The sequence below is a fragment of the Manis javanica genome, chromosome 7 (genome assembly GCF_040802235.1).
Source record: "Manis javanica isolate MJ-LG chromosome 7, MJ_LKY, whole genome shotgun sequence".
Classification (NCBI taxonomy): domain Eukaryota; kingdom Metazoa; phylum Chordata; class Mammalia; order Pholidota; family Manidae; genus Manis; species Manis javanica.
The window spans coordinates 72,456,907-72,745,264 of NC_133162.1; the positions used below are offsets into that span (position 1 = coordinate 72,456,907).

At 42.5% G+C, this 288,358-nt stretch overlaps 7 protein-coding genes and 1 pseudogene across 29 annotated transcripts in view; 4 read left to right on the forward strand and 4 right to left on the reverse strand.

Annotated features, from left to right (window-relative positions):
* Positions 1–5,473: 5,473 nt before the first annotated feature.
* FAM25A (family with sequence similarity 25 member A) lies at positions 5,474–8,142 on the forward strand. The gene is made up of 3 exons (XM_017679675.3): positions 5,474–5,631; positions 6,996–7,058; positions 7,955–8,142. Exons 1-3 carry the CDS (start codon positions 5,556–5,558, stop codon positions 8,086–8,088), a joined length of 273 nt encoding a protein of 90 aa, XP_017535164.1. The 5' UTR covers positions 5,474–5,555; the 3' UTR covers positions 8,089–8,142.
* A 6,846-nt stretch (positions 8,143–14,988) lies between these two features.
* Positions 14,989–58,769, reverse strand: GLUD1 (glutamate dehydrogenase 1). The gene is made up of 13 exons (XM_017679691.3): positions 58,069–58,769; positions 41,765–41,845; positions 41,169–41,224; positions 40,292–40,355; positions 36,100–36,194; positions 24,630–24,809; positions 23,770–23,907; positions 23,443–23,580; positions 22,941–23,021; positions 21,968–22,091; positions 21,083–21,174; positions 17,272–17,334; positions 14,989–16,354 (listed from the first exon to the last, which is right to left on the reverse strand). The coding sequence occupies exons 1-13, from the start codon at positions 58,523–58,525 to the stop codon at positions 16,235–16,237; spliced, it is 1,689 nt and encodes a 562-aa protein (XP_017535180.2). The 5' UTR covers positions 58,526–58,769; the 3' UTR covers positions 14,989–16,234.
* Positions 58,770–58,803: 34 nt separating this feature from the next.
* Positions 58,804–164,299, forward strand: SHLD2 (shieldin complex subunit 2). Of its 15 annotated transcripts, none has more exons than XM_017679683.3 (11): positions 58,809–58,931; positions 72,182–72,245; positions 79,805–79,850; positions 113,082–114,590; positions 117,968–118,075; positions 130,777–130,971; positions 131,677–131,811; positions 136,984–137,190; positions 144,809–145,037; positions 148,569–148,687; positions 151,418–151,763. In XM_017679683.3, exons 4-11 carry the CDS (start codon positions 113,084–113,086, stop codon positions 151,612–151,614), a joined length of 2,697 nt encoding a protein of 898 aa, XP_017535172.1. In that variant the 5' UTR covers positions 58,809–58,931; positions 72,182–72,245; positions 79,805–79,850; positions 113,082–113,083; the 3' UTR covers positions 151,615–151,763. The 15 variants fall into 15 exon arrangements, 14 of the variants coding, with proteins under 14 accessions (XP_036858415.2, XP_036858416.2, XP_036858421.2 ...); XM_017679680.3 differs by having other exon boundaries at positions 58,810–58,931; positions 113,079–114,590; XM_037002520.2 differs by lacking the exons at positions 72,182–72,245; positions 79,805–79,850 and adding an exon at positions 163,925–164,298 and having other exon boundaries at positions 58,804–58,931; positions 113,079–114,590; positions 151,418–151,625.
* Positions 140,453–144,800, reverse strand: LOC108409234 (phosphatidylinositol-3,5-bisphosphate 3-phosphatase MTMR2-like; annotated as a pseudogene).
* Positions 164,300–169,560: 5,261 nt separating the features above from the next.
* Positions 169,561–182,663, reverse strand: LOC108409237 (synaptotagmin-15-like). 2 transcript variants are annotated; one of them, XM_017679694.3, is made up of 8 exons: positions 181,014–182,663; positions 179,910–180,093; positions 179,233–179,372; positions 177,906–178,201; positions 176,245–176,415; positions 175,556–175,676; positions 174,612–174,818; positions 169,561–173,773 (listed from the first exon to the last, which is right to left on the reverse strand). In XM_017679694.3, the coding sequence occupies exons 1-8, from the start codon at positions 181,228–181,230 to the stop codon at positions 173,631–173,633; spliced, it is 1,479 nt and encodes a 492-aa protein (XP_017535183.3). In that variant the 5' UTR covers positions 181,231–182,663; the 3' UTR covers positions 169,561–173,630. The 2 variants fall into 2 exon arrangements, with proteins under 2 accessions (XP_017535183.3, XP_017535184.3); XM_017679695.3 differs by having other exon boundaries at positions 174,612–174,791; positions 181,014–182,661.
* An 11,702-nt stretch (positions 182,664–194,365) lies between these two features.
* On the forward strand, positions 194,366–202,601 carry GPRIN2 (G protein regulated inducer of neurite outgrowth 2). Of its 5 annotated transcripts, none has more exons than XM_073241131.1 (2): positions 194,366–194,462; positions 200,917–202,601. In XM_073241131.1, the coding sequence occupies exon 2, from the start codon at positions 200,923–200,925 to the stop codon at positions 202,297–202,299; it is 1,377 nt and encodes a 458-aa protein (XP_073097232.1). In that variant the 5' UTR covers positions 194,366–194,462; positions 200,917–200,922; the 3' UTR covers positions 202,300–202,601. The 5 variants fall into 5 exon arrangements, with proteins under 5 accessions (XP_073097232.1, XP_073097234.1, XP_073097233.1 ...); XM_073241133.1 differs by having other exon boundaries at positions 194,392–194,427; XM_073241132.1 differs by lacking the exon at positions 194,366–194,462 and adding an exon at positions 194,559–194,648.
* Positions 202,602–206,385: 3,784 nt separating this feature from the next.
* On the forward strand, positions 206,386–239,167 carry LOC108409240 (neuropeptide Y receptor type 4-2). Of its 4 annotated transcripts, none has more exons than XM_017679698.3 (2): positions 206,386–208,775; positions 236,841–239,167. In XM_017679698.3, exons 1-2 carry the CDS (start codon positions 208,741–208,743, stop codon positions 238,006–238,008), a joined length of 1,203 nt encoding a protein of 400 aa, XP_017535187.1. In that variant the 5' UTR covers positions 206,386–208,740; the 3' UTR covers positions 238,009–239,167. The 4 variants fall into 4 exon arrangements, with proteins under 4 accessions (XP_017535187.1, XP_017535188.1, XP_017535189.1 ...); XM_017679699.3 differs by having other exon boundaries at positions 206,386–208,760; positions 236,841–239,162; XM_017679700.3 differs by lacking the exon at positions 206,386–208,775 and adding an exon at positions 231,062–233,349 and having other exon boundaries at positions 236,841–239,162.
* A 37,386-nt stretch (positions 239,168–276,553) lies between these two features.
* Positions 276,554–288,358, reverse strand: part of LOC108409230 (annexin A8-like) — a 55,875-nt gene continuing 44,070 nt past the window's right edge. The window contains 11 exon segments of the mRNA XM_073240044.1: positions 276,554–276,604; positions 279,893–280,015; positions 280,981–281,045; positions 282,510–282,605; positions 282,861–282,954; positions 283,518–283,577; positions 284,032–284,078; positions 284,081–284,107; positions 284,935–285,086; positions 285,952–286,144; positions 286,954–287,044. Of these exon segments, the coding sequence (XP_073096145.1) occupies positions 276,554–276,604; positions 279,893–280,015; positions 280,981–281,045; positions 282,510–282,605; positions 282,861–282,954; positions 283,518–283,577; positions 284,032–284,078; positions 284,081–284,107; positions 284,935–285,086; positions 285,952–286,144; positions 286,954–287,044 (999 nt within the window).

Sequence of the window (288,358 nt, forward strand, 5' to 3'; positions counted from 1 at the left end):
AGGCAACAAAAGAAAAACTAGATAAATTGGACTACCTAAAAATTAAAATCTGTGCATAAAAAAAAAAGGACACAGATGACAGAGTGAAAGGGCTATCTATGTAATGGAAGAAAATGCTTTCAAGTCATATATCTGAGAAGGGGTTAATGTCTAGAATATATAAAGAACTCCTACAACTCATCAACTAAAAGAAAAAATAACCCAATTAAAAAATGGATAAAGAACTTGAGTAGACATTTCTCCAAAGACTATATACAAATGGCTGATATGCATATTCAGAGTTCAGAGTGCTCCCCATGTTGTGCATATTAAAAGATGCTCAACATAACTAATCATTAGGGAAATGCAAATCAAAACCACAATATCACCTCACACTCAATTAGAAAGACTGCTATTCAAAAAAAAACACACAGAAAATAACAAATGTTGGCAAGGGTGTGAAGAAATTGGAACCCTTGTGCACTGTAAGGGAGAATGTAAAATGATGGAGCCATTATGGAAAACAGCATGACAATTCCTCAAAAAATTGTAAGTAGAACTACCATATGATCCAATACCACTTGTGAATATATGTCCAAAAGAATTAAAAGCAGGGTTTAAAAACAATGTTTGCAACCCATGTTCATAGCAGTATTATTCACAATAGCCAAAAAGTAGAGGCAACCCAAATGTCCATTGGTGGTTGAAGGGGTAAACAAATGTAGTACATGCATACAATGGAATATTGTTTAGCCTTAAAAAGGAAGGAAATCCTGACATACTACAACATGGTTGGACCTTGAGGACATTATGTAAGTGAAATAAGCCAGTTACAAAAGACAAATACTGTATGATTTCACTTATCCAAGATCCCTAGAGTAGCCAAATTCATAGAAACAGAAAGTAGAATGGTGGTTGCCATGGGTTAGGGGAGGGGAAATCAGGGAGCTGTATGCTTAAAAATGGTTAAGATGGTAAATGTTATGTGTTTTACCACAATTTTTAAATTTAAAAAGTTTTTAAGCATACTCAGTGACTTGATAATTATACTTATCAATTCAATAGATAATTTAATTTTCTATTAGTGTAGTTGATGTCTGTCATATTATTGACTATATTCCCTATACTTTCATCCTTGTGATGAATTTATTTTACACTTGGAAGTTTGTACCTCTTTACCCCATTGCTTAGTCTCCTCTGGAGCTACTGATCTCTTCTCTGTGTTTATGAATCTATTTTTATTCTGCTTATTTTATTTCTTCAATTCCACATGTAAGGGAAATCTATGGTATTTGTCTTTGTTTGATTTATTTCACACATACTACAATTTAAAAACCTTTTTCTATGTTTGAAGAGAACCATGATTTGCATAATCTCCAAGTATCTCTCCCAAGATATTTCTTAACCACAACAGTAAAGACACCCAGCAGAAAACCCCTTAACCAACTGATCACAGTTAACATCCCTAGCAGTAAGACATACCAACATCAGAAGCCCTGTGATATGGTGGTGTTCTGTGAAGTATACGACATCAATTTAGTAACACTCTTGCCAAAAATGCGTCACCTCAGCCCAATCATGAGAAAACATCAGATAAATCTAAACAAGAAACTGTTGGTCAAGATAACAAATCAGTACTGGTTAAAAGTGTCAAGGTTATGAAAGACAAGAAAAGACAGAGATGCTGTTATCACAGTCCTACAAAACTGCCAGTGACCAAGGAGAGATGCCAGCCAAATGCAGTGGAAGAGAAAAAGGCCATTAGTGGAAAAACTGATGAAATTGAAACAAGATGTTTAGCTAGCGTGTTAATTTTTAACATAAGTAATTTAAATTTTATTTTATTTAAACTTATTCAATTAAATAATTTTAATTTATTTAGGCAAATCATTTTAAACTTAATTTAGCTAAAAATGTTAATATCAAGTCCCTCATTCTGATCACTGTACTGTGATTCTGTAAGATGTGAACATTGGGGGAGTCTGAATGAAGAAATAAACCATACTATTTGTGAAACTCAACATTGAGTTGGGAGAGAGTAACCTACCTTATCAATCATAAAACCCCTGTGTTCGTGACATATTGGAGGCTATCCAGACGCTGAAGTTAGAATCTGAAGCAGAATTTCCCAGACATCAGCGTGAGACTCCCAGGGGGTAGGGGGTGGAGCCAGGGGAGTTACCCAGGCACCTCTGCTCAGGAGCCTGCCTTTCTTTCACACAAGCAAGTGTTGGATTCACCAGTGCAGCCGTGACCCCTCTGCCTCACTGAACCCCGCTGGCTTCAGGAAGATTCTATGGGCAGCCTTCCTTTCTCAGTTGCAGCCTCCAGAGCTTCAGTCTTGTCTCTCCCCTGGGCTCACTTCTTTCTTGGCAGGTGCCTCTGAGCCTGGGCACTTCTGGCCTCCCTGGGCAAGTTCCTCTTCTTTCCTCCCCTCCTCAGGTTTTAGGTTTGTCTCAAGCAGACCTCACTCAGGGGTCCTCTCCTCCGGGGACTGAGCTTTGCTGGCAAGCCCTGGGAGCCCCACACCAGTGCCTCCCCACCCCTCGCCCTTCTGCTCTCCGCTGTTGTCCCGTGTAGGTTCTGCTGGTCTCACCTGCTTCTGGATTTATGGGTTTCCCCAGCCTTCCAGTTTCTCTGTTGTTAAGTTTGATGTGTGAGCTGGTGATGGGCTTTCTTCTTCTTCTTGTGTTCTTTGTTGCTCTATGTAGTTTCAGGAAGGAGAATGGAACTTAGAATTAAGCTGCTGCCATGTTACTTCTAGACTGGAAGCCTGGCAAGCTGAGCTGGTAGTCTGTTTACAGGGAATCCATATCTACGTGTCACTCGCTCCTCTTTCCTCGCCCTGGATCCTGCTCTCTTGAACTGTCACCTGGGCTCCCTCACCCTCCTGGCTAGTTTGGTTCAGCCAATGGGGGATGTCAGTAGGACATGGGGTGGGAGGCGATCTGGACTGTTCCTCCCCTGCCCCTGCAGCCCCAAGGAAGTAACAACTCCCATTATTGCTGGTCTCTGGTTCCTCACCATCTCTCATTGGTTCCCTTACGTCTGTCCACACCTTGGTGAAGTGTCCTTTGCCTCAGGTACCCCTTTGATGTGCCTTCTAATTTCCACCAGACCCTGACTAACACGGATGGATGTGTGACTGGTGACATGCTGGGGACATCTTCCTTTGGTGACTGACACACCAAGTCTCCAGGAGTCCGGACTTGGCTCCCTTGTGGCTGGGAGGGTTCATGTGTACAAGATGTGTAGGCTCATTATGTACTGTGAGCTCAGATCCATGAAGCAGGGAAAGAGAAGGCAGGTGGACAGTCCTAAAGCTCTTGACATGCATGACATCTGCAGTACAAGTCACACAAGAAATTGTCATGCTTTAGATATAAGACAGTCCTAAGTACTGAAGTACTCAATTTTTTTTTTCAGAGTTAGTAATTGCTAATTTAGCAAATTACTATTTGAGAAACTGGCTCTCCCTGACTTGATGATGCAGCCATCTGGTCCTTTGCCAGCTGGGAAAGCTTCTGAGGCGAGGGGCACTGTGAAGGGTATTCCAGGGTGTGGCTTTGTGGGGAGGGTTCTGTGGGACCTGGAAGCCATCCCAGAGCTGGTAGGTGACACCACCGTCCTACCAGTGGAATGGCACAGACAAGACCTCTGTGGGTGTGGGGGACACACGTAATCAAAGAGGAAATAGCCCAGGTGACACAGTTTGAGAGAGCTTTGGTGGGTCCGGGGAATGTCCCTGTGGATCTCACAGCCCAGTTCCCACAAGCATGTCCAGAAGCACTGCCCCCCACCTCCCCTGCCCTGATCCTGGGCAGCATTGCCTCACACTCTGAGTAGAACCCTCCAGTATTTGGCTGTAATGAGGCAGAAACAGAGTCATGTGGGTCTGCTTAAGCTTCAGGCCTCTCACCTCCAGAGCCCCTCACCTTCAGCACCTTTTGAGTCCACAGCATCCTATCTATGTATTTTTAAATCTTGCTGAAATAGTGTTATTGTATTCTTTTTTAAAAGAAGGCCTCTTCAAATTGTCTAAGACCTGACTACTACTGCTGATGGAGATGGCATGTGTGGCGCTGTTGCCTCATGACTCACCGTTCCCACTGCCACTGCATTCGTGCCCACCCGGGAACTGGCCACAGCTGGGGCCTACCAGCACCACCTGGGCATGTGGGAGGCCCTCTGCCCCACAGAGCCCAGGCTGTGAAGAACCTCAGGTAAATACTAATTAGAGCCGTCACACAGCTCTGAGGGATGTGGGAGCCTGCATGGGGGAGGCAGCTTCAGACTCCTGCCCCAGGCCTGGGCCCCATGGACAGGGACTCAGAAGGACCTTCCCTCCACCCTCCAGCCCTCTGGCTCCAAAGCACCCTCATGCCCCCACCACTCTGGCCCACCCACTGACTGGCCAGTGGCTGATTGTGGAGCAGCTCCTCCCAGGCACATCTGTGAGGAGAGGGAGGGAACAGAAGAATACCAGGAGCTTGCATGCATGATCCCACTGACTATCAGTGACACGGCCAGGGAGGTATAGCTGTCCCTATATTATAGATGAAGAAACTGAGGCTCAGGTTGGGCTAGTGACAAAGGGAAGCAGCATGTGGCACGTGGCTTGAGGCATCCATCTCCATCCCGAATAACCAGGGAGGCAGCCTGGCCCCCAAGCATGTGATGTCAGGGGCTGGTAGAGTGGCTTTCTGGGAATTCTTGCTAGGGCCAGAAGCACCTCCCTCCGTGGTGGGGGTGTCCTCCACCTACTCCTCTAGGCCCTCCTGGGAGGCACCACTGACTTTAGCAGGCCTCCCTAAGAGGTGCAGGGAGGCCAGGTTCCCTCACGTGGTAGCTGCTCTTGTATCGGGCCTCAGGTGCTCCCATGAGCAAGAAGTAGCTGCCAGCTAGGGATGACTAGGCTTCAGGTTAATGCTGTGTCCTCCTCTGCCTTGGGCATGGCACCGCCCTGGGCCCCCACCTGTCCAATGGAGGCTGGGAAGCCACTCTGCAAAGCCAAGGTCCTTGGGAATGGGGAGGGCAGAGGCCCCTCCTCCACTTGAGTTCTTGGCCTGAGGCGCTGCCTGGGTCCCCAGCCCCAAACCACTGACTAGGCCATCCTTGGGACCCTAGACAGCAGGCTGGAAATGCTAGGCCTTCTCTGGGTACACTGGAGCCTGGCTGTGGGGAGTTCGGAGACGGTTGCAGGGGGTGGGGCTGGCAGGGCTGCTGTCCCCAAGCGCTCCTCATCCCACAGGACACTCAGGCCTCCTGCCTTGGGGGAGGGGTGTGTCTAAGAAATGACCTCTCTGTTCAGCCTTAGCCCTGCTCACTGCTCCTGCCCCTCACAGGGGCCCAGGAGGTGGGGGTCCCATGGTGCCAGAAGAGCAGTGCTGCAGCCAGGGTGCTGGGCGGCCCCACCCAGCCTCTTCCTCCTGCCGCCGCCTGCTCTGACTCACTGCCTGACCTCCCACTTGCCTGGGGCGGGGGCTCATTCCCAGAGCCCAGCCAGGCATCAGAGCATCTATAAAAGCACAAAGGTCCAGGCCCCAGCATCCTGCTTGGACGCCACCTGTCACTGCATGATGCTGGGAGGCCTGGGGAAGCTTGCTGCTGAGGGCCTGGCCCACCGCACGGAGAAGGCCACAGAGGAAGCTGGTAAAGACCCAAGGCCCCTGTCTACCTGGGCCACTCTTGGGCTGGGGGATCGGGCACAGACTTGACTGGGCCTATCCAAAGCTGATCCTAGCAGGCTTGGGGCAGCCCTTGGCCCATGAGGAACAATGACTGATCAGCCCCACAAGGACAGATGAAGGTGGGGGTATGGGAGCTGTGGAGGGCAGCTTTGGGTAGAGCCATGAGGGGTTCTCTGCCCTGGGCAACCCTCCTTTTGTCAGACCTGCTCTGCCACTTGGGCTCTACCAGTCCCTGGGGTCTGTGGCTGATGGCGGGAGGGAGGCCCGCTCAGAGGAGGTCCCTGGGGGCAGGAAGGAGCCCAGATACTGGATGAACAGCTGGGGGCTCAAATCATCCCTCAGGAAACCAGGGGCCCTTCCATGTCAAAACAGATCATTCTGAATAGCCTATGCAGGAAAAGAAAGATGGATTTTTATTTGTGCCATAGCTTTAAAGCTTCAAAGATTTTTTCATTAAGAAACCACCAAGTCTGATTCTGTTCAAAGTCAGCCCCCAGGATTCATAGAAAGGACATCTTCAGTTTCCTCAAAGTCCCCCCAAACCCCTTTCTGTATATGGATGTCAGCAGCTCTATGCAGGGAGGCTAATCCAGGTTCCACCTGTTGGACATTTTGTGAAAAACAACTCGTGCCCAAGTTTGCTGTTCTTTCTACATGGTGGCATACATGTCTGTATTTTGTTTGTTAATTCTGCAGCTGGTCTTCACCACCCTCTTTCATCTTTTGCTAGCCCTCTGAGTTCTGTGGTATTCCTCTTCTGCAGGCAAGGGAACCAAACAACAGAGGGTGGAATCAGACCCCGAGTCAGTTCTGGCTCCTGAACCTTCCAGTTCTAGCACACTACCAGCCGAAATTCCAGCGCTTCCCAGGGGGGCAGAGTTCCCTCCTAATGGAGGCACTGCTTCGGGGACTTGGTTTTGCTGAAGGAGCCTTGGGATTTGGCATCCTGCTCTAGCCTCTGTTGGGATCACAGCAGGGCCGCAGGGCACCTGAGAGGTGTGGTAACCTGGGAAACAGGCCCAGCTTGGCTCCAGGTCTCCAGCTGGCAGGAGGGCCTGCTCATCAGCATTCCAGGCCTCTTCAGGCTGAGGAGCATGGAGGGCCCTTTGCCCTTAACTGGCTCACTCAGCTTGTCTCCTGGCAGCCAGCCCCAGCTTGAGTCTCTGAAGGAAGCCAGCTGTGGGGGGTCCTTCCTGTAAGACAGCTCTTCCTGGCAGGGCAGCACCCCAGAGCCCCACACAGGATATCCAGGGCTGTCTGGGCCCTGCCACATGGAGAAGATGGCTCACACTGCACCCTCACTCTGAACTTGTCTCCCCTTTTCAGTTCATGTGGTGGAGGGAGTGGTGAAGGAGGTGGTGGAACATGCCAAGGAGGCTGGAGAGAAAGGTATGGTGAGGTCGGAGCCTGGAAGAGCGGATGGAGGCAGGAGGAGGGGGCAGTGTGGAGGGAGCAAAAAGGGAAAGGGAATGGAGAAAGGGGGAAGCTAAGTGTGCTGGGAGCAACTTGTTCTTTGCCTCACCAGGTAAAATCCTGACCTTGCTGTTGTGTGCTTTCAGTTGGTATGCGATGATCTGTGCTCATCTGAGGCCACGGAGCACACTGTGCTCAAGCAGGATTCATCTAGGTAGTCCTGTCCCTGGGACATTAATGAGACAGCATCACAAAAGTCTATGTGGCAGCATGCCATTTAAGACATAAAATTATATATTTATATAAATAACATATTTACGTGTTTGTTATGCGTGTGTATGCTGAGTTTAATTATGGAAAAGCATACGTATACCTCATTCCACACAACAAAATAGATTCCAGATGGATCAAGGACTTAAACAGTATGAAATTATTAAAGTGTTACAAGAAAACATAGGAGATTTTGGTATAATCTTGGAGAGGAGGATCTTTTCATGACAGGAAGCCCAACAGCCATAAAAGAAATGTTAGGTAAATTTGACAACACAAAACTTCAACATTTTTCATATTAAAAAAAAAAACCATAAGCCAAGCCAAAAAAAAAGACTACAAACTGAGGGAAAGTATTTGTCATAGAAACAATAACCCAATATAAAAATTACCAAAAAATATAAACAGGCAGTTCACAGAAAGATGAAGTTTGAGTAGGCAATGCACCCATGAACAGACACTCAGTTTCACTTATAACTGAAGAAATGTATGCTGTTGGGAGACACATCCCACAGATGGCTCCAGGTGACGCTACTAGCCCAGCAAGTGACTCGAAATGTGAACTTTGCTCATCTGGACATTATTCCCTTTCTTCCCGACAGCCATTTCAGAAGCCTTGAAGAAGGTCCAAGAGACAGGGGACAAAGTGGTGAAGGAAGTCACCGAGACGGTGACCAACACAGTCACAAATGCTGTCACCCATGCAGCAGAAAGTCTGGGCAAACTGGGACAGTGAGCACGCCTTCTCTACTGGACTCTACCTGAATCTCAATAAAAACTGTGAAATGTGTACACTGAGCCCTGTTTTTATTCCTGTTTGGGTGAAGACACTGAATGTGTCCTGAGTGTCCTCTGCAGGGACAGGGGGCCCACATGTTGGCCCCCACTGGGGGTCAGTTCGGTCCCCATGATTAATCAGATGTGCTGCTCTCTCCTGAAGATTTCTCATGTCAGCAAGGAGCTCTTGAAGAATTGTTAGTGTCTGTCTATATTTCCTAAGATTACTTCCCCAGAAACTATATATGGCTTTAAGACACCTCACTGCTTCAAGGGCACTCCAAGGGAGGGTCATAATGTGGTTTACATGTTCTGTGGATTTTCCTTGAAATGTTCTTACAGAACTCAGGGCAGATAAAAGACCAACCTGATTGAGAGGTTAGCTGCGCAGGCTCAGACAGCTTGAGTCGCTCCATGTTCTGCAAGAGGTTTCAGAGAAGCATTTCTGCTGGACAGTCACAGCAGCGGGTCACGAAGGCACTGAGTCCACTGCCTACTGGCTGTTGAAGCCACTGTCCGATCTCCCCTTGGAGACTTGCATTAGGCCTAACTGGTGGTAATGGGAAAGAGGGCTTCTGTCATTCCTGCAATGAGTAGGCTGTACCATAAAGGTTATATGTTTAAGCATTTAGCTTAGCTAACCTAGTGCTGCCTTTTCCCTGGGGCTATTTGTCGTTGAACATTTAGAGGCAACTTTTTAAGTTGGTTGCTGTATGAAGTGGTGGATAATAGTTTTGGCAAACAATAGGGTAAAAAAAGGAAATGGCTTGTCTAGATATGGCATTGTTTATTTATCTTTCTGGAAGTTACTTATTCTTAACAAAATTAGACAAAAAGATGATTTAAGGAATGAATTAGTTGCTCACCATATTTCTGGCTTTCTTTAGAATTGGCATTGTAAGTCTCTGAATAGCCCAGGAATATATCAAATATCCTGCCTTTGAACATTTACTACTATCAAGGTAGATCTGGACTTATATCTTGTTTCGGTTCCTGATGACTTTTGAATTCCTCCAATCCAAACCCAGACTCAAAAGGATGAGAGCATTGTGGGTGGCAGTGCATGCTGGCATGCCCTCTTTGGATAGCAATTCCTCTTACCAGACTTTATCCTTCAGGTATGCACAGGTACACACAGATGCCCAGAGGGTGAACAAGAAGATTCATCACAGTATCTGTGCAATAGCAATAGACCGGAGCATCCCAAAATGCTAATCAGGAATCACTAGGATGTAAGATTTGCTCTGCTTATTAGGTTTGATGCACAATATAGAGTTGATACCCATCGCTTCTACTGTTTTAATGCCTTAGCTTGAAAAAAGAGGACCTTTGCCAAGATGGCCACCAGTAGGGACTGGTTAACAATTATTGTGTATATATAAAATGTATTATTATCTGGTTGTTAAGCATGAGGAAAATGTATGGATATCATATGGGAACCTGAACAAGTTAATAAGTTATAAAGTACATACACAGAATAAGTTAATTTCTTACAGACACATAATAGTGTAATAGAAAAAATTGGTAGCATATATATATCAAACATATTCACCATGCTCATCTCTGTGTGTCTATGGGAATATGAAGAATCTTCATTTTCTACATTACATACTTTGATGATGCTTGCTTGGATTTAAGAGAAAACCAATACAGATATATTTTAAAGTTTGGTTGTTGAGGGTATGTACTAGCTTATTCAATATTGTTTCCTACTTAAGTGCTAGTCAAAGTTTGCTGGTTTGCAAACTTTGTTACACTTGGTGACAGGTAAGTAAAGAAACAGAGTGTTTAGAAATTCTTATAGCAACTTGACATTGCCTGGACCTCCAGGAATGTGATCAGTGGACAGTTCTTGAGCAGGGTGTAGACCATTTATGGGTATTGAACTTGCATGGCAAGTTGTATGTCAACTAGTCTCATGAAGGACAACATACTGTGATGATTTAGATTAAGAAACAAACAAAAACACCAAAACACTGGTCCTTCATCAGAGTTGGAGAAGCACTGCCCACATTCCCTTGACTTCACATTGCAGTGTGCTGTTCTAGAATAACTACTTTTATCTCTCATTTTCTTTCTACTGTGTGTGTTGTGCAATGAGGGGTATGACATCAACCTCAACTCTAAATATGTTATAAAAGCAATTGAGATTTATGTCAGAGGAAACAGTAGAGCAAGGACCTCCAAAAATTCTCTCCTCCATAAAAGTAATGAGAAAACAGGCAAAAATATAAGAATCAACTTTTTTCAGAACTCTGGAAATTAATCAAAGGCATACAGCAATCCAGGGAGCATCTATGTAAATCAAATTAAAAACAAATAAACACCATCTTGTTGAGAATAAGCAAGCTTTGTGATGTTTTGAACCTGCCCATTCTTTTCTCATCTCTCGGCCTCCACCTTCTCCAGCTCCACTGTAGCCTTGAAAACCAACAGTCTACAGTGACAGCATGGGGTTATTGGAAAGGGCAGAAAATCCAAGCCTCATTCTCAAAGAACTGTCATAATTTAACTTCACTGGGGGTGCCTTTATTTGTCCTGACTAGAAGCTAATCTAGTGCTGCCTTTTCCCTGGGGCTATTTGTCATTGAACATTTAGAGGCAACTTTTTAAGTTGGTTGCTGTATGAAGTGGTGGATAATAGTTTTGGCAAACAATAGGTTAAATGAAAAACTTAAAAGAAAGACTGGAGAATGAAATGTCCATAGGGGCTTTGAAAATTCCAAATATTTCTGGGAATCTAGAAGGCCATGCGGATGTGTAGGGCTATATGTATGCTCAGTAAAGATCTGAGAAGCTGGAAACTCTCACCTCTGATTAACCATGAGATTCTGTGTAAACAGAAAGTGAAAACCAAGGTAGAGATGTAAATTGGCTGAGTGTTGAAGGTGGGGCCCAACGTGCACACAGCATCCCTTAGCAAAGATGGGAGACTTACAGGTTCATGGTACTTAAAGAAATCAGTCTGATCATTAGCTGACCACTAACCTGAGTAAAAATTTCAGTGGCCACACACAACAACAAAGAAAAAAGACTATAGTATGAGTTGAGAAAGACCACTAAAACACTTAATAACAATGAACAGCAACAATAAACTGGGAACAGGGGCATGGAATCTGATTTCCAGCATTGCCACATTATATTATTTAATATGTCCAGGTTTCAGCTCCCCATTCTCCCATATGTCCCCTGAAAAGAAGATAGGCAGGGAAAGAGATTGTGACCCATTTAATGGGGTATAAACTGAAACTGTGCCCAAGGAAGCCCAGAAATTGGACTTACTAGGCAAAGACTTTAAATCAACTATTTTAAACATGTTTAAAGAACTAAAAGAAACCCATCTAAAGAATTAAAGTATAAGGTGAATACTAGAGAAGAGATAGAAATTATGAAAGAAAGAAACAAGAAATTCTAGACTTGAAAGTTCAACCAAAATAACAAAAATACATTGGGAGGGGCACAACAGCAGATCTGAGCAGGCAAATCAAAGAATCAGTGAACTTGAAGATAAGACAAGTGAGATTATCCAACCTGAGGAACCAAAATCAATGAAAAATGAACAGAGGCTTAGAGACTTGTGGGTCAGCGGGAGCATGGTCCTTATGCCTGTTTATAGGCCCCAGAACTGTGAGACAATAAAATTCTGATATCTGAAGGCATCCAATTTGTGGTACTTTTTAAAGGCAGCCCTAGGAAACTAATACAGTGTTGAAAATTATTTGACTGCAGGGTTTTTTTTTTTTCATTCTTAATTCTATTCCATTGGTCTATATGTTTGCATGCTAGTACTACAATCTTAATTACTGTAGCTTTCTATTAAGGTTTGAAGTTGGAAGTTGAAGTCTTTCAAGTTTTTCTTTTCAACATTGTTTTGGTTATTTGGGGTCACTTGCAATTCATATAAATTTTAGATTTTCTATTTTTGCAAAAAAGGCCATTGGAATTTTGAGTCTGTAGATTACTTTGAGTAGTACTGCCATCTTAACAGTATTTTTCAATCTTATAAACAATGCTTTATAGTTTTCAGCATACAAGGCTCTCACTTCATTGGTTAAATTTATTCCTATTTTATTCTTTTTGATGCTACTGTAAATGGAATTGTTGTGCTTTCTTTACAGATTGCTCATTACTGGTATATAGAAAAACAACTGATTTTTGTTTTGATCTTGTACCCTGCAACTTTGCTTAATTCACTTGTATGTCTAATGGGCTTCCCCCCCCCCTCCTTTTGGTATGTGTTAGAATTCTGTAATATTTTCTACATATAGAATCATGTCATCTGCAAAGTTTTACTTCTTCCTTTCCAATTCAGGTGCCTTTTCTTTTTCTTGCCTAATTGCTCTGGCTACAACTTCCAGTACAATGTTGAATAGCAGTGATGAAAGCAAGAATCCCTGTCTAGTTCCTCTCACGGGGTAACTTTCTGTTTTTCACTGAGTATAACATTAGGTGTAGGTTTTTCATGAATTCCCTTTATCATGTTTAGGAAGTTCTTTCCATTCCTAGCTGAGTGTTCCTATTTTGAAAGGTTCTTGAATTTTGTCATAGGTTTTCAAATCTCATCTATTGAGATTATTATATGGTTCCCCCAATCCCCCATTCTCTTAAAGAGGTATATTATGTTGATGACTGATTTTCATATGTTGAACCACTCTTGCCTTCCTGGAATAAAGCCTACCTGGTCATAATACTTGTAATGGGCCGCTAGATTCGTTTTGTTATTTGTGTGTATATATTCATAAAGCATACTGGTGTGGTTTTCTATTCTTGTAATGTCTTTGTATCAGGGTGATACTGGTCTCCTAGAAGGTATTAGCAAGTGTTCTCCTACATTCTGGATGAGTTTGAACAGACTTAGTATTAATTCTTTAAATGTTTGTTAGAATTCAGCAGAACTGCATGACCTTGAATTATGCAATGGCTTCTTAGATATGACACCTAAAGCACTGCAACTAAAGAAAAATAAATTCGACTCACAAAATTAAAAATTTTTGTGTCAAAGGACACCACTAAGAAAGTGCAAACATTAACTGAATAAAATATTTGCAAATCATATATCTGATAAGGGTAATAATATATAAGTAACTCTTACAATTCAATAATGAAAGGATAAATAACCCAATTGAAAATGGACAAAGGATCTGAACAGAACAGAAATGAAACATTTAAATTGTTGTGGTGGTTGCCTATCAGGAGCAGAAAATAGTGACGTGGGTGTCTGGGTTGGCAGGGAAAAGCTATTGTTCATCATTAAGACTTGTAGAACTATTTGGCTCTCTACACCAGAAATTCTTAATAGGGGTGACTTTATCCCTCAGGGAAAGTTGGCACCACATTTTTGATTGTGACGGCTGAGAGGTGCTATTGGTATCTAATAAGTAGAGGCCAGGGGTACTACTGAACAACTTATAAGGCAAAGGCCAGTCCCCAAAGCAAAGAATTACCTGGCCTAAAACGTCAACAGTGCTAGGTTTGAGAAGCTCTAAACTAATTGTAAGTTTTGATTAACATACACACACACACACAACTAAACCAATAAAAGTTATTTGTCAAAAGAAATTAAAAATCATGACACCCGTATTACAAAGAAAGACCTAAGACATTTGCAGTGGTTTCTGTTCAAGGTTCACAGATGTAGTTTTCTTTGTGGTCATGCCTTGACTGCCTTAATGTGTAGCAGGGCTACAAAAGGCTGCCAGGGAAGTTTAGGGAATAGGGAGGTTACTTAAAGCTTGTGAATTAACATGCTAGGTTTTTAAAAAGCCACCAGTTATAGTAACTGAGTTGCCAGAAGCACTGCTAAAACAAAACAAAAAAACACAAAATACCTAAGCTTTTACTTCTCACTTCCTAAGCTTCATCTATCAGGGTAATTAGAGAACACATTCTGGTGCATGAGTTCATGAGACAAGTTAAATATTCTTCTAGTGCTACATAGGCCATTTATGGGTATTTCAGAAGCAGTTAACTTTAGAGTATTTTATGTAAGTCAAAAAAAATTACAAGTATACAAATCAGAAAATTTCAGTGAAGTCAAGAGAATAATTGATCATAATTAACTCAAACCTCCAGGAACCAAAGTTGACATTAGCGCTACATATTTTTCATAGTTAGCATGGACAATACCAGCTTTCTAACATTAATATTAGTAACACCCATCAATATATATCTAATCTTAAAAAAAAAATCACTCTAAATAATTCCAAAGGCCATCAACTATTCCACCTTCACATGACCTGAACCTACTGCTCCACCTGGTTATTGTTCCAAATATTCTGGAGCCCATTTTCTTACTGCTTTTCACCCAACTCACTTTCATGTTCCACCTAGAATACAAGTAGACAGCTTGTAGGAAGGGCTCACAGTGTCCACATGTGTGGGGCTTTTTAATCTATTGCCTGAGTTGGTGCTCAGAATTAGGAAGAGGCAGAATCAGGAAGAAACAGACAAATAGTCCAGCTGAAAGTTATGCTCCAGATTTGGCAACTAAGTAGTTGCTGGTATCCAGTTTAGAATACAGTTATGCTGATTATGGTTAGAACTCTGTCTTAAATTGTTATATTCTGTGGGTAAATTATTAAAAACAAAATCCTAATCAACTAACCCTTCGTTAAAAATGCACTAAAAATTACTTCAGTGTATCAGCTTTAAGCACTAGAACCTCTTCCCCCAAGAACAGCCATTGATATTAACAGAATGAAACCCAAAGGAATTCAAGAATAAAATGTGGGGAGCTCACAATATAGTGGAAAGAAATGTTACGCAGGCGGTTGTTTCTAAAATTTCAGAAACCCAATTATAGTTTTATCATGTACTAAAAGAGACACTGTCAAGTATAAAAACAGAGAAAAGAACAAGATGTGGAAAAGGTAGACTTTTAATAACTGCCTTTATCACCAAGTTAAGTCATGCAGTTACAAAGTAGTTAGAAATTTCTGAAAGGATATTATTGTTAAAAAAAAGAAAAGCTAACTCTTACATAAATAATATTCTAGTACTTTACTGGGTCACTACTGTTCAGAAGGCTCTGGCCAAATAACTCCCAAACAAAATGCTCAACCCAACGTTTCCAGCCCAGTGAATGAACCTGTGAAAGAGGACAGTCAGGGCGAGTTGAGGCCATTGGCAACGCTCAGAGGTGCCAGCCAGGCTCCAAAGAGGGAGCCCAAGTGTTTTTTCTGGGATACTCTACTTGAATTACTGTTCAATTAGTCAACATAACAGATCTTCCAAAGAGAAGAGCAATTAACATGATAAAGATTACTGTATTCTTTGGACTATATATGTCATCAATTATGGTTAGTAAATTCTAACAGTCTAAAAATAGAGTCCATCATTTGCAGGCATGAAGATAACTTAATTCTTCATCGTGTTTTTAATTTTTGCTGGACAATTCATGATTGACAAGCTACAAATGATATTGTCTATGTTATAAAAAAATACTAGCCTTTTTCAATTATTATGTTTACAGGCATTCACTGCTTCAGCCAAGGTTATAGGCTTGTTGAGTGATTAAAGGCAATCTTATTACAGCGGCATGTACTTTTTTTTATTCTAAAAGAATAAAAGGTATGAAGAAAAACAGCTTTTATTTTTGTTTGCAGACTGTAAAATTGAGTTCTTTTGCTGATGTAAAGTATCAGTAATCCACTTGGGGACCATGCCACCTTCTGAAATGCCACACAACTGCTTCTTAAATGTGTCAAAGTGATAGCATGTCTCAGACTTGTCCAGAGCTGAAGCATTAAGCAACTGACTGCTCTTGGACAGCAGGTGCCTTTTGGGGCCACAGCTCTGGCCGTGGTGGGAAGCAGCCGTGGAGCAAGGCAGCACAGGCAGTTGGAAGATACTTTATATAAAGGCGAAATACCCAGGGGTTGTGTGGCACAGGTAATTTCTACTTTCAAACTCATCAGCTTGTACATGATCCCCTAACCTTAACTTCTTTCCTCTTAAGGGGCTGATTCAGATTGACTTGTTGAGAGTGGTGTCCTTATCTATCTAGTAAGTCGGCAGAGAGAGATTTCTGTGGTTACATGTAAACTTGTGATAGGCCTGCAGATGAAGAGGTGAAGAAGGTAGTGGAGCAGCCAGTCCCAATCCGCCTATGTGAAGGTTACACCAGCTTCATTGTACACTTTGAAGACTTTCTCGATGGCGTTGACATAGGCAGCTGTTCTCAGGTCCAATCCCAGGTTATACTTCATGGCCGTGCGCATGATTTGCTGAAAGGGGTGAGAAAGCACGATGAGGGCCAGCCAGACTCAAGCAGCCTGGACATGTACACACAAGGCACATCGCGTGTGGCACAAGCTAAAGCCACTCTGTCGCCACTGAAGTGCAGGACGCAGGCAGCCAACAAGAAACTGCTCAGGTGGCAGAACGATCGCTAGTCAGGAAGGATCAGTTCTCCAGAATCAACATAAACTACTGTCTGGGCGGCGTAAGAAGGTACTCTTCAGAGTTTTAGATGTGAGTTGTCTCTGTGCCCCTTTGACATCCTATTATCTGGAGTGAGTTCACTTGATAGATCTATTAAGGATGGGGTGATGACGTGTCTTGCAGTTAGTGGTGACGGCTACAGAGCCTTGTGAACCTACTTAAGGCTTTTATAGTTTAGGGTGAACTTTGGTATGTCAATTATTTCTCAATAAAAAAACTAACAAGTATCACTATTAATATCTGTTCAGCTATTTCAACTTGAAGCTAAGTGGACAGAATCACAGCTCACGAGGAAACTAGGAAAACTGGACTCAAATTGTGCTTTAGGTCTTGAAATAAGGATCAAGTGGTCCAAAAGCCTTTTACTTATACTGAATTCTATACAGTAAGGTAGTTTCCTATTGCTATAATAGAGTGGCACTGAGCTGCCATCCCATTTGGCTGACTACTTAGCTAGCTGCCAAATATTACTTCCTCCTCACTCAGTATTATTTACTCATTTCGACAAGTTGGTGAACATACTGAAGACCCTGAGAACATATTTTAAGGCTGAAAATGCACGTGTTGTGCTATATACGAGTGAGGAATATGTAAAACAGATGGCTATTTTCTATCTACACACAATCTGGCAGCTGAGATTACACAGCTGGGCTGTACTTTATGTCATTAGGAGAAACATGAACAGAACCTGCACACATACCCTGGCAGAACGCTCCATGGTGTATGCTAAGCCAGAGTGCACGATGTCTTTCTCAGATGCACCCTGTTAGGAAAAAGAACATACATTTAACAAAACCATATAGAGGCATGCTTTATCTGTAAGAGCACAAAGGATTTTTAAGTAAATATACAGCCAGATTTACTGTTTGTCTTTCAGTAAAGATAATTTCTGTATAGTATTTTGATACCTACCTACTTGGGTTTGTCTTCTTTTAACCACAATTTAGTTTTCATTACATTTGACACAAATACTCATGAAATAAGATCATGGTAAAACAATGAACAAAGAAAGTATGGACAAAGAAACATGAGGGCAGGTGGTAAGATTGGCCCTGGTTACCCACCTCTGCTCCCGGCTGACAAGGGTCACCACCCAGGGCACAGAAGGAACCGGCCACCTCCGAGAGCAGCTCTGGAGTGGAATCCTGACTACACTTTAAAAGTGCCACCAACTTTTAAAGCTGGATAGATTTTAGCAGCATCTTAATTATCCCCCCTCCCCTCTTAATTCTACTGATGAGGAAAGTGGCAACCAGAGAAGTTGGCCAAGATTATAAAAGGCTATTTTTAGAGCTAGGATATAACCCAGGCTGGGACTAACAAGTTGAGCTTGTCTCTTTCCTTTGGCAATTACCTCTGTAAGTCAATTTGTTTCAATAGATTCCTCTATCTTTTAATTCTAAAAATTCAGTTTTTAGAATGCTTTCTAAAATTTTAGGACAATTAACTACCACCGCCAATCCTAAGAGCTATCAAACTCATATCCTGATATGCCAGATAAAAACTTAAAAGTGGATCACCAACAATGCTGAAGTTCATCCTGTTAATACTCTACTCACTTAAGAAGGTATCTTTCTAGTGCATTTCTAATCAAGCACTTGGGTTAAATTTTGTCTTGTCAATCAGGTTAGGAAGAGGAAAAAAATCTTGCTTTATGGGTAGAATACTGCTGTTTCATGCATTCACTGAACATTTACTGAGTGCCTACTATGTGCCAGGCACTTTACCAGGCACTGGGGACACAGCATAGAACAACATGATGTAAATTCCCTGTTTTCATGGAGTTTACATTCTTGTGGGAGGAGACGGCACTTGACTTAAAACCATGAGGACTTCCAATGTTAAGAGGGTGGAGAGATGACGAGGACCAGCAAAATGCAGTAAGGATGGCTAGCGAGGCAGGAAGAAAACCAGGAAAATGTGATGTCCAGGATGCTAAGAGAAGAAAATATTTCAAGGGGTAGCAATGACTTGTAACCACGGCTGTTAAAGGTGAGTAAGATAATGATTGGGAAACGCCCATTGGATTTGGCAATGCTGACGTCATGGAGACTTGACAACAGTTTTGGTGGAATCGAGGGTATAATAGGTTTGCGCACAAAAGAACTGGAGCCAGTATACACAACACATATAATAAGGAGGTTTGCTATAAATTAAATAGGAATGGAACGACTTGGAAGGGGGAGAGGGATTAAGATTTATCTAGTATTAGGACAGCATTTGTACACTGACAGGAGTGACTGAACTGTGGGATCACTGACAGTGCAGGGCAAGGGGAAGGTGTGCTTGAGCAGCGCAGCTGAGAAGCTGCGAACAGCCATCCAATGCCCAGGGCAAGACTTAGGCTTAGACGGAAGCACAAGAGTTGCTCTTTAATAAGAGGAAGATGACATAAGACAGGGAACAGACACCAGGAGCTGGGTAGGTGTGAAAGTTCTCTGACTGCTTAATTTTTTCTGTGAATACATATGAAGTCTGAGATAGAGTACAGGGGAGAGAGGAGAGAGACTACGACAGAATCAATCAGGGGAACAAGAAAATGAAAGGAACAGGGAAAAGGAATGTAACTGCTGGGCAGCCATCAGGGCCTCCTGTGTAGGGCTACAGGCACAGAGTGGGCAGGCTTGGATTTCATCAGGGTTCAGGTGTTAACAAGGAAATATGATGAAGCAAAACAAGACCAGACAGTGACTCTAAAGATGGAGCCTGGAATTGAAGTTGGGGAAGAAGAAAATTGAGGGCATTGGGGTGATGAGGGACAGTGAAAAGTAGGTCAATGATGCAGGTCCTAGCAGGGACAAAGCATGGCAGGGGAGGGGTACCTAGAAGTAAAGGGGCTGGAAAGAAACTGGTTTTCCAACTGACACTACTCCTGCAGCAAATAAGTCAGCAAGGTAAGAAATGGCACCAACGCCTAAAATTAGAAGCACTGAAAGCACTTGAAAGATTGATACTAATCTTAGCCTAAACACAAAGATTTCTGAAGGAGGGATAAAAAGAGTCATTGCAGCTGTCTTCCTAACTTGCTGGCTGTCCTCTTCCTGTACTCCCTCTGGAGGTTTCTGTCTGCCTGGCTGCTCTTCACCAGGTGTGTGCTGGGTCATGGGGCGACCACAGGGAGGAGCAAGGAACCCATCTGAAAGCAGTACCGGCACAAGTATGAATGGAACCTGGCCGGAGGAGGGGCCCCGCAGGGAGAGACAAAGATGTGGTATACTGCAGCAGGGAGCAGGACAGGGCACGCTGGCCGGAGGGGCCAGAACTGACACACACAGCTCTGGGAAAAGGGGCTCACTTAGGGGAACTGTTAAGTGCCCAGTGTGGCAAAGCATTTCTTCTTCAAAACAAAATCCTTAACTTTTCCCCATTTGCAATATAATCCAAGTTACTTTCCAGGAGTGAGTATTTCATAAGAAGGTACATTATAATGCAGCCGTTTCTCTGCCACAGATGCCATATGTGTGTGTATATACATACATACATACATACATACATACATATATATATGTCAAACCTAATTAAAAAACTGACTGCAAACATAGTTCCAATGACTTCATTGTGCATCTCCTTCATTTTCTTAGGATAAATTCTCAGAGGGAACGTCATTATAGTGTCAAAGGGCAGGAACACTTTAAGAACTCTTCACATTTCCCAAAGACCTGCAACGATCTGCAGTGTCGGGAAAAAAGAAAAAATGCTTCACCACAGATACGGTGAGTACAAGATCCAGTAATTATTTATGCTAGTTTAACACATTAAAGAAACCTTATTCTAATTGGTATTTAACCGTGATGTTTAGTATTTTTTTCTAGGTTTATTTCCTGTGAGTTTTGTTCATGTCTTTTGCCATTTTACTGGCAAAGAAGTTAAGTTCTCTTTGTGGTGTGTCTGCACTATTAATATGTCCTGTCAATAGCTAGTTAATGTAAACTATCTTTTCTAGTCTGTTTTCTTTAATTCTCTTATTCATGACTATATAGCAATTTCAATTGTTTATATAATTTAATCTAATGTTTCCTTTTTTTTTTTAGTTTATAAGCTTTAATTATTTGTGTTGTTAAAATATTGTATTGAGATTATAAAATGACATTGTTACAGTATTGGTAATACAACTCAACAGAGAACATTTAATTAAAAATAGACATTTAGTTTGCAAGGATAATCTTTAATTTTTAATCATATTTTAATTTTATTTGCTCTCATTGTAACTTAATTTTAGTAATGTTTTCTTTTTAATTCTATTTCTTTGAAGCTTTTTTAATGGAGCTAAAACATACAATAATCCTTCCTATTATGTTAGAAACTGTTGTTGAGTCATCTGTATTTCAAAAGTACCAAAAGCAGAACCATTAATTATTTACTTTAAAATAGGATTCTTGGTCCCTCTTTTGAATGTAATGGAAGAGGAAGGCACAGAGCATACAGGAGTCATTAACTACTGTTATGTTGATTACCACCCACTACTCGGATCCATCTACCCGGCCCAAGTGCATAGCCACAAGCACACTCACCGATATCCTGTCTTGGAACTCTGCTGTGGGCACAACGGGAATAGTTCCACCATGCTTTCCAAATTTTCTTTCCAAACTCTCTTGAACTGACACTATAAAAAGCCAAGAGATGAAGATAAGATACAGCTAGTAGAAAAGAAAATGAAATCGAACCAAAAGTAGTCCCAAACTACATCCACAACCCAAAAACTAATACGCAGTTTTGGAAACTGTCAGCATAAAGGACACAAAAGGGTTGACCATTTAAAACTCAGTTAAAAAAGGAATAAAGCTCTTTGCTAAATTCCCATATAAATGTGAATTTAGGTCACTGCTGTTTCCATAACACCCATTACCAGGGTTTTCCTTGGCTCTGTTATAAAGAAAATGCTGGGGGAAAAAGAAATGGAAATAGATGGACACTTCACCCAGATTCTCAGAGTGGGCTGAGCGAAGCAGCTCAGTGGGAGGTCTTGTCTTATTTCCGCTTGATGAAGTTTTACTGTTAACTCTGGAGCCCTACTCTAGTCAAAGAAAACTCATCAGAAGACTCCACAGATTTTTAACTCTACATATAGGCCTTTACTAAGAGCAACCAGAGATAGAAATTGAGTAGTCTCACCAGGAATTCTTGGTTTAAAATGATAATCTTTGTATCACTGATTTGTAGATTATGTTCTGGAACATTACATCACAGAACAGACATTTGACTATATTTCAGAGTGTTAATATATTGAATACCCATAAAGAAACTGTCTAACACTCATGAGACAGAATACTATTTTTCTGTTCTGAGATTATTTACTCTAGGGTTACAAAAAAGAAATTAGATCCCTTAAATGGACGCTTTTTCTGCCTTTCAAATGGCCCAAAAGAGTTCTGGAGAACAAGAACATCAGAACTTACTGAGCAAGTGGTAGTTAGAATCCCTTTCATATTTGAAGGTCAAACGGCCATAGCTGACATGATTTAGATTCTTCAGCCATTCAAAGTAAGACACTGTCACTCCTCCAGCATTCAAGTAGAGATCCTATATACAAAAATAAGACAAGACACCAAAGAAATGAGAAGATAATGGTTTTAATAAAAGCTTACAATGAATACAGGAGCTCAACTTACATAACAAAGCAGATTTAGTTTTAAACTTCCTATACATTTTAGACAGTATCAGGAATTTCGCACTCACATTTCACAAGTCCCCATTTTTTTGGTTTATTAATCAATTTTGGTTAGTCTCCTTCCACCCAAACAGTTCTCAGACAAAATTACTTGCCCCCTAGCTCCCGGATGGATTGTCCACAGCATGTCTCACCAGATTAGCATTCCGTCTCCCACTACCTAAGGACAGTTTATTCCAGTTGAATTGAATTTCTTATGTGCTTTCAGCAAAAGGGATTCTTCAAAGTGTTTCAAAAGCCTATACTAACTCCTAAATTCCAATAACCTTTTGGTATAAACTCCATGCTTATCTAGTGAAAAACCCAAGTACCTGTTCTTTCTCTTAGCTTTCTGCATAATGTAGCAGGGACATCTGCAATGCATGAGGTTAGTAATCATAGAGAAATCTCAGAACGTAAATTAGAATAGCATTTCTAGCACAATACACATTTCTGTAACTGGACTCTTAAAGAAGGCTAAATACACACTCAAGAAAGAGCCTGAAAGTTGGGAAAGAATGTTCACGTCAAAGTGAAAACTAACAGGCTGAGAAGATTAGTACAATACTAACCATGCTTCTACTTTATTTTCTTAGAAGCAAAATAAAGATGAAGAATTCATTACAGTTTGGGAAACCAACGATCTCCCTCCCTCCAATTCCTTGCAAAAGACAATTATTATTCCAAGCACATATGAAACCAGGCAAACACAGATGACTTACTGGAATAACCATAATGTTCCTCTCCAGGAAAATCTTATCAGCTTCTGGAGTTGTCGGTCCGTTGGCACCTTCAGCAATGATCTGCAAGACAGTCAGGAACATACAGAAATGCAATTACACCACCAAATCCCCTCCACTCCCACCCAAGAGATGTGTGTATATGGGCAGGGAGCTGTGCACAGAAATCTAATTGCAGTTTACCTTAAGTTAATAAGAGTTATTTTCTTCTATGAAGTGTATAAAAGTATTTTTCACCTTTCTATTTCCCTAACTACTTTTTGGAAGTTTGGTTTAAGAGGAAACCCACAGTGATGGTTGCACAGCTCTGTGAATATACTAAAAGCAATTAAATTGTACACTTGGGTGACTTGTATGGTATGTGAATTAAATCCCAATAGGGCTGTAAAAAAATAGAAGCAGCAATGTGGTTAGAGCTTCCCTCTGACAAGCTTTTAGCCGGTCCGCAGTGGTAAGGCTGGGTGCAGTCCCCACCATACTTCACCTTGGCTCTGACTCTGGGTGCATTGGACTTGGTCAGCTGCTTCTCACTAGCAGCAGGGATCAGTATATCACAGTCAGCCTCCAAGATGCTCGCTTCATAGACCTTTGCCTTGGGGAAGCCAAGGATTGATCCATGTTGCTGCAATTCATGGAAAATCACAATTAATTAACCAAAGGTTAGATGTTTATGTTTAGTGCCTATGATGAAGACTCATTTATTAAGGGCTCTTTACACTTTTAAAAATAAGCAATGGAAACAGATTTCAGTAAGACTTAATTCAATTTAATGTTCAGGTAATCAAACCATCCAGATATTAGATTAACATACCAGTTTGAAGTCTTCTAGTTCCTTTGGGTCAATACCATCTGGATTCCATATGCTCCCATCAGATTCACCAACACCAACACATTTAGCACCAAAACGATGTAAATATCTCATAGAGTGCAGGCCCACATTCCCAAATCCCTATGAAGGATAATTACATAACACAAAAATCAAAGTCCTAGTACAGATGGTAAAAGTCATATCCTCACCAATAGACATTGTTAAGAAGTACCAATCAAAATCCTTTTGCCAAAAAAAAAAAAAAAGTACTAAGTGGCTTCTCTTTATAATTTCTGTTTAAGAATGTGGGGCCTAGCCCTTTGTTATCTATGATGAAGAGTTCTGAAGTTCAGTTAGGTGCAGCCCAGTTGGCTAATGAAGAAATGGCCATGGTGCCAACCACACCACCCTGGACTTCAGTCCTTGAAGACCAGATGTCCTATGGTTGTAACTGGTCACTAACAGGGAGTAAAATGAGCTCTATTTTAAAGAAATACTCAACTTAATTTAGATTCCTCTGAGTAAAATAATCAAATATCAAGAAAATTCTTCCTGAAAGTTGAAATCTGGATCATTATGCAAACTTCCTGTATACTCTGTATACCCATATTAGACTAAGAGCCTTCCCTTAATGCAATTTCAATAAGTATTGACCAAAAAAGAAGTTGGTGATAGTTTCCTTCATATCTAGTAACATGAATCACACCAAAGTTCAAAAAGTAAAGGATATATTATTACTCTGAAAACATACCTTCTAAAACTTGAGAGATTCAAAAGACTCAAATTTTAAAATTTGCAAGTCTAAAATCTTTGACAAACTTATATGCTTATCAATTATACTTTATGAAGGCAAACATTTTTACCTGAACAACAAATGTTTTATCTCCAAATCCTGGTGTCATTCCTAAAATACTCATGTAAGAAGCTTCATTTATGAAGTTTTCAATCCCATGAAAAACTCCCCGGCCAGTAGCAGAGATTCGTCCATGGATTCCTCCCTGACTGATGGGCTTACCAGTAACACAGGCATGGGCATTAATATCCTGCAAGAAAAAGCCAAAAGTTAGAAGATGAAACATCAAGGTCAATTTCTATAATGAACAAATACAGTGAAGGATTAAAGTTGAAACACATTTTCATTTAATGAACACGCTCATTAACGTTTAAGGTACGCTTTTTACTAACAGGGATAGGAGTCATGCTTTCTGATTTCTGTTCCTAGAAAATTGATGATAAAGTAGTTTACATTTCCTGATGGGAGAAACAGGGAGTTTAGGAATTTAACATCAAGTAAGTACAAATAACAGTGTCACAAAGTAGAGACAGTTTAGCTTAAAACTACTATTCCTTCAAGTATTTGAGCCCTAAGTCAGGGTATACATCCTATTTGTAAGTGTCTTAACATCTATCGTAAGACTGGAGGCATGTCGATATTCTGGGGATTCAAGATGGCGGCATGAGAGGTGAGACAAAGAACTCCTCCAAAAACCACATATATTACGAAAATATAGATAATACAACTAATCCTGAAGGAGCAACAGGAAAGAAGGCTGCACCAGACTCAATACACCTGGAGAACAGAGTAGACCTCATGAAACGGGGTAACGTAACAAAGCCTTGACCTGGTGGGTCCCAAGCCCTTCCCCCATCCCAGCTCACCTGTAGGAGGAAAAGAAATGTAGCAGGGAGGGGGTGGAAGCCTAGGACTGCTGAACACCCAGCCCTGGAAATTTGCTATGGGAGCACAAACCCACATTGCATGGTGCTCTGGAGATTAGTGGGGTTGGAAAGCAAAGACAGGTGGAATACTTGGGGAGACTGAGATTCCAGTTGTTTGTGGAGGACAGGGCTGCTCTGGGGCAGAGGAAAGTTAGGCGGTCTGAGAGGCTTCCTAGCAGAGAGAGGGCTGCTGAAGGGGTGGGGTTTGCAAGAAACTTGCTGCACAGTAGAAGGGATAGGTGGACAAGGTTGTCTGGGCGCGCTATGCCCAGTAGTTTGGGAACTTTCAGGAGCTTCAGGCACCCCATCCCCCTAGCTGGCTACTCAACTCAGAGGCCCCTCACTGTGATACGCAGCCTGCTGCGCATTCCTCCTGGACTGACAGCACCGGCTTGTAAACGGGCAGTCCCTACTCTGGTGTCAGGCCAGCCAGAGGAAAGCCCCGCCTACGGCAGCTACAGAAACACAGAGGCTTACACCTGTGTGCTGGCTCACTGGTTCTGACAGTGGAGACAGACACTGCAGCCAGGAAACAGGAAACAGCTCTTTCCTCTCCCCAAGCACCAGTGCCACTGCCCTGTGACCCCTGACATCACTCCAGGGGCTGAACAGCTCGAGACTTGAGCTTCTGGGCACTAGAGAGCACCACATACAAATATGAAATGTCAAAGGAACCTGATTCAGACCAAAATCTCACAAACACCAGAAAAAGGCCCAAATGAAACAGAACTCACCAATCTTCCTGAAAGTGAGTTCAAAATAAAAATCATAAAAATGCTCATTGAAGTACAGAAAAATATTCAAGAACTCAGGAATGAGTTTCTTCTTGAATTAGAGAGTCAATCATTAAGAAATTCCACATCAGAAATGAAACATACAATGGAGGGATTTAAAAGCAGGAATACAAAGAAGCTGAGGCACAGAAAGAAAAAAGGATCTCTAAGAATGAAAGAATATTAAGAGAACTGTGTAACCAATCCAAATGGAAAATGTTTGCATTATAGGGGAACCAGAAGAAGAGAGAGAAAAAGGGATGGAAAGTGTCACTGAGGAGGTAATTGCTGAAAACTTCCCCAATCTGGGTAAGGAGATAGTCTCTCAGGCCATGGAGTTGCACAGATCTCCCAATACAAGGGACCCAAGGAAGACAAAACCAAGACATATAATAATTAAAATGGCAAAGATAAAAGGCAAGGACAGAGTATTAAAAGCAGCCAGAGAGAGAAAAAAGATCACCCACAAAGGAAAACCCATCAGGCTATCACCAGACTTCTCAGCAGAAACCTCACAGGCCAGAGGGGAATGGCATGATATATTCAATGCAATGACACAGAAGGGCCTCAAACCAAGAATACTGTATCCAGCAAGATTATGATTTAAATTTGAAGGCAGGATTAAACAATTCCCAGAGAAGCTAAAGTTGAGGGAATTTACCTCCCATAAACCATCTCTACAACGTATTCTAAAGGGACTGCTTTAGATGGAAGTATTCCTAAGGCTAAATAGCTGTCACCAGGGGAAATAAAACCACAACAAAGTAAAGCAATTAATTACTAAGAAGATGCAAAATCAAATCAATTACCCCCAAAGCCAATCAAGGGATAGACAAAGAGTACAGAATATGATACTTAATATATAAAGAATGGAGAAGGAAGAAAAAGGAGGCAAAAGAAAAAAAGCACCTTTAGGTTGTGTTTGTAATAGCATACTGAGTGAGTTAAGTTAGACTGTTAGATATTAAGGAAGTTACCCTTGAACCTTTGGTAATCACGAATCTAAAGCAGTGGCAATAAGTACATACCTATTGATAATCACAGTCTGCATGCACCAATCAAAAGACATAGAGTCACTGAATGGATTAAAAAAAACAAGACCCATCTATATGCTACCTACAAGAGACTCACTTCAAACCCAAAGACATACACAGAATAAAAGTGAAGGGATGGAAAAAGATATTTCATGCAACAAATAGAGAAAAAAAAGCAGGAGTTGCAGTACTTGTACCAGATAAAATAGACTTCAAAACAAAGAAAGTCACAATATACGAAGAAGGACATTACATAATGATAAAGGAGTCAGTCCAACAAGAGGATATAACCATTATAAATATCTATGCACCCAACACAGGATCACCTACATATGTGGAACAAATCCTAACAGAATTAAAGGGGGAAATAGAATGCAATGCATTCATTTTAGGAGACTTCAACACACCACTCACTCCAAAGGACAGACCAACCAGACAGAAAATAAGTAAAGAGGCAGAGGCCCTGAACAACACAATAGAACAGATGGACTTAATGGACATCTACAGAACACTCCATCCAAAAGCAACAGGATACACATTCTTCTCAAGTGCACAAGGAACATTTTCAAGAATAGATCATACACTAGGCCACAAAAAGAGCCTCAGTAAATTCAAAAAGACTGAAATTGTACCAACCAGTTTCTCAGACCACAAAGGTATGAAACCAGGAATGAATTACACAAGGAAAATGAAAAAGCCCACAAACACATGGAGGCTTATGAAATGCTATTAAATAATCAATGGATCAATGACCAAATAAAAACAGAGATCAAGCAAAATATGGAGACAAATGACAGCAATTATTCAACACCGCAAAATCTGTGGGATGCAGCAAAGGCATGATAAGAGGGAAGTGTATTGCAATACAGGCCTACCTCAGGAAAGAAGAACAATCTCATATGAACAGTTTAAACTCACAATTAACCAAACTAGAAGAAGAACAAATGAGACCCAAAGTCAGCAGAAAGAGGGACATAATAAAGATTAGAGCAGAAATAAATCAAGAATAAAACAAAAGAATCAATGAAAGCAAGAGCTGGTTCTTTGAGAAAATATAACAGATAAACCCCTAGCCAGACTTATCAAGAAAAAAAGAGTCAACACACATAAACAGAATCAGAAATGAGAAAGGAAAAATCACTATGGACACCACAGAAATACAAAGAATTATGAGAGAATACTATGAAAAATTATATGCTAACAAAGTGGATAACCTAGAAAAAATGGACAACTTTCTAGAAAAATACAACCTTCCAAGGCTGACCCAGGAAGAAACAGAAAATCTGAATAGACTAATTACTAGCAACAAAATTGAACTGGTAATCAAAAAACTACCTAAGAACAAAACTCATGGACCAGATGGTTTCACGGCTAAATTTTATCAGACATTTAGTGAAGACCTAATATCCATCCTCTTTGAAGTTTTCCAAAAAGTAGAAGAGGAGGCAATACTCCCAAACTCATTCTACAAGGTCAGCATCACTGTAATACCAAAACCAGGCAAAGACACCACAAAAAAGAAAATTACAGACCAATATCCCTGAAAAACATAGATGCAAAAATACTCAACAAAATATTAGCAAAGCAAATTCAAAAATACATCAAAAAGGTCATCCATCATGATCAAGAAGGATTTATTCCAGGGATGCAAGGATGGTACAATATTCTAAAATCTATCAACATCATCCACCACATCAACTAAAAGAAGGACAAAAACCACATAATCATCTCCATACACGCCGAAAAAGCATCCAACAAAATTCAACATCCATTCATGATAAAAACTCTCAACAAAATGGGTATAGAGGGCAAGTACCTCAACATAATAAAGGCCACATATGACAAACCCACAGCGAACATTATACTTAACAGCGAGATGCTGAAAACTTTCCCTTCAAGATCAGGAAAAAGACAAGGATACCCACTCTCTCCACTATTATTCAACATAGTTCTGGAGGTCCTAGACTTGGCAATCAGACAACACAAAGAAATAAAAGGCATCCCAACTGGCAAGGAAGAAGTTAAACTGTCCCTGTTTGCAGATGACATGATATTGTCAATAAAAACCCTAAAGAATCCACTCCAAAACTACTAGATCTAATATCTGAATTCAGCAAAGTTGTAGGATATAAAATTAATACACAGAAATTTGTTGCATTCCTATACAGTAATGATGAACTAGGAGAAAGAGAAACAGGATATATAATTGCATCAAAAAGAATAAAATACCTAGGAATAAATCTAACCAAGGAAGTGAAAGACCGATACTCTGGAAACTACAAGACACTTATGAGAGAAATTAAAGAAGATACCAATAAATGGAAACAAATCCTGTGGTCATGGATAGGAAGAATTATTATTGTCAAAATGGCCATCCTGCCTAAAGCAATCTACAGATTCAATGCAATCCCTATCAAAATACCAACAGCATTCTTCAACAAACTGGAGCAAGTAGTTCTAAAATTCATATTGTACCACAAAAGACCCCAAATAGCCAAAGTAATCCTGAGAAGGAAAAATAAAGCAGGGGGGATTATGTCCGCCAACTTCAAGCTCTCCTACACAGCCACAATAATCAAGACAATTTAATACTGGCACAAGAACAGACCCACGGACCAATGGAACAGACTAGAGATTCCAGATATAAACCCAAGCATATATGGTCAATTAATATACGATAAAGGAACCATGAATATACAATGGGTAAATGACAGCCTGCCTTTTCAACAGCTGGTGTTGGCAAAACTGGGTAGTTACATGTAAGAGAAATGAAATTGGATCATTGTCTAACCCCATACACAAAAGTAAACTCAAAATGGATCAAAGATCTGAATGTAAGTCATGAAACCACAAAACTCTCAGAAGACAACATAGGCAAAAATCTCCTGAATATAAACATGACCAACTTTTTCCTGAACGCATCTCTTCAGGCAAGGGAAACAAAAGCAAAAATGAACAAATGGGACTACATCATGCTAAAAAGCTTCTTTCTGTATGGCAAAAGACAACATCAGTAGAACAAAAGACATCCTACAGTATGGGAGAATATATTTGTTAATGACATATCTGACAATGGGTTAACATCCAAAATATATAAAGAATTCACACGCTTCAACATCCAAAAAGCAAATAACCCTATTAAAAAATGGGCAGAGTATATGAACAATTCTCCAAAGACGAATTTCAGATGGCCAACAGGTACATGAAAATACACTCCACATTGCTAATTATCAGGGAAATGCAAATTAAAACCACAGTGAGATATCATTTCACACCAGTTAGGATGGCCAACATAGAAAAGACTAGGAACAACAAATGCTGGCAAGGATGTGGAGAAAGGGGAACCCTCCTATACTGCTGGTGGGAATGGAAGCTAGTTCAGCCATTGTGGAAAGCAGTATAAGGTTCCTCAAAAAACTAAAAATAGAAATACCATTTGACCCAGGAATTCCACTCCTAAGAATTTACCTAAGAATGCAGAAACCCAGTTTCAAAAAGACCTATGCACCCCTGTTTATCACAGCACTATTTACAATAGACAAGGAATGGATGCAACCTCAGTGTCCATCAATAGATGAATGGATAAAGAAGATGTGGTACATATACACAATGGAATATTGTTTAGCCATAAGAAGAAAACAAATCCTACCATTTGCAACAACATGGATAGAGCTAACGGGTATTATGCTCAGTGAAATAAGCCAGGCAGAGAACTACAAGTACCAAATGATTTCACTCTTCTGTGGAGTATAAGAACAAAGCAAAAACTGAAGGAACAAAACGGCAGCAGACTCACAGAACCCAAAAATGGACTAACAGTTACCAAAGGGAAAGGGACTGGGGAGGGTGGGTGGGAAGGCAGGGATAAGGGGAATAAGGGGTATTATGATTAGCACAAATAACATGGTGGAGGAGGGGGGCCATGGGGAAGGCAGTATAACACAGAGAAGACAAGTAGCGACTCTATAGCATCTTACTACGCTGATTAATGGGGTATGTGGTGGGGGCTTGATATTGGGGGGAATCTGGTATCCATAATATTGCTCATGTGACTGCATATGAATGATACCAAAAGAAAAAAGCACAGTAGATATGCTTATTTCTCTTTCACTTTTTTATTGTTTTTAGAGAATTCTTCTGCCATTAAACATCACTCTCTTTTAAGGTAATGTACCATATCTGCATTTGATACTATATTGGGATGGATGAAATTAATCTTTAAATTTACAACTGCTCTTGAGAAAGGAAGTTTTCTTGTATCTATAAAAGTATGATCACTAAACACAGAGCTACAGTGTGCCAGGCCCATTACTAAGCATTTTCATACTTTGATATTTCATTAATGCGTAAATTACCTTGTGAAGTAATTTTATTATCTCATTTCACAGACTACTTAGAATAGTTCACGAAGTTCTAGGTTTTTATTTCTTAGCAACAGAATCCAGCAGAAATGGTTGGTTAGGCTTGTTTTTTGACAGTTACCCTCAATCAAGAATAATAACAACCATCTTAAGGCACAATAACAAAAATATAAAGTAAAGCTATTGAAGGACAATATCCTTTGAAAAAATTGCTCAACCTTAACTTCCACTCCTTAAATTCTTCAGTTTTGATCTTCCAATCACTGAAATAGTCAAAGTTATTTTCAAGACAAGTAGAATTGAAATCAGCTCTTCTCTTTGGTTAATGTTTTTTTCCAGGGTGTCTAAAAATACCAGAAGTTTTATAAAAACAAAGCCTTCTTTGTTAATTAGACAACTAAAAAAGAGGATTGGTTGCAGCCACAAAGAAGTTACCAAACACATATATATGCAGTATGGCACAGAGAAGACAAGTAGTGATTCTATAGCATCTTACTATGCTGCTGGACAGTGACTGTAATGGGGTGTGTGGTGGGGACTTGATAATGGGGGGAATCTAGTAAACACAATGTTGCTCATGTGATTGTATATTAATGATACCAAAATAAGAAAAATAAAAAAATAAAATCTAAAGAAGCATCAAAAAAAAAAAAAAAGACCAGAGGCATGTCACCAAAACAGAGCCTAAGAGAGGAAGAGGCATTACGGTATTCTTGGATGGGAAGACTCAGTGTTGTAAAGACATTTTTCCACCAAGCTAGAAATTCAATAAAATGCCATTTTTAAAAAAGAACTTTAAAAAATAATACTCATTAAACTCAAGTTCACCTAAAAGAGTAGATTAACAAAAGTATCTAAAAAAAAAAAAAAGACTATGAGATACCTAAGGTGTTTGCAGGATAATTTGGGCCACATATCAAAATAAAAATATCCACTACCCAGAAATCCCACTTTCAGGGATTCCATTTGTTGTATATTTAGTTTGTAGTAAATATATGATGTTTGAGTTAAACTGACAATTTTCATGTCTTTTTGTTCAGAAACAAGTATAATTAAAAAAACAAGAAAGGGGCTTAGGAGGGTTTCTCTGCTAAGGCTTCAAATATATTATAAACTGAAGCAGCCAGAACAGTGTGGAATAGACAAATCAATCAGTGGGACAGGAGAAACTAGAAATAGTTCTTTCATATATAGAAAATCAATAACAAAATGAAGGAAGCATTTAAAAATCAGTGGCAGAAGTGTGGGCTATTTAATAAGCTTGTTGAGGCAATTTGCTACCCATGTGAAATGAGAAAATGCCTTATTTCACACCATGTCCCCTCCCCACAATGTATGTTCTAGCTAGATGTGTTAAAAAGTAACCTGGTCTTTTTCTGTATTGTTAAATAGTTTACAGAAATTATAATTGTATTAGTTGAACAATTACCAACAAAACTAAAAGTTAAAAAAAAAAAGGCAGTCTAATAAGGTGATTTACAGAATTAGTAGTTTTCCCACAGCCTTCTTCATGAATAATGAACACTTATGAATACAGAATTGCACACCTAGTGCCAAATGCTTTTTTTTAAACAGTGAAAATGCAAATGCTGGAGCTGAGAGTAATCCTGTCTAAAGTCAGGCATGGTGCTAGGTGCCGAGTGCCCCAGGATACCTAACTGTTCTGGAAGCTGAGGGAAAACACTTCCTATTCTCCCCACAACGCCTGCACTTCTGGGTGGCGCTGGACGAAAGGTGCTGTGCGTTCAGGTTCCTGTCTGGAAGTAAGTAACAAACTGTGGCTCCCTTACCTTAGGCCCTGGTTTTGGATTTCCTGTCATTTTAAGAAGAAAAGACTTTTACCAGGATAGTCTAAGGTTTACCTGGCAGGGCCTCAAAGACTTTCTTTTGCTTCACCACTGGTAATGAACTATGCATAACAACATGCTGCCTACTACTTGGCACTATGCAATGTAATGACTTGCTGAAAAAGAATGAGAGACCATACCCAGAGCTCACTGAACATAAAAAGGTGACATGGCAAAGCATCCTTTTTTGGGAATAGCAGTCAAAACTGAAATTCTTTTAAGTGTTTCCTGCTGCTGTTTTACTTTAGGGGACTTATGCAATTTCCTTGATGTAGTACTGGCATTTATTTTTGTACATACTAAGGGCTGGGTACACACTTCTAAGAGCATTATATTATTATTAATTTAATCCTCACAGCTGTCTCATGACATAGGTGCTATTATTACTGTCATTTTACATATGAGGAAACTGAGGCAGACACAGCTCAAGGCACTTGCCACAGGTCCTGGAGGTGGTGCTTGAAGGAGCCAGCTCTAGAATCCAGGCTCTCTGCCCATGCTACCCACTACGACAGAAATGACTCCCCACTCACACCTCAGGAAATGAGACTGATGTCTAAAAGCCTCCTCTGGATTCTGCAGCCCCCCTTCCTCCTTCTCAAAGGAAGAATGGGTCCTCTTCTTCTCCAATGCTGACTTTTTCACTAGACCCTAAAAGGGACTTTTATCAGGCCTTTATGACCTCAGGCCAATATCCCCTCTCTCTCTTGCATCGTCTATCACTCACACTGATGGATCTGTGGCCTCCAGCCAATCAACATGCTAAACAACAAAAAAAAACCCTGTCTCTCTGGCCAAGGGCCACCTTTCAAGTTGTCTTCCCTCTGCTTCTCTCCAGTGCCATTTTTCTCAAGTGAAGGCTACTTTCATGCCTGACCTCCCTCTCTTAACACTCTTGCAGCCTGGCTCTACCTCACTATCCAACACACTCTAGGTGCTGAACTGTTCTCTCCTCAGAACCCCTCCCCCAACACCCACAGTCTGGAGCTCTCAGTGCCTCCTGCCTTACAACTGCCTGCCTCCCCCTAAATCACTCTGTAGTCTATCCATTTCTCTTTGGCTCTAGGACAGGCCAGTATCACCCCTCTTCTGGGCTCCTGAATTCCTTCCCTACTGCACTGAGTGAAGCTCAGAATGCACATGCAGCTGTACCGCACATGCAGCTGTACCACACCAGCCTACAATTCACATAGAACCAGCTTCTCTGATTTCAGGACAAATACTGAAGTCCCTGCTGTCTTACCTACAGGGTGTTAAATAGGCCCGATCTTCCTCTCCTGGCCTCTCTTAAGCCCTTTTCTCTTTCTATTTCTACGCTGGTTAAGATAGTCTTCCCTCAGTCTCTTGAATTCATCTCTTTTGCATTCTAGGCCCTTTTCCCAGGGCTTCTTTCTGCCTCCCAACGGTCGCCCCCGTACCTCCCACTAGCTGACGTCTACTTATCTTTCAGAGTGCAGACCAGAAGGTTACATCTTCCAGGAGGCCTTTTCTGAATTTACCTCCAAATCCTTGGTCAGGACCCTGTTACTCTTTGTCATAGTATGGGAACTCCTAGCATTTATCCCAACTGTATCAAACACTTTGCATGTAGTAGGTACTCCATATATATCTTTAAAATCAGTTTATATTTAAAATAGTTTTTCAACTCCCTTTCTGTTCTTACCCTTTAAATGTTTGTTTTTCAAGGTTCCATCCCTTGAAAGACAGAATGTAGTTTTTTCTTCTTGTGTATTAGTGGCACTGCTTTTAAGTAGAGCTCCTTGCTGAACTCCCCCTGGTTCTCTCTGACTCCATCTTATCCTTTTTCTTCGTAACACATCCAGCCCAGACCTGTCCACTCTGTCAGGCACTGATGCTTCTTTCAGCCCTTTGGGCTCCTGGGACATGAGGACAGACACTGACCCCAACTGAAAGTCATCTCTGCTCCCATTCAGCCAAGCCGTCGCCAGCCCACTGTCCCCTAAGGCAAGTTGGGACAGTTGGGACTGAGGGCTCCCCTTTGACTAGCAAGTAAAACCAAAACACTAGGGCTTGACGACTATTTTTGTTGTTCTTCTATTATCTTTCTAAACAAGCCTTACTGTCAGACAATCTGAGCTCTACTGTTTTTCCTCTTATCCCCCAAATCTCTGTGTGTTTAAGTTCTGCTTATTTTTAAAGCTCAGATACCTCTTTCAGGCAGCCTTCTTTCAGACACCATACCTCTCCACCCTTGTATTATACTATCTCCATTCTTTATCTGCTTCTGTATCTTAGCTCCTCTGCAAATGAAAGCTCTTTGAGGGAAGAAAGAGAAAGAATGCTGCTTTATTTCCCTTCCTATGTCTTACAATGTGTTCTGCCTTATTTAGGTGACCTGTTTTGGAGAGTCCCATCCCAGGGCTCAGGATAGGATGGCATGTAAGTAAGAGCTCAACCACATTCACTATATTTATGATTTATGAACAGAGATACTGAAGTAAAATATATGCAAATCAAGATATGATCAAAAGTGGGGAGAAAAACCCAGTGAATTCTCCCCTTCAAGATATACACAATTTAACTGTTATTTCTTGCAGATAGCAAATGAAGCCCCTCAGGGATGTTTGTGGGTACTCACATAGTGCCCTATGGTGCTAGCATACGTGTCAGCAATCCAGGACATCTCCCGCTCGCCCGTGCTCATGTCTGGGGCAGGCACATCAACACCAGGACCTATGGCACAGGGAAAGGGCATTGCCCAGTTTTTAAGATAAACTTATCTCAAACATGTAGATCCTTGTAATTCTCTATAATAACAAGGCTACCATGGTTAGAAAACTTTATTTTTCATCTAGGTAACTAACTAATTGAAGTCATAGAAACAATCATTTCATGTTTCACTGAAAATTTATATACAATGTTTTTACTTGCTATATGTTTGGAAATCAGCTATGCGTTACAGATACAAGGCTTCTGAGTGTGCGAGCATAGGCCAATCAGTTTAGCCTCTCTTGATTTCAGTTTCTTGAACTGCAATCAGAGATAGCAGTACCATCTCACCCTACATATAGAGGACTGCTGTGGTTAGGGAGTGTAGGTGTATGGGGCTGCACGATAACATACTACTTTCTGTGGGTGTAAGCCTCATGGTAATTTCACCCATGCAGAATGTTGCTTTGACCCATTATTCAAAGCTTACTCAGTGTACATAACACTTTAGGCCTTGGCTTTTAATTCTAAGGACTTGAAACAGCAAATTAAAAAATTTGAGGAGGATGAGAAGTTAGCCCACAGACACCAACAAATACCAGTGACAACAGTAATACTAACAACCACAGTGAGATCTCTGATAAAAATTTAAATTACATGATGCCTACTCAAATCTGTAAAGACAGGAATATACAGACATACACCCATAAAAATAGTAACAATAAAAACAACCTAATTATCTAGTGGGTCAAGTAAATAAAATATGGTATTTCTACACAATGAAATACTATACAACCATATAAAGGGAGAATTGATAACACCCTAAATGACTTGGAATCATTACCATAACATAACATATGGAAAAAACAGATCTCATATAATATGTATAATATATTCCCATTTACATAAAATTTTCTCTCTAAATATACATGAATGATACCTATTTACATCATTTCATGTGTATATACATGTACAGAGGTTTGCAAAGAGACACACAAGCTTGGTCACTATGTTTGGATTTCAGCCTTGTTTATAACTTTCTATAGTTTCAACTGTGTAATACAAGCACATAATCTTTTAAGAGAAAAACAACTTTAAAAATAGTTACACTATTAAGTCTCCCAGATAAATAAAGTTCTTTCTAAGGGATGTACTCCAGTTCTTTCTACAGTTTTTACTTTTTAACTGGCAGGGTAAGGAACATTTTAGTATTTTTCTGTGCTTCAGGGGCACTGCTCCTATATAATGTACTTCTTTGTACAGGCTGTGGTATGATGGACACAGGGCTGGTGTGAGACTGGCTGGTGTAAAATGGTCAAGGTTTACTCTGTAGACCCCTGGCCCATCCCCACCCAATCTGTAACCCTATGCCTTCATGCCCTTTCCCCTCAGCATCTTATAAATCCTCATGAGGTCTAACCTCTCCAAACCCACTCTCACCCCACACAACTCTCCTGTGCAGAAGGACCAAGATAAAATTAAGCTGGATGTACTCTAGACATGGGCAATAAATACAACATTCTGGCATCATCCTCTGACAAACAGGTTGTACTATTCCCATTTGCTGCCCATTCCTTTAGCATGACGTACTTTATCTGAAGGTTTGTACAGATGTTTAATTACATTGCTTTTCACCTAAGGTATAAATGGCAAATTGCTCCTGAATCCTTCCATAGGTACCTACAAAAGTATTTCACTTGTTTAGCATTATCAAGTGCTAAATAACCTTGTTACCTCGAATAATAATTCCAACTGGAGAAGGGCTATTATTAGCAAGCAGCAAGTTTGAGGTATAGTTTATAAATCAGAAATGTATAACAATAATTTGCTTCTCAAAAACATCAGTCCAGACGTGCTAAGGTGAGGCAGCTTACAGAGAACAGGTCTGAAGGCCCATTTTTTAAAAACAGATAACTTCCCTCAGGAAAGTTAAAATGCCATCACTGAATCCCGTAATAGTATAAATAAGATGAAAAACTGGCTAAAAAACACAACTCCTCTAACACAACACGAGCATTTGGTACATGGGGGTATAGAGGATGTAAAGGATGGAGATATCAAGTTATTACAGCACCATCACAGTTTACAAAGGTGATTATATAAACTTTCACAACAGAATTAACAATGAACTTCCACAGACTTAAAAAAAAAAAGATGGAACATTTCTCAACTCATTCTATGAGGCCAGTATTACCTTGATATCAAAGATCTCACAATAAAATACCACAGATCAACATCCCTTAGAACAGCATCAAAAAGCATAGAACGCTCATGAATAAACATTAACAGAAGTAGTGTATTAAGACTTGTATGCTGAAAACTACAAAGCATCATAGAAGAAATTTAAGACTAAATAAATGGAAAAACAGTCAGTGTGGTTAAGACAGCATCACCCTACAAACTAGTCTAGAACAATGCAATCCCCATCATTAACTCCGCTGACTTTTCTGCAAGAATTGAAAAGCCAGTTCTAAACTCACACAATGTGATACACAACGTACTCAAGCTCAGGTTGAACTCACAATCTGAAACCCTCTTCGGAAAGGGAAGTTAGAAAGTAACAGAAATGACACCAATCCCAAAGTTTTGTTCAAGACTACCTCTGTGCCCTGGAGGGAGAGAAGGAGCACCTTCCGTCTTCCTCTTGTGCTGCATAGCTTTCTGGGCCAATCTGTCAGCTGAGATGCAGTGTGGGTTAGTGAGACTTTTGAATATAAGTAAAGAAGTCAAATTGCTAGTGTTTTAAGTTTTCAGTGTTACAGTGAATCATTCTTTAAACTTTGGAACTATAAGGTACTTGTCAAGATAAAAATAAGTACTCTAGATATGGGCAATAAATACAACTGAATAAAGTTTGAGACCACTCAAGGCTATAAATATGTTTGAGACTTTAACTAAGAGGAAACAAGATATAAAAATTTATGAAAGCTATCACTAAGTTTAACATGACTCTAATTAACCAAATCTCAGAATCAGTAGGCATTTCTGTGGAGGCAGTCAACTCATGTTAACTAGAGCTCCCCTATACAGTGACTGTACTAGCAAATTGCACAGTAGAACTGAAGGAGTCATGCCAAGAATCAAAATGTGTTTTAATGATGAAAGGCCAAGTCTAATAAAGTTCTAGTGTTACTTATACTTATTTTGATATTAGTTTATTTCATGCCTTTTTTTCTCCTATAAAGGGACAAATTTCAGAAAAAGATATTTTAAGTTCATAGGAACTTGTCAACAGTGGGGAAAATACTGAGAAAGAAAAAACACAGGGGCAGGAAAATGAGAAAAAGTAGGTTTTCTTTCCTATTTTACTGAGTCTTTATATTAAAAGGGCAAACATTCTATTAAATAATTTTATTTATTACAACAAATTAGAATCCTAGAACAAGAAATTACAGAACGACTTAATTTGCTTGAAAAGCATTAGATGACAAATGTTTATACATCACAGAAAACAATACTCACATCTCACATAAAGTATATGACACAGAAAATAACAGTATGAGACAAAAACACCCAGCAAGTGCAGATCGGTACCCTCAGGAATTTAGTCCGTTTGGCAAAAGCTTCTCCTAACACGAGGAGCAGCAGGAATCCCCACAATCAGCCAGTGATGGCCGAGTGAGTCATCAGCGGGAGCCTCCCCACCTCCCAGCCTGGGCCCACAGCTTTGCAGGAATAGGTCAGCTTCAGCTTCCAATTCTAAAAGGCATCAGATTTCTCACTGCTTTCAGAGCAACAGAATTACTATTGTAAAACTGCTTTGTACATATTTAAGAAGTGTTAATAATACAGATATTATTTAGTTCCTAAAATCTTTCTGTATGTCACATTATTGTACAATGCTGCTGTATTGATCAAAAACCTTTACTATGTCTGTACAAGAAGAGGAGGAAGTGACTGCTCCTGGTGCTCGCACTGCATATTGAGAATCTGGACCTTTTCTATTAGAGATGTGTCAAAAATTGGCCCAGGTATGTTCACTATATTGATTATGGAATTGTTTCTCAAAGTAAAAGGGCAACTCTATCCACACACATACAGATAAGAGCAGGAGTTTAAATGAAGACAATTACTTTTTAGATGTTTCCCCTCAATGTGGAGACCTATATGGCAATACATACCAATAAAGCCCTTCTTTGCCAACTCCATGGTGAACCTCCTTGTGATTTTTTCCAATTCATTATCCTGTAAAGGAAAAAGTGAAAACAAAACCAACAATGAAAAAAATTTGATAGAAAACCCGCCTGTGGAGACAGAACAGTTGTATCACATTTTCTATTTATAGGACACTTCCACCTATCTTCTTGTGTAATCCTAAGAACAGCTCATATACTAGACATTTCCATTTTAAAGACAAGAAATGAGAAACAACAGATGGTAGAAGTAGGACTCAAATCCCAATTCCCGTTCTTTGTGTATTCATATAGGACCCTATGAGCAATCCCTATGGTATTTTCTCATTTAAATAGCAAATTTTAAAAAGAATAAAATCATATATATAATATTTGTATATTATTATTTTGGTACTACATATAGATGTTAATTTGGTTCTATAAAGCACAGTAACAACTAACTTAAATTAACTTGGAACTGACAGGATAAACAATAAGATTTTTACCAACTTAGTTAAGACATTTTCACTAGAACCTTGAGATCCCAACATAAAAATTCCAGATTAGAGTAATATATACTATATTTATATGTAGTATGTAATATTTATTTATATATATTATGATAACATAAACATGGACGTAAGTGTATGAAGGTATTAATTACCTTTTAACCAAGTACCCTTTAGAAAATGAAAAAGGACATGATGTTAGGGAGGTAACCTTTTATATGGCAAAACTTCCAAAGAGTTAATTATTTACTTGTTTTTCCATTCCTTTTGAAAACAATAGGGAACACTAATCTCATTGGTTTGGGGAAACACAGAAGCCCAGTGATTGCAAGTCCTTTGTAAATGTGCATATGCACAGATGTCACTTTGATACTTACGGTATAGTTCTTGGGATTAATCTTAACACCAGCTTTGGCACCCCCAAATGGTACATCTGAAAAAGCAGGGTGAAAGTTATCAATATAAAGGATAAAAAATTCAAAAAGGCAGAAAGCACTACATAATATTATAAAATGTGTGACAATTTAAACTTTACTCTCAGAAAATTCAAAAAACAAACTCACATTGACCTCTTCTAAACTGTTGTACTTTAAAATTCCAGTGAACAGAAATTACAAGGCTAGGCAAGTTATAATGTATATTTAATCAGTGTGCTTTACTGCTTCTATAATATAATAGCATATTTATTTAACTTCTAGTATTATTCGGTCTTATTTACAGAGTGGAGATTTAAACAAAGACTACACTTAAAGAAAATCTAATTGGTTCTTCTAAGAAGTTTGCCATTAAAAAAAAAAAAAAGACCAAAACTTAATTAAGACCAATTGAAAATAACATAAGCCTTAAACCGTACAACTTAAAAAAAGATCAGTTCTGATAAGGTATATTTCTCTAACATCTTAAAAGTAACCTTGTATGTAAACATATTTCCTCAATGAGTTCTTATTAGGAAGCAACAAAGGGGATCACTTACCAACCACCGCACACTTGTATGTCATCAGAGAAGCCAAAGCTTTTACTTCATCTACACTCACATCAGTGCTGTAACGGATACCTGGCAGTGTTTGCAAAAGGGGGAGAGTGAGAAAGAAGGGATGTATTTGGAACATCCTTCTGACAGGTTAAAAACAATTGCTGGAATTTGAAAATGTACACATTTTTTGTATTTTGCACCCTGGCTATTTTCAAGAACACTTACAGTAGCTTACAATAAAAAGTCAGTATGAAAAGTCCAAAGGCAAAGTTGCTTATTAGATACCCAGGAAGAGCTATAGAAGGAGCACTGAATTTGACTTTAAGTATCTGATAGTGATGAGAAAAAGATGGGAGTCAGAAGTCCAGTTTTTACTTTCTGGTATGAGTAGATAAGAAATATCAAGCAGAAATCCTCAGGACTTAAGAGAAGAGGTAAGACACAGTCCTGTCCTTCACTCAGGAATTTACAGTCCAGTGGGAAATAACAGTAACTATGATTTCACAAGATAAAAATTACCTCCAAATGAATGTTTTGTACACTTTTGGGAAGGCAGCTAACTCAATGTAGGCCTTGTATTTTTCTTTTACTTTTTTGATTTAGGAAGTTCAAGAATTTTGCTTTCTGACAGCATACAACTATGGGCAAGTGGACAGTCAACAGCTTTGACAGATACAACCTGAATATCAGAGGTCTCAATCAAGGTTTTGGCTTCAAACAGGTGTACCCAAAGAGATCTTTACCTGTTACTACTTTCCCCCACTGTTCGTCTTTCCACCAAGAGGTGAGAAGCTGACAGTCATCTCTCCTTCCTGGCGAAGAGCAATTTCCTTCACTTGTTCTGCAAGGATGGAGATGGCCAAGCAGACAGGAGACTCTTGAGTCTTAATGCCCCAGAAGTGACTAGGTGTTTGATAGATGTAGGGCAGAAAGTGGGTATGCCCACTGGTTCATTTTGGATCTTGGTCCATCACCCTTCAGAGTTTTGCAGGGTTGAGCTACCTTTCATCCTCTGTAGACAGATCATTGTGCCTCAATCCCAAGAAAGCCCGAGTGAGGTTGCTTGGGGCTTCCTGACACTGGTTTGTGTGTGGTGAAGGAGCACCTGGGTAACTTCCACTGAGAGTCACAAGTACTGGGAGTCCCTAGGGACATCTCTTACAGGACATGTCATGGACTGGCAGTTTGAGAAAACTTCTCCTAGTCATTTTTAAAAGCTCGTTTTAAAAACTCCAAATTTGTAAGTAATATTTACACCAAACCATTTTATTATGTTCCAGAAAACATTTATCTAAACAGAAATGATATGTTTATCATAAATGATATTTTTGATATTTTATCTGTTGCACATATGATCATAAAGAGCAAATTCTGAAGCTGAACATATTTTTCTGGTCTACTGAAAAAATAAAATGGTCATGTTTAGAAGTGAACTCTTGAGCAACTGTATCTTGCATATAATGGGTTCTCAGATTATTTGTGAAACACACTGACTTGTTAAAATTTTAGAATGAGAAATTTTTTCTTTTTCTCCCCCTTTAATAGCATATAGCAGATAGCTGTTGCTATATAGTCAGCTTTCTCATTTCGCTCAGGTCTCTGCTAAAATGGTCTTCATTCCAGGAGGCCCTCCCTGAGCACCCTATTTAAAACAGCACCTCTTACTCATTCTGTTGTCCAGTTTCTTCTACCTCATTTAATATTTTACCACTGACTTTATATTATATATTTGTTTACTGTCTGGTTCCCCCACCTGGCAAGTTAACACTATAAGGACATAGTTTTGTTGCCAGCTTTAATTCTTGGTGCCTAACACAGAAAACGGCATTATTTTAGTAGGCACTCAAAAACATGAGTAAATATATGAATATTTCTTAACTCTTAAGATCTACATAATTCTAAACAATTCACCATAAGTGTCTATACATATTATGAAAGGACTAAAATGTACTAAAAAGCAAAAATACCAGGTCCTATAAAGTACTCCAGAAAAACACTCCCCAAATTTGTAAGTAACATTCACACCAAACGTTTGTTTCTTTAAAATGTAAGTATCATTTGACCCAGGAATTCCACTCCTAGGAATTTATCCTAAGAAAACGGGATCACAGATTCAAAAAGATATACGCACCCCTATGTTTATCGCAGCACTATTTCCAATAGCCAAGAAATGAAAGCAACCTACGTGTCCATCAGTAGATGAATGGATAAAGAAGATGTGGTACATACACACAATGGAATATTATTCAGCCGTAAGAAGAAAACAAATCCTACCATTTGTAACAACATGGATGAAGCTCTTAGAGGGTATTACACTCAGTGAAATAAGCCAGGAGGAGAAAGACAAGTACCAAATGATTTCCCTCATCTGTGGAGTATAACAACAAAGCAAAAACTGAAGGAACAAAACAGCAGCAGACTCACAGAACCAGAGATGGACTAACAGTTACCAAAGGGAAAGGGGGCTGGGGAGAGTGGGTGGGAAGGGAGGGATAAGGGGATTAAGGGGTATTATGATCAGTGTACATAATCTAGAGGGGGCAAGGGGAAGGCAGTATAGCACAGAGAAGACAAGTAGTGACTCTATAACATCTTACTATGTTGATGGGCAGTGACTGTGATGGGGTATGTGGTGGGGACTTAAAAATAGGGGGGAATGTAGTAACCACAGTGTTGCTCATGTGAAACCTGAGCAAACGATTGTATATCAATGACACCTTAAAAAAAAATTAAAACAAAAACATAAATTTTGTCTAAATGATAAAATATGTTTTTAAAATTAATAAAAATGCTCCTCATATGACTAGACCAGGCATCTGAGTTGGGTACAGTGTCCAGCACTTTCTAACCGAGTGAAACCAGCCCAATGGCAACTGCTGCGGGTGTCTACACTTGCTAACCTGGGGAGGTACAGACACCACTTCTTCAGGCTTATGGTCAGGATTGCATGGGTCAGTGTGTGTAGGCAGCTGGCACAGCGCCTGCCTGTGGTCGATATTTTAATCTCAACTGTTATCCTGCTATTGTAAGTATTACAAGGTAGTGGCAAATAACGAAGGATTTTCTTGTTGCTCTGCTCTTTCAGAGTCTGTGGCAGTAACTTATTTTCATTTTCCGTGCTTTCTTAAGTTGGGGGAAGTTACTTTCACTTAACCAGTGCTTATAACTCATGCATTCAGTAGGAAACCAAAACAGTAACATTTAAAAATTAGACAGCAAAGAACTTACGTACCTCAACACCTAAAATGCAAATAACCCGATTAAAAAATAGGCTGAGGATATGAAGAGACAGTTCTCCAAAGAAGAAATTCAGATGGCCAACAGACACATGAAAAGATACTCCACATCACTAATCATCAGGGAAATGCAAATTAAAATCACAATGAGATATCGCCTCACACCAGTAAGGATGGCCAACATCAAAAAGACTAAGAACAACAAATGCTGGCGAGGATGCGAAGAAAGCGGAACCCTCCTACACTGCTAGCGGGAATGTAAGCTAGTTCAACCATTGTGGAAAGCAATATGGAGGTTCCTCAAAAAACTAAAAATAGAAATACCATTTGACTGTGGAATTCCACTCCTTGGAATATACCCAAAGAATACAACTTCTCAGATTCAAAAAGACATATGCACCTGTATGCTTATCGCAGCACTTTTTACAATAGCCAAGATATGGAAGCAACCTAAGTGTCCATCTGTAGATGAATGGATAAAGAAGATGTGGTACACATATACAATGGAGTATTATTCAGCCATAAGAAGAAAACACATCCTACCATTTGCAACAACATGGATGGAGCTGGAGGACATTATGCTCAGTGAAATAAGCCAGGCAGAGAAAGACAAATGCCAAATGATTTCCCTCATTTGTGAAGTATAACAATGAAACAAAACCAAAGGAACAAAATGGCAGCAGACTCACAGACTCCAAGAATGAACTAGTAGTTACCAAAGGGGAGGGGTATGGGAGGGTGGGTGGGGAGGGAGGGAGGGAAAAGGGGACTGGGAGATATTATGATTAGTGCACATGGTGTGGGGGATCACGGGGAGTACAGTGTACCACAGAAAAGGCACATAGTGGATCTCTGGCAACTTGCTGCACTGATGGACAGTGACTACATTGGGGTATGTGGGGACTTGATAATATGGGTAAATGTAGTGACCACATTGTTTTTTCGTGTGAAACCTTCGTAAGAGTGTGTATCACTCACACCTTAATAAAAAAAAATTAGATAGCAATCCTAATATTCCTGACATAGATGCCAATTAGAGACCACACTTCTACAGAACAATGTAAACAAAATATTTACTTTATTGCAAAATGTCCTAGAATGCCATCAATGTCAGAAACTCTGCATGCATAACAAAAAACATGCTGCCACTGGATAGAATCCAGGAATTCTTATTTGTGAAGTGCAATTTTCTTTCCTAGTCAACATCCATTTACATAGCTGAACTGGGAGTCAGTGAAGAGTAGTAGTCATATACATAAATTACCTCCCACACTACAGGTATTTTCTGCAGGCTATAAACCAATGAAGACTTCCAGTGAACTGAAGCTTTAAGGTGAGTAGCAGAAGAACCAGGGAGACAAGCCCTGGAGCAGCTAACAGTGTGGCAAAGAGGGACCCAGAAATGAATGCAGGTGGTACTGCCTGGGATAAAGAAGAAATACATTTTTTCATTTTAATTTTCTATATAATCAATGATATAGAAATGTTTTTACTTCTGGAAGTTGGCAGATAACTTTAGTACAGTGTTACTTAAATGATTAGTCTTAAAAAAAAATCTCAAAGTATACCTACAAGTAAAATACCAAAGCTTGAGACAAAACAAACTCCAGTAATATAGGAGTTACTCACACCTAAGGGAACAGTAGCTGCTCTTCATTCTCTGGGATTGGAAACCAAAGATAGTTACTAAGAATATACCTGAAAATTCTTAACCACAGTGGACACCTATGAGTATGACTGCCAAAAAATAACTACCAGGAAACTTGTAAATTCAGTGGATTAGAAGATGTTAGCACAACTGGGGTATGTGAAAGACAAAATGATGTAACATCTACATCAAGTTCTGAAGGAAGGGGAAAACCTAGCATTTTTGAATGTCTACTGTATTTCAAGAATACTACGTTTGAAGACAAAGGTGTTTAATCAAACAGGTATTATACACACATACAAGAAAATCAGAAACCTTAAAATGTTTTAAACCAAAACGAAGCAAGAAGGATCTTCTTTGCCACCTGAATAGTCTCACTTTTTAGAAAACCAAGCCTTTTCTCCTTTCTTGTGGGATGGGGAGCATGGCAGTGAAAGCCAAAGGTGAGAAGGACCCACAAGGATCAGATGGGGGCATATGGGAAACCAAAAGGAACAAAAAATTTCTTTCAGAAATAGAGAAAAGTAAATTATGTTACTTTTCTGCCCTAAAGTCTTAGAGCACTGTCCATTAGCTTATATTGACACTAGCATTACTAATGTTTGGGAGGAGATCAACTGGGTCTTTGAATAACAGTGCCTCCAGGAGCAATAATGGAGGTAGATGCTTTTGGCGCAATGCAGGACTCCATGGCTGCTAAGTTAGAAGGGGAACTGGGTAACTGCACAGGTGTGGACCACAGGACTGATGGCATTAGAAACAGGGTCTAAAATCAAGGACCACATTCTGACCAGCTGGCAAGAGTAATCAATCTGTGCTTCCTGTTCTCCAGAGGAAACTAAAGAAACACCACCCACAACAATGTTTATTATTTATCAAACTTGGTGAGGTTGGAGGAAGGGTTGGTGATACAACTTTGAAGTCATACCTTTTATTCTCAAAAGAAATTAACTTATGTAGTTACTCTGAGCTAACTGGTATCCAGATGTTTTAAAAGAACATTAATGACACACAGACATCTGCAAACTATACACAGCACAAAGCATTTCTCTGCCTTTTTACTTAATTACCAATGACATTCCTTACTATACTCAAGAGCCCAATCACTGGTGTACACTAGTTTTTCTAGGAGAAATAAAAATCAAAAGCAAAAACTAGCTGAAGTTACTATGGTTATGAAGAAACCAAGCCAGCCGGTTATTTTGAAAAAGATTCAGTGAAAACCACAACCAAGTAGCTTGAATTTTTCTTCCTCTTGCTAGGCTGACTCAAAACCAAAAACATGCAAAAAGCTCCTAGCAACTAAATCACCACTTCTTTTTTAAGTGATGAATCATTAACTAAACACAGTCATGAAAATTCAGATGGTTTTAAAAATTTCTTGAACCTGGATCTTTTAATAGGATTTGATTTATGCATCAGAAATTCAATTTCCAACTGTATTCTCTCATTTCAGAAACTATTGAATATCCAAGACTTCTATTACAAGCATAGAACCCCCAGAAAAGCAAAAAGGCCTTAGAATTTTTAAAATTTATGTACTAACACTTGCCATTTATTCATTAGAGCCCATTTGGTCACTGAATACTAATACAATGTCCTACCTTACAAGCAAAAAGCATAACTTTAATTAAAAATGAAGAGGGGAGGGAAAGCAACAGCGAGGAGCTAGTAGTACCCACCAGGAGTAATGACCATGTAAAATACTAGACGTCCGAGAAAAAATTCACTCATACCAGAAAGAAGCACTTCGTTTGTAGCTAAGGAAAATTATACTCTTTAATTGCTTTTGATAGTATCCATGCACTGTTCTGTTTAAGAAGTCAGGGAAGTACTTCAGAGTTTTAACCCACTATTCAAATCTTAAAGTATTCTTAAGAGACAAACTTAAGCTTTCTGGGAAGCATATGTTTAGCTGATGTTGGAAAAATGAAATGGAAAATATTTCTTCTCGTTAGAATTTTAAAATTATGTAACACATGTTTTAATCAGAATTTAAATACAGAAAAAAACTGAAACTGATGTCTTCCCTGATTACCACTTACAAGGCTAGTCTTCTCCTCTGGGGTGATTTTTATGTATTTGATTATATATATTCTTTGTGATTAAAAAATGCACACATAGGTATCTTACTACACTGATAGACAGTGACTGCAATGGGGTATGGGGGGACTCGATAATAAGGGTGAATGTAATAACCACATTGTTTTTCTTGTGAAACCTTCATAAGAGTGTATATCATGATACCTCAATAAAAAATTATATTAAATAAATAAGTAAATAAACACACATATATGTATATATATATACACACACATCCCTCAAAATCATTTCCCTGCATTCATATACATATGTATCTGTGGAACATAGAGCTTTGTTTTGTGCTTAAGAATTTAATTTCCTAAGGGACAGAAGAAAGATTATGTATTTAAAAGGGGGACCTTGAATGGATAAATGGATAAAGATGTGGTACATACACACAATGGAATACTATTCAGCCATGAGAAAACAAACCCTACAATTTGCAACAACATGGCTGGAGCTAGAGGCTATTATGCTCAGTGAAATAAGCCAGGCAGAGAAAGACAAGTACCAAATGATTTCCCTCATTTGTGGAGTATAACAATGAAGCAAAACTGAAGAAACAAAACAGTAGCAGGCTCACAAACTCCAAGAAGGGACTAGCAGTTACCAAAGGGGAGGGGTGGGGGAGGGAGGGAGAAGGGGATTGAGGGGTATTATGATTAGCACACATGGTGTGCGGGGAGGTCATGAGGAAGACAGCGCAGCACAGAGAAGACAAGTAGTGACTCTGTGGCATCTTACTACGCTGATGGACAGTGACTGCAATGGGGTATGGGGGGCACTTGATAATATGAGTGAATGTAGTAACCACAATGTTTTTCATGTGAAACCTTCCTAAGAGTATATATCAATGATACCTTAATAAAAAATAAAAATAAAATAAATAAAGGGGGATCTTGTTAATTTCTTTATAGAGTCCTTATTCTGTTATTAATAACAGTAAACTCAGTCACACCTTCATACCAAACAGATCTTGGAAATGTTGATAGTCAAATCTGTGAATATAAAATTGGGTAACATTTAGCAAAGTGACTTGAGTTTCAAAGGGGTAAAGGCTCAAAATTTCAGATATCCAACTTCATATACACTATTTATAAGTAAATGATATTTGAGATGGATCTTAAGGGAGGAAGAGGAGAATCAATCACAGGGAAACAGAAGACATGTAGAGACAGCAGAGCAAATGTACAACAGTAAGATTGAGAAAATATATGCCTGTATTTCCAATTTGCCTAAGTATCATTTTACACTAGATGTCCTTTCTTTTCAAAATCCAATCCTCTTTCCTAATAACACTTTTCTTCCACTGGTACCACTACTTTACCACCAGTGTGCTGGGCTACAAATTTGAGTTATCTCTGGCTTTTCTCTCTGTCATTCAATGCATCTTGCCTTCCTGCTGGAGAATACTGCCCTTTCTTCAAAACGTTTCCTCTGTCCTTTACTTTTCCCACCTATCACTTCATTCTCAACTCCACTGCTGCCGAATTTTCTATGCACTGTTAGGTTTATTGCTATCCATCAAAGAAACCTAAAAGGAAAACTGCTTTGATGATACACTTTGGACATGAAATGTGTAGGTTTTCCACACCAAGCAATTCTCCAATTCTCTATGACACCAACTGTGTCCTACAATTTAATTCAGTTCTGACACTGACTAACCAGTTAGCGCTGACCCCACAGTTAAGAGCTTAGTCCCACAACACTGGCCCCAATTTCAGTTGTAGGTATTGGGTGCCCAGAGTACCCACCCTTCTGTCCAACTTGGTTACAGATCAGGGGCTCCCACATTCCCCACTCAGGTTTAATAATTTTCCGTAACAGCTCACAAAATTCAGGGAAACATTTTACTGATGTTTACCAGTTTAATACAAGGGTAAAGGGTGTAGAAGCTTTAGTTCCTGTGGAACAGGCACACCCTTCTACTGGCACATGGATGTGTACCAGAAAGCTCTCTGAACCAAGGAGCTGAGGGACCTTTATGAAGGCTTCTTCACATAGGCACGATGGAGTACTAACTCAATCTCCTGCTCCTCTCCCCTCCGGGGAGGATAGGGGCTGGGGCTGAAAACTCCAAGCTTCTAATCTTAGCTGAGTCTTTCTGGTGATCAGCTGCCATTCTGAAGCTATCCAGGAGTCCACCAAGAGTTGTATCATCAGAACAAAGGATGTGTAGAATGCTCCTACCACCCCCCCATAACTTAGGAAATTACAAGGGTTTTAGGAGTTCATGGGAAATGGAATCAAGGACCAAATATTAGAACAAAAGATGCTCTCTTACTACGCTGATGGACAGTGACTGTAATGGGGTATGTGGGGGGGACTTGATTATAGGGGGAGTCTGGTAACCATTATGTTGTTCAAGTAATTGTATATTAACGATACCAAAAAAAAAGATGCTCCCAGCACCTGTATCATTCAGGAAATTATAGTGAGTTTAGGAGCTCTGTGTTAGGAACTGGAGGCAGAGACCAAATAAATTATTATGTCATAAACCCTTACATTTTACTATTTACAGACATATAGACTATCCCCAGGACCCCATTACACACAGTCCTACCTCCTGCCTGGGCTGAAGCCACCCCTCTATTTCTCTTTATCAGAAATGACCTTTCTCTTCTCCAACTCTGACCCAGCCTTCCCTACTTGCAGCACAAGACTGTCTCTCTCTGGTACCTTCTTTGAATTCTTATTGTAGCAACACATTGTTTAGTGTGTTTTCAACTGTGTCATTTATTGCCTGGTTTCCAGGAAAGGAAAATTTAGAAATAGAAAAACGAACTAAAAGCAAAAAGAAAATGGTATAGTGCAAAGATTTTTGGATTCTATTTTGGGGAAGTCAATGAAAAATCATTTCAAGGAAAACAAATCAGATTTGGGTTTCTCTTTTAACTTTCTTATGGTTAGTTCCTCCAGCATAAAGCATAGTACCTGCTGCAGAGTAGGCAATTAACAAGCGACAAACAGGTTAACTATCAGAAACTCCCACGAACAAAGGAATGTTCCTTAATTAAAGAAAGTTTAAAGTTCTTGCTTGCAGGGAAAAACACATAATGGAAAAACAGATTTACCTAGAATATAGTCTATAGTTCAAGAAGAACATACACAGTTCCTTATTTAGTAAACTCCTAATATAGATACTATCATCCTCGATTGTTCTTTACTGTTTTTTCTCTTGGTAAAAGGGACTAAAAAAACAAGTTCATATAATTCCTACTGAAGTCCAACATGTACAAAGGGCTCTGTTAAAGGCTTATGCTGACATATTTGCGAAATAATAAATGGTAAAAGGAGTCACATTACTGACCACTTTTATAATTTTCATTGTGTCATCTTCCACGTTTTCCTCTAGACAAGCAGCAGCAACTCAGAAAAATTAGGTCTGACAGGTTTTCTCCAAGAATAATCAAGGGGAGTAACTAATTCATGATAAAGACTTTTCTTAGATTTTAAGGAAGAGACCTTAGAAAACAGCCATTTAAAAATTATTCCATTGGAAACCCTTAAATACATGTAGTAACATTTTGGTAAAGAAATAAGTTGTTTTGGTAACATACTAAACATCAAAGCTGTTCAGACCTCTTTCAATAGAAACGCTCTTTAAATTTTCATTCACTGCCTAAGTGATTAGAATTAGATGGACCTATAAACACCAACTATGAACAAGTTTTACATTTGTACAAATGTACAAGTTGTACAATGTACAAATGTACATTGTTTGTACATTTATTTTCTAGGAAAAAGCTAGATCTTGTAATAGTTTTTAAACAAATTCAAATGACTTAAAAGTATCTGGAATCACTGTATAGATGGCATGACCAGGTTCTCCACCACGTGCTTACCCCAATATACAATTTGTAACTTTCCCCATGAAGAAATCCCAGACAGTAATGATTAAGGTGTGTGCTGGTACCAGATGACTGGAGTGTGAACCCCAACTGCACTACTCTGTAGCCTTACGTTACTAAAGGAGACTTCACTCTTCAGGATTTGTATTTGAAAAGGGGATAACAGTACATTTCAGGAGGGTGTTATGAGGAATAAAAGTAATGCACGAAAAACTCTTAGCCAAATGCCTGGTGTACACAAAGAGCTCAACAAATGGCAGCTATTATTGTTACCCCTTACTTTGCTTCACTGACCTTTGCCAAGGCACAACCTCCCTGGTGCCGCTCCTTTCTACAAGGTAATTTAAAAGGTCCTGAGCAGCCCTTCCCAGGCTGTCTGTCTTCTTGCCCTTCAGAAAACCTTTCCTGCCTTTGTCAGTGGCAGTATTCCATACCTCAACACTTTAACAGTGAGTATAGCTGACCCTTGAACAGAGCTGGGGTTCGCATACTGACCCTCCCCCTTTCCACGCACAGTTGAAAAATCCACGCTTTGACTTCCCTAGAACTTAACAGCTGACTGTTGACCAGAAGCCTTATCGGTAACATAAACAGATTACATGTATTTGTATATGTATTATATAGTGTATTTTTACATTAATGTAATCTAGAGAAAAGAGAAATTTTCAAATTGTCATAAATCTCCAAAAAATCTTCCAACATAATATGTTGAAAGAACTCAAAGTATAAATGGACAGTGGCAGCTCAAACCTGTTTCATTCAAGGATCAGCTGTACTTCAATCTGCATTAGTTTCTGCCTCTGGAAGGGAAATACTGATTCATCAGGACAGCCAGGTCAGTTTTAGACAACAGCTTTGGATTTAAGATTGTTCATAGTTATTTTGTAGAGAAAGGCTGGGGTAGAGCTGCTTCCCTTTTTATAACTTTCATTACTATTTGAGTAGTCAAATCAGACATATTTTAGCAGGGTTTTATTGGGTATAACAAATATTGATTCAATTTATGAATCAATGTGCTTCATTGAAGTGATACTAGTTTTTCCTCACTTGCTTGTATTATGAAAACTTAATTATTCTGCAAAATAATTAGGAAAAGCAATACAGATCTCTCACGTCAGAGATCATTGCCTAGGAATTTTTCTACATCTGAAAGTTCATAGTTTAGTCTTTATTGGATCCTGGCGGAACCCTTGCTATCTTTAACATAACTGATAAAAGACAATTTTCCTAGGCAACCTAAATTATCACTGACAGTGCTAATTTCCCAGTTTCCTCCCACTGCAAACCAGAAAGGTCATGTTCAAGTTTTATTTCTTGTACTTAAAATCTAAACACTGCCAGTTTTATTAGAGTTTAAATACACACTGGTGTTTACCCTCCCATTTGTGATGCCCCACTTCCTGCAAAGTGTACTCTGAATAATGAGTGAGCAGTGTTTGTTTTCCTGATGTGGGGTTTTTACAGCCAAAGCAAACTAGCTAGATGGAGTCACACAAAACAAGGCAAGACTGCTTAACAATATGATGAACAGGTCTCCACCAGTATCTCAGCTCTTCATTTCCTAGCATGTCTGGGGGTTGGAGGTTTATGGGACATCTGGCTTCTGTGAAATAAAAAGGCCTTTGTAATGGACATGTTACATGTTTAACAGAAAAGTATTAAAAACAACAGCAGCAACAAAGATAAAACCTCGGGGTTAAATGTTAGGGGTAGAAGACGTACAAACAACCTGTCTTCTAAATGAATTTTTAGTTTGAGTTAAACTGTAAATTTAATTTACCTACAAAGGCTACATTTTATCTTGTGGCAACAGACACAGACATATACTCACACTTTAAAAATATTAGGAAGTGTGAGTGTATTCAAAGTTACACAAGTTTTGATACTTGTCAATTCAGCATAGCAGAATTAAGTCATAAACACTTTCAATGAGGGCAGAGGATGTCTCAGTTTTAAACAATATCAGGACTTTCTTTAGTCTTCCCCAAGTACTAACCTTCACCACAATTATATCCCAGAGATTGGGGGACTAATACTGTGTGGACTGCAATCCTTAGATGTCTCCCCCTGCCCTCAACCCCTGCATCCAGTCACCAGCATCCCTGCATTCAAAGACAAGAACAAAGACCATCTACCTCCTACTGTTTCTTTTTTGCATTTTGGCTCTTCAAAAAACAAGTCAATGTATTAACATAGGGTATTTTTTTTGTACTGCTGTTTGTAATTAAATAAAAGATTTAGGGTCAGTGTATCAAGGATTCCATTTATAAGCCCATCAAATTTATTTAAATGATGGTAATTTTAGCAAGTTCTATAATAGGGGAAAGAACCAGTCGGGGAATTTTCCCTCAATAGTTTTAATATGAAAAACAAGGTGTAGTGGGTGGAGGGATGGAGTTTGGGGAGTAGGCTGGAAGAGAAAGTTAAATTGCTCCTATATCAATGAACTGCTGTTATCAATACACACTTTTCCCCCAAATGACTTAAATGATAAACTTCCTTCTAACAAAGGCAGAATGGTTTCAGGGAGAACCACTGCCCATAAAATACAGAATTTATTCTGAGAAAGTTAACAGGAACAATCACTTATGTTTCAACTACACAAGAACCTTCAAAAAAGCTTTTTCAGGGCAGAAATTCCTATAATGTTCATTTTTGCTGAAAATTATTAAGGCCTCCCTCAAAAGTTCCATTCAGAGCCTCTATTGTAAATCCTTAATAGATGCAAGTCTAATGGCTACAGTCAAATACAGTGTGTGGGAAAAGACAATCACAGACCACTATGTATTATTAAATATTTACTTGGAATGAGTACACATTACCCACCCCAGGTCTTAAAACCACCTCACACAGGTGTTTTCTTTACAGAGATTATAACGCTGCTTTGCTTCAACCTTGAGAATTTTATTCTGGAAAACTCAGTTATAAGGTTGCTCTTGCGGAATAATTAGATACATAGAAAGGTGATGAAGATACATAGAAAGGTTGGGAAAAGGATGAAGAGGACCAGACAAGGTTTTTTTTTTTTTTGCAAAGAACATTGGTAGAGAGGGTGGTTGAGTGAGAGGAAAGGGAGAAAGAAGTGTGTTAAAGTATGCTTAAGAGGTAAAACTGAAGTTCATAGGGATTAACCAAAGTATCTTTTAAAATCTCAAACCATCTAAGTAATCTATTTTTTATTTCTAAGACCACAGTGGAACCAAAGAGATCAACAACCTTCTTATTTAAAAATAAACAAAAAAACACACATACCCTTATAATGCTTAATTGGAGGAAAAAATCCACTGAAATAAGTTCCTCTTAGAATATACATGCTTGCAATCATATGAGGGTAATAAATGGGTAGGAAGATCCTGGAGTGTCATGAAAGCAAAGCATGGAAGTCTACAGTATCTAAATTTTGTTGATCATCTATTTAGCGTACTCTTTATCATTTTAAGCACACTAAGATATTTTTAAGTGCTTTCATAATCCTCTCCAATCCTTTTCTCTCCAGTCTTTCAAATTCCTTAATAGATGTACCACTTTATAGAGACCAATTTTCTTTCATATTTTATTATCTTGCAATGCTTGCTACTATTTATTAGTTCCAATTCAAGTTTCTTAATGTTTATATACTGGGACTCAGTATCATGCCTTCTTGTAAATGGGAGAAATTAAACAGAGACTTGTATCTTACACTCTAGTATACCAAGTGCTACAGTTAACAGTGCTTTGGTAGGGCTGATGCAATTTGTTGCTAGGTTCAATATTTTGGTATTAAAATTGCTCTGGCAACAAGAGGAAGAAGACTGACAAAATATGGTAAACTTTAGTTGCTTCATTGAGTTTGTGGAGTTAGATAGGGAAGGATTTGGCCTATAAAGAACTTTAAGGTAACTAAATCAGATCCTGCAGAAAAAGGTATATAGTAGCTTATTAGTGCATCTTTTAAGTGACTGGAAAAAACTGCCAACGAGACGGTAACATAAAGTTGATTTTCATCTTAAAGAAACACTGCAATTTCATATTTGCTAACTTTCTCTCTTCCAACATCTTTGTTTGCTTTACTTCAGAGTTGGAACTTGTATTCTTAATTTAGAGAATAGGGAGTGGTAGGAAGAAGAAAGGTAATATAAGTTAGACAATGTATACATTTTATATAATTTTCGACCTGGAAAGGGAAATTAGAGGTCAAGATGGTACAAACAGGTTTCAGAAGAGGAAACCTAGAGCTACAGGATAATTACCCTCTAAAGGTAAGTCCTAGAAGTGAGTGGAGTCAAAGCAAAATTAGCAAGTAAAAGTAAATCATCAAACAGTTGCAAGCAACCTTTGTTCCCCAACTGGGAACGCTAGCAGAGTTGTCTGTCCCATAGAGCCTTCTAAGTACTACCTGCAGAAGTCAGCTGGACCAGATTTACAAGACAAAGGGTCCAGTCAGCAGCATCCTCTGTGCTTACTAGCCAGGCAACATCCAGAAGGATTCTTCACCTCCACGGGTCCTTTATTCTACGTAATGTTTCTTTCACAGAAAAAAGAAGATTATTTTAAAGCACCTTTAAAGATGTACTGTTATTGGAGAAAAAAACGAAAAAAAGCCTCCACTTGCTGAAAGAGAGCAATCTGACTGCAGAAGCTAGATCAACAGTCATTCAAAAGTTTAAACTACAGGATAACTTGGTGACTACCAAACTGTAACCGACTCTACTCCTCTCTTCCTTATTATATCTTTCCCCCAAGCTCAAAATCTGGTGCTAACCAGGGCCAGCACACACCCCCAGGGCTTTTTCATTCCATTGGCTGGCCGGCTGCCCGGCAATCTACATCCTTTAGATTTACTGTCAGGACTCTCCGAGCTTATTTGTCAGAGATGTTACACACTGCTCACGTATCAATTTTTTTTGGTGGTGGTGGTGGGGGGGGACGACGAGTACCAAACAGAAACTGTCAGGGTTGAAAAATAATTTAAAAGACCAACGTGTAATAAGTATATTCATTTGGTTAATGAAACTGTCTAGATTTCAAACCTAGAAGGCAATTCATTTAGCATGTTCCGGTATCATCTGTCACTGATGTGAAAAAGTGAAAAAACGAAAATCATTATTTTGTAGTTGGCATTCGGTGAGTCATATAAGCCCACAAAAACTTGCAGAGGCACAACGAGAGATGGGCTTAGAAGTGTATGTCGTCAGGAGTCATTCTATGTGTCACATCCACTAGAATCAGAAGAAAAGTGATGCGGTGCCGATTCTTCATACATCAACACAAGCAGAAGCCCGGGATGATGATGGCTCACGGGGAGGGAGACGTGGCCACCTAGGTGGTGGCTTTAAGGCGGAAAAATCACTGTACACCTGAACCTAACACGTCCGAGGCGGGAGCTAGGGGGAGCGTGGGGGGCGGCCAGTGCCCATCCGGGATGGGCTGAGCAGCGAACCCCGGGCAGACAGGAGGCCCGGCGCGCAGGGACGCGCAGAGGGAGCGAGGGACTCGGGGCGCACTCACCTCCTTTGCAGGGCGTGCGGTGCTGGCTGTGCTGGGCCCGGTAGCCCTCGATGACCTCCCAGGAGCCGTCGTCACGCCGAATGGGGAAGGACAGGCTCAGCACATGGTTGCAGGGCTTGATAATCCGCAGGATGCCGCGCACCCGGTTCCGCTTCTGCTCCTCGCTCTCCCGGGTCTTGAGGTCCTCCACCAGCTTGTCCTCCACGATGCTGGCTCCGCGGTCGAAGAAACCCTCCACCATCTTGAAGAAGTTGGGGTCGTCCTCGTGGTCGGCCGCCGCCTCGCTGTAGTGTCTCCGGGCGGGCGGCGCAAGCCCGGGCTGCGGGGCGGCGACAGTAGCGGTGGCGGGCTGCCCACGGGCCCGGCCCAGCAGTGCGGCCGAGTCGGCCGCGGCGGAGCCCAGGGCGGCGGGTCCGGCGCGGGACAGCAGCAGCGCTTCGCCCAGGCAGCGGTACATGGCGGCGGGGCGGAGGCTGGGTAGCAGAGGCGCTCTCGGAGGCCCGGGTTCGGCAGGAGGGAGGAAGGGCCCAGGGAGGGCTGCCCTTTTAAGCCGCAGTTTCCTGCCTTCCTGGCTGTCCCCTCCCCTCCGGCGATAGCCGCCTAAGCGGGAGGACGGACTTTGGGGGCCGAGGGCTCACGTAACCTGTGAATGGCAGGGCGGGGGGCGCGCACCGCCCAAGGCGCGGGCATCCGCCTCCGCCGCGCCCTCGCCCAGCTATCCTAGAGGCGGCGCGCGCCGGCGATGACGCTCGGGGGCGCGCCAGGCGCGGGAGGGCCCGGCGCGCATGCTCGAGCCGGCCGTGGGGGGCGGGGCGAGGGTCCCTGCGGGCTTCCAGGACCTTGGCATGGAGGCGGTGTCTCAGGTCAGCGCGCCTCCTGGGCCTCGCGAAGGGGAGGGGGCCTTTTGCGGGAGGGGGCTTGTTTGGGGAGGGATTTTATTTGGGGAGGGGGCAGCCAGGGGAGGGAGATTCCCGCCTCTGGAGGGCGCTGAGAGGCTGCACCCGCGACCGCGCTGGGGTGGAGGTGGTGCGGGCTGGAGGCGGGCCCGGGGCGAGTGAGTCATGGGTGTCCCTCCTTTCCGCCCGCGCGCCCTCGGGCGGGGCGGCCTCCCTGCCGGTCCCTGGTCCTGTCCTGCGGGGGCCCTGGGGCCTGGCGCGGGGCTCCTAGGCGGAGGCGCGGAGATTAAAGGCTTGGTTGGCTAAGGGCTTGGGTTTATCCTCAGGGACTGCGAACAATTTAATGTCATCCCGAGTCACATTTTTAAGGTGCCTTGCAGCACCTGGAAAGGAGGAAGCTGGGAACTGGGGAATCCTTTACCGACTGGCCTTTACTAGTAAACGTTTTTAATTTTGTCTCATTCAAGCACTGAAAGATGTTGAGATAAAATAGTTCTGTAAATCGTTGTATCTTTCTAAAACTTATAGACAGTGCTTCCCCTTTTCAGAAATGTTATTAAAATAGTCTAAAAGGCTCTAACAGGCTCTAAAGAAACGCAGTAATACTCCAGAAAATTCTCAGTAGTGTATGTATTAAGTGGTCCAGAATAGGATTTGTAAACTTTAAGCTACTTGAAGGTTTAATTATGTACATATACATACTTGACGAGAAATGCTAAAGGTATACATTCCTGTGGGCAAGTTAGATACTTGTGAAAGTAAGGACTCAAGTCTTTACAGCAAGCTACCAGAGGCCACCTTACCAGCTTTATAATGTACTCAGTGTACTTAAAGAGCACATTTTTTACCTGCAAAACGACTTTGCTTCCTGACTTTCACTTTGTTCATGTTTTAGAATATGGAAGAGAATGTTCTTAATTCTAACAATATACTGTGAAGTATGAAGTGACAAATCACATTCATTTAGCTCAGGGTACTCTCAAAGCAAAAAAGATGGAGCTTGTATTTTACCTTTTTTGTTAGATAAACTTATTTATATTTGTATTATATTTTTCAGTGGAAACTATTCTCTGAACTGAATCCTAAATCTGTTTTGTTGGTCAAAAGATTAAGGTGCCCAATTATTTTTCACTTGATATATTTTCACTTGATAGTGAAAAATCTCCAAGACTCTAAAGATTCAAAATAAAGAGGTTAGTATCAGTAAACATGTGGAAATTTTTTCTCTTCAGATTAAATTCTTTGGTATGTTTTAAGGAAAGTGGTTTAAAAGCTTAGTTTGATTGCTCTTGTTTATCTCTTTCTTGATAACCGTAGTCTTCAGATAAATAAGTGTTTAATTTTTCTCCTTCCAAGTTCACCTAAATTCAAAAGCTGGAAAGGCTATGGAAGGAGTTTTAATTGGGAATCTCCTGTAGGTAGATGTGTTACAAAATAGCTCTGGAAAAATCCTGTAACATAGATGCTTAAAAAAGAATCGTGTTTTTAATTATACACATATTGTAAAAAAAATTCAAACATGACAAGTAAGTTTAAAGAATGAGTGAAAGCATCCAAATATTACCTTTCCACCTCCCCCAGTAGTTAGTAGTTGTAGAATTTCTTTTCACACTAAAGTAGATATTATAATTCCTGATTTAACAGAAGGGGGAAACTAAGGCTCACAGAGACCAAGTGAATTCTTGATCATCACCTTGTTGGTAAATAGGCTAAGATTCAAACCTGTACATTTGACTCTAAAGTTATGCTATTGTTACTATTCAAAGAAGTATTTTAAATATTTGTTGCATTTATTTAAAAATTCTTTGCTGTGATGTAAAGAGTTTCAGCTTTACATTGATGACCTCCTTTATGAAATATACAGATATTTTGGAAATTAAAGCTTAATTAGTAGTAGTAATTTCCAGTTCAAAAGAAGGCCAGAATGTAACTTGAAGGGAATTTTGGTCATTAGTAGCATTCAACAAAGACATACCAGTGTTCTGTCTTTGAGGTTTGAGTTATCCTTAGCTATTTTAAAACAATAGGTCTTTCCTCATTGATCTATAGTATGCTTTTGTGCTTTCAAGTGCTTTAAAATATCTTAGAAGAATTTTAGGATTTAGAAGGACAGCATATAAATACATGACAGCTTTGTCTTTTTTTAATTATTAAAGTATCATTGATATACACTCTTAATGAAGGTTTCACAAGAAAAATAATGTGGTTACTACATTCACCCATATTATCAAGTTCTCTACCCCCATACCCCATTGCAGTCACTGTCCATCGTGTAGTAAGATGCTACAGTCACTACTTGTCTTCTGTGTGCTACCATGTCTTCCCCATGACCCCCACCCCCATACCATGTGAACTAATCATAATGCTCCTTAATCCTCTTCTCCCTCTCTCCCCACCCGCCTCTCCCACCCCTCCACTTTGGTAACCACTAGTCCCTCCTTGGAGTTTGTGAGTCTACTGCTGTTTTGTTCTTTCAGTTTTGCTTTGTATGTTACACTCCACAAATGAGGGAAATCATTTGGTGTTTGTCTTTCTCTGCCTGACTTATTTCACTGAGCATAATACTCTCTAGCTCCATCCATGTTGTTGCAAATGGTAGGATTGGTTTCTTTCTTATGAATGACCTTTCTTATAAAAGCAAACCTTTATTCTATCTTTTGCATTTTCTCTTTGAAAGTTTTACATCACTTGTGATTTCAGTTTGGGATTGGAGTTTGAATAGTAAGAAAGAAAGTGTAAGCTATAAATTGGGACCATCTATGATGCTGTTTAAAACAGACATAACTGAAAAATATATACAGCAGCAGTAAGTACCTTCCCGTGGACTGTCATGGAAAAGTTGTAGAAGGAACAAACTTTATTGTGAAGCATAGATGTGAGTATAATTACACTGAGTTTGCTCCTTAGTGAAAGAAAGAAAAGAAAAACCTGAATGAAGCAGTAGAGATCAAGATAAGCACTGGCAATGTCTTGGAGTCAGCTAAATGGTGGTGGCCTTACTTCCTGATTTGGAAAACATGGGGTGAACAGATAATTACTGGCTATATTAGGATGTTTTGATCCTCAAGTAAGAATATCCAAATAGAAATGGCCCAGTCTAAGGCCATAAACTAAGGTAACTATTATCTACCAAGAAGCCTGGAGGCACAGCATTTTGCTGGTACAGGGTTCAGTGATACCATTGGGGACTCAAGTTCTTTTCTCTGTGTTATATTCAGCAAGCTGTAGTCGTGAGATTGCTACAGCTGTTTCAGGGGTCACGTGCAGACACAGCTAAGTCCTACATAGAAGAATAGCAGTTTCCTCCCGTACTTAGATCTCTTATTGGAAAAGAAAACCTTTTCCAAAGGCCTGCCAGCCAGCTTTAGCTGCTTTGGCCCCAGTAGCTAGGACTGGATTATATGCCCCGCCCTTGTAGGGGAGGCTAGAAGGAGGATGTCCCGGCACTTTGAGCTTCTGAAGTACAGAGAGGCCCTGCCAGCGAGGAAGAAAAGGTGGAAGGAATAGTTGTTAAGCTGGCAAGAAACAGTATTTGCCGTGTTTGCCACAGAAAATAACTGCCCTGTCCTGTGTGATCTTATTGTGATAACGTATTTTCTTAGAATACAAGTGCAGTTTAAGAGGGGTGACACAGTCGTAAAGTTAACACTGGGGATTATAATGCTTGTGGTTTTATATTCTCTACATTGAGAAATCTGCAGATGTTAGTTCCCTTTAAAAACTCTCATGTTTCATGTTTCTACATTGAGAAATTTGCAGAGTCTAGTTCCTCTTGTGATCTTATATAATGATGATAGTTTTAAGATTATGTCTCCTTTTTTTGAACAGTTTTTTACTTTGACATCTCATAAGGCAGTAACTCCATGCTGTGGTGTTTACTCTGTTGCCAGACAAGAGAACAAGACAGGAACCCATCCTCAACTGCTGGGGAAAATCTGGGAATTATAATGAAATATTAAGTGCTCAAATAATTTCAACAGATTTCCAGATGAAGCTGCCATCACCAACTTCTTGTCATTGGCGTAATACATAAGCCAGTGGCTAAAATTAACAAGAGAATTAACTGGCCTTTACGTTGAAATGAGAAGTCCTTGTCTGTGTGCAAAGAGCGGAAATGAGAGTCTCCTTGGAGGCTCTGTGTTATAGTAACATACTAACAGAACACAGCTTGGGATTCAGCTATTTTGAAGATACATGGGGTGGGTATGTAAAGGTTCCTGTTGCATAATTTGTCCACCACTGTTTCCTCATCACATGTAGAATCTTTATGATTGCATATGGAGGGCTGTCTAAAACCAATGAAATGCAAAGGGATTGTATCTTATTTACAAGTTTGTATCTGCCAGCCATCCACAGTGAAAGTTCTGGTCAGTTATTAAGAAAAGAAAATAACAAAAAAAGAATTAAGTGTCAGTGAACATAGTCTGTCAGTGGGAAGGTGCTAATACAGAGCTAGAATTATCAGGAGAATGAGGGAAGTTTGTGATGAAAGGCTCAAATTAATGCCAGTATTTGTCTCTACCTTCATTTGTCTTTTCTGGATTGGAAATGAGATGAATTATTTTGAATAAAAATAATTTGATATATTTATATAAGTCTATCCTAATGAATTATATAATATAGACTTTGTCTTCTGTAATTTTATATTACCTTCATTTGTCTTTTCTGGATTGGAAATAAGATGAATTATTTTGAATAAAAATTATTTGATATATTTATATATAAGTCTATCCTATAAACTTATATATAATATAGACTTTGACTATCTTCTGTAATTTTATATTCTTTCCTGCCCTTTTTTTAAATAAAATACACATGTACACAAAAGAACAAAACCACATTAGAGAAGCAATCATGTATTCAAAGAAAAATTTTAATTGAAAAAAAAACTAAAAACCCAAGCCCTGAGAAAGTTCAGTTCCATGTCTCTTATTGGTTTTCATTTATTTTAACATTTTCTTAGAGAAAAACTAAAAAGCGTACAAATGAGAATAACAGTAATAACAGCATTTTCAATTACAGGTATTCCTCCCTGATCCAACACTTGCTGTCTGAACTCAGAAACAGAATAGATGGAACAGCAAGGGATACTTAGACTTTATTCCTAATCCATGTTTATAGAGTCATATTATTTCAAACCTAAATCATAATATTTTCAGTTTGGTTCTCAATATGGAATATTTAAGTTTTTCTAGTTTTTCTTCATAGTTATCATAATAACTGGCAAAAAAAAAAAAAGAATTAGAGGGTGGGGAAGGAAAGGGCCAGATGAGTGAACAGGTGGAAAAAAAAAAGGAATTAGAATTTTAAGAAGTAGTATAAAACCTTAAAATTCTGAAATGTGAAAGAATAATGTTTAAAAATATGTATCTAGGATCATAAGAGCACTCCATGATGTTATTAAGGTACTGCGAATTGAAAAAAACAATGACTAGATATATCAATATTACAACTTTTTGAAATTGATTTTTTATTTGGAAACAATTTTATCTGTAATAACTTATTTTGAAATAATTTTTCCTTAGAAATAATTTTAGGTTTACAGAAGAGTTGCAAAGATACTGCAAAAAGATCCCTTCACCCATCATTTCCCTAATCTTAACATCTTACATAGCTATGATACACATTTATCAAAACTAAGAAATTAACATTGGTACAGGTACATTTATTTTTGATAAGCCTGTCAAATTGTCATGTTGACCAACATGATTTTCTGTCCGGTTATCTGGAGCTATACTATGGCTCTTAATTGATCACTGCTATGCCCTTTGCCTTTTTAGGTAGTCATGTCTGGTACCCTGTTTCTTATCTGTTCCCCAGGCTACATATGACTGATTGCTTTTTAGGCTAGTGCTCAACCATGTCTGGTCTAAATACTGGCCTGAAACCTATGATGTGACTTGGTCAAAAAGGTGGCTTTCCAATTTTAATTTTATTTCTAATCTATGTATCTTTATAATATCCCTCTCCTCCTTTTAAAAAGTGGTCCAAATGTCTCCTTTTTCAACCAAAAAAGGCCTGATCAAAATAGTATGCAGTAGGTAGCTGCATCATAGTTCACTGTGGCTGGTGTGTCTATCTGTCTGGTGGGGAGGAGGGAGATGCAGAAGAAGTGATGAGATCAGGTGGGGCAGCTCATAAGATGGCATGTCTCTAAATAAGACCAATTTATTGGCTTTACTGAAATCCTCTCTTGGTTGTTCTTTGTGCTTTTTGAATCTAGAGATGGGGCTTTTTCACAGGGTCTATAACGTTTTCAACTGTTACCTCTTCATATACTGTTTCTACCCAATTCTATCCTCCACCACTTTATCTTCTACGTTTCTTACCTACTCCTTTTGTGTTTTCCAACCTTTTTTTGTGTGTGCTTTATTCTTTAGGTGCCTGGGGTCAGGCAAAGTGCCACTTTAATCCAAAGTTTACAATTCCGTGGACCATCAAACAATGCAAATTTTGGTTACAAGACTTCAGGGACTGCTTTATTTTCAGGTGACTGTTACCCTGAGGATGTTGCCCTGTAGGGTTACAGGTTATTGTGGGATACTCTCTTACTCGACATCATTTTATGTGGGTCCTGTGCTTTGAATTATTTTCCCTGTACCCCATGACACTATCAGACAAAAACATATGTTTTCCCTCATTATCAAATGTCCTCAGATCAAAAGCAACTCTGGTGTTAATTTACTCTAGATTCCTGGTTTTCTCTTACAGGTTTAGCTGGTTAATTCCTTACTATCTTGTTACCTCTTAGTGACTTTTAAGAAATTTTTGTTTTATATTTCACCTAGTGTTTTCATGGGAAAAGTTGGCTTGAATCTAACTCATCATTTTGGAAATCTGAAACTTATTTGTAAATATCAGTTATATCTAATATTGATTGTGATTAACTTAAAAAAACACAATCATTTTGTATTCTACTTGTAATTGCATTAGATTTATAGATTCAAATATGGAGAACTGATAATCTTACATTATTGTTTCACCATAAAGGAGTATAGAGCATCTTCCATTATAGTCAGTCTCATGTTTTTCAGTAAAGTTTTTGTAGTCTAAATTCTATTCCTGTGCCCTTTATTTATTTTTTAATTTTAAAGAAACTTGTCTTGGTACTTTGTTGGATTTGTTTGTTTCTGTTTCGTGTTTGTGTTTTAAATGGCTTTAGTTGGAGAAGGCACCATCTTTCTCAGCTATAATTGCATTATTTTAAAAACAAATAGAAATTTATGGTCTTTTATTTTATCTTAATATCTAAATTAAAATATGGTAGCTGTCTACTTTTAATTTTTTTAAAGCTCTTTAATACTTGGATTTATCAGAAGATTTTATTTTGTCTGTCATACTTTACTCTGATTCATTCATTCATGTAGGAACTAGTTATAGAGCACCTATTACTGACCAGACACTGGGGTAGGTAAACAAGATAGAAAACAAGAACAGATCTTTCATTCTAGTGGGGAGGTTGGATTGTGGAATTGCTGGCTAGGAAATAACAGGATATGGTGCTACTTTATATAGGATGGTAGAGAAGGCCTCTTCAAGGAAGAAACATTTAAATTGAAATTAAAAGTTGTATTAGAACAACCTTGTAAAGAACTGTGAGAACAAGTGACAAAAACCACATGTGGGAAAACTCTAATATAGGAAAGACCTTGACATATTTTAGGATTGGACACCAGTGTGATTATGGTTCTCCAGGTAAAGAATAGCATGTTGTAATTTTGAAGATGTAGATCAATTAGTTAAGGGCTTTACCTTTTGTGTAGTGAGAAACTCAACTGGAAGTAAAGCAGACATACATTTTATAAACTGCAAATTTGAATGTGCAAAGATAAAACTTTTTTATTTCTCAATCATTAAAATTTCCTTAGCTTTGAGCATCTTATTTCTTTTGGGTGGTAAAAAGCAATCTTGCCAGGTTAGGATAAAGTCAGTAGCTTCTGGTTTAACTTAGTTAACTCCAGCTTAACTCAGACTCTTGGGTCAATAATTAGTTCTTTGGATAAGTACTCAATCTTGCCACATAGCTCTCCCCACCTTTTTTTCTGTGGTGGAGGGTAATTGGTGGAGATACCCAGGTATTTTTCCTGGCATTGAGATGGAGGCATCTCATCTTTGTGCCATCCTCTGTCCTCAGCCATTGCTAAGTTGTACCGTGACTGTCTTAGTCTTAAATAGCACTGCCTGCTCTGCTGCATCTGAGGCTGATGTCCCTGCTCCCACCATGGCCTCTGGTCAATAGGTCTGTGTGTGGTAGATCCTCCTTAATCCAAGTTCTTTTGGGCCCACTGACCCAGTGCAAACTTGTTAATGGTTTCTGCTCATGCTGGTATGCTTATGACTGAGGCAGCTTTTCAGGAATATGGTCTGGGCATATTGCTGACTGTAGCTCTCCTGCCACATTGATATAGTGTTACATGCAAGGTTTCGCTAAGGGGCTTGCAGTTCCTTGGACCATAGCTTGGGAAAGGGAAACATAATTATCTTCTCTTCTGGGTCTTTCCTCACAAACATATTGGAGATTTTTCTCACCCTTCCTCACCCCAGGACTTTTGCCCCAGGTGAGGCAGGAAGTGAGACTTCTGAACTTACATCTAAGCTGTCTTCTTACTGCTCTTTCTCTGTGCAGTCCTCCCCAGTTTTTTATGTTTAATTGTTGTGACAGAACATACTCACGTCATCATCTGCCTTTTCTCTATGCTGTAGCTTACATTATAAGCTCTACTAGCAAAGTTTTCTAGCTGTGGTTTCAAGTATTTAAAATCATGGTTTTAAAACTTCAAAAGCCTTTGAAAAACAATTGAAATTCTTAGTTTTCAAGAATTACTGATTTCAGTGGACTTAAAGACCTAAATATAAGAGCTGAGGATATAAAACTTTGAGAAAAACCGTAGGTGTAAATATTCATGATCTTAGGTTAGGCAATAGTTTCTTAAATATGACACCAAAAGCACAAACTACCAAAGAAAAAGTAGGTAAATTGGACTTCATCAAAATTAAAAACCTTCACTCATCAAAGGATGCTGTCATGATAGTGAGGTAGCCAAGTACCAATGTATTTTCACAGAGAGTAAATAAGTCGGGAACTCAGGATTCTAAACTAGAGATAAATACCTTGTTATCATCAGTGAATAGGTAATGTAAATAAGATGGTCCTGGATGGATGTGAGAAGAGAAAAGAAGGCACCCAAGGGGAATGTGGATGCCTAAGAGTTGAGCAGAGAAAAGAAGGAATAGTCTGAGAGGTCAAAAGGAAAGTATAAATTCTCATAGATGCTTCCCCTACTTGATTCTAAGTTCTTTGAGGAATGTGACTGTGTCATGTTCATTATTTTATTCTCAGTTCTTGTCATAAAGTAGGTTTTCAGTAAATGTTGTTAGTTGAGAAGTTTTAAGAAAGCGGTGAGCATTGTCAAATGTAGCTAATAGGTCAGCTGTAAAAGGACAGCATTACAAGTAGAGGTTAATCTATAGAAAAATATCAGTGGAGTCTCCATGGAAGAGTTTATACATATGATCGCTGAGGATGGAAGAGTTGAAGAGCTGTGAGAGAGTGGAAACAAATGAGATATTCTTTTCAAAAAGCTTGATTATGAAAAATATATGGAGATACAGGGTAGGAGGTAGAGGGATGTGATATCAAGATGAGAGATACTTTAGCATGTTTATATGCTAAACAGAAAAAGTCAGTAGAAGGGGAGAAGTTGAAGATAGAGGAAAAAGGAGGTATGTAGGATTGATTGAACATTATCTTTAAGATAAGAGAAAATGGAGTGAAGATACTGGGTTTGAGTAGGAATAGGAAAATGTGTTCCACTGAAATAGGAATAAAGAAAGGGGATGGTGTGGTTGGAGAAAGGTATTTGGGTGTAGGTGAGGAATTTGGGGCATCTGTACACTTGATGAACTTTTTCAGTGAAGTTAGGAGATTAAAGTCATCAACTGAGATTATAAGGGAAGGAGATGGTGATTGTAGGAGGGAACGTAAGTAGAAAAGGAAAATTTTGAGACAGCCGTTGCAGGAAATAAGAGACCCAAGTGAATGGAATTACCTTGAAGAATTGTGATTAATGCATTTCTCATGACTGGTACATAGAGTTGTGAGTGATTGCTTTTCTCTCAGGGCTCAGCAACTCGAGTGGCTGAGTAGGTAAGTTGAACACTTGGATTGATCTTGGTCCGAGTTTTATGGGCCAATATGGTAGAAAGAGAGGCAAGTGATTCCAGTAATGAAAGTGTTTGAAGTGATGGGCCATTGAGTCAAGGCTGAAAAGGGAACAAACAAGAAAACAGCAGCTTGGATATGAAGTGGTTGAGATTGAATACTGAAATTTAAGATTTAATTAAATAAATGGGTAAATAGGAGGAGCAGTTGCTGATTATGACTGAATGTAGATCTGGCTATGGAATGGGTACTGAACTGAAGAGAAAGTGAAGGCTATTGGAGTTGAGGAGATAAAGGAACTATTAAGCTAGGGTGTGACAGGAGTCAGATAAGAGAAAGTGAGTTGCTCAGAATGGAGGCAGAGAAGTGTGGGAAGGTCCTGAGTCAGCTTCCAAAGTCTTCAATGAATGTGGGAGAGTGACCAAGAGGTCAAAAGATGACAGAAACAAGGAGAGAGAGGTAGGAACAGATGACAAAAACCTCAAAAGAGGTACTTTTACAGGGTAGAGATCTATGATGGTGGACAAGGAATGACTTCAATGCTTCACATTTGCACAGTGGGAAAGAATAGCTTGCACTCATATTTTAGTTTATGTAAGGAGACTGCTAGAATGTTGCTGGAATTGATTAAGGGTTTAGGGTATATGCTTCCAGTGGAACAGTGCAAAGGGTTATCAGGAAATATAGCTATGGAGGAGGTGTGATAGTCTAGGCCTGGGAGAGCACAGAGCAGAAATGAGATCAGAGTGTGGTGGGAAAGGGGAGTTCATTACCTATTGGAGGGGCTGTGGATTTTGGATGATGATGAAAAACATGGTGGTCTTAGCTGATTTCAGAGTTTTTATTAACTTTGTGGGAAAATGTGTTTATGCCGACAGACTGAGATACTGGGTTATGCACAAAGCTAGATGACTTCATCATTTTCAGGTCTACTTAGCAATGTTTAGCAATGTGGCCTTTGCTCAGCACGTCAGTAAGAACCCTATCATTGAGCTATTTTCTTCTCTGGCAAGGCTTACCCTTGGGTGAGGAGGGCAGGAATGGACGCTAACTTGATCATTTGGCCTTGACAAACTTGTCTCTAATGGGTGGGTAGCTGGGGTAGAGAAAACCCTAAGTCCACACTGGTGTGAGAAATCATTAGGTCAACAGGCCTTTGGAAAGCTGACACCAGGCTGAGGTGGAGTGTAAAAAGTTGAGTTCCGAAAGGAGGGAATAGTAATATGAATGATTCATATTTCTTTCAAGATATGAAATTCAATAATATTGCAGTATATTTAAGTCACATTTGTTATAAAGTATAACCCAAATTGCTACATTATTAAATGTCTATTTATAGAATTAGAAAGTGTGTTAAGTCATAAAGTTGTAAAATAATGCTCTAAAAGTGCTACCCCTCACAAAATGCCTTTCTTAAAACTTAAAATTACACTGTATTAATCTCGGCATATTTAAAATATGCTTTCAGACTTCTTCACGGAATACTTAGAATCATGATGCATGGTGTTTTCTCAGAGCACTAATACTGATATGCATGATTTACAAACTAAGAACAATTTTGCTCGTAGACAGTATGATTTCATTCTATGTTTAACAATCTCTGCCTCTCACAAAATAATAGATAACATTTGAAAAAATCACAGTTCACGGTTTTCCCATCTTTTAACCATTAGACCAATTTACCTTACATTGTTCTTTTGTCTTCTCTTAGAACTTTAGGCCAAAGGCAGGTAATAGCAAGCAAGAGATAAGGAAAATTTGGGGGAGAAAATTCAACCATTTTTTTTGTATGTGTGTGTGTATAAAAAGACATCTTAATAGTAAAACATATTCAAAGAAAACTTGAAAAATAAAGAAGGGTCTAAAAAAGGAAGAAGGATTACTTCTGGCTCAAACCAACCACAGTTGATATTTTGGTATATTTCCTGATACAGTTTTTATCTTAAATTTTGATTATTTTGTGTTTTGTTGATTTGTTTATTTTAGGTTGCTTATACTATAAACATTAATTTGTAACCTGCCTTTTCACATAGTAGCATTATTTATCATCTTTATAGCATCATTTATAATGACTGTAACTAATGTACTACTCTGTATTTGGGAATAGATTATTGGAAATGGTTTGGTTTGATGAAAGAGTATAAACATCTCTGAAGATCCTGGCTTATAATGCTTAGTAAGAATTCTAAATGGAAGGGTAGCAAAATTGGCACATACAGTAATGAGTGTAAATTTCACAAATTGGCACAAGAAACACTAAATGAAAAAATACCATCGTTTGAATATTGACTTCAAGTCTATATAGGGGGTATAAGACTTATATAGATGGCCATATCTTGATAAGGGAAAACATTCCTGCCCTTTTACAAGTGATTCCGGACTGGAGGATGCCTGATTAGGTTCCATGGAGTATCCTGGGTAATTGAACAACTGTTCTGTTGAGGCCGATGGTCACTTGACATCACTGAAGGCTATGAGAATGGATAATTACGATTTTCCATTCCACTACATGTACAGGTTCCAGGCGAATCCATGTGCTAGAATCTGTAAGGAGATACTACTGGTTTATTATTAAGGATACAATTCAGGAAGAGTAAATGGAAGATATGAATGGGGCAAGGTGTAGGGGAAGGGATGCAGCTCTCCCAACGGGGCACCCTTCCAGCACCTCTATGTGTTACTGACTGGGACACACTAACATTGTTTGGTTTAAAACAGATTTTATTTTAGTGATGGAATTCTCTGTTATTTCTCAGAGTATTTGTTTTTGTTTTAAAGATACTAACCAGTCTTCTCGAGGGATGGTCTGTGGAATAGTGGGTTTTATCATAAAAGCCTGGGAAATTGCATACTATATTGCTTTTCCCCTTAGCGATTCACCGTGAACATCAACTGTCATCAGGTTAATAAAGGCTCAGGAAAATGATATTACTAATAATAATTTAACACTTAGTGAGCATTTATTAAGGTTCTGTTCTAACTACACCATGTGTATTAATCTTTCTAATCTTTACAACAACTCTATCTTCTACAGTTATCTCTTTTTTTTTGACAGATGAGAAAACCGAGGTCCAGAGTGGTGAAATAACATGCCCAAAGCCACATAGCTGGGCTGGAAGGTAAAAGAGCCAGGATTTAAACCCAGGCAGCCTGGCTCCAGAGGGCTTCCAGGTGCTGCACTGTACTATTTGTAACCAGGAAAGAAACTGTTTTATTAAGTCCAGCATTTCTCGAACTTGTTTGACTCTTGAAATTCATTATCCTTCAATGTTTTTATAGGGATTAGTCTTTCATTGAGTTAACTCTGGGAAAATCTGCGTTGAGCCAACGTACACTGGTGACCTGCAGTCTTTTAAAACATCATTGTTTTAGAATAGAGCTAGTTTTTTTTTAAACTTGATTCTCTGTTGATAATATTAAATTATTGTTCTTTTTCTACTGAAAGCCTAATATTTTGACTCCAAGGCATTTTATATTCTCTTTCATAATGACCTTCCCAGGAATTTTTAACAGGTCAATATTACTCTGTAGTACTGTTGAGGTATTAAAACAGTTTATAATCCACGTCACTGTTTTACTCTGCTTTCTCTGCTCCACTATTAATTTATCAAAAAAATTTTCTAAAAAAGTTTCTTTACAAGTTAAGAAATGACAGCTGTTTAGTGCTGTGGAATATTATAATCACTGACATCAGAGTTTGAACCTGACTGTGCCTCTTAATAGCTGTGTGACCTTAGAAAAGCTACTTCATTTCTCAAAACTTGTGTTTCTTCCTCTAAAAGACAAGGATAATATCTTTCAGGGTGGCTATGAGAATTAAATGAGGAAATGCATGTAGCATCTGGCACATAGAAGGCTCTCAGTAAATATTAAGTACACCCCCACTCTCTTTTCCTAAGGAGGTCGTCTCACTTCTATGCCATAAATGAATTATGAAAATAGTTAGAAAAGAAAGATCAGCTTTAAATTTGAACTGTCTCAGTGTTATGCTGACATCAGCTACATTTCTGATAAAGTGATGTTGTCATGATACAGGTCTTTTGGGAGTTAAAACCAGTTTCCTTCTGGCTTTCCAACTGCCATAATAAGCAAAACCTGACTGGGCAAACACAGACCTATTTATTAGATCACTTATTATTAATGTTAAACTAGCTTTGGTGCTGACTTCTCCTGTTCTTTTTGAAATTTCACTGTTGTCATTTAAAATCTGACAGGCCTTCAGAAGCTTCACAGAATGCTTAATGGTTTAAACCATTCTCCAAAACATGTGAAGTGTATTTCCCAAAGTGGTCTTCTCCACCTAGCAATATGTTCAAAAACACGCACGTAGGGCAGAAATGCTTATAATGACATTTACTACTGGAGGTTTGTTCTGTTTTCATGGCAGTCAACTTTTGGAGTTTATGGGAAGTACATAACATATGTAACCAGAGCATGAATACTCATTTAACACACAAAGCTCTTAAAAGAAAAATCTGTGGGGATTTTTCAGTTTCATAATGACTTACTCCCTAAGCAAAAAGAATGTAGGTTTGGTTTGAGCTGTTTGTGGGGGACCTCTAATATTCTAAGTACCTCTTATAGCCCCGATACATAGTAAGCACTCAGCAAATATTTGCTGATGGGCTGAATTTGATTTCTCATCCCAACTTTGTGCCTTGCAACTTCTGTAGTCTTGGACCTTCTTCAACCTTCCAAGCTTCAGTTTCTCTTATATTAAAAAGGAGGTACCAATATTTACCTCCCAGGATTGTTGTAACAATTAAGTGTTCATGCATTTAAACAGCCAGCATAGCAAGTGGCACATAATAGGTACACAATGCTTTCTGTGTTTCCCCAGTCACCTCACTTCATTCTTCAGTAATGTTCTTTTCAGGCATTGTTTTTTCATTCCCTCAACATTTAGAAGTCATACTCAAAAGAGAATATGAATGTTTGCCAGTTAAACTGAGAATACATTCCTTTGTAGCCCACACTTGGAATATTTTAGCAAAAAGTGACTGTTTAACAGATGTTGATTTGAATCCTGGCTTTGCAATATATTGTGTGGTGACCTTAGTTACTTAACCTGTCTGTAAAGTATCATGAAGCTAAAATGAGTAATATATGTATAAAGCATCTAGTTCCATTGCCTGGTTTGTGTAGGCCCCAAATAGATGTTATTAAGTTGAAATGGTTATTTAATTTGATAATTTACATAATTAATTAATGTATATCAAGAGCCTTCTTTGTTTAAATTCCATTAAGAGCAGGTAGGCAGATTGTGAATGAACACTGGGTATATTATTATGTAGGTGACTGAATTTGGCCTTGCCTAGAATCAGGTTCGGCAAAAGGGTATTTTCTATTGTATTTGAAGTAAAATAATGGGCTGCTGTTGCATTTTGCATGACATTTTGTTTTTGATATTACCTTTCTCTATTAAATATCAAATTTAAAAAAATGAATGTCAGAGATAGGTTCATGAATGCTTAAACAGACCAAGTAAATTTTGCTGTCTAAAAAGTTTTTCATCTTTTACTGATCTTTTACATTAGAAATAAACCTGTTCCTCTCCTGTATTAAAATTCAACATATGGTATTGGTAAGCCAAATTTAATAAAATGTTCTGCCCATTTAAAAATTCTCTTGAATTGTCTAGCTCTTATATAAAAATGATTCCTATGCTGGCTCACTAAACATTGCAAAGCTGGTGCTTACAGAGTTTCATGAGGATGGCATTGAGCATTATAAAAAAGGTTTAATTTTGAAAATGTTTATAATATCCTGGTCAAATTAACAATAAGATTCTAAAAGGGCTACCAAAATAATAAACATTTATTTTAGAAGTGAACTTTCTGTGATAAGGTGTTAGTCTCTGTTTTTTTTTGTTATATAGGGTATCTTTTATTAATTGAGGTATAATTCACAGAAGAGTTTTAGTGGTGTTAAATATAGTCACAGTGTTGCAGAGCCATCATCATTATCTAGTTCCAGAACTCTTTCATTACACCCAAAGGAAATCCCATACCTATTAAGCAGTCACTCCCCATTTCTCCCATGCCTAGCTCTTGGCTGCCATGAATCTGCTATGTCTCTATGGCTTTACCTGTTTAGAGTATTTCATGTAAATGGAGTCATATGAGATACTGCCTTATGTATCCAGTTTCTTTCACTTGGGATGTTTTCAAGGTTTATCTATGTTGTGGCATATATCAATGCTCTATGCCATTTTAGGGCTGAGTAATATTCCATTGTATGGACATACCACATTTTGTTTATCCATTCATCAATTGATGGATGTTTGGGTTGTTTCTACTTTCTGGCTACCATGAATGATGCTACCTTGAACATTTGTGAAAGTTTTTGTATGGAGATAAGTTTTTAATTCTCCCTAGTATTTACCTAGGAAGAAATTATTGGATCATATGGTAACTCCATTTGACTTGTTGAGAAACTGCCCAACTGTTTTTCTAAAACAGCTGCATCATGTTTTTAATGGTGTCTAAGATACTTGGAAGAAATGAGAAAAAAGTTAAAAATGTTATCTTATTAAGGGGACAATCTATATGAATTTTATCTTTGCAAAAAGAAAAGTGTTTGACAACCATTCCATAAAGCTTGAAGTAAGCTCTGTCTCTCTAGGATATATTAATCTCTATTCCTTTATGGATATTGAATTGTTTTCTTGTAGTAATGATAAAGGAGTTATTTCTGGGTGGATTTATTTTTCATGTTTTAAAGTATGAAAATCAGTATCACTGTGGATATTGAATACATTGTTTACTAAGTTTTGTCATTTTAGCCTATAATTTTCAGTTGTTTTTGCAATTGTTTTAGTGCCTAAAATAATGTATTGTGTTGGTTAACTTTATTTCACTTCTAGAAAGCCTGAGTATAGGTAATTACATTTGAGCTAGGACTTTAATCAAGATCTTTGTCTGAATATTGACACTTTTAATTAGGTTTTCTTTTCTTTATTAAAATATTTCTTGGGTCTGTATTATTAAATTTGCAGTTGATAGCCTTCTGTACTAACTGGAAGTAGTACACAAACTGAAAATAAAAAAATTTACCTCAAAATTAAAAATAAAACTACCATATGACTCAGCAGTTACACTTTTGGGTATATATCTGAAGGAAACAAAATCACCATCATGAAGAAATACCTGCACCCCCATTTCATTGCAATGTTATTTACAATAGCCAAGACAGGGAACATCCATCAATGGATGAATGGGTAAAGGAAATATGATACACATACACACACACACACACACACAATGAAGTATTCAGCCATAAAAAGAAGAAAATCCTGCCATTTTCCATAACATGGATGGACTTTGAAGGCATTATACTAAGTGAAACAAGTCAGACAGAAAAAGACAAATACTGTGTGCTCTCACTTACATGTGGAATCTAAAACAACTGAAGGCATAGAAGCAGAACAGATTGGTGGTTGCCAGAGGCAACAGGTTAGGAATTGTGGGGAAAGGGAGGTGAAAGTAGTCAAAAGGGACAAACTTCCAGTAATAAGATAAATTAGTTCTGGGGATGTAATGTATAGCATGGTGACCATAGTTACCCTGGTATTGTGTATCTGAAATTTGCTAAGAGATCTTAAAAGTTCTCATCACAAGAAAAGGAATTGTAGGAAAACAATTCCATTTACAATTGCATCAAAAAGAATAAAATGCCTAGGAATAAACCTAACTAAGGAGGTGAAAGACCTGTTCTCTAAAACTGTAAGACACTGATGAGAGAAATTAAAGAAGACACCAATAAATGGAAACACATCCCATGCTCATGGATAGGAAGATTAATATTGTGAAAATGGCCATCCTGCTGAAAGCAATCTACAGATTCAATGTAATCTGTATCAAAATTTCAACAGCATTTTTCAAGAGCAAATAGTTCTAAAATTCATATGGAACCACTAAAGACCCCAAATAGCCAAAGCAATCCTGAGAAGGAAAAACAAAGCTGGGGGTATTATGCTCCCTGGCTTCAAGCTACACTACAAAGCTACAGTAATCAAGACAGTATAGTACCGGCAAAGAGCAGACCCACAGACCAATGAACAGAATAGAGAGCCCAGATATAAACCCATGCATATATAGTCAATTAATGTATGACAAAGGAGCTATGAATATACAATGGGGAAATGACAGCCTCTTCAATAACTGCATTTGGGAAAACTGGACAGTTACATGCAAGAGAATCAAACTGGATTACTCCCTAATAGTATACACAAACATAAACTCAAAATAGATAAAAGACCTAAATGTAAGACATGAAACCATAAAATTCTTAGAAGATAACATAGGCAAAAATCTCTTGAACACAAGTATAAGCAATTTTTTTCTGGACACGTCTTGCTGGGCAAGGGAAACAAAATAGAAAATGAGTAAGTAGGACTACCTCAAACTAAAAAGCTTCTGTACAGCAAAAGACACCATCAACAGGAAAAAAAGGCAGCATGGAAATATGGAAGAATATATTCATAAATGATTTATCAATAAGGGGTTAACTTCCAAAATATGTGAAAAACTAATACATTTCAACACCAAAAAACCAAGAAACGTGATTAACAACTGGGCAGAGGGTCTGAACATACATTTTTTCTAAAGAAGAAATACAGATAGCCAACAGGCATATGAAAAAATGCTCCACATAACTAATCATTAGGGAAATGCAAGTAAAAACCACAATGAGATAACACCTCACACTAGTTATAAGGGCCACTATCCAAATGACAAGAAAAAACAAGTGTTAGTGAGGATGCGGAGAAAAGGAACACTAAATTGGTAGGTGTAGGAGGGTTCCCTTTTTTCCACATCCTGAATGTAAATTGGTGCAGCCACTGTAAAAAGCAGTATGGAGACTCCTCAAAAAACTAAAAATAGAAATACCATATGACCCAGTAACTCCTAGGAATTTACCCAAGGAAAACAAAACCACTGATTTGAAAAGACATATGCACCCCTAGTTTATTGGCACATTATTTACATAGCCAAGATATGGAAGCAACCAAAGTGTCCATCAATAGATGAATAGATAAAGAAGTGGTACATACACATAATGGAATACTATTCATCCCTAAAAAAATAAAGAAATCCTGCTATTTGCAACAACATGGATGGACCTAGAGGGTATTATGCTAAGTGAAATAAGCCAGGCAGAGAAAGACAAATAACATATGATTTCACTTATTTGTGGAATCTAAAAACAAAACCAACAAAATAGCAGTAGACTTATAGACACTGAGAAGAGACTGGTAGCTACCATGGAGGAGAGATTGGGGATGCTGGGCGGGCAGGGGAATGGTGATAAAAGGGCACAAAAATTCTCAGTCATAATATAAGTTGGTCATGAGGATGGTAGTACATCATGGAGAATATAGCCAATGATTTGGTAAAATCTTCCAATATTTACAGATAGTAACTGCACTAGTTGGGGTGAGGATTTTATAATGTGGTTAATTGGTGAACCACTGTTTTATTTACTTGAAACTAATATAAGATTGTATATCAGCTGTACTTCAACTAAAAAAAAAAGAATTGTAACTATATGTTGCTGATAGATGTTAACTAGACTTATTATGGTGATCATCTGACCATATATATATATATCAAATCATTATATTGTACACCTTAAACTAACATAATGTTATGTGCCAATTGTATCTTAATAAAACTGGGGTAAGAAAAACTTCCCAGATAAAATGTTAATGGCTATTTTTATTTAAGGTATTGGTAAAGGGAAAGAAGTCAGGGAAATTTTGGAGGTCAAGTTTTACACTATGAAAACCCAACTTAGTGATTTACACATACTTAGAAATAGTATGAGTGAACTGTGACCAAAAGATGATTTCTAGGAGGAATAATTGTCATGCAGATGGAACATATACCCATACTTTATTGTTCTTGGTATTCAAACTCTGATCTTGTTCCCAAGAAGGAAGATGTTCCTTCAACTGGATACTGTAATGCATTTCTCTATAGAAAGAGTATGGTTCATCTAGTACTCTTAAATCTAGTTCCTCATTAAATAAAAATTTTAAGTTCCTGATAGGAGGCAGGTACTCTGTTATGTACTGTTATATTTACAAAGATACAAAGATGAATGAAGCTAAGTGTGACATAATTCCTAATCTCAACTAAGAGCTATTTTTTGTTAGCTGTAGGAGCACAAAGTGGTTGAAAGTCACCTAACATAGTTATATGGACTCCTTTCTTTTTCCATGGGTCTTAGTTACTTATGGATTAAAGTACTTATGGATTAAATTGGCCTTTGTTTATTGCCCAAGATATCAACTGTATTTCAAATTTTTGTTTCTTTGGAAAAATGTTCCTCAAATCTTATGACAAGTATAGCTGAATTTGGGGAACACAACTGTGCATAAGTTGGAAACTACCTATTTTGAGATAAAAAAGAATCTTGCCTTAGCATTTCTGAGTTGAGGTAGAGTAGGTACAAAGTTTTCAGTTCAAATTGGTGACTTGCTGAGTGATTGAATGATTGATCATAATCTACTAAAAAGTGTGAGATAAAGCACAGTGGCCTGAGTGGTTTTCAGGTACAGTCAAGTCTTCAGTGTGATAAGCATTTTTTAAAACAACTCTTATTAATTTTTTTTAACTCATTAATTTTTATTTGTTTCTTTTGGATAATCAGTTTCTCTTCCTCTTTTTTTTAGGCCATGTGTGAAAGGGTTTAGAGTCCTTGATGTTTGAGAAGACAAGGTAAACATTCACCTAAGCCATTCAATATCCCTGTGACAGTTGAATGCTTTGGTATTTGATATGAAAAAAGATTTTCAGTTATTTAAAAAGTTAAGTATTAATTGTGTTGAAAATATTTATATCCAACATTGCTGTAAACACTTTATTTCATTAGTTGAGTTATGTCTCACAACAATCCTATGAGACGAGGGAGCTTAAGCGCAGAAGCCTAAGCATTTCTGCTATTCATGTCATGCATCTGGCAAGGGTTGTGATAGCACCAAAGTAGTGCTGCTTCTTTCTTACTCCTTTTTCCCCCTCATACCCTTTTGCTTTTGTTATTTTTTACTTTGCAGGACAATTTTGTTAGACTACTTTGTTTCTAAGATTTAATTGCTAAGGTGGGTTTTATGTCCTTGGGAAATCTGTAGGTTCCTATTTCCCCGTCTTCCACACTTTTTACATTTTTTCCTCAAGTTACACAGTTTAACAAATTAAGTAATTTGTCTGGGATCGTTCAGACAAATGGTAATTCTCAGTCTCCACCTTCATTTCCCCTTCTCAGAGGTGACCATTCTCAACTCTTAGCTGTTTGGTTTTTACCTGTGGCTTTTCAAGTAACATATATAAATAGATGTTACCTGAGTTTTCAGTTGAGGACATAACTTGTGTATATGATTTTCTGTGTCCTTATCATGAACTCAGCTCAAAATTGTCTACCGGTTGCCCAAATATCCTGTTTTCTTTCATACTACTCTGGTAATGTTAGCATCTTGAAGAAGTCCCTTTCAGAGTAAAGCTGTCCAACCTGGAACAGTTTCTGTTTTCTCATAGTGGTCAGCTGTCCAGGAATTTTATTTTCTCCTGTGTTGATCTTCCATTTCTTTTTCTTTCTTGGCTTACTCACATTTTGTTGAAGAAAGGGTGAATGGGAGGTGAATTATTTGATACCTTACATTTCTGAAAATGCCTTTATTTTCCTCTCAAACTCTAAAATAGTTTGGCTGTGTATACCATTCAGACTTGGAGCCATTTTCCTTCAGAATGTTGAAGATTTTGTTCCTTGTCTTCTAGCTTACACTATGGCTACTGAAAGTTCATAATCATTCCAGTTCCCCATCTTTGTAACCTATTTCTCCATCTCTACAGGCTTGTAGTATTTTCTCTCTGTTTCCACTCTTTTAAAATTTCAAAAACTTATGCTTTAGTATGGATGTATTTTTAAATCCATTATGCTGTGCATTCTGTATTTTCAATTAGGAAACTTACATTGTTTAATTCTGGGCCTTTTTTAAATTATTACATTGATTTTTCTCTTTGTTTTCTCCTCCATATCCCTATTATACAATGTTGATTTATCTTTGAATTATCTTGACTGGAGCCCTAATTTCCATATTTTTTTCTTATTATCATCTAACATTCTTTCTGATGAATTTCCTTAAGTTTAATTTATAAGGGCTCTTTTAAAACTTATCCTTTTTTTTTTTTTGGATGGACTATCTACTCTTACCTTTCCAGGGATATTAATGATATGGTTAATTTTTTTTAGATTAAAAATTTTCTTCTCCCTACATCATTGCATCATTATTCATCTTCTAACTTTTTTCTTTCTTTTTCTTTCTTTTCTTTTCTTCTCTCTTGTCTTGTCTTGTCTGTTTTCTGTGACAGAGGCTTCTCTCGGATGAGTAGTGATCCTTAGCTGTCTGCAGGTGTGACCCTAAACGTTGTTGGGAGGCTCTGAGTACATTGCTGGCACTTGGTGACTGTGAGCCCACTGTAGGGTAACTTGTATTTCTTAGGGAGCACTTCAAATCTGCTTCTGATTTCTTTCTCCTTTCTGAAAATGAGTCTTTTAATCTCATGCCTGGTGAGTGAGACCTATATACTGGTTCTCTAGGGACTGAGTGAGGGAAGTAGGCTGAGGATTTCATCATTCAGTATATTTATGTGTTTACTTACTCCCCCTGGTTTCATTAACTCCTCCTCCCTGCCATGTGCTTTCTGTCCCTTTGTTCAGAAATCCACCTCAGAGAATAATCCCCTAGAATTTTGCCTTGGTGAAGGAGGCACAGTTAACTGAACCATGTGGAATCATTAAGGCATTTAGAGATTAAGCTGTTTCTTAAGGACATTTCAATCAACCTTTATTTAGTGGTACTTTCACCCCTGTTTGTAGGGGCACCATCTGTTCCCAATTCCTTAGGTTTTTGATAATTCTGTGGACTGTCAGGCCGGGTTTCTAAGTCTCCACATTCCTGGGTTACGATTCAGCTTTCTTCGATCTTCAGTCAGTTACCATGGGTCCATCTACTTTCTAGCCTTCAAACTTTTAATTATGCCTTAAAAATACCTTATTAGCATTTTAGCTCAATTTTTAGAAAGAATGAAATTAAATTATATATATTTAATCTTCCATCTTTACCTAGAATTTATTTCTAGATTTTTTTTGTTTAAGCATTATTTATCTGTTCATTTTTTTTATTGTGGTAAAATACACACAAAATTTATTAGACATTTTTTTCCTTTCTTTCTTTTATTTTTTATTTTGGTATTGTTAATCTACAATTACATGAGCAACATTATGTTTACTAGACTCCCCCCATTATCAAGTCCCCACCACACACCCCATTACAGTCACTGTCCATCAGCATAGTAAAATGCTATAGAATTACTACTTGTCTTCTCTGTGTTGTACAGCTCTCCCCATGCCCCACCCCCTAGATTATGTATGCTAATCATAATGCCCCTTTTTCTACCTTATCCCATCCTTCCGACCCATCCTCTTCAGTCCCTTTCCCTTTGGTAACTGTTAGTCCGTTTTGGGTTCTGTGAGTTGGCTGCTGTTTTGTTCGTTCAGTTTTCTCTTTGTTCTTATACTCCACAGATGAGTAAAATCATTTGATACTTGTCTTTCTCCACCTGGTTTATTTCACTGAGCATAATACCCTCTAGCCCCATCCATGTTGTTGCAAATGATAGGATTTGTTTTCTTCTTATGGCTGAATAATATTCTGCAGTGTATATGTACCACATCTTCTTTATCCATTCATCTACTGGTGGACACTTAGGTTGCTTACATTTCTTGGCTATTGTAAATAGTGCTGCAATAAACATTGGGATGTATATGCCTTTTTCAAACTGGGCTCCTGTACTCTTAGGGTAAATTCCTAAGACTGAAATTCCTGGGTCAAATGGTATTTCTATTTTTAGTCTTTTGAGGAACCTCCATACTGCTTTCCACAATGGTTGAACTAATTTACATTCCCACCAGCAGTGTAGGAGGGTTCCCCTTTCTCCACATCCTCACCAACATTTGTTGTTGTTTGTCTTTTGGATGGTGGCCATCCTAACTGGTGTGAGGTGATACCTCATTGTGGTTTTAATTTGCATTTCTCTGATGATTAGCAATGTGGAGCATCTTTTAATGTGCCTGTTGGCCATCTGAATTTCTTCTTTGGAAAAGTGTCTGTTCAGCTCCTCTGCCAATTTTTTAATTGGCTTATTTGATTTTTGTTTGTTTAGGTGTGTGAGCTCTTTATACATTTTGGATGTTAGCCCTTTATTGGATATGTCATTTATGAATATATCTTCCCATACTATAGGATGCCTTTTTGTTCTATTGATTGTTTCCTTTGCTGTACAGAAGCTTTTCAGCTTGATATATGAACAATTTTCACTTGTTCATTTTTGCTTTTGTTTCCCTTGCCCATGGAGATATGTTCATGAAGTTGCTCATGTTTATGTCCAAGAGATTTTTGCCTTATGTTTTTTCCTAAAAGTTTTATGGTTTCATGACTGACATTCGGGTCTTTGATCCATTTCGAATTTACTTTTGTGTATGGGGTTAGACAATGATCCAGTTTCATTCTCTTACATGTAGCTGTCCAGTTTTGTCAACACCTGCTGTTGAAGAGGCTGTCATTTCCTCATTGTATATCCATCGCTCCTTTGTTGTTTATTAATTGACAATATATGTTTGCATTAATATCTGTACTCTCTATTCTGTTCCACTGGTCTGTGGGTCTGTTCTTGTGCCAGTACCAAATTGTCTTGGTTAATGTGGCTTTGTAGTAGAGCTTGAAGTTGGGAAGTGAGATCCCCCCTGCTTTATTCTTCATTCTCAGGATTGCTTTGGCTATTTGGGATCTTTGGTGGTTACATATGAATTTTACAACTATTTGTTCTAGTTTGTTAAAGAATGCTGTTGGTATTTTGAAAGGGATTGCATTGAATCTGTAGATTGCTTTAGGCATGATGGCCGTCTTGACAATATTAATTCTTCCTATCCATAAGCACAGGATGTATTTACATTTGTTATTGTCCTTTTAATTTCTCTTAAGAGTGTCTTGCAGTTTTCAGGGTATAGGTCTTTGACTTCCTTGGTTAGGTTTATTCCTAGGTATTTTATTCTTTTTGATGCAATTGTAAATGGAATTGTTTGCCTGATTTCTCTTTCTGCTAGTTCATCGTTAGTATATAGGAAAGCAACAGATTTCTGTGTATTAATTTTGTATCCTGAAACTTTGCTGAATTCAGATATTAGTTGTAGTAGTTTTGGAGTGGAGTCTTTAGGGTTTTTTATGTACAATATCACATCATCTGCAAATAGTGACAGGTTGACTTCTTCTTTACTACTCTGGATGCATTTTATTTCTTTGTTTTGTCTGATTGCCATGGCTAGGACCTCCAGTACTGTGTTGAATAAAAGTGGGGAGAGTGGGCATCCTTATCTTGTTCCCAATCTTAGGTGAAGAGCCTTCAGCTTCTCACTGTTAAGTATGATGTTTGCTGGGGGTTTGTCATATATGACCTTTATTATGTTGAGGTACTTGCCCTCTATACCCATTTTGTTGGTAATTTTTATCATGAATAAATGTTGAATTTTTTCAAATGCTTTTTCAGCATTTATGGAGATGATCATGTGATTTTTGTCCTTCTTTGTGTTGATGTGGTGGATGATGTTGATGGATTTTTCAAATGTTGTCCCATCCTTGCATCCCTGAGATGAATCCCACTTGATCATGTTGTATGATCCTCTTGATGTATTTTGAATTCAGTTTGCTAATATTTTGTTGAGTATTTTTGCATCTATGTTCATCAGGAATATTGGTCTGTAATTTTCTTTTTTTGTAGTGTCTTTGCCTGGTTTTGGTATTAAGAGTGATGCTGGTTTCATAGAATGAGTTTGGAAGTATTCCCTCCTCTTCTATTTTTTGGAAAACTTTAAGGAGAATAGGTATTATGTCTTTTCTATATGTCTGATAAAATTCAGCAGTGAATGTATCTGGCCTTGGGATTTTGTTCTTGGGTAGTTTTTTGATTACCAATTCTATTTCATTGCTGGTAATTGGTCTGTTTAGATTTTCTGTTTCTTCCTTGGTCAGTCTAGGAAGACTGTATTTTCCTAGAAAGTTGTCCATTTCTTCTAGGTTATCCAGCTTGTTAGCATATAGATTTTCATAGTATTCTCTAATAATTCTTTGTATTTCTGTGGTGTCCATCATGATTTTTCCATTCTCATTTCTAATTCTGTTTATGTGTGTAGGTTCTCTTTTTCTCTTAATAAGTCTGGCTAGGGGTTTATCTATTTTGTTTATTTTTCAAAGAACCAGCTCTTGGTTTCATTGATTTTTTCTTTTGTTTTATTCTTCTCAATTTTATTTATTTCTTCTCTGATCCTTATATTGTCTCTGCTTCTGCTGATTTGTGGCCTCATTTGTTCTTATTTTTCCAGTTTCAGTAATTGTGACTTTAGACTATTCATTTGGGATTGTCCTTCCTTCTTTAAATTGTCTTGGATTTCTATATACTTTCTTCTTAGAACTACCTTTGCTGCATCCCGTAGAAGTTGGGGGCATTGTGCTGTTGTTGTCATTTGTTTCCATATATTGCTTGATCTGTGTTTTAATTTGGTCATTGATCGATTGATTATTTAGGGACATGCTGTTAAGCCTCCATGTGTTTGTGAGCCTTTTTGTTTTCTTTGTACAATTTATTTCTAGTTTTGTACCTTTTCTATCTGAGAAGTTTGTTGGTAGAATTTCAATATTTTTGAATTTACTGAGGCTTTTTTTGTGGCCTAGTATTTGGTCTATTCTGGAAAGTGTTCCATGTGCACTTGAGAAGAATGTGTATCCTGCTGCTTTTGGGTGTGGAGTTCTGTAGATGTCTGTTAGGCCCATCTGTTCTAGTATTTAGTGCCTCTGTGTCCTTACTTATTTTCTGTCTGGTTGATGTGTCCTTTGGAGTGAGTGGTGTGTTGAAGTCTCCTAAAACAAATGCATTGCATTCTATTTCCTCCTTTAATTCTGTTAGTATTTGTTTCACATGTGTTGGTGCTCCTGTGTTGGGTGTATAGTATTTATAATGGTTATATCCTCTTGTTGGACTTCCCCCTTTATCATTATGTAATGTCCTTCTTTATCTCTTGTTACTTTCTTTGTTTTGAAGTATTTCAACATCTGCTTTTTTCTCCTGATTGTTTGTATGAAATGTCTTTTTCTATCCCTTCACTTTTAGTCTGTGTATGTCTTTGGGTTTGAGGTGAGTCTCTTGTAAGCAGCATATAGATATGTCATGCTTTTTTATCCATTCTATTACTCTGTGTCTTTTGATTGGTGCATTCAGTCCATTTACATTTAGGGTGATTATCGATAGATACGTACTTATTGCCATTGCAGGCTCTGGATTCATGGTTACCAAAGGTTCAAGGATAGCTTCTTTACTATCTAACCATCTAACTTTAACTCACTATTACACTATTATAAACACAATCTGATGATTCTTTATTTCTCTCCCTTCTTATTCTTCCTCCTCACTCTATATGTTAGGTGTTTTATTCTGTACTCTTTTGTGTTTCCTTTGACTGCTTTTGTGAATAGTTGATTTTATATTTTGGCTTTAGTTAGTATTTGGTTGGTCTTCTTTCTTTGCTGTGATTTTATTTTCTCTGGTGACATCTATTTAGCCTTAGGAGTGCTTCTTCCATCTAGAGGAGTCCCTTTAAAACATCCTGTAGAGGTGGTTTGTGGGAGGCAAATTCCCTCAACTTTTGCTTGTCTGGAAATTGTTTAATCCCTCCTTCATAATTAAATGATAATTGTGCTGGATACAGTATTCTTGGTTCAAGGCCCTTCTGTTTCATTGCATTAAATATATCATGCCATTCTCTTCTGCCCTGTAAGTGTTCTGTTGAGAAGTCTGATGATAGCCTGAGAGGTTTTCCTTTGTGGGTTATCTTTTTTCTCTCTCTGGCTGCCTTTAATACCCTGTCCTTGTCTTTGATCTTTTCCATTTTAATTATTATATGTCTTGGTGTTGTCCTCCATGGGTCCCTTGTTTTGGGAGGTCGGTGGGCTTCCATGTTCTGAGAGACTATTTCCTTCTCCAGCTTAGGGAAGTTTTCAGCAATTATTTCTTCAAAGACACTTTCCCTTTTTCTTTCTCTTTTTCTTCTGGTACCCCTATAACGTGATTATTGTTTCGTTTGGATTGGTCACACAGTTCTGTTAATATTCTTTCATTCCTGGAGATCCTTTTATCTCTCTCTGCTTCAGCTTCTCTATATTTCTGTTCTCTGATTTCTATTCCATTAACAGTCTCTTGCACCTCATCCAGTCTGCTTTTACATCCTTCTATTGATTGTTTCATTTCTGTTATCTCCCTCCAGACTTCATCCCTTAGCTCTTGCATTTTTCTCTGCATGTCCATCAGCATGGTTATGACTTTTATGTTGAATTATTTTTCAGGAAGATTGGTTGTATCTGTTTCACCAGGCCCTCTCTCTGGAGTTGTTTGAGTGATTTTTGACTGGAACGGATTCTTCTGCCTTTTCATGGCAATAGAAGTGATAGCTGGCAGGTGGCACATGTGTCAGCTGGGAGAAGAAAGTCCCTTCCTGCTTGCTGGTTGCCTTGCCCTTCACCGCTACCTGTGCTGGTTACCCACCCACAGGGAGCAGTCTCTGGGTTCATCCCCTGTGCTACTGTGGGCGGGGTAGTTACCCTACGTTACTGCGGGGGTTCACAGATGCGCCGGGTGTGTTCTCCTGTGAGAATAGCTCCGCTTTGTGCCCTCCAGACCTTGCGCCGGCTTCCTCTGCCTGTGCCTGGCAACCGTGTGCTGGTGGCAGCCTCTGGGTCTGTTGCCGTTAGGTGCATGCTGGGAGAAGACTCTGTGTGGTTGCTGTGGGTGCGGCTGCTCCCTGGCTGGTCTGCAGCAATGGCGAGTCAGCCGGTTTGCTTGCAGTGCTGGTGGAGGGTAATGAACGGCAGGCTGCTTATCACCATGAGGGCCTTCAGAGCTGCGTTGCCACCCAGGGGGTTAGGGCTCCTGAAATTCCTCAAAATTCCCAGCCTGCTGGGCTAAGTGTGCCGGGATGATTTCATCCACCTGTTAAACCCTTGTCCATTTAAGACTTTTTAAAGTGCTGGCTTTTCTTTTGTCCCAAGGGTGCCGGCTGTGGGGACCCGCTTGCAGTCTCTGTCTCAGATTTTACTTTTCTGTTTCTCTAATATCCAGTACACCTTGTGATGTGTGTCTCTGTTCCTGGTGCAGATTACTAGGGCTGGTTATTTAGCAGTCCTGTGCTTCCACTCCCTCCACACTCTGATTCTTTTCCTCCCGCCAGTGAGCTGGGGTCGGGGGAGTGCTCGTGTCCTGCTGGGTCACGGCTTTGTATCTTACCCTTTTCATGAGATGCTGAGTTCGCACAGATGTAGATGTAGCCTGGCTATTGTACTGTATCTTCTGGTTTCTCTTTTAGGAATAGTTGTATTTTCTGTTGTTTTCAAAAATATGTATGGTTTTGGGAGGAGATTTCTGCTTCCCTACTCACAATGCCATCTTGAGCACCTCTTCCCTGGGTAATCTTATTAAACATTTTAAAGTGTACAATCGAGGAGCATTTAGTACATTCCTACAATGTTTTATAATCATCACTGCTATCTAGCTCCGGAAATTTTTCATCATACCAAGAAGAAACTCCTTCCCATTAAGCAGCCATTCCTTATTCCTACTTTACCCTAGTCCCTTGGCAGCCACTTAACCTGCTTTCTGTTCCTATGGATTTGCCATATCTGGTGAAACTTTTCAGATGGGTGATCAGGGAAGGCTTCTTGGAAGAGGTGATATTTGAGCAGAGACCTTAATGTGCTGGGGGAGTGAACAGATTCCCTAGTGGCAGACTAGAATCCTAAGGAGTCCTATTCCTCTTGCACTGAAGAGGAAGTCCACAGCTACCTCCAGCTCCACCCCACAGGTCTTCACTGAATGCTCAGAGGGTAGTAAGCCTCAAGTCTGGGCCAGGGAAGTAGACCTGACAGATCCTTCCTGAGGCACATGGAACTTCCACTGTATGCACAGCAACTACCCTCAGAAGTTGGGAGGTTGAGAGATGATGAAGGAGCAGAGCAGGAGATCTGAGAGAAACCCACCAGAGGCACTCCAGGTTTTCAGTTACGGAAGCCTGAGGGCAGGGAAAGGACTGGGGATGACCTCCACCCCACCCTCTGGCACTCTATGCTTTCAGTCACCAAGGACAGGGGACAGGGAACAGGGAAGGAGAAATAAGAGAAACTCCTCTATTTCAGGTCTTTACATAATGTGGAGAAGCTGTCCTCTAAAGGGAAAGCTGGGAGAGGAACGGTGCTAAAATAGATCACCTGAGCTGCAGAAAGCAAGGTGTAGGACTGGAAAGGGAAGAGATTCTGTAGCAAATGAAAAGGTCTGGCAGTCGTGCTTAACACAGAGTGACCCAGTTTTGTTTTTTTTAAAATAAACCTAATTTTTGGGAATAGTTTTAGTTTTATAGAAAATTTGTAAAGATAGTACAGAGAGTTCCCATATAACTCACACCCAGTATCTCCTATTATTAACACTGGAGTAGTAGTGTGGCATATTTCTTATAAATAATGAACAAATATTGAAACATTATTTTTAACTAATGTCCATACTTTATTTACTGTCCTTTGTTTTTGCCTAATGTCCTTTTTATGCACCAGGATCCCATCCAGGTTTCTACATTACATTTAGTTATCATGTCTCTTTAGACTCCTCTTGGCTGTGACAGTTTTCAGATTTTCCCTTGTTTTGACTTTGACAGATTTGAGGGGTATTGTTCAGATATTTTTTAGAATATCCTCTATTGGTATTTGTCTCATATTTTTCTCATGATTAGATTGGGGCTTGGAGTTTTGGGGAGGAAGACCAAAAAAGTTAAGCACCATTTCATTTCATTATATTAAGGGTATATATTGTCAACATGACTTATCAGTGTTGATGTACACCTTGATCATTTAGTCAGGGTAGTGTTTGTCAGGTTTCTTCTCTGTGAAGTTACTCTTATTCTTTCTCTTTGCATACTGGACTCTTTGGATGGAAGTCACTTATGTGCAGTCCACACTTAAGAAGAGGATGGTTATGCTCCCTCTCTGTAAGGGTGGGGTATCACATAAATTATTTGGAATTCTCCTTTGTAGGAGATTTTTTCTTCTCCCTCATTTATTCATTCAGTCTTTTTTAAGATCAGTATGGACTCATATATATTTACTTTATGCTTGAGGTTATATCCAATCACTACTTTATTATGTCAGAAAAATTGTTCCAGCTTTGGCCACTGGAATCTCTTTCAGTTTTATTCTGTCTCTTTGACATACCCCCTCCATGTGTGTGTGTGTGAGCACTTTTTTAGTTTTTGGCACTGCATGATATTCCAGGCTCACGTTGTATATTTCCTGTTGCAGTCCTAGAATCAGCCATTTCTCCAAGGAACCTTGGTTCATTTTACTGGAGAATGGAGAAACCAAGATCTAGATGCTAGATGTGCTTGTTGCTACTGGGTATTGTTGCTTGTAGGTCCTCTCAGCTGACAAAGCCAGGAGGTGTATGTGCTTATACTAATCTGTGTCTATTCACATTATCTGTAAATATTTTTATGTTACCCATCTATATCTATATTAAGCTAAACATGAGTTCATGCTGACATATCCAACTCAAATCCATTACCACAGAGTTCATTCTCAAGTCCTCCCCTTGATTATCTGTAAATCCTTACTTTAATAGTGAGAAACATGGCTCCTACCATTTGTTTACTTAATTGTTCAGTTCCAGTATGCATGTAAAGTTCTCTTTCAGTTTTGTAAGCTGGTGGCTTAGCTTAGAAGCACAGGCCAATGTCTGGAATCTTACCTGGTATGAGATCAAAGGCCTTTCTTAAGTGAAAGTCCTGATTACCACCCTCTACGTATATGAAGCCAGTGATCAAAATAAAGCTGCATCAAAACCGAGACCCAACTAAATTACAGATGATATTGACTCAGACAGAAAGGCCATGTCTCTTTCTAGAAGTAAAATGTTACTTCAATCACTAATGTATTTTTATATACAATGTCTGGTTTATAGTAACAAATTACAAGAAACAAGGAAAAGCAAGAAAAATGTGACCAAATGTCAAGAGAGGAAACAGTCTGGTAGAGAAGACCCAGAGATAATCCAGATGTTGGAATTATCAGACAGAAATTTAAAAATAACTAGAAAAAAAATGCTAGAGGATCTAACAGGAAAGGTAGACAAAATGCATGAAAAGATGGAGGTTTTTAGCATTCATGGAAACTATACCCAAGAAACAAAATTCTAGAAGTGAAAAATACCATATTAGAAATGACGAGTGTTTTACTTGGGCTTAACAGTTTCTTGACATATCATGAGAAAGGATCAGTAAATGTGAAGACATGTAGACAAAACATATCCAAATTGATAAGCAAAGAAAACAAAGAGCAGGGGAGAGGTAGAAAAGAGCTCCCAGATCTATGGGATATTATCAGTCCACTGTACATGTAAATGGAATTTCAGAAGGAGAGGAGGGAATGTGGCAGAAGATGTATTTGAAGAAACAATGGTCAAAAACTTCTAAAATTGATGAGAGACATAACTCATAAATTCAAAAGTTCAGCAAGACCCATATAGGTTAAATGCAAAACAAAACAACCACCACAAAACAATCTCAGACCTAAGCATATCATAATCAAACTGCTGAACACTAAAGAGTGATCTTAGAAGCTACCAAAAGGAAAAAGACACCTTAAAAACATAGGAATAATTATGAATAATGGCTAAATACTCAGTAGAAAAAATTGTGGCTTGAAGACTATAAATGACATCCATAAAAGTGCTGAAAGATTTAAAAATAAAAACCAACCCTGTCAATCTAGAGTTCTGTATCTGGCAGAAACAGCCTTCAAAAAGAAAGGCAAAACAAAGATATTTGCATAAAGATTAAAAAGTGAAAGAATTTGTTTCTAGCAGATCTGGATTGCCAACAAATGCTAAAAAAATGTTCCACAAGCTAAAGATAAAAGGGATCAGATGGAACCTTGGGTCTACAGAAAAGAATGAATAACACCAAAAATGATAAATATCTGCATAAATGTAGAGAAAAAATTTTGGTACCTTCACCTATAATATACCACAGATTATTGGCTATTTAAAGCAAAATATTTATATATATGGGGTTCATAGCATATATAGAACTAGGGTATAAAATCATGAGATTACAAAAGAAGGAAAATGGAATTATACTGTTGTAAATTTCATACACTGTGAATTAGTATACTCTTACTCAAAGATAGACTGTGATAACTTCCTGATGCACCTTTTAATCTCAGAAGAACCACTAAAAAAATCTCAAAGAGGAAGACAACATATCCGCCCATGCAGGATTAACTGCTATAAAATTACCTTCCTACTGCAAATAACTAGAAAATAAGATTAAAATATGTGAAACAACTGTTTTCAGACATTGAAAAACAGTCACTACAGGATGGTGACCCTTGAAACAAATGATATGAGCCCTACAGATGTCCCAGCATACTGCCTGTAGGCAGTTTCTAGATTGCAGCACAGAGTAGGGGATCCCAAATAGAGTCCAGGAGAGTTTGCAGAAGTTAAGGTGACTAGAATTGTGGGGGTAAAAAATTGGAGCAGAGGGTACTTACTGTACAGGACTTTATAGAATCAAGAGATCTCTGGAGATCTATACAAGGGTCCTCTAGCACCTTTTACTAAATGCTTAGCTGCACATGCAGATTACGAAATTCCACAATGCTTGGAAGAATCTCACTGCAATTCAGTATGTTGAGCAATTCCAGGAGCTGCATACTGCTGGGAATAGTTTGTGTTTCTGTTAGGCATAATGTTTCATACATAAGCTAGAGACTTTGGAGTGGATTTAAATTAGCCATTGATTAAAGGTCTCTCTAAACCCACATAATAAAGCTTAAAAGCAAATTTTGCAAGTATCAAATTGGTTGCAAGTAATTCAACTGGAACTAAGCCCAATACTCTAAAGAAATATAGTAAAAACCAATAACCAGCAATTAGAAAGTACAGCATCAAACAAAAGATTACTAAGAGTACAAAAAAACAGGAAAATGACCTATAACCAGGAGAAAGACCAGTCAATTGAAAGAAACCTGGAACTGTAGAATCATCAGAAATATTTCTGATGCTGGAATTATCAGACACAGATGTTAAAACAGCTGTTATGAATGTGCTCCATAAGTTCAAGCAAGAAGACATGAATATTATAAGAGAAATGAGTGATAGAAAAAAAGATTTGAATGGAACATCTAGAGATGAAAAATGCAATGATGCAATGTCCAAAATGAAAAATAAACTATTGGATGGGATTGACAGCAGATTAGACACTGTACGAGAAAAGATAATTGAACTTGAAGATGGAACTTATTCAAAATGAAGTTAAAGAGAAAAAAAAACTGAAACAAAAAATAATAGAACATCAGTAACCTGTGGAACAATATTAGGTTGTCTAATAGATACATAATTGGAGTCTCAGAATAAAGGGAAAGGGTAGACAGAAAAATTACTTGAATAAATGACTGAAAAATTTCCAAATCTGATGAAAATCACAAACTCTTAGGTCCAAGTATCTCAATAAACCCTAAGCAGAAAAACCATAAATAGAATCCTAAAAACCCTAAGCAAAATAACCATAAATAAAATCATACCTGAGTATAAAGTAATCACATTACTGAAACTCAGTGATAAAAAGAAATTCTTTAAAGTAACCAGAGAAAAGAAGACACATTACTTAAAGAAGCACAAATCTACAATTAAAAGCCAGGAGAGAATGAAGCAATCTCTCGAAATATTGAAAAAAACAGTCAACCTGAGTTTTATACTCAGTAAAGATATCTTTAAAAAATAATTCTTTCAGATTAATAAAGATAAGAGAATTTATTGCCAGAAGATCTGAGCTATAAAAAAAGGTTAAAGGAAGTTCTTCTGGCAAAAAGAAAATGCTACTGGAAGAAAATGTTAAATGTATACATAGAGTTCCAGAAATAGCAATCATATGGTTATATATTAAGGATATTTTCCTTATTTTTAATCTCTTTAAAGGATAATCAGTTATATGAATAAAAAATAGTTGCAGCAAATTTTGGGCTTTATTACATATATAAGTAAAATGTATGGCAATGAGAGCACAAAGAATGGGAAGAACAAATGGAAAAATACTGTTGTAATGTTCTTGATCTAGGTTAAGAGGCATATTATTTGAAGATTGTGTAAAGTTAAAGATGTAAATTGAAAATCCTATAGCAATGGCTAAAAAATAGTACAAAGCAGAAATAACACAAATAATAATGCAGTTAAAGTAGTGTTTGGAGGGAAACATTTTGCATTCAATACTCTTATAGAAAAGAAGAAAGTTCTCATATCGATGGTCTAAACCAGAGATATAAAGGTCAGCCTATGAGCTGGATATAGCTCATCACCTCTTCATGTGTGGCCTGAGACCTAAGAATGTTTTTGCATATTAAAATGGCTAGAAAATAATCAAAAGGAAACTAATATTTTGTGACTTTTAAAAATAATAGGAAAGTCAAATTTTAGTGACCATAATGTTTTATTGGAACATAGCCATGCTTATTGCCTTATGTATTGTCTGTGTGGCTGCTTTCCTGCTATATCCACAGTACAGAATAACTCTGAGAGACTGTGTTATGCAAAGCCTAAAATATTTACTGTCTGACTCATTATAAGCATTTGCCAGCTTTAGCTATGGGTCCTATAGATATTAAAACAATAATATGGTTATATATTTCACTTTCACCACTTCTATTCAACATTGAATTAATGATCCTAGAAAGTATAATAAGCCAAGAAAAAGGAAATAGTAAGGCATAAAAATTAGAAAAGAAGCAAAACTTACTTACATATGATGTGATTATGTACATAGAAAGCCCCTTTAGAATCAACAAAAAAAACAGTTGTTATAAGTGAATTTAGTAAAGTCAATATACAAAAATCATTTGTAGTTCTCTGTACTAGCAATGAGCAATTTGAAAATCAAAATAAAAACTGTCACTTATAATAGCATGAAGAAAACACTGAAGACCTACATAAATGGTGATATTTCATATTCATGGATTGGAAAACTCAGCATTGTTAAGACGAAATTCTCTCCAAGTTGATCCAATGAAATCTTCATTAACATCCTAGTAGGCTTTGTTTGAAGAAATAAATAAGCTATAACCTTATAAATTTATGTTTATAAACTTAAAAAATCATCAAAATCAAAAGACTAAGAATGATCAAAATAATTTTGAAAAAGGACAAAAGAGGCCTTTTGTTTTCTGATATCAGGATTTTTCATAAAGCTACAATAATCAAGACAGTGTGGTACTGGTGTAAGAAAAGACATATAGATCAAATAGCTCAGAAACAGACTCACAATTTTATTACCAAAGTGTCAAGTCAATCCAATGGGAGAAGGACAAATGTTTCTGTAGCTTGATACCTATATGGAAAACAATGAACTACCACCTCCACTTATTTTGTACACAGAAACTAATTTTCAATTGGATCATATAGCTAAAATGCAAAAGCAAAAACTATACAACTTCCTTATTATCCCTTGCTTCATAACAAATTCCAATACTTAGAGGCTGGAAACAACATATATTTATTACATTACAGCTACTCTCTGTCGGGAATTCAGAAGGAATTTAGCTAGGTAATTCTGACACACAGTCTATCATGAGGTTTTAAACAAGATGATACCAAGAGTGAAGTTATCTGAAGGCTAGACTGGGGCTGGAGAGTCCCCTTCTCAGACTGTTTCCCATGGCTAGTGGCAGAAGAACTCAGTTCTTCACCACGTGAGCCTGTTATAGGGCTACTTGGGTGCCCTCATAACATGGCTCTTCCTTAAGAGCAAGTGGTCCAAGAGTTAGTGCAAAGAGGAAGCTGCATTGCCTTTTATGACTTTCTCGGGAGTCACATACTGTCACTTCCACCATATTCTATTAATTATTCCAGCCCACATTTAAGGATAGAGGAATTAAACTTCACCTCTAAAAGAGAGGAATATCAAAGAATTTGTGGAACAAACATATTTCAAACTACTGTAGCTTTTAGAAAGAAAAAAGGAGAATATCTGTATGATCTTGGAGTATTCAAATATTTCTTGGAAAAGATCCTAAAATAAGAAGGATACATTAAAAAATTGATAAATTGGACCTCATCTAAATTACTATTATTGTCCTTTAAAATATACCAGTACAAAAGGCAGTAGATAAGCAGAGTGGGGGAAAATATTGCCAGCATATTTACCTGCCAAACGACTTGCATTATGGTATATAAAGAACTTCAATAACCCAAGGGCAAAATGAAGAAAAGAGGAAATACTAACAAAATGAGGACAGTAACAGACTTCCCCAAAGAGGGTATATTGACAGCCACTAAACACTTGCAAAGGAAATGCAACAGCACGTGTTCAGCAGAGAGGTAATGCAGAATAAACTCCACATGAGCTCATGTTTCATGCCCTCTAGAAAGGCTGTGAGAAAGGTTGAAGGCACTGAATATTAGGGAAGATGTTATGCAACCGGGACTGTATGCTACTGGTGGCTACGCAAGATGTGATAGCTGCTTTGGAGAACTGGCAGTTTCTCCTGAAGTTAAACATATATCTATCCCTTGATTTGGCAATTCTACTCCTAAATATTTAATGAAATGAAAAGATAATTACAAATTCAAGAAGTTTCACAGCAGTCTTATTCATAATAGCCTCCAACTGGAAACAACTGAAATGTCCACCTACAGGAAAATGGATAAACACATTTTGGGGTGTTCATAGTCCCCAACAACTGAGAGACCCAACAACATAGGTGAATCTCAAAACCATTGTGTTAATGGAAAGAAACTAGACATAAATGAGTATATACTATATGGTTTTTATGAAGTCCAAGAAAAGGCAAAATTATCCTATAGTGATAGAATTCAAACAATTATAGGTTGGAAAGGGAGGCAAACTGTGTGGGGAAGGACATGAGAGAACTTCCTGAGGTCTGTGGAAATGTTCTGAGTCTTATTTTGGATGATGGTTACCGTGGGGGGTGGGGGTAGACAATTGTCAATAGTCCTGGAACAGACTCTCTTAAGACTTGTGTGCCTATTACTGAATGTTTGATTATACTTCAAGTTAAAAAAAAAACAGTAAACAGGAGTCCAGGGGAAGAATGTTTAATGCTGAGGGAGCAGCAGGTGCACAGAAGTGCTGAGGTATACTGTGGGATAGTAAAGGTGAGAAGAAGAAAGTGATGAGGGTTAGGTCAGGAAGGTTGCTCTGTTGTCTGTAGTTTATTACAATTACTCTTTAATTTGCCAAGCAACAGGTTTTTATTTTTGTTTTTATTTTGATATCATTAATATACAATCACGTGAGCAACACTGTGGTTACTAGATTCCCCCCATTATCAAGTACCCATTACATACCCCATTATAGTCACTGTCCATCAGTGTAGTAAGATCCAAGCAACAGGTTTTTTGATTTGAATATTTAATTTCTTGGAAGCTTAGCATACCATTGCCAGATTATTAAAAGAGAGAGAGGGAGGGAGAGAGAAAGAAAAAGGGAGGGAGAGAAGGGAAGGTAGGAAGGAGGGAGGAAGAGAGAGAATGTGTTAGATTTGAAGGAAGCAAGGGATTAAAAGAGATGTCCTCTTAAAAGCTATTTATTATTCACCTCATTATTAAGTTTACAGTGAACTTCCCAAGTGGAATTCTTTATAATGAAGTTCCTTTATATTGAAATTTTCTTCTTATCATACGTCTCTAGAATGCCAATATTTTTGGGGTCTATTTCATACGACTCAGTGGCAGGGTTCTAGCTTGGATTCTAGCTCCACAGTTGTGAAAGACAAAAACCAGAAGGGCAGTATGGTATAGTGGTTGAGAATTTAGACTCTGGTGTTTGGTTGTTCATTCTGATCCTGGCTCCACTACCTCCAGGCTGTGGGATTTGGGGCAAGTTCCTCATCTTCCTTTAATCTATTTTTGGCAGGAGGCAGGAGGGGAAGAAGGGCAACCAATTAGGCGGCTGTTACAGATAATCCATATGATGGTGGTTTGGATCAGGGCTACAGCAGGCAAAGGCAGGGAAAATTGGTCAATTTCTGAATGAAATTTAAAGGTAGGGCTGGAAGGATTTAATGGCAAATTAGAAGTATGAGAAAAAGAGAGCCGTCAGTTTGGATGCCAAGGCATCTGGCTTGAGGAACTGGAAGATTGGAGTTGACATTTGCTGCGATGAGTATGACTTTTTACAAAGGAACGTCAGGGCTTAAATTGCAGTTTATTTTTTTCCCCTTGATTTTGTTTGTTTTGTTTTTCATCTTTTTTGAGGGATATGTGGAGATGAGAACAAGCACGGGTTGGCAGGCAGACCTCTGAGATCCACCTTATGCTTACAAGATATGTTTACTAGTCTTCAGGTTCACTCCTTTGATATTATTACATGGTATGTGGGAGGAGGAAGTGGAGTCTGGTATTTTAGGATTTCTCCTTTGACTTTTCTTAGAAAGAGTGAGCCTTGGACAAGTTGATGCCTGACTGTCTGAGACATTTTCTAGGAAGACTACCCACCCACTAAAAATTTTTGTACTGTTGTCTGTTGTCTGCAGCGGCATTACCTAGAACCTGACAGCCAGACGTTTTTTTCACCCTTAGTTGCCAAACAGGTTAATTCTCTTTTCTGCCTCATTTAATTCTTTTTCTCAAATGCATATTATAATTTTTAGGTACATTTCAACCTTATTTCAATATATATAACTTTTTATGGGAGCACTAAACAAAGTTTCCCTTTCCCTTTAAGATATATATATATATAAAATAATTCCTGTTATTATGTTTCTGATACATTGTATTATGAAGTACTCTTCACTAATAGAACATTTATTCATGTATTCCCATGTTTTTAACTAGGTGAGTATATAATTTACCTCCAAATGGAGAAACTTTTAAGAGTGAAAAGGGAAGCTGACATGGGGATAGCAGTGTAACCCAGGATTGTTCTGGACAAATCAGAAGTCTGCCCACTCTATTTTTAAAGCAGAAAAGTGGTTAGGTTAAGGTTCACTTCCTGTTTACAAGTTTGGACTTCACTGGGAGAAGGCAAATGCCTGGCAGGGGGTGGGGAGAAATTCCCACTGTCCTGCAAGCAGGATTCAGAGGCTCACTGCACTGCCCTGGCCTTAGGGTGCCTCCTGGCCATGAGAACATGGTCACAGATGCCTCACTTGAAAATTGAAGTCTACTGCAGAGGAAATCAGAGCTTATGCAAGCATATGTAAGAAATCAGTTGTCTGCTCACAAGTTTGTTTTAGTAGCTATTACTTTAGATACAAGAATGAGTAATAATTTTAAACTTCAATTGCTTTTGTATTTGAGGAACAAATAATATATCTTATATCTTTTCATAAGTCACTATAATGAGGCAGTGTTCTATCATTTTAAATAGGAAATTGAGATACTGGCATTTAGTAACTACCAGTAATTCTTAGGAGAAAAGGGTTCAGCATGTACATAGTACATGGGTTATTGGTTCTCAATGTTATTTCTTAGCACAGTGAATTAAGGTAACAACTTTGACTGATTAAATGAGATTGAAGAATAAAGGAATGATTTCAGTAACTATGGAGAACACATTTTTTTCTTATGGTTTCTAACTTTAAGGTAAATAGTGGTAAACTGAATGCTATTTTTTAAAATATAAAACAAAATCCTTCCATGTACAATTTTCTAAGTCTCCTTGTTTTACATATCAATATGAGGAAAAAATTTGTATGATATTATATGTTTTCCTGATTTTAAATGGCTTTTAAAACAGAATTTGCTTTTGTGTGGATGTACCATAATTTATCTAACAGACAGCATGCAATGCACTTTCTAATGTTTTCTAACAGTCCTGCTATGAACTTTCTTGTAGCTATACTGTGTTATAGGGTATATATGTTGTTTTGCCCTTTAGGGTAAATTCCCAGAAGTATAATTGTGGCACCAATGGGATGCAGAACTTTAAGACTTTTGATATACATTGCCATATTGTCCTCCAGAAAGATTTTACTTGTTTAAACTCCTATCAGTGTAAGTCATGTCCCTGCACCCTTATACCTGTGCAGTGAATCTTTGCTAGTTTCATAGGTAGAAATGTTTTTTTAAATTAACTTATAAATTTTTCTTTCATTTATTAGAAAGGTAAATGTTTTCTTTGTTTTTAACCATATTTTTTTCTGTGATATGTACCTGCCTATCTTAATTCATTTTTTCCTATTTGTCCATGAGTGTACATATGTGTATACTCCTAATATATTAAGGATATTAATCCAAATGTAATTTAAAATTCATTGTTTTTTCAACTTGGAAATAACTAGGGAAATGCCAATGAGATAATAGGAAAGTACCTCTGTACCCTTACTAAGAAAATTACTTTTTAAGATGCTAACAACATTGTGGTAAGACAGGAACTATTAGCCATTGTTTGTGGCATTATATGCTGTCTAATTCATTTGCAAACATGGTAATATCAATATTAAGAGCCATAACAATGTACATATCTTTAACCCAAAAATTCCATACCTGAGAGTTTATCACAAAAAATAATTGAAAAGTAATGCAAAATGCCCCAAATCATTTATTGCAGCAATGGCTATAATAGTGACAAGTTAGAAACAAGTTAATGAATTAAAGAGTAATGGTGAACTAAATTAGATTCATCAATAAAATGTTAAGCTATCATTAAAAGTAATTAGGAAGATTACAGATTGACATAAAAAGGTGGCCATGTATGGATTGAAGCAGAATATAAAGTTATTTCAATTCTATGGTTACAACTGTGTAAAAATACTCATTCAAAACAAAACTTTGATGGAAATACAATGGATTGGTTTTGGTTTGTATCACCAAGTGTGTGGAATCTCCAAGGTTTAAGACTCTAACATTTGTTGAGTAGGTGTCCTGTGCACATCTCACAGCAGCACTGTAGAACAAGGATTGGTGTCATTCTCATTTGACAGATAAAGAAACTTAATACTCATTTGACATATAAATAAATTTAATGCTTTTATTATGGATATTTTCAAATATATACAGAAATAGAAAGACTAATATAATGAACCCCGTGTAGCTATCATCTAGCTTCAACAAATTCAGGTTTTCATTTTTAGTAAGTTGCAGAGTAGGGTTTTAACCCATGTATATTTTACTCTAAAACCCATGCTTTTAATTACAGTCCTATGTTGCCTCTTCATTTTGTCATTTGATGCTATTGAGTAACTTTATGATCCTTAGTGTTTTTGGTAAAATAGAATGGAAAGGACTTACAACTGAGTGTTTTAGGTTGGTAATAAAATGAAGAAAGCACCCTCTTTTAACCATATATATTTTGTCATAAGCATTTTTAGTTTCAGTGTTCTGCAAAGACAAACCTGCTGATACAGTTCATCATGTTTTATAAATCTTTGACCCATCCATCAGACTCTGACCACTCTAAAGATAAAGGATATGGTTGTATTGGTCTTTCTGACTGAAGTGACCTTTTGCAGATTGAGAAATTGTGTAATCATTAACTATAATAATGGATATGTACTTGCAAGTTTCAACTGGTATCTTAATGAGCTTTAACCCTCCAAGAACACTCAAAACATATCTTAGAATCATCGAAATTTATCAGTTGTCCATAACTTAAATCTTCAAACTCTTATCTTTTTGCTATATTTTGTTTTCTCCTGCCCTCACCACATCCCATCTCCCTGCTCACATGCTCACCATGCCTATAAACTAGAGGATTTAGTAGCAGCAGCCTGAGGTATAAAGACTTTAAAAATTAACTCCTTTTTGAGTTAACAGGCTATGATTTCTAGTCAGTTTTTTTGGAAGGGGAGTCCCACACATACAGAGGTATATATTTCGACAGATAAGTGAAGGCATCCTGAGGTAATTATGATATACAAATAATCTTGTGTTTTTTATAGAACTTGGATTCATTTCAGACATCTCTTGTCCTGGGAAATCTTCTCTGAACTCTCCAGACAGCTTTGTGTCACCCCTGTGTGCTTCACCATCTTCCCCTGTCTAGAGGGCAAGTAGGGCTGAATCTTGGGGACCTGTGGCCTCATGGCCTCAGTGTCTCATAAACATAAACCATACCAAACTTGAATCCAAGGACTATATAATCTAGTCTGGATATAGGGTCATTTAGTCAGATTTTCCCTTCAAGAAAGAGGCTAAATAGAAGATGGCATTTTTGCCTACTTTATGTCAAATATAGTGATGCTAGAAATGTCAGTCTGATGCTAGGGAGAATGACTGGTTCTGTATACACCAGTAAAACATAATTAGATATTTAGCAGTTAAATGAATGGGATTGGATGAAATTATGCAGAATTCGGTGGAATGAAAAGAGAAGATGGATGACAGAAAAAGAGGGAAAGGAGATACAGAAAGAAAAATCAGGCAGAAGAATTAGTTAGGAATGAATAATGTTCTGTAAATAAAGAAAGAGTTTCACAATTAGAGTGGTGAAGTACTGAGTACTTACTTAACAATTTGGATTTAGCAGAGATAGGAAACAGAAGTCAGATTGCAGGATACTGCAAGTGCTAATGAGGACACACAAAGCAGTGAGTGTCCTACATTCTCTCTAAATTTGTTGGAGATTACCTATAGCAGGTCTGTCCTTTGGGTGGGACACCTAAGGCTTCTTCCCAGGCTCCTGAGTTGGGGTTGAGGGAAGGGATGAATTGGGGGCTGTATTATACTCCTTTTCCTGAATATTTTTTTAAATTCAGTTTCAAAACTTTGTCACTAACAGCAGTCCAATGGGCCTATGAAAAATGCAGATAATGGGCAGTCCTACTTTGGTTGAGTTGTCCCAGGCTTTTTCCTTCTAGGGATGCCCCTGCATTTATTCCTGTGGTAGCTCAATATCACTGTTTTATAATTGTCATTTTCTGTCTCCCCTTTGACTATGAACTTGTTAAAACTCCTTGTTACTACTGTTGATTCTCAGTACCTAGCAAAATGCCTGGCATAGTATTTAGAAGGTCTGTTACATGAATGAGTAAACCAATAATAATCTGTCTTTTAAGCATTAAATAATTCCAATATGGTGATCCACGGAATCAAAAAAGTGGAATGTTTCAGGAAAGAGGGATGATAAACAGTCACAAATGGCAATAAGATAAAGATTGAAAACTGGCCTTTGGAGTTGGCTATTAAAAGTCGTTGGTTTCTATAGTTTAAAGTGTTTGAATTCTATAGTCAAAATGATTGAAGTAGGAGCCATTTTAAGAGGGTTGAAGAGTAAATGGGAAGTGAGAACAAAGAAACAGTATAGAAGTTTTTTGTTTTGTTTTGTTTTGTTTTTAAAGGTTTGAGGCTAACAGGAAGAAACCATTGGAGAGAAACCCAAAGATTCAAGAGAGGGGAGTTAGTTATATAATAATTTTATGCATTTGATTTGAATACATCTTAAGTATTCTCGCCTACATGTCAGGGTATTATATTTCTTCCTCTTCCACTTGTTTTTCATGTCTTTTGAGCTTGAAGTTTTTGCTGTGCTGTTTGGGGCTCTCTAGTGGCCAGTCTAATAATGACATAAATAGTAAACCATCAATTAAATCTAGCGTACCTTTTATTCCTAATGCAGGTTATTCTTCCCAGGAGGATTCAATGAGGGTGGGATATGTGGCTATAGTAATTAGTGATGCTTAGTCCTCTTTGATTTGTTTTGGGTTAAAACTGAATGCTAAACTTACTATAATTTTGTTTTCTTAGAAACAAATCACTATTATGAATTGTTTGAAAATTGTAGTATATCTTTGTTTCAGTTGCTAATACATTAACAGCTGCCATCATATGTTCTCAACTCTTCTTCTGCAATGTTAGATTTAGGTCCATTGTTATAGAACTATTGGAACATCGTATTCAGTTTGAAGATTGTGCAAGAAAAGCCTGAATTGCCAAACAGAAAAAAGATTTGATTGTTATGAAAATAATACACATTCATTTTTCATCACAATAAAACTTTAAAAATATAGAAATTTAAAAAATATCATCCTTAGTCTTGCTTCTCAATGTTTTCTTTCTAGGATTAAAAAAATTTTTTTGAGCAATGTAAGGAGTACCTCTGTAACCATACCTAGTTAAATAAAACATGTTCAGTACAGTTGAAGCCCCCTGTGTACTCTTCACGTATTTCATCTCTAGTCCTTCCTCCCAAAGGTAACCATGATCGAATTTTGGTGTTTTATTCTTAGGCAAACTCAATATATTGACACTAAAAGCTATATATTCTTCAAATTGCTTCTTTCACTTAAAATTACATTTGTAAGATATATCCATTTGACATATGACTCTGGATCTCTTATTTTTGCTGCCATACAGTAGCCTTTCTCTGAATATTTCATGATTTACCCATTCTCATTTTCATGGACTTTTAGGTTCTACATTTTTTTGCTTATCAAGTCTCCATGATCATTCTTACCTATGTGTTCTTTTATACAAGAGTTTTCTCCAGGGCAGAAACTTGGAAGTGGAGTTATTGGGTGGTGTGGTATGTGCATCCTCAGCTGTACCAAATTGTTCTTCAAAGTGGTGTGCTGATTTACTGTTCTGCCAGCTCTGGATGAGTTCCCCAGTCTTGAGTATCCTTTAGACTCCTTACATCTTTCCCTAGTCCTGTGGGTATGAGACAATATTAAAAAAAAAAAAGAAGACTTGCATCATAGGATATTTAAAATCTGTACAAACATAGTGATTGGTATAGTGAACTTCTGTGTGTCCCATCACCCTGCCTCAGCGATCATCAACAAACGGCCCATCCTGTATTATCTACACCGTCACTCCCTTTCCCTCCCAGTGTCCCAAAGAAATCCGAGCTGTCATACCATTTTATCTGCAAACACTCATTATGTACCTCTAGCACATAACTCTTTCACTCTTTCACAGATAGCCTCAGTAACATTATCCCACTAAAAAATAACAAAAATGCCTTAATGTCACAAAATATCAAAGTTTCAGTTTCTCTAATTGTCTTTTGAATTTTTACATTTGTATCTTCAAATCAGAATCTCACTAAGGTCTTTTCATTATAATTGGTCTCAATCTGTAATTTCTCTCTGGCTCTCTCTTAGTCCTGCTTTGTGATGTTACAGCCACTAATGATCATTGCTTAGAAAATCCACTAGTTCATTAGGAGTTACAAAATGGTGCTACTTTATCGTTCATTTGTTTGTTTATTAGCAGAATGCCTCTATACACAGAGATTTCCTGTTATTAAATAGTTGATCATCTTAAGATACTGTTAGTAAAGAAAGGATAAAGTTTCTTTCTTTTCATTCATAAACTTTTAAAACAATTATTTAGTCACCTAGTATCCTCCAAAGGTGATCACTGAATTTGTCTTAGTTACCTTTATGAACTCATGGATTTAAACATCTTTGATGTGTTTCAATTTGTTACAGTAATTGTCCTTACTGATGCTCAGATTGCCCAACTTTGGCCAGTGGGAGCCTCTTTAAGTTGGCTCCTGAGTTCTTTTTTTTTTTTTTTTTGAGAGGGCATCTCTCATATTTATTGATCATTTGGTTGTTAACAACAATAAAATTCTGTACAGGGGACTCAATGCACAATCATTAATCCACCCCAAGCCTAATTCTCATCAGTCTCCGATCTTCTGAAGCACAACAAACAAGTTCTTACATGGTGAACAAATTCTTACATGGTGAACAGTACAAGGGCAGTCATCACAGAAACTTTTGGTTTTGATCACGCATTATGAACTATAAACAATCAGGTCAAATATGAATATTCATTTGATTTTTATACTTGACTTATATGTGAATCCCACATTTCTCCCTTATTATTATTATTATTATTATTATTATTATTTTTAATAAAATGCTGAAGTGGTAGGTAGATGCAAGATAAAGGTAGAAAACATAGTTTAGTGCTGTAAGAAAGCAAATGTAGATGATCAGGTGTGTGCCTATAGACTAAGTATTAATCCAAGCTAGACAAGGGCAACAAAACATCCACGGATGCAGAAGATTTCTCTCAAAACGGGGAGTGAGGTTCTAAGCCTCACCTCTGTTGATCGCCAATTTCTCACATGATGGCCCCCCTGCGACTGTGCCTGTCTTAGGTTGTCCCTCCCTTGAGAAATCTTACCCATCTCTGGCTAACCAGTCATCTTCCGGGGCCATACAGGGAAATGTAAAGTTGGTAAGTGAGAGAGAAGCCATATTGTTTGAAAAGGTTAGCTTTTTACTTCTTTGCAGATTTATGCCCTGTGGCTTTTATGCCCAGCTTTTGTCTTGAGGTATCTTTACCACTTGGAAGAATTATGATACTTGGTAAATTTGATATGAGGCATGAATTCTATTTAAGGGTTGTAATTAGGAAGGAAGAAGAAAAGCTATAGAAGTAGCAGACGGAAGAAAACATGGGAAGATAGGTTATTTCTTTGACATGTCTTCTTGTAGAGTAACTTAAGCATGTATAGGTTTTAAACTACTAATTGAATTGCGCACACACATTAACATAATAGGGATACAGTTACATAACCAAAGCAGACCTACAATTACCAGCCATCTCCAGTGAAACCAAGAAAACCAGTTAGGCACCCTAAGCATTTGTGAAAACTTATCTATGATATGATGGATATTGTCTAATTGAATTTGAATAGTTTGAGAAAAATCAGACAAATTAACACATTCCTGGGAATTGTTCACATCCCATATGTTCTTTTAACAGTAGATAGTCTGTAGTCTCAAGATTTTGGAGCGCTGCAACTTGCACTTCTCCTAATTCTTGGTTGAGTTCCAACAGTATAGATCCAGTCAAATTTGTTGTTTTACTGTATGCACAGGCCTGCTTAGATAGCTCTTTCTTCATTCCAATGGCAATTCCAGGAACCAGTGGGATGAATGCAGCTACAACTGCAACAGCACCAGGATCTTTGTTGAAGTTTTTTGATGATCATCTTCTGGAATGACTCTTCCAGAGTATGTTGATGTTGGAACTTCTTCTTCATATCGTATCTTAGTTCATTTTCTGGGTAGCCAAATTACGCTTTGATCCTCTGTATAAATACAAACAGACCCTTTGCCCACACTTTGATATGCCCTTTATACCATTGTGAAGAACTTATTGGAGGTCACCACACAGGAACTGCTGTTAGTCCATTCTTGGGTTCTGTGATTCTGCTGCTGTTTTGTTCCTTCAGTTTTTCTTTTGTTCTTATACTCCACAGATGAGTGAAATCATTTGGTACTTGTCTTTCTCTGCCTGGCTTATTTCACTGAGCATAATACCCTCTAGCTCCATCCATGTTGTTGCAAATGGTAGGATTTGTTTTCTTCTTATGGCTGAGTAATATTCCATTGTGTATATGTACCACATCTTCTTTATCCAATCATCTACTGATGGACACTTAAGTTGCTTCCAATTCTTGGCTATTGTAAATAGTGCTGCGATAAACATAGGGGTGCATCTGTCTTTTTCAAACTTGAGTGCTGTGTTCTTAGGGTAAATTGCTAGGAGTGGAATTCCTGGGTCAAATGGTAGATCTGTTTTGAGCATTTTGATGAACCTCCATACTGCTTTCCACAATGGTTGAACTAATTTACATTCCCACCAGCAGTGTAGGAGGGTTCCCCTTTCTCCACAGCCTCGCCAACATTTGTTGTTGTTTGTCTTTTGGATGGTAGCCATCCTTACTGGTGTGAGGTGATACCTCATTGTAGTTTTAATTTGCATTTCTCTGATAATTAGCGATGTGGAGCATCTTTTCATGTGTCTGTTGGCCATCTGTATTTCTTTTTTGGAGAACTGTCTGTTTAGTTCCTCTGCCCATTTTTTAAGTGGATTGTTTGTTTTTTGTTTGTTGAGGTGGGTGAGCTCTTTATATATTTTGGACGTCAAGCCTTTATCGGATCTGTCATTTTCAAATATATTCTCCCATACTGTAGGGTTCCTTTTTGTTCTATTGATGGTGTCTTTTGCTGTACAGAAGCTTTTCAGCTTAATATAGTCCCACTTGTTCATTTTTGCTGTTGTTTTCCTTGCCCAGGGAGATATGTTCAAGAAGAGGTCACTCATGTTTATGTCTAAAAGGTTTTTGCCTATGTTTTTTTCTAAGAGTTTTATGGTTTCATGACTTACATTCAGGTCTTTGATCCATTTTGAATTTACTTTTGTGTATGGGGTTAGACAATGGTCCAGTTTCATTCTCCTACATGTAGCTGTCCAGTTTTCCCAGCCCCATTTGTTGAAGAGACTGTCATTTTGCCATTGTATGTCCATGGCTCCTTTATCAAATATTAATTGATCATATATGTTTGGGTTAATGTCTGGAGTGTCTAATCTGTTCCACTGGTCTGTGGCTCTGTTCTTGTGCCAGTACCAAATTGTCTTGATTACTATGGCTTTGTAGTAGAGCTTGAAGTTGGGGAGTGAGATCCCCCCTACTTTATTCTTCTTCCTCAGGATTGCTTTGGCTATTCGGGGTCTTTGGTGTTTCCATATGAATTTTTGAACTATTTGTTCCAGTTCCTTGAAGAATGCTGTTGGTAATTTGATAGGGATTGTATTGAATCTGTATATTGCTTTGGGCAGGATGGCCATTTTGACGATATTAATTCTTCCTAGCCAAGAGTATGGGATGAGTTTCCATTTGTTAGTGTCCCCTTTAATTTCTCTTAAGAGTGACTTGTAGTTTTCAGGGTATAGGTCTTTCACTTTTTTGGTTAGGTTTATTCCTAGGTGTTTTATTCTTTTTGATGCAATTGTGAATGGAATTGTTTTCCTGATTTCTCTTTTTATTGGTTCATTGTTAGTGTATAGGAAAGCTACAGATTTCTGTGTGTTAATTTTGTATCCTGCAACTTTGCTGTATTCCGATATCAGTTCTAGTCCTGAGTTCTTTTGACACAATCCAAATAGTCTTTGATAGTTTTTTTTGCTTTCTGTTATGACAAGATGTTTCAGGTTTATATTGTACATTTCCTGCCCCAGACTGGAATCAGCCAGTTCCTAAAGGAGTCCTGGTCACATAGCCACCCTCTGCCTAGCAAATACCAAAATTCATCTTAAAAAAGGAGAGCAAGTGTTCATCATAACATTGTTTACTAGTTCTAGGCACAGTGAGCCATTTTTATCAAGGAATGATGGGAACCCTCCTGAAATCTCAAATCACAGATGCCAGCCAAGGGCCCTCCTTACAAGCAGGCCTTTTTATTGTAAGAATAGTAGTCTCATGCCTGCTGTGTTAACTCTTTTCTGCACAGATGCCTATTAGACATTGTGTGGCGATGAGGAGTAAGTATAAAGTTGGATAAGCAGTCAAAAGTTCAGAGGAGAGGTTGTGATAGAGATATACATGTGGTAATCATTAGCATGCAGAAGGTACTTAGAGCCCTGAGACTGAGTAAAATCACTTAGGGATTGAGATTTAAGTACTGGGCCCTTGAGCAAGAGGTTGAGATGACGGGGAGCTAGAACAAAGAGACTGAGAAGGAGCACCTGGTGAGGTGGTATGAGGTGGAAGGAGAATCAGCAGGGTGTAGCATCCCTAAAGTCAAATAAACAGTGTTTCAAGAAGGAAGGAGTGATCAGTGATGTCTGCCTAGGCCAAGTAGCTGAAAGTGGAGTGTTAACTGATGGCAATGGCAGTAACTGGAGCCCTTGAACTATGCTGTTTCAGTGGAGTGGTTTGATTCAAAGGGTTGAGTGAAGTGGGTTTAAGGGAGAATAGGAGGAGAGGAAGTATGGACAATTCTTCCAAGGAATTCTGCTGTACAGGGGAGCAGAAAATGGCACAATAGGTGGAGGGCTATAGGAGGTGAAGAATAACAGCATGAGAAAAAATAACAGCATGTTTGTATGTTAATGGAGATGCTCCAGTACAGAGAGAAAAACCAATGACACAGGAGAGATGTGAGTATTGTTGGAGCCTGAGTAGAAAAGAGGGAGTAAGACCTAATGTCTGTGTAAGGAAGAAATGGCCTTGCATAGAATTATGGACAGTTCATCCATAGTAATAGGAAGGTTGGCACAGTACAATGGGCACAAGAGAGGTGGTTGGTAGATATGTTGTTGAGAGCTTGTAAAGGGAAGTGTTAGCATGGTCACCAGCTGCCCATGAGTACAGGGGAGGAGATGCTGGAGATATAGAGTGTGAATGGATAGGGAAAGATAGGATTGCTAGGTACTGCCCTGAGGCCACTGGTAATAAACTTAAAATGAGACTAGTTTTCAGCTGATTGTGTATTCTGTTTTCTAGTTACTTCCAGCCATTGGGCTATTGGTGCTGAGTAAGCAACAAACCAGTGTTTGAGTTTAGCTGGGCCAGATACCTTGGTGAGGAAAGCAGTAGAATTAGAGATGTGTGATAGGGAGTGATTACAATAATGGACCGCAGACGCCAATCAAGCTGGTTGAGGAGAGAGGTGAAGAACGAGGCTCTGAAAATTTAGTACAATCAGTGTGTTCATTGTGGGTCCCACATGGTCCAAGTGTTGGTGTTGTGCATTTAGAGGGAGTTGAAAGATAGGAGAAGGTAGTCAGAGAGCTGAAGGCTTAAAATTGAAATTAAGGAAGGGTGTGCAGTTGTTGGTCACAGTAGGGTGTATGATTATGAGAATGGAAAACTGAGGTGAGGTGAAGAAAATCAATGGAGAAGAGGAAGTCAAGCAAACAAGAGGCCAGGGTATTGGAAGGACCATCCACATTGATATTGAAATCACAGGACTTATAATAGGATAGGTTATTAGGTTTAGAAGAAGTGACAATGAGCAAATCTTCAAGGAATGGTTAAGAGTGACAGGATTATAGCTGCTATTTTGTCGCTTGTCGCTCCTTTCCCATATACTTCCATACTTCCTGTACTTCCAGATGGACTTCTAATGATTCGCAATCTTCTTACTTTTTTATAAAGGATCCTTTGGTCAAATAAAAAATCTCTAGCTATACCATGGGTCTTTCATAACTACCTTTAACAGATGCTATTTCTTTTTTTAAATGCACTTGGCCGCAATGCATTCTTCCCATAGTAGCATTCCTCTCCAGGAAATTATCATTTCCTGGTTGTAGTTCATAGTATGTATTACATTATTTTTAAACTACTAGTTTACAGTCACTGTTTTTCTCTCGTTTTTGTTTTTTTAAAAGCAGACTAAGGTTCCTTAGGCCCGGAACCTTATCTATCTTTTTGTCCCTGGAGCAGTGTAAAAGTTTCCACCAAACTAGGAATAGATCTATTTATTTTACCTATTTTGAAAGTCAGTTATCAAGTAAATAGTGATATGATTCTTAATTTTTAAACTCAGAAAATATGAAGCTTACTTAGATTTACTTTATTAAGTGCCACAGTTAATGAAAAAAATTTTAATTATAGTTTCTTTTATCCATATATTATAGAATGACTATTCTTAAGTTATTTGTATTTTAGAGAATATTTAAAAATATAGAAGCAATTGTTGACCATGTTAGCAAATTGAAGTAAAATAGATGATATGTGACTTGTACATTTTGAAGAGAGCCTTAGTTTTTTACTTTCCTTCCCTCCCAGTTTGAGCCTTCTATTTTGATCTTGGGAATTGAGTTCAGCATTGAAGGAAGGAGATACCAAACTTACTGAAATAATCTGTGGAGTGAAGAAAACAGGAAATTTAAAGATGACTATAAAACAATTAAACAAATGCCTTTCCCCCTTTTTTTATTAAATTGTTATTTAAATGCTATTAAACATTATTTGATGTTAGTTAAGTATACTTAACTTTATTTTCCTTAAAGAAGAGTCTTTTTAAACAATACCTCACTATTTTGAGTCTTTACGTGAAGATTTCTTATAGATATTTTGATTTCTCCTTATGATTTCTTATATATTTATGAAATTTATGATTAAATGGAGTACCAATGTAAATCAACTCTATTAATTGTAGTTTTGATTCATAATTTATATTACATTTGATTTTGGTATATTATTAAGTTAGTATATAAAAATCTACTGACAAGGTATCACTTTACACCAGTTAGGATAGCCACTATCCAAAAGATAAGAAATAACAAATGCTGTTGAGGATGTGGAGAAATGGGAACCCTCCTACATTGTTGGTGAATATGTAAGTTGGTGCAACTGTTGTGGAAAGCAGTATGGAGGTTCCTCAAGTAACTAAAAATAGAAGTACCATTTGATCCAGTAATTCCACTCCTAGGAATTTACCTGAAGAAAACAAGATCCCTGATTCTAAAAGACATATGCACCCCTACGTTTACTGCTGTGCTATTTGCAATAGCCAAGATATAGAAGCAACCTAAGTGTCCATCAATAGATGAATGAATAAAGAAGATGTGGTACATACCTAGTATGGAAAATTATTCATCCATAAAAAGAAAAGAAATCCTCCCATTTGCAAATGTGGATAGATCTAGAGGGTATTATGCTCAGTGAAATAAGCCAGGTGGAGAAAGACAAATACCATATGATTTCACTTATTTGTGGAGTATAAAAACAAAGCAAAACTGAAGGAACAAAATAGTAGGAGACTCACAGACACTGAGAAAGGACTAGTGGTTACCAAGGGGGAGGAGCTGGAGAGGGATGGAGGAAGGGGGGGAAGAGAATTAGCAGGCACAATAATTCACAATCACAATACAGGTTGGTCACAGGAATGGTAGTACAATAGGGAGAATATAGTTAATGGTTCTGTAACATCTTAACTACGTTGATAGTGACCGCACTAAAGGGGATGAGGATTTAGTAATATGGGTAACTGTTGAACCATTGTGTTGTATATTTGAAACCAACATAGACTGTATATCGGTTATACTTTAATAAAAAAAAATCTGACAAAATCCTCATTTTAGATTTTTCATTTTTTTCAGAAGTAATGAGTGGAGGATCTCAAGTCCACATTTTTTTGGGTGCTCCATGTGGCCCATTGAAAATGACAGTGTCGCAGGAACCAACTTCTTTAATGACCCCTGCTGACCCTTGGAAAAAAATTCAGCTTTTATACAAACAACATTCTTTATATCTGGAGGATGACAAATGCAACCACAAAAATCTTGAAGACTATCAAGTCCTAGAAGCTGTTGGCCCTTCAGATCTTCAGAATGGTCATTTTTTAGCAAACTCTGTGAATAGAGATGACTTTATACATCGTATGTCTACAAAATCCCAGAAGAGTCTCCCTTTTGGGATGAGTGAAATGACTAACACTGATGTGCAAGTAGGTGGACTTAAGGGGAGAGTTCAGCATTTAACTGAAGAAGAAAAGTACCAAAAGCTTTTCAGTGAAAATAAGAAAATGATAGATGAGCAGCGTAAAGATCTGTCAAATATATGTGATCAAAACTTTGGAAAAGTACCCTCTCAGTTAGTTCGTAAGTGTGCAGCTACATTGGATTTTGGTTGTAGTACTGAGCAGGTTAACATAGGGCCAGGAGCTGTTGAAACAAAGTGTCTATCAACAGAACACCGTGAAACAGAAAACCAGTGTCTGAAGTGCCTTTCTTCTAGCACAGTAGTGATGCCAAGATGTGGATCACTTACGAAGGTCTCAGACCTTGAAATATCTACTGATACTGAATTTCTCAATATAATGACCTCTAGCCAGGTTGCTTTTTTAGCTCAAAGGAATTATAAAGAGCAAAATTCCATGAATGTAGGGACTATAAACATGGAGACTGAGCCAAAGGCACATCATAGGGAAATAAGAATACCTGACAATGATGTGATTCACCCTAATGATGATTTTGCAGAAAGAAATGAAAGCAGACAAAACCAACCACATTCCCTTGAACTCTTTAGTCCTATTTGTCTTGAAACAAAAAGTAGCCAAATTCACATAAACTCTGATAAAGGTGTTGAAGAAAAGACAGGATCTCAAGAACTTTTTGATTTTGAAGATAAACTGCCACCAAATGAAATATGTATTGAGTCATTTAGCTCAGGAATACTGTGTTCCCAACTAAGTACCTTCCACAAAGGTTCTATTAAGAGAAGTTGGACTTCTGAAGGTAAATCGGGCCATTCTAAAGCCTTATCTAAAGTCCTCCAACTGTCTAAGAAAGTGAAGTTAGCTTCTAATGCAAGAAATCCTACTGTAGCAATGGACCAGAGGAATTTGTCTGAATTTAAGGGTGTTAAAAAAACATCATTGATAAAAAATTGTAATTCTAAAAGTCAGAAGTACAATTGTTTAGTCATAGTGTTATCGCCATGTCATGTGAAAGAAATAAACATAAAATCTGGGCCAAATTCTGGCTCTAAAGTGCCTTTAGCAACAATTGTGGTAACTGATCAGTCAGAAGTGAAGAAGAAGGTTTCCCTGTGGAGGACTACAGCATTTTGGGCACTTACGGTGTTTCTCGGAGATATAATTTTACTCACAGGTAAGGCCATCATTGGTATAGTGGTAGTTTATTTTATAAAACTGTAGGCTTTTTTCCCCCCTCCCACTTTCAGCCTTTCAGGACTCTTTCTTTACCATTTACTTTCTACTCCAGTAAGACTGATCCCTTCCTAGCATCCGCATTGGTCTCCTTACCATTACTTCATGTCCTGTGTGTTGCTTTCTGGGCCTTTGTTCTAGAATCTTCGTTCCGTCCCTTCTTTCCACTCATCTTCTTGAGAAGCTTTCCTTGGTTCCTTCTCTTACTCTTTCACTCTACTAGCATTCAGGTCATATCATAAGCTCTTTGTTTTCTTAGAAAGAAACCTCTTATGGCTTTGTCTACATATGTCTTCTTTGTAACCCTTTTTTTTCTTCAAGTGGAGTAGCAGTTTTAGGGTGAAAGGGCAGAGTTTCCACTGCTTTACTTAATCCCTAATAATGCTGTGCATATTACACTTCTATTGGAGGAACAGGGAATTTCTATTGCATTTTTAAATTATTAAAATTATATTAATCACACTTGGAAATACGGAAAGGAAAAACTTATACTGTCATACCAACCTTGCATAACAACCAGGAGAGTTTTGGAATGTTATCCTCCCAGTTCCCCTTACAATGTGTGTACATACATATATAACAGCAGATATTCATTGGGAACTTACTCTGTGTCAGACAGACCCTGTTTTACGCTTTCCATGTAAGTCAACTCATTACAACAACTATATGAGGCAGGTACTGATTATTATCCCCATTTTTCAGCTGGGGGAAACTGAGACCCAGAGAAGTAAAGTAACTTGCCCAACACCACACATCTAGGAAATGGCAAACCCAGGACTTCACCTAGACTCCAGAACCCATGCTCTTATTGTAATCATAAAGAACAGAACAGTTTTTACCCTGCTTTTTTGCGGGCACAGAAATCTAATATTGTGTTACATATTCTTTATTGATTTAAAATCAGTGCACAGTGTATTAGACCAGAGATACCAGTTATTTTAAGGATAAATCCCAGACCAGGAGAAAGTTAAGTTTAATAACATAGCTAAAAAAGAATGTAATAGAAAAGAGGTGTAGGTCAGTTTTAAAAGCTTAGAAAAAATATATCAAGGCAGTGATGATTCCTACCAAATGGTTTGCTGAGGAATGAGAACCTCAGCTTATATACCCTGGTATTTGTGTAAGATTGCCAGGGGCAGTCTCTAATGCAGAGACAAACATGAGATTGTCACTAACAGGCAGAGCATAGTCTCACCTCACTGGCAATATCATTTTATTTGTTGGCAAGTCAGTTCATCTAACTCCCTCTATTCCGATTCAGTGCCCACTGCATATCCCTTTATTTATGATTTGGCTTCCCAGGTGTAAAACTGCCTGGAAGATGAGAGTAGGCTGCAAGTGTTGTTTCTTTGACAGTTAATGCCTCATTGCAAATAAAAAAAAACACTGTGTTCTGGTTTTTTTGTTTGTCTCATTAACTTATTTAATGTGACGTTATGTTGCAGAATGAAATCTATTTTTGGAGTGCTGACAAAATCAGGTTTCCCAGACTCTAATGAGAGGCCTGGGCCCTGGACCTTACCTTACCAAGGCAGTTCCTGCAGTGAGCCTCACAGGAGGCCGTTTCCAAACAGATGGGGACTCAACCCTGCTATCTGTATTTTTTCCTAGTGGCCATACAGTTGTTAACAACTAGGTAACATTCTAGCAAGTAATTTTACTACTATTTACTAACCATTTTCCTATTATAGGATATTTAGATTATTTCTTTGGTTACTTTTTTAAAAATACCAGTTTTTATTTCTTGTTTTGTCTTACTTCCTTAGAGGAAAAATATCTAGTTCACCAATGTCTGGATAAGTCATTTTTGTTTGTGTGAAACTGACGGAAACTTCATGGAATAAAGAGAAATCTGTACTTTTCCATTGTTCCCATTAGTAGTGAAATTATATTTGCATAGAAACTTATGAGTGAAATCCCATTTTAATTAATAGTATCCAATTGTACATTATCATACCTCCATGTTGACTATCTCATACTACCTACTGATACACACCCTAAAATGGAAACATTTTATGTAACACGATTGGCATTTTGCTGTTCCGCAATAGAATGAAGAGATGCTCTAAGGATTGTTTAAGGGAGACCATGGATTAGAGTGAAGAAAGGAAGGTGAACTTAACTGTGGGAAACCAATGTTTAAAGAGCTAACAGAAGAGGAGCCAGGATATATCAGTGAGAGGGCTGTTGAGGGTTTTTGAAGAGAGCCAACAGATGTCATTAATGTTCTTGATAAAACACTCATTAGCATTGTGGGACATGGACTGGAGGTGGTAAGGGGATCTGGGAGGAGAGAGGAATGTGTAAGATGGGGGCAGGGCCAACATGTGGGGACTTGGGAAAAAAAGTGGGAAAGGAGAGGTAGATGTTCAGGATTTTAATTTACCTGGCTAGCAGCACAGTGCCAACAAATGAGATGGGTCATTTGAGAAGAGAGGAAGTTTGAACAATGCTGAGTTTGGGGAACCAATAGAATATACAGTCAGGAATGTCCATTATGCTGTTGAGGATAAATGTGGGTAAATGGGTTAGAAGCTGAAGAGGGCCTGGGATGTAATTTTGGAAGTAGTTACTTAGAATTTATGCATTCTTGTTTTTCTTTCTCATTTTGAAATTATTTTGTTGCTCTTATCTTTATATTGCTACCATTTTATACACTGATGATACCCTGCTCGGATCGACCTCTCTCTGCCTCTGTCTTTTACACTTTTTGCCCTTCTTAAAATTGTTTCTACCTGTTGATATGTTTAGTTTCACTAAATGATTATCCATCTTACATCATACAGCTCTCTTTTTCCTATTGGAAAGTGTTCCTTACCTCCAAAGTCTTTCATTTTTAACATTTGTAGAAGATGGTTACCATGCTATTAAAAAAAAATCAAAGTCCTTTAAGAATGCCTTGTATTATATTCATATATGTTTAGAGCAGAAAGGGTAAATGCATACTGAATATTATTTACTCTTTTAGACACTACTGCTTTGGAACCACTGCTTTGCTTTGTGGCCCTAAATGATTTACTTTTCATTTATCAGAAACACACATTATAACATTTGCCTTATAACAGTGAGCTTCCATATCGGTATTGTTTGAATATACAGAACCCATTTTGTTATTTTACCTACATACAGACATACCTAAATTCAGATTATGGATTTGCTACTTATCATTTTGTGCCTTTAGGTAGACAATTTAATATATTTGAACTTCAGTTGTCTGGCATGTGAGAGGCATGCATAACATTTTTTGCTATGATTGGTAAGTTAACCACAGTGTGAGGGAACTTCTGAGATGATGAGAACTTTTTTCCCCCTTTCTAGATGTTACTGTTCATGAAGATCATTGGGTTGGTGAGACAGTACTACAATCAACATATACCAGTCATTTATTAAATCTTGGGAGTTATTCATCTGTCAAACCTGAAGAATGTAAGGTGCATTTTAAATACAATAATTTCTTAGTATTTAAAGTATATAACATATTAGAAAAAAGCAGAGTTAAAATGGTAATTTTATAAAAATGTTGTCTAAACAGGTTAGCTGGAGAGTTTTGTTTTACTTTAGTAACAATGAAAATAGAATTTATGAAAAATGAACATGCGCACTATATATAACTTATTTGAAGAAATATTTGATTCATGTCTCATTTACTTATTTTTCTCAGAGAAGCAGTATAGTGGTGATTCTTAACCTTTTAGGGAGTCTTCATCCCCATTTCTGGCACAGAGCTCCTAAAACCCTTGGACTTTCCCAAGTAATAAAATCAATAAAGGTATCTTGAATTCAAAATCAACCCCATTCAATCATACTGAGTTTATGTTAATGAGGTCACTTTTGGAAAGCACTTAAGGATGGGGTCTGGTTGCCATGGGAACCAATAATGTGGTAGGATTGGAACTTTCAGTGCCCATCCCCCATTAAATGACAAAAAAAGTATCAGTAACTCCTGTAAAATGGATTTATTGCAAATGTGCTGATCAAATGCTATAAAGCTAGAATTTATTAACAACAACCAAAAATGTTCCTTTTTCTGGAAATTTTGAAACCTATTAAATTCTGGGTGAAGGGGAAATAGAAACTGATATTATAGAATTTTTAAGAAATTAAAATGAAAACACTGTATGTCAGAATCTATGGGATGCAGTTAAGGTACTTATCAGAGAAAAATTTATTAACTAAATACTTTTTATCAATAAAAATGAAAGAATAAAATATATGAATTATTTAATGGAAAAACATTAGAGCCATTTCCACTAAAATCAGGAACAAGATAAGGATGCTCACTATTTCTGCTACTCTTTATCATTATGCTGGAGTTATTAATCAGTGCAATTAGACAAGAAGAGGCATCTGAATAGGTGAAGAAGAATGAAAACTATATGTGCAAATGCTCTGATAATGTATCTTGGAAACCTAGGAGATCAAGGATAAAACCAATTCAAACAATAAAAGAATTTACTAGTGTAACAGTATACAAAAGCTAATGTTAAAAAAAATCAATAGGCTTCATATACACAAACATTAACCAGAGGGCATAATGGTTGAGAAAAACTATTTACAATAGCGATAAAGAAGATACTTCAGAATAAATTTAACAAGAAATATGCAAATCTCTATGAGGAAAAAATTTCCTCATAGAGAAAACATTCCAGAAAGAAATAAAGACATGAGCAAATGGAAAGGCAGCATTCCCTATTCTTGGATAGGATGACTCAACATGATAATGGTATCAGTTCCCCATAAGTTAATTTATAAATTCAGTGCAGTCTCATTAAAAAGATCAGCAAACTATGCTATGGCATATACAACATGATTCTAACATTCATATGGGAAAACAAACATGCAAGGAGAGCTAGGTATATTCCTAAAAATTGAGCGACAAGGGATCTGATGGGAAAATGGGAAAAGACATGAGAAATTCAAATTAAAATTACACATATCATTTTTGGTAAAAACTAAAAACATGACAACACATCCTATTGGTGAGGTGGTGGGAAAACAGACTGTCTTATGTATTGCTGGTGGGAATGCAAATTGCTACAACCCATTTGGAGGGATATTGGGTAACACCTAACAAATTTACAATGTGCTTAGGTTTCAACCAAGCAAGCCTATTTTAGGAATTGATCCTGAAGACACAACTACAATATGAAAATACATATGCACAAGATTATTCACTGAAGTATTGTTTATAATTGCACAACACAGCAGGATGGTTGATTAAATTATGGTACGGCCACACATTGGAATACTATGGAGTGATAAAAAAAGAATGAAAAAGAGTACTATAAACTGATATGAAGTGATTTCCAAAACATACTGTTATGTGAAAAATGCAAAGGTCAAAAAAGAACACATAGTATGGTGACTGCCTACACCTGGGGAACAGAGCAGACTGCATGGAAAAGGGTAAAGTACCAAAGCTGTGATCCAGCAGGACCCAAGTCCTTCCCCTACCCAAGCTCACCAGCAGGAAGAAGAGAAACGAAGCATGGAGTGGGTGGAGGCCTAGTACTGCTGAACACCCAGCCCTGGAGATATGCTCTGGGAGCATGAACCTACATTACATGGTGCTCTGGAGACTTTGGGGGTTGGAAAGCTAAGACTTTAGAAAGACTTAGAGACTACTTGGAGAGACAGATTCTAGCCACTTGTGGAGAACAGGTACCCACAACCAGCTGCTCTGGGACAAAAGAAAGGCAGGCAGTCTGAGAGACTTTCTAATAGTGAGAGGGCGGCTAAAGGGGCAAGGATTGCAGAGAACTTGCTGCTCAGGAGAAAGGGGAGGTAGACAAAATTGTCCAGGCATACTCAGCCCAGCAGGTTGGGAACTTTCAGGAGCTTCATGTGCCCCATCCCCCTGGCTGGCAACGCAGCTACGAGACCCCCACCACAATACGCAGTCTACTGTTTGTTCCTCCCAGCTGGCATCTGCTTGCAAACTGGCTTCCCCCACCATTGCGCCATGCCAGCCAGAAGGTGGCCCCACCTAAAGCAGCTATGCATGACATAGAGGCTCCTCCCTGTGCACTTGGCCCACTGGCCCTGGCAGTGGAGGCAGGCACTGCAGCCGGGAAGCAAGAAAGAGCTTTTTCCTCCCCGTAGGCACCAGCGCTGCTCGCCTGCAACCCCTGCCATCACTCCAGGGGCTGAGCAGCTCCAGAAAGTAGAGCTTCTGGTCACTAGAGGGCTCCACCTACAAAAATGAAATGTCAAAGGAACCTGGTACAAACCAAAATCCCACAAACATGAGAAAGAGGGCTAAGTGAAACAGAACTCAACCAATCTTCCTGAAAGAGATTTCAAAATAAAAATCATAAACGTGCGCATGGAGCTACAGAAAAATATTCAAGACATCAGGGAGGAATTAAAAAATGAGATACAAACTGAAAAATACAATATCTGAAATGAAACATAAAATGGAGGGATTTAAAATATTAGAGAAGTGGAGGATACAGTAAATGAAATAGAAATTAGAGAAGAGCACAAGAAGCTGAGGCACACAGAGAAAAAAGTATCTCTAAGAATGAAAGAATATTGAGAGAACTGTGTGACAAATCCAAATGTAACAATATCCACATTATAGGGGTACCAGAAGAAGAAGAGAAGGTAAAAGGCATAAAAAGTGTTTTTGAAGAGGTAATTGCTGAAAACTTCTCCAATATGTGGAAGGAAATAGTCTCTCAGGCCATGGAGGTGCACAGATCTCCCAATACAAGGGAAGCTAAGGGACACAACACCAAGACAAATAGTAATTGAAATGGCAAAGATCAATGTTAAGGACAGACTATTAAAAGCAGCCAGAGAGAGAAAAAACATCACATACAAAGGAAAACCCATCAGGCTATCAGATTTCTCAACAGAAGCCATACAGACCAGAAGGGAGTGGCATGATATAGTTAATGCAATGAAACAGAAGGACCTTGAACCAAGAATACTCTACCTGGAAAGGTTATCATTTAAATTTGAAGGTGGGATTAAACAATTTCCATATAAGCAAAAGTCAAGAGAATTTACCTCCCACAAACCATCTCTGCCGTATATTTTGGAGGGACCGCTATAGATGGAAGTGTTCCTAAGGTTGAATAGCTGTCACCAGAGGTAATAAAACCACAGTAAAGAAAGTAGAACAGCTAATTACTATGCAAATGCAAAATTAAATTAACTATCCCCAAAGTCAATCAAGGGATAGACAGAGTACAGAATATCATACCTAATATATAAAGAATGGAGGAGGAAGAAAAAAAGAACCTTTAGATTGTGTTTGTAATAGCATACTCAGTGAGTTAAGTTAGACTCTTAGATAGTAAGGAAGTTAACCTTGAACCTTTGGTAACCACGAATCTAAAGCCTGCAATGGCATTAACTACATACTTATCAATAATCACTTCAAATGTAAATGGAATGAATGCACCAATCAAAAGACATAAAGTCACTGAATGGATAAAAAGTGATATTCGTCTGTATGCTGCCTACAAGAGACTCACTTTAAACCCAAAGACATACACAGACTAAAAGTGAAGGGATGAAAAAAGATATTTCATGTAACTAATAGGGAGAAAAAAGCAGGAGTTGCATTACTTGTATCAGACAAAATAAACTTCAGAACAAGGAAAGTCACAGGAGACAAAGACGGACATTACATAATGTAAAGGGTCAATCCAACAAGAAGATATAGCCATTATGAATATCTGTGCACCCAACACAGGAGCACCTACAAATGTGAAACAAATCCTAACAGAATTAAAAGAGGAAATAGAATGCAATGCATTCATTCCAGGAGACTTCAACACTCCACTCACTCTGAAGGACAGATCAAACAGACAGAAAATAATTAAGGAGATAGAGGCGCTGAACAACACTTTAGAACAGATGGACCTAACAGACATATACAGAACTCTACACCCAAAAGCAGCAGAACACACATTCTTCTCAAGTGCATATGAAACATTTTCAAGAATAGATCATATACTAGGCCACAAAAAGAGCCTCGGTAAATTCAAGAAGATTGAAATTGTACTGACCAGTTTCTCAGACCACAAAGGTATGAAACTAGAAATAAATTACTCAAACAAAATGGAGGCATCACAACATGCTCCTAAATAACCATGGATCAATGACCAAATAAAAACAGAGATCAAGCAATATATGGAGACAACTGACAACAATAATTCAACACCGCAAAATCTGTGGGATGCAGTGAAGACCATGCTAAGAGGAAACTATATTGCAATACAGGCCTACCTCAGGAAAGAAGAACAATCCCATATGATCAGTCTCAACTCACAATTAACAAAACTAGAAAAAGAAGAACAAATGAGGCCCTAAGTCAGTAGAAGAAGGAACATAATAAAGATTAGAGCATAAATAAATAAAATCGAGAAGAATAAAACAATAGAAAGAATCAATGAAAGCAAGACCTGGTTCTTCAGGAAAATAAACAAAATAGATAAACCCCTACCCAGACTTATCAAGAAAAAAGAGAGTCCACTCACATAAAAAGAATCAGGACTGAAAAAGGAAAAGTCACTATGGACACCACAGAAATACAAAGAATTATTAGACAATACTGTGAAAAATAATATGCTAACAAACCAGATAACCTGGAAGAAATGGACAACTTTCTAGAAAAATACAACCTTCCAAGGCTGACCCAGGAAGAAACAGAAAATCTGAACAGACCAATTCCCAGCAACAAAATTGAACTGGTAATCATAAACATACTGAAGAATGAAAACCCTGTACCAGATGGCTTCACCGCTGAATTTTATCAAACATTTAGTGAAGACCTAATACCCATCCTCCTTAAAGTTTTTGAAAGAGTAGAAGAGGGCCATTCTATGAAGCCAGCATCACTCTAATACCAAAACCAGGCAAAGTCACCACAAAAAAAGAAAATTACAGACCCATATCCCTGATGAACATAGATGCAAAAATACTTAACAAAATATTAGCAAACTGAATTCAAAAACACATCAAAAATATCATTCATCATGATCGAGTAGGATTTATTCCAGGAATGCAAGGATGGTACAACATTCAAATATCCATCAACATCATCCAACACATCAACAAAAAAAAGGACAAAAACCACATGATCATCTCCATAGATGCCAAAAGTGAAAGCTGAGAGAATTTACCTGCCACAAACCATCTCTACAGTCTATTTTGGAGGGACTGCTATAGATGGAAGTGTTCCTAAGGTTGAATAGCTGTCAACAGAGGTAATAAAACCACAGAAAGAAAGTAGAATAGCTAATTACTAAGCAAATGCAAAATTAAATTAACTATCCCCAAAGTCAATGAAGGGATAGATAAAAACTACAGAATATGATACCTAATATATAAAGAATGGAGGAGGAAGAAAAAGGAGAAAAAAAAAGAACTTTTAGATTCTGTTTGTATCAGCATGCTAAGTGAGTTAAGTTAGACTCTTAGTAAGGAAATTAACCTTGAACCTTTGGTAACCATGAATCTAAAGCCTGCAATGTCAATAAGTACATACCTATCGATAATCACCCTAAATGTAAATGGACTGAATGCACCAATCAAAAGACATAGAGTCACTGAATGGATAAAAAACAAGACCCATCTATATGCTCCTTACAAGAGACTCACTTCAAACCCAAAGACATGCACAGACTAAAAGTCAAGGGATGGCAAAAGATATTTCATGCAAACAACAGGGAGAAAAAAATCAGTTGTTGCAGTACTAGTATCAGACAAAATAGACTTCAAAACAAATAAAGTAAAAAGAGATAAAGAAGGACATTATATAATGATAAACGGGTCAGTCCAACAAGAGGATATAACCATTATAAATATATATATGCACCCAACACAGGAACACCAGCATATGTGAAACAAATACTAACAGAACTAAAGGAGGAAATAGAATGCAATGCATTCATTTTAGGAGACTTCAACACGCCACTCACTCCAAAAGATAGATTCTCTGGACAGAAAATAAGTAAGGACACGGAGGCACTGAACAACACACTAGAACAGATGGACCTAATAGACATCTATAGAACTCTACACCCAAAAGGAACAGGATACACATTCTTCTCAAGTGCACATGGAACATTCTCCAGAATAGACCATATACTAGGCCACAAAAAGAGCTCAGTAATGATTCAAAAAGATTGAAATTCTACCAACCAACTTTTCAGACCATAGAGGTATAAAACTAGAACTAAATTGTACAAAGAAAGCAAAAAAGGCCCACAAACACATGGAGGCTTAACAACATGCTCCTAAATAATCAATGGATCAATGACCAAATTAAAATAGAGAACAAGCGATATATGGAAACAAGTGACAACAACACAAAGCCCCAACTTCTGTGGGACGCAGCAAAACCAGTCTTAAGAGCAAAGTATATAGCAATCCAGGCATATTTAAAGAAGGAAGAACAAACCCAAATGAATAGTCTAAAGTCACAATTATTGTGATTGGAAAAAGAAGAACAAATGAGGCCTAAAGTCAGCAGAAGGAGGGACATAATAAAGATCAGAGAAGAAATAAATAAAATTGAGAAGAATAAAACAATAGAAAAAATCAATAAAACCAAGAGCTGGCTCTTTGAGAAAATAAAATAGATAAGCCTCTAGACAGACTTATTAAGAGAAAAAGAGAATCAACACACATCAACAGGATCAGAAATGAGAAAGGAAACATCACGACGAACCCCACAGAAATACAAAAAACTATTAGAGACTACTATGAAAACCTATATGCTAACAAGCTGGAAAACCTAGAAGAAATGGACAATTTCCTAGAAAAATACAACCGTCCAAGACTGACCAAGGAAGAAACACAAAATCTAAACAAACCAATTACCAGCAAAGAAATTGAAGCAGTAATAAAAAAAACTACCAAAAAGAACAAAACCCACAGGCCAGATGGATTTACCTCAGAATTTTATTAGACATACAGGGAAGATATAATACCCATTCTCCTTAAAGTTTTCCAAAAAATAGAAGAGGAGGAAATACTCCCAAACTCATTCTATGAGGCCAACATCACCCTAATACCAAAACCAGGCAAAGACCCCACCAAAAAAGAAAATTACAGACCAATATCCCTGATGAACGTAGATGCAAAAATACTCAACAAAATATTAGCAAACCGAATTCAAAATACATCAAAAGGATAATACACCATAACCAAGTGGGATTCATCTCAGGGATGCAAGGATGGTATAACATTCAAAAATCCATCAACATCATCCATCACATCAACAAAAAGGATGAAAACCACATGATCTACTCCCTAGATGCTGAAAAAGCATTCAACAAAATTCAACATCCATTCATGATAAAAACTCTCAACAAAATGGGTATTGAGGGCAAGTGCCTCAACATAATAAAGGCCATATATGATAAACCCACAGCCAACATCATACTGAACAGTGAGAAGCTGAAAGCTTTTCCTCTGAGATCAGGAACAAGACAGGGATGCCCACTGTCCCCACTGTTATTCAACATAGTACTGGAGGTCCTAGCCATGGCAATTAGACAAAACAAAGAAATACAAGGAATCCAAATTAGTAAAGAAGAAGTTAAACTGTCACTATTTGCAGATGACATGATATTGTACATAAAAAAACCTAAAGACTCTGCTCCAAAACTACTAGAACTGATATCAGAATACAGCAAAGTTGCAGGATACAAAATTAACACACAGAAATCTGTGGCTTTCCTATACACTAACAATGAACCAATAGAAAGAGAAATCAGTAAAACAATTCCATTCACAATTGCATTTGAAAGAATAAAATACTTAGGAATAAACCTAACCAAGAAAGTGAAAGACCTATACTCTGAAAACTATAAGACACTCTTAAGAGAAATTAAAGAGGACACTAACAAATGGAAACTCATCCCATGCTCTTGGCTAGGAAGAATTAATATCATCAAAATGGCCATCCTGCCCAAAGCAATATACAGATTCAATACAATCCCTATCAAATTACCAACAGCATTCTTCAAGGAACTGGAACAAATAGTTCAAAAATTCATATGGAAACACCAAAGACCCCGAATAGCCAAAGCAATCCTGAGAAGGAAGAATAATCTGAGGGGGGGATCTCACTCCCCAACTTCAAGCTCTACTACAAAGCCACAGTAATCAAGACAGTTTGGTACTGGCACAAGAACAGAGCCACAGACTAGTGGAATAGGATAGAGAATCCAAACATTAACCCAAACATATATGGTCAATTTATATATAATAAAGGAGTGTGGACATACAATGGGGAAATGACAGTCTCTTCAACAGATGGTGCTGGCAAAACTGGACAGCTACATGTAAGAGAATGAAACTGGATCACTGTCTAACCCCATACACAAAAGTAAATTAGAAATGGATCAAAGACCTGAATGTCAGTCATGAAACCATAAAACTTTTAGAAAAAAACATAGGCAAAAATCTCTTGGACATAAACATGAACAACTTCTTCATGAACATATCTCCCCAGGAAAGGTAAACAAAAGCAAAAATGAACAAGTGGGACTATAACAAGCTGAAAAGCTTCTGTACAGCAAAGGACACCATCAATAGAACAAAAAGTTTCCCTACAGTATGGAGAATATATTCATAAATGACAGATCCGATAAAGGGTTGACATCCAAAATATATAAAGAGCTCATGCACCTCAACAAACAAAAAGCAAATAATCCAATTAAAAAATGGGCAGAGGAGCTGAACAGACACTTCTCCGAAGAAGAAATTCAGATGGCCAACAGACACATGAAAAGATGCTCCACATCGCTAGTCATCAGAGAAATGCAAACTAAAACCACAATGAGATATCACCTCACACTAGTAAGAATTGCCACCATCCAAAAGACAAACAACAAATGTTGGCGAGGTTGTGGAGAAAGGGGAACCCTCCTACACTGCTGTTGGGAATATAAGCTAGTTCAACCATTGTGGAAAGCAATATGGAGGTTTCTCAAAAAACTAAAGATAGAAATACCATTTGACCTGGGAATCCCGCTCCTTGGAATTTACCCAAAGAATACAACTTCTCAGATTCAAAAAGACATATGCACCCCTATGTTTATTGCAGCACTATTTACAATAGCCAAGATATGGAAGCAACCTAAGTGTCTGTCAGTAGATGAATGGATAAAGAAGATGTGGTACATATGCACAATGGAGTACTATTTAGCCATAAGAAAGAAACAGATCCTACCATTTGCAACAAGATGGGTGGAGCTGGAGGATATTATGCTCAGTGAAATAAGCCAGGCGGAGAAAGACAAGTGCCAAATGATTTCCCTCATTTGTGTAGTATAACAATGAAGCAAAACAGAAGGAACAAAATAGCAGCAGACTCAGAGACTCCAAGAAGGGACTAGTAGTTAGCAAAGGGGAGGGGTGTGGGAGGGTGGGTAGGAATGGAGGGAGAAGAGGATTGAGGGGAATTATATTTAGTACACATGGTGTGGGGGATTACATGGAGAACAGTGTATCACAGAGATGGCAAATAGTGAATCTGTGGCATCTTACAACTGGACAGTGACTGCATTGGGGTATGGGTGGGGACTTGATAATATGGGTAAATGTAATAACCACATTGTTTTTTCATGTGAAACCTTCATAAGAGTGTATATCAATAATACCTTAATGAAAAATTTAAAAAATAGAAAATAAAAATCAATAAAATAAAAAAATGTTTTTAAAAAGCCATATATGGTCATTTCAATAGGTACAAATAAAGCTTTTGTTCAACATCTATTCAAGAAGGAAATTGGAAATTTGTTTTAACTTCATAAAGAGTGTCTTTAAAAAATACAGAACAAATATCATCCTATTTGAAATATTAGATACATTTTAAGAATATTAAGAGTAATATTAAAAACATTCCTTTTAAAAATTAGGAGTAAGGCAAAGGATGTTGCTATTACTACTTTCATTCAACATTATATTGGAGATACTAACCAGTGTGATAAAACATGGAAAAATAAATTTACAAAAAGATTTAAAAGAAAGCTGATATGTATTGGTGACATAGTTTATATCTATAAGCAAATTAGTAGAAATAATGGGAAAGTTTAGCCGGGTGGCTGTGTATAAGATTAATCACAAATAACATTAAAATATGTAATACATAATCAAAAATATACAAATATGAATTGCATCTCCAGAGTGGAGCAACTAATAGTAACACATGAATAAGGAGAAGGCACCATTTACAATATTATCATGTGGTACTAAGTATCTAGTAATAAACAATTTTTTGTTTAAGGAAAAAAGTTTTAATTAAGAGAAACTAAAGAACAACTAGATAGACATATGCTTTATTCATTGATTGAAAGATTTAGCCTTGTGAAGGTTTCAGTTCTCCCCAAATTGATCAATAAATTGAATGCAAATTCAATCTAAATTGCAATAAGATTGTCATGAAATTTGATAAGATTTTTCTGATATGTGGAAGAGTAAATGGCCAAAAAGCCAGCGTTTTTGAAAAAGAAGAGTAGGGATGAGTAATTTGCCTTTCAGATATCCAAAGTTAGTATGAACTTATAGTAACTGAAAATAATACGTTTTGGCCAATTGAAGTCAGTCAACTTTTAATTTTTGGATTTCTTTAAAGGATGTAAATTTAATCTTTCATTATGAATATTTGAAGTCACCACATTTTGGAAAGCATATTTCAATGAAGAAATGACTTTTATGTAAACTTCACCTTATATTATAGATGTTAATACAATGGAAGGGTAAGGATATTTTGAAATAATGAAAATAACATGGTATGCAAATATTTTGCAATGGGTTTGGGAGATAGTTGTTGTAGATATTTCTGGTTTTTGGTCTAATCTAGATTCAAGTAAGGCCAAGTAGTTCAGTAATTTTCATAGAAATCTTAGGACCTAATTCTGGTTGGAGAATATCTCATGGAAGCCCTGGGGGAACTTCAGGTTTTGTAGAATAATGTAAAAAAACCTTGAACTTATTAGATAACCTTAGGAGGCTATTTCAAGACCTTTGTTTTTTTGTACTCACATAGGAATTTATATTGCCTTGTTTTTGACAGGCTAGTAGCTAAATATTCACTCAATAAAGCCTCATCCAATTTCTCTGGGCAGTTGTTTTTGTGTGTTCTTAGGAATTCTTGCATGTATGTCTTCTACCCTAAGCCCAGTGTTTGTTACTATCTCTAGGCTGAATTCCTTCAGCACTGGGATCATAACCTGGTTGTCTTTATATCCCTAGCACCTGGCATAATCCCTGGCACATAAGTGGATGGTTTGCTGATAAGTGGGTGAAAAATGAGGCTTTAGTGTGGTATAGAAATACATTAGGATGAGAATGTTCCTGGGAGAAGGGAAGAAAGGTCATTTTTTTCTACTGAAGCTGATTAATAGACTACTTTCTAAAAAGTATTTAGTATTTTTTGCTTAGATCTTATTTTGGTCAATAATCAGTTGTATAATCAAACATACCTCCCTGTCCTTCTGGGAAATTAAAATTTAATCAGCAAAATTCAATCTGTTAAAGACAAAATAAGAGTTAAAGACAAAGCCCTCTAAGTTCAGAGGAAGGAGAAATCACTGGGAACCTACAGCAGTTGTTATTCTGTGTGGTATTTGAGTAGGAAGAGAGGATGACAGCATTGCAGCCAGTGAAAATGGTGTGGTTAGAGGCTTAGAAGTGGGAAAGAATGAGGCATGTTGAGGGGTAGCCAGTTAGGCAACTCAGGGTGTTTCAGATGTGAGATGCTAAGAGTCTTGAGGAAGCCTAACAGTGGTTGGGATAGCTGTGGAAGACATGATCAAATGAAACTCCAGGGATTGGGTATAATAGGATAATGGATGAGTCAAAAATAACCAAAATACTAGTCTTGGTTAATTGGCAGAAAAATGATATTATGAACAAAATAGAGAAGGAAGGGAACAGGGCAAATTTTTTGGAGATGGTAAGTAATTCTATTTCCATTGGTTAAAAATACCAAGCTTACTTTTGCATGTAAGTCAAGAATCGGCCACATGTTTTATAGATATGAAATCATGATTTACATTTAATCATACTTCACAACATACAACACAGTTCCAAGAAAATATTGTGTCAAGAAGATATAACTTTGCCATCTTTTGTGCATGCATGTGTGTTTCTCTTAGATTCCAGTATAGTTGGTAATGCTGTACTTCAAGACTTACTGGCATATGTGTCTTCAAAACATTCCTATCTCAGAGATCTTCCTCAACGACAGCCTCAGGAAATGAAGAGTATAGACTTTGTAGAACTGGAGCAGCTTCAGCCGGATATGTTAGTCCATGCAGTCCTAAGAGTTGTTGATATCACTATACTGACAGGTAAACATTTTGAACACCCCCTTAATTTTAGATTATAAAAAAAATCAAGATACATTCTGCATCCGTGGATGTCTTGCTGCCCTTGTCTAGCCTGGATTAATACTTAGTCCATAGGCACACACCTGATCATCTGATCATCTACATTTGCCTTCTTACAGCACTAAACTATGTTTTCTACCTTTATCTTGCATCTACCTACCACTTCAGCATTTTATTAAAAATAAAAATAATAATAATAATAGGAGAAATGTGGGATCAACATATAAATCAAGTACAAAAATCAAACGAATATTCATATTTGACCTGATTGTTTATAGGTCATATTGCATGATCAAAACCGAAAGTTTCTGTGATGAATGCCCTTGTACTGTTCACCATGTAAGAATTTATTCACTATGTAAGAATTCGTTCACCATGTAAGAACTTGTTCATTATGCTTCAGAAGATTGGAGACTGACGAGAATTAGGCTTGAGATGGATTAATGATTGTACATTGAGCATTGACCCCCCTATACTGAATTTTATTGTTGTTAACAACCATTTGATCAATAAATATGAGAGATGCCCTCTCAAAAAAAAAAAAAAATCAAGATACAAAACTATCTTAATGTACCATTGGGTTATCACTAAATATTGATCATTAGATATTATAGTATCACATGTGATAGAGTAATGCCAACTAAAATATTCCTTTTCCTTTTCCAGAGGCTTTATACAGTTATAGAGGACAGAAGCAAAGAAAAATAATGTTAACAGTGGAACAGGCCCAAGGTCAATATTATGTGCTTGTATTATGGGGTCCTGGAGCAGCCTGGTACCCTCAACTTCAAAGGAAAAAAGGTAAATACACCAAAAAGCATTTACCCTATTTATAGTTAGGTAAATGATTAATGCCTTTGAGCCTAAGATGAATAGAATCTTTAAGAGATTAGACTAGTCGTGGTTGAATATTATTCTGCAGTCTTCCATTATAATATTATATTTCCTGTAAGCAATTCAGTGATCTAAAAAGTCTTCTATAATTAATGGTGGTAAAATAAAAGCTTTTACCAGGTATGATACTTTACCTTTTTTGTGAAGATCTTATCTCCTTTAGATCATGTTCCTTAAAATTTAATTCTGGAGAAACTTCTACAATTTTTATTCAGCCAAAGTGCTCTGTAAATAACCTCTCTGATTATAAGGCAGATGTTAGAGAGCTGCATTAACTGTTTCAAGTCACAATGTTACTGTTTAATAAAGTACTGTATTCTAGGTTTCTATTCTAGTTATTATAAAAATGTGGACTATTAGCCATCCATCAAATGTTCGTGTTTAAAATATGACCTATGATTACATTTTTCTTTAATGCAAAAGTCAATAATTTATTTTGTATTGAATTAAATGGAATTGATATTTCAATAAAATAATATAATATTTTCCTTTTGATACTGTGAGTTCCTTTGGTTGTAACAGTCGGAGATAGTTTAATTAGTGGCTTCTGAGTTATTTTACCCTGCTAAATTAATTCAGAGATTGAGTAATTGTGTGACTCATGCTTTTTTACTTGAAAGAGTTAATGTCTTTTCCCAAACTTCTACCTACAAAAGTTATCTAAAGATAGGATCTGTCACATTGTCTCTCTTAATCATTAATAGCCTGTAACTAGAATTTGAGATAAGTCTGACTTTTGACTTTTATGTTAGGATCAAACAGTGACAGATATTTGTTTGGTTGAGAAATATATGACAAACATTTGTCAATAATAGACTAACCATCTTTATTGACCATCATATCATAGCCAGGAACACAAGTCTAGTGCATGCTGAACAAAGTGTAGGTCAAAGGTGTTATTCCAATTATTAGGGAGATGTAGCAAAGCAAATTTCTCCATGCTAAGTAAGAATATTTTTTAAAAAGTAATAGTTACTTGGTTAATAGAAGAGAAATTGTAGTTGTCTCTAGATAATTCTGTGGTATTTTGGTTAATATTGGAAATTTATGAATCTAGGAATTAAGGTGAAGTTTTTCTTTGTTCACTCAGTGAGCATACTTTTATCTATAACAATGATTTAATATCCACCTCAATACTGCAAGATAATTCTTTTTTAAATGGGAAAATACCAGTTTTGAAAGATCATCTAAGTAAGTGATTGTACTTGCAGAAATTGTTAGCATTCTAACTGTTCATTCAGTATTTCTCTAGGCATTTTCTGTATTAATCTCTATGTTGGGGACTGGTTTCTTTTGTCCCTGAGCATAACAAAGTTATATTTAGGGGAGATAATCAGGGAGGATCACCAAACAGTCATTATTGAATATTGGAGGTAACAGAGTTGATGCCTTTGGGAAGAATTTAATAAGAAATCCCAAATTCACATTCTTTCAAAATATGTGTATTTTGAAAATCTGGTATGCCTCATATGTAGATCAAGCATTAGTCACAGTTTAGTCCTAATGAGGGTAGATTAGGGACATAAATTACACTTCATGGAAATAATTGGGTATGCATTAAATAAGCTATTCAGAACTAAATGCAATTCCAAAGCAGTATCTTCCTGAAATTATTTAATAGAGGTCTAATATTTTTTAAATGTAAGAAATTGTAATAAAGTACTCTCATGACATTAATAGTTAAGCACAGAGCAATGCAAATGACCCCAATATTTGGGATTATACTTCATGCAAAATTATAGTTATATCTGCATGGAGTTTTAAAATCCATTCATACCCTTAATTCATGATTCAAGTATAGAAGTATATCACAAATTGTCTCAATGCCAGTGTCTTCAGACTGACTTCCCTAACCTGCAAGTGACTCCTTTCTGTCAACCTTGCCCTGCTTCAAGGTCTTGAATTTACATGTTTCTTCCAACTCTCCCACATGGATGCCTCCTTCATCTCAGCTCTAATTTCATGTCCTCAGAGAGGCCTCACACGTGTATGTACATCATTACTCTGGCAGATCACTCAAGTGGCACTACATTTATGCCACTTAATCAGGATTACCTGTTTTATTTGTTCCTTTGATAATTAACTAATTTTCTCAGTGGATTGTATGTTCTGGGACTCTAAGCATTGTGACTAGCTTGTTCACCATTGTATTCCCATCACACAGCACTGTGCCTGCCCTAGTAGATATTTTCCTACGAATAAATCACTGAAGAATGAAATACAGATAAGGCAACCATTAAAAATTCCCACTGTCTTTAAGGAGTAACAGAGTCAGGTTTGAGGAGGAAATAACTTGTTTGTTTCAAATGATAAATCACAAAGCTAAAATGTATGCACATGAAGGTTTTGCAGTCCATGGGATGTACAAAGAAATTATATTTAAACTTGAGCACTGAGAACATCTAGGTAGAACTGGCACTCTACTGTGGTTAACTTAAGCAATTAAAGGGCATGTGTTTGAAGTATACAGGAGTATCCTTAGTACATAGAGCAAGAGTGCTAATGGGTTTCAGGGAGACTTGAAACTAGGAGCTGAAAAACTCTGTGAGTCCCAGGCAGCTTCTCCATGTATCTGCTTTATTAACTCAGGAAAGACTTTCTCTGCTTCTCAGCCATATGGAAGGCAGAAGATGGTTACTCCACAGTCCCTGATTTTACTTCTCCTTTCAAGAAACCAGTCCCATTTCCAAATTCTGATTGCCCAGATTGAATTTGATTCAGTCAACTGTGGCCTGGAGGACAGTTTTTGAAAGTACAAACAGGAATGCCCGAGCTCATTTCAGAGGGTGAGGAAACAGTTAAGGGGTCATTTGTGGTCTGGGTGGACACACAAAGGTATTCACTAACAAAGATATGTCCACTAGCCTGGAGAGGTGTGTGATGTATTATTTAGTTTAAAACATAGATTATAAAATTTAAGGTATAAGAGGATCCCATTTTAATAAAAGTATATATATATACTTTTATTAAAATTATTTTATTATAATAAAAGTATATATATATATATATATACAAACATTTAAAAATCTGAAAATATAGATACTAAAATCTTAGTAATGACTATCTCTGTATGGTAGTATTACGTGTTTTCATTTTTTCTTTATACTTTTAGTTTACATTTTGTGTGTGTGTGAAATCTGTATTTTTAAAACCTTTTAAAATGAAAAACTTCAAACATTTATAGAGAATATATAATGAATTGAAGTACCTATTATCCATCTATTACAACATGGCCAGTCTTATTTCACCTATTACTTCCCTTTTCTTTTACTGTCTAAATGTTTTACAGTAAATAGATTTTATTTTATAATTAAAAATAAAAGCGAAACTTTTTCCTTTAAAAAAAGTAAACAATGTTTAAACTATCTGGCTAACAATTTGTGAAAAAACAGAATTAAATTTATAATTCAGATTTATGCAAAAATAAATTCCAGATGCATTAGAGATTCTGATATTAAAAAAGGAAAAAAAAGAGTAGTAGAAGAAAATATAAGCAAACTTATTTGGCATCTAAAACTGAGTAGGTTAAATGAAATGCAGCAACAAAAACTACTATACATAAAAATCACCTTATCCAAAGTTAAAAGGCAAGTGAAAAACCAGGAAAAAATTGTGTTTTGTCAGAAAATAATATAATAAGAAAAGACAAGTATCTGTATGTATAAACAGGCAATAGATAGGAACAGGCAAGTCCCCAAAGAAGGAATAAAAATAGCCAATAAATGTATGAAAAAATTACTCTTAATGGTAACTGAAGATACAGAAATAAAATAATAATGATAGATTATTTTTCTCCCAAGAGACTGACAGAGAAAATATGGGGAAAAGGCCATTCTTATAAACTATTGGAAATGTTAATTGCCAAAACCTTTCTTGAGGACAGTTAACAATGCGTTAGGAAAAACCTTAGAATTTGGAATACCTTTGACCTAATAACTGTACTTCTAGGAATTTATCATGGCTATGTGTAAAGATGTAGCTGAAATATATTTATCATATTCCTATTGATAGTAGTGAAAAATAGAAAACAACCAACATGCTCCAAGATTTTTTTTAATAATTTTTAAGATTTTGGTATGTCTGTGCCAAAATATTAACATACAGCATTTAGAAATAATATAGCATAATACTTAATGACATGTAAATGTATGTTTGACATATTAAGTAAAAAGCAAATTGAAAACAACTGGATATCCACTAAAATATTAACTTTTTATTTTGGTGTTTCGATATTATGGCTGATATTATTTATTTAGCTTATCTGTGATGTCTAAGCATGTATTTTGTAATAAGAAAAGCAAGCTATTTTAAAAGTAGTGCTTTTCTTTTAAACAACTTGGAATGTGTGCTTAGTTCTTTCTAATGATGCTCTGTCTATACAGATTTACTGACTTGTTTAAAGATTCTCCCCCAAAAAACCTGTCCAATGAAAGAAACCAAAGAGGTGTATGGGGATGTGTGAATTAGAGTTACGGCCTGAACTAAGTGGGAAACTAAAAAGACAGCTGTTATTAGAAAACTTAGTGCTAAAAACCCTCTTTCTATTTTATTATGTTTTAAAGTTGAATTTATTAATATAGGTTATTATTTGGTAAGGAGGTCTGTGTTACTGTGGTTTTAAGGATCAGAATTATTACTGAGGGAATTAAAAATAAGTGCAATTGTATCTAAATGCTTTTATTTGTTCTGGGAAAATTAGCTAAATAACAAAACTAAGGTGTTGAAAGATCAGTGAAAGATATTGATTATGGTAGACATGTCCATTTTTATGTCACTGTTTTTTAAATCTTTGCCTGTAGATATCAAAATGACTATTTGCTACTCTAAAAAGTGATTGGTTATGATAAATTATGATTGTTTAGGAGACCAAGAAATCTTTAGAAAAATTTTTTATTAAAAGTATCTCCAGCATCTTTATCCTGTTGCCATAATACAACATTCATATTTTGTCTCTTTATACCCAAGTTCCTTAGTGTGATGAAAGTTGTATTTAACTGACTTAATCAGTTTAGTCTATTTAATCTGATTCTGAGCCTATGTTATTCCTTTTTGGTGACTTTTTGTTTTTATTTGTTTAAGATTATATTTGGGAATTTAAGTATCTTTTTGTTCAGCGCAACTGCATTCAAGAAAACCTCGAATTGCATACAACTGCTTGGTCATCCTGTGAGTGCCTGTTTGATGATGATATAAGGGCAATTGCATTTAAAGCAAAATTTCAAAAAAGCACACCCTCTTTTGTGAAGATGTCAGATTTAGCAACACACCTCGAGGATAGATACTCAGGTAAGATCCTTATATACATAAGACATTGCTGTTAACATAAGCAAGCAAACTACCATCTGTAGGAAAAATGTCCTGTTGAATGTAAAAGTGAACTATAGATCTTTGTAAGTAGCTGAACCAGATATGGGCATCTTTGCTTTTTTGCCTACAATCCTTTGAGGTTAATTTGTAATTATTAGGGGTCACTTAAAAATATTTTTTGCATATAGTTACAAGCAACTCATCATCTAATAAACCAGAAATAGAAAAATGACCCTAACCAGAGTCACTGTTGGGATAAACACTTTATCAAGTTAGGAAGCTGTCATCTATATGTGGTTGTTAAAATTTAATGTTGATATAGAATCTGTGAAATTTCCTTACTGCTTTGTAAAATGTAATAATGTATTTACTGAACTGAAATATCAGTGTATGTGTGTAGAAATTCATCCCCAGAAGCATACTGTTTAGAAGAATGCCTTTGATGATGAATTTTTTATACATACTTACATGTTTTCCATGAACTAAATATAATTAATGTAATTCATTTTGAATGAAGTAGCAAAAGGAGTATGTTTTAGGTTCCATATGCCATACACTTTGGAAAATGTCCAACTGAATGTAAAAGTGAACTATAGCTCTTTGTAAGTAGCTGAACCAGATATTGGCATCTTCTTAGTTTTTTGCCTACAATCCTTTGAGGTTAATTTGTAATTATTAGGGATCACTTAATAGAGAGAATAAATAGTGAAAATAACTAGGTAAATTGATACAAATTTTAGTGGGAAATACTTTTCACTAAATTGTATTGGCTTCCTAAGTACAGAGATGATGCTAAAATTATGCTAACTCCTAGTTGAAGGCCTAACAAATTAAATGGCATTTGAAGCAACTTTAAGGTTTCTAAATGCCAGAATTAGTAAATGTCAGTGATTATTTGTTTAGAAACTAGTAAGAAGTTAGAAGAGAAATAAAGTTTAAAAAATGGGATGTATGTGCAGGTTTGCCATTACATAATCTAAATTTTTTAATGAAGAAAAAAATATTTGGTCAAAATTTGTTCTCAGAATTTGTTTAAGATTACCATTTTGGTGCTTTTACAGGTTAAGTTACTACAAATAACTCAGGAACTGTGGATCTTGATACTAAATCTTAACTATATTCTTCCATTTGTATGAGTAATTTTCTGAGCTCTTATAAATGGTTTTAGGTTTTATTTAATGCTCCATGTGGTTTAAGGGAATAAGATTATTTGTACAGTTCTTCCAATAAAAGAATCTGGTACAAAATGAAATAACTTGAAGCTCTCAAGAAATCACATACTAAGATTCTCAAGTGTATTTCTGGGGCTTTTTTACTAGAATGCCGTGCCCCCTTTTGGTACATCCACAGAAATGTAAAAGTTGTGTCATATGCAATGTGTAGAATATTTCAGAGGTAGTGTTTTTCAAATGTGGCTTAGAGTGTGCCCGATTTTAAAAATTTTAATAGGGTTTTTGGGGTATAATTTTCATACAGTAAACTGTCTATTTAAAGCATAATATATTCACGTTGGTAAGTTTTGACATGACACCTATGAAACTGTCACTATAGTCGTGTACTGTCACCAGTCTGCCCCTTTGTAATCTCCCTCTACCTGCCCCCCTAGTCCTTCGAGTCAGTCAATCTTTTTTCTATCATTGGAGATTAGTTTGAATTTCTATGATTTTTTTGACATGGAATCATACAGTATGTACACTGTTTTGTCTGGCATCTTTAACTTAGCAAATTCTTTTGAGATGTATCTATGCTGTTGTGCTGATCAATAGTTCATTCCTTTTTATTCTGTTGTATGAATATCATGATCTGTTTATGTGTTGATAGAAATCTGGGCTGTTTCCACATCTTGACTATTATAAGTAAAGTTTCTAAAACCATTCATATATAAGGTGTTCTATGGACATAGTATTTCTTTTCTTGTGAGTAAATACCTAGGAGATGAATAAATTGCTGGATTATATGGTAGGTATATATTTAACTTTTTAAGAAACTGCCAAACTGTTTTCTAAAATTGTCGTACCATTTTACATTTCCACTAAGCTGTGTATGAGAATTCTGTTTTTCTACACATACTTCAACACTTGGTACAGACATTCTTTTTAATTTTACCCATTCTAGTAGGTACGTAAGTGATAGGTCATGTAGTTTTAAATTTGCATTTCCTGGTTGACTAATGAACACCTTTTCATGTACTTGTCTTCTTTTATGAACTATCAGTGAAATCTTCTGCCCATTAAGAAAAATTGGGTTGGCTATTTTCTTATTGAATTTTGAGAGTTCTTTATATTCTGGGTAAAAATTCTTTGCCAGATATATGCTTTGCAAATATGTTCTCTCAGTCTGTGCTTGTTTTTTGATTCTGTTAACGAGGTCTTTTGAAAACCGTAAGTTTTAAATTTTAATGAAGTCTAATTAATCCATTTGTTCTCATATGAACTGTGTTTCTGGTGTTGTATCTAGAAAATCTTTGCCTAACCCAGTGTCACACACACAAAAATGTCCTATGTGTTACTATAGAAGCTTTAGAGTTTTAGTTTTTATATTTGGGTTTATGATCTATTTTCAGTTAATTTTTGTATGTAGTGTGAGATATGGCTGCAAGCTCTGCATGTATGTGTATGAATATCCAATTGTTGAGCACCATTTGTTGAAAAGTTTATTATTTCGCCAGTGAATTGCTTTTGCACCTTTGTCAAAATCAGTGTTGTACATATGCATGGTCTATTTCTGGACTTTCTCTTCTGTTTTATTGGTCTATTTGTCTATCTTTACACCAATACCGCACTATTTTGATTATTGTAACTTCATAAAAAGTCTTGAAGTCCAGTAGTGTTAGCCTTCCAACTTTGCACTTTTTCAAAGTTGTTTTGATTGTTCTAAGTCTTTTGGATTTTCATATGATTCTAAAACCAGTTTTTCAATTTCTACAAAAAAAACCCTGCTGGGGTTTCTATTGAAGCTATGTATCAATTTGAGGAAGAATTGATATCTTAATATTGTATTTGCCAATCCATGAAGAAGAAATATCTCTATATTTTTTTAGGTCTTCTTTAATTTCTTTTGGCTGTGTTTTGTAGTTTTCAGAGTATAAGGCTTTCTTGTTATTTGTCACACATATCTATTTTCTGTTTTTATGCTATTAAAAAATTGTTTTTTAAAATTTCAGTTTCAGTTGTGTGTTGCTAATATATATAAAATCAAGTGATTTTTGTATATTAATTTTGTATTTTGTAACCTTCTTAAACTCACTAAACATTATAGTAACTGTTCTGTAGATTTGGATTTTCTACATAGATGATTATGTTATGTGTGAGTAAAGATAGTTTTACTTCTTACTTTGCAGTCTGGATGCATTTTATGTATTTTTCTTGCCTTATTGAACTTGATAGCTCTTCTAATATAATATTTTTAAATCTTCACCTCCACTAGTGCAGTTACTATCTGTCAACATAGGAAGATATCACAGGATCATTGGCTGTATTCTTCATGCTGTATTACTATCCCCATGACCAACTTATGATTGAGAATTTTTGTGCCCCTTTATCCCCCCTTCCCTCCCCCATGATAACCACCAGTCACTTCTCAGTGTCTATGAGTCCACTGCTATTTTGTTCATTTTGTTTTGTTTTGTTTTGTTTTTAGATGTCCCAGATAAATGAAATCATGTGGTATTTGTCTTTCTCCATCTGTCTTATTTCACTTAGCATTATACCCCCTAGGTCCATCCATGTTGTCACAAATAATAGGATTTCTTTCTTTTTTATGGCTGAATAATATTCCACTGTGTATGTGTACCATTTCTTCTTTATCCATTCATCTATTCATTAATGGACACTTTGGTTGCTTCCTTATCTTGGCTACTGTAAATAATGCAGTAATAAGCATAGGGGTGCATATATCTTTTTCTTTTTCAGTTGAAATTTTCTTTGAATTAAAGACCCAAGGGACAAGAAGCTCCTTTGTTATAGTATATAACATATGGCTCTTATACTGAGTAAAATAGACACCAGGGAGTCAAATGTTTATACCAGTGCCGAATCCTTACTGTATGTAGCAGGTGAAGTGAAGCAAGATTTTCTTTACTGGCATTCCAATTGTGATACATTTTTACATGCAGTAAGTTCTTTGGTAGATTTAATCATTCAGTGGAATTACAGAATTTGCAAAAGGAGGTAGTAAAATATGTAAAATTGAGCATAGTACTTCCACCATAAGCTATTTATACATCAGAAAGTCAATCCTAGTAAACTTCTTAAATAGTGCATCAGTAATTATCAATTAACTTCTGTATTTAGGCATATACACAAAGTAAATAAAGTAGAGTAGATAATGGTTCTTAAATGTTTCATGATGTCTCTAGTAATTGTGCAAATGGAAAAGGATATGGAATTCTTTGAAATCCTGGATCGCTACCACTATCTATCCTCTCCCCAACAAGCACATCTATAAGGCATTATTTTGGAACAGTTACCAAATGCATCTTAAATAGTGTATAAATAATGACAGCAATAGTTTTCAACCATAACATTGTAATTTCCTCAAGACTTTCTGCCTTATGTATGAATAATGTGGGTTTTGAAAGGTACTCAAAGTAAATTACTACAGAAAAGAAAAACCCCTGATTAGGAAAGGACTAGCAGAAGATTTTGATCTATCATGACATAAAGGCCCAGTGTGCATAATGCCATGGAAATTTAGTATCGGAATGAAAACTGATGCTCCTCACTGAGCAGTGAGCTCTCTTCCATCAAGAGGTATAGTTCTGAAGTGGTTTACATTTTGATTTTACCAGGCACCAAAATTTCTAACACAGTATTTTCCTTTTAAAATCAGAAACTTGTTCCCACTGTGGACTGAGGATTAAAGTATCTTAATATTCTTCAAGTGACTTGTAAGACGACATAGGGGGTTATTTCACTTAAGCCACCTGCACTGCTGCAGTTTTAAACCCATCGTAGAGAGATTTAAAATAAATAAAGCATTGAATTTCTCTCATAGATGGGTTCAGTTCTAAATTTTTCGTCCTCAAGCTGCCATTATGACTGAGTTTATGGCAAGGAAGGCCCCCATCCAATAGTCCTTTCATACAACAGTTTGAACAGGAGTGACACACTGTGCAGGAGAACTGGCTCTCTCTGAGGATGAGGTTGAGTGGTTGGAAATCTCTCTCTGTAGTTTCTCTACTTTTTTCTGAAGCTCTGCTCTTTTAGCAAGAAATTCTTTATACCTGTTGTGAATGGGCTCCTGTGTTTTCATCTGTGGATTCCACCTCACATAATATCCCACCCAGAGTTCTAGGTGACACATGCTGGCTACTGGATAAAGCACATGATTGGAATAGCTACCATAGAGAGGATTTGTGAAGTCTTCCAGCTGGCTGTTTATGTAAGAGCACAGAGACACAGTCCTTTTAGGAAAACTCTTTTCCTCTCCTGTTTGCTGTTACAGAGGAATGTTACAAATAAACAGCTGTACAAGTGGTCCAAAATGGTAATGAGAAAATATTCATTGAACTCAAATGCTGTAGGAAACTGTCTTGTCATTTGCCAGATACAATGAATTGAAGAAAAACGGGTGATTTGTCTGCATCTGCATGGTTCTTATCTCCATGGCCCACTGTAAGCTGAAATCGATGTCCAAAGCTTAGCCATTCTTTTTCCACAGGACTTCAAATCCACAGATAGTTCGATAGTATCCATCCAACATAAGCATGGCGAGGGAACTGAGTTGAGCTGTGCAATCCCACCCATCACTGCAGTGGACGACCACAGATGTCTTCCCTGACTCGACTCTGTCAGCAATTCTCAGAGCCCCTGCAAGAATAAGCTTAAAATGTTCTAGCCAGTGAGTAGATTCCAAGTTAGACAGCCAGTGAGTCTCCTCGATGTTGGGGTACACAATCTTCTTAAGTTTCGGTAATGATTCCCTCAGAACATGAATATTGTGGATATCTAGAAAAACTAGCTCTGCATTTTGATAGGCATCTGCACTTTCATAACCTCCACCCTTTGCCTTATTGGCAACAGCATTAACACTTGGCCAGGCATCAAATATAAAAATTTTATGAGACTGGGCATTAGAGTCCATGATGACTTGAAGGTATTTTTCATCTTTGCTTCACTTCCCGGGCTGGCTACATCTAGTGATTGTGGCTTGACTTTCAGGATGAATCCATGATAAAATGGGGATATGCCTCTTTGACCTGAAGGATGACACTCTTTTTAACTCTTCATAAGGGATATTTGCTGGCACAACCAAGAGGGCAGGGTATGTATCACAAAGCTCATATTGGTCATTTATCTTTGTCATTCTCCAGCTTTCATTGGAATTCCCTACCTTCTATACTCTAAAAGAGGGTTATATAGCTTCCATCCATTTTCAGGGAATACTTCTTTGTATTCAAAAGCAAAAAGAGGCAGATTATTAGAGATTGGAAATGCATATTTCATTAGATTCTCAAATATGGATCTTCTTGTTTACCCCTCAGGTTTATGACCAAACCGTTAATTTCCTAATATCCTTGCACACAGTTTCTAATCCATAAGAATTTTCACCTCGACTAGAAGTTGATTTTTTCTACTCTGCTTATCACACCAAGAGAAGCATCTAAAACAAATGGGGGATCCCGTTCCATGCTTTTGAAATATAACCTGTAATTCGTGACAGTCAGTTCCTCATACAGCACCAGTGAATGGACATATATAAGTTACATCTTTAGCCTCAGATCAGGAGAAAAGTTGTCTGTAGAAGTTGAAAGGGAGTCCAATGATACAACAGATGCTGATTTTATATGCACTGAATTCTCTGAATGAGAAGTAGAAGCAATTATAATTTTAGGGATGTTTTATATTCACTTCTGATGATCTTCAAATGTCAATGGCTCTTCACACATTAACTGGACAGGGAGTCCACACTGGGCGACTGTGCCACCGCTGGCTGGGAGCCCAGGCTCTTGCAGCTCGAGCTCTTCTCCATGGCACTGTGCGGGGGCAGCAGGGGGAAAGACTCCATATATCTTTTCAAATTAGTGATTTCGTTTTCTTTGGGTAAATTCCAGGAAGTGGAATTATTGGGTCATAAAGTGTTTCTATTTTTAGTGTTTTGAGGGACCTCTGTACTGCTTTCTACTGTGGCTGTACCCATGTACATTCCCAGCAGCAGTGTAGGAAGGTTCCCTTTTCTCCACATCCTTGTCAACACTTGTTACTTTTTGTCTTTTGGATAGTGACCATCCTGACTGGTGTGAGGTGATATCTCATTGTGGTTTTGATTTGCATTTTCCTGACAGCAGTGTGAAACATCTTTTCATGTGCCTCTTGGTCATCTGTATTTCTTCTTTGGAAAAATGACTGTTCAGGTCCTCTGCCCATTTTTTAATTGGATTGTGTGTGTGTGCATGTGTGTGTGTGTGTATGTGTGTGTGTGTGTGTGTTGAAGCATATAAGTTCTTTATATATTTTAAATTCTAACCCCTTATTAGGTAAATCATTTACAAATATATTCTCCCATACTGTGGGTTGCCTTTTTGTTCTACCATTGGTGTCCTTTGCTGTACAGAAGCTTTTTAGTTATAATATATCTTTTTGTTTGTGTTTTGTAGGAGTGATTCTCATCAAGGCACAGATTTTGGAGCTGCTGTTTCCTATTACAGCAGCTCAAACAATAGTTCTAAGTGCTCATAGTTCTCTGAAGAATATTTTCTCTTCACTTCCGAACATTACATACACTGGCTGTGCAAAATGTGGATTGGAACTAGAAACAGATGAGAACAATATCTACAAACAGTGTTTTAGCTGCTTGCCATTTACAATGAAGAAAATATACTATAGGTAAGGCAAGTAAGCAAGCCAATTGAATGGCAAATATAGGACTGAAAAGGACCAATGTATTATATCTATCAGCTCTTACTTTGCAACAAGAACTATCTAGAATCCAAGAGAGTAAACGTTTCCCCCTTGAGTACTAGTTATTTGTGAAAGCAAAAATTGTAATCATAATGGGAATTTTTTAAACTAGTAATTGGGAGATTTTATTATCTTCAAGCAAATAGGTTGAAGGAAATTTTTACTTGGTTTACATTTTAAACCAAGTTCCAAATGGCTCATTAGAAATTCATTTCTCCACCTTAACATTTAATTAGAATTTAAAGGCTAAAAGTACTGTATGATCTAACCTCTGGCTTCTGAAAGTTAGTAAGATGTTTAACCTTTCTGTACTTTAGTTTTCCCAACTTCACATTAGAAATTAATATAACAATTATATATTAATGATACCAAAAAAACACTGTGAAAAAAAGAAAGAAAAAAATGAAATTAAGTATAACAAATATTCTACAGTAAAATTGCTAACCAGCTTAGTAAAAACACATTGTTTTTTAAACAATAGCAACACAGTGTTCAAAATCTTGGTCTTTTTCTTTTTACCTTATAAATAACATGCTTTTACAAAATATCACTCAGTGTTTTGTGCTCTTTTCTATTTCTAAATACTGCAGAATCTAAAAATGAAATGCAAATATACTCAGCATGTTATCATGACATACATTAAGAGAACTTACAGTAGTTTAATCCATAAACCTCATTTTCCTCTACATATATTTGTTATAAATAAGTAAATAAATTTTGTTCTTACATTGAAAATTGCTTATATGGAAAAGAAGATTGAATTAGATGCATGGTATATAACAAACATATCAATTACAATTGATTTCTTATCAATAGTTAAGGCCCCTTATAGAGTGTGTGCATATATATGTACACTTATTTTGTATCATTCCTTATGTCTCTTATTAATATAATTATTTATTGGACAAGAATGTTGTCCAATAAATGTTCCTCATGGAGAGGAGGGACTTTCAACCAGTCTAAAGGATGACTGTTTAAGAGAAGGACTTCACAGATCAATGTCACATGACTAGAGTATAACCTAGCATGATGTTTTAGAACATCGTCCTAAATGAGACCACTTTAAGGATGTAGTGCTTTTTTTGTGTGTATTACTAGAATGTTGAATAGACATGATTAAGCTAGAGTTATTTTTTTGTTTATTTAAAAGACTTCCAATATAGATTTAGGATCCAGATTATTTGGGCTCCTTGAAAAGAAAATTTTTAGATTAAATAACAGATTCCCTTCAAATTAAGTCAAGTATGTGATGAAGAAATCATAATGTGACATCACTTATGACTCTACATAAGTCAGCAAACTGAGTAAGAAAAATCTGTGACTGCTTCTTTTTCCAAGACTTAGTCAATCAAATAGTTACTAGGTATCCACATGTTCCCCTGGTACTTAGTCCTGAGGAGGCCATACTGATTGATGTGAGTATTCTTCTTGTACTAAAAAAATACACAGTTCATTTATGAAACACTTAATGAACATCGTATGGCATGACAGTCCCAAAGTCTGGAAGGATTAATGACATTTTATGTTGGTTGTTTGCAACTTGAAACGGATTTTCCAAAGGAAACAACATTAGATATCATTATTGGAGTCTCATGTCAGCTTGCAAAGGCTTCTTTTATCCATGTGAACATGTAGCATAGTTGCTGTTCTTAACAATGTTTTTACAGTATGTGTATTCGTGATGACATTTTTGGAGCACAAGAAATACATTGTTTTTTCCATTGTCACCATGATCAATTTTAGGACCTTTTCATCACCACCCCTCCAGCCCCCCAAGCCCCTTGCCCATTAGCAGTCACTTCTCACTCTTGCCTCCCCCAGCTCAGCATTTGGATTGGTCCCACCTTTTGGCTATTATAAGTAATGCTGCCGTGAACATTTATGTACCAATTTTTGTGTGGGTGGATGTTTTCATTTCTTTTGGGTGTATACTCAGGAATAGAATTGCTGGGTTCTGTGGTAACTGGTTACCTTTTGAGGAACTGCGAAACTTTTTCAAAGTTGCTGCACAATTTTACATTCTCACCAGCAGTGTATGAGGGTTGCATTTTCTCCACATCCTTGCTAACACTTTTTATTATCTGATTTTCTTTTTGTTGCTTGTGCTTTTCATATCATATCTAAAAGAAGTATCCTTTCTAAGCCAAGATCATGGAGATTTATTCCTATGTTTTTTTAAGAATTTCATAGTTTAAATATTATGTATATGTCCATGATCTGTTTTGAGCTAATTTCTGTGTATGTTGTAAGGAAGGGGTCCAAGCTGATTCTTTTGCATGTAAATATTCAGTTGTCCCAGCATAATTTGTTGAAAAAGACTTTTCTATTCCCATTGAATCATCTTGACACCATTGCTAAAACATTTAGTGTTTTTATATCCCCCTAAACTCTCAGGTTCCTTGAGTGAAGGAATCAGATCTATCTTGTTCACTAGTGTATCCCCAGGGCTTAGCACGGTGCACGGGATGTGGTAGATACTGAGTATGCACTTGTTGCAGTAAAGAATGGAGGAAGAGAAATAACTTTGGGGCAGAGTGTAGCGTGAAAAAGAGGAAAGGACCTAGAATTACCATGTGGGTAAAGAGGGAAGTAAGTTTTTAGAGGGAAAATCAGTAGTGTTGTTTTAACTGCTATGCTGAATTCCCCTTTATTAACGAGTCTTTTCCTAAATTCTGCTTTCAATTTATTTTTTTAAATTTATGTATTTAAAAAAGAGGTAATATATACCATAGTAAGAATGCAGACTTTAGAGGAAGGTATAAAACAAAAAATAAGTCTTCTTCCCCATCTGCTTCTCTACCATTGATACTATTTCCATGCTTGTTAGATATTTTTTGTATACTCTCCCAGTAATTTACTATGTTCCTACTAGCACAGGTGTATCCCTTCCCCTAAAAGTATGTAGATAAAATAGTATTACTGTTTTGTTCATAATGTGTTTCCCTTAGAGTATTTCATAGTGCTCCTTCCTGAATAGTTTTTATAAGTCATCCTCATTCTTTTTAACAGCCACATAGTACCCCATGGTATGATGTCCCTAAAATTATTTATCTAGTTCCCTATTTATTAACCTGTGAAACAGTTTGTTTTTCATAGGAAAGAATCCAGTGGAAAAAAATAACTTGAAATTGTGATTGGGAAACATGTAATTATCATCTTTACTTTTATTTCTAAAAATAATTTACAAAACAGTGTAAAATAATGTTTTTTTATACTAGTGTCTTAGATTTTAAAATGAATATGGAATAAATCAAATTTATGAATTTATAATTTGCAACTCTTTTTAAAAAGCCTTTCTCTTATTTCTAGGATTTTTTCAGAACATCCTAGAGTTGTTTCAGGATTAAAGTTAACCCTGCATAAAAGCCCAGTGCTTTTTGAAATTTTATTACATTTAAGCATTTTTTTTTACTTGAAACTCTTACTAAAGGTCATGTGCTATTTACTGTTTTGTAGGCCAGCTGTAATGACCATAGTTGATGGGACATACAAGGTTTGCATCCATGTAGGATCAAAGCTGATAGAGAAGATTCTTCTCAACATTTCTCCTGACTGTCTCAACAGGGTTATAATAGGTAAGACATCATCATGCTGTGGAGAGGTTGTTTTTGGTGAAATTATACTTTTCAGGAGTGTAGGTAATATAATGGGACAGAAAGAATGCTCTAGTGTAAATTAAGGTTTTTGTCTGTCAGTATAAAAGCATACAGATAATTTAGTTTGAGTAAAGCACAAGACTACGTGAGTTCGAGGTAAGACTTCAGCACACGAATAAGGGAAGTGAGCACTTAATCCCTTCTTACTCTGAACTCCTAATTGGTAAGCAGAACAGTAGGACCTCAGTGTTACAATGGTTAAATAAATGACTGTGTGACTAAATGAACTGTATAGATGAGGACAGGCTGCCAGCCGGGAGTGGGTTCAGTGGGTCATTAGCTCTGGTTGCTAGTGTAGGCAGTGGTTAACAGCGAAGTGAAGGTAACTGTTTGCCAGGTGATCAACCTCCACACCTTTCCTCGTTATTTAATCTCAGACTCTAAGCAGATAAGCTCATCTGGTTCTATTGATTATTGTCTTTTACTAGTAGGTTACCTTTTTCTTGCTGTTTTGTATGTTTTAATAATTTTTCCTTGAATGCTGAGCATTGCATATAGAACAATACAGACTGAAGCAAACAGTTTTGTAGAAATGGGCCTGCCTGTTTTCCTACACCTTTCCTGAGACAGTGGCTGGGCAGAGTGGAATCAGTCTTGTCAGATGTTGAGTTGGATTCGAGATTGTTATTCCTTCAGGTCACCGCTGGCTTCAAACTCCTCTAACATTAGCTTGTGCTTATGGTGGGTAATGGTTTGCTAGGGACTTTTCCCTGATGTTCCTACTCCAGCAGCAGTCTTTACTCTGCATGTGGGCCCCAGAGAGTTCCTCTGCATGTTTTTGCACCTCTCGGCAGTGGTACAGGCTCCGCTGGTTGGTGCAGCCTTGCCAGGAGTGGGGGTAGGGGCAGGAGTGATCCTGTTTGATTCCTGTCCAACCCTAGTCTGACTCAGGCCCTGTGCATCCGGGTCCAGGGTGTGGCACTTTGCAGTGACTCTGACCCCTGCGTGGCAGCCAAGCTCTGCCTTGTACCTTTGGTGGGTCTTGTGTGGTCCTGCCACTCTCCCAGCAGTAAGGCACCACCAGTGGCCTTAATCCAGGGTGGTTTTCTGCCCCTTCACCAGGGAGAGAGGGATGTTTCTTCTTCCTTTCCTTCATCTTCAGTGGGTCCTCATCTGTACCCTGGGGTAGCAAGATTTGCCGTTCTTCCTCCAGCAGTCTGAGGCTTTTGGTCTCTAAGGGAGAGGTCCTGAGTAGTACCCTGTGCTTTTCCTCCTGGCAGTTCCTGCCCTTCCCCACAGTTGGAAGCTTTCTCTGATGTCTTGCCCTCTGTCCACTCCTGTGAGCACCTGTTGGAGCTGAGAAGAGCCTTGGAGAGCACAAAGTCCACTTGTCAGGGGCACTGGCCCATCCTCGGCTTTGAGAAATTCATTAAGAATTTAAGTGCATTCTCCTTTCTTGCTTGTTTGGTGCACCTCTCTCTTCTCTGAGGGCTGCCCCAGGTAAACCTGGGCTCCTCTTCTGTCTCTTCTTACATTTCAGGCTTCTTGGCTGCTGTACAACTGCAGCTCTCTTACAGCTTCAAGAAAATTGAGGTTTCGTACTTTATTCTGCCATTTCTAGTAATTGCCAGGGCAGGAGTCATGCTCTTCCCAGCTGTCTGCATCCCAGTTAAAAGTCCCTCTATTCTTTTTGATTGATTCATTTTCTTTATTAATTTTCATTCTTTTGGCCATTTTCATTCCTTTTCTCTATGTTTTAATTACATTTTCAGTCTTTGTCTTCTCATTTTTAACAATGTCAATTAGTCTTTATTTCTTAAAGAACCGTGATTCTTCCATCAAGTGTACATCTACATTTTTGCTCATTCCTGAGAGAACTGAGTCATAGTTCTTGGCATTAATTAAATTATAACCATAAAGAAAAATGTGGCACCAGTTATAAAGTGATCATCAGACCATTCAGATTATTACTAATCTTAATTTTTTTTAGCTTATTAAAGTGAAAATACAAATTTTTCCAGAGTTGTAGAGAATTTTCACTCCTCCAGAAATATGTCACTGGCTTTCCAGGAGTCTGTAGACCAAATCCAAGACAGGCTGGTGGGCTGTGGTCAGGGCACTAGTAAAGTCTGAGCATAGTCCATAGTGCCTTGTTCATCTGGAGCTCAGCACCCTGCTAAGTAACCTGGTTTGCTGTCCTAAAAAATCAGAGGAAGAATTAGAGCAAATGCAAAATACAGGGACATATCTACCTATAATTTTAGTATTTTTATATTACCAAGATTTGATATTTACTAAGTAACTGATTCAGGGTTCTGTTACATAAACTAAATATATATCTGTGATAAGACTGGGTAAATGTAAAAGTACTTTGCTGATATGGACATGCTCTTTTTGTTTTACATTTGACTTAGGAAAACATTAAGCTCAGTTCTTTCCTCTATTGTGAGAAACCAGTAGCTGGGCCACTCAGTAAACACCGTCAGTCTGAGCAGGGGTTTCTGTGTCTTCTCTCCTCCATCAACAGGAATGAGGGCCAACACTCTAGAGTACCTTCATGCCCAGGACTACAAAGAGAAGGGATAGAGAGAGAAACTTAGAGTGGGTTTGGGACTTGGGAAACCAAGGGCAACAGTGGCCCCCTGCGTGTGTACGTTTCTCTTAGCCTGGATGGGACACTAAGCTGTGTGTGTGCTCCATCTCCTCCAGCTCCGTCCTCAGAGGTCACCTACGGCATGGTTGCAGCAGACCTGTTCCATTCCTTGTTGGCAGGCAGCGGGGCACCCTGCGTGGTGAAGGTGCAGAGCAGCTTTGTGTTAGATGAGAACAGCTACCCACTGCAACAAGATTTCTCCCTACTGGACTTTTATCCTGACAAAGTAAAGCAGGCATCCTATACCAGATGAAGAAATTGCAGGTACTTCAAGGAAGAGGACTGAAATGGTCTGTTTTTTGAAATAAATAAACAACAGAGCTTTTACTTGGGATTTTAAAATAATATATTTTACAAAGAGAGTTATGCTAAATATATAAATTAAAAAATTGTTTTTCCTAAGGAAGTTTTGTGAGGGTTTTGGGTTCATTTTTTCCTCCCTTCCTTTCTTGCTTCTCAGGAAACAGTCTAGTAAGAAAGGCAAGACAAGCCCGGGAACTAAAGGTTCACTCTGTTCCATCCCTGCCCTGTTCCAGGCTCTATGCTAAATTCTTGGATATGGACGTAAGATATTTTCTCAGGCCATTTTTCTGCTATACTCACTAACTTCAAGTGCTTTCCTTTATTCCTACTTTAGTAAACCATCAACATGAAATGATTTCCTTGATTATAACTATGTAAGAAGGTATTCTTTTAAGACTGTTTAGATAAGTTCAAGACAAGCATGTCTTTCTATAAAGAATCATTGAAAATGAAAGGAGATAATGATTCAATCAATTTATAAAGGAAGAGAGTCATTGTTAGTTCACCTCTAGGATATGAGTACCTTATTCAAAGTACTTTCCAACAACCCTAGCAATTTGTTTTGTTATTGTGCCTGTAGGAGAAGCTTGTATAAATGGTAGTCACCAATAAGGAAACATGGACTGGTTCTTGACCTGTAAGTTTGGAGGGTATGTTGAGTGTTAATAGATTAATAGTATTGCTTGGAAATCACTAAATTCATAATGAAATGAACACATTTATTTTACTATATGTGTGTTTCTAAAAATTATTCTGCTTCATTGAAATTATTTTCTCCAATTTAGGGTTTTTTCAAACTTGGCTTTCCTAAAAATGAACCTTAGGAGTTTGTGATTCTCCCAAAAATAGCATGCAAAAATGTGTAAGAGTGCTCAGACACAAAAACAAAAGTACATTACAGTCTGTGGAGACCTGTCCTTAGCTTTCAATAAATCCTCAGAGTGGTCTTTGACCAAAAGAAGGGCAGGAATAAGGGCTTACCTGAAGACATAATTCATGGGAAAGGTAGGGGATTAGATGAAATAATTGCTGAGGTTTTAGCTAGCACCTAGTAAGGCAGGTAGAGAAAGAATTTTCTCCACTTTGTATCTAGAAATATTGGAATTCAAAGGACTCGGCTGCCCTGCAGGTTCATCTAATGGGTGATGGGTGTGAGCCCTGAGCTGGTGTCTAATCCCTGCTCTTCTTTCTGTAGCCACGGTAGGGGCAAATTTCGAATTCACGTATAAAATCTGCCTCATCAGTATAAGTTTTTGTCTTAAATTTGCCCTTCCCTACTTTGTTGCCGAAATGTGGCCTACTCCCTGTTTCAACCAAAACATAATCCCCTAGAACAGATGGTTCTTCACATCCTGTTGGGAAGAAGTCTAAGCCATTTACTTGGATAAAGGATGCCAGGTCACACCTATTCCTCTTCGCAGCCTTTGGTATATATTTCATGGATTAACACATACTTCCAGGAACCCTTATTTAGGTTGGAAACTGTTTCCTCCTGTCCTAAGGAATCTGACCTATCTCCAGAAATTATCATCAGGAAAGCCATTGCTTCTAGGTGAATTCCTTACCTGAGATTTCCATGTAAGTACATTCAGCCTACCCCATACATTTGCATAAAACTCAGTTGGGTAGCCTAAGAGTGTTAGCCAGACCAGCAATGCTATATCTGGCAATCCCATGGTGGGCATTTGAGGTAAATCTCATCTTCAGCTCCTGATAGCTCAGCTGAGAGGGGCAGCTCTTTCTCCCCTCTTAGTACTCAATACTGGTAAACTTAGCTTTCCCAAATGTATAGTTTCTCTAACAGCTATTAGAAACATTTACCTTTCTCTACACTGGTAAGATTTGTGCTAAATTTCCTGTTATGTCTTAGGGTTTTTTTTGGTAGGGAGGAGGGCTCTGATTTTCAGGTGGGATGGCAAAGTTGGACACATGATCTACCCTGTACTGAGTCTACTATGTGCTATCACTGGGAATACAGACAGATAGGAAGGCCTGCCTTCAGTGAGTTCACAGGCAAGCTGGTGAAGAAATACTTAAAATTATATAGTGCTAGGATTAAATCTGTGCAGAAAGGCAAAGAGGTAAATAGCAAGATAGGTTCATTAGGACTCTTGGTTGCAAATGATCAAAACCCAACTTGTAGCTTGAGCAAAAAAGGGGAAAAACTGCTCATGTAACAAAGTAGTACTATCTTACAGCCTAGTTGAATCCATTGGCTTAAACTGTGTCATCTATTTCCCCCAACTCCCTAGTTCTTTCTTTTCCTTCCCTTCTATTTCTCACCTGGTTTCTCTCCTTGCCCTGTTCTCTCCCCCTGTCCGGTTTCTTTTTACCCTCTATCTAGTCTGTTCCTTCCTTCATCTTCCTCTCCTTTCTCTCTCCTTATCTTTCCCACCTATCCACGTGGAGAAAAGTTTTAAACTTTCTTCTTTACAGAAAGAGAGACTCTTTTTGCTAGTGTCCACATAAAAATTTCATGGAAGGAATAAAAATTTCAAGTCTGCTTAAGTTACCTGCCCTCCCGCTGTGATCAGCGGGTAGCGAGGGATTGAACGGCTGGAACACATAGGATGAAAGGAGCCCTTCCTTAGTGGAAGGAGAGTTCTAAGCAGACATAAACATGTCTGTTTAATGGAAGATGCAAGAAGGCTTCATAGAGGACGTATTTAACTTGCATCTTTAAATATGAGAAGTATTCACAAAAACAGTGAGAGGCATAAAATAGCACTGAATATTTGGGAACATGGGACATCTCAAATGGGACTGAAAAAAATGAGTGCCCCCAAATGTATAGGAGAGACATAAGATGCTTCAGCAAGGATAACACATGTCTGAAGAAATCTTAACTCACAAAGCAATGGAGTTTTTATCTATAGGTTCAGTTTGGTATATGAAAATAAATACTGATTTGTGCCTAGCATTGCAAGTACATATTTTAGTGGATTCCAGTGCCACTACTGGGATCCGATACCAATTCTCCAGCCATGGAGGAGAAACACCAGAGTGCTGGAAAACCACTGACAAGTTTTATTTACCTTCAACACAAGCATTTTTTTTTTCTTTTTTGGAGAGGGCATCTCTCATATTTATTGATCAAATGGTTGTTAACAACAATAAAATTCTGTATAGGGGATTCAATGCACAGTCATTAATCAACCCCAAGCCTAATTCTCAACAGTCTCCAATCTTCTGAAGCATAACGAACAAGTTCTTATATGGTGAACAAGTTCTTACATACTGAATAAGTCCTTACATGGTGAACAGTGTAAGGGCAGTCATATCATAGAAACTTTCGGTTTTGATCACGTATCATGAACTATAAACAATCAAGTCAGAATGATTATTCATTTGATTTTTTTTTAAAGTTAAATTTGCACTTCTTTTATTATGAGTGAGTTCTGGCTTTTTTTCATATGCTTAACAATCATTTAAATTTCTTTTTTTTGCAACACAAGCATTTTTAATTATACGTTTGTGGCCTGGAGGGTTTCTAGACCATGCAATAAACATCATGAATCAGAACAATTAGAATAAAGTGTTCATCTTGCCAGAGAGTTTAATGCTGGCCCTTGTTTTCATGTCAGTAGGGGGAGAAACATTTGAAAGGGAATGAGGTTTGCCAATTAGCTGTAGTTCTGTCTTTGGAGATCTTGAACCTGGCTTGTCATTAAGAAATTAACTCCACCCACTAAAAGGAATATATTTGCTAAGGGTGATCTCTGTGCTTCTGAGCGGAGGGGAAGGAAATGTAGTGATTTCATCTCTTCTTTCCTTCCTCTGCAGCTGCATTGAGCTGGGGGAAAGGCCTGAACTGGCACTAAGTCAGCCTCTCCCCATTCCCTCCCCGACCCTGAGGTCCAGCTTCCTCCAGTGAGCAGGGGCAGGGAGGAAAGAAAGAACGGGGACAAGAGCCTCTTTACAAATGGGCTCCCACTAGGTCCTCTCATCTGACCGTCTCTGCCTTTCTAGCCCATCTTGACTGCCAATGCTTTCTGCATAGCAGGCATCCAATCCTCCTCTTTCTCGAGCATATGTGAGAGTTCTTTGGAGTGCTTCCCTTATACAATGTAACAGTTTTTTGTGGAGACCAAGCTTCCTCCTCCTCTCCCTCCCACAACTCCTTCCAAGTGTCACCTCCTCTCTCCATCTGACATCTCTCCAATTCACTTCTCTCTGTGCTCAGCTAAGTACAGAGTAGAGTAGGTCAGCCAATTCTCTGCATAATCAGACATTGGGCAACCTAAGGAATTGTCCTTATTGGCATAATGTGTATAGTACAATTCAGTTTATGTAACACTGTAATTATACTGTCTGGAAGAATCTTACTAAAATGGTGTAGTGATAACCCTTGGTGGGAAACGAGGGCCTGGTTTTACTTTCTCCTTTATTATTATTTAAAGTGATGGTATTACTAGGAAAATTTCCTTAATTTCTAAAGAATACAAATTCCCTATATTAAAAAGATCACTTCCCAAATACAGAAAAAGATAATATGGTTTTGATCACAGAAACTACCAGCACACAGTAGATATAGCTACCTCATGGGATGGCAGCCAGGCACCCATGACGGTCCTTGTCTAGGCCACAGCTGTACAATTTAGTTTGAGCTCTTGGCAAAAATTGGTCAAAGAACAGTAAGATGCCTACTCAAGATAGGCCAATCAAATTCTTTTTTCCTGTAATTAAATTAATACTTATATTTTAATAAAATATACAGATCTTAAATGTACAATTTGTTGAATTTTCACAATGCATACATTTGTGTAACCAACACCCCACTGAAGATTTAGAATATTTCCATCACTGAAAATAACCCTCATCTCCACTTCTAGTCAATCCCCACCCAGGACAGGCAACCACTGTTCTGATTTCTATCACCATAGCCTAGTTTTATCTGTTCTTCATATACATGAAATTATACTGTTTATATTTGTGACTTGCTTTTTACACACAACATTTTTGAGAGTCATCCAGATTTTTATGTGACTCAGTAGTTCATTCTTTTTATGGCTGAGAAATATACCAGTGTATGAATATATTACATTATCTATTTTGGTATTGAAGATCATTTGGGTTGTTTCCAGTTTGGGGCTATTATGAATAGCCGTTACAAATATCTTTTCACAAGTCTTGTTGTAGACATATGTTTTCCTTTTGGAAGGGAGAATACTTGAAATTGAGGATTTGAAATAGAAGAGAAGTAGATTTAACTTTATAAGAAACCTAAAGAGTGATCCAAAGTTATTGTGTAATTTTACACACCCACAAGACATGTATGAGAGTTCCATTTGTTCTGCATCCTTGCTACCATTTGGGGGTGTTAATCATTTTCATTTTAATCATTCTACTAGGTGTGAAGTATCTCATGGTTTTCATTTGCATTTCTCTGATGACTAATGATGTTAAGCAACCTTAAAAAATTTTTTTATTGAAGTATAGTTGATATATGATACTATATTGATTTCAAGTATATATACAACATAGTGATGCAACAGTTATATACATTATTAAATCCTTATGCCATCTAGTGTAGTTACTCTCAACACAGAAAGATGTTATAGAACTATTGACTGTATTCTCTATGGTATACTTTCATCTCCATGTCTAATTTATATTATGATTGAAATTTTTGTGCCCCTTTATTCCTGTCATCCTCCCCGTGACCCACATTAACTCCTCCCTCCAAGTAACCACCAGTCACTTTTCAGTGTCCCTGAGTTCGTTGCTATCGTGTTCATTTTGTTTTGTTTTGTTTTTGGATTCCACAAATAAATGAAAAAGACAAATATTTGTCTTTTTCCACCTGGCTTATTTCACCTAGCATAATACCTTATGTGTCCATCTATGTTGTCACAAATGGCAGGATTTCTTTCTTTTTAAGGGCTGAATAATATTCTGTTGTGTATGTATACCACATCTTCTTTATCCATTCATCTATTGATGGATACTTTGGTTGCTTCCTTATCTTGGTTATTGTAAATAAGTGGTGGTAAGCATAGGGGTGCATATATATTTTCAAATCAGTGGTTTTCTTTTCTTCATGTAAATCCCTCAGTGGAATTACTGAGTTGTATGGTATTTCTGTTTTTTATGTTTTTGAGGAATATCCATACTGCTTTCTATTAGCAGTATAAGAAAGTATCCTTTTCTCCACATCCTTGTCAACACTTGTTATTTCTTGTCTTTTGGATAGTGGCCATACTGACTGGTGTGAGGTGATGTCATGTCGTAATTTTGATTTTCATTTCCATGACAGTTTGCAAGGTGAGACTTCTTTGCATGTGCCTATTGGCCATCTGGATGTCTTTGGGAAAATTTCTATTCAGGTTCTATGCCTATTTTTTAATCAAGTTATTATTATTATTATTGTTTTGGTGTTGAGGCATATGAGTTCTTTATATATTTTGGATGTTAATCCTTATCAGATATAGCATTTATGAATATATTCTCCCATACTTCAAGTTATCTTTTTTTGTTCTGATTATTGTTTCCTTTGCTGTACAGAAGGTTTTTAGTTTGATGTATCCCACTTACTTAATTTTGCTTTTGTTTCCCCTGCTCAAGGAGATCTGTCCAGAAAAAAATCACTCACATTTATGTTCATGACATTTTTGCCTGTGTTTTCTTCTAAGAGTTTTATGGTTTCATGTCTTATAGTTAGGTCTGTAATCCATTTCAAGTTTACTTTTATGTATGGTGTTAGCAAATAATCCAGTTTAATTCTCTTGCATGCAGTTGTTCAGTTTTCCCAACACCAGTTATTGAAGAGACAGTCTTTTTCCCATTGTATTTTCAGTCTATATTCATAGATTAATTAGCCATTATGCATGGGTTTATATCTGGATCCTCTATTCTGTTCCATTGATCTATGTGTCTGTTCTTGTGCCAGTACCTCACTGTTTTGATTACTGTAGCTTTGTAGTCAGGGAGTATGATACACACCCCAGCTTTGTTTTTCTTTTGCAAGATTGCTTTGGCTCTTTGGGATATTTTGTGGTTTCATACAAATTTTAGGATTATTTGCTCTAGTTCATTGAAAATTCCATTGGTATTTTGATAGGGATTGTATTGAATCTTTAAATTGCTTTGGGCAGGATTGCCATTTTGACAATATTAATTCTTCCCATCCATGAGCATGGGACAGATTTCCATTTATTTGTGTCTTTAATCTCTCCCATCAGTGTCTTATAGTTTTCAAAATACAGGACATTTACCTCCTTGGTTATGTTTATTCCTAGGTATTTTATTCTTTTTGATGCAGCTGTGATGGAATTTTTTTCCTGATTTTTGTTTGTTGTTAGTTTGTTGTTAGTATATAGGAGTGCAGCAGATATCTGTATATTGATTTTGTATCCTGCAACTTTGCTGAAACCAGTTATTAGTTCTAATAGTTTTTGGTGGAGTCTTTAAGGTTTTCTATGTATAGTAACATGCCATCTGCAAATAGTGACTGTTTTACTTCTTCCTTACCAATTTGGATGCCTTTTATCTCTTTTTCTTGTCTGATTGTCATTGCTAGGACTTCCAGTAATATGTTGAACACAAATGGTGAGAGTGGGCATCCTTGTCTTGTTCCTGATCTTAGAGGAAAAGCTTTCAGCTTTTTACCACTGAGTATGATATTAGATGTGAGTTTGTCATATATGGCCTTCATTATGTTGAGGTTTGTTCTCTCTATATTTTGTTGAGAATTTTTGTCATGATGGATGTTGAATTTTTTCAAATGCTCTTTCAGTATCTATTGAGATGATCATATGGTTTTTATCCTTTTTGTTAATGTGGTGTGTCACGTTGACTGATTTACAAATATTGTACCATACTTGCATCCCTGAAATAAATCCCACATGATTGTGATGGATGATCCTTTTGATGTATTTTTGAATTGAGTTTGCCAGAATGTTTTTGAGGACTTTTGTATCTTGTTCACCAGGGATATTGGTCTGTAATTTTCTTTTTCTGAATTCTCTATGACTGGTTTTGGTAATAGAGTGATGCTGGCCTCATAGAATGAATTTGTAAGTATTCCCTCCTCTTTTATCTTTTGGAATACTTTAAGAAGGATGGGTATTACCTCTTCTTTAAATATTTGGTAGAACTCAGCTGTGAAGCCATCTGGTCCAGAGATTTTGTTTGTTGGGAGTTTTTTGATTACCATTTCAATTTCATTACTGGTAACTAGTTTGTTCAGATTTTCTCTTTCTTCCTGGGGTGGTCTTAGAATATTGCATGTTTCTAGGAATTGTCCATTTATTCTAAGTTGTCCAATTTATTGGCATATAATTTTTCATAGAATTCTCATATAATTCTTTGAATTTCTCTGATGTCAGTTATAACTTCTCCTTTTTTAGTTTCTGATTTTGTTTATTTGTGTCCTCTTTTTTCTTGGTAAGTCTGGCTAGGGGTTTGTCTATTTTATTTATCTACTCAAAGAACTAGCTGGTTTCATTGAATTTTTTGTATTGATTTCTTTTCTCTGTTTTATTTATTTTTACTCTGATCTTTATTTTGTCCCTCCTTCTACTAACTTTGGTCTTTGTTCTTCTTTTTCTAGTTCCTTTAGTTGTGAGTTTAGATTGTTTATTTGGGCTGTTCTTGTTTCTTGAGGGAGGCCTATATTGCTATATACTTCCCTCTTATAATTGCTTTTGCAGCATCCCACATATTTTGAACTGTTGTGTTTCTGTTTCATTTGTCTCCATGTATTGCTTGATTTCCTCTTTTATTTGTTCATTAACCATTGATTATTCAGAAGCATGTTGTTTAGCCTCCATGTTTTGTGTTTTGTTTGTTTTTCTTCATGTAATTGGTTTCTAGTTTCAAACCACTGTGATCTGAAAAGATGCTTGATACAATCCCAATCTTTTTTAATTTATTAAGGCTCTTTTTGTGTCCTTATATGTGATATTCTGGAGACAGTTCCATGTGCACTTGAGAAAAATGTGTATCCTGCTGTTTTGGGTTGGAATGTTCTGTATATGTGTGTTAAGGCCATCTGGTCTAATGTTCGATATTTATCTGTTAACTCTGTCTGGTCTAAAGTGTCATCAGTGACTGTTTCCTTCTTTGTTTTCTGTCTCAGTGATTTGTCCATGGATGTAAATGGCCTGTTAAAATTTCCTAATATGACTGTTGCTAATTGCCCCTTTAGGTCTGTTAGTATTTGTTTTATATATTTAAATGCTCCTATGTTGAGTCATAGATATTTACAATTGTTATATCCTCTTGTTGGACTGATTCCTTTATTATTATGTAATATCTTTCTTTGTTTCCTCTTATTTTCTTTGTTTTGGATTCTGTTTTGTCTGTATTAGTATTGTTACTCTGCTTTTTTCTCCCTTTTATTTGCATAAAATGTATTTTTCCATCCCTTCACTTTCAGTCTATGTATGTCTTTAAGACTGAAATGAATTTCTTGTAGGCAGCGTATAGATGGATCTTGTTTCTTTAGCCATTCTGCAACCCTGTGTCTTTTGATTGGTGCATTTAGTCTATTTACATTTAAGGTAATTATTGATAGGTATGTACTTATTGCCATTTTATTAATTGTTTTCTGGTTGTTTTTGTAGTTCCTCTCTGTTCCTTTCTTCTCTTATACTTTCCTCTTGTTATTTGATGGTTTTCTTTAGTGTTATGCTTGGATTCCTTTTAAAAAAATTTTATGTACCTATTGTGTACCTGTAGGTTTGTGGCTATATAAGATTTATAGGTAGTTTTCTAAGTATAACAATCTATATTGATATTTCTTTGATTTCAAATGCATTCTAAAAGTACTACTTTTTTATTCTTCCTCCTCCACTCTTTATGTATGTCATAGTCTACATCTTTTGTGTATTTTGAATATAATTGATTTTATCAATTTTGTTTTTTTAACTTTATACTTGCTTAGTAAGTAATTGGTCTACTATATTTACTGTAAGTTTATTTTCATTGATAAAAAGTATTTAGACTTAAGAGCATTTCCATCTAAAGAAGTCCCTTTAACATATCCTGTAAGGCCAGTTTAGTTGTAGTGACTTCTTTTAACCTTTGCTTATCTGGGACACTTTTAATTGCTCCTTCAATTCTGAATGTTAACCATGCAGGGTGGAAAATTCTTGGTTGCGTGTTTTTCCCTTTAAATGCATTAAATATTTCATGCCACTGCCTTCTGTCCTGTAAAGTTCCTGCTGAGAAATCTGATTATAACCTTATGGAGCTCCCCTTATAGGTAACTTCCCTTATGGGTAACTCTTGCTGCCTTTAAGATTCTCTCTTTATCTTTACTCTTTGACTCACATTCCTGGATTAGATATCCAGGGCCACGTGTGCCAGATCCTGGCCTCCCAAGTCCATTCCTCTCCCTCTGGATTGTAGGCTGGAATGGGAGAAGGGCATGGGTCCTGTCAATCACAGCTCTGCCCCTTTACCTTTCTCAATGTAGTCCTCTCTTCTTCACCAGGTGTAGATAGTCTGTTCTGCAGTCTTCAGGTCATTTTCAGGGTTAGTTGTATTTGTTATAGTTGTTTCCTTGGTGTGTAGATGGGAGGAGGTTTTCACCTTGCCATCCTACTCCATCTCCTTTTCAAGGAATTATCTCCAGGTTTGATCAACTTTTCATGTGATTATTGGCCATTTGTCCATCTTCACTTCCGAAGTGTCTGATCAAGTCATTTGTACATTTATTTTATTGGGTTGTTTGTCTTTTATATTGATCATATATATGTTCTAGATAAAAATCAGATACATGTATTGTTAATATTTTTGAAGTGTCTGTTCAGCATTAGAAATGCTGGTCACATGATTTGAAATAATATATTTTTGAGAGGAATTAGATAAATGGAAGTATGTATGTCCAGGGATGAGAGGGCTTAGTATTTTAAAGATGTCAGTTCTCCCCTAAATCAACTTATGAACTTAATGATATCTCAGTTAAAATCACAATAGGCTTCTTTGTAAGGTGGAAGGGACTTTAGCAATCTGATTCTAAAATTTATATGTAATATATATACATATATATGTATATATATATGGAAATGTGAAATGCCTAAATAGCCGAGACACTCTTGAAGAACAGAATGAGGACTTATTTGAACAGATATTGACATAACAAATCAGTGATTAAGACATGGTAGTACTAGTTAAAAGGTAAACAAATTCCCCAGTATAGCAGGAGGAGCTCAGAAACAGACCCAAACATACATGAATGCTTGATTTACCTAGGTGGTGCAGCCAACTAGTTGGGGAAAGGATAGTCCTTTCAATAAATAGTGTTGAGATCATTGGATATCCTTTTGGAAGAGAAGAGAGACATGATTTCAGTGTTATAACTTATACAAATGTCTATTCCAAGTAGATTCTCTATATAAAAGGCAAAATAATAAAGCTTTTGAAAATTGTATAGGAGAATATCTTCATTATTTCAAGGAATGGAGAGCCTTCTTAAAAACAGGACACAAAAAGCACTAACATAAGATTTCTTCATTTGACTGCATTAAAATGAAAAACTGTTCATCAGATGAAAGCCATAAAATGGGAGGAAATCAACCAAAAATATACTAGTAATTTAAGAAAAAACAGTGGGAAAAAAATCTGTGGAATACATATAATCAAAACAATTGCTGGAAATCAATAGGAAACCCACAAATATCCCAACAGAAAAACAGGTAAGACCATGAACAAAGATGCCACAAAGAAGTGACCAATTAACATATAAAACAAGATTCAACCTCATTAGTCATCAGGGGAATACAAATGAAAACCACAATGAGAAACTTTTGCATACTGAAAATAATGGCTAAAATAAAAAGACTGACAGTACCCAATGCTGACAGGCACATAGAGCAATGGAACTCACATTCACTGCTGGTGAGGATGTGAATTGGTCCATCGCTTTTGGAGAACAGATTGGCTTTATCTGCTAAATTGGAAAATACGCAAGCCCCCCAGCAACTCCACTTCTAGTTTTATACCCTCCAATGTGTATGATTAATCTCAAAATGTAATGTAAAATGAAAGAATACAAACACAAAAGAATGCTTCCTTTCTGATTCTCTACCTAAGCTTAAAAAACAAAGCAAAACAAAAACCTGCAGCTAAGGCTGTATGATTAAGTGGTAAAAGCAAAGAGGTGATTGCCATAAAAATCAGGTTACTGGTTATTTTGGTGGAGAGGGAGAGGGAGTGTTTGGGAGGGGCACGAGAGAAGATTCTGGGAAGACTGGTTTACCAGTTGATCAATTTCCTAACAGCTCCAAGTTCATTCTTTAATATGTGCTCTGCAGGTGGAATTGCCTTAAGTGTCTCTCCTGTGCAGTGAGCGCTATGCTCAACAGTAGAGGTCGCTGGGGACACAGGAGCTTTTCTGCGGGTCCCAGAAGCTGCACATAAGTCTTGATGTGGGGTGTGAGGACACCAGGTGGCGCTCTGCCTAGGACATGCCCTGGATGTGCTGTCTCTAGGCCACCTTGGTCCCTGCCTGGCCTGTCAATCATGTTCCCTTGGCCCTCTGACAGAGACACTACAAGCTCCAGGCCTCCTGCTTTATGCACCAGTGCCCTCACCCACTTGGATCATCCACTTCCTGGAAGTTTTGTCTTATCAGCTTTGTCAATCAGCAAACTAATAAAAGCATATTGTCAAAAACAAAGGACTGATAGGAATAAAATCTGGTCACTTGCTTGGTTATCCTTACTCATCACTGGAGATGATCAAATAATTTGCACAGACAGAAGGGAAGGGAGGGAGGAAAGGAAGAAGGGAAGATAAAAGGGGAGAGGGAGGAAATGTGGAGAAATACACAGTCTCACTAGCAACATGTCACAATGATACCATTTTGGACATCTGAAATCTGATTCTGCACATACAGAAGAGGCTTATCTAAAAGGCTTGTCAAGGTCTTTGAACAGATCCCAGGCTGTGGGAATGTGACAGTACTACACATGGTCTGTGGGGTTTTTGAGGGGTCTCTCGGCAACATGTGACAATGATACCATTTGGGACATCTGATACCTGATTCGAATTCCAGCTGCAACACTTCCTAGCTACGGGACCCTAAGAAACGGTACCCCCTCCCTGATGCTAACTTTCTTCATTTCTAAATGTGGGGAAGTTCTCCCTGGGCTGCTGTGCAGCTTGAACAAGCTGACATATAAAGATCTAGTACACTTCCCAAGAGCTACTTCCTTTCTCCCACTTTGACAGCCATTCCACTTTGAGAAACATACCTCTTGAAGTAGAGCTAAAAGTGGGGAGGGGAAGAGTGATCTGGGCAAATAATTCCATATTTAAAAACTAGGAAAAAAACATAGTAGGCAGATATTACAATCTCTCTTCATAAATTCATTTAAGAAATAAATCCATTATATGGAAAGAGCCAGACTGATGGAATGTAATCAGCAAACTACTTCATCCATTTTTTCTCCAGTGATCCACTCAAATCTGCTAGACAGGTAGCTTCTCCCTGCCATTTGAATAAAATCTAGGGCAAGTCCCATGACTTTTCTGATCACTCTTAGGTAACAGTAAAATTTTTCTGTGACTTTTAGTTACAAAAATAGGATATATTCAGCACTTAAAATGTCCAATATCATATAGTAGTCTAACCCTCCAACTTCACTTAAAGTTTAAGCCTCCCCTCCACCTACCCTCACCCCAGCTCATGCCTGTAGCAGACTGCAGCAGGAAGCAGACATGTAGCATTGAATCTTCACTTTGTTCTTCCATTCTTCCTTCCTCAACTTGGTATCAAGGGTTTCTGATCATCCTAGCAGGGCAGGGAGTGGGCACAGAAGGAGGCCACCTAAGGGGCAGGAGAAGTTCTAGTGACTTTGTATAGTTAAGAACTGGAGTATCGCAGGGGTACTTCAAGAGCCTCCTTTCTTTTTTTATTTTATGTTTATTTAATCAATAGATAGTAAGGTTATCAACGAAAAGTCACCAGGCACAATTATCTCTGTGTGTTGGGATGTGTAATTGCTCGTGTTCCCTTTTCTGAATGTCTGACCATTCTTGTAGCTAAACAGGGACACCCAAATCTTCCACTGTGCCCTGCAGCATATCCCCCCCAGTCCTGTCCACTCAGCATAGATTATGAGACCTACAGTGACCACTTGAGTTAAGGCTAGTCCTGGCCCATCCAGCCTTCCCAGTGACCAGAGGTAGATCTGGGTATCTGGGTGTGTGAGGCCTCAGCATAAGAAGTTTGGGGACCTTTTTATGGAAAAATATATATATATATATGTGGTTATGATACCAAATATATACTTAGAATGAGAAAAATGCATTTCAACAAATCACAGATTTTTTAAAATAATAAAAGCATGTGATCTTTATTTCTTTATAATTCCTGAGAAGTTTGCCCTTCTCTTTTCACCTTTTGAAGTTTTTTTTCTCATATGCTCTATGTAGGCTTCCAACATAGATTGTTCACAGGGTTATTTATTTATTTCTAAAAATTTTTATTAAGGTATGATTGATATACACTCTTATGAAGGTTTCACATGAAAAAACAATGTGGTTACTACATTTACCCATATTATCAAGTCCCCACCCATACCCCAATGCAGTCACTGTCCATCAGTGCAGCAAGTTGCCAGAGATCCACTATGTCCCTTCTCTGTGATACACTGTTCTCCCTGTGATCCCCTACACCATGTGTACTAAACATAATAGCCCTCAGTCCCCTTCTCCCTCCCTCCCCACCCACCCTCCCACACCCCTCCCCTTTGGTAACCACTAGTTCATTCTTGGAGTCTCTGAGTCTGCTGCCATTTTGTTCCTTCAGTTTTGCTTCATTGTTATACTCCACAAATGAGGGACATCATTTGGCATTTGTCTTTCTCCGCCTGGCTTATTTCACTGAGCATAATGTCCTCTAACTCCATCCATGTTGCAAATCATAGGATTTGTTTCTTTCTTATGAAGAGCCTCCTTTCTCTGCAGATCTCTTACCTAGGGTTCCTATGACCCAAAGTTGTCCCAGAGTGTGGTTCACACACAGCACCATCCTCATCCCCTTTAAAGGTCTTTATTACATTTTCTGGAAATGGAAGTCTGAAAATTGTATTTCGCAGACACTCTTTTTCAAAAATTATTATTAAGGTATCGTTGATATACAATCTTACGAAGGTTTCACATGAGTAACATTGTGGTTACTAAATTCATCCCTATTATCAAGTCCCCCCACATACCCCATTATAGTTACTGTCCCAGACACTCTTGAAACAGAGTTCCAAGTTGAGTTTGCCAAATGTGAGGCCCTCAAGTGAGATTAGAAAGCAGAAAGAAGGTAAATATCATGCTTTCCTTCCTGTAATTCTGACACCTGGGACAGCAGAATGCTTGAGGCCTTGGCAGTAATTTGAACAAAGACTTCCACAGTGAAAAATAAGAAAAATGTCATGACAAATGGCTGTGCAAATCCCAGCCCATCATCACTATGGGATCCCAAGTTGGCAGCAGTGGCTTCAAGGCCCAGCAGCCACACAGCCACCAGGTCTCCCCTTGGTGTCTGCACCTGAACAGCCAAGCACAGGCCCCTGGAGTTCCCCAGCTCTATGGAACATCAATGTGGTGTACTGAATTACCACTCCACTTCACCACTCCCTGAAGTGATGTCCATTGCCATGCAGATTTGCCGTTCTCACAAAAAGGCACAGTTTGCCTCATTGCCCCTTGATTTTGAACTTGGCCATGTATCTTCAGCCAATGGGATATTAGGTGACAACAGAAGCAGAGGATGGAAATGTGTGTGCTCTTCACCTTCACCATGAAAAAAGCTGTTGCGCCTTCAGCCCATGCTTGGAATGAATAAACATGGAGTAGGCCTGGACAAGGACCTGGGCCCAGTTGGACCCATGGCTTGAGAGGGAGCTGCATAGCCTAGACCAGCTCACATGTTCAACTGACCCATAGATGTATAAGGAATAAATGTTCATCTTAGTACAACCATGAGATGTTGTGATTGTTATGCACCATTACAAAAATAGCTGACTGACAGAAAAAACTTGTCTCCTTTTGGCTTTCAGCTTTCCCAAGAATTGTGTTATCAAATTCCCTGTATAAAATCACTCTTTGTTGAGAATTCTTTTGTCTGGGGCAAGAACTCTGAGAAAATAATTATTTTTCTACTTCAGGCAGATTGATGTTCATGCCAAGACCAATTAGAAAAAACTGAATAAAATACAGAAAACCTCTTTTTTAAGTTATTGGAGAGCTGCCAAGTTGACAAGCATTTGACAGGCCATGATCTCAGAAGGAGAGAACACAAGGAGGTGAGGTGATGTTCTGTGAACCACTTTTCCCCTCAGGAAAGGTGCCGATTCTAGTTAAGAGGCTGAGTCTTAGAGCAGAGGGCCATGGTTAAGAGGCGGAAAGGCAGCAGAGTCTCTGGAGCAGGAGAGACAAGAAATTGGAAATTGGGGTTGCCACGGCAGCTGGGACAGAAGAGGCCAAGATGTTGGATAGAAGGGATATGCAGAAGTGATTCTGACATGGATTTTCCCCCTTCAGGCATTTGATGAATCAAGAAGCCGTGGGTTTTTTAATCATTCCCCAAACCAATGAAAGATGGCAGGGCTTGCTTTTTCTTGGTGATCTCATGACCTTAAAGAGATAAGAACTGGAGTTTAGGACCCATCAAGGAAGAAAAGCCCAGCAAACACACCAGATCCTTGGAAGACTACACTCTAGAAATGGGGGCAAACCAGAGGTGCAGATAGAGGTTTACAAAAACTGTGACCCAGACTCCAGTCAGTTCATTACCAGGTTGGATGAAAGTGACCTCTCCCAACTGTCTACCAGAGGATATAGTAAACTCTCTTTAGAGGGATAGTATCTCCTGGTGACACTATGATTTATCATAATAGTTAGTATTTCACAGTAATTTTTCAAGTATACCAAGAAACAGGACAAAAAGGGGAAAACATATACATAATAAAACTGACCCACTAATGCCCCAGATATTAGTGTGATCAATAGAGACTTTCATCAAAGAACTGGAATCTATCACAAAATATCAAATAGAAATTTAGAACCAACAAATGCAGTAACAGAAATTAAGAACTCAGCATATAGGTTTACTACAATTAGACTTAGTGGGAGAAAGATGAGGGCAATATAAAAACTAAGCTGAAGCACAGACATAAGGAATATAGAAAATACAACAAAGTACATAAGAATCCTATGGGAAATGGTGGAAAGATATAACATATTTGTAACTGGACTTTCAAAAGAAGAGGAGAGGGAGAATGGACCAGAAGCCATATTTGAAGAAATACAGGCTGAGAACCTTTCAAAATTGATGAAGCTTTGTGACCCCCCCAAGCAGGATAAATAAAAAGAAAACCATACTCAAACTTCTGAAAACCAAAGACAAAGACAAAATATTAAAAGAAGCCAAGTGTTGGGGGGTAGGCAAGGGGAGGGATACATTACTTTCAAAGGAGAAGCAATAGCAGTGATGACTCCCTTGTCATAGAAATGATGGAAGGGAGAAGACAATATCTTTTTTAACTGCTGAAAGAAAGGAAAATGTCAACTTAAAATTCTATTTCCACAAAAATACCCTTTAAAATTGTATTTAAAATAGATGTTTCTATTCAAAAACAGAAACTTTGCTTCCAGCAGATTTGCACAAAAAGAAACACTGAAGAGAGTTCTTCAGGTAGAAAGAAAATGATCTCAGAATCCCAGAAGTGCAGGAAAGAATAAAAAAGGAAAAGAAAGATTAAATATGTGGGTGAATATAAATAAATATTATCTGAACATAACAATAATGTCCTGTTAGGTGGAAATTATATGTGGTATTAAAATGAATAATATCAATAACCAAAAAAAAAAAATAGAATGGAAGTGTTGCCAGAGATGGGTCCTTGGTCTCATTGTGAGAAAGAATTCAAGAATGGATGCAGAAGGGCCATTGAGCATTAAGAGTTTATTTGGAAAATAAAATTCAGAAAAAGAAAAGATTACATGCCTGAGAGTTGGGGTGCAGGCAGACCCCAGAGGTGGCTGTGTTGGGGGAACTATAGGGAGCCTCTTATATGAAGGGAGATGAATATTAGGTTTCAGAGGGGACAGGTGGAGTCTTCCTGGAGTTTGCGCTGCCTCCACCCTCATGTTGGGCAGAGGAATTTTTTACTATATTTGGTCCCCATCAGAACTGTCATGGCATGCAGGAGGTGTGATTTTTACTATGCTAATGATGGAGGGGCATGATTTTTACCATGGTGATGAATTTTGGGGTAAAATTTGGGTCAGTTTCTCCTCCATGTTGGATCTAGCCAGTTTTGGCCATTCTATTACTTACAACTTACTCCACATTCCATGGAAACAGCTTACACAGAATTTGTAGAACATAAGCAAGCCATCTAGCCAGTTGTAAACACTGGCTGAAGTACCGCTTCCTCTTCCCTGCTCACATCTGGCTATCTATCTATCATTTAATATCAGAGCATTGTCTTGGAAGTGATAAAAAGCAAAATTTCTATTAGACTATAATATACAATAGATATGTTGTAATCTCTAGTGAAACCACTAAAGGAATAGTAGCAGACTGTGTAAGTAGCAATGAGTGGGTGGGAGGAGATGAAATTTTTAAAAAATGTATTAATCCAGAAGAAGGCAACAAAGGAGAGGAAAATAAACATAATAGGTAGGACAAATGGAACAGATTGTAACATGGTATACATGGACGCAACTCTATCAGTAATTACATCTATTGTAAAAGAACTAAATACACAGAAGAGAGGGTGACTGACTTGATTTTAAAAAACTATATTTAAGAGATACAACAATAATATAAGACTATGAGTAAGTTGAGGAAATATAGGGAAAATGGGGAAAAAAAAGGCCATTATGAGTGGTAGAGCCATTTCACAATGATAAAGGGTTCAGTCCACCAGGAAAATATCAATTTTAATTGAGTATGAACCTAATACTCCACTGCTCTAGTGGGGGAGGCTGATAATGGGGGAGGCTATGAATGGGTGGGACAGGGGCTGTTATGAAAAATCTCTGAACATTCCCCTAATTTTGCTGTGAATGTAAAACTGCTCTACAAAAGTAACGTTGTAATCATTAATGATTTTAAATATGATGTTGACATATAAGGATATTAAAAAGCAATAAAAAAGTAATAGCAAATACATCTAAATTTTAAATAAACAAGTCCAAGTATTATATATATATACATACACACATAGACAAACACCACTGGTTTCTATTACAAGAATGTAGGTTTTCTTTGACATTCAAAAGTCAATCAATATAATTAATCACATTAGAAGAATAAAGGATAAAAGTCTGATTATCTCGAAAGATGCAGAGAAGTATTAGATAAAATTTAACACTGTGATTAAAAAAAACTTTTAACAAATTGAGACTACATGATCATGAGTACATTGAAAGTCCTATAGCAAGCATCAAACTAAATAGTCAATAGTGAAAACTTCTCCCCTAAGATGAGAATGAGAAATGGATATTCACCATCACTCTTTGTAGCCAGCATTCTGCTAAAGGCCCTAGCCAGTGCAATTTGTATATCAATCTTGCTTCCTTGCTGAACTTGTTTTTTAGCTGTAATAGTTTTTTGTGGATTCCTTCGGATTTTCTATATACAAGACCATGTCATCTGCAAATATAATGTTACTTCTTCCTTTACAATCTGATGTATTTCGTTTTTCTTGCCCAATTACCCAACCACTGCAATTTGGCATGAGACAAAGAAGGCATACAGATTGGAGGAAGAAATAAAACTGTCATTCACAGAGATCATGACTGTAAAGAAAATACAAAGAATCTAAAGATAAACTATTACAATTTAAGTGACTTTAGCAAGGCCACTCATAGATATAAATGAACAAAGATCAATAGAATCTTATATACTAGTAACAAATATAAAACACCTAGAATAAATCTAATGAAAGATGTGCAAGAACACTCTCCTGAAAACCAAGAAACAGTTTTCTTGCAGCAGACCTAAAGGAACAGGAGGATATACCATGTTAATGGACTGAAGATTCAATGTTGTAAAAATAACACACGGACCCAAAGTGGGTCTATATACTCAGTGAAAATCTACTCAAACTCTAGCACTTTTTGGTGTGGAAACTGACAAGCTGATTCTCAAATATTTAAGGAAATGTAAAGGATTTTGTCCTGCTGAAGTCACCTTGCAGACAAGATTGAGACAACCCAAGCCAGCTCTCTCTGGTCCATGGGAGCACTTGTGTATTTTTTGCCCTGACCATTTCTGTAGACAGGGGTCAGCCCAAAAGAGCAATAGCCCCTACTTCCTCTCCATCAGAGCAGAGAGCCTGCCAGTCACTTGACATTGAGATTTTTCAGCTGTGAGTTGGGCATACCAGTCCACTCAATCCTGCAAAGGTGATACTTCCAAGTGGCCCTGAAAAGGCCACTAATAAGCATGAACGTCCCCTTGAAATGTGGGGGTGGTTGGCACCTGTTGTCTCAGGACCTCAGGTGAAAAGGAAACAGTTCCATTTTAGTAGCCTGCAATACAAACATGCAGAGAACTCCTATTATGTGTGTGCTATGACACTATTAGGCATTACAAGAGTGTGGACTATGTTGAAAATGTGCACCTGAAATAACTGAGAAAAAGCAAACATGGGATATTCTGTCTGTACAAACCACTGCCAGGTAAAGCCTATATTTGTGCATTGAGACTGGAAGTGAAATAAGTCAAGAGACACACAAACCAAGTGAAACAGGTACTAGTTTCCTTTGCTGAAGTTGTTTGACTGCAGAAAAAGTTGTTTCACTAAGAAAAGAGCAGGTTTAAAGTTTTGTTCTAGTTATACAATAACAATATGTTGTCTCTACAAGTTCAACAGCATTTGGGTGAAAATAGAAATTGCCTGTTAAGTGACAGTGACAAGCACAATAACTGCTCATTATGGTGAGTACTTTACTGGGAGTTGAGGACAGTGGTTTGTGGAAACTCCATCTTAATGAATTTTATAGACACCTAACTCACAATACTTATGATGAAATGGCTAGGTTTATAGGAAAAGCTTTCAGCCCTATGGGCTATGCTCAGCCACATACTTTCATTTCCTGCCCAAAGCGAGAGCTCCAGGATCTGAACACTGTTAACCAAGACACAGAAACCAGCGCTGAACACCTGTAAGACCAGGGGTGTGGGGTTTTGGACTCTTGTGGAGTGAGCAATGGGCAGGACTTGCCATGATGTGGGCCAGGATGGGACACAGCCCCAGGGGGAGGGAGCAGTGTGGTGAGGTCCTCCTCAGCAGGCCCAGGGTGGGGACACCAAGGACCTGGCCACCACCTGGTATCTGGGCGGGCTTCTCACAGCATTCTCCCACAGATCCTGACACCAGAAGTTGTGATCCCTGAGCTGGGGGCATTCTGTGACTGCTCCAACCTACATGGGAACCCAACTCTCAGATTGAGCTGTGTATTGTGAACCAACTTACATAAGGGCTTGGACATCCCCTGCTCCCTACTATTTCCCCAAGAGCAGTTTATTTTCTCCATTAGGCAGAACACAGAGAAACTACAGCTGAAAAACAGCAGAGGGTTTGCATCAACACATTGGCATTCCGAGATGGCGGAACCAAGTGTACCGGGAACTTCCATTCAGCATGCGTAGCTGTGCTGTCACCAAATGGAAAACCCCCCAGTGCCTGAGATTCCAGTCCAGGTGGTGACCACGTTTACTCCAGGCCATGACGGCCAAGGGCCCAGATTCTAAGTCCAGGCTGCCCCATGGGTGAAGGAGGACAGAATGAGTCAGGAGGGTCTCTCTGGTGGGCGAATAGTGACCAGCAACTGGCCACACTGCTGTCCCAGGTGGGGGCGTTCTTGCCCCCCTTCCCTTCTGCACATCAGCACCCACATTCCCTTGGCTCCGGCTGGCCTGGCAGCCCAGTGAGATGCTGGATGAAGCGTCACACATGGCTGTGGGGAGAGAGGGCTGCTGAACAGGCCCGAGGGCCCGGCGAGTCAGGGCTCGGTGGTGCGGCAGAGCGCATGCCAGCGCTTCACCAACTCCTTGGGCTTGTTGAGCATCTCGTTCCAGTGTGCCAGCTGCTTGCCTCGGGCATACATGTAGGGGCCCACCACCACCCTGCCCAGCTGGTGGCTCTCTGTGGGGAGGGAAACGACATTATTCTCTGAGCACACAGACGGCATCTCCTCAGCCACACCCTTCTCTCAAAGGAAGAAGTGAGTCCCCTCCCTTGTTAAGCAGGAGCTGACAGCCCCCAGGGGGCCCTGACTTCACTCTGGAGCTGGAGGCGGAGGGGAAGCCCAGGTGAAGAGCCTGCCCTGGGGCCACCCACTCTGCCCTCACCCTCCTAGTGGGTCCTCCTAAGCCTGCCTTCTGTTGAAGAGCTGAGGGAGGAAGGGGCCGCCTTGGAGAGAAGCCCCCTTCCAGCAACCCATCCCAACATCAGAGGGAGCATTCAACAATTTTGTTTCACCACCAGCTGTGGTGGGAAAGGGTCTTAAGCTCTGGCCCATGACACCACCCAGCCTGATAGCTCAGCTGGCTCAGTGGCAGGGAACTCTGGGGTGGGGGGCAGTGTGGGTAACTCCACTCTGTCATCCACCCTGAACCCCACTCAGGACCCCAAAGGCTTGTCTAGAAGACACGAGGTGATGCAGGGCACACAACAACCCATAGCATCAGGTCACTTGGCTGGTGGCAGGCGGCCATGCTGCCTCCCCAACTGTCTGGTGTTTTGCCGCAGGAGGAGGGAGTGGGGGCCATCCTTTAACCTCTTTCTAGGGTGCCATGGACAGTTAAACTGGGATAAAGCTGGATGTGAATCCCAGCTTTCCTGCCAGCAAGCTCTGCATCCTTGAGCAAGTATCTCAGCCTCTCTCAGGTTCGTTTCCTTAGGCAGAGAACAGAAACCTCCCTGGAGGGTCCTGAACACATTGCAGTGCTTCCTTTGCCCCGGGGGAGGGGAGCATCCTTACTGTCCCCTTCGGCACTCTGCAGCACGGTGAGGCTGAGACTGGCAGTGTCCAGCTCTGTGGGGCAAGCCTGGAAGCTGAAGGTCTCACTGTACACAGGGTTGGCGGAGCCCAGCACAGCGGAAGTCTTCTTGCACTTGACAAACTTGTTGTGGTTCATCAGAGACACTCTGACAGACACACCTGTGGTGAAGCAGTACAAACTGCGGGCTGGGAAGGGTGGGAAGGGGCTCAGGATCTGGCCTGCAGAGGTCGTGCTGCGGGGGCACATGCCTGCCCCAGGTGCCAAGGCCCCCTTACTCTCAGCTGCTGCAGCTGGAGGCATTACAAGCGGAAACAGGGTTGACCAGTGTACTGCTTCAGGGCTGAGGCAAAGCTCAGCTCCCTTCCTCTTCCTTCCTCTCTGCCTCTTGAACCACCTGCGGCTCTGCTGGCCCTTGTTTACCGGGGCCTGGCACCACACGGCTATGCTCCCCATCAAGGGTGAAGACCCTCACTTCTGGGTGCTGAGTCCCCTTAACTTCTCCTTCAAAGGCCAAGCTTTTGGGGGTGGGCTTACATGGGTTTTGGATCTGCTGTGGAAGGTCTAATGCCAGCTTGCTTATAGTGACCCAGCTGACACACAGGTGGCAGAGGGGCCCACATAAGTGGGATGTGTGGAGTGAGCCTGAGTGGGGGCTGTGGTTTTGGGAGGCTGGAGGAAGCCCACCACCTGTGGGCCTGTGATCCTCTTCTAGTCCTGCCAGCATCAGGCCCTGAGGTGGGGGGAGCCCTCCAGGAAATGGCTTCTCTGGCCCAAGCTGTCCACAGTGGGAGGGCAAGGTTCAGGTGATGGTGAGCACACATGTGCCCTTATGAAGCAGAAGCTGGGTGGCCAGGGGGAGGGTGAGCCTCCAGCCTCAGGCAGGAGCTCTCAGGACAGGAACCGCCCAGGAAGAGAAACTCACTGACAAAACTCAGGTCCTCCTGGAGCCGGAGGCCCTTAGCGCGCAGCACGACCACGGTCAGGCGGTGCAGGCAGTCGTTGTAGCTGAGGCAGAACTGGAGGTCACCAAACTCTGATGGAGGCTGGAGAGGCCGAAGGCAAAGCAGCCTGTCACCCTGCCAGGTGCTGGAGGAGCTGCACTGCCTTCCTCCTGGCCGGCAGTCAGGCTGTCTGTGACACCCTCATTCCTCCTGTAAGCTCACCAACCATTGTACAGACTGGGGAAACTGAGGTCTACACAGTGGAGGGGGCTTGCTGAAGGTCACACAGGCATGAGAACCAGGTTGAGGGATTCCAAAGTCTATTCTGAGCTGTGTGGGTTCTCTTGGGGGAAAGGGAACAGGGGGTATTTTCCTTCGCTGGCCCATTTGGGGTGTCACCTTTCACAGCTGTCTGATCGGGATGGAAATTTAAAGGAAATTTTCAAGCTGCTCCAGGTAATCTGACCTCTAGGGCTAAAGAACCTCAGGGTCCCCCCCTTCCCAGGGGTGGCTCCATCCTTTGTCCCATGCCATGCAGCTCTGGGCTGGGGCTGCCACCTGAGTGTGGGAGTGGTGAGCAGTATGCTGAGAGCTAACGGCAGCCAACAGGTGCTGGGCCACACATGCTGACTGCTCACATTGGCATCTGTCTGGTGAGCTTGACCTTTACCTCCAAGCTCTCAGCCTCCAGGTCTCTCCAGATGATGCGCCGGCAGTCACCCTCTAGGGTTTCGTCCTTCAGGGGGAAAAACACCTGGCCCAGGAGCTGGTGCTTCCTCTGCCTGTCCACGTGATACACGGAGAACCTCAGCACCCTCTGAGTGATGCTCTTGCTGGATACCTGGGGGAGATGAGGGCCCAGGAGGGGGTTCGATGGGGTGCAAGGGATGGGAGGGGGTAGCATGCTGCTCTGGACACAGGAGCTTTGAGGGTTGTCTCAACAGTGACCTATGCACCCCAAACCTAGGTATTCTCAGGGGACCCTTCACAGAAGTGGGACCAGGACCTCCAAGGTGGGGAGTAGCATGTACCAAGCCACCCACATAGAATGTGGTCTGAAGACTAGCAGCATCCATGCACCCTGGACCTCATTAGAAATGCAGAGCTGTGGACCCTTCTTCAGGCCTAACAAGTAGAATCTATCATTTAACAGGACCACCAAATGCCTTGCCTGCACATGAGTGTGGCAGGCCCTCCACTGGAGTCTGGGGAATCCGAGCTGGGCACCCCACCTCTCCTCTTACGGAGACTCAGTCTCCTCACCTGTAAAATGGGATAATGGTTCTTATTCCCTGTGCTGTAAAACCACAACCACAGTGTCTGAACTATGGCAGATAGTTAATTAATATTGATTTTCTTCTCTTCCTCTTTTCCTTCCCCATTCCCCTTAAAGCACAGACAGGCCAGGATCAGGTTGGTGCAAGGACAGGGTGGGGAAGTGATGAGTAAAGAAAAATAAGTTTGTGAGCATGACGTGTGGCTGTGCTGGTCACCAAGTCAGCTGCATGCCTTGGATCTTAATGTCCCAAAGTTCACCTGTGAATTCTCACAGCCTTGGTACCAACAGTCTGGCCAGGGCTGGGCCTCCTGCCACCCCTCTTCTCAGTTGTCAGCCCCCGAAGAAGGCAAGAATCAGGGCTATGGCCTAAGATTTCACTCTTGCTGGATGCTGACTGGCCCCTCCTTAACTTGCCGGCCAGCCTGCTGCACAGCTCTTGAAAATGTTTGTTCAAGGCCTCTAGGTAGCTCTTGAAGACTAGCTTCCCCGAAGGGCCCCCAGTCATCTGCCGAAGCTCCCAGGCCCCAGTGAGCTTGGCTCAGCGCCCTGGCTCCTTCAGACCAGGGCCAGCCCATGCACAGCGCAGCCAAAGCACCAGCTGCCACGGAAGGCTCTCGGGTTCTGTGCTGGCCTCTGACCGGAGAGGCGAGTGCTGGCCGCACTCCAAGGGGCCACCACTTTCCTTGGGTAACCTTGCCAGAAACCCCGTAATATTCCAGGGCTTTGAGGTGCTTCCTCCTAGCCCTATGGGCCAGATTCTGGCATTCAGTACGTGATCCAAGAATGTGCTTTCTCTTCCTCCCTTCCAGGCAACCTGGACACAAGAAGCCTAGCCATCTGCCCCTACACTCCTCTAGGCTCTCCTTTATCCCCACCATGAGGGGTCAGGGCTCTTGTAGGCCGTAACCATGCAGGCTGGATAAAGCAAGCTGGTGGCACCAGGGCCCCTGGCCCAGCAGGGCCCTGGCTAGCACAGGAGGCCAGGGCTCTCCTATACAATGTCTCTCAGGAGGCCTAAGGGCACCAGACCCTGCCTACTCCGGAGGCTGTACCTGGAAGATGAAGTGTTCATCAAACTGTGGGTTGGCAGTTTTGCGTTTGATCCTGGACTGGAGGAAGCGCCTTTCATCGGGCAGCAGGTGGAGCTTCACCAGGGGGCTGCAGGTCTCTGAGGGGGCTTGCAGCCTCTGAGCCTTGATCAAGTCTACCAACAGCCGCTCGGCCTCCTGCTGGTATTCCACTGAGAACCACAGCCGCCCCAGGCAGCCCTCAGGGAAGTCGGTCTCACTGTTGTCCTCCAGGAACTTGTACAGCTCTGGGTTGATGGTCCCCACTATGCATGCATCTCCTACAACACAGGGGCTGGGATATCTGGCAGGCCAGGGGAAGGTAGGGCATAGGGAACAGCAAGTTCTGGGCTTCACTGCACCCCTTTCCTGGCCCATACCTTCTTGGCTGAGCCTCCACCAGGCAGTTCACTGGCTTCTCCTGAACACAGCCACCCTAGTCCCTTCTCCAGACTGAACACAGCCCCTATTTCTAGTGCAGTTCCTCCAAGAAGCCTTCTTGGCACAAATGATTGCATGTCCAGGCCTGCCTCTGCCCTGGGGCCCCTAGCATAGTCCACAAAATTCATTCAACCCCTGCCCCCTGTGCCCAGCACCTGGCTTGGCCCCTGTCCATGGTGTCCAGGGGATGTCTCAGTGACAACATATTGTCTCCTTTTTTCCCCTTCAAATTAAAGGGCCCTGGCTGATAACTGGGTGGTTCCTGGGAAGGTCTCCTGGGAGGTCTTCAGAGCCAAGAGGTGGGCAGAAAGTTATATTCTTTGCCTCGGCCAACCCAACATCCTGGAGCAGGACTCAGCACAGGTTCTGTGCCCCGGCAAACAGGGCCCCAGTCCCAGATCTGTTGCTTACTGCTTATACAGAGGTGTGGTGAGGTCTAACTCCAAAATGGCACATGAGGCCACATCTGGGCAAGGCTGGGGTACAGAAGGCACTTGATAAACCCAAGTACCTGGAAAGAGTGGTCACTGGGCAAATTTTTCGAAGGGAAATCAGAAGGCTCTGCCCAGAGTTCTAGACCCCCAGGTGAGATGGCTTTTGCACGGAGATCCAGCAGAGCTCACTAGCAGCACCCTTCCCCAGAAGGCACAGGGAGTCTGTCTCTGTGTCACTCCTGGGTTCTAACCCAAGCAGATAGGGTTGCTGCCCAAATTCTGCCCCCGGAAGGCCAGTGGTGGGAAGGGGCGTGGCTTTCCCAGGCATCACAGTCCTGGTGGTCTCTTTCCCAGAGCAGGTGGCCCTGGTGACTGGGGGCATTGTTGAGAGGCTGTTGGTCCAGGCTGTGTCAGTGATGTGGGGCAGGAACACTCACCAAGGCTGCCACTGGGGGTGTAGGGTGGGAGCTCTGGGGCTGGGCAGGCATCCTGTGGGGCCTGAGCCCACTCTCTGCTGTTCATAAGCACCCAGTCTTGGTCTTGGTAGGAAGGGGGCACCACAAATGGCACACTCGGCCTGTGCAGAGGCAGAGAGATGACATATAGGTGGCCACTGAAAGGTGTGGCTTCAGATGCTCAGCTCATAGGGGTAAAGTGCCAGAGGCTGGAGGAGCAAATGCCAGCAGGACCCAGGAGGAGGCATCAGAACCATTCTCTGAGCCCACACAAGGACAAGGACACACACACACACACACACACACACACACACACACACACACACACACAGCACCAAACCTTTGTCTGCCCCCAGCCAGTAAGGAGCTGGAGAAAGAGCACAGCCCCTGGAGTCAGTTAGGTGGGTTCAAATGCTTGTTCTGCTAGATACCACTTGTTCTATATGGAGCCATTATGTCCTCTGAACCTCAGTTTTCTTATCTGGACAATGGGTTTTATAATACCTGCCTCAGAGCTTGTGATTCTAGGGTTTCTTTGTGGTGACAGCACAGAGGTGGTGCTCCATAAACAGACCTTGCGCACTCCACTCCAGAGGAAGTTCCATAAGGAGGGCCCTAAGCCTGGCCAGGAGCTTGTGTGGCCCCATATCCAGCCTCACCTGCTTGACTGGGTCCTGGCACATGGTGTGTAGAGTTTGCACCCCTGTCCGCTGGAGGCAGCTGTGGTCCCCGGCAGCTCCTTATAGGCGAACACAGCACAAATCCTCTTCCAGAGACAGCAGCTCACCCCGATCAACAACAGCAGCCCCGCAATGATGCCCCCAATCACCAGGGCCACCTGCTCTGGGGGCAGAGACCACCAGGATTGTGAGGCCTGGGGAAAGCCACTCCTCTTCATGCCACTTGGCTCAGACCCCAGGGGTGACACAAAAGCAGACTTCCCTTGTCTGCTAGGGAGGGGTGCTGCCGGCTAGCCAAATTTCCTGGGGTCCTAGCACTCTGGGCAGAGGCTTCTGGTTTCCCTTGGAAAGCAGCTGGCCCTGGACTTGGGATTCTGGCTGAAATGAACAGTTCTCTTAACAGAACCTCTCTTTCCCTGGGCTCCTGTTCAGGGTTGAGGGTGAGTCTGGGTATGGCATCGTGTACTTAAGGAAAGCTGAGGACGGGATGATGCCTTCGTTTGCATTCAGAGCCTGATCCTTTGGGGTCCTGGAACCTTTTGTGGGCTGGACTCATGCTTGAATTCTGTAACATTCTCTAAAACGCCTCCCACATTCCCTCCAAACTCTATGGGGAGTCGGTTGGATAAGGTGGAGGGGAGTGTAGCTGAGTGGTGGTGTACTGGGTGTGAGAAACTGAGACACAGGGACCCTTTGCTGTGGGCACCTGCGCCCCCCACATTTGCCGGGACCTGGGAGGCTCCACTCCCGCTGAACGCTAGCTGAGAGCGCTGAGACGCTCCCTCCCGCTGGGCAAAGAGGGTGCCTCCTTCGGGTCACGTGCGGATGCATAATTTCCCGGGCTCTGGGGTCTAGACTTAGTGGGGTGGTGAGAAGGCGGGCCCCCACCGCTCCGGACCCTCAGTTGTCGTGAGGAGCGGGCCTTACCCTCCACTCCAGCCCCGCAGCCTCCACGGAGCCACGGGCAGGAGGGGCAGGGACTGCGCCCCAGCGGGGGCCAGCGGGCGGAAGAAAATGCTCCAAAGGATGGCTGAGGGGCAGGGCGCCACGCTGGGGGCGAGGGTGGGAGGCGAGGACACTTACCCGTCATGGGGCTGCTCCGGTCAGCAGTCGGGGCGCGGGCCGTTGTTTGTTTTCGCAGGTCTCCGCGTCTGTCCGCGCCTACAGCCCTCCCGGGGCAGGCTTTTAAAGCCTGGCGCAGGGCCGTCGGGCAAGCGCAGGGGGCGGTCCCACGTCGTGTCCGGCCCTGCAGCGACAGACGGCGGGGGCAAGGACCCAGCGCCCAGAGGCTGCAGCTCATCCAGGGAAGGGCGCCAGCGCAGCCTGAGCTCCCGGAAAACGCAAGGCTCAGGCCCTGGCGGGGCGCCCGGGCCCCCCTGCGGCTGCGGTAGGGTGGGCTACGAGGGCCACCGGCTTCCAAGGGCAGAGCTGCCTCTCGGCCCGCGCACCTGACCTTCACACCTGGCAGCCTTGGCGCGGGACGTGCCCATCTGAGAAGGTGCCTCTACCTTCCGCAGATCCTCCGCTGGCTGAGGCTGCGGCCTCCAGGCCCAGCCCTTACCCGTGCTCCAGGGGGCCTTCTCGGATCCCAGGGCGGGCGAGTCTCCGCCCCCTGCCCCGGGCCAGAGCTACCTGCCTAACCACTTGGGCGTGCCGTGCGGCGCTCAAGTTTACTCATTCACCAGCTCAGGGGGACAAAATAAGGAGGAGTTGGAGAGCACGGATTCTGCAGCCAGACCACCCGGTTTCCAGCTCTGGCTCCCCACTCGCTAGCTCTGGGATTTGGGACAATTTACTTACGCACTCTGGGTTCACTTTTCGTTAACTTATGAAAGAGAGACGACGGCTTATAACGATGACTGGCGGACTGACACCAGTGCGGAGAGCTCGCAACGCATGCCAGCCACTACTATGGTGATTATTTGACTCAGGGCGGCGTTGCCAGGGTTCCTTTAGCACTCGCAGCCCCTATTATTGTAGTGATTATTATTTATCAGACCGCAGGGGCTGTGCCAATCGAGGCTAGGAACGCAGCCTTGATGGACGACGTGCTCAGGTATGGGCCCTCCTGGACTTCTGCCGGCTACTGATACGTGCCCCATCTGGGGATGCACACCCTCCTGGCATCTGCACAGCGTCCCTGAGAGGGGCTCCAGTGGGCACGAGTGAGACATCGAAGCATCTGTAAATAGTGAGGAAAAGGAATGTGTGTGTGTGGAGGTGGGGGAAGGGAGGATTAATAGTTTTATGGCCTTGAGGACTGTGTCCAAAGACCTGAGGCTGGGTATGGCTCCCACTCCCTCATGGCAACTGTGCGTATTGTAAGACAGAGGAGGTGGGGTGGACCGGATGGAGAGCCCCTCACCCCGTAAGTGTTCCTGAGGCTCCGTCCTGCCTGAACCCTGTTTGACCTAAGGCAGGATGGGTGGCGAACCGGGGCCCCTCGCACTTCATAGGGGCAGTCTGGGAGCCTCTGGCTGCGGTGTGCAGAGGAAGCATGTCCACTCTCCTTCTGGGGTCCTGATGGGTGTGAGGTGGTAAGGAGTGAAACCCCACCTGCGGAGTGGAGCCTCTCTCTCCACCTGGCTCCCTGCTTGGAGTCTCAGGTGTAAGATAAATTTTAGCTGAAATAAGCAAGCGAAGAGCGGCAACAAAGGGCCAGGTAGTTTATTTGAGTGCCACTCCTGGGTGATGATCCGCAGTTTGGGTATTACAGGCCAGGGAAGTCACACCTGGTCAGCGAGGTGGGGGCTTATAAGGGATTAGGAGGGGGAGGAGTGGGCAAGCTATCCTAGGGGGTGTGGAGAGGTATGATTGGCTAAAGGAGACATAATAGACAACTAGAAACTTTTTTTCCTTCCAAGAGGGAGGAAGATGACATCCGGGTCTTAGTTGGCACATCAGAAGGATGGAATTCAGGAAGAGCTGTCCCCTTTCCGTATAAGGCACGGACCTTGGGGTCTGGTTTGTTCTCCCCCTATAGCATCTCTCTGTTCTGTTTGCATGTCGTTGTTTTTCCTTCTTCCAGCCCAACATCAGGCAGGCAGGGCATTTCCCTGCAGGCCTTCCTCCAGCAACCTGCCCTCTGGAGTGTGTGGAGAACCTGGGGCCCAGACCTTGCCTTTCTCTGGGCTGGCAATCCTGATGTGTCTCAGGAAGTGGGGCTTGGGTCTCCCAGAAACTTCCTCATCTTTGCCCTCAGGCCCAAGCTGAATATCTCTTACTTTCCTGCTATTGCAGCAAATTACCACAAAGTTAGTGGTTGCAAACACAGATTTATTACCTTATAGTTCTGGAGGTCAGAAGACTGCATTGCTTCTGGAGGCGGGGGAAAATCCATGTCCTCTCCCAGCTTCTAGAAGACCCCTTCCTTCATCACCAAAGCCAGCAACAGCATTTTCTAATCTCTCTGAATCTTCACCATCTTCACATCAACTTCTTCTGCTTCCTCTTATGAGGACCTTTTGTGATTATTTGGGGCCCACCCAGTCAATCCAGGATAATCACTTCATCTCAAGGTCCTTAACCACATCTGCAAAGTCCCTTTTGCTGTAAGATAACTATTCCCAGAATTAGGGCATGGATGCCTTTGGAGCCATTACTGTGCTGATCACAGTGTCCATGCAGTCTACTGAGAGGCATCGTTTACATTCTCCCTCTTCCTGGTGCACCCCAAGGCTGGAACCAGACAGTGAGCAAGGCCCATGTGCCTCATGCATGGTAACCCTTCAGTTGCCATGACCCACTTCCCAGCTGCCCTGCCTGGCCTGACCAGCCTGATAGGGCATGGCACCCATCCACACCCAGCCACCTCCACGGTTGTTCCTGAGCTGCACACAGGCTGTTCTCGGTGTGGGGTGGGGAAGTGGGTGCTTCTGACAAGTGAATGACTTGTGGCGGGTCAGGAAGTCCCAGGGCTGCCTATCTACCCCAACCCCATTCTGGCCTTGCCAAGGGCCCTACCCACTTCCTCTCTGGCCTCCTACCCTCACAACCACATCCAAGCAGTGGCCAAGTGCTGCCAGCTCTTCCTCTTCTGTCCATCTCTGTCACCACCAAAAACCTTGCCCCCATCTCCACCATCTCTCACCTGGAGCACAGCCTTAACTTCCTATTCGCTCTTCATCCTATCCACCCCGTCAGGCCATGCCTCCCTGGCTGCCCTCCCCACTCTTAGCCCCCTGACCCCGGCAGTGCTCAGTGCCTGTGACTGTCACTCCACCTCGCTCTCCCGGCACCCACGGCCTCACGAAGGCCCCTCCGCCCACTGGCCCACAGGGGCTCTAAGACCTGGCTGGCCTGGAGCTGACTCCACCTAACAGAATGGGCTCCAGGTCGAGCTGCAGCCCTGGCCCTGCTTCCTGTTTTCAGATTTGTTCTTTACTGGCTTTCTGGGAGCTGGGAAATCTGGAAACAGAATCAGGCAGGGTTTCTCTTTTCCGTGGCCAAAAGGAAGTCATATTTCTCTTGGCAAAAGCATTTCTAAGGAGGGTTGCAGGAAGTCCAAGTGTTTAAAGGCCTGCAAATGCCTGCAGGTGATTAATAATTCAGTGCGATGGATGATTCACAAGAAAGGCCACTTTCAATTAACCTTAAGAATCAGCCTGCCCAAGGAAGTGTCTTCTCTCATCACTTAGGAACAGAGAGGCCAGAGCAGGTAAAGGCCACAGCAAGAAACATGGGGAAGACCATGTTTTTCACCTTTATGTAATTCCCCCTAGTCACCTTGGGTCCCTCATGTGAGCTAGGAAGAGCCCTCCACCCACCATTGGTCTGGTTTGGCTATGATGGCCTCAGGCTTAATTTCTTACAGCCCCTTCCTTTGAAGAGCTGGTAGGGAGTGTCTTTCCTTATCTGAGCAGAAGTTACCTCCTTGTCTCCCACTTCACCATGATGGCCCCGAAAGTGTCCCATCCTATGGACAACCACTTGGAGTCCCAGGATGGACCCAGAGCCCACGGCCCACTGCTGCCTCCTGGGAGTGTTCTTTGCTCCCATGCCAGTTCTTCCTCCTTCCTGCCTCCCTGCTTGGCAGCCCTTCTCCTCTACTGGCAGCAACTTTCCAAGGGGAACCCTCCTACACTGCTGGTGAGAATTTAAACTAGTGGAAAGCAGTATGAAGGTTCTTTAAAAAACTAAAAATGGAAATGCCATTTGACCCAGTAATACCACTCCTGGGAATTTACCCAAAGAATACAAGCTCTCCGATTCAAAAAGACTTATGCACCCCTATGTTTATCACAGCACTATAGCCAAGAAATGGAAGCAACTTAAGTGTCCATCAGTAGATAAATGGATAAAGATGTGGTACATATACACAATGGAATATTATTCAGCCATAAGAAAGAAACAAATCCTACCATTTGCAACAACATGGATGGAGGTAGAGGGTATTATGCTCAGTGAAATAAGCCAGGCAGAGAAAGACAAGTACCAAATGATTTTCCTCATTTGTGGAGTATAACAACGAAGCAAAACTCAAGGAACAAAACAGTAGCAGACTCACAAACTCCAAGAAGGGACTAGCAGCTACCAAAGGGGAAGGGTGGGGGAGGGCGGGTGGGGAGGAAGGGAGAAGGGAGTTGAGGGGCATTATGATTAGTACACATGGTGTGAAGGGAATCATGGGGAAGACAGTGTAGCTCAGAGAACACAAGTAGTGACTCTGTGGCATCTTACTACACTGATGGACAGTGACTGCAATGGGGTATGGGGGGACTTGATAATATGGGTGAATGTAGTAACCACAATGCTTTTCATGTGAAACCTTCATAAGCCTGTATATCAATAATACCTTAATAAAAAACCGTAAAAAATAAAAAAAAAAAAAGAAAGAACTTCCCATGGGCCCTTCCCTTCCTTTTTCCTTATGCTCTGACCTCAGAAGTTGGCAGTAGGCAAGATGGGAGAGGAGAGGAGATGCTGACCTCATCACTCCCTCAGAAAGCAGAGGATAGCCTGAGGCTGGCTTTATCTGGGAAACAAGAAGATTAAATCCTAACTCAAGTTTTCAAATTTGCTAATTACCTGGGCTGCGCTTTCTGATGTCTGAATCAAGAATGTTGAGGGCAGTGGATAGAAGAGAAGCAACTTCTGTTCAGTGTTGCTGCATTCCAGGTGTGGTCTCCACAGGGAGTTCAGAGCTCTCCCATATGCTACTCCTTCTCTGCCCCGAAGAGATCATGTGATCATGGACAAGGCCCTCTTACTGGGCTTTGGTGCTCTAGGCTAAGCTTTCACTATACCAGGCAAATCAATGAAGAGTGCTGAGCCTGTGGGGAAGTTTGTCCTCTGGTTACCTCCTGTGGCAGACTATATTGCTGGTCCCCAGCTTTCCCTTCTGGGTACTAGTGTTGCACTTCTTCATCCTTGGAACGTTGTGGAGAAGCATTACCTATCTACTACCTGACTTTGTTCTTGGCCATGTTACTTGATTGGGCCGACAGAACATTAGAACAGAAGATGATGCGAGCAGGAGCTGGAAATGCCATCATGGTAAGCAGAGCATGCTTCAGGCAGCTGGTGGCTCCAGGCTAATGAGGGATCTGTGCGGCAGATCCAGACCCCGTTGGGAGCCTGCAATCAGTGAGTCCGGCCTGTGCCAGCTGACCCTAGCCAACTCACAGACATGGGAGGGAGATAGAAATGCTTGTGCATGATTGCCATAGAGAGTCTGCAGCCAGCGGAAGTTGACTGAAACATAGCCATTCTCTTTTTAACTATGCTGGGGAGACCAGAGTGATGGCCTGAGCAGGGCTTACCTTTTGAGAGTGGCACCCTTTCTCTCCATCCACACATGCTCCAGTTGTGGCCCCGGGCGGATAGCCGTGCCACTTCTCCTAACTCGCTGACTCTGGTCCTCTCTGGACCTGTTTTCATTGTCGTGGGAGTGTTGAAGTGCAAAGGCCTGGGTGGTAGTTGTGGGCTTAGGGGAGAGAGAAGGCGGCCCAGGAGGGCATCTGACATTGTTACACAGCATCCTTCATCCTTTAGCTAAAATGGTACCCCCTGTGTGTTCTTGGGGAGCCCCCCTCTCCTCCTCTCAGTGCCAATGGCTTAGATGTGGTTGAGTCCAGCCTCTGCTTTGGATCTGGCCTTGATTTTTCCAAAGCTTCCTTGCTTCCTCTCCTGGCTGCAGTGCTGGGTTCAGAGAGAGACAGGCACAGGAAACCAGTGAAACGCAACCCCAGTTTTCCTGACAATGCTGGGAGAGAGTCAGGAGCTCTTTCCAAGGGCCTTCAATCTACTGAGGGAATGTTGTGTGACCAAGTAAACAGCCTGATTGAGAACAGGATCAGCTCAGAGCAGGTGGTGCCCAGAGCTGGTGAGAGCTGAATCAGACCATGTCTGAATCAAGAACACCACCAACCTTTCTGATAGGTGAGTCATCAAATTCCCATCTGTAGTTAATTCAGTTTGAGTACATATCTGCCATCTGTAATCAAAAGTCTCAAATGATACAAGACTGCCACCTGCTTTGAATTCTCTGTGGCTGAAACTTGTCACTCAGTGTTTACCTGGCGTTATTTTCTGGACATTTACCTCTATTAGGGGTGTGTGCGTCAGTGTGTGTATATGTGTTTATAGTTGGACATGGTGCAAGAAATATTTTATATAAAAAATATTGAGCCCCTAACCAAATACCATCCCTTTAAAAGAATCTACACCAAGTACTTTATTTATTTTATTCATTCATTCCTTATAACTGCCCTCCATGGTAGGTATTCATTGTCAGGTAGGAATTCTTTTTGCTACAACTTACAGAAAGCCTGACTAAATGTGACTTAAACCATAAGGAGACTGATTACCATATTTCATTAACTCTAAGATGGCATTGCTACTATTTCACTACCTTCTTTACATTAGTAAGAAATGCTGAGGAACTATAAAAAGCAGTTCTTCACTATCGTATTAGTTGTGAGATGTGACTGATTTCTGAGGTCTGTTAAATGTGAAAAAGAATTTGGGTCTCAGAATTGGTGAAATATGGTATCACTTAACAAGAAATTTTTAGTTAGATGGCTTCAGATTTGGCTTGGCAGCTCAAGATTCTCATCCAAGACCCAGTCTTCTTGTGTCTTTCTGCTCTGCCATCTCAGCATGTGTCACCTTAAAGTTGCAAGATAGCTACTATAGCACCAAGCTGGGTGTCCTCTAACACTGATTCAAAGGCAGGAAGAGAAGGAAGGGGACATAGGTGGGATACATCTTTCCTGGCTCACTTTTCTCCCTTCATCAGAAACCCCTCAGCACATTGGCTCTTATACACCATGGCCTAGACCCGCACACTGCCATGCTGGTTTCAAGGGAGGCCAAAAAAGTGAGTATTTGATCTTTACAGTCTTATAGTGAGAGGTGAGCAAGGGAAAGACATCATAAATGGCTGTCCTTTGTCACAACATTCTTATTCCCATTTTACAGATGAGGAAACTAAGGCTCAAAGAGCCTTAGTTATGTGTCTTTAGTTATCCATCCAAGGATGCATAACTTTCCACTGTACCATGAATCATCTGTATGTTAAAGGCTGAACATCAACAAACTTCAAACACAGAGAAGGCAAATAGGAAGACATGTGTTTGAATGCAAATACCAGATAACACCCTCAGTGGATCAAAGAAATAGGGGCTTCATGTTTTCATTTCCTGAGTAGCCCAGAGATTGGTAGCCCAGGGCAAGGCAGCTGCTTAAGGATTTCACTTTCAAGATCCCAGGCTCCCTCCTCCTCCTTCACCTTCGTTATAGTGTAGCTTCTGTCCTTATATTTACAGTATGGCTGCTGCATCTCAAAGCATCACATTTAGCTTTCCCTACTAGTAGTTCCTTTTTACATCTCATTGGTCAAAATGAGGTCACATGGCTACTACCCCTCATTGCAAGGAAGTCTACGAAGGTATATTTAGCTGGGCACATTATCATCCTAGACAAAACTGTGACTCTTTTAGGAAGAAAGAAGAAGAGAGAAATTGGGTAGTGATTGTTACCATGTAGTGTGTATTTGGACAGTGTATTTGGCTTTCTTCTTTTCATGCAGGTGTACAAGCCCCTCCTTGAGGCTTAGGCATGGATATGTGATTTATTTTGGCCAATGAAATATGAGTGGAAGTCACATGCATCATTTTCTAGTTTTAAGAGTTGGTGTATATAATGGGGTATGTGGTGGGGACTTGATAATGGGGGGAATCTAGTAACCACAATGTTGCCCATGTAATTGTATATTAATGATACCAAAACAAAGAGTTGGTATATAATTCCCCATCTTCTTTCCCATCAATATGGTTACTGTAAAAGCATGTGGTGACAAAACCCCTGAGTTCTCCCTTATTCTCAGGCCATGTCATAGGGTAGACTGACTTCTCCTTAACTCCAGAGCTAGTCTTGATCCTGAGCTGACCATCCAGAGCATCACATTCCTTAGGCTACAGTGATGAATTAAGAGCTGGGCAGTGACTCATATTTGTTTGCTATCACTCAGACCTAGAATTTTGGGAGAATTGGTAGGAGTGATAACAACAATAATAGCTAATCCAATAACTTGTCATTGTTCTCAGCTCCTTCAACTCTTTCCCATGGACTTATCACTGTGAGGATATAATCTAGGAGGTGCTGAGGGACAACTATGTGGGGAAAGTCTGGCTAAAAGAGATGAAGAGGTGCCAAGTTCTAATGACGTCACTTAACCTGTGGCTCCAGCCAGACCTGACTTGGACTCTTAATTTACAAGAACCAAAGAAAAATCCTTGTGGCACTTCAGGCAATTTGATTTGGGTTTCAGCCTCTTGAAGTCAAAAGAGCACTGGCTAATATAATGTCTATGTAGATATACAAGACACATCGGTTGTGGTACCTGCCATGCCCACAGCCCTAGCAGGGGGAACAGCCAGTAGGTGGACCTGATTTAGACCATGTGACCATTGGATGGGAGAGGGCACCTGATCTGAGCACTGAATCCATCAGCTGGCCAGCACCTGTGAGCTTTCTTCTGACATTAAAGATGACCTGTGTCTATCAGATTCCTCTTGTTTGAACTGGGAGTTGGGACAATGACAGGAATGAGGCAGTAAGCTGCAAGAGATGAAGAGAGAAAGGTGCATTAAGAGATGCCACGAGGAGGAGCTGGGGCCTTGGTGATTTAAGGTATCCAAGCAGCAGAAATTCTGTGTCAGTAGAGGGATCTGGTTGATAGAAAGAGCAACCAGAGGAAAGTTGGGAGGGAGATGGTGCTCCTAGCTCTAGGAAGATAAGCCTGGGTCTGTCTTGCTTGTTCCTGAGGACTTTCTGATTCTGGTTCAAATCCACATTCATCCTTATAATAAACACATTTTTCCCCAAGTGAGCTTCAGGTGGTCTCTGATTTACCTTGTAAGACTGGACTTGGGCATCTGCCTTCCCTGTTGCCTCAATAACACTCTCAGGCTTGATTGACTGAAGACTGTCACTGAGGCCACTTTTGGTAGCAGGGATGAAAATTTAACCCAATCTAATTCAAACAAAAAGGATGTTTATTGGCTTCCTTAGTTGAAAATCAAGGGGTGAGACCAGCCTTACCCTTAACTGGATTCAAGATTCAGATGATGTACTTGGAACTTTGCTTCTCTCCACATCCTCCCTCTGTCACCCTCTGTGCTGGCTCCAGGATCGGGTTTTGGGTAAGGTGGTGGATTCAGTCCCCAAGTCCCTTTAAGGAAAAGAGTGAGTTTTCTTCTCAGGACTCCCAAAGAAATTCTTTATTACATGTCATTGGCTCTAAGAGGGACACATGCTTATCCTGAACAATCTCTGTGGCCCAGGAAATGTGATCAAGTGATCTAATCACTTGCTCCTCTGAGACCCACCCAAAGCACATGGGTGTAGAGTAGAGGAGAGGGTGAGTAATTTTTAGAATATAGGTTGAACTGTTGGAAGAAAGAGTTTAAGTAAGATCGACTAAAGCAAGACAGAAGTTTCTCTCTGTCAACTAGTTGCTCTTTCTATCAACTAGTGCCCTCTACTGTCACAGAATTTCTGCTGCCTGGATACCTTAAATCACCAAGGCCCCAGCTCCTCCTGGTGGCATCTCTTAATGCACCTTTCTCACTTCCTCTCTTGCAGCTAACTGCCTCATTTCTCTCACCGGTCTGCAAGTAAGCAGCTTGGGGAGCCAGGTTTGTTCCCTATCTTTTGCTTCACTATCCCTAAGTATTGTGTATTTGTGTGGTTTGAGATGTTTCACGACCTCTACCATCCAGCAGTAGAAACAGGAAAGAGGAAAGAGGGAGGCTCACTATTTCTGGTTAGATGCAACACCTCTCCCCATTTCAGTTCTACTGCTCAGTTTTTTGCCAAACAGAGCTTCCAGGAAGAAAAGCAAATGTGGCCTTTTTTTTCTCTGGATTCCCATGTCCCTAAATAAAAAGTAGGGATTCTTTAGACACAGGAGATCATGACGATTAGGGGACAACTAGCAGTCTCAGTCCCAGTCTGTCCCTTTGGCCAACCCTGTCTGTGCGTCCCTTTCTTCCAAAGCTATGAATGCCCTCTCCCTGGAGCAGACAACATGAAAGTTCCGTCCAGTGTCTACACACAGCTCCCAGCCTAAAATTTGGGTACTGACAGCCTGCAGTGTTGGGTCTGCATGAGGGTCTTCATGGTGTGGTGCCCTGTAAACTCATATACAAGCTATCTGCCTCATCATGTTCAGCACCCAACATTCAGTAAGAATAGGATAACACAGTAGGAACTCCCATCCAGAAGATGGTAAAATGGGAACCCACTGAAGCCACTGGTTGGCCACTGACATCAAATCCTAGTGGGCAGAAATTGTGAAGATTTCCAGGAGGTGGAACAAATTTCCTGACAACGGCCCTCTCTCTTCCGACACATTCCCTTTTTGCTTAGCTTAACCAGAGTTGTTTCCTGTTGCTTGAAATCAAGGAATCCTACCACACAATATAGCATATTAAAAAAACAAACCAGAAAACAAAACCAAAAAAAATCTCTCCTGACCTCACATCCCTTTCCAAAGGGTACCTTTCTTTCTGCTCGCCTTTATGGCCACGCCTAAAGGAGGTGCTGCACGCTGTCTCAGTTTATTCCCACTAATTCATCCCTCAATCCACACCAGTGGCTTCTGCCTCCATCCCGCATTGCAACTGCTTGTTCTGAGTGCCCTGTGTTACAGCAATGCCCCAGTTGCCCTCTTTCCTTTCTGGCAGCTCCTTCTTAGTCCTTTGCCACTTGGTTACTCACATCCAGGTCCTAGGCCATCTTATGAACACTCTCCCTGGAAACCTAACCCATTCCTGTGACTTCAGGGACCCTGAGCCCATGATACCCAGACCTCCCAGGAAACTGGTCCTGTATGCGCAGCTGGCCTCTCCATTGGCATCTTGTCCATTGCAGTGTGCCCCACTGACCTCTTGAGCGCACCACACTTGCTCCTCTTCAGTCAGTGTTCTGAGTCTCAAGAAATGGCACTTGGCGCATGCATTCCTAAGCCAGAGCCTCCTTTCTCTATCAAAGCAATCAGCAAACCCCACTGCTACCATGCAGTCCTGGCTTGTATCTCCAGAACCTGACACAGGAGTAGCTCAATAAATATTTGATCAAATGACTAATAGCAGCAAGAACATTCTACAAAACCCTTGCACAAGCCCCATTGTTCTCACGGCCCTGTGAGGTGAGTACAATTATTGTCATTCTGTAGATGAAGAAACTGATGCTCACACTGATGACGAGTCTTGCTTGTGTGTGTGATCACAGCGCAAATGAGTATCTGGGGAAGCTGGGATTGCAATGCAGGTCTGTCCCCATCTTGGGCTTGCTCTGGGCAGCTACCACAGCCAGGGAAGCTTCCTGCAGGCCACACTTGGAAGACCAGCCTGTCAAGGGGCCAAGGCCATGTTAATGCTCAGAGACCCTGGAGGCAGGTGCTGCAGACATCCAGCGTGGCAAACATCTGCTGACACCCAGCTCCACGCTGGCCTCCCTGAAACACTTGATGTGGGGTCCCCAGACAGCTCTAATATGATCAGGGAGCAGGAGGCCTCAGGTTTGAGTCCTGGATCTGGCAGCAAATGTCAGTGTAACCCTATATAGTTCATCCCTTCCAGGAGCTCAAGTGACTTCCCTAAAAAGGGAATATGAGAATGATTCTGCAATGTGGAAGGATGATCCCTAATACCTGGGCAGGAGCAGGAGTGAGTGGTGGCCTCAGTCAACAAAGCTCTCATTTGCTCTCTTGGGCAGGATCGCCCTCCCAGACTGTGTGTGGTAGGATGGCCAGGGCCTAGGGTCTCCACTTGGATACCCATGTTGGCCCCAGGTGCTCATTCCCACTAGGACAGCCACCTACCAGACTCTGGAAGAGTCTTCTAAGACCCCGCTAGAAAGGGGTACTTAGGGCAGTCTTCTGAGCAGAACCTTACCCATTCCACCAGTGACAAAGCCCCAACTGACGCTGTAACTGTCCATGAGGAGAGGGGCAGAGGAGGTAGCTTCCAGCCAGGCCTTGAGCAGCATGATCTCAGGCATGTGGGGAGGGAACATGAAGGCAGGAGTGCCTGTGTTAAAAGCCAGGTGGGAAGTGTAAAGGTAAGACCTGCAGGGCCATGTGCTGTGCAGGATGCATTGGTATCTGTGGTCTCTGCTTCATGAGACAATCTGATAATGGGCAGTTCAGAGCTACAGACAGGATTACTAAGGCTGGGAGGGGACCCACATGCACAGAATGTACCAGGGGGTGGGGTAGGGGTGGCTGGGTGCTAGGTCCAAGCCACACCCACTACACAGTGCTACACACCCCTCCTTTGGGCTAGGTAGCCGGCTGGGGGCTTTGAGGTAGTTTCTTGGTGCATGTTCCTGCCCTCAGCCTTGCTCAGAGGGCTGGGGTGGGGGTTGGGGTGGGAAAGCTTTTTGCAGATCTCCTCCTGATGCTCCAGGCCAGATGCAGGGCTGAGAGAAGCTGGAGAGGTGAGGTGGAGGCCTGAGATTTTCCTAAACTGGAGAAGAAGCAGAGATGATGGCACTGGCTTCCAGGACACTGGACTGAAGGGGTGCAAACCCTTCAGCAAAGGGCTGGGCAAGCAAATCAGGGTTTCCTAGAACTGATGTCAATGGACGAGGATTGACACTGGGACCCAATTTTCAGAGACTGGGGCTCGGAGGTAGGAGAAGCTCCTCTTAACTTGTGGTCCTGGATGGGTAGCAGGAACCCCATGAGGGCATTAGGGGTAGGCTGTAGGCCTGGGATGGCAGCCGCCTGTGGCACGTTCTGTGAGTTGCGCTGGCCAGCGGCTGCTGGAGGTCTGGGGATGCTGAGGGAAGAGAGTGCTCAGGCCCCCAGCGAGATGGGCGGGACCTGGCTGTCCCCGGGCTGAGACTGGCGGGGCGGGGAGGGAGCGAGGGAGGGCGTTTGGGGGTGGTTGGAGCGGCGCGAAGGAGTGCAGGGCTTGGGTGAGGTCGACTCAACCTTGCACACCCACTGCGCACGCCAGATGTTCGGGTCCGTGGGGACAGGCTGGTGATTGAACGCCTGGAGTTGGGTCGGGTTGAGGGGTAAAGGTGGAGCTTGGGACGTGGGCGCGGAAAGGGAAGGGAGAATACAGGCCTTGGGGGCAGGGTTAGGAATGCAAATCTGGGGACAGAATCTAGGAGGTTGGAGTCGTGGGGGCCTGGCGCAGGGCTCTAGGGACAAGTCCTGGAGCGTGGAGGGCTCGTGGAGGCGGAGCTCGAAGGACCAGGGTCGGTCTTGGAGTCCGCGAGAGTGGGGCTGAGGGGATGGCACTGTGAGATCCCGTGTTCGGAGAATGCAAGTCTGCAGGGTCGGGGCTAGGCAGCACCGAGGGTGGGCCCTAAAGCAGTGGGGTCTGGACGGCGGGTCGAGGCCAGAGACTTGTGAAGGGCGGGGCTGGGATTACGAGGACCTGGGAGTAGTGCCGTGTGGGAGGGGGTACCAGGGGGAGCTGTAGACCCGGGTGCGGGGTGCGGTGCTGGACGGGAACAGGGACCGAGGGGGCGGGGCTGTGAGGAAGTGGACTTCGGGGCTGGGTCGGGGCCTGGAGGGTTGCGGGGTTTGGGGGGTTGCCAAGCCCAAGCCCACAAGACTGAGGGGGAGGGTAAGGCTGGGAAGATGAGTGTCTTGGGGTTTCGTTGGGCAGGCCTGTGAAACGGTATCACGGTGGGAGCGAGGCCGAAAAGACGGCACAACAGGGACAAGCCGTGAGGCGGGCCGGGGAGGAGGACTGGGCTGGTGGGGCCGAACGGGAGCAGGGAGGCCGGAGGCTGTGGGTTGCCGGGCGATACCCGGAGCCGCCGGTCGGCGGAGGCGGGGCCGGGCCGCGGGGGCGGGTCCAGGTGAGCGGTGCCCGGCCGCCGCCCCCTCCGCCCCTTCTCCCCGGCTGCCCGGCCGCCCCTCGGCACCTCCCAGCGCTGGCTCCGCAGGCCGGGGGGACGGCGGGCGACGTCTCGGGCCCAGGCCAGGTCCGGCCCCGGCTCCATCTTGGGCCGCTGCGCCGGGCACCTGTGGCGGCCGCAGGAGCAGCGCTTCGGGCGGCCCGGGCGGGCGAGAGGGTGAGAGGCCCGGCTCTGTGCGCGCCCGTGGGCGCTGGGGGGCAGGGTGGGAGGTTGGGCCGTGCCTCCCCGTCCGGCGCCGCACAGCCCCACCTTCACCCCCCTCCGCGCTCAGCCCCTCGGCATCCCGGCCCCCGCCCAGCGCCCAGCGCCCCCGTGGCCGCCTCCCGCCTCCCATCTCTCCTCTCGTTGCCTATCCCGTCCCCTCTTCCAGGTCTCCTCTGCCCGTCCTCCCGGTTTTCGACTCTGCTCAGGACCCCGGCCCGTCTGCCTCCACCCCTGCGTCGGTCGCCTCTTCCCCTCCCATTCCTCCTTCTCTTCCCACCCCACCGCCCTCCTGCCCTCCATCCCAGCCCCTTGGCCCCACAGCTCTGTCTTCCTTCAGTCACTGCCTTCGTGCGGGGAAGGTTTGCAGCATAGTTTTGGGGATCGTGGGCTCTGTGCGGCCGCGGCTCGGAGGAGCGGGCAGGGGACAGTGTATGGTGTGGTGTGTCAGCCTTTGGCCCCTTAGCCAGAGGCGGCCTGTGCGCGGTATGCAGAGCGCAGCTGTGCAGTTGCTGTTTCCTGCAGGCTCAAACAGCAAATGGGCTTGTGTGTGTGCCTCTGGTGTGTCCATGGGTGGCGTGGGCGCTGGTGAGCATGCTGGTAGGGACACACCAGTCACTGGGCTGTTTCTGGTTTGGGGCGGCTGGGCCTGGAGGCTTACCTTCTCCATTCAAATGCCTTCGGGGAAGTGGCCAGTCCCCCTCAGGGGAGGAAGATCTGGGGCTGGTGGGACCCTGGGCCTTTCTCTGGTAAGTAGAGCTGGGTCCTTTGGGTCTCTGCCCCACATTACCCCAGAACTCTTTCCTGGCACAGCCTGTGACCTGGGTATCTTGTTAAGTCCCCTTCACCTGCTCTGTGATGGGCCGCTTTTGCCCCCTGCGAACACTGTCTCTCAGTAGTTCAGAGATGCTCCCTACCATATTGCCCAACTTTGGCTCTGAGCAGTCCTATCAGACCACCTTCTGGATGTTGCCACACCCCCACTATGCATGAGAAATTTGTGTGGTCCCTGAGGGGTAAGGTCCATATTTTGACATTTGGGCATCCCCCCTAACCACCTGGGTTTGCTTTTCTTGTTTTGGTTCTGCTGGAAGCAAAAGTCATCATCCAAATGCCTGTCCATTAATAGAAGGAGACTTCCACGGATGCTAAGTGTGATCTGAGATGGGCCTGCGTGTGGTGCTCTTGGTAGTCCCCTGACATACCCCAAAGGCCTGGACTCCTCTGCCAGGGTTACATGGTGGGAGATGAAATCTCTAGCTGTCTCTTTGGTTGGGTTGCCTGGAAGTTTCTGCAGAACTGGGATCTTTTACTTGAAATGACATTGGTTGATTGCTGTTTGTGAGGCTGGTTTATCCTACCCTTATGGCAGGCAGACTGAGGCAGCAGGAGAGTTCTGCACAGGCTGTAGGGCATGGGCCATATTGAAACTTTGGCATCAAATGAGACAGGAGAGAGAACATTAAGTGGTCATCCAAAGAACACTAGGGGTCTTGGATACTTCTATATGCCTCTCCTTTATCTTACGCTAAAACATCTTTCCAGGGGCTCTTCAGGGTGAAACTGGAGCCCTTCCCATGGCTTTTAAGGCAAGTGGGCATGCCACGTGGAGATTTTAAAATGCAGACTCCAAACTTGTGTGTGTGTCCACATGTGTGTACCTGTGTTCATGCATGTATGAGCATTGCACATATATCCTTCCAAATTAAGGTTTAAAATAGACTGGGACACTTAGTGTGGTGATAGACACATTGGGACACTAGTGGTGATTAGGTCCTAGGATGGATGAAGGTAAGAAGGATAGGGAAGCAAGACTAGACTAACTTACGGGGTGTCTCAGTGGCATCTAAAGGGCCCTTCTGCCCCAGTAGTAGTCCCTGTGACACCTTTAGCACAAGTCATTCCTGAAGGGAGGAAGAAAGGAAAGATTATTATTATTAACAATCACTATCTGATCATCCACATCGCCATCATGTTTAGTCTTCATAATGCTGCAGGGAGGGGATTACTTCCATTCTGCACTGGGGAAACAGGCTCAAAGAGGTTGGGTATCCACCTGAGCGCACATGCGCTGAAGGGGAAGAGCCAGGGTTGGAAACTACCCCCTTGCCCTACCTGCTCACCTGTGGCTACAAAGCTCCTTGGTTGGCTCCCATCACTCCCTGGGAGACCCCTCTTCTTGCCAATAGTGGGAAGGGGAACCTGCCCCCCACACATAGCCCCATAACCTCAGTGGTTTCCCTGACAGCCCTTCCCTCCCTGAGGGCTGGGAAGGCCAGGCTATAGGAGAAATACTCTGCTGGGGTTCAGCTGGGGTTTCTTTCACATTTCTGAGCATCTCCAGGGCTCAACTATGTCACCTGAGTAGCAGACATACATATACACCTCCCCACCCACTGGGGGCTTTGTGATCACTGCTCTCTCTGGTTGATGCCTAGCCCTGAGCACTGGGCAGCCATCTGGTGAAGCAGGCACAGTGGGATCCTTGTCCCTGATGGCTTCTCACTAGATGTCGGTGGAGTTTGAGGACACCCACCCTCACTGCACCTATTTCTTCATGGGGGCCAGGACCTGGCTTGTTCTTTATGGCCCTGCTCCCTAGGAGGGTCTGGGGTAGTGGGGCTCAGCCAGAGACTGTGTAGGCTGTCCAGATGGAGCTTTCTTGGTGTTCTTGACTCCAGGCTGCCTAAGAAGCTGCTAAGAAGCAGGCGGGGTGGGATGGGGGTCCAGGCTTTGTTTCCATTCATTCACTGTTCCACTGGCATGTCGGGGGCACCACTGTGAGTGCCAGATGCTGTGTTGGGTGCTGGGCTCCCATTGAATCAAGGCAACAGATAAGTAAAAAGATAATGACAGCAGCAGGTGATAGCTTCCAGGATGGAAGTCTTCACAGTGCTTGAAGGGAGCACAGGGAACCTCAGACACTCCTGGGTTTGTTCCTGGCTTAGCCACTCACTAGCTGTGTGCCCTTGGGCAAATCACCAAACCTTTCTGAGCTTTGGCCTCCTCATCTGTAGAATGGGGATGATGGTGTATCTCAAGAGCTTATTCTGACAATTAAATGAGATAATGCATCGGAAGGATGTGGCACATACCTGGCACATGGTGGGTGATTGGGCACTGGAAGCTGTCATCATCATCATCATCCTGTTGTTACTGGCTTTGCTGCCCTTCTCTGTTTATGCATCTATCTCTGGGACGGCAGCTCCTTGAGGGCAGGGCCTGGGCAGTAGTCCTCTCTTGACTACTCCTTTTCCTGATTGTTAGGGACCAGCCTGGCATCTGCTTTGGCCCCAAGAAGCAGCCAGAATGGGACACTCCTGCCCAGGCTGGGGCTGTGTCTAGAGCTGCACAGCTCAGCATGGTAGTCATGAAACCCATGTGGTCATATACATTTAAATTACTTAAATTTAAGTGAAATGAGAAACTGAGTTTCTCAGTTGTACTAGCCACTGACCTGTTAAGTGCTCAGTAGCCACACGTGGCCAGGGGCCTATCATACTGGACACTGCAGGGTAGCATGTCTCCTTCATCACAGGAAGCTGGGCTGAACTGGACCCCAAAGCAGGCTGTGAGTTCTCAGGGGCCGGCAGTTCCAGAAACACCCTCATTCTTGGCTCCGCCAGTCACCAGCCATCTCCTGAGAGCTGGGACGGCAAGACATTTGTAGTTATACAGAAACTGAGCTCCTGAGAACTCTTCCCACAGTCCCTTGTGGGTGGCCTTGCTCACTTGCCTGGGGTGGCTGGTTTCCCGGCAGTTCTCTCAGCCCGGGGGGTGGGAGGGCAGGACTGGGATTGCCCAAATGGCAGCGGTTGCCTCTTTCCCCACCCTGCTTCTCCAGCTGGTCCTGCCTGGCAGGGAGTCCCAGAGAAATATTCTTAATTTACAGCTTTGGCCAGGGCCACGCTGGCCCAGATGCCCTGACCCCACTCACTCCCTCTCAGTCCCTGCCCAGCCCCAGCTTGCTGCTCCCCTCAGGTGCTCTGAACACATGGCCTCCCACCTCTTGTTCACCCTGTTTCTCTCCCTAGGCACCTTCTCCCTTCTGTTCTCAGGCTTGCCTTCCATGGCTGGTCCTCCAGGAATCCTTTTCTGATCCATCATGCAGAGTGAGCTGTCCTGCCTTGGAAATGCCCTCCCTCAGACCCTGTTTTTGGTGTTCAGCACTCTCCTCTGTGGGTTCTCTTTGCTCCTTCTCTGGGTCAGGCATATGGCAGACATTCTGTGAGTGCCAGCTGCTTATCAGGTCAGTGCTGGGTGCTGGATGGACACAGGTGAACAGGCTACAGGCCTGCTTTGACAGCTTTAGGTTGGTGAGAGTCCCATAATTGGGCTGGCTGATCCACTCAGGACAGACAGTACTCAGCCAGAGATGGAGCCAGCTCGGTTCAGGAAAGCTTTCCCAGGAGGAGATGCTCAGGTTGAAGGGGCCAGTGCTGACTCTAGGCTGTGAATGGGTCAGTGGGCAGGTCCAGAAGCATCTGTGTGGCTGGAGGAAGGGACAGGAATGACATGGGGGTAGAGGGTAAAGAGGGGGCAGGTAAGGAGGGTGACAAGAGGGAGGTTAAACTTCATGGAGAGTGTGTCTGATTGGTGGTATTGGACCCCATTCCTAGGGCACAGCAAGATCTAAATGAGTTCCATGTCACCCAGGTCCAGAGTCTGGCATGCTGCAGGTGCTCAGGAGAGGGCTGTGGAATGAATGAACAAATGCCCAGTGATTCCTGTGTGTAAAGGGCTGATATGTTGGGCCTATTCCTAAGCCTGGAGCCAGAGGTGGAAATCACCTTTCCCCCTTCACAAGATTGGGTCCCAGAGATGTGGCAGCTCAGCCAGGCTAGGCCAGAGAGGATGGGGAAGGTGGCATGGAAAAACCCAGGCCAATTCTCAGTGTGTTGCTTGCTCAGTCCACAGATTCTCTTTGAGCCTCCACTCTGTACCAGACCAAGATGGATACTGACGGTGCTGGGAGGGACCAGGCTAGTATTCACCAGTCAAGCTTTACTAGTTATTAAAATATTGCAATACTCCTGTGCTGACTGACTAGGAGGTGTTATCTAAAAGCCTCCGCCCCCAGGGCTGCCGTCCCACCCCAAGGCCCCAGCAGACATGACCTCTCCCCTGGATTCACGCCCTGCCCCATGTCCCTGCCCAGCCCACCATAATCCAGCAGTAAAGGCTTAACAGCTGACATGTGTATCATGGGTGGTGATCTTGGTTTGGAGTATCTGGTGTCCTGCCATTGTTTTATTTATGGCTGTGATCAGTCAGGCAGGCCAGAACTGGACAGCCCATCCAGTGTGCTCAGCCCCGTGTGTGCCCACAGCCGAGTCCAGCAGAGGTGCTTCCACCCAACTCAACTTACCTTCCTCCCTCCTTCTCTCTCCTGTAGGCAGCCATGAGCACCAACCACCCTGAGGTGGGTGCCCGGGCACCCCGGAGCCCCTGCCCACAGCCCCTGTGCCAGAGCTCGTCCAGCCTGCTGGGTGAAGGCCTGGGGCAGAGGCCAGAGCTCTGCAAGAGTGCCAGCAGCCCTGGATGGAAGGCCCAGCCAGGCAAGGCCAGCACCTGTCCACCGGGCCCGGAGGAGGAAGGGCACCCAGCTGAGAACACGGAGCAGGCATGGGCCTCCCACCCCCCCCCACAGCCCGGTGTCGTGGGCCACTGGCACAGCAGCACAGTGGACGCCGTGTCTACCGTGGGCGGTGGCAATCTGAGTCGCCTGCAGATCCCCAGTGCTGCTGCCATGCAGAGGAGCCACTCGGACCTAGTCCGCAGCACCCAGACCTGGGGTCACAGCAGTGCTCAAAAGGCCAGCCTCATCTGCTCAGCCCTTGGTAGCTCTCCTGTCCACAGGGCTCGGCTGCAGCCTGGCACTACTTCTAGCCAGGAAGGCAGGGCCTCTGCAGGCCGGGAAAGGGACCTGACCCCAGAGGATGGGACTTCGAACTCATCTTGGACACAAAGAGAGAGTCAGGTGTGGGTGCCGCCACTGGACCTGGGAGACACAGCCAGCCACAGCAGCAGCTCTCAGGCTGGGCCCAGAGCCCCTGGGCTGCCAGTCACCACCTCCTGCCATGCTCAGCCCCCAGCAGCTCTCCTCTGCAGCATGAGGGAGGTGGGGGCTGATGGCTGCTGCCACTCCCTGCCTGCCCCAGGGATCCTGACCTTTCCCAAACTAATGGCATCAATGAGTGAGTCCAGGCTGCAGCCTCAGCATGGGGTGAAATTCCACTGTCGATTGTCTGCGGGCCTTCCTGGGCACTCCCTCTGCTGTGCCCATCCTTGGGGTCCCACTAGGTTAGCCACAGAGCCTGGTGCCAGGACTAAGGATGTGTGGACTATGACCTCTGCCGGTGACTTGGTGACCATGGTGACATCCCCTCTGTCAGCCCAGGATGCTGGTGTGCAGGCAGCCCCCATGGCAGTCTGCAAGGCTGTGTCCACCAGCCCACCCCTGGAAGCCCCTGTGGCTCTGCATACATTCCCAGAGGTAACTCTGGGGTCCAGCCTGGAGGAGGCATCATCCCCTGTGCGGGACGTGCGATGGGATGCTGAGGGCATGACATGGGAGGTTTATGGAGCTGCGGTGGACCCTGAGGTGCTTGGCATAGCCATCCAGAAGCACCTGGAGATGCAGTTTGAGCAGCTGCAGCAGGCACCCACCAGCGAGGAGAGCCTGTCTGCCGAGGGCCGGAGGCGGCCGCTGCGAGCTGTCATACAGTCCCTGCGGTGCCCCAGCTGCTGCAGTTGTTCCAGTGAAGCCGCTGAGTGAGGAGCTGCAGCCCTTGGTGCTATCCTGGGCCCATGTACTTGGCTGCAGGCCAGGGACAGTGGGGATCCCGTGCTTCTTGGACCCATCTGCAGCCGTGGACATCTCTGCTGTCAGATGCCAGCAGAACACAGGACTGGAGCCTGGGTGCTTCCTGCTTCTCACAGCTGAGCTGGTTTTTAAGGGCTTGATCCCCAGGAGCCACATCTCTGCTCATCTGGGCTCTGAACTTTGGGACAAAGTTTCAGCACTGTTCTTAAGGGAGATCCTGATTTTTCTGTAAAAATACTCAACCTTCTGTTTGGTATCTTCTCAGAACTCTGCTGATTTCCCCTAGGACACTTGGTGGCTTTATTTTAAAGCAACACTGAGATATAATGGATTTATGATGTGAAAGGTGGGCCTCAAGTAACAGGGACAGGTCTTTAGGGAAGGGGACTGACATTGTTGAAGGCCTCCTGTGTGCCACATGCTGTGCTCATCATCTTACCTTGTTAGTCTTCACCTCTTCACCCCATTTTACTGGTGAAATCACAGACCTTTGGCAAGGCTGTGGCTGACATGCTCCAGGTTGGACAGCTTGATGTGGTGGCCAAGATACAAAGCCAAGGCTGGCCAAAACCTGGGGTGTTTCCCTACAGCACATGGCTGTTCAGTGCAGTGCAGTCATGAACAAGACAAATTATTGAGCCCATATTCTCTGTCAGGTTCTGTGGATTCCTTGGGGAATGAGACAGAGGCTGCCGGGGCTCTGGCTGAGCTCATGCTGGGTGGGGCACACACCAGTACCAGCATTATCGACGGGCATCAGGTGCTCTCAGAACCAGCCTACCTTGCAGCCCTTAGTGTCAGGGACTGGCCTCAGGATGGGGCCCATGTATGTTGCAGTGACTGAAATTGCACCGTTGTTACTTCGTTCTTTTGGTTTAAAGATTTATGCCCAGCTGGTGCTATTCTTCAAAGGAGGGAAGGCAGGAATAGACAGGAAAAAGGAAGGAGCCTGGGATGGGACCTCCCACCTGGTACCAAACGGCCAGAGCTGTGAGGCTGTGGAGAGCAATGAGGCCTGTGGGCTTATTTGCCCAGTCCTGCCTACGTGACCTAACGTGGGCCAGGTGGTGGGGGTCAGGACCATGGGGGTCAGGCAGCCCAGGATACTGGGCTGATTTCATTGCCCAAAGATCTCTCAAGATTTGTGGAGGATGGGAACAGCCTATGTCCTTGTTCTAGGGCTTTCTGTTGAAGATTCTAAGCTCCTGGGACAAAATCTGCCAGCCCACCTTTGTGAGGGGGCTATAAGGTTAGTGTCCTGCCAGGGTGACCCAGCATGGGAGGGACTCAGGGCCCCTATGCAGCTATGCTCACAACCTGGCCCTGTTCCTGGTACCTTGTCTGCACCTAGGAGTCCAGGACCTGACAGCTGGCTTACCTTTCCCTGCCCCCACGGACCCAGTATTCATTGAGGTGGAAATGACTCATGCAACAATGGGATAATTTTTAAAGCAGAAGAGGCATTCTAATAGGCCCAAGGAACCAAGTGGGAAAGGCATGTTACAGATCAGAATGCCTCCCAGGCCCCAGGATGGCATTTTCTTACCCAAAAATGTGCATTTCTTTTCCTGCTCCTTGCAAGGCCAGGTAAAATGCCTCCCCTGCTTAAAAATGACACTGAATCAGAACTGCTTCTGAGGGTGGGGCTGGGCAGTGGGGGTTGATATAGTGGGCAGGACAGGACTTGGCCTTGTTCCCCTTTTAAAATGTGATCAAGCAGGTTTTCATACAGTTGTGGGGCGCTGGGCACCATGCAGCCTGTGTCCTGTCTGTCCCTCTGTGTGTGGCACAGGGCAGACATTGCATTCTGGGGAGTGACACCTGGGTACCAGGTTGTATACTTGGCCCTGCACAGGAGCTCCAGCTGTGGGGACCTGAGTGGAGGAGTGGTGAAAGTGGGGCTAGCCCCTTCACACAGGGCCACAGCTGAGCAAGGTCTTGAAGACACAGTGGGGCTGGATAGGTGGGCAGAAAGAACAGCTTGCTCAAAGGCTTGGAGGTGTGTGCTGTGCCCTTCGCCAGCCTGCCACGAGTCACCATGGTATGGGCTTTGTTGGGGTGCTTGGGCTGGGAGGCTGGCAAGGGAGTTCCCATTTTGAGGATCTTGGTATGACTGAGGAAAAGGAGTTAAGGGGAGCAGCAGAAGGGGTGGGTTGGGGTCAGATTTCATTTTAGGAATATTCCTTTGGCTACTGTTGGAGAGATTAGTGTGGAAAATGTGGGAGGCAGGAGCTCAGGGGGATGTGGGTTGGGGAGCCACAGAAGCATCAGAGGGAAGTAGAGTGGGTAGTGGGGGGCTGGGCACACACACTCACACGCACAGTTGTGTGGCGGATTCAGAAAAGAGTAATTCCAGGAGACTGAGGTTTCCAGTTTGTGCAAAAGGAGAGGAGGCCACCACCCTGGACAAGGGGAGGCAGGAAGCAGGTTCAGGAGAGGTGGGTGAGGGACCATGTGTCACAGGGTCTGGCTGGGTCCAGTGATACCCTTCATGAAGAGACTTTCTCCTCTGTCATACACAAATTGTCATGAGTTCATTCTCTGGCTCATGTGTACCAGTCTGTGTCACCTCCAAGCTGCAGCTGGAGTGCCAGGGTGGCAGGCTGGGCTGGGCCCTGAATGGGCAGGGCTAGCCGAGCTGCCCACCCAGCTCACTGTGACACTTCTGTTTGCAGGGTGGGGCTGGAGTTCAGCCTGGTCTGTGTGTGGCTCTGGGGCTGTGCATGGCTGGGCCCCCAGCACACCCTCCTGGTTAAGCTGGCTGCCCCGAGATGGCATGAACTGTGCTCTTGGCCCCACTAGTCAGGCTGCACAGCCTGGGCTGATGGTCTCCCTGGAGAGAATGCAATTTAATTTCTGAATTCACCTAGAGACTGAGCCTCTCACCATTCCTTGCTGTGGTCTCTTCCTGGCCAGGCCTGACCACCAGCGGTTTAAGGTCCCAGGACATGGCCTCCAGCTTGGTTTACAGATCTCCTCCCCTCAGATTCCAGATTTCTGACCAGAGTTCCCTGGGCCCCTTCAGGCCCTATTCTTGGATGTGGTTGATTTCACTGTTTATTTTGTTTTGAATTCAAAATAGACTAAGGAGGCCAGAGCCTTGCCAGGGAAGGTGGTTGATCTGGCTGATCTTGTTGGTTTTGTCCTGGTAGATTCTGTCCTTTTCCAGAATCCACCCTAGATTCCTAGAGCTCCATGCCCAGGCAGGAATTCCCCCCTCTCTGCCAGTGACTCCTCCCTTCTGGTCACTGGCTCTCTTTCCTGGCAGCCTTCCTGGCCCCCACCAGTTGAAGCCTGGTTTCCTGGAGACTGCCACCTCTGGGCCTGGCTGGGACTCAGTGCACATTCTTGTCCAAGCTCCAGGCACCACCACCCTCACAGGGAATCACCAGTCCATCCTGGGGAAGAAGCAGTTCCTGCCAGAGAGTAGGCTACTGCTGGCCTGAGGTCACCATGCAGGGGAGGGTGGAAAAGCAGAGAATGGCCCTGCCACTGTGATGTCAACTCCTGTGCCAGCTGGATTGAGTCTCTGTCCCCTAGAAGAGCTGGATTCTTATTTCACAAGGGCCATTGAGTCCTTCCCAGTGTAGGTCCTGACACTTAGGACATTGTTGGAGGCACCATAGCTTAGTAGTCTAAAACTAGAGTTTGAATCCTGAATCTTCTATAGCTGTGAGATCTTGGTCATGTTACTAACGTCGCTGATCCTCAACTTCCTCAGCTGTATGCGAGGGTCATGAAGGTGAGGAGCAGGATGCTCACCGCAGGTGGTCTGTAGCACCTTCTTCATTAAGCCTTTCCCAGGTCTGCTTTGAAGCTGGATAGAGGTCTCCCTGATGGATTGGGAGAACATGGGGTTAGTTCTGTTGTGGTGGTTACATAGGGATAATAAACCAGAAAAAACATCTCAGAAAAGTTGATGTTTATTTAAGAAAACCAAACAAAATCCAAGTTGCATCGGCCTGTAGGATTGGTGACGGACAGGCGGGTTCTGACTTTCTTGTTCCAAGTTGGGTAAGTAACACCACCTTTGCTCACTTGCAGTAACTCTATGACTCATGCCTTGTTTCTCCTTTTCCCCCTCCAACCCCAACCCGAGATGGCTCAGCAAGGAGGCCTGCCCCCTGGCAAATGTGCTCCCAAATGGATGCCTAGAAATTCATTGTTAATGTTCCAACTTTGTAGGAGAGAGTGTGAGAATTGTAGAACTATGGCAGTCTACATCTGGGGCTCAGGGTGGGTGAATGTGTCCCACTTTAAGGTGTGTACTCTTTACCCAGTTGTCCTGGCCTAGAACATTCCATTTCTGAACCTTTCCTGAGAGAAGACATAGGGTGCTTTCTCAGCACCTTATGAAGGAGGCTGTGGGAGTGCAGAGCCCATGACTATCTGACCAGGACCAAGGCCAGACCTGCAGCTCCTGCACTCACTGCTGTTGCTGTTCCTTCTCCCCTGGCCTTAATTCTTCTCTTCAATCTCACCTTCCCCTTCTCCTTTCTCATGTCCTCTCTGCCCTCTGGAACCTGTGTCTCCCCACTGTCCCATTGTCCTTGCCCCTGTTTCCTTCCCTGATGCCAAGGGTCAGCCTTGACATACCCCTCCCACTTGGTCTCTGTGTGGTCTGTGCTGCTTCTCCCCCAGCCATAGCTGCATCTGGGCCTTGGCATTCCTGATTTTCACGAATCTGGGTCCTTCCTTCCCACCTCTCCTTTCTCATTCGGACAAAAACAAAAACGTTTGAGCTTAACAAAGAGCTTCTGAGCATTTCCCTAGAGAAGGTGGCTTTCATAGGCAGCCTGGGATTGCTTTGTCAGGTTTTCATCACTTTTTTTTGCCAAAAAGAAGAGAAATCAGATGTCAATGGTCCTGCTGGTGAGTGGCATGATTTTGGTGAGGCTGGAAGGGTGCCCCATCAGTTCTCAGTTTTGGCGGCCCTTACTGAGGTGTGGTTGGCTGGCTCACCTGCAGAGCACACTGGGTGGACAGTGCTCATTGGCTGGCTTTAGGTAGACCGTCTCCTCTTTCATGTTTTCACCATCTTCTTGCTTGACTTATAATTAGGCTGGAGTATGGCCTGGGCTTCAGTGGGAGTGCACCAAGCTGTCCCATCTCCGTGCCTTTCTCCTGCGTGGGACTGGGATTATGTCTAGGAGTCAGGGCTGAGAGGAGACTTCTGTCTTTAGCACCAAGTAGACACCTGAGAAAGTGCCCCCTGAGAAGGTGTGAGCAAGGCCTGAGTAGGGAGTCTCTGCTCGGGCTGGCATTTTCCATGGCTCACCAAGGATCTAGGGGTGCTGGATCCCTACTAGGGAAGGGTGGAAGTGTCCCCTCACCCTCGCTCACTGAGCCCCTCACCTATAGCCTGCTTTGCCCTCCCTCCATCCACTTCTCAGTTTCGGCGGTCAAGTGCTGGGAGGGTGGTGGCCAAGGGTGCCATTTGGTATGCCAGCTTTCTAAGCCCAACCTGTGTCTCTTGAGGAAGACTTTCTGATTTGATTTTCTTTCCCTTCAGAGTTGTGGGAATTCACAGAGGGGAAAGGGTTTCTTGAGAAGATTCCAGCCCTTGAGCTGCCCATTCCCCCCATACAATCCCCAGCTTTGTCCATGGTCACACCACTGGGCTGGGAACAAGAGAGGAACCTGCAGGACTGTGGTCCCAGAGGGACTGGGACACACACAGAGCTGGGCACTACTGGGCGCTCTGGCAACACTACCTGAGCCTTGCTGAACGGCAAGACAGCCAGGAGGGAAGTTGGATCCTGACTTTATTTGGGTTTCTGATATTTTATCATTTGTTTTTTGCATTAATTTTTATTTTAAAATATTCATGAAAACATAATTTTGCTTGCTGAGCCTTTTGCCATCCCTCAGATTTTCTCCTAGTTCCCCGCCTGGCCACCTCCTCTCCCTGGCCTTGGGTCCCCTCGGTCCCCTCCGTTATGGAATCGCGGCCGGGAGCGAAGAGGCCGCCGCCCCCTTTCCTCCTGCAGCCTCACACCCTCACCGCTGGCGGATGCTGGACGGCGGCGGGGGAGCAGAGGGCCCTCGGCGGCTGCGGCTGCGGCTGCTCCGCCCGCCGGGTGCCTGGACTCAGCGGCAGTCCCAGGAGCCCGGAAGAGCCCGGGCGCCCCCTCGCGGCCGCGGAGTCGCAGTCCAGAGGCACCGGGCAGGGAGGGGCGCGCAGGCCGCAAGCCCCTGACCTTGTCCGGACCCAGAGCGGACTCGAGAGACCTCCCGCCAGTCCTGCCCCGGGATGGGCGGTGCGGGGAGGTGGAGGAACGGCTGTCACTGCCAGGTCCAGGCCCCGCGCCTTCCCCTCTCCTCCGCCCCTCCTACGGGTGCTCCAGGCCAAGCAGCACAACAAGTCAGAAGATTCCAGAGAAGAGGATAGAGATGGAGATGGTGGAGTCCAGGTGGGGGCGCGCTCGGTGCGTGTGGGTGTTGGTTTGCCTTTGGGTTTAAATTTACCTAGAGCCTCTTAATGTGCCTGGTGGTCCCACTCCACGAGGGTGCTCTTCATGGGCCATGGGGAAAGCAGGTGTAGACAGCCAGGATTGTGCCTCTCTTCACAGGAGACTGACCCTGTCTGGCAGAGGGAGTATGGGGGGCAGTGGGGTGAGAAGGGCTGAGCTAGAGCTCACTGTCAAGGGACCGGGGCCTAAAGTTCACTGCTGTGGCAGCTGATTCTGAGGGTCATGTTCCTTGTCATTAATTGTCTCACTGGCTGCATCTGGTGCCCAAGGCCAGGTGGGCATGCCAGGGCTGATGGTAGCCAAGAGAGAGGTTGGACGGAGAGCCTATTCCTTATAGCAAGTCAGACAGAAGGACCCGGGAGCTGACGTGTGGTTGAAGGTGTGTGTGGGACTGAAAGAGAGTAGAACCTGCCTAGTGGTAGGCTCCTCTTCTTCAGTGGGGGGAGAGGGAGCAGTTGTGTCCAGGACAAGCACTTTTTTCTCATTTTCATACCCACAAGGCCTCTCTCTAAGCTGTTATCTCCCTTAGGGCATTTTTGGCTGCAAGTAATTGTATTATGAACCTGATATTATCTAAACAATTAGGATGTTTAATTTCTCACTTGATTCTTAATTTCACTTAAGAATTTGCTGGGCTACTGTTCTAGAATAGGCTCAGTGGCTCAATGAAGACATCAAGGATCCAGGTTTTTTCCATAATTCTGCTGTTCTGCCATCTTTAGGGTGTTCATGAGGGCTGTCTTCATGGTCACAAAATGGCTACTATACCTCCAGACGTCATGCTATCATAGGAGAGAAGAAACCAAAAAACTGGCTGAATAGGTTATTGGTACAGACAATTAACTGATTTAAAAAAAGCATCAGCTTTTCATTGCCTGCAGATTAGTGAAGGCAATGATAATACTGGCTGCCACATTCTGACCCTAAATGAATGACAGAAGCAGTGATGATGTTTTGCGTACATTATTTTCTTAATTTCTCACAATTAGTCCTATTTTATAATGACAACTGAGGTTCAGAGAGGTCAAGTAACTTGCCCTGTTTCACAACCTGGAAACAAAGGAGCTGGAATTTAAACTCCAGTCTCTGTGAACTTAGGCCTGCTTTTTGTTTATCTTTTTAAAAATGAAAGGAATACTTATTTATGATAAGAATTTCAAACAGAGCAGACCCGGGCTTTTGTTTTTAACATTGTACATGTTCATGATAAGAATTTCAAATAGTGTAAAGTGTACAGTGAAGATTTGTCTCCCCCCTCTTTGCATTTCCACCAGTTACCACTGTAATTTCCATGGGTCCTCCAGGAAATTTCCTCTGTAATCACAACCTCAGATTTCTAAATATTTTATACCAATGAGATCAACTTGGATACTATTCTGTGCCTTTTTAAAAAAGTGAATGTATCTTATATATAATATTGCCATATATATATTCGATTTCCTCCTTTCTTGTGGGTATATTGTATTGCATAGAATGTTTTTTAAAAATTAAACCAGTCCTCTTCTGCTGACCTTTATGCTATTTCCCATATTTTTTTGCCATTATAAAAACCATGTAAAAATAAATATCCCTGTATGTATAATTTTGTGTACATATGTGAGGATATCTATAGGATAAAGTTTTCATCAGAGGGTATGATCAAAATGTCTGTGGATATTGCAAAATTGTTCTCCACAAAGATTGCACCAATAATACATGAAAATACTTATTTTCTCATACCCCTGACAAATCTGAGCATTATGAAACTTTTACATTTTGGCTAACTTGATAAGTGAAATTATCTAATGGTAATTTTGATATGTCATTCCTTTACTATAAGTATTGTTGTGTTCAGCCAGACTGCCTGAGAGTTCCTCTTTGGTACTCTCAAGCTGTGTGGTGTTGGGCAAATTGCTGAACCTGTCTGCACCTCAGTTTCTTCATCTGTAAAATAGGATAATAATCATACTTGCTTATTAGTTGGATTTCAGGTTTTAATGGCATCATACATGTAAAGTGCTAACAGAGTTCCTAGCTCAAAATAAGGGCTAAGTAAATGTTTCCAATTATTATTATCTATTTATTGACAGTTTGAATCTGTTTGTGATTTGACTGTTCCATTTTCCATTTCCATTGAATTCTTGATTTGTTAGAACTCTTTGTATATTAATCACATATGCTCCTTTTACAATATATGTTACAAATATTTTTGTTTGTTGTTTTACATTTTAATAGACTTTATTTTTTAGAGCAGTTTTAGGTAAATTGAGAGAGGGTGCAGATATTTTCCATAACCTTCTTGCTCCAACACATGGATAGCCTCCTTCATTACCAGTGTCTCCCATCAGAGTCATATATTTGTTACAATTGATGAACATACATTGACACATCATAATCACCCTGTTATATAGTTGGAGTCATACAGTATGTAGCCCTTTCAGATGGGCTTCTTTCACTTATTAATGTTCTTCTAAGTTTCCTCCAGGGTCTTTTCATGGCTTGATAGATCATTTATGTGCTGAATAATATTCCACTGTCTAGATGTACTGCAGTTTATCCATTCACCCACTGAAGGACATCTTGCTTGCTTCCAAGTTTTGGCAATTATGAATAAAGCTCCTATAAACATCCATGCCCAGGTTTCTGCATGGGCATAAGTTTTCAACTAAGAAGAATGATTGCTAGATCATATGGTAAGAGTATGGTTGAACTGTCAACCTGTCTATCAAAGTGGCTGCACTTTGTATTCTTACCGGCATGTAAAAGTTCCTGTTTCTCCAGCATTTGATATTGTCAGCTGAGTGGGGAGAGGCTTGGGGAGGCTTGCCAACTGGCATGAGACAGCACAGCAAGGTGCTGACACAGCCACTTTGAAAGCAGGCTCTGCTGACTCTACAGTCCTGACCCTTCCCACCCTGCCTGATCCATTAGAGTATGTAGTGATGAGGAGTGACAGCATGAAATGTTAGTGCCTGAGGTGACCCCACCATTCTTCATTCCCCACCTCTAGACCATCTTGACCTCTTATTCTTTCTCTTCTATTCTTTCATCTCAGTGGAAGAATAGACAGGGGCAAGGCAGAGGACACAGTGAGAACCTGTTTGTTCAAAGGGGTTTCTCCATACCTGGGAACTGAGTCAGCTGCCAAGCGGAGGGACATGCAAGGCCAGATGAGGCTTTTTGAAGTATAATTTAAGAGTCTCTGCTTCCAGCAAAAGCTATAAAACAGCTTGCCCAAAAAAGCAGAGTCTGCTTGTCCTTCCTTCCCCCCAGCCCAAGGGTTTGCTTTTGCTTTCTCTACTCAAATCCTTCAGTTGTAAACTATTAAATGCAATCCTTCCCAGCCCTTGGCTTCCCAATATGCTTTTGCAGGCAGACTGGCATGGGAGCTGAGCTGGATTTTTCAATGCAAATTACTGTGTGGCTCAGCAGGCACACGTGCATGCACACACACATGCATACATACACACACTGATACTCTTTGTTCTCTTGTATTTCATTTCATTAAAAACATGCTGGTCTCAGCCCTGATGGATTTCACACCCTCTAGTGGGTTGCATCTTGCAGTGAGCTGAGGCACTGGCAGAGGTTTTAAAGAAAATGCCTGTGCTGGGCCCCTACTTGCCCCCTGGCCTGGTGCACAGTAGTCACACCAGGGCATTTGTGGCACTAAACCAAAACCACAGAGTCTCCTAGGCACAGAGGAAATGCCACTCCTGTGTTCATGTCCTGAGCTCTAAAAAACCAGCTCCCAGCTGAGCCATCCTCAGGGACAGAGCCTTGTCTGCTTTCTGCTGAGTTTATTTTTTAGCACTAGTTACTTAGTGGGTATGAAAAAGAAGTTGAGGTGGCTTATAACAATGACACGTGTCTTCCCCAGTGGAGGTAAGAATCCCATGGAGATAGGCAGTGATCTATGAGAATGCTTGACCAGCTCTCCATGCTGTTCCTGGATTCCTGCCACTGTTGCTCTCCTGACACCTGCAGTGGAGCCGAGTCATTGAGGGCAAGCTTCCCTGGGAGAGAGGGGGAAGTTTCTGTGATTAAACCACTGGGCAGGAATGACATGTGGTCATAATTGTACATTCAGGTGACCAAGACCTAATTCATTAATCCAGTGAGTTAATGGATCCATTCACCCATTCACTCAATAAATGCTTTCTGGTGTGTCCAGCTCAGGCCTTGTGTGTAGTGGTATCAGCTTAAGATACAAGGAACATCTTATTGTCCTCAATGGTCTTCGCTAACCAGGCATCCAAAAGCACTTACCCTGTGGATGCGGCCTCTGGCACCTCTTTCTACCTCCAGGCTTCTCCCTGCCTGGGGGCAGTGTAATGGCCAAGGTGACAACAAGAGATGCAACATGAAGGAGGCATGTCCCAGGTTGGCCACCCAGGCACTACCGTGGGGACCGTTTTGGGACCCGCCCACTATGAGCAGCTCTGTGTCACCTGGGCATAAAGACTTCTGCCCTGGTCAACTTGCTGCCTCCCAGATGCCACCTACCTGACTGGTAATCCCAGCCAGCTGTGGATCACATGTTTATGAGTTGCATTAACAGAGCAAGGAGGATCTGAGAGAGGGTATGGGAGAGAGTGAGAGAGAAGGGAGAGAGGAGGGGAGAAAGATGGAGCGACAGAGACAGTGAAGCACAGAAAAGAGGCAGGATGACCCGGTGACACACTTAGCCCACATTTTCTGGTTTAACCTCCAAGACCCCTGTCCTGGTGACCCCCCACAGGCTCCAAGGCACTAGAACTGCTGGCCGCCATACAAGGAAGGACAAGCAGGGAGAGATGGAATGCGGAACAGAGAGCAGAGAGATGGACATAGAGAGATGGGGTATTGGTTTGCTGGGGCTGTTACAACCAGGAGCTTTAGATGGACTTGCTTAAACAACAGAAATCTACCGTCCCACAGTTCTGGGGTCCAGAGGTTCAAGATCAAGAGGTTGCCAGGGGGGTTCCTTCCGAGGGCCATGAGGGATAGTCTGTCCCAGGCCTCCCTCCTTGGCTTGTCAATGGCCATCTTTTTCCTGTGTCCTCACATCATCTTCCCTCTCTGCGTGTCTCTGTGCCCAAATCTGCCCCTGTTACAAGGACAACAGTCAAATTGGATTACAGCCCACCCTCATGACCTCAGTTTAAATTGGTTTCCTCTGTAAAGACCTTATCTCCAAATAAGGAAATATTCAGAAGCATTAGGAGTTAGGACTTCAACAGATTAATTTGGGGAAACACAATTCAGCTCACAACTGATAGGAAGTCAGAGATAAACCCTGGGCCCCAACCTTAACCCTAACTAAGGAACACAGATGGGAGTAGAGCATGGTGGTTAGGGTGGGAGGAGGGCAGCACATGGCAGCGAGGGGACCGAGGACAAGGAGTGGTCACTTACTACACATAGTCTCTTCTTCTGACCGTTGGCCTCTATCCACAATTTATTTGCCTCCAGTGACCTCCTGCTCCCACTCTCCATCCCAGCCCATGGCTTCTCCATAGGCCTCATTGAAAAGGGCTGTATCATCCCACTGGAGGCCCCTGTGTGGTATGGCCCCTGCCCCCAGTTCCCCAGTGCAGTGTGCGGTGGGTCCCCTTAGAGCCCTGGTGCCGCCTTTGTCTCTCTCCCATAGGCTGTGACTACTGGCCTGGGGGCTGTCTACCACTCACGGACTTGCTCCTACTGCACGGTGCACAGGGCCACCCCCTACTTGCCCTGTGGGATGCAGCCTAATGCTGCTACCCACCCCAGCCCCCTGGCCACCTGCACTTGGAATCTCATTCTTCTGGGTGCATTTGTAATTCAACATTCTGGTCATTTCTGCCCCCTCTACCTCCCACCTTTGGGACTAGCTGGGTTATTGGTGATGCTGCAGTCCACTTACCAGTTGATTTGTAATCCAAAAAAATCATTGCAACTTTCAGGCCTCATTCAGTTTTTCTGACTTTATTTACAGGTCTTGGGAGGTGGAGGGCATGCCTATAGTCAATATCAGAAATACTGGATGCAATGGTTGGGGTTGGGGGGTGGTCTAACACCAAGCATTAGTGCTTAGTGCCATCCCATTCAGCCTGGGAGCTTGGCAAGGGTAGATGGATTCTCTGGCTCCAGCATATGTTCCTCTGCTAGCCTCGCCCTCTTATTATTGCTGTTTTTCTCTCAACCACTTAACTCATCCACGGATACTCCCATCCATCCACTTACAAACCCGTTACCCATCATTCACCATTTTCCCACCCATCAATCACCCATCCATCCATTCTCTCTCCACCCATGAGTCCATTCAACATTCCGCCCATCAGTCATTCATCCATCCGGCTCCCTGTCTTTCCATAATTCATCATTCATCACAATCCAAACATTTATTCATCTGTCCACCTTCATCACTTGGCAGTTCATTGTCATCTGACTATCATCCCTGTGCATTCATCTGTGTCCCCACGCACACTATCCATCACTGGCTCTCCTCCCATCCATCCACCCATCCATTCTGCTGAGGTCCACATGGGCCCCACCTGAGTGCATCCTTTGGCCTGCTGGGTAGTACTGCAGGCCAGCCTCTGTCTCACCAGCAGTGAGTGAACTGCCCACCCACAGTCAGCTCTCACTGGACCCCAGACCTCCATCTGAGGCTGGAGTCACTGATCTGCTTACCTGCCAGGACCCCAGCTCCCTCAGGGCCAGCCCATGCCTCACTGTGCCTGCCACCCCAATATCAAGGGCTCATCTTCCTAGAAGCAGCCCATGTGGGCCCTGGCACCCTCCAACTCCCAGGCTTGCTTGTGGACAATGCAGTCTCACCTGCTCCAACCCTTTCTCTACCTGACTGCCAGAATGATCACTCCAAAGCTGAAACTTGGCAGTGTTCCTCACCTTCTTCATAGCCTTCAGTGGCTCCTGGTGCCCACTGGATAAAGCCTGGCATTCAAGACCCTCCTGATCTGGCCCCTACATACCTCTGAAGGAATCTTCAGTTCTGGAGATTCCTTATTCCACCTTCTGTATCCTAGCCCTGCAAAATATCTCCCTGCTCCCTGGAATCCACGAATCATCCTTACCTTTGCATATGTACTTCCTTAACATGGAAAGCACACTCTCCCCACCCCACCACCACCCATTCATTTTCTCTGTGGTCAACTCCTATTCATCCTTCAATGCCCCCAGTCAAATATCACCTTCTTTGGAATTTTTCCCAGTTGCTTCAGAAATTTAGTGATTCCTTCCTCTGGCTCCCAGAGCACCCTATTTCCTGCTATTGTGGTACTTTTGGGCCCTGTTTCATTTTTGTTTTCATTCAGTCTCCCTTGTTAGTGTGGAAGCTCATGAAGGTCAGAAAAAGTGTAATATTCATTTCTGTTTTTCAAGACCTAAGACCTTCCTTGCCATATTACTAAAATATAGGGCACTTGCTGAATGGATAGAAGGACAGTTGAAACAGATGGGACAGCAGCCAAGGGGCTCCCCAGGTGGGGTCTCAGGTAGTGAGAACCGAGCCCACCCATAGCTGAGTTCTGGCAAGCCCAGGCCTGGGGGAGTGCCCAGGTCAGAGCATGAATAGGTTCTGATGCCAGCACATGGAGGTGGCAGGGACTGCTCACAGAGTCTGGTGGCTAGATTCAGGTGGCTACGAATAACTCAGTCCCCCACGTGGAGACCCTGGCTCCAGTAAGGCCTGGTGGATGGCCTAGGGTTCCCTCAGTCGGCTGGTGATCTGGCTCCCAGTCTGGGGTGGGTTGTTTCCCCTTCTGACGTCAAAGCTTCCTCAGGCCATGGTCTGGGACATGGTGCCCAGTGCCAGAAGGCTGGGAAGAATGTGGGGCATAGGCATTCTTGGGCAACACATTGCCCGAGAGGGTTCTTGTTTCTAGGGAGTGGGGGTGTGTGAGCTACTGTGGGGTCTCTTTTGCGACCTTCCTCCTTTTCTCTACTTCCGCCATGTTCTTGCCCTCCTTTCACTGTCTGCTTTCCTGACTGTCCCCATGCATACAGCAGGGTCCAGACCCCTCACTTCCATCTGCAGGCTGTAGCCCAGGACGTGGTCCATTTCTGGAATGATGAGGCCCTCGGGCAGCTCCCCAGGTATGGCAGGGTCAGGTGTCCCCAGCCTAGCTCCTGTGACCCCCAGGTCTGGCCAAGTCCTATCTCTGCTGGTTTGGGGCTCCGGCTAAGTCCTCAGGCTGGATGTACTCTGGATGGAACCTTGGAGCTGCAGGTGGGAACCCAGGGCAATAGCAGACCTGGGTGCAGGGACACCTGGGCCCTAGGCCTTGTGTTTGCCTTGCTGGATGTGTCTGTACAAGCATTCTCCTAATGGCCATGCCAGGCAGCACTGTGCAGGGCTGGGGGCATGGGCTTTGGAGTCTGATCCAACTAGGCTTGAATCCTGGCTCCCCCCACACGACATGGAAACTGGATGAGCCAATAAACCTCTGTGAGCCTTAGCTGTCATTCTGTAAAATGGGTGTAAAATGCCCCCACTTCCAGGGGCTGGGGGTACATTAAGAAGTTAATGCACACAGGTCCCCATGTCTCCCCAGTCAGTTTCTTCCTTGCTTTGTACCAGGTTCTTCACTCTTCACAATCTCCCAAAGAGCACCTCTCTTCAAAGCACTGGTGAGACATCTTGACTTCACCAAAGATGCTTTAGGAGTCCAAGGGGGTCACCCTGTACTCTGTGTGGTAAGCACTTCAAATCCCCCTGTGCTCCCAGGCCCTCCCTCTCCTGCTGCCCATGTGAAATTCTTTCTCCATCAAGTTTCTGCCTCAAAGACTCCCACTCCCCTCCCCCAGCCCTCATTCTTTCATCCTTCCCATTGCTCTCTGCGGCTCTTCCCACATGTAAGGGCACCCATGCACAGGGATCCTCATGACCCAGGGCCCATGCTCTGGAAGAAGGCAGTGGCAGATGAGAAATAAGAAGACTTTTCTCCTGCCAATTTGATAAGTGACTCAAAACATAGCACCTTGTACTATTTCTGATGTGGGAAAACAAATGGTGAATTAATAAATGATATAAAAAAACAGAGGGTCAATGATGAATGATGTAGAAAAACAAAGAGTAAATGATGTGGAGAGAAAAAAAATTTCCGGATTCTTTTAGTGTTTTGCAAAAACATTTGTCATGGTTAAAGGGGTCAGCAGCTCTTGGCACTTTCCCCTTTCTCTGCTCTTTCCAATCCCTCTTTCACCCTGCTTGCTGTGCACATAGAAATGCCACAGATACACAAGTAGAATAATATAAATTGCTCCCTTTGCCTTTGTTTGAGGCTCAGACGTTTGAAGATTACTCTCCTCTGAGCCTGCCGGTGTGAAATAAACCCTCATCAAGACCTCCAAGTGCCGCCTGGTTCTCCCGTCAGCGATTCAGTCCAGGTTTCCATAACATTTTTGGTTCTCTGACCAGGAAACCCAACTGTGCTGGCCCATTGTTGCCACCAGTTTGGGACAATGGCAGGGCAGTGATGGAACAGTCAACCACAACAGGGAAGGCACGCCCTGTCTGATCTTTTGGCAGCCTCCTACTCAGCGGCCTCAGGCTGGCCCCCACTCCGTTGTTCCTGCTGGACTCAAGGAAGCTTGGCAGATGAGGAGGACCTGGTTCTGACGTCGAATCCAGTAAGGCCCTGGGGCCCCTGACCCAGCCAGTTCCCACCCATTGGGGTGGAAGGGGAGCCTGATCACATCCCGGAGACCTCTTAGAGGACTCACAGGTAGAGATTCCCAGGAAGGGAATGTCTAAACTCTGGTCTGGTGTGTGGGTGACTGGGCAGGACAGCTGAAGACATTCAGCTTGCACTGAATCTGTGATTCCCCGGTGTGTGCCACAGAATCTGAGTGGGCCCTCATCCGCATTTGCAGTCAGCCATCCCAACATACCAGTGACTCAGTTTTGGCTGACCTGGCCCAGGACCTATATGGTTGCACCTTAGTCAAGGCTGACCAAAGTCTCTGCAAGGAGTGCAAATGGATGGGCATCTGACTGGTCTCCTCTCTAGAGGAGGCACCCCTCCCTTGTCTGTCTTTGTGGCACCATCTCACAAACACATCATGGGATTAGGGCACCACAAACCCACAGTTCTTGAAACCACGATCAAAAATTTCAGGAAGGGAATTCAGGGAGATTATGGAGTAAAGATGACCCCTGGCAAGTTAAGGACCTTGTGTGAATCCGACTGGCCCACCTTTGACGTAGGGTGGCCTCCTGAGGGAGCCCTAGATGTCCCAATGGTTTGCTGAGTCTGGTGAGTCATTACTGGAGACCCAGGCCAACCTGATCAGTTCCTATATATCAGCTCCTGGCTAGGGATTGCCCAGACCCTTCCCCCTTGGGTGCGATTCGCTTGCAACAGGCAGGGACAAAGTAGAGTCTTAGTGGCCTCTACAAAACGGCCTACAAATGATCAGCAGAAGCCTGAGACTCTGCAAATTTTTACTGGCAATCCAAAAGAACCAATGTTGCCCCCACCTTGTGTGCCCCGAGGCCGTCAGCATCCAGCCCTCCAGCACCAGACACTCTGCCACCGTCAGTCTCTCAACTGCTTCCAGGCCCAGCAAACCCACTCTCCCCTGGACCAGTGGCCAGGCTGCACCCCAGGCTGGGTACAGGCACCCTCCAGATGCCAGTATGAGAGATGTGAGAACCCGAGAGACGTGGCAAGGATGGGACCACCCAGCTTGACCAGTCTATATTTTACTGTCAACCTTTCACCACAACTGACCTCAATTGGAAACAAAACACCCCATCCTACTCGGAAAAGCCACAAGACCTGGTTAATCTCATGGAGTCCCTCTTTCAGACCCATTGGCTACCTGGGAGGACTGTCAGCAGCTTCTCTGCATCCTGTTCAACACAGAAGAGAGGAGGTAAATCATCAAAGGGGCCTGCCAATACCCGGAGGAACATGCTCCAACTGGGATCCTTGGTTGGGGTGAATGGGCTGAAATTACTGTCCCTGAAGAATACCCTGAGTGGGACTTCACCACCCCTGAGGGACAGCACCACATCCGCCGATATCAGGACACCCTCCTCCAGGGGATCAAGGCCGGTGCCAAAAAGCCTGTGAACATGAGTAAAGTATCCTCAGTCACACAACAACCACAAGAGTCTCCTGGGAACTATCATGACAGACTGTGTGAAGCTTACTGCATTTACACTCCTTTCAACCCTGAGTCACCAACAAGCCAACAAATGGTTAACACCTCATTCATGGCCCAAGCTGCCCCAGACATCAGACAAAAGCTCCAGAAACTTGAGGGCTTCGCTGGGATGAATATCACTCAGCTGATTGAAATTGCCAATGAAGTATACATGAACAGGGAAGTTTAGGCTGACAGGGAAGCTGAAAAATGAATGAAAAGAAAAGCCAGCCTCCTGGCAGCTGCCCTGAAGTAGGAAGATGACCAGAGGGCAGAAGGAAACTGGCCGCTGAGAGGGGGGGGGAAGCCTAGAGCCCCTGTAGCCAGGGACCAGTGCACTTACTGTAAAAAGAAGGGGCACTGGAAGAATGAATGCCCCAACCGAGGGAAAGCCCCAAAGCCCAGCCGTTACCTGGAAGAGCCTCATGGGGAAAGGCTCATTGGCCTGGCAGGAACAGACTCAGATTGACAAGGACCAGGATCTTTCACTCTCAGCTCCCATGAGCCCACGGTCAAGATGAAAGTGGGGGCCAAAGCATGACTATTATGGTTGACACAGGAGCAGAACACTCTGTGGTCACCCTCCCTGTCGCTCCCTTCAGTGGAAAGACTGCAACTATTCTCAGGGCCACTGGAACAAAAGCAGTTCTGCAGCACTTCTGCCAGGCCCTACAGTGCAAACTTGGGGGCCACAGAGTCCAACATGAACTTCTCTACTTGCTCGAGTGCCCCATTCCTTTCCTCGGCCGGGATATAGTCTCAAAACTCCGAGCCCAAATAACTTTTGAATCAACTGGGCGCACAAGCCTCAAGCTAAATCCAGGACCAGAGGGGCCAGGGACCCTCATACTGGCAATAACCACACCCTGGGAAGAGGAATGGAGGCTATTCTGTGCCCAGACCCTCTCAAGTAGTGCACCTGAATTCAGAACTGCCTTCCCCTTGGTATGAGCTGAAGACAATCCACCTGGACTTGCCCATAATGAGGCCCCTGTCATTGTAGAATTAACTCGGGGGACCCAGCCGCAGAGACAGTGGCAGAACCCCCTTTCACAAGAGGTGAAAGCAGGCATCCAAGAACATCTGACCAGACTCAAAGAAGCAGGCATTCTAGTCGAGTGCCAGTCACCCTAGAATACCCACTCTTACCAGTCAAAAAGCCAGGAGGAGGGTACAGGCTGGTTCAAGACTTGTGAGCCATAAATAAAGTAACTGTTTCTTTGCACCCACTGGTCCCAAACCCATACACCCTCCTCAGCCAGGTTCTGAGGTCTGCCAAATGGTTCACTTGCCTGGACTTAAAGGATGCCTTTTTCTGCTTCTGACTGGCCCTTCAAAGCCAGCTCTTCTTTGCCTTCAAATGGACTGGACCGGATATAGGGCAGCAGATGCAGCCAAGATGGACACAGCTCCCACAGGGGTTCAAGAACTCACTCACTCTCTTTGGAGAGGCATTGGCTGCAGACCTTGCCAGCTTTCCAAGGGAAGCCATGCACTGCGCCCTCCTCCAGTATGTAGATGACTTCCTCCTTGCCAGCGACACCCTGGAAAACTGTTCAAAGGGCACAGAGGCCCTCCTGCAACTCCTGTCAGATACAGGATACCGAGCCTCCTAGAAGAAGACTCAAATCTGCCAGCAGCAAGTCCAGTACTTGGGCTTCCTCCTCACCCAGGCACTAAGGCCAGAGAGGAAAAAGGTCGTTATCTCCTTACCTCAGCCCCAGACAAAGAAGGGCCTACAAGAGTTCCTGGGGGCTCCAGGGTTCTGCCAAATTTGGGTTACTGGATTCTCAGCAATGGCAAGACCCCTGGGGAAGACCAATGGCAATCTCCTGGGGGGGGGGGGTCAGACTGAGAGACCCCTGTCTCAACAGAGGAGGGGAAGGCCGCCTTCTTGGAAATAAAGGCTGCTTTGGGATAGGCACCAGCCCTGGGCCGGCCAGATACAGAAAAGCCCTTCAACCTTTTTGTACATGAAAAAGAAAAGGTGGCCCTCAGGGTTCTCACACAGACTATTGGCCCTTGGCAGCGACTGGTTGCATACCTGTCAAAAAACTGGACACAGTAGCGGCAGAATGGCCACCATGACTCAGGGTGCTGGTAGCCACAGTTCTACTCATTAAGGAGGCAGACAAACTCACCCTGGGACAAGAACTGAATGTCAAAGTTCCCCATGCTGTTGTGTCTCTCATGAACACACAGAGACACCGCTGCCTCTCCAATTCACGGCTAGCACAATACCAAGGCTCCTCTGTGAAAACCCTCAGGTCACTCTTGAAACAGCACAGACACTGAATCCAGCAACTTTTCTTCCCACTGAAGAAGGAGAACCAGATCATGACTATTCTGAAGTGACTGGTGAGATCTATGTGAGTTGTCCAGACCTGCAGGATCAGGCAATACAAAATTCAGAACTCACACTCTTCTCTGATGGCAGCAGCTATTTGCAAGAAGGAATCCGGAAAGCAGTAACCACTGCCACTGAGGTCTTAGTAGCTAAAGCTCTGCCGGCTGGATGGTTAGCACAACGACTCAAATTACACGCTTTAATTCAATCCCTCACTATCAGCGAGGGCCAGCGAGTCAATATTTACACTGACTCCCCTTATGCTTTTACCACTGTACACATACATGGGGCAATCTGTAAGGAAAGAGGTCTCCTCATCGCAGCAGAAAAAGCAGTCAAGAATAAAGAAGAAATACTAAAGTTCCTCGAAGCCGTTTGGCTCCCTGAGGAGGTAATTCTACATTGCAAAGGGCACCAAAAGGGAAATGATCCTATAACACAGGGGAACCGCCTGGCGGAAGAGGCAGCTAAAGCAGCTGCCAGTGAGGGAAGGTGAGGCTCCTTCCCTCACGTGGCCCTAACACCCCCAGTGAAGACCCCTCCACCCAAGTACATGGAAAAGGAGAGGCTGAAGGAGCCACGGGAACCAAGAGAGGATGGTGGACGTTGCCCGTTGGACGTATTTTTGTCCCAGCCGCCACCAGAGGGCGTATAGTTAGCAAGTACCATCAGCTCATGCACCTAGGAAAAACTGCACTGGAAGTCCTCAAGAAGCAATACTACATCAGTCAGTTGTCAGCATTATGTCGGGCAACAAGTGAATGGTGTGTGGTTTGTGCCAGGAGTAACGCTTGGTCTTCACAGAGACCCCCACCAGGTGTCCAAAGGACAGGTTTAAAAGACTTAGAAATAGACTTCACAGATGTCCAGCCAAGCAGGGTCTCAGATACCTCTTCGTAATAGTGTGTACATACTCTGGGTGGTTGAAGCCTTTCCAACCAGAACAGAGTGAAGTCGGGAAGTAGCCAAAATCCTCCTTAGAGAGATTGTGCCCCGGTTTGGCCTACTGCCTACAGTCCACAGTGATAATGGGCCAGCATTTGTAGCGGATACAGTACAAATTTTAACCAAGTCTCTCAACATCACCTGGAAACTCCACATTGCCTATAGGCCTCAGAGTTCTGAGAAAGTAGAGCGAATGAATCGCACCCTCAAGGGAACCTTACCCAAATTCTGTCAGAAAACTGGGCCTCCCATGGCCAAACCTGCCACCCCTGGCCCTTCTACATACCCGTTGCACCCCCAGAGCACAAGGATTTTCTCCTTTTGAATTAGTGTATGGATGACCCCCCACTTGTCTGGGGCACCTTCCAGGGAACCTGCACCAAGTGGGGACAAGGGAGTAAGGGAACAACTCCAAGCCTTAGGGGCTACTCTAAATTAAAGTTACAACAACATACCATAGAAAGGGCCCCAATCTCCTTGGGAGCCTCAGTACATCCTTTTTAGGTAAGGGACTCAATCTGGGTCAAAGATTGAAAAAAAGACCCCCTCAAGCCTCAGTGGACTGGGCCTCACACTGTTGTTCTAACCATTCCTACTGCCCTAAAAGTTTCAGGCCTCACTCCGTGGGTCCATCATTCCAGACTAAAAAGCGCCCATCATCCTGATGAGAAACATACCAGTGGAGAGCCCAGCCAGACCTCCACAACCCCCTTATTATGTTGGAATTGGGGCCACCCCATTCCCAACCATAACATTCAACCACTCACTATGCCTACACCCGGGGCCACAGCTCACTATAGGAGACATAATAGGAAATGCTACCTGCCTCTGGCCTTCAAGAGCCACTGTGCTACGGTAGGACAGATTCACTGACATTTTCACCGACAACCTCACTATAGATGACTCTCTAATCTACCTCTCCCCAAAAGGCACTTGGTGGGCTGTGAGATGGGATAAGCCTGGTGTATGTATGGCACTGCTAAACCAGGGCTATGTATTCTTACTCAAATTCTACCTCAGGTCTACACTTATAATGAGCCCAAGGGGAACCATCTCTTCTCCCCTGGCAAACACCCCCGTGTAAAGCAAGCCACCCCCATGCTGATCTCTGCCCCGGTCGGGTTTGGCATAGCCAGGTCGGCTGCCATGGGCACGGATGCATTAGTAAAAGGGGACTTAGAGCTCACTGCCCTGACGACGGAAGTAAACCAGGACTTACAGCAGCTTGAATTCACCATGAACCAACTCCAAGACCAAATTAACTCCCTAGCCAAGATGGTATTACAAAATTGAAGAGGGCTAGACATCCTATTTATGTCTCAAGGAGGGTTACACATGGCTCTAGGAGACTATTGTTTTTATGCAAACCAGTCAGGTGTAGTAAAAAATTCATTAGCTAAGGTAAAAGGAAGTATATGTAGAAATAGAAATAAAAAGTTAAACAGCAATAAGTCCTGGTTTCAAAGCTGGTTCAAATGGAACCCATGGCTGACAACTCTTCTGACCAGTCTCGCTTGGCCAGTAGTGCTCCTATTCTTTGGGCTTTTGATAGGACCATGTGTCCTAAACTGGCTTGTCAACTTTATGAAAAACTGTATTGCTTCTGTTCAGCTCCTGTACATGCACAGCCATTATAATCTCATTATAAACCAGGATGTGCCCTCTAAAGTGAAGCTTTAAAAGGGGCATCAGAGGGGGAATGATGTGGGAAGGCAAAGGGTTAATAATAAATGATATAAAAAAAACAGAGGGTGAATGATATAGAAAAACAAAGGGTAAATGATGTGGAGAGAAAAAAACTTTCCAGGTTCCTTTTACTGTTTTGCGAAAACATTTATCACGGTTAAAGGGGTCAGCCGCTCTCAGCCTCCTCCCCTTTCTTTGCTCTTTCTGACCCCTCTTTCACCCTGCTTGCTATGCACATAGAAATGCCACAGATATGGAAGTAGAAAAATATAAATTGCTCCCTTCGCCTTTGTTTGAGGCTCAGACTTTTGGAGATTTGTCTCCTGTGAGCCCACTGATGTGAAATAAGCCATGCCACCAAGACCTCCGAGTGCCACTTGGTTCTTCCATCAGCGATCCAGTCTGGGTTTCCATAACATTTCTATTTTACATAAATGGACATTGAGCACCCACAGGTTAGATAAGTTGCCCTAGGTGACTTGCCATTCAGCAGGGTTCAAAGCCAGGCCCTCAGGCTTTAGTCAAGTTTTGTTTCCCATCTGCTACCTCTGTGGGCTCCAGACTGCTACCCCCAGGGTATGGCCAGGCTTGGCTTTGGGCTTCCAGAAGCCAGGAAAACAAGTCCAGCCCACAACATCCCTCAAGGGTGAGTCTTTTAGACTCTGATGGAGGCCCTCAGGCCTAGAACATCCGGGAGTGGGGGCTGAGGGTCAAAATGGCATCTACACTGGTGGCTGGAGAGTACAGCCCAGGATCATGGTGTGAGGTACCCTGTGCAGGGTTGGGTGGGATGGGTTCTCAGTGATGGGAGCCCATGCTTGGCATTTTGGCACCTTTGCTACCCTGACCATGGTGTCCACTGGGGAGGCCAAGTGCCCATTGATGGCTTACTCGGGTGCATGGGGCTGGCTGCACGCAGGCATCAGAGCTGGGCTGGATGGGATGGCTCCCAGGCAGTGGTTTTGAGGACAGCATACATCAACATGCCTGGCAAGTGGAAATCCTTCAGTGAATGATGGCTTCTTCCCCCGTTCCCTTCTAGGGGTGGGTGGTCAGGAGGGAACAGCATGGGGAGAGCCTGGTGCCAAGACCACCATGAAAGGCACGCCTGACACAAGAAGATAGTGTGCTAGGAGCCCTTCACTATCTCGAAGCCTTTCTGACTCAGAACATCTGAAAGGTTGACTAATGGCTCCCCACTGATGTCCACTTTCCAATCCCCAGTGCCTGTGGCTATGCCACCTCACACAGTGGACGGGACTTTGCAGATGTGACTGAGTTAAAGGTCTTGGGATGGGGAGATTATTCCAGATGATCCCGATGGGTCCAGTGTAGTCACATGGGACCTTATGGGAGGGAGGCAAAGGAGGCTGAGTTAGAGAGTGAGGATAAAAGGACAGAAGTGGAATGAGAGAAAGACTAGAGGAAGGGGCCAGAGCCAAGGAATGCGGGCACCCTTTAGAGGCTAGAAAAGGTAAGAATGTGGATACCCTTTGTAGAGTCCAGAAGGGGCGTGGTCCTGCAACCCATTTTAGACTTTGAGCTCAAGAACAAAAGGCAGTGAAGCTGTGTTGTTGTAAGCCACTCCATTTGTGACAATTTATTACAGCAGATGCAGAAAAACATACAACTTCCAGTTTTGGGGGTGAATATTTGTCCATAGGACAGGTTCTTATGTTGTGAGTTTTCATGGTATGAGTCACAGGAGCATGTGATGCACTGTGCAGAAGTTCATTCCAGTTATTCTTTTACTCATTTAAAGCTGAATATTGGTGCCTCTGGTGGTTGGGTCCTGGGATGGTCCCGGAGACTTTGGGGGTAAATCAGGCACAACTGTGCACACGACTGATAACAAATGGGGGTGATACGTGTCATGTGAACAGGGGTTGGGGACACAGAAGGGAGAACCTTGCCAACTTGGGCTTGGGCCTGCTGGCCATTGGTTTATGAGGTTAATCATTTAGATGAGGAAGAGAGCCAGGCATCAAGGGGGTCTTATTTCAAAGCAAATGACACCTGGCACAGCGACAGCTAACACTTTCCCTAAAAAGAGCAGGGCTCAGGTGAATCACGTGTGATGATCACAACCCCAAGATCAAGGGGAACGTCCAGTCTCTGCCGGCCATAGCATCCTCCCACAGCTGGGAATGTTCAGGATAATTGTGACTGCAGAGAGGGGATCTCTGTTTAAACATACTTTATGGCTTTTCCATGGCCTGGCTATGGGTGGGGCATGTGGGGGTGAGGCTGTGGCTGCTGGTATTTGAAGCCCTGGGTGACCTCCAGAGAGGTAGACAAGGTGAAAAGGACCACCTGACAATCATTGAATTGTGTCTCCAGTCTGGGAATGCCAGTAAGGTTCTGAGCCCATGGAAAGCAGATCTTGACCCTGCTGTTGAAAGGAAGGCTTTTAGGGAGAAACTGAGCCTTGTAGAATGAAGAAAGAGATCAGGGGAAGGTTCCAAAGACAGAACCTAGAAAGGGAGGTCTTGGAGGCCAAGGAGAAGCAAAGTGTTGGTGGTGGGGGCTGGCAGATAAAAGGAGCCCAGTGTAGATGGCTGGGCCCTGTGGCAGGAAGAGGTGCTGGGAAATGGGGCCACTGAGAGAGGCAGGCCACGGGTGGGATGAGGCAGGCTGCCCTGGGCACATGCAGCTGGAGAGCAGGTAGCTTGCTCAGTGGTCCTGGTGGAAAGGCCGGTGCCTTCTGCAGAGCCGGATGCCCGGCAGAGCGGGGCTCCTTTGCCTGAGTCCTTGGGAAGGTGGCTGCCCTCACCACGGGCTTGGTGTCCCCTATCAGGAGGAGCTGCGGTTTTGTCAAAAAGGACCCCTTGGGCAGGGATTGTGGGACTGTTAAAGAAAATCAGAGCTGGACAGTAGTTAAAAAACAGATTTTATTCAGGAACTACTGCAATGAGGAACAAGTCCTTAGTATAGAACTGGGCTCAGTCTAAACACTTCATGCACAAGTGGGGATCCACAGTGAAGGAGCAGAGAGGAGTCAGTGGATGGAAAATTACCAGCCAGCAAGAAACATCAGGCGTAGGGGTGTTCTGGTTGAACTGACTTGAGAGGACAATTGCTGAAGGCAGGCCAGCGAGTACGGTATCAAGGGGTGTGTGATGAGGAATTTGACCAGATATTGAGGGTGATCAGATATCAAGGGCAGGGGATTCCTGCTGAGCTGACTTAGCAAGACTTTGGTCACAACTGGGCAATGCAGGCCAGACAAGGACGGATGCCCAGGTGAAGCCTAGAGGGTTTAGAGGAGCCTGAGCAGAGTGTGGTCAAGGACAGAGTCTGTCAGGGCCCAGCCTGGGCAGTGCTCCCACACCAAAGCAACCTACATTGGGAGCCAGTTACCTTTTCCACAGAGGGGAGTGGGGGGAGGGGCAGCCCAGAGCCTCCCTGCATGTGGGTCTGATAACAGAAGCTGTGTATCCAGAGGCTCTCCAGGCAGAGGACAGCCCAGTCAGAGAACCTAAGCAAAGCTCAGAGGTGGGAATGTGTGGTCCCAGTGACCTCTTGGCTGGGCGGTGGGCTAGGGGTAAAGGCCATGATAGAGAAGAGAAGAGACTGGGAGGCTGACTAGGACCTCCCTAGTTGTCTCAGGCTTTAGTTCAATACCAGAGCCTGGAGCCGAAAGTGAGCCTGGGGTCGCAGCAGGAAAGCCACCTCACTCATGGGGAACCTCTCTTTCGCTGTCCTCAGCATCCTGCTTCAGGACATAGAATGATGCATCAGTTCAGAATCCCACATGCCTATGGGACACCTGTGTCCTTGAGCAAGTGACTCGATTTGTCCAGCTTTGAGTTCATCCTTTGTGAAGATGTAATGGCTAGCGGAGATAATATATACAAAGCACCATGTCTGTGAGACTTCCTTGACTTCAAGCCATGGAAAGTCTGATGAATTTATAGAGGAATTTAGCTCAGAGTCAACAGGGAAAGGGGAGAGCTGGGCTTGGACTCAAGGGTGGAACCAAGGCACGTACGGAAGGGTGGAAAACTGGACCCCGAGGAACAGCCTCATTCATGAGTGTCCGGTCAGAGTGTGACGACACCAGAAGGGATGGCTGCGGAATGACTACCTTTTCCAGCCCAGAGTCTGTGACCCAGGCCAGATTCCAGGAGGAGGCATGTGGTAGGCCACTCCCTGATGAGGGCTGGGCAGGGAGCCGCTTTATGTGCCAGACACTAGAGATAATGGGGAGAGGGTAGTTAGGAAGACAAATGGACGCAGTGTCTGCTGTATGGACTGGGGCAGGATCTGCACTTCATCCTAACTCTCGCCTCTCCTCCCTCTTCTTCCTCCTCCTCTTTCCTGCTCCCTCTCTCTCTCTTCTTTCCCTCCTTCCAATCCCCAGAATAGGGGGTTCTTATCAACTCATCTGAACTGTGGCAACTTTCCTACCTCTCATCTTTTCTCCCCCAGAACAGCTCACCCATGCCCACCAGTTATCTTTCTAAGATGTAAATATTACCTTTCTACTCTCTGCTGAAAAGGCTCTGAAGGCTTCTCAGCAACATAGGATAAATCTCAAAATTTTGCATCTTGCCTGCATCTCCATTCTCCACCTCCTTACCCTCACCATTCCTCTCCAATCCATCATTTCCCAATGTTCTAAAGCTCAGTGTTCTCTCCTCCCAAAATGCACCACCCAAAACTGGAGAGGCTATTTATCCCTGAGATCTGTCTCAAACGGGTGTTAACCCATATGTTTTACAGAAAAGTATTCATATAAATGACAACTGACCGGTGAAAAATGCATGTCATTTAATGATGTTAGTGACCTGGGCAACTAGCCCAGATGTCACTGTGCACCTTGACGGGAAGGCCGGTCTCTGAGGCAGGCAGAAGGGCTGCTGCCTCTGTGTGGTTGTATGGTTTGGCCCCATGGTGGCACCAGTCTACCACTGCATCAGCTTTTACAAATTACAGGGTTTTTTTTGTCTTCTTGACTTTGGGCAGGTGACCTGGCTTCTCACAGCCCCTAGAGATGGATTTATTATTAGTTCCATTTTATAGAAGAGAATCTGAGGCTTGGTGATTAGCTCCTGTGCCCAGCTTGTGACCTTTCACCACACTGGCTCTCAAGGCAGTGAAAGTATAATGAAATGGGCTAGATTCTAAATCTCAGCAAATTCCCAGCAAGGGGGTGGTCGGGGTGCATCCCCACTTTCAGACCCTCATCTTTCTCATCAGGCCAAGGAGAACATTGACCTTGTGATGGGCTAGCTGTTGAGGGCTAAATATGCCTGAGGAATTAGTGCTTTCCTTTGGCTCCAAGGCGATTCATGTAGAACATTCTCAAGGCGGTGGGAAATGAGATGTCACTAACATATTGAGGGTCAATGTCTAGAGGGTCAGACAAAGCCAGCTACTTTTATGGCGCAGGGAAAACCCTCCTGAGCCTCTTCCCCAGAGACAATGGAATGTAGCCTGGCCAGCTGGCAGGACCTCCCACACCAGGATCCTTGCCCCATATGCCTGCCAGGCCAGAAGTACAGCTGCTTTCTCGGGAGCTTCAGATGCTCTGGCCATTTTGCGGGATGCTGAGCTCTGCTGCCACCAGGAGGTGCTATTTCCCTCCCCAGCAGCGGCAAAGGGCTGCACACCTGGCTCCAGCAGGGCTGGCTATCCAGGAATGTCTGCTCTTCTGGGCTTCCTCTGCTCCAGAGTCACTATGGGGCTGGAGAAGGAGCTGGAACTTTGGGCTCATATCCCAGCATGGTCATTTATGCTTTCAGTGACTGAGACAAGTCACCCCACTTCTTTGAGCCTCCTTTTTCTCACTGAGAAACGGGATAGTCACTCTTCACAGGCGGGCAGAGGATGGAATAAAAAAGCAGGAGTTTTCTTTTACTACCTGAATGGGAGCTGTATACCACTTTCCCTACCCTGTCTGCTCTTCTTGGCTGTTCTCTGACCCACAGGGTGGGGAGAGGGCTCAGAGTCCTGTGCCCTGGGCACTGGTTCTCAAATGTGCCCATGTGACAGGCTGCCTCACAGGGCTGACCAGCCAGGCCTCAGAGGCTACAGGCAGCCCAGGTCCCACACTGCTGCCCCAGAAGGGGAAGGTGACAGGGTCTGAGTTCTTGTGCTCACAGAGGACAGGGATATATAGAGCTCCCTGCCAGAACTGGGTGGCTCTGGACAGGAAATATTCTCCTCTTTAGACTCCAGGAAGACACCATTATGATTAAGTTCCCTTAAATGCATCTTTTCCTTCCTTTGTCAGTGTCAGCTCCCTCCTGCCTCTAACCTGCAGATTTGGAGGGAACGCGAAGGAATGCTGAAGATCTGAAAGGCCAGCCAGGGTACTCAAGGCGTCACAGCACAAGAGTAATGCCGAAAAGGCACTCTTCATATTTATTGAGCAAATGAACTTAAACATCTAAAGAATTCTGAGGAGGGGCTTTAGCACCTGATCAACACACAATCATTTTCTGACCTTGAGTCCAGCCCTAGGGCGTGATGCTCCTCAAGGACACCGAAACCATGTGAAGGCAGTCACGAGTTGTAGGAACTGTTTTGGCTCTAATCATTCTGTTTTTGATCACGCAGCAGGAGTTGTAGGAAAAACAACCAAGTCATATGTGTTTGTACATTTGATTTCTATATTACTTGATTTATGTATTAATCCCATTAATCCTACAGTCAGATGCTGCCTCTGTGTGTGGACACAGTCATGATAGGCTCTGGGGACCAAGACAAGATTGGTGCCCTAGAGATATGGAGTGCAAACATCCATCCATGATGCCACCTGCCTCTGCATCGGAGCACAGAGGCCTGGAAGAATGCATCATGGCATGGGGGGCACTGGAGCTGGGGTGTGAAGGAGAAGCAGCGGTTTTCCATGTAGGGAGGAGAGTGGTCCAGAAAGAAGAAATGGCAGGGGCAAACCCACAGAGGTCAGTGAGCACAGCCTTGGGTGTTTGGCAAAAATTTTTTTAAATTTTTGATATTTTAAAACTGTCGTTGACATACAATATTATATGGTTTTAAGTATACAACATAGTGATTTGACAGTTATCTACATTATTAAATGCTCACTCCAACTAGTTCAGTTACTATCTGTCAACATGGAAAGATGTTATGGAACTATTGACTATATTCTCTATGCTGTACCTTCATCCTTGTGACTAATTTATATTATAATTGAGATTTTGTGCCTCTTTATCCCCTTCATCTATGTATCTGAGTGTTTCTTAGCTGAGTGGCTTCTGGGAAGTTGCTCAATCTTTGAGTCACTGGCCTCATCAGTAAAATAGGAATAAAAATGCCTATTTTGAGCTGTGATGATCACAGCTGTGATGATCAAATAAGGTGGTATCTGTAGAGTCTGCATGTGCCAAAATGGCAGCTGCTGTTCTAGAAAGGGCTACAGCCTAAAACTTCAGAGCCATTTCTATAGATGACTCCATGAACGGTACCTCTGGTTGGTGTGTGGGAGGAGAGGTGGGAAGTGTGGGTCATGGGGAGCCATGTAAGGTCTTATAGGAGAGTTCTGCATGTCCCGTATTTAGAAAGTGCCATTGAAGCAATCTGTTACTCTCAGGAGGTCATCCAAATGTATACTTGACTTTACCATGTGGCTTTCTTGGAGAAGGAAATGATAAGTTAGTGTATTTGAAATAGGAGCATCTCTTGTAACAAATGCTGTTCCATTTCAGTCAAGTCCTGTGTCACCTGGGCTCTAATGGGGAAGTGCGTTCTCAGTTACCTCTTGTTGCAACAACCCTGGAGGTTCTTCTGGGCCCTGTAAGACCCTCCCTCACTATGCCACCTGCATCTCTGGAAGCCCCCTTGCTGATATTCTCCAGCCAAATGGTGGGCTTCAGTAGCCAAATAAATGCCTCCAGTCTCAGAGCCTTTGCAGTCTCAGAGCCTTTGCACTAGCTGTGCCTTTTGCCTGGACCACCCAAGTAGAGCTGACCTATTTCCCCACAGCACTGCACTCTCTGCAATAACTTACTTGCTTCCTTGACCCTTGTCTGTCTTCTACCCCCAGGCTGGGAGCTCCAGGATGATGCAGGGAGAGGGACCCTGTCTTGCTCAGGTCTGTGCGCCAGCAGGACAGCCAGGCTTACAAGAGACCTGCAATTAATACTTGTGAAGAGTTTCTGACAGGCAGGGCTTCGCAGACCCATTTTATGGATAAGGAAATTGAGGCTCAGAGAGGGAGAAGGGCGCAGTTCCAGTCGGTGGGCGAGCAGGGCTGGGGTGGGCGTGGGGGAAGCCCGCGTGCCGAGCAGCAGCTCCGGGGGAGGCCGTGGGGGGCATTCAGGGCGCTGGGCGGCTTGGGCGGGGTTGGTGCGGGCGGCTGACTGGGCGGCTCCGGCGGAAGCGGCGCAGGAGGGAGCGGAGCAGGCGAGCAGGCTGATGGGCAGGGCGGCTCCGCTCCGCGCGCAGAGAGCACCGCGGTCGCGGGAACAGGTGAGGCGGCAACGCGCCCTTGGGTCCCGGGGATCGAGGGAGCCGGGCTCAGTCCGATGCGACCCCCTGATGCCCGGGCACTCCCTGCCGCCGGGAGCCTGGGGAGGGAGCGCGGGTGGGCTTCAAAGGGCCGGGGTCCCAGAGCCACACTACCCGGGTAGGGTGCTGCCTCTCATGTGGACCCCGGTTGCCTGCAGCCGCATGTGGACTCCGCACCTGAAACCGGGGTGGCACGCTGCCCCATCCCGTGAGCTGCGGGGAGCGGAGGTAAGGGGTGCCTGGTAAGCGGGGTGCTGCAGGCATTGGGAGTCAACAGCTGCTTGCTGAAATGTCAGGAAACAAAGCAGACCGCCTTCTCCATTCTTACCTCAATGGGAGAGTGATATGGCCTGTTATTGGGTAGTTTTCCTCTGACTGGTGGGACAGGCAGGCTGCAATGGAGGCCTCCCCCAGGGGCTGCAGGGGTTCCCACCTTGCCTTGAAGGCTGCTTGGGAACACTATCCGGAGACATCCTTTTACTGTCCTTGCTCATAATCCATCTCTTCCTCCGGAAGACCTGAAGTCTCCTAGTCCTCACTGGGCATCTCTGAGTTGTGCAGTGGGATGTGAGGAACAGGCTTCGTGTGAGGGACCCAGGTCACTCAGAGGGGTCTGAAGAGGTCACTCAGGGAGGGGATGTGATCTCCCCGAGGTGATCCAGGTGAAGAGCTGCATTGCTGTGTGGCAAGGGATGGACCCTTGGAAGCCACACAGGCTTGCTGAGTCTCTTCCCTTCAGGCCCTAGCGTCTCCCCTGGGGAGCTGTGCTCTCGTGCTCCACCATGCGAGGGAGGCCCTGAGGTCCAAACTGTGTCAGGAAGGAGGAGGCAGCTCCAAGAGTGTCCTTCTTTAGGGACCAAGCCCAGGTCTGCCTGGGAAGGAGGAGGGGCTGGGGAAGCTGTGGTGCCCTCTGAGCTGCTGGGCAGGTGGGGATTCTGAGCTGAGTGCAGGGGCCAAAGGCTGGCGTGCTCCACCTGACCAGTAGTGGCCCCTGGGCATCCTCTCATTTGGCTAAGCCGCATCCCAGCACCCCAGGCGCACACCCGGGCCTTGGGCTCCGTGAGTGGGCCACATCAGACTTGGGCAGCTCCGATGTTCATCTCCTATGTATCACCTTACATCAGCCAGCCTCTCGCTTTCGCCTAGGCTCCACGTCCCTCTCCTCCTTTTCAAAATCTCTGTGTCTGGCAGGGCCCAGTTCTGGGAGTTTGAGATGCAGACTGACCAGGGTTCCAGTTCAGCAACTGTGGGACCTCAGGCAGGTCCCTTCATCTAACTGGGCCTTGGTGTCCTCCTCTTTAAAATGGGACCAATAGTAGATTGATCCATATGAATTTGCTGTCTTTGCAGGTCAAAAATAGGTACATACTGGCAATTTCATATGGCTGAGCCTAGTACTGCCTTCCCTGCAGGCTGTGGTGTGGATTAATCTGTAGCAGGTTGTCAGGTGCCCCAAGCTTGGGGAAAGCTTATGTCCCTTCTGCCCTCTGTCCCAGGAAAGTGTGTGCTCTCCAGGGTGAGGCAAGCCCCCTAACTTACGCTCTCTCCGCCAAGACTGGGCTCCTGCAACCTCTCTCCTGCCTGCAAATTCCCCTCCCTGTGCCTCTGGCTACAACAGGCTCCCACCCAGATGCTGCTTCTCAGGCTGTGTGCCATCTCCCAGGTTAGCCTGGGACCAAACTCAGAGCACATCTGCAAGCTGGCTGCCACCACCCTTTCCCTACTACCTCTTGTGTCCCTCAGTGTCTCAGGGCTTCATCTTCAGATGGGATGCTCTCGGGGAGGGGCACCATTAGGTGTATCTTCTCCCAGGCTGGCCACTCACTTCTGGGTGGGGCTGGTCCTCAGCTCTGAGAGAGCAAGTGGGAGTGTGACCCTTTCTAGCCCTGGAGAGAGGCAGGTACCCACCTCTGGGGCAGGGCTCAGAGAAGGGCAGGAGGGCTGTGCAGCAGGACTGGTGCCCTTCTGAGGCCAGGCACCAGGCAAAGCCTTGGGGTACGTGGCTGGTCCCAGGGCTTCCTGAAGAGGCTTTGGGCCAGAGCTGGAGCCAGGTATGCTTAGAGGCCTGTACATGGGTTTGTGTGATTGCTGTGGCCACTTCCTCATGGGGTAGAGGGGCAAGGTCCCCTTGGGTGGGGTTGGTAGGATGACTGGGAAGGGAAGGAAACTAGCATTCAGTGAGCACCATGTGCTGGGTGGTCTTGTTGCAAAAAGGGCAACTCAGCTTCCTGGGAGGTGGCAAAGAATGCTCCTGAGCAGGACCTGGCCCTTCAAATGATGTCATTTGCCCAAAGAACCAAGTTGGAGACTGAACCTGAAAGAGTCCCAGGGAGGGGGAGCGTCAGGATCCTACGTTTCAGGCTCTCCTCTTCCCTATTTCACTTCCTGACTGAGGAGGTAATCAGACCGCCCTACAAGATAATTGCTAGCCTCCCTCCCTGGGCAGCTGAGGACACTGGGGCCCGGCAAGGTTCCATGATTTTCCCAAAGCCATTTCCTGACAGAGAGCAGAGCTAGGGTGTGAGGCCAGGACAAACATTCAGGCTGTTGGCCTCACTCCTATCCTTAGGTGGTTCTTTGCTCTCCCCCCAGATGCCTGGGGCAGCTCTATCTGAGTGACAAAGGATCCTGTTCTTGACCCCAAGGGCCCTCAGAGAACCTGAGAAACAGGCTGCTCTTTGGTGAAAAGATACTCTTTCAGGTTCAGCTAGCTGCTCCAAGTTTCCTGCACCCACATGGTCTCACTCAGGCTATTCCTGACCCTGAACTCTTAAATCCCAATTGCTGGAGTTGTGGCCTGGTCGGGATAGCTTTTTACCAGGTGGCATTTGAGTCCTCTCTCCTTCCTAACTGGATTCTGCTAGGAACATCCCTGCAGGATGGGGTCCTCTGTCCTAGGGGCCATGCATGACCTTGGCCAGGCATATGTGTACATCTGGTGGGCAGGAGGAGAGAGCTGATGTGCTGATGATCCAGTGCCCTGAGAAGCAAGGCTGGCAGGGCAGGTAGGGGCTGAGACCCAGCAGGCCCTGAGGTTTCACTTCTGTCCTAATGGGCATACATTGCCATGGAAGGACCTGGGCACACAGTGGAATTTGATGTTGTCTCTGTTTGCATTAGATGGGACAAGGGAATATCTATCCATGCTCCAAAAACAGTTCTGTCCCTGAACTCTGCATGTTACAATCCACTTTATTTGTCATCAGAACAGCCTTGCAGCCTGAGGTCAGAGGGAACAAGTGGTGACAGACAGGCTTGGTTTGTATCTGGGCCTCATTGCTTATTAGCTGTGTGACTTTGGGAAAGTGGCTTTACACCTCTGGTGTCAGGTCCTCCAGGTCCCAGGCTTAGGATGGAAGCAGCCATGAACCTCTCTACCTAGCCCACACTCCTCAATGGATTCCACACAGGAGGCACAATCCCTGAGCAACATTTGCCTGTTTGCTTTGCAGGCATCATCACTGCATCTCTTGGAATTCCCTCACATGCACCATGAACATCTCTCATATCCTGGCCTTGCTGCTCCCAGGATCCCCACAGGGTCAAAACAGCAGCAAGTCAAAGGGCACTCCATACAACTTCTCTGACCACTGCCAGGATTCGGTAGATCCAATGGGCTTCATTATCACCTCCTACAGCATCGAGACCATTGTGGGGGTCCTGGGCAACCTCTGCCTGATATGCGTGACCATTAGGCAGAAGGAGAAGGCCAATGTGACCAACCTGCTCATTGCCAACCTGGCCTTCTCTGACTTCCTCCTGTGCCTCATCTGCCAGCCACTCACAGCCATCTACACCATCATGGACTACTGGGTCTTTGGTGAGGCCCTTTGCAAGATGTCAGCCTTCATCCAATGCATGTCAGTGACAGTCTCCATCTTCTCACTCGTCCTTGTGGCCCTGGAGCGGCATCAGCTGATCATCAACCCAACAGGCTGGAAGCCCAGTGTCTTCCAGGCCTACCTGGGGATTATTGCCATCTGGCTCATTGCCTGCTGCCTCTCCCTGCCCTTCATGGCCAACAGTGTCCTAGAGAATGTCTTCCACAGGAACCACTCCAAGGCTGTAAAGTTCCTAGAGGATAAGGCAGTCTGTACTGAGTCCTGGCCAGTGGACCACCACCGCATCATCTACACCACCTTCCTGCTGCTCTTCCAGTACTGCATTCCACTGGCCTTCATCCTGGTCTGCTACGTACGCATCTACCAGCACCTGCAGAAGCGGAGGCAGGTCTTCTGCAAGGGCACCTACAGCTCACGGGCTTGGCAGATGAAGAGGATCAATGGGATCCTCGTGGCAATGGTGGCTGCCTTTGCCGTGCTCTGGCTACCCCTTCATGTGTTCAACACCCTGGAGGACTGGTACCAGGAAGCCATTCCCATCTGTCATGGCAACCTCATCTTCTTGATGTGCCACTTGCTTGCCATGGCCTCCACCTGTGTCAACCCTTTCATCTATGGCTTTCTCAACACCAACTTCAAGAAGGAGGTCAAGGCTGTGGTGCTGACTTGTCAGCAGCGCACCCCTGTGAAGGAGTATGAGCATCTGCCCCTGTCCACCGTGCACACAGATGTCTCCAAAGGGTCTCTAAGGCTCAGTGACAGGTCCAACCCCATTTAGCCATGTTCATTGCCAGGCTTCTTCACTTAGCTAAGTGGGCTGTGAGCTAGAGGTGGCACTCCCCACTGGCTTTCTGCAGTCCAGATAGGCTGGCAGGAGCTTGTTTTGGTATCCATTTTCATTATGAAGCCTGACATTCAGACAGCCCAGCTATTTGCTCCTGGGAGAATTCTGCATCTGAATTCTGCAGGTCACAGTGTGCCTTGCAGCTTGAGCAAATGTGATAGCCAGAGATGGTCTGCTTGTAGCAGGCAGGGTTCATTCTGGTAACTCAGCAACAGATGCCACCCTGGGAGCCCTGGGGTGTCACCTCTACCAGTGAGGCTGCGAGGTCACTGTGGGGTGAAGGAAGGAGCGTGTGGAGTTAGAGCTGGGGCCCTTGGCCAGTCCCTAACCTCTGTGAGAGGTGAAGTTTGTGCACGGCCATTAGGTGGTGAAGAATTCAATGGTGGCATTACTGTTGTATGATCAGCATATGCCGCTGCAGAGAATGGATCCTGGTAGGCTGGGGTCCTCCCATTCCTTTAGAGTAGGAACATCAGCCCTGAGCAGCAGGAATTTCAAGATTCATATCTTACTCCATCCTTTTTCTTTTTAACTTCATCTGCTATCTTCTAGGGAATAAGCCTGCCGATACCTCCCCTTGGTGAGATTGTGCATGCCTTGTCGGTGATATCTGTATTGTCATAGAGCTTTTGTCCTCTATGTCTGGGACAGGTTCTGGCATGGGGACAGTGTTCCAAACACAGTTGCCATGGTAGATGGATCATAAAGGTGCCCCTACTGAGTACTTAGCTGAAGACAGGTGCCGTGTGCTATGGTCCAGCACGGGGTAGAAAGAATGGAAGTTCTGTGGCCAGGATTCTCACCTGACCCTGGTCTACCTGCCTGCTGCGCACATGTAGTGCTCACAAAGGCACAGGCTTACACACATGCTCCAGTGCACTATCATTGACTCGATGTAAAGAGCTCTGCCCAGCGCTCTGGGGCTGTGAGGTGGCAGAGAGTCCTGGAGACAGAGACCAGCTTGCTGCATGCTGACTTGCCCTGAGGTGGACCGATGCTAGTGTTTGACCTGCCACCATGAGAATAAAGCTGGGTATAAACCCTTTTACCACCAACATGCTGTTGTCATTTTTTGGTCTCACTGAATCTAGAGTGAACTTGTCCAAGGCTGAAACCCTCAAGCAAGACACATGGGAAGGGCTCTTGTCTGCCCTTCCTTGCCTCTCAGGACCTCTCTTGACAAGGCATCTGGCCAGGGACTCTGACCATCCCCATTGTTGACCCACTGCTAAGTACAGCACTCAGTGCTGTGACTCCTGTGTCCTACCTTCCACACTCTGACCACTGAGCTGTCTTGCCTTAGGTGATGTCTATGGTTCTTCCAAAGCTTCTCCAGGCCTTCAGAAGTGGCAAGTGTGGGAAGTTCTTGGACTGTAGCTTAGTGGGACACTGGCTGAAAGGAGCAGGTGGTCCCCTCTCCTCGAACCAGCCAGGGAAAATGGAGAAAGGGCTATGATGACTGTGAATGTCTCATGCGTGGAGGTCGTGGCCCAATTTTCTGGATGCTGAGCCAGAGCCAACGCTTTGTGTGGGGACCACACAGCCTGTGCTGGCGGGGGAAAAAAGCTCAAGATTGCTCTTGGGCCTCCTTGATCGGATGTCTAGGCCTAGCCCCTGCTCAGAGCCACCCACCCTCCAGCAGAGTGGCCAGTGGCCGGACCCTCCATTCCTCCTGGGCAGGGTATTCAGGTGCCCAGAGCCCTCGGGGGGCCTCACTGAGGCTCCTAGGGTTGCTGTACACTGGAGATCTGGCAAAGGGCCAGAGAGAGCATTGAAGAGACATTCTTACCACCTTTCTGCCCTGGTCCCTGACCAAGAACCTGTGCAGCTGACACCCCAGATGAGAGCTCTTTTGAGCCACCAGCTCCCTTTCTGGAGCGATTTTTTTTGGTCCCACCTTTTGGTCACATCTCTGATTCTGTTCCTTTGTTCACCTTTATCCTGGGTTTTGACACAGATTTTGAGCCCCTTTATTGGTGCAGCTTGTGCCTGCCCTCTGCTGCTGTCTGCTCCAGGTAACTATCTGCCAGTGAAGCCTAGACCCTGGGTCCCATCCTAGCAGGATGGCACTGACCGAGCTCTCCAAAGAATCAGGTGCTCAGGTCCTTGCAGAACTTCTGCAATTGCCTGGAGTTTGCTCCTCATCACTCACCTAAGTGGTGCCAAGATTCTTGGGGACAAGGATGCTTTAGGGTGCCAGCATGCTTAATGACTGGGAAACCAGGCTGGGTGTCTTGTGAAGGTACCTGGCATTAAGAATGAGTTAGTGGGTTGAGTGTCTTCTTTGTTGCTGTCCCCTTGCTTGTATTGACACAATCTGCCTGTGCCTAATGACCCTTGGGTTGCCCAGTTACCTGGGACCCTGGGAACATGCTGCTGCTCAAAGTATGCTCGGAAGACCAGCAGCCTCACAACACCTGGACCTTGTTAGACATGCAGTTCCCTCTCCAGACCTGTGCCCACTCCAGACTTAGTGAATTGGAATAGGCATTTTTTTGAGATGTCCAAGTTGATGGTGCATGCATTCAATTTTGAGAAGCTCTGCTCTAGGAAACAAATTGCCCTGGAGTCTGGAGCCACTTGGTGAGCACATGTAGACACCCACTGTGGGATCTAGCACAGAGCTTTAGGAATGAATCCTAGCTCTGGACATATGGCTTTAAAATGGTATTGCTGAGAAGGTAGATTTAATTTTGGCTGGTTGTTTCATCTCTGGCTACATGTGGACATATTTCGTGTGAAGTCCATTTGTTCCTTCAATAAATATTTGTCAGATTTTTGAATGAACAGATTGCATAGTTACATTCATAGTGAATACCCCCCTGTATTCTGCTCTCTCTCTTAAAACTATAGTTTTCCATCTTTCTGTGTATCATTTTTGAGCAAATGCTCTCTTAAGGCCGGTATTGCTAAATAATATTTGTCTTTACCTCCTGGAGAGGCCTTTCACTGGCCCAGCTAATGGACCTGCCCCTGACTATGGTGGGAAGAGCCCATCCTCAGAGAAACTCTATGGCTGGAATTGGAGACTCACACTTGCAAAGACAGCCTGGGAAACCTTAAAGGGTGCAAAGCCTTATTGAGTCCCAGTAGTGCAAGCTTAAATCCTGTCTACCTTAGCCCCTTCTTTTCCCAGAAGTGACATTGACTTTTTTTCCCCATTATATTTATTCTTGAAAATATGCAAAATATACAAAAATAAAATGAAAAAGGAAATCATGTGACCCAAAGAAAATTACTGTTCACATTTTCAGGAGTCATTTCTTTACTTTTTATATACATAGTATTAGTTTTTGTTTTTAAACATGCTTTAAATCATACTATGAATATATGCTTATTTATATATAATATTTAAGGTTTTTAAAAAATTTTTTATGTCACTTCGATTATAAGAATTTTCATTCATCACTCAACAAATACATCAGCCGCATAGTAGGCACTGGGGATACAGTGGTAAATAAAACAGACACTGTCTCTGTTCTCATGGAGCCTATATTCTAGTGACTAGATCAATCCTGTGTCCTTAATCGTCATCTATTGCAGCATATTTAGAAAATTCTAGACTTATTACATATAGTTCTGTGATGAACTTCTATGCAGAGAACCTTTTCTGTATTTGGAAGTATTATTTTTTAGGAAAGATTTCCAGAAGTGGAATTAATGAGTCAAAAGGCATAGGCATTTTTCAAAACTCTTGATATGTACTGCTAAGCTAGTTTCCAAAGGGACTGGAACCATTTGTACTCTGACTAGTGCCTGTTTCACTGTGCCCGGCCACTGCTGAGGAGTCACATTAATGAGAAGATCTCCACTGTTCACTAGACCCTGTCCCCTCTCATCTCATGCAGAGCACCATAGAACCATCAGTTTTCTGGGCTCTCCTTAACACAAAACTCCTCCGAAGGCTTGTCTAATCTCAAACCTCTGCTTCCTCTCCTCCCATGCTCATTTGTATTCCTGTCTATCCAAATAGCTCTTGCCAAGGTTGTCAGTGACCTCCACGTCGCCAAGTCCTGCAGCCAGTTCTCAGTCTCATCTTAGGTGACCAGTTAGTGGCATTTGGCAGTTGGGCAGTACCTTCTCCCTGAAACCCTTTCTGCTTGCGGCTTTCCCAGGTTGCATAGAAGCTCATCACAGAACTATATGTAATAGGGCTATAAACTTCTAAATATGCCACATATGCCACAATAGGTGACGATTAAGGACACAGGACTGATCCAGTCACTGGACTATAGGCTCCCCTACCACACTGAGGCTCCCTCTCAGCCCCCTTTCCTGGACTCTCTTCTCCCTGACCTTGGAGCATCAGCAGGCCCTGGGGAGCCTGATTTCTGAGGTGGCTCATTCAGTCTCCTGGCTTTTAACACCACCAAATGTTTAAATGTCCAATGCTTCCAAATGTGAATCTCCAGTCTGGACCTCTCCCTGCTCTTCAGATTTGTATATCCAGCCACTGCTCTGTGTTTACTGTATATCCAATTGGGATATCAAAGTGGAATGTTCAAAAGCAGACTCCTGATTTGCTTCCTCACTTCCTCTTCCTCAGCTTCCCCCTTCAGCAAATGGCAGCTCTCTCATTTCATTTGCTTAGGTCGCGGTTTGGGGATCAACTTTCTGTTCGCACCCCACGTCCAATCCATCAGTTAGTACCATAAGCTCTGCCTTCAAAATGTATTCAGAAAAATCATGTGTCACCTCCCCTGGCTCTGCTACCAGTTGGACCTGACCCCACCTGGTCCAGGTCATCATCATCTCTACAAAGATTATTGCAGTGGCCCGCTTAGAGTGATCTTTCAGAGCCTAAGTCAGATCTCTCCATTTCTCTGCTCAACAACCTTCATTGGCCTTCTGTCACTCTCAGAGCAAAATTCACAGTCCACAGTCTGCCTGAGCCAGCCATCTGCTTGTCTCTGATCTCACTTCCTGCTACCCTTCCCCTCACCCACCCACTTCAGCAGTGCTGGGCTCTGCTGTCTCTTGAACACTAAGATTGCTCCTACCTCAATCTTTTGTACTTCCTACTCTTGCTGCTTGGAATCTTAGCCCCTGATACCAATATTTTCACTCCCTTGCTCCCTTCACCTTGAGTGAGCCTTTATCCAAGGCTCACTCTGCATTTTCACCTTGTGCCCCCAGACTTAGCACCCTGTGGCATGCTTGCACATTTACTTGCTTCATTGTCTCACTTCCTCATTAGAATGTAAACTGCACAAAGGCAGGGACCTTGTATGTTTTATTCACTCTCTAGCTCTCAGAAGAATGCTTTATCTGGGAGGTACAGAAAAAAATATCTGTAGAGTAAATACATTTAAAACTTTTATAGTATATAGTGTGGAATGATACTTCAACCTCTTGGTGGAGTGCAGGCATTTGGTTTTGTAGTATTTTGGTCCCAGGTTTATCAGCTGTTAGCTGACCATGTGACCCTGAGAAGCCCACTTTGCATCTCAGTTTCTGATTCTCCAGTTGTAATAGTGTTGGCTGCCCTGTATTTAGTGTCCCAAACACTGTGATGGACATTTTATATACCTTACCTCCCCTTAACCCTGACAACTGGGTAGATGAAGAAACTGAGATTTAGAGAGGTGAAAAACTCTATCCAAGTTTTCAGAAAGAGCGAGACTTGAAATCTAATCTGCTGAATTCCAAAGTCTGTGACCAGGTGACCTCTAAGCTGCCTTCCAGTTTTTAGCTAGAGAGTTTGACCTTTACAGGCAATGGAGAAGCATTGAAGGGCTTTAAGCAGGGGAATAGCATGATTAGGTTACATTTAGAGTACAGCATGGCTAAATTGGCCTGGAGTCTCCTGAAAGCTGATGGAGGTGTTCTGAGTTGAATTGTGCCCCCTGCCCCAGTTCATACATTGAAGTCCTAATCCCTAAGACTTCAGAATGTGACTTTATTTGGAAGTAAGGGTGTTGCAAGTGCAATTAGTTAAGATGTGGTCATACTGGAGTACAGTGGGCCCCTAATCCAATATGACTGGTGTCCTTATAAAAAGAGGAAGTTTGGACACATGCACACACACACAGAATGCCACATGAAGATGAAGGCAGCAATCTGGGTGATGCTTCTATGAGCCAAGAAAGGCCAAAGAATGCTGCCAGACCCAAAAGAGAGCCACTGACAGATTCTCCCTCAGAACCCTTAAAAGGAACTCAATCCTGTTGACACCTTGATTTTGGATTTCCAGCCTCTGGAACTTTGAAACAAAAGGTTCCTTTTGTTGAAGACACTCGGTTTGTGATACTTTGTATGGCAGTCCTAGCCACTGGTATAGGAGGTGAGATTGAAGCCAGGGAGCTACTGTGCCAGGCAGGTGCTCAGTGTTGGAGACAGCCCAGCTCAAACTGGTTATGACAAAATAGGGAATTTATAGTCTCCTGTTACAGGAAGGCCTATGCCTTTAGGCTTAGTTCACGGGTTCAAACACTGACATCAGGGCTCTCCCTTCCTTATCCCCATGTCTCCAGCAACTCTCTCTAGTCCTTTGATTCTGCTGGTCTATTCTTGGCTTCATACCCCTTCACATGACAGTAAGAGGCTCCACAGCTCTCACCTTACCTGAGTCCTCATGAGCCCAGGGAGAAGGAATGCAGCTTTCTCCAGGCCCAGTCAGAACTCTGGGGAGGATTCTGATAGTTCAGACCTGAACAGATGACTGTGGCCAAGGTGCTAAACACCTTCTTTATCCAGGCTTGGGTCCCCTGACCACCCCTGGATCAGGGTGGTGGGGTCAGCCTTGCCTGAATCACATCAATGTGAGAGAATTGTTATAGTGAAGGATAGAGGTGAACCCCCAAAGAAAGTGATGCCCAGCAGGCAGATACACAAAAGCAGAAGTGAATTTGGAGAGGAGAGAATGGATTGGAAAGATTTAGGTGTCAAATGGGTAGGATGACTTGTAGGAGAGAGAAGGAGGATTGAGAAAGTAGGTATATGTCTGGTCCATTTAGTGACATGGAGCATTTTTTTTTTTTGGATGGTTGGGGGGCATTAGTTTATCTTTGGATATGTGTTTGAGGCACTTCTAGGCATGCAGATGGATGGTCAGATACTTGAGTCTGGAGCTCCCGGAAGAGCTTTTGCCAAGTCCCGACCGAGCCATGCTGAGGGGCAGGGCTGGGATGTGTCTCGCTGGGCATGGACCAAAGGGATTCCAGGTTCCCAGAGCTGAATCTGACGACATGGCCCTGAGGTCAGCAAACAAGTTGGAATTCTGGGACATGGAGACAGGTAGCACGAGGAAGCAGGCCCTAGTGGGCAAGGTAGAGTAAAGCAGGTGTGGGAGCTCTTTCCCCAAAGCTGAGCCCAGAGACGACACCAGGTAAGGAGCCCTCCCCCTGCATTCTGGGGCCTCACTTCTTTAGAGAATCAAGAACGGCTTCAAGGTCAAGCTTCTTGGCCTGAAGTTGGGAGCTGTTGCTGTGACTTACTGTTTTGCAAGGATACAAAATGATGATGAATGAAATGAAAAACGATGAAAAATACTGGAAGTTCATCCAAGAAATCTTTGATGCTTCCACCCTGTTGAGAGATGGTCTGGCAGTGGAGGAATAAGCACAGCTGTCACTTCCATCTTAAAGTGAGTCATGCCTACTTAGAAAGACATCCTTTAGTGACAAGGGCCTGACCTGGCCTGGGCTGGTGGTGGGGCTTCTCCCCAAAGGATCTGTTCATGGTTCTAATACACCTTACCACTGCTGCACACACCCAGACACAGCAGAAGACCCTGGGAAAGGGTTCGCAGGGCATATTAAGATGCTGTCTTAGTTGAAAGCAGCTAAGCATTTCCTACCTTGGGCAGCTGAGATAGCACCTGCTGGGTGAACTGGCCAATGAATCTGAGCTGGAGGGTCCCTGTGAATGTGGCTGTGTAATCATGGCCCTAGAGATTTCTAGTTGTTTAAATGTCACCACTTATTTGAAATTGATTCCCATCAGATTTTGAAAACAGTTTATCAGTGCAGTTTGGTATAAGCACAAAGTGTTCTTAAAATACATTTCCTTTCATTCATAAAGCTGTTAATGGAGCATTTGCTAAGTCATTCTATTGACTGCCAAGGAAACCACATTGAAAATAGGGCATGCATTCAGAACAAAGAACTTCAACTCACTGGTGGAAAGCTTGTGATAGCCATATCTCTGTCACCAGATAGTGTGCTTTGTGACAGCCAGCAGCCGGTTGCTGCCTTGAAAACCATTTGCAGCACCTTCTGGGTTTTCTGATTTTAAAGTGCAGGTGGTCGGGTGAGGTGTGGATCTACAAAGGGTTCCCAAAGAGAGACCCCCTTTTCCTCTCTTTCCTTTAACAGACCCATCTCTTCAATCCATATGCCTGGAGCAAGTGGGGGACTTGTACCCTAACTGGGCAGATGTGAGCACCAGTCTCTGCACCAGGTTCCTGGGCACTGTCAGTGTGCTACCAATTGGCTATGGAGCCTCGGTCACATCCCGACAGACGGAGTACTGAGCTTTCTCAGCAGTATGTTTAACTCTCCGCAGCAGTAATGGCCTACACATCTTCTATCCAGCATGTAGTTAAATATAATATGGCTTATATGAGATAGTGAGTGTTCCACCACCCGTGAGGTCTGGGGTCTATGGCTATGGGCAGGGCAGAAAGGCCTGGAGCCTGAATTTGAGGAGGGTGTGTGCAGCTGGCCCACTTCATCCTTATGCAGTGGCACCTTCTCTGCAGATGGCGTGAGACCTCTCTTAATGGGCAGGTATAAAGACACGTCCGGTGTGCAGTGCTAAGCACAACTATAGGGGCCGGGCTTGGAGGAGAAGCCAGGCACTCTCCACGAGGGCACCTGGGAGGATCTGTCTGCAAGGTCACTAGCTGGGCAGCATGGGGAAAGGCTCCTGCTGCAGTGAGCAACAGCAGGAGGTGGCAGACCCAGAGCACTTGGGGCTGAGGGGCTTGGGGGACTGAGGGCAGTCCTAGATGGAGAGGTCAAGCTTGTGAGGGGAAGGTCAGTAGGGGGCTTAGCAGGGCAGTGCCGTGTTTAGGTTTGAGGTGTGGGATGCTGCCTTTGGGTGTAGTGAGGAGAGGGTTGGGGGATGATAACTAACATACTCAAGTGATTTCTGGTTAGCTATTCTCTGCAGACTGGCCTCGCAGAGACACTGGTTGCCTGCAGAGCTCCAGCTGGCAGAAAGCTGGCTCCAGCTGAATCCTGAAGAGAGCAGTTTTGGGGGAACACTGCCATGTCATAGGCTGGAACTTAGACCTTGGCCAGCCAGAAAGAGGAGCCAGAATGGCTATTCAACTACAAATGCTGGGCTGGAAGAGCAGGGCAGCTGCCAGAGTTCTGCCATACCTCACTGTGATCAGATCCCCAGTCCTGATCCCACCAGAAGAGGGGCTGGTGCTTCTCTAATCATAAAAGCCCAACTCCAGAGGCCCTTCAGTCCCAGAGTCTGACATCAGCCCAGGTAGATCCCTATGCACTGCCCTGGAACCGGTCAGCAGGCTTGTTCCTGAGCTTATCTCTGTGGGTTTGCCCTGTTGAACCGTGCTCCATCCAGTAGGCAGTTGTGGGCCACCAAGCAATTTTCCTTTGTTTGTGTAAGGAGTTGGGGCCCTAAGGCTATCTCCATAGCCTTGCAGTTCAGCTTGGTGAAGAGAGGCTGCTCTCATACACAGGCACAGTCTTGATGAATGCAGCGGTCTGGAGGACGATGAGGCTGTGGAGGGCACTTTGGCGATGGGGCAGGAACTGTTGCACCTACCCACATCTCTGCAGGCCTCGTCTCTGCTGCCCAGATCCTATGCCTGCAATGCACAGCCAGGCCCTCCCTCTAACCCAGGAGTTATGAGGGCTTGGTGCCCATTGCCAAGCCCCATGGGGTGAGGTTTGTTGTCTAGAAGGGGTAACTAAATGTCACAGGAGCCTTGTCACACCAGGGTAGCCATCTTCTTACCATTCAATGGATTCTGTGTTGCCAACTCTCTGAGAAAAGTCTGGAGGTTGCTAACCCTGAGTCTCAGTTTCCCTATTAATCAAATGGAGGGGTTTGGACTAGAGTATTTTCAGAATTCATTGCTCTTTTCAGAAGTATTCACGATCTCTTTGTCTTTGTGGGAGATAGAGTAATTTTGTAGCCCTCTGACCTCTCCATGGGATGAAGCAGAGGCCATTGCTGGCAGACCCAGTATCATGACAGTGCACAGTACATGGTGGGAGTTGCTCAACTTTTGTTAAATTGGTAGTCTCATTTTCGTGGCTTACCCAGGAGAGAGCTTGATTCCATGGCTCAGTTAGTTAATTTAGTCATTTAAGTTAACATTAGCCATGTCAGTGTTGTGCAATTGGCTGTTAAAGCCAGACAACAGCCTCATCCATCTGAATTATTACTCAGCACTGACAGGCACATGGTGCTAGACAACATACCATAAATGTCCAAAATGTTGAGAAAATATGTGGGATGAGTGTGGTTGGAGAAGCATGCCTTGCTATCACCAGCCTGCCAAGTGGGGCTCCAGCACTTGGGCTGGCACCCAGTCCTGCATTCTGTGACGCTCCCCTGGCTCAGAATGTTGGTGCTTGAGCCTTGCCAGGCAGCTTGTCCAGGGGACTCTGAGCCTCCTCCACTTTCCTGCTTTGCCTGAATTGGCCTGAAGCTCAGGACCGGGAAGGGTCCAAGAATTATGTCCATGGGAGGTAGAAAACAACCTATGCATGGGAAGATGACTCCCTCTGGGAAAGTTCATCCATAATTAATGACATCACTAATCTCTAGTCCCCCAGCTGAGTATCCTCAAATTCATCTTCATACTCTCTCTACGTCATTCTAACCTGTAACTTGGTGAAGCCCCACCCTGGAAAATCCTTCTCATGACAGCCTTCTTTTTAGATCTTCTTCCCATCAAAGCTCAGCTCCTCTTGGAATATTCAGCATTCATGGCCACCACTTTCTCACCTTCTCTTTGCTTCTCAACTGATCCGTGTTTTGATAGACCCAGCTGCTCAAATTGCTGTCCATGAAGTCACAGATGGGGTGCTAATTATTACTGGTTAGGGTCCTCAGCCTGATGCTGGGGTTCTTGTTCATGGAGTGGAAGAATGAATTTAGCAAACACTCAAGGTAGGAGAGCAAGGCAAAGGCTTTTATTTAGAGATAAAGTGAGAGGACAGAGCTCCTGGCTCACGGAGGCCCCGTTGGTACATTGTCTAAGGGATTTATAGGCATTTGAGAGACAAAGGGCTAGGGATGCAGACCTGCTAAATGATTCCCAAAATTTTTGTTTTTGAAGAGACATTAAGTTTCTTATCAGTCCTCTGGGTTATTTACAAGAAATTTATTCCTCTGATTCCCTACCAGGATAGGAGCTTCCTGGTCTGGGAGCAAATCAATCAAGACTGCCTGCCTTGCTCCCAAGGTGGGCTGAGTTATTGTCTGTTTGTTAAAGACTATGTTAAGAAACTTACTTTTTAACGAATTGGGTTTTAAAATGCAATCTTATCTTTAAGATGGAATCCTTCCTGTTTTTACTAAGTTGTTTATGTCTGGGTTTGCTTGCTAAAACAATTGCCCAGGTTGCAAATCACTTGATTAGGGGTGGAGGAGGGAAAGCAGCACCTGCGTAAAGTAAAAAAAAAAAGCTGCCCCGCCCCCCCACCCCGCAGAAGCCCAAAGCAAATCCCACAATAGCATGATTCAATTGACACAATGAAGACACCGGGTTATGCTGAGGTATTTTCTTATCTGGGGAATATTCAAACATTCCAGGCCAAGTTACTCCTGGCTTTTTAGTTTTAACTAATTTGACTGAAGAATGCCTGCATTACTAGTTTGATATTTTTACCCTAGAGAATTAATGTGACTCTGACTTTGCTTAATGTTTAACACAGAGTTTTGGTAGGGGTTTCTTTGCACATTGTTACATTGTTCTGACTGTGATTAACCTGCTTTTTTTTTTTTTTTTTTTTCTGGAGGCTCTCACTCTGTCTAAGCCCACCGTCCCTGTCTCAACCCTATTTGATCTTTGCTGCATTCTGTTCTGGACATCAGGTCCCTGAAATCTCCTCTTCTGTTAGCCTCCGTGACGTGATTCCAGCCTTGTTATCCCAGCTCTTGACTGCTCCTTCTCAGGTTCCTCTGTTCCTCACATGTTAGGCTTTCTTTGGTTCTGCCTTGGCTTTTGTGTCCCACCTTCCCATGCACAATTGCACTATGTTCCCAAGGCTTCAGCTGCTGCGTACAAACTGACAGTTCCCGTATTACGCCTCCTCCACATTTCATCTACTTGCTGCTGGACTTCACCACCTGGGTGTGCCCCCCACACCTGAAGTGCAAGTCCAAAGCAAAATGTGAGCCCTTCTCTTGATACCTGCTGGACTTCACATCATACCTACTCCTATCACCAACCACCTGATGGCCTAATTCACAGCATCTGATTCATTCCTGTTCTTTTGGACAATTTCAAGAGTTTTTCCTAGTAGTATACCCACCTCTAGTCTTGCTGTCCAGTGGTCCTTTCTCTATTCTAGTAACAGATTCAACCTTGACCTTCTCATTTGGCACTTCCCACCATTTTCAGGATGGAGTCTCAATGCTTTTATGTGGCTCACAGACCATTTGTGGCCCACCTCTAGCTGACCTTCCCATCCTCTGTTCTAACCCCCACTTCACCCCCTGCTCCAGCCTGCCAGAACCCTTACATTCTGTTCCAACAACATGCCACACTTTGCCCAAACGGATGCCTATTGAATCCCTGTGTACTTTTTAATTCTAAGTTTACTTTCTCTGAAAACTTTCGCTGACTCCCTTGTCTCATTGCCTGAATGCCCAGAGTGCTTTGCACTTAGGGAGCCTTTGAACTGGAAAGAAGAAAGGTTGTCTCTCTGCCCACTGGGCTGCAGCCTCCTCAAGCAAAGGGACAGAGCCTTTATCTGTAGGGTAGCCAGCACAGCCCCTGGACCTGAGTAGATGCCCCCGAAAAGGACAGTATGCTGGTGTTCACCATGAAGACAGACAGATGAACTTTGAGGCTTGGAGGTGAGTGGAGCCCAGGGAGAAGACCAAGAAAAGCTGGGCCAGCAACCTTTTTTTTGCCTACAGTGCAGCTCATCAAGACTACAGGGGTCTCCAGCTACAGCACACATAAAACAACTCTCCATATGGAGCATTTAAACTAGGCTTCAGGGCCTTTGTATCTTTTTGTATTTAAGAAAGCAGGATATATGATATAAATTAAGCCCAAGGCAGGGGGAGTGACTAGGGTAGAGCACTACCCTCTGTGAATTCTCTGGCCATGTTGGAAGCAAGTTCTTCAATCCTGGGGTCAGTTCTTTATCACCTGCCCATACTTCCTTTACTTTTCCCCAGGCAGAACTGTTGACACAGGAATCTACAACATTTGTGTATATCAACACAGAAAGCAATTAACAAATGCTTGGGTCCCTGTGTAAATATGCAAACTTCCTTATGCAGACCTTTGACTGAGAAAGAATTGGCTTTTAGAAATATTTAATACACAAATGTGCAGACAAGATGTCAGCTGCAGATTCCTCCTCTGGCAGCCAGGTGCCTGAACTCAGCTGTTACCAGAGTCCCTGGCTGTCCTCCGAGCACGTTGGTGGTCGTCATTAGCTGCATTGAAGCTAACAGGTTCTAGTGGGTATGTGCCAGTTCCACGTACTCTCTCACTTAACAATGAGAGCGAATGGACAGTGTGTGAGTCATCGATGAAGGAGGGTCATTCAGTCAACATCATTAATTGCCAAGGCATGAGCCAGGCCCTAGAGCCACTGAAGGCAGGACTTCAAGGGTGCATTCTGCAGCCTGGCAGAGCTCAGAGCTTATGAGGGAAATGTACATTTAATGGGTAGATTTATGTACAAAAAGGCCTTTCTGTGTGTTGTATCATGTAATGAAATAGAGGTGAAGATATTTACAGCATTAGGAATGCTCATGATCTGTTAAATATTTTTATATAAGGATTTAAACCATAGAACATACTCCCCACTCTTTGTAAGTGCACTGACACATTCCTGAGAGAAAACCAAGCAGCCTATAACGCTGGGAGGTTATAGCCTTCCACTGATTATGGGATTGCAGTGATATTTTTGTTGGTTCTCTTTACATTTTTCACATTTTCCAAGTTTTCTACAATAAGCAGGCATTGCATTTATAATCAGAAAAAGCTATTTTTAAAAAGTTTTCATGCCAGGGTAGAAAAGACATGAAGCTTCTTAGGGCCCCCTAGGTTCTTCTGTCTGGAGAAGCTGGTTTTAATAGTTCTTTTAAGGGTGCTACCTAAAAGCAAATGAAAGGGAAAGAGGATATGTAATTTTGAAGCTTCTGAAACATTTTTCAAACCCATTTGTGCTGATTCACCTTCTCCAAGAGCCCCTGTGAGAAGTGAAAAAGGTTTGGAGCAGACAGCTTGGTCCTGAGGGTACAGGTGATCTGTTTGGTGACAGTTGTGGCAGGCCCACGTCCCTCCTATAGGACACTCGCTGACCTAGTAACCAAGAGGGCTCTTAATCCATGTTACCTCCAAACACCCAGGCCTGCTTAAGAGATTAGAAATACGTGTGTTTTGACAAGTCAGGAGCACACTTGGGTCGGCCCTCAGCTTTCCTGTCCCCAGAGCAAATCAAATGAGTCCTGCCATTGCCATGAGCCTTCCTCTACCTCCCTCAGAAGTGTTGGAGTCTGTCTGAATGTTATCTCTAGAGTGATGACGTGAAGTTTGCGGGAGGCTGACTCCATCATCTATCTGTCACTAAGATGGTGGTAAGACTGTAGGATGCAGGGAGCAAAAGTGCACAGCAGAGAAAGCTCTGAGTGGGTAGCTGGATGGCCTGGTGACCTTGGGCAGGCCACCACCACTCTGTCCTGGGTCACAGCTTCTGCACTTATGACATGCATTCTAATGGCCTTGCCGTTCAACATGCAGCCATTCTGCATTTTCTGGCCTAAGGAGATGCCGGTGACTCCTCAGGAGCACCCTCAGTGCCTGGATAGACTCCTCAGAGGCTTTGCTCAGTGTCATTTGAAGATTTCAAGTTTTTGTTGGCTTTGGACTTGAGATCAAAAATTGTTTAAGCTCAAAGTGTTAGGGTTGGGATCTGGCTGGTCAAATCACAGATGACAAAACTGAGACCTGGAAGGATGGTCAGAGACACTTGTCTGAAACCCCACCGGCCCTTTGGGGGCCAGCTGAGAGGCCAACTCGGCTCCCCTGTCTATGTGTGGGGCCCTCACACCATCTGTCTCCCCAAAACATCACATCTGAGCCTGCCTCCTGGGGAGATGCACAGCAAGCTGGGACTCTCGGCCTGGGCTTTGAGCACAATTTCCTCACACATGGGATAACCAGTGTGCTGTCCACGAGAGGCTGAGGTGACCACAGCGGAGTAAAGTGCCTCCTACCTCGAAATGTATGTGTAGAGGTTGGGCAATTAAAAGCTATGGAGGAGAAACCCCAGGACTTAGTCAGAAAGGAGAGGAGACCCTCCCCTCCTGGACCCGGCCGGACTGTTAACACAAGGCCAGGGCCGTTCACAGGGTGGAGAGTAGGGAGAGAGGAGGGGCAGGAATGGTCTGACACAGGCCTTTCATGTTCCTTCTGAGCTTGGGCACTGAGGCCAGTGCACCGCCAAGATGCAGTTCCTGGGGTGGCATGGTGGGGGCAGAGGGCCTCTGAGTGGGACTTTGTCAGTGGATTTCTCTCTATAATTTTCTAGCAAGTTTAGTTGCCAGAGTTAGGAAGAAGATCCCCCAGACCTGCTGTTCTATTATTGAGAATGTCAATTGCACCTTGAGCCACAAAATGGGCACTTGAGCCACATGACTCAGTGTGGTGGAAAGGGAGGGCTTTGGATGTGGGTTGCAGCTGGCATTTGCACTTGCCTTCTCTGTAAATGGGTTGCTCTTGCCTGCTCTGAGGCAGTCTGCAGCCCACTTTATAACCCTGAGTCTAGATCTTTAAATATTGGCAAGGGCTGGGGTTCAGTGCCTGGTCCTGAAGTCCCTTAAGCAGACATTCCCTCTCTCATGGGTACTGTATACATCCTGCTCCTACCCCTGTCCTATGCTGGCCTCTGGGCTCTGCTTCCATCCAAGGGCCCACACCCAGGATCCCTCAGTCCAGAAAAGACTGGGCAGCACAGTCCTGCTAAATTTCCAGACAGCTTGGTATCCCCCACTCCCCCATCTCTCCCTGCCTGGGGTTCTGTATCCCTCATCCCCATTCCAGCTCCATGTGTGTTTCTTTCTTTCTTACGTGCTCCATGCAGTCCAGCCCACCAGGATCAGACACAGGGTTCCCTCCTCCTGGAATGTTCTCCATCCATCACTCCTAATCCCCAGCTAAACTGGAAAGGACAACTTTCATGGCACTCCCTCTGGCTTCAGCCTTGTGTCCCATCCTCTTGAGGCCCTTTGAATTTCCTGGCACACAGCTATAACCATCTTTCCAAAGTCTTTGAACTCCATCCCTCCCCGGCATCTCAGCAACTGCCCCCACAGAGGCATGTTGTGGATGTGGACCTCAGCACCTCCGGCTGTGGATATGCCCTTGATACAGATTCATGGATTTTATATTCTCTACAGTCTGGTGGTGCTTAGAGGGGCAATGTTTTCAGTAAGCAGGCCATTGACATCAGCTTATGAATATTCATGAGTCTCTTTGTGCCCTGATTCCAATATGAAGGTTCATTTTCCAGAAGAGAGGGCTTTCAGTGCTGTCAGCCCAAAGACGGGCTGAAATGTCTGTCAGTCATCTCTCTGAGGATAAGAGATGGCTGTAACCCAGGATCCCCACTAGCCACGGAATGCTGCTGGGTGCCCGAGGAGACTGTGACCTATCCCTGCCCACACATAGTCTTTTTTTATTTTGTGATAAAATATACATATAACATAAAATTTGCCATTTTAATGATTTTTAAGTGTGCAATTCAGTGGCATCAAGTACCTTCACAGTATTGTGCAACTATTACTATTTCCCAATTTTTTAATCTTTCCAAACAGAAACTCTGTAGCCATTAAACACTAAATTCCCATTCTGTCCCCCACCCACAACCCCAGCCCCTGGTAACCTCTAATATACTTAAGTAGAACCATACAATATTTGTCCTTTGGTATCTGGCTTATTTTACTTACCATGGTGTTTTCAAGGTTCAACTGTGTGATATGCATGTATCAAAACTCCATTCTTTCTTATGGCTAAATAATATTCCATTATACATACATACAACACTTTATCTGTTCATCTGTTGATGACACTTAGGTTGGTTTTATGTTTGGCTATTGAGAATAACACTGCAGTGAATATTGGCATACATTTTTCCAGTTCTTTTGAGTATGTACCTAGGAGTGGAATTGCTGGGTCATATGGTAATTCTATGTTTAACTTCTTAAGGAACTGCTGAACTGTTTTCTATAGCAGCTGTACCATTTTACGTCCCCACAGCGTTCCAGTTTTTCTACAGCCTTGCCAGCACTTATTTCCCATTTTTAAAAGTTGTAACCTGTTCTAATAGATGTGAAGTGGTGCCTCATTGTGGTTTTGGTTTGCAGTTCCCTAATGACTAAAGATGCTGGGCATCTTTTCACCTGCTTATTGACCATTTGTATATCATTTTTCTGAAGAAATATCTTTTCAAGTTCTAAGGTCATTTTTTACAACTGGGTTTATTTTGTTGTTGAGTTTTGGGGGTTATTTATATATTCTAGGTATTAAACCTTATATACATGATTTGGGAGTATTTTCTTTCATTCTATAGGTTATTTTTTCACTTTCTTGATAACATAAAATTTCTTGATTCTCCAAAGTTTTAATATTCTGAAGTCTGTTTATTCCTTTTTTTCTTTTGTTGCTCATGTTTTGGTATCATATCTACAATTCTATTGCCAAATCCAAGGTCATAAAGAGTCACCCTTATGTTTTCTTCTAAGAGTTATACAACTCTTACCTCATTAGCTCTTACATTTAGGTCTCTGATACCTTTTGACTTAGTTTCTGTATATTGTGTGAGGAAGAGTCCAACTTAATTATTTTGCCTGTGGAAATCCAATTGTCCCAGCACCATTTTTGAGCAGATTGTTCTTTCCCCATTGAATGGACTTGGCAGCCTTGTCAAAAATCAGTTGACCATAGATGTATGAGCTTATTTCTGGATTCTCAAGTCTATTCCATTGGTCTGTATTTCTATCTTCATGTTAGTACCACAGTGTTTTGGTTACTATGGCTCTGCAGTGAGTTTTAAAATCAGTCGGTGCAACTGAGACATATACTCTTTTGTTCCTGCCCATATCCTCTCCTGGTGACCTGTTAGCCTCCAGCCCCCTTCAAGCCTCTGGTCCTAAGCCTACAATGGGCATAAGCTTGGGAGAACTGCTTCTTCTTTCCTGTTCCCAGATTCCTCTCTAAGGAGTGTGTGAGTATGTGAAGGGGCAGAATATAATAAATTATGCAAACTTGGATGCTTTTGGATGTAAAAGGAGATTTGTATTAGTTTCCTAGGTCAAATAACACATTATCACCAATGTGGTGGCATAAGACAATAGAAACGTATTCTCTCAAAGTTCTAGAGGCCCAATGTCTAATGTTTGTTGACTCTCACAGAACTCAAGGGAGGTGGAGAGTTGGGAGAGGGCAGGGAGATAAGTCCATTTAGAAGTGCAGAGCATCCAGGTTTCAGAGAGAAGTCCAAGGGTGCTGGAGGAAGTATTTGATCTTCTAGAGGAGACCAGGGAGGCTAGGGAAGGTAGATAGCCTGGAAGGCCTGGGAGGATGGAGGGAAGCTAAAAGTGAAGTGAAATCTGTACACCTGAAGGTAGGGTCTGAAAAAGGGGACCTAGGAAATTCCATGGGCATGTTTCTGTTTGTCACCAGATGTTGGTTGTGTAGCTCCTTAGGTGGCACTGCAGGGAACTTCTGTTAGTTTTACCTCCATGGTGCCCTGCTTTGAGAAAAAGGTTCTTCTTAGCAAAATGCTGTGATTCTGTCAGGGGTAATAATAAAGGGGCTCCCCCAGCCCAGACCACAGGGGAGCAGAGGACACCTGCTAGCCAATCAGAGTGTCTCATAACATTGAGTGGGCTTGTTATTATTAGTTCAGGGGTCGGCACATGACACAGCAGGGCCAACCAGCAGCTATCCTTAGGAACAGAAAATGAATTCTGCTACAGGAGCTCCCTCCTTTCTGTACTGTAGGAGTGCGAGCTTGGGCCTGCCGTGTTCCATTTTGTTGTCTCATGGGGAGAATGTGCCTGAAGCTGAAACCACGCCGAAGCCTGCAGAGCCTAGAGCTGGAGACGGAGAGTCTGAGGGCCTGGCTAGAATTCCTGGATACAACCATATGTCCAAGTCCTGTCGTGGGCTTTCTACATCAGCAAGCCAACAAGGTTGCTTTGAGTAACAAGACTTTGTGGAAGGTTAAAGAGGGCTACAAGATTTTTTGACAGAGCTCCCTTTGAGAGGTGGGATGAGTCCAAGGTGATCATCTAAGCCAGGGTCCATGGGCAAGAATCAGGCCCCAGGAGAGCCCACTGGGCTGTGGGTCACATGGGAGAAGAGGGCAGAGGTTGGACTCTGAGGAGCTGGAGGAGATGCTTATTACATCTTGATCTCTTACCAAATGCAACCTTCAAAGGTGGGCACTGCTACTCTTGTCCCAGTGATAAGGGCGAGGCTGTGGGCTGTGAAAGCCAAGGTCACCCTGTAAGCAAGTAGTGAGGTCTGGAGTCCACACTCACCATCTCCCCAAGTCAGTTCTCCTGGCAACAAGTCAGTGACGTGCCCTCACGGCCTCCCCCCCCCAACTTCTGAATTATCCTGCTGCACAGATCTCATTACCGCCAGGGGCAGGGAGCATGGCTCCAGCCTTACCCACCTCGGCCACTAATGAGTGCCCTAATTTGATTGGTTCCAAATGAATGTAATGCAAAATTAAAAGATTCCAGAAGATACTGCCATAAATCGAATGAGTTGGCTTCAATTTATTATGTTTTGAATTCAATTAAATTTCTCCTCCAGTCCTCTCTGAATATTAATCCAGCTGCTGGCTGCAGAGCAATAACTGGAAGGGGCTATAATTGTTGAATTCCCTCTCCACCATTCAGTTTGGGCTCAGGCAATAGCTCTGGATAGAAAACCTCAGCCTGGGCCTGGGGAAGTCAAGGGAGTTCAAGGCCAGCCACCAAGACTCCCTCCAGCCAGCCAGCAGCATATTTCCTGTTGGGGAAGGGATTCAAAGCAAAGTACCAGATTTAAATGGTTAAAAAATTATTTTTAGTGCATAAACACTTTGAGACCACCTAGAAAGGAGTGCTGGAATCATGGACTTGATCGTGTGACAGGCAGCGGGGGACATGATGACCTAAGGTCTGAGCTCAGCCTGGCCACAAACTTGCCTGTCAACTTTTCCAAGCCTTGGTTCCTCCACTTGCAGGATGAGGGAGCTAGACTCCAGGAAGGGTTTGGTAGCCTTGGTTTCTGTACTGCCATTCCCTTTGTCCTCACCTGCCCACCCACCCCCTGCACTATCTCCTGCTGTGGTCATTCTCTGGCCCATTTGGCCTGAGCACCTGACCTCTTCAGGCTGCCCCAACAGGGCTTTCTTCCTGGGCATAAGTTGGATACAGCCAATGGGAGGCTTTGGCTGGAGGGCAAATGATAGGAAAAGACAGGGTCAGAGCACACCCCCACCCATGCAGGGCTGTGTCCCTTCAAGACCCTGGACTTCCCTGAAGTCCCGTCTCCACATCTCCAGCTCTCTTTGGAAATGGTGGCACCATTGCCCCTTTACCTCTTTAGCTCGATGAGTGGTAACAGTGTCTTGGAGTCACTGTTTCTGTGTCCCCAACACCCACTGTTTGTTCTTTGTGCCCTGCCCACACTCTTGCTAGGAATACTGTCATTAAAGTCTCATCATGTGAACCCTCTGTGATGAATTCCACTTCTTGCTATGACCCTAAGTAATGCAGGTGCTAAATCCACTCTTGAATGAGGTTTCTATGGAGGTTCTGCCAAGGAGTGGGACTGCAGCTGAGACAAAAGGGAGACTCCTGGTTTGGGGGCCCAGTATGAAGCCAGGGAGGCCTGGAAGCTTCCAGAAAGAGCTCCGGAGAGGCTGTCCCTGGGGGCACTGACAGTCCTAGGAAAGAGACCACAGAATGAAGAGAGGTGGAACTTCAGAGGACCTGGGAGTGGGCATCTGGGGGCTGGCTGTCACTTCTGTCCCTCGGAGACCAGATGATGCCTCAGAAAGGCAAAGGAAAGAGGGACAGCCTCCCAGGCCTGCTCTACCCTTAACTCAGTTGAATGTAGGAGAGTGAAAAGCCCCTGACACAGGCAAAGAGTGTGTGTCCTCAAGGTGCAGGAGGGAGGTATCTCTGTAGAGAAGCTGAAGATGGAGCATTGGGTTGCTCTGGAATGGGGCTTCCAAGGGTACAGTGCTGAGGACTTGGAGTCAGCCAAGAGGAAGAGCTGGAAGGAGAGGAGTCCCAGAGCAGGATGGAGGGAGAGAGGGAGATGGTGGGTGGCCAGAGGCTTACCTTTGGGATCAGGACCAAAATAACAGGGGTGGGACCAACTAGGGTTATGTCTCCCAGCTTCAGTGTAAGCAAATGATCTGGGACCCTGGAGGGGAGTGGAGAACCCCACTCTGAATGTCTGGCCGAGGGGCCCTGAGTCAGTACACTGGGGTCTGGAGAACTGAAAGTCAGCATCAGGCCTGGGTTATGGCATATCAGTATCCCCAGACTGTGGCCTGACTGTCCCCTGGTCTGTGGGCAGGGCGGGCTGAATTCTGCCTCAGTGGCTCCCACATCTCGGTCCCAGTACTGGTCCTTGGACTGGAGGGAAGCCTAGGAATGATTATTGACTTAGCTGGAGAAGGACCCTAAGTCACCAGAAGCCACCAGAGAGGGATGGGGTCCTTGTCACTGCAGGTGCTCAAGATCTTCTGGAAGCCCAGGACTGATGAGGAAAAGATGCAGATGACCTAGGGGGCATTATTGACATTGGGGCTCTGAGGAGCTGTGACCTATGAGTAAATAAGAAATGTGGGTACAAGGAAGCCAGGCCCAGATTCCAGGCAAGCAGAGGTGGGGATCTAGGCCAAGAGTTTGAGCACCAGAGGAGCAGAGGCAAACAGGATCCTGGCCAGCTGCTCTCAGGCAGCTTCCACTCATCCCCAGTCCCCAGGGAGAGTGGGCAGGAGCTGGGGAATGGGCAGGGCATCGTCAGCGCTCTGCACAGACAATGGAGGCAGAGGAGCCATATGCCTGGGAAGCAGATGAATGGGAATGGGCAGGTGTTCTTATGAAAACTAAGGCATCTTGCTGTCTCCCAGAGAGAGGAGGTGACAAGAGGTCCGCTCATTCATTCCTTCATCCATTCACAATTGGTTTTTAAAAATTAAAGTAGGGTGGGCACTTTTTTTTAACAGCCTTGGAACACCTATCTTTTATTGAAACCTGGAACATAGTAGATTAGAATCCTAAAGATTCAACCCAGCAAGTTAGAAATTAAGGCTGTTTTCTTCTTAAAAAGACTAACTCAGAAACTACTAAAGATCATCTCAAATTATATTTTTTCTCAATGATCCTAAATTTCATTCTACATGGAGTCACAATATCAGATATTGTTCAGAACTTTTTCAAAGTTTAGACCATTTGTCCCAATTTTAAACATCTTTAATTCTCATGGTGTGTCCTGTCATTTACATAATGCATACAGAGAGGAACAAATCAAATAAGAGAGAAAGGTTTAGGAAGAGAGAAAGCAGCTTCTAATCTCACCTCTCCCCAGTCCTGGGCTCACTCTCCAGAGGCAAACTTCTTCCAAACATTTCCATTTTTAGTACTTCTGATGGGCACCTCCATAACTCTAAATAGCGTATGTACATACTCGTATTTCTCAGTTCATCATCTGTAGATAATTCATTGACCCCCTACAATGGAAAATAAGAAATTGCTTCATGTATATGCCTCTCCTTCTTCCCTTTGTTCTCTCAAAGTTTTATGGCTTTCCCACAATTATTTTTGGTTCTTCTGTTATTTATTTTTGTAACCTCACCCTGTGTAATTATGCCTTGATTCTGCATTTCATCAACCTTAGGGCAATGGACTGCGGCAGCCAGTTCTGGTCTGTTCCCAGACTTCCCACACCTCTTTCCTTTGGGAGGAACTCCTCCCCTCTCTCCCAGGGGTGGGCATTAGCATAGTCCCAGTGGGCCTGTGAGCTCCACCTCCTTAGCTGCGGCAACTGCCTGGACACTGGGCATGGTCCCCAACCCAGGCTTCCCCTGGACTTTCACTGCTAAGACTGCTTTCTTTTTCTCTGGGATTACCTCTAAGAGGGAAACAGAATATTGGCCCCTGGAGGGGCCCTCTAGGCCACCACGTGGAGAGAAAACCAACAGCTACCAGTGAGGGAGCCAATGAGAGAGCGACACTGGCTTCTGAGGATGGGAAAGACTGCTGGACCGTCTCACGTGGAGTCCAGCCAGCCTCTTGACCTTCACATCCACATGAACCTGAACATTTCATTATTATCAATCAATCGTGCTAGCTTTCTGACTAATACAGGGCTAATATTGGCCTATTAAACACCCTATCACATATGAGATAAGAATTAGCAACTATGCTCCCTCAATTATTTTCCTGTGGCTGCTGTGACAAATTATCTCAAACTTAGTGGCTTAAAACATAAATTTGATAGTTCTTTTTGAAGAATCAGCTTTTAGTTTCCTTAATTTTCTCAATTGTTTACCCATTTTCAGTATTGACTTCTGCTCTTATTTTTATTTCCTCCTTTCTGCTTGCTTCAAGTTTAATTTTTCTCTTCTCTTTCTATGTTCTTGAGGTAGGAACTTAAGCTATTGATAAGAGACCTTTCTTCATTTCTAAAATAAGCATTTGGTGCTATAAAATTCCCTCTCAGCACAGCTTCAGGTATGTTGATGTGCTGGAGTTTTTCCTGGTATTTCGATATATTGTATTTTAATTCCCTTTCAGTTCTTTGTATTTTTCAAGTTTCATTAGAGATTTCCTCTTTTACCTATGCATTATTTAGAAATCTGTTGTTTAATCTCCAAGTGCTTAAAGATTTTCCAGTTGTCTTTGTTTCTGATATCTAGTTTGATTCCACTGTAGTTAGGGAACGCACTGTAAGATTTCAATTCCTTTAAATGTGTTGAAGTTTGTTTCATGGCCCAGGGTATGGTCGGTCTTCATGAACAGTCCAGGGACACATGAAAAAAAGCACATTCTGCTCTTGCTGGAGGGACTGTCCTATGTAGGTCAATTAAACCTGTTGGTTGGTTGTGTTCTGATCCTCTATATCCTCGCTGATTTTCTGAGTAGCAGCCCTGTGAGTTTCTGAGAGAGATGCTGAGGTCCCTAACTGTGATTTCCAGTTTGGGTACTTTTTTTTTCAGCTCCAGGTTTTTGTTCCATGTGTTCTAAGGCTCTGCTCTTTGGTGTGTATGCATCTGGGATTGTTACAGCTGCCTCCTGAATTGATCCTTTTATTATTTCATAATGTCCCTCTTTGTTTCTAGCAACTTCCCTTGTCCTGAAGTTTCCTTGATCAGATATTAATATAGCCACATCTAAGTTTTGAATTAATGTTTACATTGTATATCTTTTCCTATCATCCTACTTTCAATCTACCTCTGTCACTGAATTTGAAGTGACATTTTTGTAAACAGCATGCAGTTGGGCCTTTGTTAAAAAACCTACTCTGCTAATCTCTGTCATGGTTGGTGCATTTAGACCATTTGCTTTAAGGCAGATACGGATGTGTTTGGGATGAAATCTGCTTTTTTATTATTTGTTTGATGTTTGTTTCCTGTGGCTCCTGCTCCTCTGGTTCTCTTCTCTTGCCGCCTTATGGGTTACTTGAACAGTTTTTAGGATCCCATCTTTATTTATTTATCATGTATCTCTTTAAATTGTTTTCACAGTGGTTCTGGGCTTTACGATGCATGTAAATGTCTTATCAGAGCCTCCTTCTGTCAACATTTTACCGGGTTCAGTGAAGTATTGAAACCCCGCCTGCTTGCAGGCTCTGCCCTGCCTGCAGAGTGCGTGAGGGGGGCCTCACCACCTCCTCTGGAATCCTCCGCAGCGGATCTGGTGCTGCACACACCCTCATGAGACTCCTCTCCACACTTTCTCCAGAGTCTTCTGTCTTCCAGAAACGTGTTGGACTCTCTCCTTCATTAATGGCCCTCCCCTCCTTTTGCTTCTACCTTATGGGGTGTTGCTGTTTAAATTTATAAGCTTAAATTTCAGTGATGTCTTCTGAAAAACAGGAGGTGACTGAATAAAGGAATAGAAAACTCCAAGTGCCCTTTTAAAGGCATGAGGTGGGAAGAACCTGGCCTTTGGCTCTGGGCAGACCTGGTGAGTTGGCACTGCCCACTCACTCACTCCACATGCAGCCTGGGTGAGTGTGTGATCATCTGGCTGGGCATCCTCCCCAGAGCACAGTGTTTGTGGGAGGGAAGATGGGCGGGAGGGCAGGTGGGAGGAGGCCGCTTGCTGCCTGGCAGAACACGTGCCCGATAAATGGCTCTTGTTATGCAGGCACATAGTCCCAAGCTTTGGCTGGGCGGGGGGTGGGAGTGGCACATCCCTGTGGGGCCACCACAGCAGTCAGCCTGCTGGGCACAGCAGCCGGGAGACTGATCCCACAGGGCCCCCGCGAGAGGCCAGTGAGCCGGTGCAGCAAGCAAGGATTCTGGGGGCCTGGCAGGGTGAAGTCGTGGCTCTGCCGCCTTCTGGCTGTGTGACTTTGGTCCCATACCTCGCCCACTTGGATCCTCAAAGGCTCTAACTAGGACCAGATGGCCATGAAGTTCAGGGGTGTATGCTGCCACCCCTCTTAAATTCCTTTTCTTAAATACGGGCAGTTGGTCGCTTAGGAGTGGGGTGTTCCTGCGTACTTTTCTCATCCCGACTTTGACACCATGGGGAAACCCAACCCATTGTGCAGAAGGAATGGGGGAAATTTTGTCCAAGCCCAGGGTTATTTCTCTTCTGAAACTGAGGTCCAGGTATGGGATTGAGATGGGGGGAGGGCAAAAATGTTACTCACTATTGTTGTTGCTGTTTTGTTATTGCCAGTATTGGAAATACACATTGAATCTATGTGGTGGGCATTGGATATTAAACATGAATGACAGGCTAAGTCCCTCTCTTGTGAGGCTCACTCTCTAGTGGAGGAGACAGACATCCCCTGCCCTTTGCACAGATGAATTCAAAATGTAATTACTTCCCTGAAGAGAACAGCCAAGGGATGGACAGAAAATAATGGTGGAGGGGGTTAGACTTAAGAAAGGGAAATGAGGGTTTTTTCTGTGAAGGAGTGAAGAAGAGAAAGCTGAGGCTCAGAGAAATGAAGTCACTTGTCCCAGGCCACCTCTGGGCACAGCAGGGCTAGGGGGCCGCCCCTCTCCCCTCTGCCCTCCTTACTATATCAGCCTGTTGGGACCAGTGTTTGAGCCAGGGCAGAAACTATGATACTGGGTGTGTGAGTGTGGCCCCACTAAGGAAGGTTAAGGGGCCCCAGTTAGACCAATGCCTGAGCTGTTGAGCTCAGCTTTCAAAGGAAGAGCTCCAGAGTCCTGCACCCCTGCCCACCACCCTGGACTTGTCCTAGCCCTACTCTAGTTGGCTCAGGAGTGAGACTTGCCCTTTGCAAAATGATGGCTGTAGAGAAGGTAGAGTTTAAAGAATCTGGAGAATGTCAACCTTATTTTATGAAGGAGGAAACAGGTACAGAGAGGATGAGTGATTTGCCTAATTTCATACAGCTGACCTGGAGTAGTCTCCCAAGGAGCCCCTTAATGTTCTTTCCACTGGTAGGGTTATATTCTGGTGAATTTAAAGGGACCCAAAGGAATGCATCACTAATGGTGAAACTTTTTGGAAGATGGGCGTGAGGGATGATATGAGGCATGGGCACAGTCTACTAATGGCATAGTGTGAAACTAGCATAGGCCTGGCATGTGGTAAGCTCTCCATGAGTGGTTTCTTCCCTCCCCTTCCATTGCCTATTTTGGGACATGAGGTCTGAGTTCAGGGTCTTGTGCACTTTTGGAGCTCTACCAGCATTTGCTAATTGACTACATGAATGCTGGGGTATGAAGTTGTGCTCCTTCCTCCTTTTTCACCCTCAAAAAGTACTCTATGCACCTGGGGGGACAGGTGTAGAAGGAATCAACTTTCACTTACCCATCCTGATTGTATGATCCTGTACACACATGTGCATATGTGTGTGATATGTGCATACCCCCCACCCTGTGCATGCACCCTCACACCTGACTTTTCAAACTTTTGGCACCAGTGAGGAATGTAACCATTTCTAAGATATTTGCTGGCCTCTTTTTTCTTGTTTTCTAGCAGAAGAAAAGTATCGCTCTAAGCCCACAGCTGTGAAGATCTTCCTGAGCACTGTTTAGTCTTTCATCACTTTGTAGAGGACAGGATGATCTGTGACTCAGGAATTGCTTAGTTGATAACTCAATTCTGTGGCTGGGCCACATTTGTAAGCTGTGATAGCACCCCCGTTCCCTGCCACGGAAACCCAGAATCCAATTAGGGTTAAGGGCTGCATCATTTCTCATTGCTCACTCTGCCTTCCACAGCCCCTGGCTATTCATCTTTCTTGGCCGAAGGCTCCCTGAGGTCTGCAGGGCAAACTTCTGACTCCCCTACTGAAGGGCTGGGCTGCTCGCCTGATCCTCACAGCAGCCTAAGGTATTGGAATTAAATCTTGAAGGGACAAGTTCTTCTTGGTCCCTGGGATGGGGCACTCAAGACAATTCCAGGCTTTCAGGGAATGGAGGCATTCCATTACCTCAATCCCACTTAGTCTTGGAGGTCCTGGGTATTTTCAAAACTCACCCAGCCAGACAGCCATTTATGTGAGGTTGCATGGATTGCTTTTTGGCAACAAATACTGAAGCAGAGATTGTTAGAAAATCAGACATGAGGATTTTAACAATACAGAAAACAGACCCCCGAAGAGATATATTTGGCTTCTTTCATACAAAAAACTCCAATGTACTATTAGATTAAGACTATATGGCTTTGCATCAGGCCATAAGACCAGAAATTTTTGGATTTCTCTGAGATTCACACTCACCTTCCAAATTTTAGGACTATTGAGGGTTTTCTTTTCCTAGAAATTTCTGATGGACTACATTTGTTCCGTGGGCTCAGCCACCTCACTTAGGAGGACTTAATTTGTTTTACTGCATTTACTCCAACAGTTCAGTCTTCTTATTTTATTAAATACTTAGATAAGGGATAGAAAATATCTTTCAACTTGCATGTCATCTCCCATATATTGCTGATGGCTGCTCTAAAAATTGGGTCTAGAAGGGTTCTAAGTCCTAACCGGACACAGAGGGGAAGAATGCCATATTCAGTTAGCAAAGGCCTCCTTGCCTGCCAGAGGGTGAGAAGTGGCATATGTGTTGCATCGATTTGCTCTCATTGCACCTAACAGTCTTAAGCTCTGAGAGGGGTCCTATTAAATAAGATAAATAGATCTGGCCCTCAAGTTCTTTTCAGCACAGCAAGGATGATAAGCCCACAAATGCTCCCAGGCCAGTGTATGTATGGTGTCCTGGTTGAGGCAGATGCAGGCATCAATATGCCACATTGGCCAAGCACATGGACCTTGGAGTTGGGACAATCCTCAGAAAAAAATCCTGCTCTGACACTTAATTGCTAGGTGGCAGTGGACTAGTCACAGAAATGCTCTGAGCCTCAGTATCTTCATCTGTAAAATGAATATAACACATATCTCAGAAGGTAGCTGTGGTCATTAAATGACATCACATTTTGAAGCATTGGCCACTTACCTTATGTGGTAATGATTACCACTGTAATTACCATTGTTGTACACACACAGGTCTCTAAACCTTGTCTTGGGTACAGAGGAGTTTTCACAGAGAAGCCCTGCTTTGAATGGCAAATGTTTCACAGAAAGCCTTCAGTAGGAGACAGAAGACATTCAACACGGAGGAAGACATTCTGCCCCCTTGGTTAGGAAAATCTCAATTATGGAACAGAAAAAAAATAAGGGTCAAAAACTCAAAACAACTTTCCTGAAATGAAGGAAGTCTTGAATTTACTGACTGAAAGGTAGATTGATACAGAGTGGTCAATACTGGGTCAATACTGTGACAGATGGTGATAAATGAATGTTTGATTTCAGATAAAAATTTTTTAAGAATATCCAGTGAAAACCCATGCCTCCCCAAACCAACCAACCAACAGAACCAAACCAAAACAAACAGAAAATCACAATCACATAAAAACTCAAGGTAAGAGGACTTCCAGGATGGCAAAAAAGAACCTCTAAAAATATGCTTCTCCATAAAAGTAAAGAGAATGCTAGTGAGAATGGTCAAAATCAACTTTTTTCAGCTCTGAAAATTGACCAAGGGCTTTCAACAATCTGAGTATCACTTATTCAAGAAAAATGGCTGAATCATGGTAAGAATAGCAAGTTTCGTGATGTTTTAACTTGCCTTATTCTCATCCTCCTTTCAAGCTCCATGGTAGGCTTGAAAAACCAAAGGCCTCACAACCATGGCAGCTGTGAAAACCAGTGGCTAGGAAGCCATTGGAGAGGACAGAATGGGTTTGGAGCTTTCCAAAGCACCCTATCCCCAGAGAATTGTCACTACTTGATCTGACAGCTCACTGGAAAAGCTCCCTTCTTAGGGATTATCTTTAATATGGTTCAGAATTTACTCTGTGCAAACATCCCTATCCTGAGGGCATTTGTCAAAAACAATCAGCAATCTGGGGTGGAAATACCAGTTGGGACTAACAAAAGGCTGATAAAAAAAATTAAGAGGAAAAACTGAGGAATGAGATAGTCATTGGAAAAGCTGTGGAATATTCCTGGAATTCTAGAAGGCCACATGCATGTGCTGGGATGTACACATGCCCAAGAAAAATCTGTATAAGGCTTAATCTCTGATTGACCTTGAAGCTCTGAGAAAGCAAGAAGTAAAGACTGAGGCACAGTTGTAAGTTGCTTGCTGGGGTATTGAAGACATACTCTAACACACACACAAAGTTTCATAGCAAAGGTTGGTAGACTTAGGTGATTCAGGCATTAAAGAAAATCTGTCCAATCATTAGCTGACCACTAAACTGGCTGAGGAGAGACTAGTCCACTCCTGGAAATAATGCAGATTTTAGATGGTTAGTCCAGCAAACTCACTAAGCAAGTAAACAGAATGGCAATAGCAGCAAAAATAATAACAAACAGAAAAACCAGCAGCAACAGTAAGAACAGCCCTGGAAGGCTTATGAAGTTGACTGATTGCTGGCGTTGCCACACTATATTATTTAAAATGTCCAGTTGTCAAGAAAAAATTATGATAGATGCAGAGAAACAGAAATACATGGCCTAGTCACAGCAAAAAAAAGAAGTAAGTGGAAACTGTCACTGAGGAAGCCCAGACATTGGGCTTACTATTAAAGACTTTAGACTTTAAAGATTTTGACCATTCTCACTAGCATTCTCTTTACTTTTATGGAGAAGCATATTTTTAGAGGTTTTTTTTTTTTTACCATCCTGGAAGTCCTCTTACCTTGAGTTTTTATGTGATTGTGATTTTCTGTTTGTTTTGGTTTGGTTCTGTTGGTTGGTTGGTTTGGGGAGGCATGGGTTTTCACTGGATATTCTTAAAAATTTTTTATCTGAAATCAAACATTCATTTATCACCATCTGTCACAGTATTGACCCAGTATTGACCACTCTGTATCAATCTACCTTTCAGTCAGTAAATTCAAGACTTTCTTCATTTCAGGAAAGTTGTTTTGAGTTTTTGACCCTTATTTTTTTTCTGTTATAAACATGTTGGAAAAACTAAACAAAACCATGTCTAAAGACTTAAAGGAAAGTATGATAAATTACATTAAATAGAAATTTTAAAAAAGAGCCTAATAGAATTTCTGGAGTTGAAAAGTACATTAACTGAAATGAAAAATTCACTAGAGTGGCTCCACAAAAAATTAAAACAGACAAAGGAAAGAATCGGTGAAGTTTAAGATGGGCCAACTGAGATTATACAGCTTGAGGAGCAGAAAGAAGTAAAAGGAACAGAGCCTCGGAGACCTGTGGTGCATCATCAAACATACCAATATGTGCATAATGAGAGTCATAGAAAGGAAGATAAATAGAAAATGACAGAACAAATATTTGAAGAAATAATTACCATTAGGTTCCCAAATATAATAAAAAACATTAATTTAACACCTTGAATCCAAGTAGGATAAACCTGAAGAAATAAACACCTAGATACATCAGAGTCAAACTATCCAAAGACAAAGACAAAGAGAATCTTGAAAGTAGCAAGAGAAAAACAACCGGTTACTTACAAGCAATTATCAGTAAGATTAACAACTGGCTTCTCATTTGAAACCATGGAATCTGAAGGTGGTAAAATGGTACATACTCAAAGTGCTGAAAGGAAAAGTCGGTCAACCAAAACTTCTATATCTAGCAAGACTTACCTTGAAAAAAACAAAGAAGAAATTCCCAGATAAACACAAAATTAGAGAATTCATCACTGGAGGACTTTACCTAAAAGAAATACTAAAAGGGGTCCTTAGGCTGAAATGAAAGGGCATTAGGCTATAACTTGAATCCACACAAAAAGAAATAAAGAGCACTGTAAAGGTTATTACATAGGTGAATATAAAAAAGAGAGTATATGTATCTTTCAGCTTTTTCTTATCGTTTATGATTTAAAGGTCAGCTACTCAAGTGAGTAATTATAAAACTGTATTGATGGGCTTATAATGCATAAAGATATAATTTGTATGTCAATAATATACCTGAAAGTTGGTTAACATAAGGAAATTAATCACAGTATATACCCTATTAATAGAATGAAGGACAAAGCCACATAATATCAATACATGCAGAAAAGGCATTTGACAAAATCCAACATCCTTTCATAATAAAAACACTCAACAAAGTAGAAATAGAGGGAAACCTCTGAAAGCTGATAAAGGGCATCTACAAGAAACCATATATAACACCACACTAAATGGTGAAAGACAGAGTAGAGTGATTTCCTCCTAAGACCTGGAAAAAGTCAAGGAAGTCTGATCTCATTACTATTATTCAACAGTGTTCTAGAGGTCCAAGATAGGGCAATTATGCAAATAAATAAATAAGTAAATAAAATAATTTGCATTTAAATTGGAGAGGATGAAGTAAAACTATATTCACATGGTATGAGCTAAGGGATTCACAAAATAACTATTAGAACTAATAAAAGAGTTCAGTGAATTTGAAAATACAGAATAAATATAAAATTTAATTGTATTTATATACACTAGCAATGAATGATCAAAAATAAAATTAAAACAATTCTGCTTTCAACAGCATCAGAAAGAATAAAATGCTTAGGAATAAATCTAATAAAATAAATGCAAGACTTTTATATTAGAAACCATGTGATGCCATTAAAAGAAACTAAAGAAGCTTTAAATAAATAGAAAGGCATCCCATATTCATGAATATGGAAGACTTAATTTAATATTGTTAAGATGGCATTACTTCCCAATTGGGCTACAGATTTGATGCAATCCCAATAAAAATCTCACTTGCCTTTTTCTCAGAAATTTATAAGCTAATGCTAAAATTCATATGGAAATGCAAGGGACCCAGAATAGCCAATACAATCTTGAAAGAGAAGAACCATGTTGGAGAACCCATGCTTGCCAATTTTAAAACTTATTACAAGCTATAAAAATCAAGACAGTGTAGTACTGGAAATGGAATGAATTGAGAATCCATAAACAGACCCTCACATTTATGGTTAATTGATTTTTGACAAGAGTACCAAGACAATTCAATAAAGTTAAAAATGTCTTCACTAAATGATGCTGGGATAACTGGATATACACATGCAAAATGATGCAGTCGGACCATTACCTCACTTTATATATAAAAATTAACTCAAAATGAATCAAATTCTAAATGTAAGAGCTAAAACTATAAAACTATTAGAATAAGTCATAGGGGTAAATCTTCATGACCTTGGACTTGGCAAAGGATTCTTACATATGAAATGCAAGATCAATAAAACAAAAACTAAATACACTGGCTATCATTAAATTAAAAATTTTTTGCCCCTGAAATTAACAGGGTATTGTATGTCAATTACACTTCAATAAAAAAATTAAAAAGTTTTATTCTTTAAAGGACATTATCAAGAAAGTCAGAATACAGCCTACAGAATAGGAGAAAATATTTGCAAATAATATATCTGATAAAGCACTTGCATCCAGAATGCTTAAAGAAATCTTACAACTCAACGCTAAAGGACCTTACTGAAAACACAGGCAGAGGATTTGAATAAACATTTTTTCAAAGGAGACAACACACAGGATCAAAACATGCATGGAAATGTTCAACATCACTGGTCACTAGGAAAATGTAAATCAAACTCACAATAAGATACCACTATATACCCACTAGGATGGCTTTAATAAAAAAAGACAGATTATAATAATGCTTATGAGAATGTGGAAAAATTGGGAACCAATATAAAATGGTACAGTCACTTTGGAAAACAGTTTGGCATTTTCTCAAAAAGTTAAATGGAGAATTACCATATGACCAAGCAATTCCACTCTTAGGTATATACCCAAGAATATGAAAATATATGTTCACACAAAATCTTTCATATGTATAGTCATAACAGTATTATTCAGAATAGCACCAAAGTCAAAACAACCCAAATGACCAACATCTGAGGAGTGGATAAATAACTGTGGTATTCCATTCTAGTAATGGGAATGAGAATTGATTAAGGAAACTAAGCTCCATGAAAGAAAAGACCTTAGTTGCCTGAGTTGGCCATTCACAGAAAAATAGAAGCGAGAGGCTTTTAAATATATGAAAGGCATTGAATGTCTAAAACCACTTGTCATCATAGAAGACAAAACCAAATTACTATACTTTACCCACCAGATCCACAGTGATGAAACTGTGAGAATGTAGTGAGAGGATTAGGAAAGTGGTACTTTCCTTTTCTTAATTGATGAAATGTAATTTTGGGAGCACTTCGGCAAAATTTTTCTCAGTTACAATTCCACACTGTATTTTAGGAGTCTATCCTACGACTGTACTGTCTGAAGTCATAGAAGAATGTTTATTGCAGCATTATTTCCAATAACAAATGACCAAAACCACCCAAAATGTCTATTCAGCAGAGACGTGGATTTACTGTGTTACCCAGCAATCACATTCCTGGGCATTTATCAAAGAGATTAAAATTTAAGTACACACAAAAATCTGCCCAGAAATGTTCATAGTAGTTTTATTTATAATATTTCTACTGATGGATAATTTATGTACCATGAAATGCACAGGGCTTAGGTTTTACAATCCAATATGCTTTTACAAACACAAGCACCCCTATAACCCACCATTTATAAGATTTAGGACGTTTCTAATATCCCAGAAAGTTGCTTTGTGCTCCTTGCAGTCCATCTCTGTGTGTTACTCTACCCCCAAATCCCAGGGCAATGACTAGTCTGATTTCTTTCACTATAGATTAGTATTCACACAAATAGAATCATACACTGTATGTTCCTTTATGTCTCGCTTCTTTTGTTCAGGAACATATATCTGAGATTATTCCGTTACGTGCACCAATAAATAGTTCATTTCCTTTTTGATGGCTGCTAGTGCTCCATTGTATGGATACAACTCAAAGTATTTTATCATTCTCCTGTTGATAGATATTTGGATTGTTTCTTATTTTTTGTCTTTCATGAATAAAGCTTCTATGAACATTGTCATTTACGTCTTCTTGTTAGAAGTGAGTTTTCACTGCTTTTGAATATAAACCTAAGAAAAGAATTGCCAGATCATGTAGTATGGCATATGTTTAAATTTATAATAAATGACCAAACTATTTTCAAAAGTGCTTGCCTCATGTACTTTCTCAGCAAAATAGATGGGCTTATTTAAAAATTTTCATTTATAAAAATTATAAAAATTAAAGAAGTTTTTAATGCACATGGTTTTCATGTACATGATGGTCATTTGTATATATTCTTTTGTGAAGTGTTTGTTCAAGTCTTTTTCCCATTTTTTAATTGGGCTTTTTATTATGAAGTTGTAGGAATTCATTTTTTTCCTCCAGCTTTATTGAGATATATATAACATTATACAAGTTTAAGGTGAACAATATGTTGCTTTGACACACATATTGCAAAATGATTCACCATAGGGTCAGCTAGCACCTGCATCAGGTCACACACTTACCATTTCTTTTTTGTGGTGAGAACATTTAACATCTACTCTCTTAGCAACTTACAGATACATAATACAGTATTATTAACTATAATCACTGTGCTATGCATTAGGTCCCTAGAACTTATACATCTTACAAGTGGAAGTTTATACTCTTTGAGTAAGTCTTGTAGGAATTCTTAAATATTCTGGCACCAAGTCCCTTATTTGGTATGTTTTGTGAATACTTTCTCCAGTCTTTGAATTTTCTTTTTCTTTTAAAATACCAGCTTTTATTTGTGATCTGTATGGATATATTCTTATGTTGTGAGTTGAATCTGAATGGCATAGTTTTCAATTGAAAAGTTGATGTAAAACAAAATTTGAAACATTTTTACAAGGAGTAAAACAAACTCTTAATTCCTTTATCCTAACACCATTGTTTCATTTTTCTATTTTATCTTCTGTTCTTCCGCATATTCATCTACATACATATTCATCATCATTTTACATAGTTATAATCACAATTAAAATGCAGTAAATATTCTAAATACAGTGTTTGTGGCTGAATTGGGCCCCTTAATCCAAATTCATATGTTGAAATTCTAATCCCAAGTGTTTCAGATAATAAATGTATTTCAAGCTAGGGTCCTTAAAAAAATAATTAAATTTAAATGGGTGCACTCTAAACCAATATAACTGGTGTCCTTACAAGAAGAGGAAATTTGGAAAAAGACACATACAGAAAGAAGAGGTGAAGGCAGAAGGACGATGAAATTTAAAATTTTGATGAGGTCCAGTTTATCAATGCTTTTCCATTATAGTTACTACATGTTGTGTCTTGTCTAAGAAATATTTCCTTACCCTAGGTGGTGAAGATATTCTGTTTTGTTCTGTACGCTTTTATGTTTATGTCTGTGATCTATCTTTAACATTTAAAAAACCAGATGCATACATTACAATTAATATTAAAAATTTTTCTAATCAAAGAAACATATGTGGGAGTCACTGGGAGCAGCCTTGGCCTTGAAGCCCAAAGAATATCTTGGTGTGTCCAGCCAGGTGTCCGTGGGCAGGCCACTCCCCAGGGAACAAATTTGGCTAAGGGGGTGCAGCAGTGATCCATGGAGGGTCAGTACAGATAAATGTTTTTGAAACTTAATTGAAGAAATGTACCACTCAGCTGTGAGGACACATGGCACTCCAGAGCAGGTGTATAAGAAAACATGGAGCTCCCCCCTGCCCCCCCCCCCAGTGGTGATGAGGGCCAGAGCTCCCCCACTGCACCCTCAGCCTAGGCAGTGGGAGTCAGCACCTTTGCTGACATTTAAGCTTTCTGTTGGTTGAAGCTGGCCACAGAAGGCATCGTGAGAGCAGGTTTCCAGGCCAGCTTGATGCTGCCTGCAGCTTGGATGCAGTGCTGGGTCCTGACTGCTTCTGCAAGGTGGGTATTGGCTCTCCGGGGGCAGTGGGAGTCTTTATAATCATGTATAGTCATGTGGGGAGGCAGGAAGGAGGGCAGAGCAGTGACTTCACTCAGGATGTGGAAGGATCCACCCTGGCCGATGGGTTCCCTCAGAACACAGCTCTGGGAGTAGGGCTGTCAGGTGGACAGAAGCAGCCTAGGAAGAAGAGGAAGGGCTGAAATGAGTTGCAACGTGAGGCCATGGACCCCATTCAGATCGGCACATGGAGAAGTGGGGAACATGGCAGAGCTTGGCATCCCATCTGTGGTGGGTCAGCCTACCCTAGGTTAGGAAGGGATGACCTCTATTCCACCAACCAGGGGCAAGGGCATGGATGACTGAGTCCTGTTTCAATTAGGACCAATTTATGACAGGGATGGAGGTGGGGGATGGGGAACTTACCTATGAGGAGATATAGACAGCAGACACAGGGGTAATGGGAGGTCGTGGTTCACCCATGGCCAACCTGTCACTTGAGCAACAAAGTCTCCTGCGAGTAAGCAAGATACTGGGTTCTATCTAGGAATTTTTGGCTGTAACGTTGTGGCCCTGGGGAGACACTGACTTACACACAGAGAGGGAGGTGAGAATGTTCCCTCAAAGCAGAGTGTAAGGCACCCCAGAAGTCCAGGTTTGGGAGTTCAATTCCAGAATACACTACAGAGATGGTGTCAGTCCTCAACTCCAAGCCCCAGGATTCCATCAGAGCACAGCCCAAAGCCCAGGCCCAGAGCCAGGAATGGGCTGGCAGTGGGGACAAAGGTATTACAGGCCACTGGGACATCAGGGATCACTTCTGCTTAATCATGGGAGTCCTTGAAGACCTGTGTGGGGCATGGATGTCCCTGGACTCACATGCTCAGGCCCATGGCTCAGAGAGCTATTTCAACTACTTACGGTAGGAGCTTTGGAAATCAGCATTTGTTTTTACTATAGGATGAAGACTCAGTGGCCTGGGGCTACATTACAATTATATAGAGAGATTTTCTATCACCATGACAGAAGGAAGCCAAGGCCAGCCTTCTTCTAGGGAATTAGTCCCAGGGCCCCAAGCCCTAGGCTGGAAGGTCTGAGGGAATTACTGTTGGTAATTGCTTCAGTGCTGGACTCCCTCACAGGCACACTCACCTTTTGTAGTGTTGCTAGAATTATTACTAAGATCCAACCCAGATGCTCCCCTGCCTGGTGCCTTAAAGGCTCCTGCTGTCCCTGGAAATAGTTTGAACTTCCCAGCCTGATAGCTTGGGCCTTCCCTGACTTGGCAACTGACAACATCTTGGTCTTCTGACTTTCTTACCTCTGGTGGCATGCACATACCATTCTGATAGAGACCAGACTCTGATATATTTGCATTCCTCCCTCTTCCTGGAATGTTCTTCCCTGTCCTGTCTACCTGATAAGCACTGAGTCATCCTTTGAGATTCTGCTCAAGCACTGCCTTCCTTATGAAGCCTTACTTGGCTAGCTCCTACCTGGCTGCAGGTAGAATGCTTGGCTGTGGTAACAGAAAGTGTAGGGTACTGACCACAGATCTATTTGCCTTTTACTCCTTGCCAAGAGAAGTCTGATTTTGCCTGAGTATTCAACCCGCAGCTAGATGACCCTTCCCCTGTCAAGGCAAACGTGAAAGAGGCCAAGCCCTGCCCACTGGAGCATGAAACTAGCGCTGTGGGCATGTGTCTGGCTGCGGCTGTCCCCTGTATAACACTACTGGGCTGGAGGTCAGGGGGGCGAGCTCTTCCAAAGGGGCTCAAGCAGGGGGCAGGTCTGCTGGGTTGGTTCGGCATTGCAGAGTCAGAACCTGAAACAAGTGCCAAGTAGGTGCCAAAAGAGTTGAGGGAAGTTGCTTTCTCCATTAGATTCTTTTCAGAACTATTTCCATTAGGTCTGGCCAAGTAGGCTTCTCTTCTCAGGGGACTCCAAGAGGCCCAGAGCAGCTTCTCAGAATCAGGGATGATAGATTGGCTCCTGCTCACCGGCTAGTTGGTCTTCCATCCCCAAAGTCTATATTCTTGTTTGTGTTCCTTCAAAAACATTTGTCAAATGTCTGCTCTATGCTAGGCACTGAGTGTTCACAAATGAATACAACTAAGTTCTTGCCCTCAAGGGGCTCATGGCTTTTTTGAGAGAGACACATAAAGAGACAATTATCCTCAGACACCATAAGGGCAGTGAATCTATGCAATAGAGAGATCTCTTAGTTGCTAACAAGAGCATCCACTCTGGAACATTCAAGCAGGAAAGGAACTGGGAAAGGCCATTGGAAAGCTCACAGAATCCTGAGACGAATGACAATTATGTCTCAAATCATTGCTGTTGGACAAACTCTGAACTCAGTTTACTAGATCTAGTTTACTAGAAGGGTGATGCCCTTCCCCACCAGCCAGCATTGGAAAGGAAGAAAGGGAATCTAGCTTCAGAGAATAAAAGACCTTGGATCTGAGGGTGGAGAAGGAAACACGAATATATAACCTTCCATGGAGACTTACAAAACAATTTCACATTACAGGGCTGTGACTAGGCCGTAAGCAGCGAGTACCTAGCCTCTCACTACTTTCCTTTGCTGCAATCAAAGACCAGACCCTAAATTATCTTTAAGAGCACAGATGCATAGAAGAAATCCCAAAGAGCAATTGCAAGAGTACTTCAGGAATGTGTCTATTTTAACAGAAGTCCAAAAGGTTATTCCAGTAAAAATGATTTAGAAGTGCAGAGGACACTACCAGGGATCTGGCCAAGTCCTTTGCCAGCCAGTGCCCTTTCTCCAGCCACCATGAGTCAGCTTATAACACCTAGCTGACCCTTCTCTGGAGAATGTTCTCCGCTAGACAGGGCTCACGTGAGGCCACCAGTGCTCCAGCTGTGACCCCAGAGGACAGAGCATCTCTCTGATTGCAGGAGACCTTCTGCTTCCACTCCGTGGAGACAGGGGGTGGGGAGCACCATCTGCTCCATTGGGAGTGATGGATGAACTGCATGGTTCTGCTGAAGCAGATTTAGTTGCTGGGCATATAGTTGGACATGACACTTCCTGGGCCATCTCTGTGGCTGCAGCTTTCATTGAGGCTCCCTTTGGCTGTGTCAGGATGTTTTTGGGATTGGCCTCAGGAGAATCATGTGCCAAGCAGCATTCTGACTGTATCCTGAAGGTACTGCAGGGCAGAGGGATTCTCTAATTCCTTTCTAAGTGGCTTTGGCAAAATGTGACTCAGTGACTTAGCACTGAAAGAAAAGTCCAGGGCAGGATTTGAACTTAAAAAAGAATCATTACTGCCTGAGAGTCTCATCTGGGGCCCCACAGACAGCCCTGAATCCCACCAGTGAGGATTGGCCTGGCCCTAGCATGGGTTTCTGGAACATGCTCCAGCCTTACAGATAGCTGCCATTCACAGGGTGGGTTGTGATGCACTCACTGTTCAATATTTTAAACTGCCTATTGGGCATTTAGGGAAATGATCCACAAATTCCACTGATAGATGTGGCCTATGTCAGCTTCTCTTGAAGCTAGGCTACCTTGTAATGTGCTTGACCAGGTGGGCATGGTGGAAGTGATCTGTGTGACGCCTGAGATTATGTCACAGAAGGCAGTACAACCCTGAGTCACCACTTCAGGAGTCCCAGGACCCTGAGGCCCCATGCTGGACAGGCCATAGCAATATGAGGGAAGGAAACCTCATGATGATTCCAGCACTCTGCCTTAGAGTTCCCCCAGAGCTTCAGGTCCTCTCAACAGGATCCCCAGTCTTGCTGAAGCAGAGATAAATTCCCCACACTGTGCCCCAGATGAATTCCTGACCTACAGAACCCATGAGCTTCATAAAATGGTGGTCTTACACCACTAGCACGGGGTGGTTTGAAATGCAGCAAATTTAACTGGGAGTCCACTCCTGCATTTGAAGGTAAGGAAATTGAGGCTCAGAGAGAGAGAGAGAGAGAGAGAGGAAGTGATCAGGTCAGAGTTGCAGAGTCAGAATCTCCTTTGCATCTGTGTGAGCTCAAAGCCTCTGCTGCTCTCGTCTCACTGTTCTGCCTGGCTCCTGCTCCTGGGTACATCCCAACTCCTTAGGGTGCAGTTTTAAGAGGGAGTTTGCAAGCTCAAGCATGTTCTGAGGATATGGGTTCCATGAAGGAACATCTCTGTGTGGCTCCTACGCCACAGGCCTCATGCTGTCACTCATATTTCCTTGTTTTCTACTTCAGGCTATTCCTGTGTACCTCTTTTTTTATTCTCTTGCTACCTACAGTGGGGATTAATGTGAAAAATGAATCAGAGACAGTTCTCTTGAGCAAGGAAGACATTTCAGTGTCCCCTTTATCCCTTCAGGTCCCCCAGGGCTCTGCCCCATGTTTCATTCATGACCCAGGCATGCCCAGCCATTCATTTATTCAACATCTACTTTTGCAGATCAGAGAACTGAGGCTGAAAGCAGGGTGCCCAGTGCCACACCTGCAGGCAGGGGTGCAGTAGGAAGGCAAATTCTGGCACGCTAAGACCCCCACCCCTTAAGATCCAATCACCAACGCAGAACACACCCTACCCTTACTCCTTAAAAACGTGCTTCCTCACCCACGAGCTGCTGCTCCCTCTCTCTGGGGGCAGCTATTTTCTCTTTCGGATAATAAAATCTCTTGCACGGGCCCCAGTCTCCTGAGTTGCTCTGGGGTAAGGAGGGTCGCAGGGAGATACCCTTTCAAGTACTACTTAAATCTGCATTTGAATGTTATACTTTGGCTCCCACTAAACTATTTACTGTCCTTGACTCTTCAGATATGGTTCCTTCTGCAATGATTCAGTCTGTTATTTTCAAAGGGGCAATCATAATTCAAATGCAAAGCCAAACTTCTGGGCGTGATGTACAGGGGTCTCCACGCCTCCACAGTCTGGTCTCTGTGTGCCTACCCTATAGGCCCTAGCCACCCTGACCTCGTTGTTGGTTCCTGAGTCTATCACATGGCAGCAAGTACAAGAGTGTGACACCCACTGGGAAGGGATGGACACATGTGACTTACAGCACTGGTCACAGCATCCAGGTCTCCCAGTAACATTGCTGTTTCAACCTGGCATTAGAATTGGAAGTTCATGGCTTACCATGACCATGCTGCTCAGGGTTTTGCCATATATCTTCTTGAACTGATGCTTAATAAGATTAAAGTCAATCTCACTCCTGGAAATGATATTTCTTATCAGGGTCCCATCATGTGTCCCTGCTTCCTGAACAAGACACACTAATCAACAATCACTAGAAGGATGATTTAGTGGTTTAGGGTTGCCACTCCCTTAATCTCTCACTCACCGCCCCGATTAGAAGCCAAAGCTCCAAGCTGCTCTATGTGTTTTCTTTGCCACATCAGATTCTAGACACAAAATACTTCTCCAGGAAGACTACTTCTTAGGGCAGCAACATCTTGAAATTCAGCTAAATTGGCCAATTCACAACCAGGATTTTCCTGCTCACTTTCATCCTGACTAGTCTCAGGTTGGCTAGGGCCACATGGCCAAGGGAATCCCATGCTCTCTGTCATCTGCTGCCCGGAAGGCATGGGGTTCTCGCTTCAGGTGGTGTTAGAAACCATAAATCAGAGAAGGTGGGCACTGAATTTTGTCTTGGAGAATTAATTTGATTGTCTATCTTCCAGTTTGGTTCAGATACCAGGAACTCCACCTGATTCAAGCAGCTTGGACATCTGTTTGAGTGGCTAGCACAGACTTTTAGACAACAGGCAAACCTAGATTGGCACCCCTGGCACATGCGTGGACATTGAACACTGCATGTGGCAACCTCCCTCTGCACCTCTCCACTCAAAGGGTGCTTTGACTTACTGGCAGTGCTGACCTGTGCTCTCTCAAGGAGGCCATGTAGTGGGATATAAAGGATTAGACTGGCTTGGGCTCAAATCAAGGCTCTTCCACTTACCTGTGTGACTTTGACCTAGACCTTTAGGTTCACCATCTCTTGGATGGCAATGAACACCTGAGAAAACACTGCTCAAGTTCAGCCTTGAGGAGATGAGGCTTCCCTTCCCTAGGCCCAGTTTGCCCTTTGAGATCTAAGCATTCTGACCACAAGAGGCTGGGAAAAGAGAAGATCCATGTATTGAAGGTGGTGGTGGTTCTGAGATCCTGGCTTGGCAGTTGGTGCCACATAGGGCTGAGAGGAGGGGCACAGAGGACCAGACTGTTATCTTCAAGGAGTAGTAAAGTCACCCTGCAAAGTAGCTGTGGAGGTTCCAGGTGCATTTCACTGGCAAACAGGAAGGCTCTGTTAGCAACTAGAGGTTGAAGGTGGCATTATGCGCATATTTATTTATGTCTTGGGTTAGCATCATCCAAGTCTTGGCCTATTTACTTGTGCCCTGCCTACTTTCAAAATGAGAGGCTTTGTGTCAGGTGGGGTGGGACAGGGAAGGCACTCTGGAGCATGGGTACAGTTCCAAAGGCAAAGAGCAGGCCGGCAAAAGGGGGAGGCAGCAAATACAGGCCCAGAGCACTAAGGCACCCAGGGACACCTGGCCCAAAGAGCGGGCCCTGTGCTCACTTTTGTGGGTGCTGCTGCAGAGACTTGGCATCTGGGTGGGCTGGGGCATTGGTGTTTCAGTGCAGGGCAGCAGAAACTGAGTGAAGTAGGCAGGTGTTCACACCCCACCTTGATGGCTCTGTGTGATTTCATTATTTGCCAACCTGCCTTTACTGTCTGCTTCTGTGAAGTGAATGATGTGAATGTCAAAGGAGAAGTGAATAGAGGGGTGCCCAGCACAGCAGACACTGCATACTTCCACTTGTCTCTGCCTGAAGGTTTGTTCAGAAGCTTGTTCTAACTGGATACAGGGGCTGACTTTGGAAGCTGAGATTTGGAGCAGGGAGCATGTTTAGATGTTCCAACATAGATTGGATTTTATCACAGCCATCAAAGCCTGATAAGGGAGTGTGGGAGGTCCCAGTCCACCCCAAGTGACCTGGACACATCTTGGGGCTCCTCTGGTTGCCTGGCACTGAATGGGGACAGCCTGGTTGGGGATGAGCATCTCAGATCACCTGACCTCGGCTCCATCAGGGGAGGAAGGAGAGGAAAATCTCTGTGCCCTGGGCCTCTGCTCTTCAATCTCCCCTCACTGCAGCCTCAGCTCTGGGCCTCAGCATGCGCTCTGGACTACATCCTCCAGAGTGAACCTGACGTCATGATTTGGGGAAGGTTCTCAGTGCTCCCCAGAGTCAGACCATCAAGCTTGGTCGGGCCTCTAACTACACATTATTTCTTCAGTCAGGAACTGAAGCATGGACCGTACCCCTGGCTATGATCCAGACAGGTGACCTGCTTCAGGGACTCACAGCCAGAACCAGAATGCTCCCTGAGTGGCTGCTGGGTCTGGTCTGGCATTATCCTGCAAAGGGGTACACTCATGCATCTATACATGCTCACAGATGTTCATGCACACGCTCGCTCACTCACCCGCAGAGCACAGGGCACTGCATGGGCAGCACAGAGGACAGCCCCTGGCAGGACATAGCACATTGAAGACACTGGAGCTGGAATAGTTTCAGTGTCCTGGGCTGAAAGGTACATGCTGAGAGTGTGGGCTTTGGGGTGGGGGTCTCTTGAAGGCAAGCATGGGGACCCAGGTGCTTGCTATTGCCTTCTGGGCCACTGCTTCACCCAGAGCCCTGCAGTGGGCATGCCTGAGTCTGAACACTGAGTTCCATCTCTTACCCACTGTGAGCATGGCCTTCTCCAGTGACCTGTGGGTCTCACTCTTGATGCTGTCCTCAATGCTCTTGTTGGCAATTTTCTCATACTCCTCAAACACTGTGGAGAGAGGGCTTCTCTCAGGGGACACACAGATCTCAGCATGATGCCCCTGGCATCTGAGATCAGAGACTGCACATGAGCACAGCACCCCTGACCTTCACTTGGCTGTTGGGGAAAGGGTCTCTGGCTCCCTGGCTCTCTCCCAACTCCATGACCGGACAAGGCTGCACATGGGATATTCATTCAGCATGACGGGGAGGCCCTGTGGCCAGAGCACCCTGAAGTGGTCCCAACATGCATCCCTCCTGGTACCTCTCATCAGGTGCATGGCACTGCGCGTGCAGAGGATGGTGATGAATTTCATCTCACCCGTCCCTCGTATCTTCTCACCTGCTGCGTACAGATCCTGGCACTGGGATACCCACAATAAGCCAGCAAAAGAGAGCAAGGGGGTGGGAGTGAGGCCCGTCCAGCCCCGTCTGCCTGCCAGGTTGCATCCTCTGCTTGATTATCTCTGATGGGGAGCTTGCTGTCCTGAATGGTTAAATCTCTTCTGGATACTGGGCCAGAAGCTGCTCTCAGATCTCCCCTGCCTCTGCCCCTGGGAGTCTCCAAGCCCTCTGCGGCATGCAGACCTGTAGAAGCTGAGTATACACGCCTGGTCTTCAGAGGCCCCCCGTCCCCAGGTACGGGGGCTGTTCCTCCCAGGATAGAGCTTCAGTGGGCCCCATGCAAGCCACCCCCTTCCTGTTTCAGAGTCTTCCCCATAGACTCACTTCCCTCCTCAAACACCAGAAGGTAAAAGCCTGCAGGGAGCTGAGCTGGGTCCCAGCTAGAATCACAGAAAATTCCCATAGGCAGAGGGGTAGGTGAGGCTTCCAGGCATTAGTGCCTGGAGTCTGGACGGCAGAGGGGGGCCAGGGTCCCAGCAGGGCAGAAGATGCTGAGGGCCTACGTACATAGCCTTACCTGGGCATCATGGAGGGCCAGTCCTAGGTCCACAAAGCTGCTCACATCATCCCTGGTGCCCTATGAACAGAGGAGGCAGCTCTGTAAGGAGGGTGGCTACCCAGAGCAGTGGGCAGAGGGGAGAGCAGGGCAGGGGGCAGGCACGGTCTGATGCTCTTTGGCCATGGGACCTTCAGCAAACTAGTTATCCTCTCCAAGCTCTGTTGTTCTCATCTGTAAAATGAGAAGGGTAAGGGCCATTCAGTGGGATTCAGCAAGCTAAGGTGAGCAATGGGCCTGGTGTGGGGCGTGGCATGAAGGACCTGTGTGGTGTGCCCTCACGTGGCTGTGTCAGGAGAGATGCATGGACTGCAGGGAGAACCCTTCAACCACCCTGAGATGTATGCATTGAGCCTAGGCCACTGGGGCAGTGCCTCCCCCACCCCTTGCTGCAGCTCTGCCCAAGAGCCACTCCCTAGGGCCAAGCTGCTGGGATCCTCTGGGCCAGGCCTTCCAGGAGCCTGGGCTGTGGTACGTGCAACAGGCACACAAGGATCTTCTCCAAGTAGCCACTGGTGTCTGGAAGTCTTCCTCCAGGCTGGCCCTGTAGTCTGCAGGGGAAATAGGAACATGAGGCGTAGACCTTGTTCCTCTTCCCAGAGCCTGCTCAGGGCCTGCTTTTGTCCTCAGAGTCTCATTGCCCACAGTTCTCCTGATTAAAGCCTCCTGGGAAGGACGAGTCTTTGGCATGTGGAGTGGATACACTGCCAGGTGTCTGAGCGGCAGAGGCTTCATCACTGGTGGTCGTTCAGAACTAGATAGTGACAACCAATGGCTGCCCCAGCTCTCAGTGCAAAGATGGGTCAGGCCAGAGAGTCCGGCCAGGGGTGGCTGATGGAGCTCTGCTTCATCTTGCAGTTGGCAAAGCTGGAACCTTCAGGCAGACTTGCCATCAGACAGACCTCCTGAAGAACAGGCTGGCCTCTGCTTGCCTGGACTCCTGTAGACTCTGCAATAGGTTGGTCTGTAGGCCACACCCTCTGTCGCCATGGGGCTCTGCATGGTCCCCTGGGGCCACCTCTGCTTGGCTGAAGGAGTCAGCCTTATCCACTCTGATACAGCCTGTGGCCCACAGAACTGTCACACTCAAAAGGGTCAGAGAGTTTGGTGGGTGCCTACCCCTCTTCTCAGCAGCCAGGGGCTGAGGGGGCTTAGAAACCAAGCCTGAGTTGGCCCAATCTCACTATCAGTCACAGTACTTGGCACACATTAGGTGCTCAGCACCCATGTGTGGAAAAGCCCAGAAAGGGATCCTTTCAAATGTGGCTCACTACACTGCTTGTCCTTTGTCCTCTGCCAGGCTGCTAAAGCGTGTGTTCATTCCCAAATGAGCCTTGAACTCAGGCCCCTGCACCCTCCCTTTCTGCAGGCCCCTTACCCTTCTCATAGGCCTTCATTATCTCCTGAAGCTGGTTCTTGGTCCGAGAAGCCAGGATTTCAATGACGACGCCTTCTTTGGTTCCTAAACCCTGAGGATAAGACCTTCTGTCTGCTGAGTGCTCTTCTGTGTCCTCCTGATCTATCTGCACCCTCTTTTGTCAAAAGCCCCAGGAAGAACTGGTCACTGCTGTGCCCTCTTTCAGGGGGACCTCTGCTGGAGACTGCTTCTGAGGGAAGTCACATGGATTCATCTCTAGTGGTGGGCACTGTGGGTAAGTGATGTGATGAGAGAGCTCTCTCGGCTCTGCCTCCATAGCTGGGTGGCTGGAGCAGGTTGCTCCACCTTCCTGAACCTAAGGTAGTCCTCACCTTACTCAGGGTAGTAAGCCACCCCCATCCTGAAGGTGCATTAGAGAGAGTAGGTGTAAAACGCCTGGCATGTGGACAGTAAGTGTCCTTTCAGTGGAGATGATCATGGCTGCTGGGTCCTGATGTCCTCCTAAACATCTGTGAATGCAAGACAGGTGGTAGGAAGTGGGAATCTGGGGGACCAGGCATGAGACAGCAGAGGTTTGTTTCTAGGTGTTGCACAGTCGCTCCAGTGATGCCTGAGAAATTCTGATTTTGGCTTCACTGTGGCCACCTGGTGGCAGAGCCAATCAGTCTATGTTTGGTGGCCGTCTATGCAGACAGTTGTGAGCTCACTGTGTTCCGCCAAGGTGCAGGTGGCCATTCCAAATGGTGGCTAAGGGGGAGCTCAGGGATTCCAGTGCCAGGTTCTCTTGGGGAAGGGGTCCCAGGCATGGGTCCCCATTCCTCCTCCCCTACAACCCTTGTAAGTGTTTCTACCCGCTGTCACACCAAGCCAGGGTTGTGGGGAGGCATAGGTAAGTTTGCCAGATAAAACACAGGATGACTAGTTAAACTGTAACTTCAGATGATATTTAATATAATAATTATTATTAGTAGTAGTAGTATTTTGAGTATACATGTGCCCATGTTTCTAGTGGGCTGCCTACAGACAGGGGCCTTGTCCAGAGTGAGCTTCCTCCTAGACTGTTTCTGACAGTAGCAGGCCCCCCAACCCCCTGAGGAAACCTGCCCCCCATTTACCTCGCTGAATTGAGCCTTGAAGGACTTGACTATTTGTTGCCGCACTGCATTGCTTTTCTTCATGAGCACATCGATGATGGCCTGCTTCTTGGTCCCTGCAGGGGAGCACAGCGTGAGCATGCCCAGGGCCCCCAGGGGGACAGAGGGAGGGCAGCTGCTTGGAGGCCAAGCCATGGGGATACACCACCTGGATGGTTTCAAAATCTGACAATTTTCATGGTGGATACAAGACACCCAGGCAGAAAATCTGTCCATTCCCCATCTCCCACACACCCAGTGTTGGGGTGCAGCCCATGTTCAGTTACACAGTGATAGAATCTGAGGACCCACTGGCCACCTGATCTTCTCTGGCCATTTCCCCGGGCCTTGGGAGCCCAGACAGTGAGGCCTCCTGTCCTGCCTGCCCATGTGCTTCTGGCAGTGGAGGAAGGCCAGGACCTGAGGAACCAATGACTAGGTCTGAATGCCTGCCCAGAGCCCAGTGGGCAAGCAGCCTCATCTCCCCAGGCCGTTTTCTCCTTTGGGGAGTGGCGGTAATAGTCAAGGTTTCAGAGGAAGTAGAGCTCATGAACATGCTGTTTCAGCTGTCCAGGAATGGGAGTTCTCATTAATACCCCAACTGGGCAGTCAGAGCCAGAGAAGGTATAAATCTGCATAGGGTTTTCTGGGCCAGGCTATCCAAATCTGGGCTGGCTTCAGCCAGCCCTTTCCTGTTCTCAAGGATGCAGAACCTGGAGACAGAAGCTTCAGCCTGTGTGACTACCTGGGCCCCAGCAGTCAGGGTTATGGGATAATCCTGACTCTCAAGCTATCCGCAGGGATGTGAGAAGAGGGATCTTGAGCAGAGTGGGAAGATTCCAGAGAGTCAGAGTGCTCCCAGGACAAGGCCACGGACCCCACTTACCAATCCCTTTCATGGCTTTGTAGATGGTCTCCACATCAGGGTCTGGATTGAAGTGCTGGCTGCCTTTCACCATGACGCCATCCTGCTCGATCTGCAAAGAACCCAGGTCTGCTCAAACTCGGACGGCAGGAGGGCACTGCAGGCTCCCGGCCCACCTCACAGCGTGCCTCTGCAGGGTGAGCCCCAGTTTGGCCCCACTACACACCGGTGGCTGAGCCTCCAGTTCTGCCTGCTGCCGCCTGGCTTGGCTCCTCCTTTCTGTCCACAGAGGAGGCCTGAGGGGTCCTTCCTGGTCCAGGGCCTCAGCTTCTGCATATGACAGTTTCCAGATGTGAGATGAGGAAGGGGTGCCTTTGCCCACTGTGTACCAAGTGACTATACGCCCCCCTCACATCAGGGCTGCAGAGGCCTGGGGAATGGAGGCTCTATGGGCCAGTTATCTGACTTGGCTGAGGGGAAGTCTGTCCTGCCAGTCGGGCCCCCAAGCTGGAAGGAGCAGCCTCCTGAGGGGAAGTGAGGCAGGACCACCTCAGCACTGTCTGTTGCTCAGCACTGCCTGGACACCCTGAGAGATGGCATCCCAGCCTCCAGGGCCAGTGCTAGTTAGCCCCAGGGAGTTGGGGCTTGCAGGCTCTTGATGGTGGCTGGTACTATGCCCACTTCCAGAGCTGCCATGCTTATGGGGGCAGCAAGAGGTGGTTCTGGAGCCTACACATCACCTTCAGTGCTGGGAGAAAGGGAGAACCAGGAACAAGTACTGAGATGGGGCCCTGGACCAAGGAAAGACCAGCGGGCCTTGCAGGTATCCTTCAGAGTCCAGCAATGGTTTTACTGGGGTAACAGGGCACCAGGGATGTGCTCCTGGCCACTCTGGTGACTTCAGCAGGATCCTACAGTCTTCCCTCCGTCAACCTCCTTGCCAGGTCTGTTCTTGGATCTTCTGTGAGGAGATTTCTGAGGCTGTGGAGGTTTGCCTGTGTGATGGGAGCCCCAGAAGTGGGTGGGGGCATTGTAGGGTTGAGTACACTGGGTATAGGAGGACAGGACTGGCAATATATCCTATAGGAGGTGGCTTTCTTGGGGATAGGCTGGCTGCACGGAATCTCCTTGGAGGTCTGTGACTTGGGGGACAGTCACTCGGAGCTGTCAGCTGTGTGGAAAGCCTACTTGATGCGTGAGGGTCCTGTGAGAGACCACACCTGCCCGGCCCGCCTGAGAGGGTGCTGGCTCCACTCAGGGTTCTGTGGGGCTGCCACGTCTCCTCCACAGAATGGGCCCTTGGTGAAGAAGCTGGTACCAGCCAGAAGAACCACATCTTGCTTGGAGAAGCCACCAAACCTCCCCTGTGCCTGCGCTGAGGGGTGGCTCTGGATCAGGCTGGGCCTCTCCCAGCCAGTGCCATCTA

What these genes read in the sequence shown, in the direction of transcription:
- LOC108409240 (XM_017679698.3), top strand. Translation starts at nt 208,741, where the DNA reads ATGGAGATGGTGGAGTCCAGGTGGGGGCGCGCTCG. An exon ending in TCCAGGTGGGGGCGCGCTCG is followed by an intron (nt 208,776 to 236,840) that starts GTGCGTGTGGGT and finishes TTTGCTTTGCAG; the next exon opens with GCATCATCACTGCATCTCTT.
- SHLD2 (XM_037002520.2), top strand. Translation starts at nt 58,811, where the DNA reads ATGACGCTCGGGGGCGCGCCAGGCGCGGGAGGGCCCGGCGCGCATGCT. An exon ending in TCAACTTCAAAGGAAAAAAG is followed by an intron (nt 131,812 to 136,983) that starts GTAAATACACCA and finishes TATTTGTTTAAG; the next exon opens with ATTATATTTGGGAATTTAAG. An exon ending in ATGAAGAAAATATACTATAG is followed by an intron (nt 145,038 to 148,568) that starts GTAAGGCAAGTA and finishes ACTGTTTTGTAG; the next exon opens with GCCAGCTGTAATGACCATAG.
- GLUD1 (XM_017679691.3), bottom strand. Translation starts at nt 58,525, where the DNA reads ATGTACCGCTGCCTGGGCGAAGCGCTGCTGCTGTCCCGCGCCGGACCC. An exon ending in TTAATCCCAAGAACTATACC is followed by an intron (nt 40,356 to 41,168) that starts GTAAGTATCAAA and finishes TTTCCTTTACAG; the next exon opens with GATAATGAATTGGAAAAAAT. An exon ending in CACCCAGAGTCAGAGCCAAG is followed by an intron (nt 23,022 to 23,442) that starts GTGAAGTATGGT and finishes ACTGTCTTGCAG; the next exon opens with ATCATTGCTGAAGGTGCCAA.
- FAM25A (XM_017679675.3), top strand. Translation starts at nt 5,556, where the DNA reads ATGATGCTGGGAGGCCTGGGGAAGCTTGCTGCTGAGGGCCTGGCCCAC. An exon ending in GAAGGCCACAGAGGAAGCTG is followed by an intron (nt 5,632 to 6,995) that starts GTAAAGACCCAA and finishes TCCCCTTTTCAG; the next exon opens with TTCATGTGGTGGAGGGAGTG. An exon ending in CAAGGAGGCTGGAGAGAAAG is followed by an intron (nt 7,059 to 7,954) that starts GTATGGTGAGGT and finishes TCTTCCCGACAG; the next exon opens with CCATTTCAGAAGCCTTGAAG.
- LOC108409237 (XM_017679694.3), bottom strand. Translation starts at nt 181,230, where the DNA reads ATGAGCTGCAGCCTCTGGGCGCTGGGTCCTTGCCCCCGCCGTCTGTCG. An exon ending in CCGGAGCAGCCCCATGACGG is followed by an intron (nt 180,094 to 181,013) that starts GTAAGTGTCCTC and finishes CTCTGCCCCCAG; the next exon opens with AGCAGGTGGCCCTGGTGATT. An exon ending in ATGAACACTTCATCTTCCAG is followed by an intron (nt 176,416 to 177,905) that starts GTACAGCCTCCG and finishes CATCTCCCCCAG; the next exon opens with GTATCCAGCAAGAGCATCAC.
- GPRIN2 (XM_073241130.1), top strand. Translation starts at nt 195,956, where the DNA reads ATGGTGTGGTGTGTCAGCCTTTGGCCCCTTAGCCAGAGGCGGCCTGTG. An exon ending in GGACCCTGGGCCTTTCTCTG is followed by an intron (nt 196,271 to 200,916) that starts GTAAGTAGAGCT and finishes TCTCTCCTGTAG; the next exon opens with GCAGCCATGAGCACCAACCA.